Source organism: Delphinus delphis, chromosome 11 (genome assembly GCF_949987515.2).
Source record: "Delphinus delphis chromosome 11, mDelDel1.2, whole genome shotgun sequence".
Lineage (NCBI taxonomy): Eukaryota > Metazoa > Chordata > Mammalia > Artiodactyla > Delphinidae > Delphinus > Delphinus delphis.
In genome coordinates this window covers 60,557,065-60,845,422 of record NC_082693.1, presented here as the reverse complement: position 1 = coordinate 60,845,422, position 288,358 = coordinate 60,557,065, and the positions used below count along the sequence as shown (strand labels likewise).

At 37.1% G+C, this 288,358-nt stretch overlaps 2 protein-coding genes, 1 long non-coding RNA gene and 1 pseudogene across 5 annotated transcripts; 2 read left to right on the top strand and 2 right to left on the bottom strand.

The window, feature by feature from the left end:
• Positions 1 to 10,325: 10,325 nt before the first annotated feature.
• On the bottom strand, positions 10,326 to 11,023 carry LOC132434324 (14-3-3 protein theta pseudogene; annotated as a pseudogene).
• A 38,222-nt stretch (positions 11,024 to 49,245) lies between these two features.
• Positions 49,246 to 52,648, bottom strand: LOC132433249 (uncharacterized). Its single transcript, XR_009521100.1, has 3 exons — positions 52,443 to 52,648; positions 51,914 to 52,045; positions 49,246 to 49,357 (listed from the first exon to the last, which is right to left on the bottom strand). It is a non-coding gene; the product is annotated as an uncharacterized lncRNA (long non-coding RNA).
• Positions 52,649 to 52,766: 118 nt separating this feature from the next.
• Positions 52,767 to 246,510, top strand: OSBPL8 (oxysterol binding protein like 8). 3 transcript variants are annotated; one of them, XM_060025286.2, is made up of 23 exons: positions 52,767 to 53,155; positions 112,575 to 112,675; positions 152,404 to 152,541; positions 184,688 to 184,758; positions 190,408 to 190,485; positions 192,300 to 192,401; positions 193,803 to 194,006; positions 196,107 to 196,191; positions 197,798 to 197,969; positions 201,303 to 201,540; positions 202,153 to 202,337; positions 205,604 to 205,685; positions 205,981 to 206,079; positions 207,537 to 207,633; positions 216,938 to 217,036; positions 219,852 to 219,949; positions 221,733 to 221,822; positions 223,096 to 223,232; positions 224,882 to 225,067; positions 225,746 to 225,833; positions 238,042 to 238,147; positions 240,108 to 240,210; positions 242,015 to 246,510. In XM_060025286.2, the coding sequence occupies exons 3-23, from the start codon at positions 152,451 to 152,453 to the stop codon at positions 242,145 to 242,147; spliced, it is 2,544 nt and encodes an 847-aa protein (XP_059881269.1). In that variant the 5' UTR covers positions 52,767 to 53,155; positions 112,575 to 112,675; positions 152,404 to 152,450; the 3' UTR covers positions 242,148 to 246,510. The 3 variants fall into 3 exon arrangements, with proteins under 3 accessions (XP_059881269.1, XP_059881270.1, XP_059881271.1); XM_060025287.1 differs by lacking the exons at positions 52,767 to 53,155; positions 112,575 to 112,675 and adding an exon at positions 140,052 to 142,471; XM_060025288.1 differs by lacking the exons at positions 52,767 to 53,155; positions 112,575 to 112,675; positions 152,404 to 152,541 and adding an exon at positions 176,778 to 176,960.
• A 2,041-nt stretch (positions 246,511 to 248,551) lies between these two features.
• BBS10 (Bardet-Biedl syndrome 10) lies at positions 248,552 to 252,980 on the top strand. The gene is made up of 2 exons (XM_060023859.1): positions 248,552 to 248,736; positions 249,162 to 252,980. Exons 1-2 carry the CDS (start codon positions 248,552 to 248,554, stop codon positions 251,140 to 251,142), a joined length of 2,166 nt encoding a protein of 721 aa, XP_059879842.1. The 3' UTR covers positions 251,143 to 252,980.
• The last annotated feature ends 35,378 nt before the right edge of the window (positions 252,981 to 288,358 follow it).

Here is a 288,358-nt window from a genome sequence, read left to right as displayed (position 1 = left end):
GATCATTCTATCAACATATAAATTTCTCTCCTAAAAAAAAAAAAAACCTCGATATCTTCTTCTAGCTACTACCCCATTCCTCCGCTCCTTCTTATTGCAAAACACATAGGAATAAACTGCGTTGTTGTTTTTAATATTTGTAGTCTCCAAATTCCTTTCTTCTCATCCTCTCTTGAACAGACCCCAATAGGGTTTTTTCACCTTTACACCATTTAAACTGCTTATGTCAAGGCCTCCATGTAGTTAAATCCAAAGGTCAATCCTTATTTTCACTTGACCTCCCTTCATTTGACAGAGTGATCTCTTTCTCCTTGAAGCATTTTATTCCCTTTGCTTCCAGGATATCTCATTCTCTTAGATTGCCTCTTATCTAGACTGGCTGCTTCTCAGCCTCAGTCTCCTTTGCTGATTCCTTATCATTACCCTGACATCTAAACATTGAAGTAGCACCTGATTCTTGGAACTCTTATCTTCATACTCTCTCTCCTTAAGTGGTCTCATCCAGTCTCATGGTGTTAAATACCATCTATATACTAATAACTCTGCAGCCAGGGACTCTCACTTGAATCCCACGCTCATAGGTTAACTGCCTATCAACATCTCCACTTTGAATCATGAAAGTATCTCAAATTTAATATGTCTACAATGGAACTCCTGTTCTCCTACAAACCTATTGCTCCCACAGTTTTCTGCATTTCAGTTAATGGTAATTCCAGCCTTCCAATCATTCTAGTCAAAAATCTCAGTTATCCTTGATACTTTCTCTCACGACTCCCCCCCACCCCAGTTCACTGCCATCAAAATATTTCCAGCATCTGACCTCTTTAAACCAGGTCCACTGTTATCATTTTGTTCTAAACCACTAATACTTCTAATCTGGATTATTGCACTAATCTCTTACCTAATCTCCAGCTCTCTCCCTTTGATCAACACTTTTAAATGTCAACTAGATCATGTCACTACCCTGCTCAAGCTCTCCAGTGGCTTCGTAACTCGGAGTAAAATCAGAGTCAATAGCCTACAAGATGTTTTACAATCTTTGACCTCATCTACTCTCCCCTGGCTCACTGTGCCAGGTACAAACCCACATATACCCCTCTCTGCGCAGATATCCACAGAGCTCATTCCCTCATCTGCTTTGGCGCAAATGAGGCCTTCTCTGATAATCCTACATAAAACTGCAGCACCCTTTCTCCCCAGCAATCTCTATTCCGCTTCCCTGATATTTTCCTTCACAGCACATATAACCACCTGAAATATGACATAGTTTATTAATGTAGCTGTTTATTGTTTCTCTCCCTCACCCCAACTGGAATGCAAGGTCCAATAGAGCAAGAATTTTTGTCTATATTATTCACTGGAATATATACCTGGAATCTAAAATAGGCATATACATATTAGGCACTCAGTAAATAGTTGTTGAATAAATGAATGAATCCCAAGAACCTCTAATTCTTAGAGTGGACCCTTAAGTTTCCTTCATGGAACTGTTCCTTTTCAGTCTATTTGTGCTGACTTTACCTCCTCAGTTTCAGACGTAGTATATTCCTGGTATATACCTATTCCCAGCCCCTGTACAGGTCACATAATTGGTTTAGGGATGGGCCCATAACACAAGCCTGTCTAATGATTCTCAAATTGACTTCTTGGAAACTATTGGGGAAGAGATGCTCTCTTTCTAATGAGGTTGCTAGCCTTGTAGGACATAAGCTCAGAGCTATTAGAGGTCGTCTTGCCACTATGAGAGGTGACCCTGTCTTGAGAATGAAATCAGCACACAGGAAAGCAATTAATACCAAAAGAGAAATACTGGTTCCTGATGACTTCATTTGAAAACCTGCATCCAGCTGTGCCTGAGTCAATTTCAGTTGGATTCCTGTCACTTACAACTAAAAGAATACAAATAAATTCAAACTCTACTCTCAGTGTCCAACTCTAATATGACACTACTTTTCTTTGATATTCTTGTAGCTTTTACATACTTCACTAACCAGTTTTTCCTTATTAGTAATAAGTAATTAACTTATTAGAGTATAAGTTCCCCTAATTGCTTCCTCAGTCTTCTGAGGAATAAAATTATCATGGAGGTAAGTAAAGAATTTTTCAAATTCTCTGATTTTGGTAAAATGGAACCTTGGAATAGTTTCAGTTCGTCCTCTGTAACTAGCCTCTGTACCAGTTTTATAGCTAGAATTTAAAAAGAACCATCTAGAACATCTGTCTGGTTAGGTGGCATGCAGCATACACCTGTAAAAATATCACTTGCCGTTTCCCGTTTTTATACCAAACAAAATTATTTTCATTATTTCTATCCTTGGGTTTCTTGATCTCCTTATAGGTGAACTTTATATTTATGAAGTCAGGAGACATTTATTAAAACCAAACTCCATGCCTGGTACTTTTCTAGGTGCTAGAGTGTAATGGTAAATTTTATTTTGATATCTAGCATTATCTTGTCACATGGTAGGTGTTCAGTAGACCTCTGTTAAGTTAGTAAATAAGTGGATACATTGATAAGTAGAACTACTTGAATATTCATTGGATCTATTACCTTCCTGTTGATATATGTTAGTCCACTCTAACAAGTCTTGGCACTGATGATAATAATGACTTCAATTTACAAAGTAGTAACTGAAAATATATGTAATATCTTCTTTATATTATCACTATTCCAGTCAGTAATCTTTAGGTGGATAGGAACAAAGACTGATTCAAGTTAAATTAAAGGGGCTTATTGTAAATAACAATGAAAAGGTTGTCCTATCAATTCAAAAATACCCATATGTAATTGCTATAATAGGAAGTACCAGAGAGGAGTTCTGGATTTGAGACATTTGTGGGGACCTCAACAGGAGGAATTTATGAATTTGACTCTTTTGCATTATTGTTCATTATCATGACTCAGTGGTATTCCACATGCCTCTCCTTTTTCTTGTACTCTGGTCAATTGGCCACTCTTGGTTTAAGCAGCCCATAGCCAGAGTCACAAAAGCATGGCATTAAATGGCAATTGGCACTCAGTTGTAGGAAAGACTATTGACAGTGGTGAAGACTGGGGTTAATTTAAGCCTCATTTAAAGGGGAGTAACAATTATTGCCATTTGGGCATATGGATCTATTCTTACCACAATATCTGACTTTTCACAAGAAGTTGGAAATCCTGAGTAAAATTTCTTAATTTTTGAAAGATGGCAAGGAAGGAAGGAAGGAAGGAAGGAAGGAAGGAAGGAAGGAAGGGAGAGAGGGAGGGAGGGAGGGAGGGAGGGAGGGAGAGAAAGAGAGAGAGAGAGAAAGAAAGAGAAAGGAAGAAAGAATACCGCATGGGCAAACCCTGTGCAGGCTTGTGCAAAAAAAAGAGTTAACAGCAGGACTAACTGCTTTTCCTTAGAAATGCCTCCTACCTACACGGTTGGCCCTTGGCTAGCATCTGGGAACTTGAATTTGGTTCCCAGCATTCTCAGAACTGAAAAGAAGGACTCACTGGGCTAAACTGTTTGTACAAACAATATGGCTTATGCCGAGCACCTGCTTTCATTCTGGGAGTCTGGAATTTTGGTATGTGCCTGGCAGAGGCTGCCTACATGACCTGTCCTCCAAAAACCCTTGGGCACCGAGTCTCCAAGGAGCTTCTTGGTTGGCAGCATTTCACGTGTGTTGTCATCACTTATTGCTGGGGCAGTTGAGCATGTCCTGTATGACTCCATGGGAGAGGACCCTTCAAATCTTGTGTCTGGTTTACCTGGACTTTGCCCCATGTGATTTTTTTTTTTCTTTTTTAGGCTGCATTCTGTCTTCGCTTGCACGCGGGTTTTGTCTAGTTACTGAGAGCAGGGGCTACTCTTTGTTGCAGTGCGCGGGCTTCTCATTGTGGTGGCTTCTCTTGTTGCAGAGCACAGGCGCTAGGCACACGGGCTTCAGTAGTTGTGACACACAGGCTTCAGTAGTTGGGGCTTGCGGGCTCTAGAGCGCAGGCTCAGTAATTGTGGTGCACAGGCTTAGTTGCTCCGTGGCATGTGGGACCTTCCCAGACCAGGACTCGAACCCGTGTCCCCTGCATTGGCAGGGGGAGTCTTAACCACTGTGCCACCAGGGAAGCCCATCCCATATGATTTTTCCTTTGCTGATTTGGCTGTGTATCGTTTACCATAAAAAGTCATAGCCATGAGTATGACTATATGCTTAGTCCTATAATTCCTCCTAGTGAATCCTCCTGGGGGTGGTCTTGAGGACCCCCAATACAAGGCCAAACAAAACATCTTTAAGCCAAATCCAGCCTACAGGGTATTACTTTTCAACCTCTAATCTAAGGATGGTCATGGGCAGTACAGCTATCACCCCAAAACAGAGCATTTTTGCATGCTTTATGTCATTTAATCCTTACAACACTATGAAATAAACATTTTTTTCCGTTGCGGAGCACAGGCTCCGGACGCGCAGGCTCCGGACGCGCAGGCTCAGCGGCCATGGCTCACGGGCCCAGCCACTCCACAGCATGTGGGATCTTCCCGGACCGGGGCACGAACCCATGTCCCCTGCATCGGCAGGCGGACTCTCAACTACTGTGCCACCAGGGAAGCCTGGAATAAACATTTTTATAACCCCAATTTATACATGAGGAAACTGAGACTCAGTTTTTTTTTTTATACAGCAGGTCCTTATTAGTCATCAATTTTAAACACATCAGTGTATACATGTCAATCCCAATCGCCCAATTCAGCACACCACCATCCCCAGCCCCCCATGGTTTTCCACCCTTGGTGTCAATTCGTTACTTCTCTACATCTGTGGCTCAACTTCTGCCCTGCAAACAGGTTCATCCGTACCATTTTTCTAGGTTCCACATACATGTGTTAATATACAATATTTGTTTTTCTCTTTCTGTCTTACTTCACTCTGTATGACAGTTTCTAGATCCATCCACACCTCAACAAATGACCCAATTTCATTCCTTTTTATGGCTGAGTAATATTCCATTGTATATATGTACCACATATTCTTTATCCATTCATCTGTCGATGGGCATTTAGGTTGCTTCCATGACCTGGCTATTGTAAATAGTGCTAAAATAAACATTGGGGTGCATGTTTCTTTTTGAATTATGGCTTTCTCTGGGTATATGCCCAGTAGTGGCATTGCTGGATCATATGGTAATTCTATTTTTAGTTTTTTAAGGAAACTCCATACTGTTCTCCATAGTGGCTGTATCAATTTACATTCCCACCAACAGTGCAAGAGGGTTCCCTTTTCTCCACACCCTCTCCAGCATTTGTTGTTTGTAGATTTTCTGATGATGCCCATTCTAACTGGTGTGAGGTGATACCTCATTATAGTTTTGATTTGCATTTCTCTAATAATTAGTGATGTTGAGCAGCTTTTCATGTGCTTCTTGGTCATCTGTATGTCTTCTTCAGAGAAATGTCTATTTAGGTCTTCTGGCCATTTTTGGATTGGGTTGTTTGTTTCTTTAATATTGAGCTGCATGAGCTGTTTATATATTTTGGAGATTAATCCTTTGTCCGTTGATTCGTTTGCAAATATTTTCTCCCATTCTGAGGGTTGGCTTTTCGTCTTGTTTACGGTTTCCTTTGCTATGCAAAAGCTTTGAAGTTTCATTAGGTCCCATTTGTTTATTTTTGTTTTTATTTCCAGTACTCTAGGAGGTGGGTCAGAAAAGATCTTGCTGTGATTTATGTCAAAGACTGTTCTTCCTATGTTTTCCTCTAAGAGTTTTATAGTGTCCACTCTTACATTTAGGTCTCTAATCCATTTTCAGTTTATTTTTGTGTATGGTGTTAGGGAGTGTTCTAATCTTATTCTTTTACATGTAGCTGTCCAGTTTTCCCAGCACCACTTATTGAAGAAACTGTCTTTTTCCCATTGTATATCCTTGCCTTCTTTGTCATAGATTAGTTGACCATAGGTGCGTGGGTCTATCTCTGGGCTTTCTGTCCTGTTACATTGATCTATATTTCTGTTTTTGTGCCAGTACCATACTGCCTTGATTACTGCAGCTTTGTAGTATAGTCTGAAGTCAGGGAGTCTGATTCCTCCAGCTCTGTTTTTTTCCCTCAAGACTCCTTTGGCTATTCCAGGTCTTTTGTGTCTCCATATAAATTTTAAGATTTTTTTGTTCTAGTTCTGTAAAAAATGCCATTGGTAATTTGATAGGGATTGCATTGAATCTGTAGATTGCTTTGGGTAGTATAATCATTTTCACAATATTGATTCTTCCAATCCAAGAACATGGTATATCTCTCCATCTGTTGGTATCATCTTTAATTTCTTTCATCAGTGTCTTATAGCTTTCTGCATACAGGTCTTTTGTCTCCCTAGGTAGGTTTATTCCTAGGTATTTTATTCTTTTAGTTGCAATGTTGAATGGGAGTGTTTCCTTAATTTCTCTTTCAGATTTTGCATCATTAGTGTATAGGAATGCAAGAGATTTCTGTGCATTAATTTTGTATCCTGCTACTTTACCAAATTCATTCATTAGCTCTACTAGTTTTCTGGTGGCATTTTTAGGATTCTCTATGTATAGTATCATGTCATCTGCAAACAGTGACAGATTTACTTCTTCTTTTCCAATTTGGATTCCTTTTATTTCTTTTTCTTCTCTGATTGACATGGCTAGGAATTCCAAGACTATGTTGAATAATAGTGGTGAGAGTAGACATCCTTGTCTTGTTCCTGATCTTAGAAGAAATGCTTTCTGCTTTTCACCATTGAGAATGATGTTTGCCGTGGCTTTGTCGTATATGGCCTTTATTATGTTGAGGTGGGTTCCCTGTATGCCCACTTTCTGGAGAGTTTTTATTATAAATCGGTGTTGAATTTTGTCAAAAGCTTTTTCTGCATCTATTGAGATGATCATATGGTTTTTCTTCTTCAATTTGTTAATGTGGTGTGTCACACTGATTGATTTGTGTATCTTGAAGAATCCTTGCATCCCTGGGATAAATCACACTTGATCATGGTGTATGATCCTTTTAATGTGTTGTTGGATTCTGTTTGCTAGTATTTTGTTGAGGATTTTTGCATCTATATTCATCAGTGATATTGGTCTGTAATTTTCTTTTTTTGTGTTATCTTTGTCTGGTTTTGGTATCAGGGTGATGGTGGCCTCATAGAATGAGTGTGGGAGTGTTCCTTCCTCTGCAATTTTTTGGAAGAGTCTCAGAAGTATGGGTGTTAGCGCTTCTCTAAATGTTTCATAGAATTCACCTGTGAAGTCATCTGGTCCTGGACTTTTGTTCGTTGGAAGATTTTTAATTACAGTTTTAATTTCATTACTTGTGGTTGGTCTGTTCATATTTTCTATTTCTTCCTGGTTCAGTCTTGGAAGGTTATACCTTTCTAAGAATTTGTCCATTTCTTCCAGGTTGTCCATTTTATTGGCATAAAGTTGCTTGTAGTGGTCTCTTACGATCCTTTGTATTTCTGTGGTGTCTGTTGTAACCTCTCCGTTTTCATTTCTAATTTTATTGATTTGAGTCATCTCTCTCTTTTTCTTGATGAGTCTGGCTAATGGTTTATCAATTTTGTTTGTCTCCTCAAAGAACCAGCTTTTAGTTTTATTGATCTTGGCTTTTGTTTTCTTTGTTTCTATTTCATTTATTTCTGCTGTGATCTTTATGATTTCTTTCCTTCTGCTAACTTTGGTTTTTGTTTGTTCTTCTTTCTCTAGTTCCTTTAGGTGTAAAGTTAGATTGTTTATTTGAGATATTTCTTGTTTCTTGAGGTAGGCTTGTATAGCTATAAACTTCCCTCTTAGAATTGCTTTTGCTGCATCCTATAGGTTTTGGATTGTCGTGTTTTCATTGTCATTTGTCTCTAGGTATTTTTTGATTTCCTCTTTGATTTCTTCAGTGATCTCTTGGTTATTTAGTAATGTATTGTTTAGCCTCCATGTGTTTGTGTTTTTTTCCCTGTAATTCATTTCTAATCTCATAGCATTGTGGTCAGAAAAGATGCTTGATATGATTTCAATTTTCTTAAATTTACTGAGGCTTGATTTGTGACCCAACATGTGATCTATCCTGGACAATATTCCGTTCGCACTTGAGAAGAAAGTGTAATCTGCTGTTTTTGGATGGAATGTCCTATAAATATCAATTAAATCTATCTGTCTATTGTGTCATTTAAAGCTTCTGTTTCCTTATTAATTTTCTGTTTGGATGATCTGTCCATCGGTGTAAGTGAGGTGTTAAAGTCCCCCACTCTTATTGTGTTACTGCCGATTTCCTCTTTTATAGCTGTTAGTAGTTGTCTTATGTATTGAGGTGCTACTATGTTGGGTGCATATATATTTATAGTTGTTATATCTTCTTCTTGGATTGATCCCTTGATCATTGTGTATGTCCTTCCTTGTCTCCTGTAACCTTCTTTATTTTAAAGTCTATTCTATCTGATATGAGTATAGCTACTCCAGCTTTCTTTTGATTTCCATTTGCATGGAATATCTTTTTCCATCCCTTCATTTTCAGTCTGTACGTGTCCCTAGGTCTGAAGTGGGTCTCTTGTAGACAGCACATATATGGGTCTTGTTTTTGTATCCATTCAGGAAACCTGTGTCTTTTGGTTAGAGCATTTAAGTCATACACGTTTAAGGTAATTATCAATATGTATGTTCCTATGACCATTTTCTTAATTGTTTTGAGTTTGTTTGTGTAGGTCCTTTTCTTCTCTTGTGTTTCCCACTTAGAGCAGTTCCTTTAGCATTTGTTGTAGAGCTGGTTTGGTGGTGCTGAATTCTCTTAGCTTTTGCTTGTCTGTAAAGCTTTTGATTTCTCCATCGAATCTGAATGAGATCCTTGCTGGGTAGAGTAATCTTGGTTATAGGTTCTTCATTTTCATCACTTTAAGTATATCATTTTTATCATTATATACTTAAGTGTATCACTCCCTTCTGGCTTGTAGAGTTTCTGCTGAGAAATCAGCTGTTAACCTTATGGGAGTTCCCTTGTATGTTATTTGTCATTTTTCCCTTGCTGCTTTCAATAATTTTTCTTTGTCTTTAATTTTTGCCAATTTGATTACTATGTGTCTCGGCGTGTTTCTCCTTGGGTTTATCTGGTATGGGACTCACTGCGCTTCCTGGATTTGGGTGGCTATTTCCTTTCCCATGTTAGGGAAGTTTTCGATTCTAATCTCTTCAAATATTTTCTCTGGTCCTTTCTCTCTCTCTTCTCCTTCTGGGACCCCTATTATGTGAATGTTGTTGTGTTTAATGTTTTCCCAGAGGTCTCTTAGGCTGTCTTCATTTCTTTTCCTTCTTTTTTCTTTATTCTGTTCCGCAGCTGTGAATTCTACCATTCTGTCTTCCAGGTCACTTATCCGTTCTTCTGCCTCAGTTATTCTGCTATTGATTCCTTCTAGTGTAGTTTTCATTTCAGTTATTGTATTGTTCATCTCTGTTTGTTTGTTCTTTAATTCTTGTAGGTCTTTGTTAAACATTTCTTGCATCTTCTCGATCTTTGCCTCCATTCTTTTCCCGAGGTCCTGGATCATCTTCACTATCATTATTCTGAATTCTTTTTCTGGAAGGTTGCCTATCTCCACTTCTTTTAGTTGTTTTTCTTTGGTTTTATCTTGTTCCTTCATCTGGTACTTATCCCTCTGCCTTTTCATCTTGTCTATCTTTCTGTGAATGTGGTTTCTGTTCCACAGGCTGCAGGACTGTAGTTCTTCTTGCTTCTGCTCTCTGCCTTCTCAGGCATCACTTTTATATCCATTTTACAGGGAGGAAACCAAGGCACAAAAAGGTTCAGTACAACTTTTAGTTGTACTTCAAGCAATGAACAGTTTAGAGAGATAAGACATATTCAGATATAAACAACCAGTCACACTCTTTCCCCATACATTCTCCCAAAGACTGCCTTTATTCTGAATATTTATTTCTGCCTTTTATTTCAGTTGGCATCCAAGCTACTCTATTGCCACCTGTTGACCAGCAGAGGGAACCCTCTGACTCAGTACCTTCCCTATAATCTTATTCTCCTTCTAGGAGTCCTATGTCAGTGGAATTCTGTCCTACATTCCATTTTTTCCAATTTTAAAAAAAAATTTATTTGCCTGCACTGGGTCTTAGTTGTGGCTTGTGGGATCTAGTTCCCTGACCAGGGATCAAACCCAGGCCCCCTGCATTGAGAGTGCAGAGTCTCAGCCACTGGACCACCAGGAAAGTCCCTTCCTAGTTTTAAAATGTCCATTTTATTCTATATAACACTTAAAGCTGTCATTTACATCTGAGGAAGAGACGGTTATGAGATTGATCTATGTAAGTAAAACACTTACTCTAAGAAATGTTGTCCATACATTGTAAAATTTCAAACCTTTGATTCTATACACTGAATGGGTTTCTTTGCTACAGAGAATCCACGTGGAATGAGGAATGGAGATGGGTAAAAAGTTTTCTTGAAGGAAAAAATGATGACACTCTGTATACATTTAGCTTTCTGCGTCTTCTGACGTCACTCTCTTCTCCTGCATTGTCTGATGTCCATAGTGTTAGGTTGTCTCTAAGCTACTGCATGATAAGGATATTTCTGTATGAGTCTTCATTCAGTGCATCAAGTTCTATGATGGCTTCATCAAAAGTCGTTTTAGCCAGTGTGTAGGCAAGCTCTGGGTTATTTAGTATCTCAGAGTAAAGTATAGAAAAGCTCAGAGCCAGTCCAAGGTGGATTGGGCGTGTAGATTGCATCTCTTTCATGTTTATATCTAATACCTTTTGGTAAGCTCCTTGGGAATTGTCTATAGTTTGTTTTTGATCATCAACTTAAGCAAGAGAGGTACTGGAAGTCGTCTCCATTTTCAGATAAAAGACTACTTTCTGGATTAGCTGCACTGGCTATTATGTACTTATCCAACAATCTCAGGTCAGTGGTGCAGATGGATCTCAGTTCAGACTCTACTTTTTCCCGATAGTTCTTAATCAGCTTCAATTTCTTGTCAGAGGTGTTGGTTTTCTGCTCAAAGCTCAAGATGACTCTCCAGGTGGACCTGGGGCCTCAAGGATGTTCATGTAGACCTCCCAGAGTAGGTTACATTCTCATTGGTTAGCTCTAGTGGGTCTTCATCTTTCTTTTCAGTCAGAGCTGTGGTTTCGTCAGAGTAACCAAAGTTTCAGCTGGGTGTCCAGAGGTCTCACACGCATCCATCCACTGCACACAAAGAGAGTAACAGCTGTGCTATTGCTCATACCAGTTGCCAAAGTGGTAACCCTGATGGGGCTGGAACTCTGGTTTCACTCTTTGCCTTTACCAGTAAGAATTATTTTGTTGAGCCCTGTCAAAACCTGCAAAACTCTCCGTCCAGTCATTAGACAAGAATAAACTACAAGATAGGTTAACTTTGAGACTTCCGTGATCCTAATTCCCTAAGGACACCAAGTGAGACAGAAAGGATGGCACAGCTGTCAGTTGCTCTGAGCTTGGGTCTTCAATGTTTTCCCTCTACTACCCTCCAAGTAGTTTCTAAGAAGAAAAAATAATAATAAATTTCTCCTTTATTCAAGCTTTCCTCCTCCTGTCTCATTATTTTTGGCAATGGCAGAGCTGAAGTACCCTGGTCCCACAATTTCATCGGTGTCCCCCTCCCCAATTCTTTGATGTTGACCTTTGACATTCCCTCAGTCTGACTGATATACAGTGCTTTGCAAAATCAGCTTTACGGTTTCTCTTCTAACCAGTCTGCAGCCTCTAATTTACCCTAAATAGAATTTCTGGACATGCCATTACCTCCTGGAGACTTTTAGCAGGGAATGACTCAAAGCAGGAAGTCTGCTATCTTTTCTGAACCCCACTCATCCTTTGAAGCCCTCATTCCCCTAAACTGGGTAGGATTAGAGGTGCCTCAGTCTCATCTCCATAGTTTGCATTTGTCCAGGAGCAACAGAACCTGGCTTCTCGGCTAGCTTACTTCTAGTGATGCTCTTTGTGGATAAAGTTCTTTACAGTTTGTATATGAGGTTAGGGTCTTTCTTAGTCTCAGTGTAGATAGAGTCTCCCTCTCTAACTAGCTTCTTTCAGTTCCTTTTAGAGGGTATAGGAATGGGAAGAACATTTTTTAAAGTATGCTTTTATTGCAACCTCCTTTACTCTTTAATTTTACAAAATGAAGAAATTGAGGGCTGGAGAGGTAAAATGACCTGGTTAGATTCACATAGCCAGACAGTAGAGAGAAGAAGACTGAACCCAGGGCTCCTGAGCCACAGACTAATGCCTATTTTTCCTGTTTTGTTGAAAAACAATATTCCAACAGTTTTTAAAACACTGCCTTTTCATTTAAAAATATTTGCTATTTCAACTACATTATGAATTCAGTTAGTGGCCTCCCCTCAGAAGTGAATTATTATTTAAATCAAGTTTTCTATGGGAAAATGCATTTCTAAATCTAAATATTTAATTTCCTTATTGTCTTAGTCAATTTGGGCAGTTAAAATACCATAGACTAGGTGGCTTAAACAACAGACATTTATTTTTCACAGTTCTAGAGGCTGGGACGTTCAAGATCAAGGTGCTGGCAGATTTGGTATCTAGAAAGGTCCCTCTTCTTGATTTTCAGATGGTTGCCTTCTTGTTGTATCCTCATATGGGGAGGCTAGTAACTCTCTGACCTCTTCGTATAAGGGCACTAATCCCATCATGAGAACCCCACCTCATTACCTCATCTAAACCTAATTACCTCCCAAAGGCCCCATCTCCAATGCCATCACATTGGGGATTAGGGCTTCAACATATGGATTTTGGAGGGAACACAAACATTCAGTCAACAGCACTTATAAATCTTTGAGACAGCATGTAATACCTTGTAAAGATTTGAAGACACTAGATGAATATTGTAAAATTCTTAGGTGGAAACGAAGCAATTCCAGGCCTTCTCTGAAGGGATATCCATGTACAACAGGTGAGGGAATGTCACGGTAGCCAGTAAGGCTGGAAGAAGAATATCTCCCTCCACCATCAGCCCACGGTTTTAGTTCAGTGTTCAGATTCATAATTTGAGTAATTCAAATTACTTGTATCTTTAATATGCTCTTTTAATTATGCTCTCCTTATTTCTGCATTGTTGTAGCACCTACCTTCTGTCAGGAGTGGTATTAAACTTACAAATAAATTATTGTCAGGCCATTTAAGAGCATTAAGTTATATGAATGCTAATTAATAACGACAAAAACAAAAGTTCACAAGCTGGGTAACATTTACCCAATTATTTTCTGTGGAGATAGAAAAAAATCCCATCTTCAGACACTTTGGGGGGACTTCCCTGGTGGTCCAGTGGTTGAGAATCTGCCTTCCAATGCAGGGGATGCAGGTTCAATCCCTTGTCAGGGAGCTAAGGTCCCACATGCCGCGGGGCAACTAAGCCTGTGCGCCACAACAAAAGATCCCGCATGCCACAACTAAGACCCAATGTAACCAAATAAGTAAATAAATAAATATTTTTTAAAAACCACTTTGGTTTTTTCCATGGAGCTAATAATTTTCAGAGCTACCATTTACTGAGCACTTACTTGTGGCAGCCGCTGCCCTGAAACTACTTGTAGAAGGAGAGATGACCATCCAGCTCCTAGGTGCTTCAGTCCACCTTGCTCCCTGCCCCGATCTGCTGCTACAGCTTCAGTCACTGTCTGATGTCACTAGCATGAGAGTCCTTCAGGCTGACTCACAGAAACCTTAAGAAATAATAAAATGATTGTTGTTTTACCCCACTAAGTTGGTGTGGTTTTTCACAGAGCAATTGTAACTGAAACAGGTATGTAAGTATTACTGGAAGAAATAAGCAGGAACTGGGAAGACCCGGGAGGGAAAGAACTGACAATGACAGAAGTTTGCACATTGGAAGTTTTTAAAGTGCTAATTACATATAGAGAATTGACGTGTGTGTGTGTGTGTGTGTGCGCGCACACACACACACATGTTCTTGAGTGTGTTTGCCGGGTTGGGAGGTGGGTATCAATCTGCATGCCTTACTTTTGGAACTTTGGAAAAATAGGTTACCTAAAAATTCTATTTTCATGAGGACCTAAATGTGTACAAGAAGAAAGTATAGAGATTTGGAATTGATATGCCTATGGTACCCTACCCACTCCATGAGGAGCCTTGGACTGGTGTTTGGAACAAGGGTACTGGAACCTCTCTCCTATCCTCAGTTCTATGCTTCATCCCCATCCCATGTCCATTCTTCAGTAAATATGCTACACTGACTGATTCCAGGCTCAAGAAAGAGACAGCCTGGTTTTGAATTCTGGCTTTCTCATCTACTAGCAACGTGGCCTTGAGAATCCAACAAATGGAAAATTGTTTTTATAAAGGAAAAAATCAAGGGAATTGTCCAGAGCCTGCATGCCCAGGCAAATGAGGGACTGGTTATGAGAAGCTTCAATGAGTGAGAGACTAAAAGAATATAAATATATAGGAGGTTACAAGCTGCCGTAAAATAACTTCATTCTGAACGCAAAAGTTAACTTAGAAAAACAATGAAGGAAAGAAATCTCACTTCCTAAGAAATCAGGAAAAGTAAAGAGAGTTCTCTATATGGATTGGAAGACAATGAAGAAATTAGAGCTTGTGAATCAGATTACCTTTGTGTATATAATGTGTAAACCAAGATTTCCCCACATATATTACAATATCTTGTGCTTTAATTGCCTGGCAGAAATGTGATAGGTAGGTGACTCAGTATGGACCAAGAGTAATGAAGAAGAGAGAAAGCAAAGCCCATTTTTTTGCACAAACATGGCAAAAAAAACAAACATTTGAGGAAATCCTAGGCATCTTTAGTTTAAGGGATACCCTGGCCTAATTTCATCAAAGATACAAGGTTCCAATTCACCAGCAACTTGTTAGTCCCCTTTCTCACTTTGTGTTGCTCAGACCTGGGCTATGTATCAAACAACCCTGGAACCAAGCAGACCTCTAAAATCTGGGAGACACCACTCAAGCACACCAGATAAGATAAATATTATTTGGACATGCAACAAAAAGTGGGTTTGTTTTCCTCACAAAATGATTCTACAGAGCGTTTTCTGCTTCCCTAAGAGATCTCAAATACCAAATTATTTTTTCTTCAAGTAGCACTCATGCTCAGTCCCTAGGATCCTGATAAGCAGTAAGTTTACATTACAGAAATGAAAACCCTCATCTTTTAATATTGTTTGGGAAATAATAGGAAATAAAGACCCATGGGATTCAAATATTTTCCCCAGTATTAAAATAAACTGGATGTTAGTGATAAGAATGGGTTTAAAATAGGAAGTAGTTGCAACCTTGACTAGTCCCAGTTAATGAGACAAAAGCTCTCAGCTATTTGTTTGAGTGAGAAAAGTCAGAGGTGTGCTATTCATTTGTGCACAAAGGGAGAAAAAAGGACATTCTAAAACTCTTCTCCTGGCTTAACAAAGAAACGTCATAAATACTTAGTTACCTTTTAAAAAGTAGAGATGTCAGTTTTAAAATAATTACTAGGGGGCTTCCCTGGTGGTGCAGTGGTTGAGAGTCTGCCTGCCGATGCGGGGGACGCGGGTTCGTGCCCCGGTCTGGGGGGATCCCACATGCCGCGGAGCGTCTGGGCCCGTGAGCCATGGCCGCTGGGCCTGCGCATCCGGAGCCTGTGCTCCGCAATGGGAGAGGCCACAGCAGTGAGAAGCCCTCGTACCGCAAAAATAAATAAATAATTACTAGGGAGCAAATTATTAGGATAACCAATTAGAACTGCAGGCTGGTGAAGGTCATAGGGAACTTTTCAAAGGACACAGCAGCAATTTCTCCTCAAGTTTATATATTTTTACAGGTGTCTCCAGACTGAACAGGAAAGTAAGACTGGTACTTTTGTGAACATCCTAGATTCAACCCTTTATCAGAAATACCTTGGGAATTCCCTGGTGGTCCAGTGGTTAGAACTCCATGCTTTCACTGCTGAGGACGCAGGTTCAATCCTTAGTCAGGGAACTAAGATTCCGCAAGCCACATGTAGTGGCCAAACAAACAAACATACAAACAGAAACCCTAACCCTAACCTTCATGTTATTGAACAGTGTCTGCTTCTCTGTAAGAGAAGAAAGAACCTCTTTTCCTCTTTGTTTTTCTGAAAAATCGGGGGCAGTTAGAGAGAAAATGGCAAGGCCTAAAACTTACTTTTAAAAAGCATGTTTGTTAGAATCTTTGGTGGCAACTGATAGAGAGCCAACTAAGCTACACAAAGGGGGAAGAAAGGAACTTGCTGTGAGGAATTAAATTGTCTCACAGAACCCAAGGGCAGAGATGTAGCAGGACCCTGATAGTCAACTGGAACCAGGGCTCAAGCACCACTGGGAAATCAGGAGAGGCTCTCCATCCTAAGTCTCTGCTTCCCCTTCAGATCTCCATCTTTCTTTGCTCCTGCATACTGGCTATCTCTGTTCTCCAGACCATGGGGCAGAAAATATCACCATCAACAACTCCCTCCCTAGAATTTAAGACAGTTGAAATCTTCGGTCCCAGTTCCAAATCTCCAGGGAATAAGTCTCATTGGCTTACTTTGGTCCCCAGGATGAGAGAGGGGAAGAGTGTTCAAGTTTAGGAAGAATATATCTTTATATGGATTGAGAATGTAAGCCCCAAATTTCCAGAATATGGAGAAAGAGGGCAGTTCCCAGGACTCTGGAGGATGCCTCTCCAACTCATAGGCAAGTTCTTGAAAAATGATTCTATCCCAGGTGATTGCATTTATATATTTCATAGGTAAAGTCACCCTATTATATTGTAAATATAATGTACTCTGTATCAATACATTTCAGGCTCATTATCAGCACCTGTTTGTGACAGTTGGTGTTTTCAGGACAGCACTGACAGCACTGAAATGTTTCCATTTCAACTAATTTATTTGGAAGAAACAAGTTCATATGCTAAATGTAATTCTGAGTCGAACAAATTTCCACTAAAAAGTTAAATGTGTTTTCAAGCTTATAAGCACTGAGAAGCTATGGCCTTATTTTGTTTTATGAGAAGAGCCAAGGAGAGAACCAGGGGAGAAGCAGCACTTTTCAATTTACCCAAGGATGAGTATGGATATTTGATTTTTACCCGAATGATCTATTTTCTTCTACCTATTTTATCATAGTACTCTCTTTTGTTAAGTTCGCAAATATGAAATAAAAGTCATTTAGGAAACATTCAGTAAAAAGTTGCTGTTGCCTATGCTTTCCATCTCTGGGGGAGTTTGGAATTTCTACCAGAAGATAGAGAATTGGAAAAATTTTGATTACTCAAGAAAATGCCCATTTATTCTTTCAATCAACAAATACCTATTAAGTTCTTGCTATTGTCTGGTTCTTGGTATACAGTAATCAACAAAATAGACAAATTCTTTCCCCTTCTACAGACTATATTCTAGTGAGAAAGATTGTCAATAAAAAGTGCATAAATTTATGTCAGGTGGTCATAAGCAACATAAAGGAAAATAAAAGCAGTATAAAGGGAGAGAGTGATAGAAGTGCTAGTTTAAATAGAGTGAATGGTCAAGGAAGCCTCTTTGAAAAGGTGACACTTGACAAAAATCTAAAAAAAAAAAAAAAAAAATGAAGGGAGTAAGCCATGCTAATATTTGGGAGATAATGGGTTTTGAAGCTCTGAGTTTTGGTTGATTCCCAGTCTCCAACAAGCTTCTTAAAGCGATCGAGTGGATCTTCCTACCGGACGATCCTAGTTTAAGCAGTGAGTGCACTGATTCCTGTGCCCTCCACCAGCCCTGACACTGCAGGCTCTGGTTCTTCACCATAACGAGTCTCTTGCTCATCTTTGGCCACAAAACACCAACAACAATGCTAAGCGCCTCAGCTCTTTACAAGACTTGCCGGAGAATGTCTCAACTCTTTCAGCCAAACTTGGGTGGTCATCCTAAGAGTAGCTGCGGTGGGGGGATGTGTATGTGCATGCAGGGACTTTTCTTCTCATCCCTACATCTCCATCAGCTGCCCAGATAAGCCGTACAAATAAACATACAATCTAAGTTATAGTATACTTTTAGATAAGCAACTTCGAAATAAGTCCCCAAAGTGAATTCCCTTCCCCCCAACCCCCCATATATTCAAACACACACAAGTACACAAAAGACAATACTGCTCCCCATGTCCCCAGATGGAAGTTCTGGCACCAACACTGACTGCCGTCATATGGTTACAGCTCATTTAGCTCTCACCAGCTAGCCTTCCTTACTGTGTTTACAGTCCCGGTGTTGTTGCAAGCTGGGTTCCCCAGGAACTGACTTGAAGACTGAGTGAGTGTGCATGATGTTCGTTAAGGAGTACCTTGGGATTAGCACCTGTGTAATGGAAGAGAAGGGTAGGGAAGGAAGCTGGAGTGGACAGAGGGAGAAGTCGAACTGTGATGCAGTCCTGATGACAGCCTTGGCTGATGCCACAGGGAGCTCTGGAGCTGGAATGACTCTCCAGAGTTGTCCCAGGTTGGGCCAAGATGGCTAGACCTTTATGTTCCCACATCAGTCAGTTATTTTGAGGAAGCCCAGGCCACAAAGAAAGGCCATGCATACATGTTCCAGTCAAAAGCCCCTGCTGAGGTCCCGGCCAACAGCCCACATCCTTCTACACGCATGTGGATGAGGAAGCCTCAAGATGACTCCAGCCCCAGCCAGTCTGACTGCAACCCCAGGAGACTAGGCTTAGCCGGACCCAGTCAGCCCCCAACACTATGAGAGATAATAATAAAATATAAACAATTATTCCATGCTACTGAGTTGAGGCACGTTTGTTACATAGCTGTAGATAGCCAAAACATTGAAGAATCCTCCCAAGGGGCTGAAGCAGATTTATCTCAACATTTTCTAATCAGAAGCACTTAATATTATTGTCTTCAGATCTAACCATCATATCAAATTTCCTATCACAGTTTCTCTCAAGAGATTTTATATCCTTCAAAATAGGATCTTAAGATCTGCCTTTCATCTCCTTGAGGTAGACAAGCAGATAATTTTCCTGTAGTAGGTGGCATGTAGATTATGACCCTGAGGACAATGAAGTAACAACTTATTTTCTGTTGGGAGCATCTGCACTACACCACAGAACCAAGTAGCTGTATCCCAAGTAGTGGGATTTTGTAGTTTATTGCTTTGCCTTTTATCTGCTCACATTTACTAGTTCATTCTGAGACTTTACTACAATAAGTAAAAAGTAAATTACTTTAAAGGAAAATAAGTCAATAGTTAAAGAAAAAATTATTATTTAAGCCATTGAAGGATTTAAAAAGGAGAATAACGGGCTTCCCTGGTGGTGCGGTGGTTGGGAGTCTGCCTGCCGATGCAGGGGACACGGGTTCGTGCCCCGGACCGGGAAGATCCCATGTGCCGTGGAGCGGCTGGGCCCGTGAGCCATGGCCGCTGAGCCTGCGCCTCCGAAGCCTGTGCTCCGCAACGGGAGAGGCCACAACAGGGAGAGGCCCTCATACCGCAAAAAAAAAAAAAAAAAAAAGAGGAGACTAACATGTTCTGATTTACATATTAAAAACAATGCTGTTTCTGTTATGTAGAGGAAAGAAGAAAGAAGATGAGTTAGGAGGCTATAGATAGATAAGATAGATAAGAATCAGTAGAATTTGATGCCAGATTAGATATGGAAGATAACAAAAGTGAAATTATCAAGGATGATTTCCAGGTTTCTGGAAAGAGCAGCTGGAAAAAAAGGCTGAAAGAGAAGTGGAATTGGAGGCGAGGGAAAGATCAAAAGTTCCGTTTTAGCCAAGTTCAGAGGTTTCCGTGAATGAAAATATCAGGAAAGATCAGTTGGATAATACCCTCTGGAACCCCAAACAGAGGGGAAAAATAAGAGTATAATCCAAGTTGCAAATGTGCTCCTGCATGTATTGCTGTTTATCCAAATGTGCTCGTTATTTCCTTTAGCATCTTCAAAAATTATTGTTCAGCCTTGCAGAAATGCAGATGTGCCTTATTTGTAAAGTTGCTGTGAAATGTCTGCCATCTGGTGGACAGTCATGGAGAGTGCTATAAATTTACTTCAACCAAAGGAATAGAAATGCTTTTACTGCCAAGTAGCACAAATCTTTTTAATGTCACTGTCTTACTAATAAACATTCACATCTTTATCTATATTTCTCATTAGGGAAAATTTGTTGCTATGTTTAAACCTAAATCACATCAAAGTGTGCAGCATTGAAAAGGTTTATAAAAGGAATCTTTAGTTTTATATAGTATTAGAACCAACATTAAGTACAATTCCCCAAATTGGATATTCTAGGAACTACATCAGAAAAGATGGAGTCTTTGGCCTCTTTGACAGAAAATAAATTAATATTTATTTTTTCCCTCAGGAACAGCCAGTGGGTGCTGGAGCTGGCTTACCCAGGCTCTTGAGCTGATTGTGCACATCTCTCCACAACTGTACGTTCTGCAATTTCAGGTTGGTAGCTTGAAGTTGGCCATGGTGCGAGTACTCATACTAAAAAAGTCAACAAAGACTTCAAATCAGAATTTCGTCTTTGTTTCTGTTTTCAGAAAGCCAGTTTATTGGCACACTATGCATATATCACTTTTCTCTCTTGATTCCACCAATTTTTAACAAAAGCATTCCATGGAACATTTGTTTAAATTTTTTTATTTTATTTAAATACACATTTCCAAATTTGGGAGACCATGGAATGTTTTAGGAAATATTATTTGAGTTTTATACTTTTCTTTTAATTGGAGGAGCCCAGAGTGAATTTTTAGGTTATTTATGATTAAAATTATTACATAAAAATATTATACCTCACATCACTGCAGTCCTAGTAGGACCATTACCAGTTCTGGCGTTTGGATTTCTTGAAATAATGATTGTCAGCTAATAGGTGCAATGAATGACCATATAGTTCCAAAATTGGGACCAGAAATCTAAAAGTTCTAAGTACATATCAATGGAGGAATATGTGCTTTGAGACTGTCCTGGTCTATTTTTAGAGAGATGGACTTGAGAGGGATATGTTTTTATTGTATTTGTCTGATGACTCAGAAATAGTCCCTCCGATGTTGTCTGAGGGCAGTATGATCAGTTTACTGTTGCCTCTAGTTACATTGCCTTAAAGAGGCTTAAACCATAATGCAAGGGAATTCTTTTTTAAAATCCAGATCTCATGTTAACACATAAGGACAAGTCCTAGACATAGAACTATTGGATCAGGGTCTTTATGTTCAGTCCTTCACCATGCCATATTCTAAAATAGGATTTTCAGATCTTATGGGTTCTATAAACTTCCTTGTAGACAGCTATCTCTGTATCTCCTACACCCAGCATAAAACTTCAAAAAATATTTGTTCATTTTTTACAAAGTTATAAAGGTAAAAATAAATGCAATTATTTATTTAATGCCTGTTTTCCCCAGGGGACTGCGAGTTCCATGGGGTCAGGGATCATATCTGTCTTGTAAATACTGTATCCTCAGTGTCTGGCATATGGTAGGGAATTCATAAATATTTATTGAATGAAAAATAGAATATAGATGTTAGTGATGATATTAGGTACTGGATCTAATACAGGTGTATTTAAATTTGTGTTGCAGGTATTCTGGCTTACCCAAAATGCCATTCTGTTTTTTATAGGTGATTATATAAAGGAGATTAGGGGGCTTTACTCAACCATCTCATGATACTCAGGTTAATTATTCTGATTGTTAAGGGTCTGAATTTAATGCAGTAAGGAAATTTTCCTGGTTTCTAGGATTCTTGTCAAACACTAGTCAAGGGAAGAACAATTCGCTTGTACTGTTTTGGGGGTCACTCTTCCCGAGTTACTTAGTCATTATGCTTTCCTCCCCTTGAGACAGGAAGGGGGCAAGGGCACAACCTTTGAAAGAAAGACATAGCCTGAGGACAAGACATAAACTGATTAGAGCCAAATAGGTCCCAGACTTCCACTAGACCTTGAGCCTCAGTATACGCTCAATGTAACACATCAACAAGCTAAATGACACAGTTACAGGCACCATGACAGTTCCAAGGCCAACCACAAAAGGTCGAAAGTGGGTGGTGGCCCAATTCCTGGAAATCCTCACTCCTTCCCCCAAATAGCTAGAATACTCCTCCCACTCATTAGCCTATGAAATTACCCACCCCTATAAAAACTGACAACCCCATATCATGGTGCCTTTCTCACCTTCCGAGATGGCCCACATTCTGTCTGTGGAGTGTGTTTCTCCCTGAATGAGTCTTCTTTCTCTTTCCTGTGGCTCATTCTTGAATTCTTTCTTGCACGAAGCCAAGAATCCACACTTGGTGGCCATCTCGGGACTCACCTGAGACCTGGGACATGGCCATCCTCTCGTGCCCCACTCTCTTTCCTGCAACACCCTTTCCTTTTCGCAAAATGAAGGAACCTGAAGTAAAGACACAAAACCATGTCTTAGGCAAGATTATGTTGGTTTTACTTGTAAATAGTTTCTCCCTTCTTAAGAACCAAATGCTTCTTAAATAGGTTATAGTCAAAATTTATAATCTTCCTGGTCAACATCCCCTACCATCTGAACTTTGAAAATCTAGTTAAATTTGTCTCCTTCCAGTTTCTCTTCATGCTGTTGGCAGACCCATCTCTTTTGTGCAATATGGTCGTGTCATGCTTTTGCTTTCTTCATGTCTTCAAAGCTCTTTTTCACTTATGTTAATACAACGATGTCAGGTCTAGAAACTCCACCTCATGTCTGAGACTTTCCATGAGACTTTCTTTGAAACTCTCTCAAATTAAGCACCGGTATGTATACCTTTGTAATACAAAATGTCACCCACTCAAACCTGGGATAAAGGAATTAACAGTCAGTAGGGTCCTCAGCTCAGTTCAATGGCAAAAAGTGTCATGGGGGGATTCCCTGGTGGTCCAGTGGTTAGGACTCTGTGCTTCCATTGCAGCGGGCACGAATTTGATCCCTGGTCAGGGAACTAAGATCCCACAAGCCGTGTGGCATGTCCAAAAACAAACAAACAAAACCAACCCCCCAAAAAAAGTGTCATGGGTCTTTATTTATGTGGGATCCATGCTCAGTTTGGACTCCAAGCAGGAAAATCTTTCTTATCACAACTCAATGGGCAGAGAAACACATGATCAATTCCTACAGGGAGAGTGCAAACCCAGAACATTGAGGCTAGAGACACCAAACTGCAGAATCGTCTAGTCATTTTCAGCTTCAGCATGTAAAGATTCTTACGTACCGGTACAATGAGAATGATAACAGTTTATTCCTTGGGATTTTCTTTTCAATATATAGAGTAAACAAAATGAGATGTGTGGAAATATTTTGTAAAATGCAAAAGGGAAAGGGACTTACATTCATGGAACACTCATCAAGTGCCAGGCCATGCATGTAACAAATGTAGCACAGGCGTGTATTTCTTGGTTCTCTGCTCATTACACTCTGGGGGAGCATTCAACCACAACGTTAATTTCCAAGACTAGGCATCCTCTATCTTCCCTTATGTAGAGAAAGACCTCCATACTTGAATGCTCAGACTTGCTGTTAAGGTCATTCTCTGCTATTTGTCTAAATTTAAACTGGTTTCACATAATTCAAAAAAAATACATGCACCCCTATGTTCAGTGCAGCACTATTTACAATAGCCAGGACATGGAAGCAACCTAAATGTCCATCAATATAGGAATGGATAAAGATGTGGTATATATATACAATGGAATATTACTCAGCCACTAAAAAGAATGAAATAATGCCATTTGCAGCAACATGGATGGACCTAGAGATTGTCATACTGAGTGAAATAAGTCAGACAGAGAATGGCAAATATCATATGATATCGCTTATATGTGGAATCTAAAAAAATGGTACAAATGAAACAATCCCCCCCAATAACAAATGTTTTGTTATTTACAAAACAGAAATAGAGTCACAGATGTAAAAAACAAACTTATGGTTATCAGGGGGAAAGAGAGGGGCGATAAACTGAGATTGGGATTGACATATACACACTACTGTATACAAAACAGATAACTAATAAGGACCTACTGTGTAACACAGGGAACTCTACTCAATACCCTGTAATACCTATATGGGAAAAGAATCTAAAAAAGAGTGGATATATGTTTATGTATAACTGATTCACTTTGCTGTACAGCAGAAACTAACACAACATAGTAAATCAACTATACTCCAATAAAAATAAAAAACAAATAAAGTGGTTTCAGAGGAACTTATCTAGCTCTTCATTATTTTTTAATGACAGTATTTACTATAGCTACATTTAAAACTATTATATCTGCTCTTCTTAAGTTGTGGTATTACAGTTAAATTAATTTTGTTACTTAATAGTGCTCTCAGTCTTAAGTAAGGGACAGGAATTATCATTCCAATGGGGAAAGTAGTTGCCCATTATAGTAGTTGAAAGAGAGTGCCTCAGTGGAGAAAAGAGTCTGTTTGATAAATGGTGTTGGTAAAATTGGATATTCACATGTAAAATAATGAAAATAGACTCCTATCTTACACCACGTACAAAAATTAACTGAAAATGAATTGAAGACTTAAACATGGGACCTGAACCATGCAACTCCTAGAAGAAAACATAGGAAAAAAGTTCCTTGACATGGGTGTTGGCAATGATTTTTTGGATATGTCACCAAAAGCAAAAATAAACAAGTTGGATGACATAAAACTAAAAAGCTTCTTCATAGTAAAAGAAACAATCAACAAAGTAAAAAGGCAACCATGGAATGGGAAAAAAATATTTGCAAACCAGATCTCTGATAAGGGGTTATTATCCAAAATATATGAAGAACTCATACAACCCAACAGCCAAAAATCTCCCCCAAAACAAAAAAACCATAATGAAAAAACTAAATAATCCAATTAAAAGATGGGCAAAAGCCCTGAATAGACATTTTTCCAAAAAAAGATATACAAAAGGCCAATAGGTACATGAAAAGATGTTCAACATCACTAGTCATTAGGGAAATGCAAATTAAAACCACAATATGATATCACCTTATGCCTGTTAAAGTAGCCATCATCCAAAAGATAAGAGGTAAAAATGCTGGTGAGGATGTGGAGAAAAGGGAACCCTTGTGCATTGTTGGTGAGATAGTAAACAAGTACAGACACAAGGAAAACAGTTTGGAGGATCCTCAAAAAATTAAAAATAGAACTACAATACAATCCAGTTATTCCATTTCTTGGAATATATCCAAAGGAAACAAAAGCACTAACTCAAGAAGATATCTGCATCGCCATGTTCATAGCTGCATTATTTACAATAGCTGAGACATGGATAAAACCTAAGTGTCTGTCCATAAGTGCACGGATAAAGAAGTTACAGTATATACATACAAAAGAATATTATTCAGCCATTAAAAACTGAGGGAACCCTGCCATCTACAACAGCATGGATGGACCTTGAGGGCATTATGCTAAGTGAAATAAGTCAGACAGAAAAAGACAAATACTATATGATCTCACTTAAATGAAGAATCTTGAAAAACAAAACACTAAACTCATAGAAAAAGAGATCAGATTTGCGGTTATGGGTCGGGGGGCGGTTCAGGGGAGGAGGAATTGGAGGAAGGTTGTCAAAAGGTACAAACTTCTACAACCTAAATGTCCATCGATAGATGAAAGGTTAAAGAAGATGTGGTATATATACATACAATGGAATATTAGCCACAAAAAGGATGAAATAATGTCATTTTCAGCAACATGGATGCATTTAGAGATTATCATACTAAGTGAAGTAAGTCAGACAAAGACAAATATCATATGATATCACTTATATGTGGAATCTAAAAAAATGATACAAATGAACTTATTTACAAAACAGAAACAGACATAGAATATCAAACTTACAGTTACCAAAGGGGAAAGGGGGAAGAGAGGGATAAATCAGGAATTTAGGAGTAACATACACACACTACTATATACAAAGTAGATAAAAAACAAGGACCTACTGTATAGCACAGGGAACTATACTCAATATTTTGTAATAACCTATATGGGAGAATAACCTGAAAAATAAAAGTTTTGTATATATATAAAAACTGAATATATATATATATATATATATAACTGAATAACTTTGCTGTACACATGAAACTAACACAACATTGTAAATCAACTATACTTCAATTAAAAAACTAAATAAAAATTTTTAAAAAGGTACAAACTTCCAGTTACAAGATAAATAAGTACTAGGGCTGTAATGTACAGCATGATAACTACAGTTAACACTGCTGTATGATATATAGAAAAGTTGTTGAGAGTAAATCTTAAAAGTTCTCATCACAAGGAAAATTTTGTTTCTTTTTTTTTCTTTCTTTTTTATCTATATGATATGATGGACGCTAACTAAACATTACCACAATATATGTAAGTCAAACCATTTTGCTGTATACCTTAAACTTATTCAGTGATGTATGTCAATTATATCTCAATAAAACTGGAAGGAAAATAAAAAGGGAGAGCCCCCTGAGCAGTAGCCTTTCCTAAGATAGATCTCCTAAGACGGCATTAATGAACCTCTGGATACAATCATAAAGACCAATAGTTCATGCTAAAAGGCACTATTCACTTTTCATTCTGTGAAAAGGAAAAGGGAGGAAAGGCACATAAATACTTTAGTTATATAGAGTAGATGAGACAAGGACTTTGAAACCGCACAGAACCTGGTTTCAAATGTCATTCCATCACTTCCTATTTGAACTTGGAAAAGTTACTTAACATCTTTGTACCTTGATTTCTCTTACGAAAATCCAGATAATAATATCTAAGTGCTGTTGCCAGGATTAACTGACATACAATTTAGCATAATAAATAACACATACAAATCGTTTAATAAATATATATCACTTTAAAAGAGCTATCTTTGTGATATATGGACCACAGAAAAGCTACAGATTCCTGCTAGATTTGTCTAGAGAGAAACTACAGCGAATTAAAATACTGACTGCATTTTTCATTTTCCCCTTTACGTTTATATTGCAAAGAGACAGTATAAAGCCAGTCCAGCTATAACCACAATCTTCTATTTGTTAGGCTCCAGTTCTTGTAAGTGCTATAAAATTAGTTAGTTCCCCCTTGAGTATAGCCATTTATATGCCTAACAGGTAAAGAACTGAGCTCAACGTCTTGCCTCACACAAACCGTTCCTTTTTTTGACTTCCTGATTTCTTTGAATAGCATCACCATTCTCCCAGTAACTCATGCTTGAAACTCTAGTCATTTTTGACAACCACTTCTCCCTCACCACCACCTATTGAACTTACTTCCTCATTGTTCTCAAAATCTATCTCCACTCATCTCCATTTCTAGGGCCACCACCCTAGTTCAGGTCTCCAACCTGTTTTTCTGGCCTCAAGTGTCTTTTTGCCACCAAATTCTTTTCATCTATAGTTGCCAAACAAATCTTAGGCAAATAATGCTTTACTGAGACTGTTTCACCCCATTACCTCTGCCTCTGCTGAAACATCTCTGGTAGTTCCCCATTGCTTACCAAATGAACTTCAGGCAGTCAGTACCTCCATGAGATGACCCTATACTAAATTTTTGGCCTTGTCTTTAATTACTCTACTATCTGCATCCTCTTTGCCTTTCCCCAAGCAAGGAGGAAGACTTTTTTACCTCCATAAAGCTATTGCTATTTATCATACTTTGAAAAACCTACACTTTCATTTCATCTGTTCAAATTATGTCACCCTTTAAGGCCAAAAGCAAATGTCATCTCTCTAACAAATGAAATAGTAGATTTGCAGAATATTCATTTTAAAATTAATGAACTTATTTAATTCATTGATTAAATGAATTAATCAATGAATGTATAAATGAAATAAAAAATGAATGAATAAAATTCTACCCTGAAGGGCTAGGTTGATTCCTGGAATGAGATCAAGAATTAAAATGGAATCATTAGAAGATTAGTGTAGGGTTTGATTAGGCAGATAAAAATAGAGGCAAGAAATCTTTACTTTGGCAAGAAGAATGGAGGGTTAGAAATGGGGAATTCAGCTGGAACCAAGAACCGAATATGATGGGTCATTGCTTATTAGCAAGCAGAAAAAGCTGATGAGAGAGAAGTTAGGCCAGGATTGGTTATAACAGCACAGACTCTACTCAGAAGGGCAAATTGTGAAAAATGGATTGCCACCACTTAGAGTTTAGATTTGTTCTTGATCGGTGGTTCTCAAAATGTGATCTGCAGACTCCATGGAGTCCCCGGGAAGCTATCTGCAAGGTCAAAAATATTTTCACAGTAATACTAAGACATAACTTGCTTCCCTCACTGTGTTGATATTTGTACTATTGCTAGTTCCTTAACAGAAATCAAAGCAGTGATACCAAACCGTACTAGTAGTCATTGTATTCTTCATTGCTATATACACCTGGCCCTCTGTATTCCCGCAGATTCAACCAACCATGAACTGAAATTATTTTTTTAATTTTTTCTTTTGAAAAGTTCCAAAAAAGCAAAACTTGAATTTGCTGCTCCAGTAAATATTTACATAGCATTTATGAACTATTTACATTGCATTTACATTGTATTAGGTGTTATAAGTAATCTAGACATGATTTAAATTATACAAGAGAATATTCCATAGATTGTATGCAAATACTGTGCCATTTAGTATGAGACATGAGCACCGTAGTATTTTGGCAACTGCAGGGGATCCTGAAACCAATCCCCCGTGGATACCAAGGGATGACTGTACTCACAGGAAAAAAAAAGAGAATTTAAGATGATGCTTGATAAAATAGTAATAATTATTAATTTTATCAAATCTGAACCCTTGATCACGTCTTTTAAAAGTTATGTGAGGCAAAATGCATAAAGCATTTCTGCTGTATATCAAAGAACAATGGTTGTCTCGAGGAAAACGATTTATGTGATTGAGTTGTGAGCTGAACAAGCCACTCTTTATATGGAACACCATTTTTGCTTGAAAGACTGACAGACAGACAGCCTATAGTCATTCAGACTTGGGTATCTGGCAGACATTGTCTCAAAATTTAATGAAGTCTGTATTTCAATGAAAACAACTTACAGCATTTTTTGTTAAGAATAAAATTTGAGATTTCAAAAATTAGAATTTTGGAAAACTTATATCCACCCTGTGAGTTTGACAATTTCCTAATTCTTAAGGACTTTTCCGATGAGTAGTTATATTAATGAATGTTGAGTTTTTGATATTTCAAAATGACACGTGTCAGGATTTGGAAGATATGCATAACTCAGTGAACCACTATTTTCCAAATGACCAATGAATGACATTACAAAACAATGTGGGACTAAAAGATCCATTCAAAGTTCAAGACACACCATAATACACCAATGGATTTTAATGTTACAGTATACAAATGTTCATTCCTATAGTTTCAGGTTCCACATTGCTACTAACCTTTAAGAAACTATCACTTTTAAGGTTTTGGTGGTGTGAAAGCAAAGAATTATACTCACAATTAACTTTTAAAAGAACTATTAAATACTTTTCCAATTACATATGTGTGCGAGGCTGGATTTTCTTCATTTATTTCAATTAAAAAAACATATCAGAACATATGGAATACAGAAGTAGACATAAGAATTGAACTGTCTTCTATTAAGCCGGACATTAAAGAGATCTGCAAAAATGTAAAACCAATACCACTCTTATCACTAAATTATTTTGGAAAATACAGTTAATTTTCATGAAATATATGTTATTTATCTTAAAATATAATGGGCTTATTGTCTTTTTTAAAGGAATCACTAAACCTTAAAAATTACTAGTTTTAATATCTAATATGGTAAATATCAACAGATATAAACAAAAGCTCTTTGGAATTCTCCATAATTTTTAAAGGTGTAAATGGGTTTTGAGACCAAATGCTTAAGAACTGCTGTCCTCAGCAGCCCCACCCCAGGACCTTTTTAGGTCTATTGGAAAACAGAAGTTAGGGAATGGTAGCTCCTCTACGTAAATGGCTATAATTCCTTGGTCCAGAAATTGTTCAAATCTATCTTGAGTTGAAGTAGCAGAAAATCTGAGAGTCTGATGAAGTTAAGATTACCCACATCCCCTGGTTTACTGATGTCTGATCCAAACTTTAGCTTTATTTGGTTAGAATTCTGATGCCCCCATCCCAAGGTAGCCTCTAGAAGACAGTCTAGAGCATGGGCTTAATGGCACTAGAATCCCCAGTCTAGTTGCAATCAGAAAAAGTTAACAGAGGAAGGCACCCTGACCTTTTGATCTCTTTGTGGTTTTAACAAAAGGTTGTAGTGCTACTTCTCTAGAGCAGGCTTTCTGGACAGTGTTCAGAAGCCATCTCCTAACAATATTTTTTACCATCTGGGGAAGATGAAGATTTTCAAAATCATCAAGTCCTGATCCCTTTTAAAAAAATTAATTAATTTTTATTTTTGGCTGAGTTGGGTCTTTGTTGCTACGTGCGGGCTGCGGGTGGACTTTCTCTAGTTGCGGAGAGCGGGGGCTACTCTTCATTGTGGTACGCGGGCTTCTCATTACGGTGGCTTCTCTTGTTACAGAGCACAGGCTCTAGGCGCACGGGCTCAGTAGTTGTGGCGCATGGGCTTAGTTGCTCCGTGGCATGTGGGATCTTCCCAGACCAGGGCTCAAATCCGTGTCCCCTGCATTGGCAGGCAGGTTCTTAACCACTGTGCCACCAGGGAAGCCCATCCTGCTCCCTTTTTATTTAACAGTATTGCCCCTAAATTCTCTCTCTCTCTCTTTGACATTTTGCATTTTGCTATATGTATCAAGAATAAAAGTGTCACCTTCAACATTTTGCTTAGAAATCACTGTAACTATATAACAAAGTTCCATCACTTACAAGTTTTGCTTTCAACGTAACTGCAGCAATTTCACTAAGCTTTTTTGTCACTACATAACAAGTATTCTCCTTCCTCTAGTTTCCAATAACATGCTCTTCACTTCTTTCTGAGAACTTCATAGCAGTGTCCTCAGTGTCCATATTTCTACTGATAGTCATGGTGATTCTAGTCATGGTGCTGAAATTTCTCTATTATGCTCTTCAACATTCTTCCAGCCTCCACCCATCACTCAGTTCCAAAACCACAGACATATTTTCAGGTACCTGTTAAAACAGCACTCCACTTCTAGGTATCAAAATATGTATGTTTTCTATTTCTGCGTAACGAATCCCATAAACTTATCAGCTTAAAACAACACATATTTATTATCTCTGTTTCTGTGGGTCAGGAGTTCAGGCACAGCTTAGTTGGAGTTTCCACTGTTGGGTCTCCCATTGAACGTGTTGACTGTGTTGTGTTCCCATCTGGAGGCTCAAATGAAGAAGAATCTTCTTCCAAACTCTCAGGTTGTTGGCAGAATTCATTTCCTTGCAGCTGTAGGACTGAAAGCTTCAGACATTTTTGCTGGCTGTCAGCCAGAGGCTGTCCTCCACTTCTAGAGGCCATGTGAGTTCCTTGCCACATGGTTCATAACATAGCAGCTTGCTTCTTCAAAGACAGCAGCAAAGTGACAAAGGGCAATTCTGCTAATAAGATGAATTCTTACATAATGTAACATAATGATGGGAGTGATGTATCCCATAACATCTGCCATACAATGTAATTATGGGAGTAACACCCTATAACTTTTGCCATATTCTATTGGTTGGAAGCAATTCACAGGCTCCACCTACATTCAGGGATAGGAGCTTAAAGAAGGGCATTAAAAGGCAGGGATCATTGGTAGTTGTTACCTCAGGGTCTATCTGCCACAATGAACAATGAGGGGTGGAAACTAGTAGATAAATGCTTCCCTTTTCTTCACTCAGGCAGACAATTCTAGATGAATTCTAGACAACTATTCAAAGATCTAGAAAAATGAACCCTAGTTGCCTACAGAAATGTCTAGACTGATCATCTAGTCTTGAATTGGCTTTCCTCCCTTCCATGTTTTAGTTTCCCAGTTTTTCACTCATTTGCTGGGATCTCTTTCCAAAATCAACTACCTGCACGTAAGTCATTGTCATAGACTAATTTCTGGGAGGAAGCTAGGTTAAGGTAGAAGGAGTAAATAAACCTGTATAGATGGTACATTACAAAATAGGAGGGATATTAAGCAGGAGATCCTCCTTCCCACAGAAGAATTATGAACCGCCTCCCACAACCCCATATAATTTCTCTGGACTATCTTTAGTAAAGCAATGCTAAAACTTCAAGAAAGAAAGCACAAGAGAGTTTTCTAAGATACAGTATCTAAACTCTCTTCTCCACAAAGCCAGAACTTACCCTGGATGCTAGACTGGGCTAGGCTAGCAAGTGGAGCTTAATTAGTTTCTGTTGTAGAGAGAGAGTTCTATCAAGTATGAACCTGGCAAAGCTAAACGGCACAAAAAGAATGACAGAAGTATTTAAATATAGAGAAGAAAACTATTAAAGAACATTTATCACCAAAAAAGGACTAGTTTTCTTTAGTGCCTGTCTTCTGAAGTGGTGCCTGTCTTCTGAAGTGGTGACTACCATTCACTCTACTTTGGCCAAGTCATTCGTCAAACCAGTGACTGTCGGGTCACATGTTTGGGGAGGGTATGGATAGAATTACAAAAAGGGGACCCATGACACTCGGGGTAACAGTTATGAGGAAGAAAAACCAATGAGGTACTTACAAAAAGGACTTGAGTCAGAATCATATGGACACCATGCCTAGCACAGTGAATTACTGTAATCTTCACATAAAACTTTGAAAACAGTTGCCTTAAGATTTTACTGTCTGCATGATCAGAGTTCTCATTTCCTTTTCTTAAAATATGGGTAGGACTCTTTGAAATGTCTAAAGATAGGTGACTACCGTTGGCTGAGTATACTGTGTGAACAGGTCCAGCACTGAGCTAATTGCTTTGCATGCAATTTCACAACGTCTTTTTGAGCATAGAAGCTATTATTATTCTTTCCCCTAAGTATGGGGAAACTGTTAACCTCAGGATATTGAGTAATTTGCCCAAGGTCATAATAGCTAGTGAATGACAAAGCCAAGACCCAAAACTCATGTTCGCTTACTCTAAAGTTAAGGGCTTTAACCACTGCATCACACTGCTGTCTCAGGTTTCAAGATAGGAAATCTCAATTTTTAAAAAATATTTTAAAAGAATTTAAGTTCTTCCATATCTCATTTTAGTCACTTAAACTAATGAGCTTAAAATTTCTGTTTTTCTCTGAAAAATGCAAACTAATATATGGTGACAGAAAACACACATCAGCACTTGAGGATAGGAGAAGGCTGGGAGGGGCAGGAGGAAGGAGGAAGGAAATACAAAGTGACACGAAAAAACTTTTGGGAGTGATAAATATGTTTGTTATCTTGATTATAATGATAGTTCCATGTCTGTATACATGTGTCAAAACTTATCAAATTATACTTTAAATATGTACAGTTTACTGCATGTCAATTATACTTCAAATTGCAGATGAGGAAGTCAGTACCAAGAAGTTAAAGTGTCTTGTCCAAGATTAGCCAGAGAGATGGTAGTAGAGACAATAAAAATACAGCTTCTAAGATTCTTGAACAAGTGCTTTTTGCATCTCAATTTGAGGTTATTCGCATCTGGTTTCAAAAAGGATTTGAAGAGACATAAAATATGACATGAAAGAAAGAAGAGGATCATGCTTAAGAAAACCTATGAGCTAACTTACTTATCTCAATTGAGACTGGAAATCCACTGTGAATTCATTTGATGAAAAAGTCCAATGTATCTCTTTAGGAGTTTGTCATCATATGCAATTTATTGAGAAATACATATTTTTAGGAAGTCTAAAGTTTGTGTGACCAGCAGGAGGCAACTAAATACTTAAGAAACAGCGTCTTGTACAGGAGAACAAATTAAAATTGGAGACTGTTAGCATTCTCAGCTGTGTAGGAGAACTAAATTCCTTTTAAAATGATAATTAACACCCAGCCACATATTCTCGTAACACTGAATTTGTGAAGATAGAACACTCCCCTAAGTAGACAGACTATAAAACCACATACTAAGGCCTATATGTAGCAGATTGTTTTGGCTGTTTTTTTCCATTTACAAGGTTCTTTGCAAAAATCTATGTATTTTATAATAGAGTTTTTAAAAACTTCTTGTATTATAGAAAATATGGGGAATTCCCTGGCGGTCCAGTGGTTAGGACTTGGCACTTTCACTGCTGGGGCCCAGGTTCAATTCCTGGTTGGGGAACTAAGATCCCGAAAGCTGCATGGTGTGGCCAAAAAAAGAAAAGAGAATATAATAAACATTGACTTATTTCTGTAAGTTATTCTAGAATTCTGCTATTTTACTTGACATTTTTTTGCAGTATTATCTCACTGTAATTTTGTTTTTAATTTTTATTGGAGTATAGTTGCTTTACAATGTTTTGTTAGTTTCTACTGTACAGCAAAGTGAATCAACGATATGTGTACATAGATCCCCTCTTTTTTGGATTTCCTTCCCATTTAGGTCACCACAGAGCACTGAGTAGAGTTCCCTGTGCTACATAGTAGGTTCTCATTAGTTATCTATTTTATACATAGTATCAATAGTGTATATATGTCAATCCCAATCTCCCAATTCATCCGACCCCCCCCTTCCCCCTTGGTATACATATGTTTGTTCTCTATGTTTGTGTCTCTATTTCTGCTTTGTAAATAAGATCATCTATACCATTTTTTTTCAGATTCCACATATATGTGTTAATATACAATATTTGTTTTCTCTTTCTGACTTAACTCCACTCTATATGAATCTCTATGTCGAATCACATCTCTGCAAATGAGCCGATTTCATTCCTTTTTATGGCAAGTAATATTCCATTGTATATATGTACCACATCTTCTTTATCCATTCCTCTGTTGATGGACATATAGATTGCTTCCATGTCCTGGCTATTGTAAATAGTGCTTCAATGAACATTGTGGTATATGTCTCTTTTTGAATTATGGTTTTCTCAGGGCATATGCCCAGTAGTGGGATTGCTGGGTCATATGGTAGTTTTATTTTTAGTTTTTTAAGGAACCTCCATACTGTTCTCCATAGTGGCTGTAACAACTTACATGCCCACCAACAATGCAAGAGGGTTCCCTTTTCTCCACACCCTCTCCAGCATTTACTGTTTGTAGGTTTTGTGATGGTGGCCATTCTGACTGGTGTGAGGTGATAGCTCATTGTAGTTTTGATTTGCATTCCTCTAATAATTAGTGATGGTGAGCATTTTTTCATGTGTTTGCATTGGCCATCTGTATGTCTTCTTTGGAGAAATGTCTATTTAGGTCTTCAGCCCATTTTTTTGATTGGGTTGTTTGTTTTTTTGTTCTGTTCTTTTTTTTTTCATATGGGTTGTTTGTTTTTTTGATGTTGAGCTGCATGAGTTGCTTGTATATTTTAGAGATTAATCCTTTGTCATTTGCTTCATTTGCAAATATTGTCTCCCATTCTGAGGGTTGTCTTTTAATCTTGTTTGTGGTTTCCTTTGCTGTGCAAAAGCTTTTAAGTTTAATTAGGTCCCATTTGTTTTTGTTTTTGTTTGTTTTTATTCTCATTAATCTAGGAGGTGGGTCAAAAAAGATCTTGCTGTGATTTATGTCAAAGAGTGTTCTGCCCATGTTTTCCTCTAAGAGTTTTATAGTGCCTGGCCTTACACTTAGGTCTTTAATCCATTTTGAGTTTATTTTTGTGTATGGTATTAGGGAGTGTTCTAATTTCATTCTTTTACATGGAGCTGTCCATTTTTCCCAGCACCACTTATTGAAGAGGCTGTCTTTGCTCCATTGTATATTCTGGCCTCCTTTGTCATAGATTAGGTGACCATAGGTACATGGGTTTGTCTCTGGGCTTTCTATCCTGTTCCATTGATCTATATTTCTGTTTTTGTGCCAGTACCATACTGTCTTGACTACTGTAGCCCTGAAGTATAGCACAGATGCAAAAATCCTCAACAAAATACTAGCAAACCGAGTCTAACACCCCATTAAAAGGATTATACACCATGGTAAAGTGGGATTTATCCCAGTGATGCAAGGATTCTTCAATATATGTAAACCAATCAGTGTGATACACCATACTAACAAATTGAAGAATGAAAACCATATGATCATCTCAATAGATGCAGAAAAAGTTTCCAACAAAATTCAATACCCATTTAGAATAAAAACTCTCCAGAAAGTGGGCATACAGGAAACCTACTTCAACATAGTAAATGCCATATATGACAAACCCACAGCAAACATTATTCTCAATAGTAAAAAACTGAAAGCATTTCCTCTAAAATCAGGAACAAGACAAGGGTGCCCACTATCACCACTATTATTCAACATAGTTTTGGAAGTCCTAGCCATGGCAATCAGAGAAGAAAAAGAAATAAAAGGAATCCAAATTGGAAAAGAAGAAGTAAAGCTGTCACTGTTTGCAGATGACATGACACTATACATAGAAAATCCTAAAGATGCCACCAGAAAGCTACTAGAGAAGAATTTAGTAAAGTCACAGGATACAAAATTAATACACAGAAGTCTCTTGCATTCCTATACACTAACAACGAAAGATCAGAAAAAAAATTAAGGAAACAATCCTATTTACCATTGCAACAAAAAGAATAAAATACCTAGGAATAAACCTACCTAAGGAGGCAAAAGACCTGTATGCAGAAAACTTTAAGATACTGATGAAAGACACCAAAGATGACACAAACAGATGGTGAGATATACCATGTTCCTGGATTGGAAGAATCAATATTGTGAAAATGACTATATTACCCATAGCAATCTACAGATTCAATGCAATCCCTATCAAATTACCAATGGCATTTTTCACAGAACTAGAACAAAAAATTTTACAATTTGTATGGAAACACAAAAGACCTCAAATAGCCAAAGCAATCTTGAGGAAAAAAAAAAAACAAAAAACGAAATGGAGCTGGAGGAATCAGGGTCCCTGCCTTCAGACTATACTATAGGGCTACAGTAATCAGGACAACACCTGACATTCTAAAATCAAAATATATAAAGTTTGCACAGGATCTTGATTTATATATATATATATATATATATAGAGAGAGAGAGAGAGAGAGAGAGAGAGAGAGGGAGAGAGAGAGAGGGGGAGAGAGAGAAAGAGACAGAGACAGAGAGAGACAGAAAGAGAGAGATATTTTAAGAAATTGGTTCATGCAATTGTGAAGACTCAGAGAAGAGTTGCAGTTCAAGTCCAAAAACAGTCTGCTGTCAGAAGTCCTTCTCACTTGGAGAAGGTCAGTCTTTGTTCTATTAAGGCCCTCAACTGATTGGATAAGGCCCACCCACATTATGGAGGGCAATCTGCTTTCCTCAAAGTCCACCAATTTAAATGTTAATCTCATCCAAAAACACCTTCACAGAAACATCCAGAATTAAGTTTGACTAAATATCTGGGCACGGTGGCCCAGCCAAGCTGACATATAATATTAAGCATCACAGTCGTCCTATTTGTTTATATCTATAGGAATAGATCTATACAGTCAAATAACCCAAACCTTCTCCAGATGGAACAGCAATGCCTGACACAAAGAGAGCATTCAGTAAATGTATGCTGATTTGAAACTGAATTTCAGTGAATCAAATTAAATATCCCTAGCGATGGCTAGGTTCTGCCAGGCTTCCAGTGTGATGTTGGGAGATCATATAGGATAGATGTTAGGCACAAGCTCTGGAGTCAGATTATCCAGGTTCACATAATGGTGCCTCTGCTTACTTTCTGTGTAATTTTGGATGAATTAGTTAACTTTGCTGAGTCTCCATTTCCTCATCTATACAAAGGGAATAGGAATAATAGCTATTAATGGTATACATTGCTAGTGTTAATCAACATTCAGTTCTCTTTCCCTTCTGGGTACTCAGTGGATTGACTGTTTCTCAGCAACCCTGCAACTGGATGGGGCCATGTAACTCAATCTGGCCAATGAAATATTGTGGAATTCAAATGTATCAATTTCAGAATGAGGGCATGAAAGGCCCATATGAAATTCCCCAGTCTTTCTTCCCTGACTGGGGTAACCACAGAAGAAGACTCATGTTAAGATGGTGACACCACAAGGTTGAAAGAGCCTGGGTTATTGTATCACCATGTGGAGGACAGTTGTCTGCAGCCAGAGCCAACTTTTTGTAACAAGAACTAAATCTGCATTCAGTTAAACCACTGACTTTTTTGTTTCAACTGCATTGTAACCTAGACTATTCTATTCTGTCTCACAGACGTGTTTTGATGATTCAATCAGATATTGTATGGGAATTGCTTGATTGATAAGTAATTAGCACTCAAATGTTATCATTATTATATTGAATGAAGAATCATATTGGCTTTGAATATAAAACACTGCTCTTTTGTTGATCATTGTAACAATTCAAAACTCGAACAAATCCGAGTACCTGGGAACTTTTATTTAAAGTATTCCAACTCTTTAAACTTTTACTTAGAACAATGCCTAATACACAATAGGCATTCATGAATAAAGAACAAGTTCCTATTTCAGTGAACCTCTAATAAATGCTATCATTCTTTTCTGGGATCTTTTATTCCCTTATTGTCAGGCTGCTAAAATTTCATTTTACATTTCTTTTATGAGACCATAGTTCTTATTAAACAACCATTTTTGGATAGAGTTGTCCTATCAATAATGGGAATTAGGCAGTGATAGCTGCTTACATGTCTTAACTCTCTTCTGAATTCAGAACCAATTCACAGGGATCCAGACAGAGAAAACAAAACAAAGCAAAACAAAACACCTTCTTACTGATAAAGCTGCTTGGACAATATGACTTCAACATACAGCCACAACAAGGATTTTCAATACTCCTTCCCAAGTCCAAATGGGAGATGACATACCAAAAGAAAATTTAGGTTTGCAGGACAGATAAACTAAGGCAGAGTCACTGTTTTACACTCAGTGAGGTCAACAGTAGGAAGAAGGAGAATTAGGCCTCACGCCTGCTCTAGAAGGTAAGCCTGGGCCCTGATTCATGTGAGTTTAGTTTATTACACAGAATGAGGAACAGATCAGAACATAATCTGTTGTGGGTAGGTAGATTTGAAAAATATGGCCAGAAAGGGAGTGGATCTTATTTTCATCTCCCCAAATCACCAATTAAATAAAACACTCTTTTTACTTATAGAAGGTGGCAGAAATAAAAATGGAAGTTACTCTTCACTAAAGTTCTAAAAGAAGCATGTTACTATTTTAAGAGCCAGGTAAGGGAGCACCTAAACATATAAAACAAATATTAACAAATCTAAAGGGAGAAATAGAAAGCAATACAATAATAGTAGTGGACTTTAACAGCCTACTTTCATCAATGAATAGATGATCCAGACAGAAAATCAATAAAGAGACACTGGCCTTACATGACATGTTATATTAGATTGAGCTAATAGACATATATAGAACATTCCACCCAAAGGCAACAGAATGCCATTCACCTAAAGCACACCTGGAACATTCTCCAGGACAGATTACATGCCAGACCACAAATAATAAATTTAAGAAGACTGAAATCATATCAAACATCTTTTCTAATCACAATGGTATGAAACTAGAAATCAATTACAGGTAGAAAACTGGAAATTTCACAAATATATGGGGATTAAACAACATGCTACTGAACAACCAATGGGTCAAAGAAGAAATCAAAAGAGAAATTAAAATATATCTTGAGAAAAATGGAAGTAGAAATAGAACATACTGAAACTTATGGAATGTAGGAAAAGCAGTTCTAAGAGGGAAGTTCATAGCAACAAATGTCTACATTAAGAAACAAGAAAGATCTCATATATATATAATTTTTGGTTGCACTGCATGTGGAATCTTAGTTCCCTGACCAGGGATCGAACCTGCACCCCTTGCATTGGAAGCACGCAGTCTTAACCACTAGATTGCCAGGGAAGTCCTGAAAGATCTCAAATAAATAACCTAACTTTACACCTCAAGGAACTGGAAAAAGAAAAACAAACTAAGCCCAAGATTAGTAGAAGGAAGGAAATAACAAAGATCAGAGTCGAAATAAATGATATAGAGACTAAAAAGACAATAGAAAAGATCAATGAAACTAAGAGGTGTTTTTTTTAATGGAGATATAATTTACATATAACATTATATTAGTTTCAGGTGTACAACATAATGATTCGACATTTGGATATATTGCAAAATAACCACAATAACATCCATCACCACACACAGTTTCAATTTTTTTCTTGTGATGAGAACTTTTAAGATCTACTCTCTTAGCAACTTCCAAATATATAATAAAGTATGGTTAACTACAGTCACCATGCTGTACATTACATTCCCAGGACTTATTTATTTTATAACTAGAAGTTTGTACCTTTTGACCACCACCACACATTTTGCCCATCCCCACCCCCTGCATCTGGCAACTACCAATCTGCTCTATTTATGAGTTTGAGGGTTTTTTGTTTGTTGTTTTTAATTTAATTTTATTTTTTAAATTTTTATTTATTTTTGGCTTCATTGGGTCTTCGTTGCTGTGTGTGGGCTTTCTCTAGTTGCAGCAAGAGGGGGCTTCTCTTGTTGCAGGGAATGGGCTCTAGGTGTGTGGGCTTCAGTAGTTGTGGCACACGGGCTTAGTTGCTCCACGGCATGTGGGATCTTCCCAGACCAGGGCTCAAATCCGTGTCCCCTGCATTGGCAGGTGGATTCTTAACCACTACGCCACCAGGGAAGTCCCTGTTTTTGTTTCTTAGATTCTACATGTGAGATCATATGGTATTTATCTTTCTCCACCTGACTTATTTCACTTAGCATAATGTCCTCAAGATCTATCCATGTTGCTGCAAATGTCAGAATTTCCTTCTTTTTTATGGCTGAATAATACATATATATTACATTTTCTTGATCTATTCATCTATCAGTGGGCACTTAGGTTGCTTCCATGTCTTAGCTATTGTAAATAATGCTGCAATAAACAAGTAAGTGCAGATATCACTTGAGTTTGTTTTTCATTTCTTTCAGATAAATACCCAGAAGTGAAACTGCTGGATAACATGGTAGCTCTATTTTTAATTTTTTGAGGACCCTCCATACTGTTTTCCATAGTAGCTGCATCAATTTACATTCCCACTAAAGGTGCACAAAGGTTCCCTTTTCTCCACATCCATGCCAACACTTGTTATTTCTTGTTTTTTTGATAATAGTCATTCTAACAGGTGTGAGGTGATATCTTATTATGGTTTTGACTTGTAGTTCCCTGACGATTACTGATGTTGAGCATCTTTTCATGTACATGTTGGCTATCAGTATGTCTTCTTTTTAAAAATGTCTATTCAGCTCCTCTCTCCAATCTTCTCCATTTCTGAAGCCAGAACCTGAACGTTATTATTGATCTTCCCTTCTTCTTCAACCCCTACATCAAGCTAACATCAAAATTAAGCCTTTCTCCAATGAAAAAGAAGAGAGCTTAGTAAGGAATTTGGGAGCAATTAAAGAAAGATAAACAGAGCAGAGAAAGACAAAGTTGCAAAGGAGACTCAGGAAGAGTCAGAAAGACAGGATGAAAACTAAGAGAATATGATAACATAAAAACTAAAGAAGAGAATTTCTGTCCAAAGACAAACAAGAGACAAAGAAGTTGTGAATTAGCCATGACTGCTAAGGTGAAAAGGCTGTGTGGATCTGCTGCTAATGTAGCCCCCCCGAGCCATAGGTAAGATGCATGGGCCAAGGAAATCAGCAGGCAAAGAGAGGCTTTGAAGAAGTTACCAGCTAGTCTGGTGCCCTGGCAACCTCCCAAGCTGGAATGTACAGACTCGTGTTAATATGTGGGCTAAGTAGGAAATAGCGATTTTTTTAAAAAAATAAGCTTTTGTTATTATAAAAGCATTACATGCAACATAGAAAGTTGGAACTATAAATAAGCAAAATAGGAAAATAAAAACAACCATATTCCCTGTATAGAGTTTACCACTGTTAACAGTTTATTGTATACATTTATTTACCCCTATATATGCATACATATATATAAATATGCATTTTTTAAACAAAGTGGTATCATACTTGATGTGCAGTTTTGTAAATTAGTTATCTTTTTAAAATTAACAATCTCTACCTTTACCTTTCCAAGTCAATACATTTTCATCTTATCTAAAACTCAAATTCAGATTTCCTCATTAGTCTCCAAAATATCTTTACTTTGAGAATAATAATTAAAAGTAAAGAATTATTATTTATTTTTCATTTCCTGTAGGAACTGTATTTCAGGGTAACCAAAGTGTTCCAAGTAATAAAGGAAAGCTCTAGTTTACTAAAGAATGTTAGAATATAGTAGGAATGATGAAATTAGAATTAATTTTGCAATTCTTATTGAAATTATTGGCTCATGTAAGGGTTTTTAATGGGTGTTAAAGGATGAGCTTCATGTTTGAAGGGGAAGTGGACATCTCTATACTATCAAAGTAATGTCATACAAATTACTTCCTAGTCACAAGTTTATAAAGTAGAGATAAGACTGCCATATCATTAATTCAGTTATCAGTCTAAGCATCAATAATTGTCATCAAATAGCATGAAAGATGCTGTAGAAAAATATACTACATCACCTACAAGTATTTTAGCCCAAAATGTTTATCTTGAATTGATCAAGTCTTCACATTTAATATCTTTTAAAGAAAGAGTTCAAAAAGCCATTTTTACAACTATCAAAAATCATGTTCTCGTTTGCTAAGTGACTGGGAAGGCAGAAAAATAAGGAAATGTATGCATTGTGCTTAGAGATAAATTTTGTTTTACTATGATTCACTGTACTTAAGAAATAAGCTTGGCAAGAGGTGACTGCCTTAGAGAGTTGACTCCATGTATGGTAAGTAGAGGTCTGGTTGGAAGTCTTACTTGAATGGAAAACGCAGCTCTGAAATTGAGTCAACCTCCTGGTTGCTAACAAAGTGGCTTTCATTCTTACATTATATGTGAGATCCTGATATTTGAATTGGGGATCGTCCAGATTCTTAAATAAAACTGCTCGCATGGCCTGAGGTTATGCTCGTCTATGTATTTTTTGTAATTCTCAGAATTAGGACAGTTGATGGAAAAGGTTTGGTATCAACAGAAAGTTGGTAGTGTGTGTAGTCTGTGTATTATTTTCTTCCAACTGAGTAGAGTGAAAATACAGTTAGAAATATTATGTAGAATGCAGTATTTCCAAAAGGTAGTAATCATAACAGTTTATATTTCTTGAATTCTATAATTCCTATAACAATATGGTAAAATAGATTTTTCTTTTAAACTCCACATTAGAGATGAGGAAAAGAGCCTTGGTGAGGTCACACAGCTAATAAATGATATGGTTGGGATTAAAACCGAGATCTGTCTGACTTTATATAGAGTTGGAGCTCAATCCCTCTACACTACACTACTTCAGTGAGTCAAATTTGTATTAGTAAACTTTGTAATATTGATTGAAGTGATTTTTGAGATTTTTCTGGACCTAATAGTAATACTAACTCATAACAGTTTCTAAATTAAAACTACTCACCTAATGGGAACATTTATGCATGAAATGAAAGTATCAATACTTAGTTCTTATCAAATATTAGCACTAAAGAAATAAAACATTAACAGAATACTTTTGATTTTTTTTCAGATGTCAGTGCTATTCAAGGCAAAGCCTAAACTTTTACTTGACATTTTTTGCTACTTTTTATGAATTTGACAGTTGTGCATTTGGAATCCGTTCAAATTCTATTTGTAGTTAAATCATGTGAATGCCAAGATCAGTACATCTGCTTCTTAGCATCTCTAGAGTAATCTGTATTTGCAAAATGCCTTATATAAATTTAAACATGTTAACATGCTCAATCAGATTTATTTATCACAGGTTATATGATGTTAGGCTTTTCACAGTAGTTTAAAAAAGGTTTGGAGCAAATAATAGGTAGCATGGGTTGCTTTTGATTTGAATACTTTTACTCAAAATAATCATAGACATGATAAGGAGGAAATGATTATTATATTTGGTTAAGTGTAGAAAATAAGTAATAATTGTAGAGTACATTTCCATTAGCCTGACCTACAGGTAGAGAAAAGAAAGTAACATGTTTTGAAGGTCTTTTTTTTTTTTTTTTATTAAGCAGGGGCACAGTTATAGTTGAGAGTATGTGTCCCTAAGAAATGAGACATTTTAAAAAACATAATCACATATCATTATTATAATCAATAATTCCTTAATATCATGTAACACGCAGTCAGTATTAAAATTTCCCTGATATCCCACTAATTTTTTTTATAAAAGTTGTTTGTTTGAATCAGAATCTAAAAAAGGTCCATACATTGCATTTGGTTGATATGTCTGATGAATCTATTTTAATCCATAACAGTGCCCGTCTTTTATTTCTTGCCTTTATTTGTGAATAAAGGTCATTATCTTCTAGAATTTTCCCTGTTCTTAGTTTAGATTCTTGTATTTATATAGTGTACGACTTTTGTAATAAGGAAGGTGGGGAGAGTTAGAATGCAAATGATGTCAGGTCCAAGACTATTGGCTGACAGCAATAGGAAGTTAGGGGGAAGTAATCAACAATGAGGGACCACCGAGGTGAAGTCTTTGGCCATCTCTGGAAAGGAGTTAACATTCAAAGACAAAGTCTTAAATGGAGCTGTGCCAACTCCAGTCCATTTCCAGGAGGGGGTTACAGAGATTAGTGGTTAAAGGAAAGGACTGGGGGAGTGGGAGCCTGGTCGTAGCTGTACATGTAAGAATAGTAGGCAAAAGTAAAGCTCGCACAGGAATTGACTGAAAACAACTAGGGAAGAATATCAGCAAGACCCAGAACAGAGGGATAAACCCGACCTGAACGCACTAGGTGGATGTTATTGGAACACAGAGTAGGTGCCTTTTTTCTCCCCATTGTCACCTCTGGGTACCAATGTTCTAGGGGGGTGGAAGAGACACCCAATACCTAGGATATCTGGTAGCAGGCATCTAGATAAGTAGGACCTGTCCTTGTTGGGAGGGGTAGGTAGATGGCTGCTACCTGATAATGTTGGAGTATGACACCTTCACTGCCAGCAGAGACCAGCAGAAAGGACAGTTTTGAAACACTGTTAGTTTATAGGGTGGGGCCTCTTGCCCGCTTCGCATCCATTTCAGTAAAGAGGTGGAGTAAACTATAGATTCTTAACAATTTTTTTTTCTTTGTAAATAGGATGGGCCTCAGTCCCAGTAAAACTGATAACTTATTAAATTGAAGAATTAGGTACAATTTGGTTCAAACAAATTGAATTACTTGTGACCTCTCAGAAAGTTTATAGATATATAAATACAGGCTGAACAAAGTTAACTGGAATAATCTATACTAGTAATATATAATCTTTTATACGTTAAAAGATACAAAGAAATAAGTCATTTGAACATTCTGCAGTGAAATAATAGTTTTATCAAGAAAGTATTATAGAAGTAAGTATATTTTGAATATTATCATGAGGTTGAGGGAAAGAAAGATAGTAAAGCTTTGGTTAAATAAAGTTATCATTTCTTTGCATTACAGTTACCACAATTTTAGAAATTTAAGGGATTATGTGTTCTATGTTTCCCATGTTTACATAATTGTGATAACAGCCTTTTATACACTCTCCTAAAATTGAAATGAAAAACACATTTACAACCTGGAAAGCATAGTCTAGGTAGCCATCAGAAAGAAATGGCTTCTTTTAAAAATTTATGTGGAGTTTAGGGTGCCCTCTGAGCTTAATTAAAACTCAGGAGTCAATCCTTACACCTGAGCATAAATTTATAACTATTTCCAGAGATGATGTTAAAAGTCAGCATGCACCTAACTTTGAATAGGCAATGTGGGTGGAAAGAGTAGGCAGAGCTTTTCACTAAGACTTAATTGTCCTTAACCTGTGAATACATAATTACATAATTCATTATGATGAACTTTCATGTGGGAAAGTTCTATGGTGGGAATCATTAATTCTTCATAGTTATGTGAAAAAAGTATATAATTCTGTTTTTTATTGTTCTAAATCATGATCTCCTAAATATACGTTAATGCCTTAGTCTGATTATTAATGAAATATCTTCATTGGTACATTATGCAAATTTGAACTAAGAATGTCATTATGAAGAAAAACACTTAAAATGCTACACCAGTACAGTTATTTAAAAAGAGAATACTAACAAAATATTAACACAGTTTTGCCTATATGGATGAGAACAGAGAAAAAAACGGAAATGTTTAGTGTTTTTGCTTTTAAGGGCATATATTAGATGGAGATAATAATACAAATGGGTGACATACTTGGTCTGATGAGGTCTATTTAATAGTCGGTGTAAAGTGAGAATCTGGTTAGACTTATTCTGCTGTTAGGCATCTGAAAGATTATTTTTTTTCTTTTAAAAATATAGAAATAGGACTTCCCCGGTGGTGCAGTGGTTAAGAATCCGCCTGCCAATGCAGGGGACATGGGTTCGAGCCCTGGTCCGGGAAGATCCCACATGCCGCGGAACAACTAAGCCCGTGTACCACAACTACTGAGCCTTGCTTTAAAGCCCACGAGCCACAACTACTGAAGCCCATGTGCCTAGAGCCCATGCTCTGCAACAAGAGAAGCCACTGCAATGAGAAGCCCGCGCACCACAACGAAGACCCAATGCAGCCAAAAATAAATAAATAAATAAATTTATTTAAAAAAAAAAAAAATATATATATATAGGGCTTCCCTGGTGGCGCAGTGGTTGATAGTCCGCCTGCCGATGCAGGGGACACGGGTTCGTGCCCCAGTCCAGGAAGATCCCACATGCCGTGGAGCGGCTGGGCCTGTGAGCCATGGCCGCTAAGCCTGTGTGTCCAGAGCCTGTGGCCCGCAACAGGAGAGGCCACAACAGTGAGAGGCCCGCGTAACGCAAAAAACAAACAAAAAAACAAACAAAAAACATATATATATATATATATATATATATATATATATAATTTTAACAATTCTTATTGTTTTGCATAGTCAATAGTTTTTAGATTTATGTAAATATTTGCCACTTTCAATGCTTTTCCTTTAGTCTCAACCCTCAAACCTCCCATTTAGGATCATTTTATTTTTGTCTGAAGAAAGAAAATTTCTTTAGACTTTGTTAGTGAGAATCTATTAGCAGGGAACTCTGCTCTTGCCTGAAAATGTCTTTATTTTTGCCTCTTTCTTGAAATATCTTTTCACTGGGTATTGAATTCTAGGCTGACAGTCATTTTCTTTCAGCCCATTGAATATATTATTTCATTGTCTTTTGGTTTCTATTGTTACTGATGAAAAGTCACTTATCACTTTTGAGGATAATCTGTAGTTTTTTCCTCTACTACTTTTAAGGTTTTCTCTTTTGTTTTTATTTTCCTAGACTTTCACTATAATGTATCTAAGTGTGGATTTATTATTCTTTAACTTGCTTGGGATTTGAGAGACTTCCTAAGTCTGTGGATTGGAGTCTTTCATAAGTTCTGTAAAGTTCTCATCCACTATTTTGTCAAATATTGCCTCTGGCCCATTTTCTCTTTCCTATTCTTCTGGAGCTATAATTAGAATTATTTTAGATCTTCTCACAATGTCTTCCATGTCACTTAGAGTCTCTTTTATATTTTTCATCTATTTTTCTTTTTCTGTTGCATTTGGGATAATTTTTTCATCTTTATCTCCCAGTTCACTAGATAGTATTTCTGCTGTGTCAAACAGACTATTAAACTTGCCCACTGAATTTTAAATTTTAATAATTTATTTTTTTAAATTCATTAAGTTCAATTTTTTCTAGTATCTTTAGTCATTCTTGTTTTCTGTATATATTTTCAAGCTTGTTTTTTATTCCTTTATTCTTATTTTATATTTTTTATAGTCTGTGGCTGGTAATTTCAGTATCTGTAGCCCTTTTTAATCTGTTTCTGCTGTCTTATATTTCTACTGTTTCTCACTAATGGTGTTTTTCTTCTGTGCTTGTTATTCTTTAAAATGTGAGCTGCTAATTTTCCTCAGAATTTTATTTATAACCATTCTTTAAGGCTTAAGATGAAGGTGCATTCCTTCAGAGAGGATTGGCATTTGCTTCTGCCAGCTGCCTGAGAGCACAATTCAAAATTATTCTTAATTAACTTATCAGCTTAAGGTGGTTTGGGATCACCCAGATAGTATGAATTCAAGTTACGTTTTTGTGTGAGAGCTGGATTGAGTCCAAATTCTGAGATATGATTTTGCTTTTCCCTTGATCATAGGTGCTAACATTTAAGATAGTAAATTTTCTTTGTAGACTTGGGGATGGGTGTGTATGCTAGCAAGGGGCAAGTTTATTTCTAACATCTTTATTCTGAATGAATAATCCTTGGAACCAAAGCTTTCTCCCCCCACGCCCCACTCTGTGTAGGTCAGGTCATGGGTTTTGTCTCTTATAAGACCACGAAAACGTCATGTTAACTGGGTTTGGCAAATGCCCATGGGGTAAAGGCTGGCTTTAGGATCTGCTCAACTCTCTAGGTTTCTGTCTTCATTTAATTTTCTTGACCTAATAATTTCTTACTTTATTGCCAGTTAATCAATATATTTAATAAGGTTAAAAAATATTTTTCCAGGTATTTATTTGTTTTCAGTGTGATCACTGACTGAGGTACCTATTCCATGATATTGCCAGAAACAAAGCCTATATTCTTCTTTAAAGTTTATTATCCAAATTTTCCTGGAGGGATATTTGGTTAAGATAAATAATAGTAAACAAAAATGCTTAAAATCAATATGCAAATATTTTGCAAGCAAATCTGTAGATTTTATAAAGAGTTTCTTTTTAATATAAATTTTAGTTGAATGTTTATCAAATATGTGGTTGACTGTTTTGTAGATGTGTATTATTTTGTTTTATTAAATAGAAGTTTGAATACTGTTCTATAGTGCATTTAGCCTTTGAACCACTAATCTGCTGGCTCATATTCACTTTAGGTGATCTGCCAGGTTATACTATATAACAATTTCAAAAATCTCTGTGACTTAAAACAATAAATATTTATGTTTTACTCTTGTTTCGTGTTAGTAGCTGCAGGTCAGTTGCTGCAGTACTGCTCCAGGGTAAAGGTCAGTTTCAGGTCTGCTCCACATATTTTCTTATTCTGAGACCCTATTTGGAACATGCTTTTCTCATGGTAGGCAGCACAAGACTAACAGATTGCCCTGAATGTTGCACTAAAACTTAAAGATGTTAGCATGTGTCACGTCTGCTCACAAACAATTGGCTAGAGCAAGTCGTTATGACCAAGAATAATAAAACAATCTACCATAGTCTTTAAAATTATTTTAAATACCTTATTTATGTTTGAGGTTGCTCTCAATCCAGTCTTCTTAGAACAAATGAGGATTTTAACCTAAAATCCTCATCAGCAATCTTTGGCAATGTAAGTGTCTAAACGGAAGGCTAAAGGAAAAAAAACAAAAAACCCTTAAGCCAAATTTCTTACATTCTAGGTCAGAGTTTTCTGTGGGAAAGATTATCATGCCTGTCAGTGCTTAAACTGATTTGGAAAAAAGAACTTTTCAATCTTAGAAATGTATAATTAATTAAACACCAGGTAAAGAGATGAATTTTCAGTGGAGTTTAAATTGGATAGTTATAATAAAAAGTTTTAGTTTAATATGCTATTCTTAAAATCATTTAAGAGTAGCAAACTTGCAGGGCCTCTCTTCACATAACAAATGGAAGTTATTGAATATTTTTCAGTTACAGTGCAAGATCACATATTACAATTTCTGCTTATGTTGTGATTACATTGAAAATGCTAGACTGAATGATTATTTCCTGGAATCATAGAATACCAGATTTGAAAGGATCTGAAAAGCATATATTTTTCAACTGTAGTGTATTGATATGCCATTTTGCTGCAATCAATTGTGAGGTATGTTAAAATCATTAGTTATTCATGACAAGTAACTATTACTAGCGACAGTTAAAATACAGAATATTATTAAAGATATACTTGAAACCCAGCAGAGCCCTGTGGGGCCTTCCCAGGGACAGATCCCCGAGTCCCCTCCTCCACTCTTGTTTATAGAAAAGCTTTTGCCTCCTAGGCCTTCCCCAAGTTCCAAAGAGCAAATTTAATCTGAGAAGTGAGAAAATGCAGAAACAAAGGAAAACAGTCAAGCACAACAAAATAATAATTGTTTAGCCATAAAACAAAGTCAAGGCCTTTAGTTCCTCCTCAAGGGCTATAGATAATATCCTGAGCCATATCCTTGAGTTGTTTTGCAGAAACTAAAGCGTGTACCAGGCGGAAGAAGTTAACTGCTGACCACCAGCACACAGACCCCAGACTGGTTGGAAGCAAAAGGATGATGTGTTGACTCCCAAAATAACCACCCTGTTACCTCACCACCAACCAGTCAGAAGGATGTCCACAAGCTGATCAGGCACCCTGAGACCCTCTCCCTCACCTTGCCTTTAAAAACCCTTCCCTGAAAGCCATTGTGAAAGATATACTTGGGTCTTTTCAGCATGAGCTCCTCCTTCTCTTTGCTTGGTCCCATATTGGGCATCTTGCAGTAAACTCTGTACTTTCCTTCACCACAACTTGGTGTTAATGAGTGGCTTTACTATGTGCCAGCGAGGGCACCCAAGTCTGATTCTGCAATATACTTACACTTGTCTTCCTATAATATCTTCACTTTCACTTACTTGCATTCTGATTTTGTGTGTGTGGGTGTGGGTGTGTGTGTCTGAAAGGAGTTATAGCTAGTTTGAAAAGAATTTGCATAATCCTGTGTACACCATGGCTACTTGTTTCAAATGTGAACATTATCCCCTGGAAATAAAGATTGAGCATCATTCCTTAAAGAGCATGTAGTCAACTTCCTACTTTTATTAGAACTTGAAATACAGAGAGTAATTTATCTAGCCACATATCTAGTTAGTTACATCTATAACCTAGGCCTCCTTGATTCCAGTACAGTGCTTTCCATTTCAATAAATGACCATTTGTTTTCGTCAGACAGTATAAGAAAGTGGGGTTGAGGCATTAGAGGATTAGGCAAGGCAATTCATCTACTTCTAATCTTTAGTCTTAGTTCCCAAAGTAAAGGAAAAGCACCAGACAAACGGAGCCCAGATGGTATATTTTGCATGTTATCTATGCTCTAGGAACATTCTTTTTGAAATCTATTTGATCGCAACTCACAATAAGAAATACAGTTTAAATCACAACACAGGACATATGCACCCTCCCCCATAACTGAAACAGAAGTTTCACAAAGAATTCTTCCCCTTATTATATGTGCACTCTGATCTTCCATTTTTGATTCCAGTCTAGCCTATTTCACTAAAAAAAAAAATTGACTTTTGAGCCAGTTTGAAAACCCCTGTCCTAGAAAATAGAAGGCAGGCTTCAATCTGCTGACAAAATCCAAAATTACTAGCTTTGCTGAAATTGTGTCATTCACAGAATACTAAACCTCCTTCATATGTATTTGAACTACAAGTACAATCTCTCAGACTTCAGAACAGAGCCTATAGAATCTTTTCCTCACTGGAACACCAGTTCATTACAATATCTCATAGATTCTAAGACTCATTGTTTTTCATATTTTAACATCTCTGAGTTCAAGATGTGTCTTTAAAAAATCGGTGGCATGGCATAGTTTAATTGGCAGTATTTCTTTTGTTTCTTGGGTAACATGAAATAATGGTAAGACTTAAAGTCCATGATTTCTTAGAGTTTCTATGAAATAGCTTAGTTCATAGGATTATATAGGCCGAACTCTATTGCTTAATTCATCTCAAAGTATCCAGTTGATCAGAATACTTCCTGCCGTCTTAAGAAAATGTAATGAGGAGATGACAATCACTTAAGAAAAAAACTTAGTTCTGGGTTAGAAGGAAAAATGAGTTACAAACTGAGTTTGGTTATTATATAAAGCTTTTTCATGTGCCTTCATTGTTAGCAGAATTTGATTATGATCTTTCTGCTTTTCTACCTACCTTATTTTTGTATTGTTACTGTCTTTTAGTCACTCCCATTTTACTCTTCCTCTCAATAACAGGGTTGGGGGGAGCGTTCCTTGGACTACCGTTAAAAAGGAAGGCAAAAAGTTATGTCCAAAGTTAAGGTACCTGAAAAAAAAAATCAAGAATTAGGCTTTATTTTTTAAAATGGAACGAACTGTCAAATTCCTGTGTAGCTGTTTAAACTGCCACCAACCTAACACATAGTAAAACTTAATGACTGTGAAACTGGCACAAAGGATCCTGAACAGGACCAGGAACCAAATTAAAATTTCTAGGCTATTTGCATCCCAGCGTGAAGGAAATGCACCATCCTCTCCTCAAAAATAAAAAGCTCTCATGAAGAAACCAGTACACTAAATGTCACAATTAACGTGCTACTAGAAATAGGAACAAGTAGTTACTGCTTTCCAAGCCAGACACCACGATGCCTTCTGCTTTTCTTTGTTTGACTAAAACTCTAGTCAAGCCCCAGGCTGGGGAGGCGGGGGCCCCTGCGCCCTACCCAGGAGCTCTCCGGTGCAGCCTCCTTAGATGAGGCAGGGCCCTGCACGACCGGTCCCGAAGACCTCGCCTCAACAGGCGCGGGGCGGGCGGCGGTAGGTTCGCCTCCCGAGACCGCCCCAGGGGGTGCAGAGGCGGTTCGGCGGCGTTCAGACTCTGCCTGAACCAGGTGTTGACAGTTGCTCCAGCCCGGCTGTCTCCGGCCAGGCAGAGGAGGGTTCTCCAAGGCCGCCTCCGCGCGTCGTCACGTGACGGGAAGGGGGTGCGACCGGAGCCCGCTAGTAGAGGGCGGGACCGGGGGCGGGGCCTCGAATGTGAAGGATCTCGGAGGCTCTGGATGCCCAAAGAGGTGGCGGCTCGGCCGATGACAGCATTAGGCCGCGACGCGTTCCCGGCCGGGCGGTGGTGGTAGCGGCAGCCCGAGCGGCTGCAGCGTTTGCTTTCGCCGGGGCGGTAGCCGCCGCCGGTAGCCCGCAGACGGAGGGGAAGTGGGGGCCCGCCCTGGCTGGTAGACCGCAGGGCCGGAGTTCCCGCCCTCCTAGCGGGCCGAACGGGCAGTGCCTCCGTGGCGGCCAGGCAGCGCTCTTGGTCTGAGCTCGCGCCCCAGCTGCCGCCGGCGACAGCGGCCGAGAGAAGTTGGGGTTCGATTGGACGCGTGCCGGGCCCCAGAGGAACCGGCCGCCTGCGCCCCGCCTCTCCGGGGGCTCCACACCGGTGAGTGTCGAGCCGGTCCCCGAGTTGGGGGGCGGCGGGTTCGCACCCCTACGGGCGACTGCACCCCTTGACTCCCACGTTCTGAGCTGGGGCGGGCGGGCACTCCGGGCCCCCGCGCCGGGGAGTTTTTCTTTGGCTCCTTTGTCCCCTTTTGGAGTGGGAAATTCCAAAGGCTGGCGGGGATGGAGTGTTTTGGGGCCCACGGTAAGTGCGTCTGCAAACCTTCCAAAGCCGCGGCAGGGGCAGGGGCTGGTACGAGATTTTTGTTGGCCCTGAGTGTGTGCCTCCTCCCGAAGTTTGACTGGGCGGACGGCAGGGTCTCGCCGGAAGCCCCGGCGCCCTGGAGAGCTGGCGCTTTGTCACTTGGTGCCGTAAAGGCGAGGCTCCCGTTTTCCTGTGACAGCCCCAGAGGAGGCTGTGCCGCGCATCGCAGACCTCACCCGCCCTTGCAGAGCCGAGGGCCATGGTGGTTGGTGTTCCTCTAAACCTCAGTTCCTGTGGCCTTCTTGTAGCGTAGGAGGAAGGCGAAGCCTTTGCTGTACTTTTAAATGTAATGTTTTTGAGTGCCTTCTCAAGAATGGAATCAGGTTCCAAGGAGCTTGACAAAGAGCGTGCGTTTGGTTCATTGAGGCATCCGCTCAAGACCGGCCGAGGCGAAGCAACAGTATATGCAGATTTTCCATTCACAAAAGTCATTTAACACCCTTCTTTATGAGAGACATGTGCGGTTGGGGAACATACTTAATTTCATTTTATCTAAATGCTGCCTGAAATAATAGGTAACTTGGGCTCCTACTTAAACAGATGGGGAAATTTACCCAACTGATGATATATGCATGTTTACTTTAAATAATTTAATGAAGTTTTTGCCTTTCTGATGCTGGAAGACGTAAATGACTTCTAAGTAGTATTAGAATGCACTGTGTATGGTAGGGTTATTCGTTTTTAATTAACTTCCCCTGAAAGTTAACCTCAAATTAGTGCCACTTTAGGTCTTTTCAAATAGTCATTTAAAAGGTGTTTTTTGGTTTTTTTTAGTCCCTCCCTTAGGATTCCAAGGATTGTGGAGGAACATGGGTGGAATGCTTGTTAGGTTTCCTCCTTCCGTCCCATCAAGTGTCATCTAAACTTGATCATGCTGAGAGACTAGGATCAATTTCTGTGCTTGCTAGATAGAACCTGTTTTGCAGTGAAATTATTAAGATCATGCTAGTTTTATGAAACAGGTTGGGGAAGGAAGAGTAAAGGCATGCAATTTGTCCTCTATTAAAAGTACAGAGAATTTCAAATATTTGTTACCCCTTTATTGATAGTAATTATGTATAGAATGACTACCATATGCCTGTTTAAAGTAATGGGAAAGGGAATAGATGAAACATAAGAACTACCTTTTAGGTCTTTAATTATGGAGCTTAAGTTGTTGTGGTCAAATTCCATCTGAACCATTTGAGCTACAATACATTGTACACAGGTGCTTAGAAGTGCCTGTTTAATTAAAAATGGTCATGGTTTATTTCTCTTTCATTGAATCATAATATTTGTTGTAGCTGTGATCTATGAAAAGGTGCTGCTACAATTATTTCAGTTAGAATATTATTACATTTTAGAGGCAATCAAATATGTTTCTTACAAAACATTTATGGCACCTATAAATTTGGCAATACCTAGTTTTTAGGTTTCTTTTGAATTGAAAAGCCTTAAAATATACTTTGGAGTAAGTACATGTACTGTTTATAATGAAATTATGTTTTAGTTTTGATTTAAGAAAAAAGTGGTAAAATTAACAAAATTTGCATTATAAAAAGGTCTTTCTTTTTAAAGGACTAATTGCATAATTTAACTAGTGAGAGCTCTTAGTACATTTAAACTTGGTTTACAAATAATCCTTCAAGAGCATGTTACTTGAATTGAAGCATGAATGACAAAATAAAGAATTGATACTTAGATGTAGTTTTCTAATATTATTTTGGAAAATCCTTATCCTAATAATACTTGAAGTTTTATATTTTAATATCTATGTTATCGAAAGCTGAACACATTTATAGCGATGATTTTGGAGCATTGGGGGATTTAAAAGTAGAAGACATAGGTGCTATCTTATTCTTATGAATATGACCTACAAATAATACATAAATACAACTTGAATTAAAAAGTCTGTACATACTTCATTAATGAAGGTGCCTGCGTGCAAGGAGATTGAAGTATAGTTTCCTTGTGGTTAGGACACAGGGAGAGATATCTGGACTAATGTGTGAAGATTTCATGTCAATATTTTCTTTCAGGAAATCCCTGAAAGATTTTAGATCTTCCTTCCACCTTGGTCCCCACCCTCTCATATATCCTCTCAAAGGCATGAAGTTGAAGGTCTCATCCAGAACACATGATAGAAGGGATTTTTCCTCCCTGAAAAATGTTATCAAGTTTGCAAGGAGAGCTTTCTTCAGAGACCTTGTAGGAAAGGAGTTCTTGTTCTGAAACATCAAATTCTTCTACCCTATGTTATTCTTACTTTTATTAAAATTGGAAACAATGTAAGCTCTCCATGATAGCAAGGACCATTGACTTTCCAAATGCTTAATAGTCATCGAATAAAAAAATGTAGTTCCAGATGTACAACTGGAGAACAAAGAGGAGTATGTGATAATGTAGTTCAAATTAGATACAAGCAGTGAGGTGACAAAGAAATGATGTTGGCTTGGCAGGAGGGAAGCAGGTCATTTAATCTGGGGAACTTTCTTGGAGGAGGTGATTCTTCATTTAAGTCTTCTGAAAGCTGTATATCTGATGATAAGCAGGTGTTCTAAGAGGGGTAGACAGCATGAACCAAAGCATTTAAATTGGACTGGGTAGTCATGTCAGATTAAACACAGTGAGTCTTTTTTGGTAACATTCTGAAGAATTTTTCTTCTTCCCTCATAACTGTTACCTCTCCCAGATAAAAAGATTGGCACACTTTATAAGAGCTAAAATTTAGAGTAGTTGAGTTTTGGAAGAGACAATGGTACAGTGAAAGCAAGAGCATTGATCTGGGGGTTAGAAAATTTGAATTGGATTTCTGGTTGCATTTTATACAAGCAGGTGTCCTTAGGCAAATCACTGGGCCTTAGTTTTCTCATTTGTAAAAGGAGGAGGATAATCCTTATCCCACAAGGTTGTTGGGGGAATGAGATTACATAATGTATATGAAAGTGCATATTTCAATATTAACACATAGGAGAAATCAAACATCAAATTATTTAAAAACTTTTTTTGTCTTTAGATCTTTAAAAATATTTTGGTGAATTTATCACGAACTCTAAATCTACTTGACCTTTGCATTGATCTATGGTGTTAACCTTTAAATTTATCAGTATCAAAATTCTAGATGCTTAGTTTTCTTTCAGTCAGGCATAATGCTTTCTGATATAAATGAGGCTTAATTGTGTTACTTCTTCATGTTATAAACCGCGAGGAATGGTAGATACCTCGAATATGTAAAGCTTTAAGGGATATGTGTTACTGAAAAATCTGAGCCTTTAGGCTTTGTTCTCTACAGAATTTGCTTTTGAAGAAATTGCCCTTGCCTATCATGCAATCTGTGTATTCATTGTTGTGGAAAAAACAGAGCATTTTCCTACTATTAAGGAAAAAGTTACCAAAAATATCCTTTATATGTTTTTAGTGGTCTGAGTGACTGTAAACCATGAGGAATCTCTATCCGCTGTGCTTTACGTTAGAATTCAATATTTTGTGAGCAGGCTAATAGACTTTTGCATCAACCTATCTAAGCTTTTTGCTCCAGTAGCTGTTTGTCCTTTTATGAATCTCAAAATTTCATTATACTTTGTGAACTCTTTGCAGTGTTTAAATCCATGGAGCAGGCTATCCTTTGTGTAACATTTGGGAGGGAATTGTACTATAAAAAGACTAAAAAAGAGTCTTGAATCTTCAAACGATAAGCTAGTTACCCACCACCTTCCATATTCACAAAGGCCTGAAAAAAAAAGAGGAAATGTTTTTTGAGCTTCAAGACTCTTTTCAGATAAAAAGGAGAAACTGTTTGATTCAGGGTTGTTAAAAACATGATAGATTCAGAGGGAGATTGATAGTTCCTGAAGGTGTCCTAGTAGGAGTGGTTGGTCATAATAATAATAATAGCTTATACGTGTTGACTGCTAACTATGTATCAGGTACTTGACATATATACTTGACAGTGACCCCCCCCCAGATCAGACTATTTTCTTGTCCTTTTTTAAACCTCAAGCACTGAGAGATTAAGTAGTAGGCCGCAGAGCCAGGATTTGAGCTAAACCTGAGTCACAGGGAGGCTAAGCAGCAGGTGGTGGAGCTTATCAAAAGGATTTGAATTTGAGGTTTAACCTGACCTTTGACATCAGAACCTGTCCTTTTGACTGTCACATTATAATGCCTTGTATAGTTTATTTGCAGTTGCCCCTTGTGACAGGTCTTGACCTTTATGATCTTTCTCAGTCTATCTTGACTTTATGATTTGATGAAAATACAGTTTGTAATAAGATGGCCTCAGTTTTTTTCATTTCATGTGTTTTGACTGACATCCTATGTTTTACTTGGAGTAAAGCAAATAATTCTTTATTGTTCATTCAGTTGCCATTTTCTCACTAGGAAATTCCAGACTAAACTGGAACTATAAGGACATATAGTACAGTAGATACAGTATTTTAAGGTGACTTGTTACAATTTTTAAAATTCATGCTTTTTTTTTAAAGAGTAAAACTGATGCGCAGAATTGGTATGGATGATTTTTATGAGTGATATTTGAGGGACACTAATCTGTGTAATTAAAAGCTATCCTTTTGAAATGTCCACCATTAAAGTAACTTGTTTTTTGGCTGCCCGATGCCACTATTAGCAGTAGTAGTTTATCAGATTACATAGCTTCTTACAAAGAAGGCTCAGGCCCCTGTGAAAATTACAGTCTGTTTAAGTACTTTTTTTTTTCCAAAATTAAAAAAAATTTTAGTTAATTTAATTTGGCTGCGTCGGGTCTTAGTTGCGGCGCACGGGCTTCTCTCTAGTTGTGGCACGCAGTTTCCAGAGTGCACCGGCTCAGTAGTTGCGGCGCAGGGGCTTAGTTGCCCCGAAATGTGGGATTTTAGCTCCCCAACCAGGGATCAAACCTGCGTCCCCTGCATTGGAAGGCAGATTCTTAACCACTGGACCACCAGGGAAGTCCTGTGTAAGTACTTTTTAATGGGGTCAGAGTATGGTAGATTTGGGGAGACAGCAGTTCAGTCTAAGTAACACTATTATTGGGTAAGAATAATGAGGTGGGATTCCTTGGACATGAAGGCACAGGTACATTGTTCAAGTAGAGAGTAGGGTGAGGGACTTCTGAAGACAAGTTTTGCTTACTGTATAATTTTGCCTGTTGTTTTGACTATAATAACATTTAAGATCAGCGATCCAGAGGTAAAGAAAAACAGTGCTGTGTATCAGAGTGGGGAGTTTGTAATAGTTCCCTAGGCTCTTTCGCAAGATGTGGATGCTTTATAAATATTCACTGATGATCAGGGAAGGACTCTCTTAACTACCTATTATTTTAGAAATCTAGGGAGGCAGACTAGCACAGGCTCTGGAGCCAGGCTGCTTACGTTCAGAACCTGCACAGCCACTTAACTAGCTTATTGCACTATACTGGCCCTATGCTGACATGAGATGGCTTCAGGAGAAGAATATGGTGTGTTTAGGCAAAGCAAGGCCCAGAGATGCACCCTGTGATTTTCCTGTTCTTATGTGGTATGAAAGAGATCTGGAAGTTCTCACATAATCCTAGTGAAGGAACTAGAAGTTAACAGAGTGAGAGCTAGCAAGCCTGTCATGAGGGTACTGTTGTGAGGGGAAGACCATGTTATAGACATTGTGGAGAGGGCGGCTGTGGCAGATTCAGCTCAATGCCCACCAGAATTTGTTCTCTCTCTTGCCTTAGTTCAGTTAACACTGGGAGGTGGCTGCCCAGACAGGAACACGTTTCTCAGTCATTCTCTCCTCTATCCCCATCCTCCTTCCCTGCATCTAGGTGGGACCAGAAGACGACTTTTCACCAGGGGAGTGTGAATGGAAGTGATGCACTGTCCCTTCTGAACTGAGGTGGGAGAAAAGCAGCTGTGTTTCTCCACCTTCTCTTCTCCAATCCAAGGGCCAGATGCAGAGGCTGGGCCTCTTCAGGTGTGATAATAAGATTGGGAAGATCTCTAGTCCCTCAGATTACCATGTGAAAGAAAGCTGTGCACCAAACAGGAGCACTCACGACGGAGTGTATAATTTTAAGGAGACATTTTAGTTGTGTGAAGTCACTGATGTTTATTTGTTAAGCAGCTAGTATGGCCTTAACCCAAGCATGGGCTGCTTAGAAGAGGTAGTTGAGGCCCTAAGAATATCCATAGCAACAGGAGCTGAGGGGCCAGGTTAGGAGGTCACTGGATGCTGCTGCAGCATCCTCATCAGTATATGCCATTACGACTCTTATCAAACCTCAGAGGCCCGTGAGGACCCAGAGGGCACATGGGTCCACGTTCAGACCACCCGTAACATTCCCTGTGCCCATGAAAGCTTCCCTCTACATCCAGATACCATGATAAGAATAAGGAACAGAAACTATAAACGTTTTTCTGTAAAAGTCTGAAGAGTTCCGGTAAAGCAGGGTTTCTCCAACTTGGCTTTATTGACATTTTGGCCTGGATAACTCTTTGTTGTGGTGAGGGCTGTCCCATGTATTGTAGACTGTAGAGCAGCATCCCTGTCCTCTACCTGTTAGATGCCAGTAGCACCTCCACTAAAGTACAACCAAATATGTCTCTAGACATTGCCAAATGTCCCTTGGGGGGCAAATCACCCCCAGCAGAGAACTGCTGCCTTAAAAACAGAGTTAACCTGAAAGAAATTATTTTAAACTGAAAGAAACTTACCTTTAATTAATGGACGTTTTCTCCCCTTAGGAGATGGGTGGAGTTCATGGGGGAGGTTGGTTTACGAATGTGTAGCAAAGGAAGCTATGCTGCTTTTATAAAACATACTAGTTTCTATTGAATGTCGATCTACACTTCTGCTAATTTATCAGTTTAGACATTGTCTGCATTTTCTGCTTTTTCTTTCTTCTTTCCTTTTCTTTCTAGACTGGTAGCTATACTTCTTCTTGCCTAGATAAACACATTTCCCCCATCCCCCCGCCCCAACCCCAGCTGTCACATCCATATGTCCATCACTAAATGACAAAACCCAAGATATGGTTTCGATACTATGACTATGTAAATATCATTTAATCCTAGGCCAGGTAGTATGCTCAGATTATGATTTCTTTGCTACAGATCCTATTAAGCAGCCCTTGGGCCACTTGAAGAAAAATACCTTGATACCATCAAGGTCCAGTGTATTTTATTTTATTTTATCAGTTGCTCAAAATCTAGCCATTGAATTAAAAACAATGGACATGACTTCCTATTTTCTTGGTGTTTCTAATTGCCCCCTTTTCTGGTATTGTTTGCCTTTATCATAGTCTCTACCAACTCTTTATCATACTACCTGTTGTATTGTGTCCCCTATTTATCTGGCGTAATTGTAATTCTGCTTCAATTTGGACTAGTTGCCTTTTAGGTCTCTTTCTGGAACTTCTTTTCACTGTCCTCTTGAATTGGGTCCATTCTATTATAGATCTTCCTTTTTTACTAAATTTATTTGATCTTTTTTTTGGAGTACAACTTCCAAAAAAAGTGTGTTTGAGAGGCAAGTTTTCTGAATTATTCTATGGATAAAAATATTTTCATTCTGTTCTCATATTTGACTGATAGTTTGGGCACAGTATTGTAGGCTGCAAATAATTTTCCTTTGGGACTCTGAAAGCATTGCTTAGTTGTCTTTCAGTGCCAGGGATGCTGATTCGAAATCAGGTGTCATCTAATTCACTACCCTTTTAAAGTGATTTGTTCTTTATTCTGTCTGAAAACTTTTAGGATCATCTCTGTTTTATCTTTCTGCTGCAAACTCATAATGAGCTGTACATGTTGTTTTGTTTTGTTTATATTTGTTTTAGGCACTCAGTTGCCTTTATTATTTGAATCAGATTCTTCAGCTCTAAGAAATTCTCTCCTGTCTTTGATATTTTCTTCCCTTCATTTTCTTGTTTGCTTGTTTGTTCTTCAGTAGGCAGATGTTTTCTGTCTTGGACTGGTCCTCATCTCATTTTTACTTTCATATTTTGTGATTCTCTTTGCTCTGTGTTCAGGGGATTTTTTTTCCCTAGTTTTTTGGCTGATTTGTTGAGGGGAGGGTAATCCCTGAATTTTCTTGTTCTCTTTTTCTGCCATTCTTTTCTTGTTTTATGTTGTAGTACTCTCTTTAGTCTCAGAAAGTGCAAAGTAGATTTTTAAAAGGTATTTTGTGTTTCCTCAATTATTTCCTTTTCCCGTCTGGCCAGCTTTTATGTTTGTAATCTTTTTTTTTCCCGTACTTAGTTTTCCTTATATGCCTGGATTGGTTGTCTCTTCATGTTTCAGAAAGAAGGACCAGCTTCCTGGTCTGGGTGTTCCCCTCTCACCCTGTTCCTTGGACTGTTTTCCCTATTAGGTGTTTTTTTTTTTTTTTTTTTTTTGAGTAGGAATTCTGGGCACAGCACTTTAGGGCAGAACAGTATAGGGTGGGGCCTATATATTGACAAGCATTTTAGGGTAAGAGGGAGGGGAGCCAGCTTCCAGGCTGTGGGCCCTCTAAATGCCAGATAAAAAGGGTTTATTACTCTGTGCCAGCATCCCCTAGACAGTTATTCACTTTCTTTAGAGAAAAGCTGACTGTGCTTTTGCCAGGGAGTAAATGTCAGTTGTTTAGGTGCTGCTTGGAGATGGGGGATGGAAAATGTAGTCCCTTATAAAGTCAGTCAGGTAATATATAATTCTCCTATTTTTAGCCCCACTATTATTCCCACCCTTTGCTGAACCCTTTGCAATCATGCTTCTCTGGGGGTTCTGTCAGATGTATTGGTTCCCAACCTTTTGCATCACTCTTAAAGGGTATGATGAGGCTGTGGCTCTCTCTGCTTGTGATATCAATCAATTTCACATCTACTTTCATCTTTCAGAAATTTATGGACTTCTCTCTCTACTCTGTCCCCACTTTTTGTGTGTGTCTTATTTTTAATTTAATTTTTTATTTTATTATAATTTTAATTTTTTATTTTATTATAATTAAAAATTTTAATTTTTAATTTATTATATAAAGGTTACTTTCCATTTACAGTTATTACAAAATATTGGCTGTATTCCCCGTGTTGTACAGTACATCCTTGAGCCTATCTTACACCCAGTAGTTTGTACCTCCCATTCCCCCACCCCTATGTTACCCCATCCCCACTTTTAATTTCTTTGCTCTTATGGTTTTATTTTTTTTCTGTATGAATTTTTTTTGTTTCAATGGGAGATCTGAAGTAACTGGAGGGAAAATTTGTATTCAGTCCATCATCTTTTATTGGAGATCTTTCCTATTTTTTTTTGTTAATGCAATGATCATAAAAATTGTGATCATGATACTGTGTTGAAATACAGTGATATTACTTCACTATTGATTTGTATAGGTATTTTGTATCTTTATGCCAGTCGGTCCTAAAATTTGTATGCTTTTGAATTCTTATTTGCTTCTTAGTTTTTCTGTTTCCTCTTCTGTTGTCATCTGCCCCAACTTGTACATGTCATTATGATTCTCTTGCCATTTCTAGTTTGTTCCTTGGAAACTGAATGAGACCATTTAGGATTGTGCGTAAAATAGTGACTTTTCTCCAGAGAATGGCATGTCAACTGTAAGCCCATGACTCTTGTCGCATTTTGATTATTCATTACTTATTTTCTGTTTCTCAACTGTGTCCAGGCAGGTGAGGTGTTATTCTTTTTCATTTACTTCTCTGCCTTAATTGTGATATCTGCTTTGGTTCCTTAGTTATTGATCTTTTTCCCTATAACTTTTCTGTCTCTTCTACCTAGTTATCTTTGGTACTTTAAATGTTGAGCTTAGATCGCCTAGCTGGTTCATGAAGGCTGTAATTTTCATCTCCTCCTCTCATTTTATACTCAAAAAAATTTCCCAGCACTGTTCTAAATTTTTTATACCTTATTCTCTTTTTTATTTCCCAGTCTCCTTTCCTGAATCTTTAGGAAAATTGATTGATTATAATTTATCCTGGGCAAATAAATTTAAATTTGTCTGTTTACTTCCCTCTCTTCCATGATATTGCTGCATTTCTCTGTTAATCTTGTTCAGGCCTTCTCTCATTAGACTTTGTAGCTCTTTCTTCTACAGCTATGGTTTTGACTGCTGGGAAGTGTGTCTTTTATGATTGGAGTTATAATTCTCTTGCAATCAGAAATTTATGTAATCCAGATTTTTTAAATGCTGACTACTTAGAAGTTGAGATCCTGTCAGAAGGGCTGTGATTTGGAAGGCTTAAACCCCTAGATTTGGCCTGATTATGTAAGATACTGTGGAACCTACATAGTACATGCTTATTTGAAATTTAAAGTAGCTTAGAAAAGAAACTGGCTCTTGTGTAGTTTCTTTATTTGCCCACTGTAGGGGAAGTCAAAGGTGTAAATATTCCCTAACATTGATGTCTATTTACTGATTATTTTGTGAACTTTCTCCTATTCTGTGGAACTCTTAGTTTTACAATCCACAGGTTTGATTAGATCATGGTTATATGTCTTTTGCTTTACCTTTTTCATGTATTCTAAGCATTTTTCCTTTTAGATACCTGTCATAATTACTATCCTTTTTGTCTGCCTCATTACGGTATCCTTTATTGCTTCTCTTAGGTTTATAGTTTTGGTACTTTTTCTCACTTTTCCTGAAATTTTAGAATAGAACCTTCAGCATCATATGGATAGTACTGTGACTGTTTTTCAAAGGTTTGATTACTTGGGAAATTATGGTTTTTATGTCTTTATTTTCCCAGGAATTTATGATTAGAGTGTAGGAATTTAAAAAAACAATACTCTGTCATTACTGAGGAAAAATTCCTCTGTGAAAACAGTGACTCATTTTAAGAGGTTGATTGCTTAACATATTTAGTGTTTTAACTAGCAAGGTCTTATTTGGTTATTTTGGGGCTTCTTCTTAATTTACAGTAGTAGTAATTAGCCTCTTCAAACTTACCAGTTGAAATTAACCAGTGATACATTTTGTGGCTATGAGACGAATAATGATTTTAATTAAATTCAGCAAATATATGCTTTTTTTTGGATTCTCCAAGAATTTTTTCATTGTCACCATATTGATCAGTTTTCTTTTAGGAACAGTCTTTGAATATGAGTTATTTCCATAGTTTCTCGTTTTTGGTAGTCATTTTTAATTGAAGTATTAAAAATTGTGTTGGTTCTCATAGATCCTTTTTGAATTGGCATGTGGAAGTGTAATTATGTGTCTTGGTTACTTACATGATAAATTAAAGATGATCAGTACTTTGGTTGTGGTAACTTATACCTTGGATTCAAAACCCAGAAGCATCTAGGCCAGAGTTAGGCACTCAGACACTCATTTTTCTTTCATGCCCAAGATAAAAAGCCATCCTTAGCTGTATCAAAATATGAAGAAATTGCTTTTGGGATTGAATAAGAAAATCGGTAATAAAATTCCTTGAGATTATCTTGAATTAACTTTAGATCTTGCATTTCAAGCTTTGATCCTTAATAAAGAGCCATCACCTTAAGTATGGGTATGAATTTACTTGTAGGAAACTGGGGTAAGTCTCTTGGTTGATTATAACCAGTTACCACAATTAATGAGAAACACATTCACTTTTTTCTAGTATCTTGATTTAAAACTAGGTTCATATTTTCCTTAGAAAAGAACCTTTTAAGAAAATAGTGAAAATTTACTCAGAATGAGGTAGTTTTAGCTGTAATTTAAAATATCTAAGTTGAAAAACAAAGACTTAAAATCCAAGGGAGACATTTAATATATAGGACTAAATTATTAATACTTGATTGACAGGGAAATATTTCCAAATACTGTCCTTAAGAGACCTTGATTTTACTGTCTCAGAAACACTCTTTGAGACCCTATGTCACAGGCTTGTGCAACCTAGCATTACAAACACCAACTGATTTAGTAAACAGACGCACTGGGAAAATAAGAAGCCTGCCAGAAGTATTGTCTTTCCTGCTAAATAACTTTGTGACCTTGGCAAACCACTTAGTCTCTGTGGGTCTTAATAAAGTGGAGAGTTGGAACAGATAGCCTGTTAGGTTCTTTTGAGGATTCCTTGATGATGCTAGGGGGTAGAATTACAATCAGATGATATATTATGTAATATAGTCCTTATAATAGCTCTGAAATAGATGGTATTTTTCCCATTTTACAGATAGAATTATTGATGTTGTACAGACTCCATGTTCAAGTAACACGCTCAGTCATGTAGGTACTAAAGGGCCAAGCAAGAAGTTGAACCTTGGCCTATGTCATTCTGTAGCCATGTTCTTTTTGGTATACAGTACTACCTTTTCAAGACATGTCGTTAGAGTAGACCACCAGATTTTAGTGTTAGAATTTGTTCCGTTTCTTAATCTGTACTTCATAGTAAATGTGCTTTTGCATTATATCATTTGTTATTCAGGAAAACCAGAAGTCAGGGATCAGGCCTGTCTTTGAGTTGTGCCCAAAGTAGAAATGTGTGACCAGCTTTTAAATAAGCATATTAAAACTTATATGTCTAAGAGATGATTGATGTGTTCAAAGTTATCTTGAATTTATTTCAGTAATGTCACTGTTTTTCAGAAACACTTTTGAAACTATTTTGGCATTTCTTTAGTGCCTTCAGCCTCATTCTTTTACCTATATTCTGTGGTGGCAAATAACATCTCTTGAGAATGGATTTGATATTTGGGAAAAGTGGGAAGTGATTCTGAACAGGGTCTCATACTTAAAATTAGGGATCAAAATGAGAAATGTCATTTTTCGTTAAAAATAATCAGTGACCAAAAGGATGAAACCTATTATTCTTGTGTCATTTATATGGTAGCTAAGAAAGTGATTAGAGGAGTTCGAGAATTGTTTTGTATGATGGCAAGTTGAAATGGTCTCTAAAAATGACTACTCTGAATGGAGATAACCTTTATTGGGATATAAATTCTGCTATATTAGTTAAAGTTACATCTTAAGATAGTTACACTTGTTCTCTGTTTGCGACTTAGGCCAGTGCTATGCTGAATTAGCATGCGCTTCAGAGAAAGAGTTGGTGAATGAATTATACGTGGCAGATATTTTTTCCATTTAAAGGAGATCAGAGTCTATATAACAAAAAAAACAGATAATCTATATAACATTTGTTTGCATAATAATTTCTCAGTTACATTCATATTTATTACATAATTTGTGGTTATCTGTATTTAGGTTTAATTCCAGGCAGCTACCCCATCCCATTTCCTAGCATGAACTAAAACCACTTGTGTTGCTAAGCGTGAGTGTACTCTCTGATGCAGGTTTACATGTAAAATAACTTTTTTTGCAAAAATTATACTAGGCTGCATTATAAACATATTTATATTACTGAATGGTTTTGTATATCAGTGCTGTACTCTACTGGTACAGATACTAAGCAATAATATACCTATATATCTTGTTGAAGAAGAACTTGTGATAGGAAGATTTCATTTTATCTTTTGAAGGCATTATTTTTCTTAATTTAAACTCCTAGATGGTAGAGTTTAATGAAGCTTCCTCATTTGTGAGTATTAAAGGATATTAAAAAATGCCTCTAGTACCTTTTTAATAATACTTTTTCCTTTTGAGGTTTCAAAATAATTTAATGTTACAAGACCTTTAATTCAACAGATATTTGAGGGTAAGTCACTATGCAGGGGCAGAAAATTTATTGGGAACTAGATAGACATGCGACTTCTTTGAGTTTGTGTGTGGGAAGGGTGGGGAACAGACAGTAAACTACTGATTGAACAATTCACTGTGTAATCACCATTGTGGACAGTGCTAAGAGGAGGAAATAGAGGGTGATAGAAGATTTTGCTGACCTAGTGGGTGGGGAGGGGAGCCAAGGAAGGTGACTTAAGCTGAGGGAAAAAAGAAGAATATTTCTGGCAGAACATCTCGTTTAAATATCCTGGCACAGCAAGGAACTTGGCTTTTGCTAGGAATTGATTGAAATAGTCCCCTGTGACTGGAGTGTTTAAAAAAAAAAAAAGAGTGATAACGTGGTACAGTAGGCAAGGGCCAGGTCATGCGAGCCTTGATAGACCTTGTTAAGGATTTTGATTTTTGTCTTAAGGCGCCTTGGAAACCATTAGAATATTTTAAACAGAGGATCATGAAATGATCAAGTTTAGAATGATCACTCTAGGTGCTGTGTAAGAATGGTTTGGAGGGAACCAGAGTAGTTCCTGGGAGACTCATTAGGTCGTGTTGAAATTAAGGTACCTATGGCTTATCCAAGGGAGATTCCTGCAGGCCTGTGGGTCTCAAAGTGTGTCACCTGGAAACTTATTAGAAATGCAGATTCTTGGGTTCTACTGAGACCTATTAAATCAGAAGCTTTGGGGGTGGAGCTTAGAAACCTCTTTTTGAACAAGCCTTCCAGGTGATTCTGATGCTTCCTAAAGTTTTTGAACCTCTACTGCAGGTCATTAGATATGTGGTTTTGGTGTAGGAGAAAGTTCTAGGTTGGTGATATGAATACGGAATAACTGCATGAAGATGGTAGTTGAAAATGAGAGGAAGAGAAGAGGCTCTAATAGAATGAAACCTTGAGAGACCTTACTGTCCAAGTCCTGTACAGAGTGAGGCAAGCTAGTGAAAGAATCAGAAAAGGATTGGTTAGAGGAAATAGAAAATCAGGAGCATTTTTGCATAATGGCATTGGTGAAGGAAGCATTAAACTTGGCAATGAAGGGTCTTTGTGTAAATAACTGTAGTGGGAATGCAGAGGTAGGCATCAGATTTCAACCGGTTGAGAAGGAGGTGAAGAGAGGAGTGAAGAAAATACAACTTACTCACTTAAGACATCCCTTACTCTTTGGACAGATATTTAAAATTCCAAAATATGGGAGAATTAAGCTAAATAACCTTGATGGGCAGCTAACCAGCATAAGATTCCATTGAGAACTGTATGATAAACTCTCATTGTTTGGACCTATTGATTTTGAAACTCATAATCTACATAGAGGACTGAGCTCAAGTTTATCATTGTCTTTACCACTTTGCAAGGAATGCTGTAGTATAATAATAAACTTATGGGAGGAATGTTTAGCCTACCAAGAATGCTGGTTTTTTTTTTTTTTTAACATGATTGAAACCACTTTAGCAGTATGCATTTATATGAAAGTAATTTTTAAATTATATATACTCTTATTCATTACAAAAGTATTAATTCATTTTCTATTACTATTACGTATTTAAAGGAAAACTTTTTTTTTTTTTTTTTTTTTTTTTTTTTTTTTTTGTGGTACGCGAGCCTCTCACTGTTGTGGCCTCTCCCGTTGCGGAGCACAGACGCCGGACGCACGGGCTCAGCGGCCATGGCTCACGGGCCCAGCCGCTCCGCGGCATGTGGGATCTTCCCGGACCGGGGCACAAACCCGTGTCCCCTGCATCGGCAGGCAGACTCTCAACAACTGCGCCACTAGGGAGCCCAGGAAAACTTTTTTTAATTAAAAATTTTTTAAAACTTGAAGTATAGTTGATTTACAATGTTGTGTTAGTTTCAGGTGTATAAAGGAAAATTCTTTAAATGCGTTTTATAATTCAAATTCCAACTTTTAATTTCTTTAATTACCCCAACTTGTTAGAATTATTTTAACGTGTTAATGTTATGCTGTTCTTAAGGAAGACCACATTTAATGTGAAGTCAAATTAAGATAATTTCAAGGTCAACCCCAATTACAAAATAATATCTTTCAAGTTGTGTGTGTGTGTGTGCGCATGCGCGCACACACACATTGTGCATACACACAAGAGAGGGGAAGGGGAGGGGGAGACAAATCATTTTGAGATGCATTTTCTCAGTGAAAAATTTTTGTTTAAATTTTTTAAAAAGCAAAAACATGATTATTCCATCAACATATGCGGTCTGTAAAATTCAACAGTACAGAAACTCATAAACTTAGTTTCTGTTGCCACTAGACCCCGCTTTATGTCCCACATAGTCTACATATTACCAATTTGGTATTATTCTTCCAGATGTTCTTCCCTTTCTCCCTCCCTCCGCCCACCCTCTCTCCCTTTCTCTCTCTCTTTCTCTGTATATATATATGTACGTGTATGTATAATTTTTTGAAAAATAGAACTGGGATTATAATGTAATGCTGTTTTGCAGCTTTTTCGCCAGTCAATACATATTACTTCTAAAAGGCTGAATCCTAGTAATTCCTCCCATTGAATTTATATTTTGTTCTTTGAACATTGAACTGAGACTTAAAGAAACTTGGGTTCTGGTCTCTTTTTGCTCCATGATCTTGGGCAAGTCACTTAATCCCTCTGTGTTTAGTTTCTTCATCTGTAAAATTTAGAGATAGTGAGTTACTGATTTGAAGATTTCTAATAGCTCTAAAGTTTATTTAGGAATGCTAGGATTTCAAAGAGCAGACATTTCCTGGAATTTTATATAGAAAGTGATTATCTTAACACACCTGTGAATACTTAAAGGGTTAAGTTCTTGCCAAATTAAAAACACAATAGTGGGGGGAAAAAGCATGTTAGAAACTAGATTCAAAAAGATGATTTCCTGGGCTTCCCTGGTGGCGCAGTGGTTGCCGATTCAGGGGACACGGGTTCGTGCCCCGGTCTGGGAAGATCCCACATGCCGCGGAGCGGCTGGGTGCGTGAGCCATGGCTGCTGGGTCTGCGCGTCCGGAGCCTGTGCTCTGCAGCAGGACAGGCCACAGCAGTGAGAGGCCAGCGTACCGCAAAAAAAAAAAAAAAAGATGATTTCCTGTCATTAACTCGTGTCCTTAGTAGGCATACCTGCTGCTTTTAGGATAAGCACTGACCCCTAAAAAAAAAAAAAAGAAGAAGCGCTTTCTTAGAGAGCTGATTAAATTTTTGACTGCAAATTCACACCACTTTTTTTGCAGGGTGTGGGATATGGGTGGATCTGTTGGGTCTTTGGTTTTACCCTTCGATTGTTCATGGGAGATAAGACAACTGGGACTGCTCAGCATTCTTTAAGGAATTGTGTCATCTCACATAAGTGGCTTAGAAAAGCCAGGTCATTAGGGATAGGAGCCATTGGTATGAGGCCAGGAGCTGTGCTTTCTGTTCTTTAGCTTTCTACTTTGCAATTATTCGCTAAGTAAAATTTTCACAAAAAACTTGAGAAGGCAAAGCAGTCTTAGTTTGAAGAATCTCTGAGTGAAGGTGTTTGGCTTTTGAATTAGCATTGCTCTGTTCTTATTATTAGTATTATGTTTTTTAAACGGTGGTTTTTATTTTCCTGCTTTCAGTGTCTCAGGTTAATGATTTTATTTCCATTTCGTTTTTTTTTTTTTTTTTGCGGTACGCGGGCCTCTCACTGCTGTGGCCTCTCCCGCTGCGGAGCACAGGCTCCGGTCGCGCAGGCCCAGTGGCCATGGCTCACGGGCCCAGCCGCTCCACGGCATGTGGGATCCTCCTGGACCGAGGCACGAACCCGTGTCTCTTGCATCAGCAGGCGGACTCTCAACTACTGAGCCATCGGGGAAGCCCTCATTATTTTTTTTAATTGTTTTCATCTTTCTTTATCCATAGTGTTCTTTGTCCATTAAACTTTTAGGGCCTCTTTTCTTATTCCTAATCATTAGCTTGTATTTTTCTAATATTTTCTTGTCACCTTTATAGATTTTGAATTTCTCTGCCCTTTTCATTTGATTTTTGTGCTTAAACTCTTTTTAAAAATTTAGCTATATTTTTCCAAATGGGATTTTATTAAGGTAGAGACACAAAGAAGTATAAAGAAGAAGACTTGAGAAAACGAATGACTCCAACAGTGGCTTGCCCAGGAAGAGCTTTAGTTTATTTTTATTGATACATGTATTCTTTTTTCTATATACCTGGCTGCTGGGTGGTATGGTTCTAATGTGGATAGCCCCAAATATACTTCACACTCTAAGCAAGAGATTCAGGATAACTTTTTTCCCCTCCACTTATCCAATAGTAGCTCTTAGGGCTTCTCACAAGAGACTTTCTTATTCCTTTAAATTTTGAACCACTTCCTCGTAGCTTTAATCTGAGTAATGCAGATGCACCATGGGCAAATTTCCCACCTCTAAATAAAATAAGTTTATTTACTGTGATAAAGCCTTTGAACTATACTTAAAAGGACTGCTCTCATGTTTCCTGTCATCTCTTTAATTATGTTGAAGGTGTTTGATATTAAAAGTTTCACATGAAATTGAACTATTTGTAGTGAGGTGGATGGACCTAGAGTCTGTCGTACGAAGTGAAGTAAGTCAGAAAGAGAAAAACAAATACCATATGCTAACACATATATATGGAATCTAAAAAAAAAAAAAGGGTTCTGAAGAACCTAGGGGCAGGACAGGAATAAAGGCGCAGATGTAGAGAATGGACTTGAGGACATGGGGAGGGGAAGAGTAAGCTGGGACGAAGTGAGAGAGTAGCATTGACATATATACACTACCAAATGTAAACTAGATAGCTAGTGGGAAGCAGCCGCATAGCTCGGTGCTTTGTGACCACCTAGAGGGGTGGGATAGGGAGGGTGGGAGGGAGATGCAAGAGGGAGGGGATATGGGGATATATGTATACGTATAGCTGATTCACTTTGTTATACAGCAGAAACTAACACAACATTGTAAAGCAATTATACTCTAATAAAGATGTTAAAAAAAAATTAAAAGTTTCACAATCCTCATTTTAAAAACAATAAACAATCTTTAACAGTGTCAGCCTCCCAGAATCTGCTTTTCAATAATAAACACAAACAAAAAAAACTAAAAATAGAACGACCATATGGCCGAGCAATCCCACTACTGGGCATATACCCAAAAAATAAATAAATAAACACAAACAAACAAAAAACAGTGGTGGATTTTAACTAATATTTTATTGCTAATCTTATTATTAAAAACTTTGTTTTCTAATTTATATTTCTTAAAATAGGAACTTCCTTTTTTAGTGTACATATAGGAAATGCTTTGAAAAGTATTTTATAGTATAAAATACTATTATCATGAAAAGTAACTTTTAAGGAAAAAAACATTTGTGATTCTGAATGATATAACGTACCAATAATTTTTTTATGTCTTCATAGATACTTCAGCTATTACTTTGATGTATAACATATGGGCTCAGGAAAGCAAAGGTAGATAAGGTCATTCTTTATTCTCTATATGTTCTACTCTGGGCCAAGGCCTCTAACTGGGTATTGCTCTGATGTAAGTGGAGCAGATAAAACCTTGTTTGTTAGCTGACTGTCACTATATAACATCCTTTCTCAGTAAGAGACTTCAGTTGATTCAATCCTGTAGCTTTGTTGTCCTCACCATAGCTACATTGCTGCACTTTGTTTAAAGGTCAGCATTGTTGCCCTTTAATATTACATTTCTCATTGTGCATCTCATTCTCATTCAGCATTTCTGAACGTTTCTCTCATTCTGGCAACTAAATTAGCTCAAATTATTACTATTTTGGCTGTGTATTTCCAGATACAAAGCACTGAAAAAACACTTTAACATATATAAAATATAGAAAGGAGTTATTCTGCCATATATGTAAAATCTTAATAAATATTTTAGTTTAAATGCCATAAGAATGCAAACCCTGCATTCTTTTGTTAAACACTTTAAAATGTATACGTGTAAAAATACTTCAAAATTATAAATACCCAAGAATCTTAATCTTGGTCACATTAGGCCTCTTAAAATATAATTATAGCATTCTGATACCTTTTAAGTTGTATGCCGTGAGATAATTCTTGTAGTTGGTAGTTCTTTGGGGAGATTTGTTTGTATTGTTTTCCAAAATAACAGTCACTTACAGAGTTCAGATTCTGGAAAACCTGAAGGCTTTCAAAATTTCAGGAGCACAATGACAGCTACACAGCAAGTCCATATGTTGCTTAGCTATAATTACATTTTAATAATTACTTTTGGAGGAAGAACTATGGCTAACCTCCAAGAGAATGAAGCTGATGATTGTAAGTATTCAGATTTTCTCAACTGAAAGAACTTTGTCTTTTTTATCCTATTTTAAATAGTTGAATATATTTATTTTGTATCATAGCATCAAGTGGATGAAGTTTCTATTCTGGGTCCTACTGTAAAATTTAAATGGATATTTGCATCAGATGGGAAGATTACCCTGGTTTTTTTGTTACTCCCGTATATGGACTTGCTGCCACAAGCATGCTAATTTTGCCATCTCCTACACGCAACTTGCTCCTTTCCGCCTCCATTCTTTTGCACATTACCATTCCCTCCACCTGCATCCTTTCATCCACTTCCTTTTCTGCTTTGAAAACTGGCATCTAAAATTATTTCGTGTAGAGACTCTTTACTCCATGTAACTATCACTTATTTTCTTGGTTTCACCATAACACTTAACATGGATAGATACAGATTCAACTATTCTGAGCTGTGTTTCTGTGATGTACCAGGTATAGTGTTATCTATCTCATTTAATTTTCATAGCTATCCTGTGAGTTATTCCCATTTTTCAGGTGAAATTAAATAAATTCCCTGTTATATTCCTAGTTTTAGCTATGCCATAATTTGAACTTTTTTTGTGATTTTTAAAAATATAGCTTTTTACAATGTCATTCTGCCTTTCTTTCTTTCTTTCCTTTCCTGCTATCTACAATTTAACTCACCAACAGCACTTAAATTTTTTTTAAATACAGGTATAATTTACATAGAATAAAATACACCTATTTAAAGAATATAGTCTGCATTTTGACAAATGTATACACCCATGTAACAACCACATTTTCATCAGTCCGCCAAATCCCTTCTGCCCTCTCCCACCAATGTCTCTTCTTCCCCACTCTCCCCCAGGCAATAACTCATCTGGGTTCTGTCCACTATAGATTTTTTGTTTGTTCTAGAATTTCACATAAATGGAGTCATAGAATATATGCTCTTGTCTGACTTCTTTTGCTCAGCATGTCTTTAAAATTGTTTCTTTTTATTGCTAGATTGTGTTCAGTTGTATAGAATGGAACATACCACAATTTTGTTTAACCATTCACCTGTTGATAGACAATTTGACCTGTTTCTAGACTTTGGCTATTAAAAATAAGGCTGCTATGAAAAATCCATGTATAGGTCTTTGAGCGGAGATATTTCCATTTTTCCTCTGTAACTGTCTAGGAGTGGCTGTACCATTTTGCATTCCCACCAACAATATATGAGCGTTCCAGTTGCTCTCCATCCTCATCAACACTTATATTGTCAGTTTAAAATTTTTTAGCCATTCTAGTTATTGTGTCGTAGTGTCTTATAGTATTTCATTTGTATTTCACTGGTGACCAGTGGTATTGAACACCTTTTCATAGGTTTATTGGCCATTGTATCTTTTTTTGGTAAATTAAAATTTTTTGTGTATTTAAAAATTGGTGTTTTCTTCTTCTTACTGACTTTTAAGACTTTTTTATATAGTCAGGATCTTAGTTCTTTGTCAGTTACATGTATTGTGCATATTTTTTCCCAGTCTGTGCCTTGCCTTTTCATTTTCTTAACTGTTTTTGGAGAGGGGAAGCTTTTAATTTTTATGAAGTTCAGCATATCAATTTTTTCTTTCATGGTTTGTGCTTTAGGTCTCCTAAGAAATTTTTGCCTACCCCAAAGTTGTGAAGATTTTCTCTTGTGTTTTATTCTAGAGGTTTTATAGTGTTGGTTTCTATATTTAAGTCTATGTTTCATTTTGAGTTAATTTTTGTGTTTAATGTAAGAGCCAAGGTTTTTTCCTTTTACTTAATATCTAGTTTTTATTGAAAATATTTTTTATTTTTCCTTTGGATTTTCTCAGCACCTTTGTTGAAAAGTAATTGAACATGTACATGTGATCCATTTCTGGACTTCTTATTCTGTTTCATTGATATATATGTGGTATTCCAATATCATACTCTTTTACTTTATTTTTATAATTTTTAGAGGTAGTATAAATCCCCCAACCCAACATCATTTTGAAAATGAAAAAAAAATCTTTGCTTAATTTTTTTTTTTTCTTTGGCTGCATTGAGTCTTTGTTGCTGCGCGTGGTCTTTCTCTAGTTGTGGCGAGCTGGGGCTACTCTTCATTGGGGGGGCGCGGGCTTCTTATTGCAGTGGCTTCTCTTGCTGTGGAGCACGGGCTCCAGGTGCACAGGCTTCAGTAGTTGTGGCTCACGGGATCTAGAGCGTAGGCTCAGTAGTTGTGGTGCGTGGGCTTAGTTGCTCCTCGGCATGTGGGATCTTCCCAGACCAGGGCTCAAGCCCATGTTCCCCGCACTGGTAGGCGGATTCTTTTTTTTTCTTTTTAATCTTCACTTTTATTATTTATTTATTTTTAACACCTTTATTGGAATATAATTGCTTTACAATGCTGTGTTAGTTTCTGCTTTATATCAAAGTGAATCAGCTATACATATACATATATCCCCATATCTCCTCCCTCTCGTGTCTCCCTCCCATCCTCCCTATCCCACCCCTCTAGGTGGTCACAAGCACCGAGCTGATCTCCCTGTGCTATGTGGCTGCTTCCCACTAGCTATCTATTTTACATTTGGTAGTGTATATATATCCATGCCACTTTCTCACTTCATCCCAGCTTACCCTTCCCCCTCCTTGTGTCCCCACGTCCATCCTCTACGTCTGTGTCTTTATTCCTGTCCTGCCCCTAGGTTCTTCAGAACCTTTTTTTTCTTTTTTTCAGATTCCATATATATGTGTTAGCATATGGTATTTGTTATTCTCTTTCTGACTTCACTCTGTATGACAGACTCTAGGTCCTTCCACCTCACTACAAATAACTCAATTTCATTTCTTTTTATGGCTGAGTAATATTCCATTGTATATATGTGCCACATCTTCTTTATCCACTCATCTGTCGATGGACAGTTAGGTTGCTTCCATGTCCTGGCTATTGTAAATAGAACGGCAGGCGGATTCTTAACCACTGTGCCACCAGGGAAGTCCATCCTTGCATAATTTACTCCCTTGCCCTCACTGCTTGTGTTTGTGTATGTGTTGTTGATTTTTGTTTTTCATTTGTTTTTGTTAGTTTCTGCTTTCAAAGATATTGCCATCAGCAGGGGCTATGTGCTTGGTATTTTCCAGGGCAGATATTGTTTGTATTACGGAAGATGTTAACTACTTTCAGCTGGCTGGAAGTAATGAGCAGTTGGGGTTCTTCCTCTGTCTCACTATCATTGACAGTAAGCAATTCTACATTCCATTGGTACATCTATATGATTTTTTTTTTTTTTGCGGTACATGGGCCTTTCACCGTTGTGGCCTCTCCCGTTGCGGAGCGCAGGCTCCGGACGCGCAGGCTCAGTGGCCATGGCTCACGGGCCCAGCCGCTTCGCAGCATGTGGGATCTTCCCGGACCGGGGCACGAACCCGTGTCCCCTGCATTGGCAGGCGGACTCCCAACCACTGCGCCACCAGGGAAGCGCCATCTATATGATTTTTGAGAAGGTCAGCAAATTGGGACTGCAGTAGCAGAAGTGTGTATCAGAAGCCAAGTGTTTAACTAGCAAATCTGACACTTGACAGGAAATGAAATTGTAACACTTTTTAATTACTTTAAGATCATATATTTCTTTTCCTTCTTCTCCTGTCTCTTTTAAACAGAAATGTCCCAGCATTGCCTAAAGCAATCTTTTGCATGAATATTTGAAGAACTCTGATGACAGTTGCCAGAACTATTGTGTGTGCTTAATGGAAACATGTTGAATTGAAGAAAATTGTTAGATACAGATTGCATTTAATTTAGTTTCTGACTACATGTAAAAAGTGCTGGGTTAGTGAACATTGTTTTTGGTTTCAGAACAGTGCGCACATGCTTTCATTTTTCTTAAACCACCTTGCCTCACTTAAGAGTAAAAATAATAGGAGAAAAGGTAAATGTAACACATATTCAATTATGTACTGATTTTTATTTGTCAAATCAATAATACACGTTAGGGCTTCCCTGGTGGCGCAGTGGTTGAGAGTCTGCCTGCCGATGCAGGGGACACGGGTTCGTGCCCGGGTTTGGGAAGATCCCACATGCCGCGGAGCAGCTGGGCCCGTGAGCCATGGCCCCTGAGCCTGTGCATCCGGAGCCTGTGCTCCGCAACGGGAGAGGCCACAACGGTGAGAGGCCTGCGTACCGCAAAAAAAAAAAAAAAAAAAAAAAAGTAATAATAATACATGTTACATGTGTATATTTGGTTCTTCCAATTATATTGTGTACTTCACCAGACAGAGGTTTTGTCTTCTGTTTATTTTGTATCCATTTTCTTTACTTCTCACATACTGGAAATGTTGATGGATCTCACTTATGATTATTTTATTTTATTTTATTTTATTTGGTCATGCCACACAACTTATGGAATCTTAGTTCCCCAACCAGTGATAGAACCCGGCCCTCTACAGTGAAAGCGCTGAATCCTAACCACTGGACCACCAGGGAATTCCTTGGATTATGCATTTTAATTAACTTCTAGTGAATAATAAGTCCCAGGCCACAGTAGAAGTATGTGTGTATTTTTTCTTCCTACTGGAATCACATTTCTCCTCTGAAAGATGTTTCTTAGCTTTGCACTTGACACAACTTAGAATTTTAGAAACCAGGTAGGTGATGAGTTAGAGGTATGTTAATAGCTTTCCCTTTTTAAGTTGTTGTTATAGGTCGATTGCGGTCCAGGGCCTTAGACGGGTTTGTCATCACTTTGTGTGTTTGTTTCATAAAGACTGCAGTAGATTACAAGATCAGTCAGACAAATGGCAATGTCAGTCAGCTGCTTGAATAGATATTTTTAGATATGTTTCTCCTCTTAGTACTAATCATGCAGTTGACCACAAATCTTTCATTTGATAGTGGGTGAGAAAATTTGAAGCGGGAGCTCCAGATGAAGCACCTTGGGTAGTAAGATGTGAACTAAAATTGAGGTAGAGATCACATTTCTGATTAAACACAATCTTTCCTCCTTATGATTCTGATAAAAACCTGATCTCGCATGATGTTTGTTTTGTTTTGTTTTGTTTTGTTTTGTGGTATGCGGGCCTCTCACTGTTGTGGCCTCTCCTGCCGTGGAGCACAGGCTCCGGACACGCAGGCCCAGCGGCCATGACTCACGGGCCCAGCCGCTCTGCGGCATGTGGGATCTTCCTGGACCGGGGCACGAACCCGTGTCCCCTGCATCGGCAGGCGGACTCTTAACCAGTGCGCCACCAGGGAAGCCCTTGCATGATGTTTTTATGATAGATCTTATTTAATGAAGTTAAAGCACCTAGCCAGAAACACATAGGTGAATATTATGCTATTGTATTGCATATATGGTGTTTTATGTTCTAGGTGTGACATTGATTTCACTTCTGTAAATACATTTTAAAATACTTTGAAGTTAACTTTCATTTTGTTTTATTATTCACAGGTCGCTTATTTTGGTTACAAGTGGCTGAAGTAGTATCTATGTCCATTTAGGGTTTTTTGGCTAACTTAAATAAATCACTAGAATGATAAGCTCGTACTCTTGAAGTAAAAGCTGAAAAACTGAGTTTTAGAAAGAACAGACACTTGAGCAGCTCCAGAGATCCAGAGAGCAGTAAGCAATGGATAATCTTTATGGAGCCTCCATTAAGATAGTTCTTCTTTGCTTTTCCATTCATGTGATCACTCTGCTCATGATTCAGAGATTTCAGAGATTGAGACAGATAGGGACTGATTGGTCTGGCTTGGGTTTATTGCCAGCTTTTTGTTAGGAGGGTGCGGGGCACCAATTGCATACTTTGGAAGAGGGATGTTTTCCTCAAAGGAAGATCAAGGTGTATTATCACAGGAAGGGGAAGTAGATATGGAAAGGTTAAAAAAAAGAACAATATTATTACAGTTTCTAGGTTGATATAATATTTCTTTAATCTTGTCATACAGTATTAACTGTTTCTTGGCTGAACTTGGGTTTGGGACCTTTCAGCATTTATAGGTTTGCTGTGATCATAAAACAGCACTTATTAAGACTGGTCTGCTTTGTACTTCAGTTGCTTTCCCCCTGTCTTTAGTTCATACCCTTATTTAAATAAGTGATTTAAATTATCGAGTCAATTACTTTAAAAATATTTCTTTCCTTTATTCATTTAATGAATTCTTTTTTTTTCAGTGTTAGCTATGTACCAGGTACTATCATGATGCCAAGGTTTCAAAAATAAATAAGAGCTAACATGCTCCCCTCTACCCCCAAGCTTTATCAAGATATAATTGACATATAATATTGTATAAGTTTAAGGTGTACAATGTGATGATTTGATACATGTATATATTATGAAATATTTACCACAGAAAGGTTAGTTAATACACATCCCTTACCTCACATAATTACCATTTTTTCGCTGTTGTTATGGTAAGAACATTAAAGCTCTACTATCATAGCAACTTTCAAGTACACAATAAAGTGTCATTAACTATAGTCACCATGCTGTAAATTACATCCTCAGAACTTAACTTGTCTTATATCTGAAGTTTGTACATTCTCATCAACATCTTCCCATTTCTCCCTCCCTTCAGCCCCTGGCTACCACCATTCTACTCTCTGCTTCTATGAGTTCATTGTTTTTAGGTTCCACATATAAGTGAGATCACACAGGATTCGTCTTTTCTTGTCTGACTTATTTTACTTAGCCCTCAAGGTCCATCCATGTTGTTGCAAATGGCAGGATTTCCTTCTTTTTTTTATGGGCAAAATAATACTCCATTGTACATATATACCACATTTTCTTTAACCATTCATCTGTTGATGGACTTTTAGATTGTTTACATGTCTTACCTATTATGAATAATGCCACAGATGAACATGGGAGAGCAGATATCTCTTCAAGATAATGATTTCATCTTCTTCAGATGTATATCCAGAAGTGGAATTGCTGGATAATATGGTCTCTCTGTTTTAATTTTGGGGGAACCTACACCAGAGTTCCCTTTTCTCCATATCCTCGCCAGCATTTGTTATTTTTTGCCTTTTTGATAATAGCCATTTTAACTGGTGTGAGACAATATCTCATTGTGGTTTTGATTTGCATTTCCCTGACGATTAGTGATGTTGAGCACCTTTTCATGTACCTGTTGGCCATCTGTATGTCTTACTTAGAAAAATTGTTATGCAAGTCCTCTGCCTATTTTAAAATCAGATTGTTTTTCTGCTGTTGAGTTGTTTGAGTTTCTTTTGTATTTTGGATATTAACCCCTGATCAGACAGATGGTTTGCAAGTATTTTTCCCCATTCCGTAGGTTGCCTTTCCACATTGTTGTTTCTTTTGCAGTGCAGAAGCTTTTTAGTTTTATGTAGTCCAACTTGTTTATTTTTGCTTCTGTTGCTTGTTCTTTTGTTGTCATATCAAAAATATCATTGGCAAGACTGATGTCAAGAAGCTTTTTCCTTTTGTTTTCTTCTAGGAGTTTTACAGTTTCAGGTCTTAGGTTAAGTTTAATCCATTTTGAGTTGTTTTTTGTGCATGGTGTAAGATAGGAGTCCAGTTTCACTCTTTTGCATTTTTGGCTCCCTTGTCAAATATTATTAGTTGACCATACATGTGTAGGTGTATTTCTGGGCTCTTGATTCTGTTCCATAGATCTATGCCTGTTTTTTTTAATCCCAGTACCATATTGTTTTGATTACTATAGCTTTGAAGTATAGTTTGGAATGAAGTGTGATGCCTCTAGCTTTGTTCTTCTTTCTGAAGATTGCTCTGGCTATTTGGGCTCTTTAGTCATTCCATGTGAATTTTAGTATTGCTTTTTCTATTTCTGTGAAAAATGCCATTGGAATTTTCATTAGGATTGCATTGAATCTATAGATGGCGTTGTATACTAGGGACATTTTAACAATATTAGCTCTTCATGAACATGGGATATCTTTCCATTTATTTGTGTCTTCAATTTCTTTCCTCAGTGTCTTACAGTTTTGTTTATAGATCTTTCATCTCTTTGGTTAAATATATTCCTAAGTGTTTTTATTCTTTTTGATGCTGTTGTAAATAAGATTGTTTTCTGTATTTCTTTTTTAGATCATTCATTGTTAATGTATAGAAATGCAGCTGATTTTTGTATAGCAATTTTGTATCCTACAACTTTACTGAATTAATTTATTATGTCTAATGGTTTTTTTGGTGGTCTTTTGGATTTTCCATGTACAAAATCATGTCATCAGCAAACAGAAACACTTCTGCTTTTTATTTTCCAATTTGGATGCCTTTCATTTCTTACCTGATTGATCTATGACTTCTAGTACTGTGTTGAATAGGAGTGGTGAGAGTGGGCACCCTTGTCTTTTACTGATCTTAGAGGGAAAGTTATCAATCTTTCATTGTTGAGTATGATGTTAGCTGCGAGTTTGTCATATATGACCTTTATGTTGAGATATGTTCCTTCCGTACCCAATTTGTTGAGGGTTTTTTTTTTAATGATGAGAGGATGTTGAATTTTGTTAAATGCTTTTTCTGCATTTTTTGAGATGATCATATGATTTTTAACTCTCATTCTTTTAATGGGGTGTGTGACATTTATTGATTTGCATATGTTGAACTATCCTTGCACCCCAGGGATAAATCCCACTTGATCATGGTATGTGATCTTTTAATGTGCTTTTAAATTTTGTTTGCTGCTATTTTGCTAAAAAGTTTTGCATCTTTAATCATCAATGATATTGGCTTATAGTTTTCTTTTTTTTGTGGAATCCTTATCTGCCTTTGGTATCAGGGTAATGCTAACCTCATAAATTGTGTTCCCTCCTTTCTAATTTTTGAGAAGAGTTTGAGAACAATTGGTATTAATTCCTTTTTTTTTAAAAAAAAAGATGTATTTATTATTTATTTATTCTATTAATTTTTGGCTACATCAGGTCTTAGTTGCAGCATGCGGGATCTTGGTTGAGGCATGCGGTACCTTTTGTTGTGGCACGTGGGCTCTTCGTTGTGGTGCGCTGGCTTCTCTCTAGTTGTGGCATGCGGGTTTTTTCTTCTCTAGTTGTGGTGCACAGGCTCCAGGATGTGTGGGCTCTGTAGTTGTGGTGCATAGGCTTTAGTTGAGGCACTCGAGCTCAGTAGTTGTGGCGTGCAGGCTTAGTTGCCCTCAGGCATTTGGGATCTTAGTTCCCTAACCAGGAATCGAATCTGCGTCCCCTGCATTGTAAGGTGGAGTCTTTACCACTGGACCACCAGGGAAGTCCCAGTGTTAATTCTTTAAACGTTTTGTAGAATTAACCTGTGAAGGCATCTGGTGTTAGGCTTTTCTTTGTTGGGAGGTTTTTGATTATTGATTCACTCTCCTTTCTTGTTATTGTTCTGTTCAGATTTTCTGTTTCTTCATGATACAGACTTGCTAGGTTGTATGTTTCTAAGAATTTATTAATTTCTTCTGGATTGTTCAATTTGTTGTCATCTAATTGTTCATTGTAGTCCCTTTCTGAGCCTTTGTATTTCTGTGGTATCAGTTGTATTGTCTCCTTTTTTATTTATAATTTTATTTGTCTTCTTTTTTCTTGGTAAGTCCAGCTAAAGGTTTGTCAATTTTGTTTATTTTTTTCAAAAAACCAACTCTTAGTTTCACTGTTTCTTTTGTACTGTTTTTCTGTTCTCTATTTGATCTATTTCTTCTCTGATCTTTAGTATCTTCTTTCTGCTAACTTTGGGCTTAGTTTTTGTTTTTTCTAGTTTCCTTGATGTGTAAAGTTAGGTTGTTTGAGATCTTTCTTGTTTCTTATCTATATAAACTTTTCTCTTAGCACTGCTTTTGCTGCATCCTATAGTTTGGTATGTTGCATTTACATTTTCATTTATTTTAAGATACTTTTTAAATTTCCCTTTTGATTTCTTCTTTAACCCATTGATTCTTCAAGAATCTGTTGTTTAATTTCCACATATTTGTGATTTTTCCAGTTTTCCTCCTATTATTGATTTCTAGTTTCATCCATTGTGGTTGGAAAATATACTTGATATGATTTCAGTCTTTTAAAATTTGCTAACATGACCTAATATATGATTGATTCTGTAGAATGTTCCATATGTGCTTGAGAAAAATGTGTATTCTGATGCTGTTGGATGGAGTGTTCTGTATTTGTCTGTTAGGTTCATTTAGTCTAAAGTTTAGTTCCAGTCCAATATTTCCTTATTGATTTTCTGTCTGGATGATTTATCCATTGTTGGGGGATTGAAGTCCTCTAATATTGTTGTACTGCTGTCTATTTCTTGCTTCAGATCATTTGTTTTTGCTTAATGTATTTAGTTGCTCTAATGTTGGGGGCATATATACTTACAAATGTTATATTCTCTTGATGAATTGACCCCTTTATCATTATATAATGACCTTCTTTGTCTCTTGTTATAGTTTTTAACTTAAAGTCTGTTTAGTCTGATGTAAGTATAGTTACCCCTGATCTCTTGGTTTTTATTTGTGTGGAATATCTTTTTCCATCCCTTCACTATTATTGTCTGTGTCTCTAAAGCTAAAGTGAGTCTCTTGTAGGCAATGTGTAGTTGGGTCTTTTTTTAAAATCCATTCAACCACTCTATGCCTTTTGATTGGAGCATTTAATCCATTTACATTTACAGTAATTATTGATAGGTAAGGACTTACTCTTGCCATCTTATTGTTTTCAGGCTGTTATGTAGTTGCTTTGTTCCTTTGTTTCTCTCTTGTTGTCTTCCTTTGTGAATTGATGCTTTTCCATAGTGGTATACTTTGATTCCCTTCTCTTTATTTTGTGTGTATTTTCTATAGGTTTTTGTGTTGTGGTTACTTTGAGGCTTGCTTGAAACATTGTATAGATATAACAGTCAATTTTAAGCTGATAACAACTTAACTTTGATTTCATACAGGAACTCTGCTTTTTTATTCCCTTCTGCCATGTGTTATGTTTTTGATGTCATACTTTATATCTTTTAATATTGTTTAATCATTTAAAATTGTTGTAGCTGTATCTATTTTAAACACTTTTGTCCTTTAACCTTTATACTAAAGTGGTTAACACAGCACCATATTACAGTATTAGAATATTCTGAATCTAACTGTATACTTGCCTTTACCAGTGTGTTAATTTCATGTTACTAGTTAGTGTCCTTTAGTTTCAACTACAAGAACTTCTTTCAGCATTTCTTTTTTTTTTTTTTTTGTGGTCTGCAGGCCTCTCACTGTTGTGACCTCTCCTGTTGCGGAGCACAGGCTCTGGACGCGCAGGCCCAGCGGCCATGGCTCACGGGCCCAGCCACTCCACGGCACGTGGGATCTTCCCAGACCAGGGCACAAACCCGTGTCCCCTGCATTGGCAGGCGGACTCTCAACCACTGCGCCACCAGGGAAGCCCCACAGCATTTCTTTTAAGACAGATGTAGTGATGATAAACACCCTCAGCTTTTGTTTGTTTGGGAAAGCCTTTATCTTGGCTTCATTTCTGAAGGACAGCTTTGCTGGGTAAAGTTTTCTTGGTTGGCAGTTTCTTCTTTCAGTACTTTGAGTATATCATTACATTTTCTCTCGGCCTGCAAGGTCTCTGCTGAGAAATCTGCTGATAGACTTATGGAGGTTCCCTTGAATGCAAGAACATTTTCTCTTGCTGTTTTTAAATTTTTTTCTTTGTTTTTTATTTTAGATCATTTTATTATAATGTGTCTTGGATTTTGGATTGAAATTTTGGGGTAACCTATTAGCTTTATGAACTTGGCATTCAAATCTCTCCCAAGTTTGGGAAGTTCTCAGCCATTATTTCTTTAAATAAGCCTTCTACCCCTTTCCCCCTCTCTTTTCCTTCTGGAACTCCAATGATACATAGTTTCTTTTGATGGCATCTCATAAGACCCATAGGCTTTCTTCATTAGTAGGTTTTTTTTTTTTTCTTTTCTCCTCTAACTGACTAATATAAAAAGATCTGCCTATGAGCTCATTGATTCTTTCTTCTGCTTCTTCTTGCTCTGGGCTGCTGTTGAAACTTTGTTGAATTCTTCAGTTTAGTCATTGTATTCTTCATCTCCAAAATTCTTTTGTTTCTTTTTAATGTCTTGGCTGGTGAATTCTCATCTTGTTTTGTTTTTTTTCCCCTAGGTTACAATATTTTATTTTATTTGTTTATTTTTCTTATTGAGGTATAGTTGATTTATAATATTATATTTGTTTCAGGTGTACAACATAGTGATTCAATATTTTTATAGATTATATTCCATTTAAAGTTATTACAAAGTGGTGGCTGTATTTCCCCTTGCTGTACAATATATCCATTTTGCTTATGTATTTTATACATAGTAGTTTATGTCTCTTAATCCTCCCCTCGCCACCATTCTCACTGGTGACCACTAGTTTGTTCTGTATATCTGTGTCTCTTTCTGTTTTGTAATATGCATTCATTTGTGTTTGTCTTTCTCTGACTTATTTCACTAAGCATAATACCCTCCAGGTCCATCCATGTTGTTGCAAATGGCACAATTTCTTCTTTATGGCTGAGAAAACATTCCATTGTGTATATATATACCACATCTTCCTTATCCATTCATCTGTTGATGGATACTTAGGTTGCTTCCATATCTTAGCTATTATAAATAATGCTGCTATGAACATTGGAGTGCAAGTACCTTTTTGAATTAGTGTTTTCATTTTCTTCAGATATATACCCAACAGTAGGATTGCTGGATCATAATGGTAGTTCTGTTTTCTGTTTTTTGAGGACTTCCATACTGTTTTCCATAGTTGCTGCACCAATTTACAGTCCCATCAACAGTGTACTAGGAATCCCTTTTCTCCACATCCTTGCCAGCATTTATTATTTGTAGACTTTTTGATCGTAGCCATTTTGACAAGTGTGAGGTGATATCTCGTGGTTTTGATTTGCATTTCTCTGATGATTAGAAATGCTGAACATATTTTCATGTGTCTGTTGGCCATTCATATATCTTCTTTGGAAAAATGTCTATTTAGATCTTCTGCCTATTTTTTTAATTGGGTGGTTTGGGGTTTTTTTCTTTGTTTTTTGTTTGTTTGTTTTTTGGTATTGAGTGTTCTCATCTTATATTGTTTCCCTGACATTGTTAGATTTTTATTTGTGCTCTCCTGTAACTCTCCAAGCATCTTTAGGACAATTATTTTGAATTCTTTGTTAGGCAATTCCTGCATCTCCATTTCTTTGGGGCTAGTTACTGGAGGTTTATTGTATTCCTTTGGTGGATACATGTTTCACTTTTTCTTTATGGTCCCTGTAGCCATGCGTATGTATCTGTGCATTTGAAGAAGCAGTTACCCTTCATGACTTCATGGACTGACTTCAGTAAGGGAAGATTTTTCACCTGCAATTGGGGGTATGCTGGAGCATGCTGTGAACCCCAAGTCTAGTGGTCTGTGGCACCAGGGGTGGGGTCATGTGGCAGCACTGGGGCCTGAGGGGACATGGTGGCTGATTGGCTCAGGCTCTTGGGATCCACAGCCTCAAGAACTGTGTGGTCCTTGGTTAGCACTGGGGTCCTTAGCAGTGCCTTCAGGCCCAGTGTCTAGGGTCTAGGGCAAGTAGTGGCAGTGGCTATAACTGATGGTATGCACATGCTCAGTTGCAGGGATCACCTAACTACAAGTACCTTAGTCATGGCAGGTGAGGTCGCTGACACATATGTAGGTGGGGCCCAGGGTAGGCAGTAAGGGTTGGGATCATCTGTGGGTACACCAACACCTGGGGAGACCTTGGCTGTCAGTAGACACTACCATGGCTGCAGGGTCTTGCCACAGGTGCATGACAGTGGAGACCAGCGATGGGGGTTGGGCTAGGAAGCGCAGGTGCACAGCTGGAGGGGCTAGCTGCAGGTGAGCACAGTGATGCAGGTCAGTGACAGAAAATAAAGTGTGATCTAGACCCATAAGCAGCTGCGGTGGCCCTGGCTGTTGGTGTGACTTTCCGTGGCTGCACGATCTTCCCCAGGTATGCTCATGACAGTGGAAGCTGATGACAGGCGTCAGTGGCATGCAAGTGCACAGCTGGAGGGCTAGCCTGGAGCGTGCACGTGGCGGTGGAGGTCAGCCATGGGAGTCTAGGCAGCATCTTGCAGTCGTGCAGCCACAGGGGCTTGGGGTGGTATTTGGTGTGGATCTTGGGCTCCTGTGGGGCAGGTGAGGGGAGGGAACGAGGAGGGACTCGGGCAACTGGTGTTGGTGAACACAAATAACTATGGGACAAAAGCTGGTGAAATCTGCCAGTGATCTGTGGCGGCTGTGCTGGCCGTTGGTTTTTTCAGTTGAGAAAGCTTCAAAATTCGGGTCCTTTGAAGAGCAGGTGGGACTGTGGTTATACCCACTTTGTGGCTGATCTTGGTAACCCCTGCTATTCTTCCTTGTTCCTAGCCATCTCTATATCTCAGCTTTACTGGTCTCTGGGTGGAGTGAAATCAAAGCAGGTCCTTTGTGCGCTGCCCGAAAAGGCTGGGGAAGCTGGTTGCTTACTCTGATCTCCCTTTCCTGGCATGGGAACTCTTTCTAGCTGGGGAGTTTCCCCTTGGTGCTAAACAGTGCCAGCCTAGGAGATGGATGATAAAAACAAAACGAAGCTGTTTTCTTTCCCTTTTTGTGTGGTTGTTCCATTATGTTGTTGAAGTTTCTTACGTGGACTTCACATCTTTCCTAGAGCTGTTTTTGTTCATGAATAACTGTCTAATTGTTGATCTTTGTGGGAGGACAGAGGCTGGGGGTCCTATGTTACCATTTTGATCCCTGTATCTTTTTTGGGTGGTAGTTGACTTCAGTGCATTCATTCAGTAATTAAGACTGGACTTGATGAGGTGCGATTTGTATATAAAAAGATTCTTCAAATTGTTTAAAATCAGAAAAAATTCTGCTAATCGCTCCTCTCAGTAGACATTTGCCAGAGTGCTCTTTTTGATTGTGGCTTGTGAATCACTAGTGATTTGACCTATCAATAATAACACATATAATACAAGGTGAAATGTTACAGGGTGTTGTATTGGATAAGATAGGGATGAAAAAACTGTTGGGAGACAATCCCTCATGGTGTCTTGAAGTTCTGTGTATCTTTCAAGTAAAGCACTGGCTGCCTTTTGTTCTGGACTATCTTTTCAAGGATGTTTGTATAGTCAATAGCCTAGGAAGACAGAGATGGTGTCTTCCTCTGGAGCAAAGGGCACACATGCTAACTGCCCATTATGCAGCCCATATGAAATATGGGCTTCCTAAGCTCAGAGTTCTTCTTCTGTGCTGTAACCCAGTACTTCTGAGGGCATCGATCTGGGCCCATCCACATTGCTCCCTTGGGATTTGGTGTGCATTAGATAACTAGACAACTAGAAAACATAGGAAAACTAATTGTAAACATTTAGGAGGCGTCTCTAAACTGATGAATTTGCAAGTACGTTTAAGTTTTGTTTCATTTTAAAGAACCGACCATAGCGATCTCAGATAATGTATTATAGCTGTGGTTTAAGCAAGGAAGATGATGCTCAATTCTAATCTGCAGATCCATACTCAGTGAAAATGCCTTTCCATTAAAGGACTGGAGAGAGAGAGACAGAGAGAGAGAGAAAATGTATTTCAGTTGTAATAAAATATGTAAGATAGATAAATATTGCTTTGATTACCTACTTGACCTGATTTTTTAATTTTTTCTTGAGGAGCTATTTGTACTGATCATGTAGGGTAAAAGATTTCAGGTGAATTTGAAAAAACTTAGAAAACTGTAATGTACTTCATTGATTTGTTGTGATTATTGTAAGTTACCTCACATTCTTTTGTCCCCTTAATATATTACTCTGAAGGAAGGTCTAGTATGGCCCTTAAAGTTGAGATGGTACCTTACAATTTATATTCTTTTACATTGCAGTGATTATGTCAGCAGTAGTTACACAAGTGGTAAAACTGCTTGCTGTTAAATTGTAGAATATTAGAGTTGCAAGAAGTCTTAGTAATGGCCATTTTAGTTTCATAATCTTACTTATGAGGAAATTGAGCTCCAGAGATATAAAATAGTTTGTCTAAAGGTCAACAGCTAGTTCTCAAGAGAGGTGTGGACTTGAAATGAGGTTTACTAATATTCTGTATATCTCATCATGCTACATCAGGATAGGGAAAGTGCATGCCTTGATAATGAACATAAGGATGAAACAGTTTGTGGCAATGTCTACCAGTATTTGGTATGGTGGTATGAGATGTGCCAGTACACTGCTGAACAGTTTAAATTTTTAGAGATATATTGTGTGTTTTTAAAAAAATATTGATAGTAATTTGGAGCCTGTTTAACTTAGTTATGCCTGTTGCATTTGTATAGGTAGCACTTATATTGTGCCCAACACAGTTCTGAGGACTTTCTATGTCAACTCACTTAGTTATTTTATAATCCTATGACTTAGTTACTATTATTATCATCACCCCTAATTTGCAGATGAAGAAACTGTTGCAGAATAATTCGCCTGTGGTAAAACAACTATTCAGTAGAGCTGAATTTTGAATCCAGAAAGTCTGACTCCAGAGTCTGTACTTGAAACCTGGAGTTCCCAAGTTTTAATGTGAAATGTGTTAAAATGCAGAATCCCAGGCTGCACTCTTGGAGATTCTGATTTAATATGTACAGAGGGGCCTGGGTATTTGCATATTTAACAAGTGCTCAATATGCTTAAGATGGGGGTGCTCCTCAGACCATACTTAGAGAAACACCACTCTAAATCAAACATTAGCCTGTCTCTTGCTGCTGTTGTTGAGACTCTGCGTGTCCCCTGATGTTTCCTACTATCCCAATATACTATTAAATGCAAAGAAGAAAATAATGTGAAAATAATGACATTTTGAGGATTATCTGTGTATCCATCCATCCATAATTTATCTATCTGTATCTCTTACAACATTGGTTCTGTCTACATATATAAATCAGTTTGAATGAAACTAGTTTTAAATCAAGTTTTAAAAATTCTGTATGATACCTTTTTGGACTAAATTTTTAGCCATTTGTTTCTATGCCCCATAGTCCCTTTCAGAAATAAATTTGTGATGACTCCAGGAGGAGAAAATCCTCTGTACTTTTCTACCGGATGCTTCTGTGATCAAAAGGTGCCATTCTTTTATAGTTCCAGTGTTGCAGTCAGAACTAATGTTTGTTGTGTGTTAGTCATTTTATTATGGCCTTTTAATGCGTGGAACTGTGTTTTGAGAATGTGATCTGACCTATGGCATCTTTCCATTAATTCAAGACTGTCTTGTGTTTCTTCTGAGTTTTACTCTACTTCTGTTAACTCTCTGTCATAAGTTTTACACAATTGTGATAAAAGACGTGGTGTCAGAGTAGAGTGAATATTGAAGTCAGTGCAAAAATGATCAGTTGAAAGACACTATTTGGAATCTCATTTTTCTACCTGACATAAGTAAGGTATTATCTGTTTTTCAGTCTTACCTTTATCTAAATGTGGGTACTTAGAAGGCACATGTTTTTATTTTTTTATATTCTTTAAAAAATTTTTATATTGGAATATAGTTGGCTTACAATGTTGTGTTAGTTTCAGGTGTACAGCAAAGTGATTTAGTTATACGTGTACATGTATCTATTCTTTTCAAATTCTTTTCCCATATAGGGTATTACAGAATATTGAGTAGAGTTCCCTGTGCTATATAGTAGATCCTTATTGATTATCTATCATATATATAGTAGTGTGTCTATGTTAATCCCAACCTCCTAATTTATCCCTCCCAGAAGGCACATGTTTTTAGGTTAAAACTTAAAATTCACATCCACTTAACAAAGCTGACTGGTCTCAGCTTAAAACATCATTTCCCATGAGAAGATTCACATGACCTCAGGTGGTCATGGACCGTGTATGTTTTGTGCACCTTGCTTCTCCAGAAGGTAGCACGTGCCTGACGCCTATCAGGCAACTCATTAATTTGTATAAATTGAATGTCATCATGGAGCTTTGGATCTAAATGGGGGAGGCAGGTGGGTAAACAAATATTTAGAAATACAGTGTGATCAGTTCCGTGCTAGAAGCACTTTGAGTGCACAGAGGAGGAAACAACTCTGCACTAGAGGAGAAATGGAGTCTATTTGCTGTTGTCTGTTCCTTTTTAGAACTAGTGTGAGAATGTATTTTTCAAGTTCATTCATTCATTTTCAAACATTTGGCATGTCTGTTTATGCCAGGAAGTCCATAACAAAGCTTTCTAAAACAAATGTCCTATATTTGGGGTCTTGCAGCCTTTTGTTTAAAGTTGTTGTCTCTGAGATGTTTTGTAGGAGGGTGTGTGGGAGGTAGAGAGGGGAAACTGTCATTCTTGTTTCTGGTGGTTATTAGACTCATAAGCTCCTTGTATGTCATTTTGATTTTTTTAGGTTCTTGAAGCCAAGTATTTGAGATTTACCATTGTCATCTATCTCAGCAAATATAATCTGTTTGTATGGTACATAGAACTATAATAGATATTAATTACCATTCTTCAAACAAAGTACCAGATGATAGAAAAATACAAATGAATGAATACATTAATAAATAGATAATATTTCTTTTTTGGAAAGTTTTTTTTTTATTCTGGTTTCAATAGGACTATTTTGATTTTCTGATTCTTCTTGCAGAAGTTTCAGTAAGTTGAATTTTTCTGGGAATTTGTCCATTATAAATTTTCAAATTTACTGGTATAGAGGTATTTATAATTTCCTTTTAGGATGTTTTTAATGTTTGGAGGATTTGTTGTTTTGTCTTCTTTATCAATCATACTATTGATTATTTCTACTCTTTTTCCTTGTTTAGTCTCACCTAGCGTTCATTAATTTTATTCTTTTCAAAGAACTAATTTTTAACTTTGTTGATTTCCTTTTTTGTATTTTAGTTTTCTATGTCATTTATTTCTGCTTTTTTGTTTCCTTCCTTTACTTTCTTAGGTTTAATTTGCTCCTCTTTCACATTTTTTGAAATGATGATTAGTTCTTTAGTTTTCAAACTGCCTTTTACAGCTGTAAATTTTCTCTGCATACCTCAAGTTTTGATAAAGTGTTTTTATTATCATTTAGTTAAAAACTTAATTTTCCTTGTTGCTTCCTAATTGCCACTGTGATTACTTTTTTAATCCATAGCTTATTTAGAGGTATATTTAATTAATTTCAAAATACATGGAGATTTTCTAGTTAAGTTTTTTTTTTTTTTTTTTTTTTGCGGTACGCGGGCGTCTCACTGTTGTGACCTCTCCCGTTACGGAGCACAGGCTCCGGACGCACAGGCTCAGCGGCCATGGCTCACGGGCCCAGCCGCTCCGCGGCATGTGGGATCTTCGCAGACCAGGGCACAAACCCGTGTCCCCTACATCGGCAGGCAGACTCTCAACCACTGCGCCACCAGGGAAGCCCTCTAGTTAAGTTTTTGTTAGTGATTTCTAGCTTAATTGCATTGTGGTCAGAGATCAGTCTGCATGTTTTCAACATTTTGCAAGTTATTTGAGACTTGCATTTTGGCCCAGCATGTAGTCAAATTTGGAAATATGTATATTTGAAAAGAATATATTGCGGTTGTTGGGTGCAGTGGAATTTATAGGTCAGTTAATCAAGTTTTTAAATCTACTGTTCAAAGCTTCTATATCCATTTAATTTATTTCATTTTTGTCAGGACTTAACTTTTCCCTTCTTTGGCTATTGGTAGCCCCTTCAAGTTGGCTCCTGAGTCTTCATTATGTGACTCCAATAGTCTTTGATAGCTTTCTTGCTCTCTGGAATACAAGATACTCTAGGCTCATCTCGTACATTTGTTGTCTTAGATCTGGAATATGCCATTTCTTCAAGAAGCCCTGGTGTCTTTTAATGAGAAATGTTGTTTAGAGACCACAGACTGTGTGTCGGGGTCTGGTTGCTACTGGGTTGGTTACTGTTTCTATGGGCTATTTTGGTATTATTTCTTTTTTTTTTTAATTGAAGTATAGATGATTTACAATGTTGTGATAGTTTCAAGTGTACAGCAAAGTGATTCAGTTATATATGTATATATACATATATATATTCTTTTTCAGATTCTTTTCTATTATAGGTTATTACAAGATACTGAATATAGTTCCCTGTGCTATAGAATAGGCCCTTGTTGTTTACCTGTTTTATATATGGTAGTGTGTATATGTTAATCCCAAACTCCTAATTTATCTCCCCCTCACTCTGCTATCCCCTTTGGTAACCACAAGTTTGTTTTCTGTGTCTGTGAGTCTATTTCTGTTTTGTAAATAAGTTCATTTGTATTTTGCTATTTCTTTTAAAACACATGGAGCTCCATAGTTTACTTTGGTATGACTTTTTTCTTCTCTTGAGGTTTTAAAAGCGGAAGTATGAATGTATAGTAGAGGGGTCTTAATGCAGCTTTCTGAAGGTTGGGATGATTGATATCTTTAGAGAAGCTTATATGACTTTAAGTGAGTTATGTTCTGTCATTCATAAATAATTTTTTCTCTGTATCCAACTCCGCAAAATGTCCAGTGTTTTATAGACATGATAGAATCTTGATGTATCTAAAGTTTATTTTCAAACTAGGAAATTAATTTTCTAATCTATCCCTTTTGCACACCCATTTTTAAGAAAAATAAACTGTGTAGTAATTAGATATTACTTCAGTTCTTTTTTTTGAGTTTTTGAATTTTATTTTATTTATTTTTTTATACAGCAGGTTCTTATTAGTTATCCATTTTATACATATTAGTGTATATATGTCAATCCAAATCTCCCAATTCATCACACCACCACCCCCCACTGCCACTTACCCGCCGTGGTTTCCATACGTTTGTTCTCTACATCTGTGTCTCAGTTTCTGCCCTGCAAACCAGTTCATCTGTACCATTTTTCTAGGTTCCACATATATGCATTAATATAAGATATTTGTTTTTCTCTTTCTGACTTCACTCTGTATGACAGCCTCTAGATTCATCCACGTCTCTACAAACAACCCAATTTCATTCCTTTCTATGGCTGAATAATATTCCATTGTATATATGTACCACATCTTCTTTATCCATTCATCTGTCGATGGGCATTTAGGTTGCTTCCATGTCCTGCCTATTGTAAATAGTGCTGCAGTGAACATTGAGGTGCATGTGTCTTTTTGAATTATGGTTTTCTCTGGGTATATGCCCAGTAGTGGGATTGCTGGGTCATATGATAATTCCATTTATAGTTTTTTAAGGAACCTCCATACTGTTCTCCATAGTGGCTGTATCAATTTGCATTCCCACCAACAGTGCAAGAGGGTTCCCTTTTCTCCACACCCTCTCCAGCATTTGTTGTTTGTAGATTTTCAGATGATGCCCATTCTAACTGGTGTGAGGTGATACCTCATTGTAGTTTTGATTTGCATTTCTCTAACAATTAGTGTTGTTGAGCAGCTTTTCATGTGCTTTGTGGCCATCTGTATGTCTTCTTTGGATAAATGTCTCTTTAGGTCTTCTGCCCATTTTTGGATTGGGTTGTTTGTTTTTTTAATATTGAGCTGTATGAGCTGTTTATGTATTTTGGAGATTAATCCTTTGTCTGTTGATTCGTTTGCAAATATTTTCTCCCATTCTGAGAAAATATTTCATCTTGTTTGTAGTTTCCGTTGCTTTGCAAAAGCTTTTAAGTTTCATTAAGTCCCATTTGTTTATTTTTGTTTTTATTTCCAGTACTCTAGGAGGTGGATGAAAAAAGATCTTGCTGTGATTTATGTCAAAGACTGTTCTTCCTATGTTTTCCTCTAAGAGTTTTATAGTGTCCGTTCTTACATTTAGGTCTCTAATCCATTTTGAGTTTATTTTTGTGCATGGTGTTAGGGAGTGCTCTAATTTCATTCTTTTACATGTAGCTGTCTAGTTTTCCCAGCACCACTTATTGAAGCAACTGTTTTTTCTCCATTGTATATCCTTGCCTCCTTTGTCATAGATTAGTTGACCATAGGTGCGTGGGTTTATCTCTGGGCTTTCTATCCTGTTACATTGATCTATATTTCAGTTTTTGTGCCAGTACCATATTGTCTTGATTACTGTAGCTTTGTAGTATAGTCTGAAGTCAGGGAGTCTGATTCCTCCAGCTCTGTTTTTTTCCTTCAAGACCACTTTGGCTATTCCAGGTCTTTTGTGTCTCCATACAAATTTTAAGATATTTTTGTTCTAGTTCTGTAAAAATTGCCATTGGTAATTTGATAGGGATTGCATTGAATCTGTAGATTGCTTTGGGTAGTGTAGTCATTTTCACAATATTGATTCTTCCAATCCAAGAACATGGTATATCTCTCCATCTGTTTGTATCATCTTTAATTTCTTTCATCAGTGTCTTATACTTTTCTGCATACAGGTCTTTTGTCTCCTTAGGTAGGTTTATTCCTAGGTATTTTATTCTTTCTGTTGCAGTGGTAAATGGGAGTGTTTCCTTAATTTCTCTTTCAGATTTTTCATCATTAGTGTATAGGAATGCAAGAGATTTCTGTGCATTAATTTTGTATCCTGCAACTTTACCAAATTCATTGATTAGCTCTACTAGTTTTCTGGTGGCATCTTTAGGATTCTCTATGTATAGTATCATGTCATCTGCAAACAGTGACAGTTTTACTTCTTCTTTTCCAATTTGGATTCCTTTTATTTCTTTTTGTTCTCTGATTGCCATGGCTACCTTAGAGGGGATGGTTTCAGTTTTTCACCATAGAGAATGATGTTTGCTGTGGGTTTGTCGTATATGGCCTTTCTTATGTTGAGGTAGGTTCCCTGTGTGCCCACTTACTGGAGAGTTTTTATCAGAAATGGGTGTTGAATTTTGTCAATAGCTTTTTCTGCATCTATTGAGATGATCATATGGTTTTTCTTCAGTTTGTTACTGTGGTGTGTCACATTGATTTGCATATATTGAAGAATCCTTGCATTCCTGGGATAAATCCCTCTTGATCGTGGTGCATGATCCTTTTAGTGTGTTGTTGGATTCTGTTTGCTAGTATTTTGTTGAGGATTTTTGCATCTACTTTCATCAGTGACATTGGTCTGTACTTTTCTTTTTTTTGTAGTATCTTTGTCTGGTTTTGGTATCAGGGTGATGGTGGTCTCATAGAATGAGTTTGGGAGTGTTTCTTCCTCTGCAATTTTTTGGAAGAGTTTGAGAAAGATGGGTGTTAGCTCTTCTCTAAATGTTTCATAGAATTCACCTGTGAAGCCATCTGGTCCTGGACTTTTGTGTGTTGGAAGATTTTATAATCACAGTTTCAATTTCATTACTTGTGATTGGTCTGTTCATATTTTCTATTTCTTCCTGGTTCAGTCTTGGAAGGTTATACCTTTCTAAGAATTTGTCCATTTCTTCCAGGTTGTCCATTTTATTGGCATAGAGTTGCTTGTAGTAGTCTCTTAGGATGCTTTGTATTTCTGCTATGTCTGTTGTAACTTTTCCTTTTTCTTTCTAATTTTATTGATTTGAGTCCTCTCCCTCTTTTTCTTGATGAGCCTGGCTAATGGTTTATCAATTTTGTTTATCTTCTCAAAGAACCAGCTTTTAGTTTTATTGATGTTTGCTATTGTTTTCTTTGTTTCTGCTCTGATTTTTATGATTGTTTTCCTTCTACTAACTTGGGTTTTGTTTGTTCTTCTTTCTCTAGTTCCTTTAGATGTAAGGTTAGATTTTTTATTTGAGATGTTTGTTGTTTCTTGAGGTAGGATTGTATTGCTGTAAACTTCCCTCTTAGAACTGCTTTTGCTGTATCCCATAGGTTGTGGATCATTGTGTTTTCATTGTCATTTGTCTCTAGGTATTTTTGGATTTCTTCTTTGATTTCTTCAGTTATCTCTTGGTTAGTTAGTAAGGTATTGTTTAGCCTCCATGTGTTTGTGATTTTTACATTTTTGTCCCTGTAATTGATTTCTAATCTCATAGCATGGTCAGAAAACATGCTTGATATGATTTCAATTTTCTTAAATTTACTGAGGCTTGATTTGTGACCCAAGATGTGATCTATCCTGGAGAATGTTCTGTGCACACCTGAGAGGAAAGTGTAATCTGCTGTGTTTGGATGGAATGTCCTATAAATATCAATTAAATCTATCTGTTCTATTGTGTCATTTAAGCTTGTGTTTCCTGTTTTGGAAATTAATTTTCTGTTTGGATGATCTGTACATTTGTGTAAGTGAAGTGTTAAAGTCCCCCACTATTATTGTGTTACTGTCAATTTCCTCTTTTATAGCTGTTAGCAGTTGCCTTATGTATTGAGGTGCTCCTGTGTTGGGTGCATAAGCATTTATAATTGTTATATCTTCTTCTTGGATTGATCCCTTGATCATTATGTAGTGTCCTTCCTTGTCTCTTCTAACAGTCTTTGTTTTAAAGTCTAGTTTATCTGATATGAGTATTGCTACTCCTTTTGATTTCCATTTGCATGGAATATCTTTTTCCATCCCCCTCACTTGCAGTCTGCATGTGTCCCTAGTTCTGAAGTGGGTCTCTTGTAGACAGAATATATATGGGTCTCCATTCAGGGAGCCTGTGTCTTTTGGTTGGAGCATTTAATCCATTCACGTTTAAGGTAATTATCGATATGTATGTTCCTATGAGCATTTTCTTAATTGTTTTGGGTTTGTTTTTGTAGGTCCTTTTTTTCTCTTGTGTTTCCCACTTAGAGAAGTTCCTTTAGCATTTGTTGTAGAGCTGGTTTGGTGGTGCTGAATTCTCTTAGCTTTTGCTTGTCTGTAAAGCTTTTGATTTCTCCATCGAATCTGAATGAGATCCTTGCCGGGTAGAGTAATCTTGGTTGTAGGTTCTTCCCTTTCATCACTTTAAGTATATGATGTATACCATCATATAGTTAAGTACATCACTCCCTTCTGGCTTGTAGAGTTTCTGCTGAGAAATCAGCTGTTAACCTTATGGGAGTTCCCTTGTATGTTATTTGTCGTTTTTCCCTTGCTGCTTTCAATAATTTTTCTTTGTCTTTAATTTTTGCCAATTTGATTACTATGTGTCTCGGCGTGTTTCTCCTTGGGTTTATCCTGTATGGGACTCGCTGTGCTTCCTGGACTTGGGTCGCTCTTTCCTTTCCCATGTTAGGGAAGTTTTCGACTATAATCTCTTCAGATATTTTCTCTGGTTCTTTCTCTCTCTCTTCTCCTTGTGGGACCCATATAATGCGAATGTTGTTGCATTTAATGTTGTCCCAGAGGTCTCTTAGGCTGTCTTCATTTCTTTTCCTTCTTTTTTCTTTATTCTGTTCCACAGCAGTGAATTCCACCATTCTGTCTTCCAGGTCACTTATCCGTTCTTCTGCCTCAGTTATTCTGCTATTGATTCCTTCTAGTGTATTTTACATTTCAGTTATTGTATTGTTCATCGCTGTTTGTTTGTTCTTTAATTCTTCTAGGTCTTTGTTAAACATTTCTTGCATCTTCTCGACCTTTGCCTCCATTCTTTTTCTGAGGTCCTGGATCATCTTCACTATCATTATTCTGAATTCTTTTTCTGGAAGGTTGCCTATCTACACTTCATTTAGTTGTTTTCCTGGGGTTTTATCTTGTTCCTTCATCTGGTACATAGCCCTCAGCCTTTTCATCTTGTCTGTCTTTCTGTGAATGTGGTTTTTGTTCCACAGGCTGCAGGATTGTAGTTCTTGCTTCTGCTGTCTGCCCTCTGGTGGATGAGGCTATCTAAGAGGCTTGTGCAAGTTTCCTGATGGGAGGGACTGGTGGTGGGTAGAGGTGGCTGTTGCTTTGGTGGGCAGAGCTCAGTAAAACTTTAATCTGCTTTTCTGCTGATTGGTGGGGCTGGGTTCCCTCCCTATTGGTTGTTTGGCCTGAGGCGACCCAGCACTGGAGCCTACAGGCTGTTTGGTGGGGCTAATGGCAGACTCTGGGAGGGCTCATGCCAACGAGTACTTCCCAAAACTTCTGCTGCCATTGTCCTTGTCCTCACGGTGAGACACAGCCTCCCCTCACCTCTGCAGGAGACCCTCCAACACTAGGTCTGGTTCAGTCTCCTATGGGGTCACTGCTCCTTCCCCTGGGTCCCGATGCTCACACTACTTTTTGTGTACCCTCCAAGTGTGGAATCTCTGTTTCCCCCAGTCCTGTCAAAGTTCTGCAATCAAATGCTGCTAGCCTTCGAAGTCTGATTCTCTAGGAATTCCTCCTCCCGTTGCCGGGTCCCCAGGTTGTAAATCCTGATGTGTGGCTCAGAACCTTCACTCTAGTGGGTGGACTTCTGTGGTATAAGTGTTCTCCAGTTTGTGAGTCACCCACCCAGCAGTTATGGGATTTGATTTTATTGTGATTACACCCCTCCTACCGTCTCATTGTGGCTTCTCCTTTGTCTTTGGATGTGGGGTATCTTTTTTGGTGAGTTCCAGTGTCTTCCTGTTGTTGATTGTTCAGCAGTTGTGATTCTGGTGCTCTCGCAGGAGGGAGTGAGAGCACGTCCTTCTACTTCGCCATCTTGAACCAATCTCCTCTAATGCCCCTCTTTTTTACTTTATTCTTTTGTAGAATTATATATCAATTGGAAGATAATGTAAACTAGTTTTGTTTGTGACTAAGTCTAAAGGCAAACAAATGAACCTAAAAAAATAAACCTAAGTTCAAAATAGGCTGTATAAGAAAGCACGTTAGATTGTAAATATTGGGCATCCCTGGTGGTGCAGTGGTTGAGAGTCCGCCTGCTGATGCTAGGGACACGGGTTCGTGCCCCGGTCTGGGAAGATCCCACATGCCACGGAGCAGCTGGGCCCGTGAGCCATGGCCGCTGAGCCTGCGTGTCCGGAGCCTCTGCAAAGATTGTAAATATTTATGAAAGGTTCTTCATTAATTAATACTAGGTTATTAATTAATTCATTCATTATTTAATTAATACTAGGTTCATTTATATATTTTATTTCTGGTAGTTAATTTGTTTGCTTTTAATGTAAAGGGGTTTGCAAGGGTTTTTTCTGGGAGGGCGGGGGTACTCTCACTCTACCACATCCAGAAATCTGATTTTAATATCCTCATGTGCTCCTGAAGGTAACAGCATACACATTCCTTTGTCATAGGCTCATTACGTAGTAGTATACTAGTTTATTTTGCTCTCTTTCAGCTAGGACAGGATATGTATTCTTTATATGTCCAGAATCTAGAACGGTGTCTCCTATGGGACAAGACGTAAATAAATATTTGATGAATGTGTTTTGAGCCCTACAAAGGAAATATAACTGATGATGAAGCAACAGTAGATATTAAGGATTTATAAACCATAAATTTTATGAATTACGTTTATTAGTGGTTGGTCTAGAGATAATGGGAAATGGAATTTGTTTTGTACCTTGCCAGAAATTTAGTAATAGTGATTTCCTGGTTTTCATTGAACTTAGACTAACACTGGTTTTCCTCTGGGCAAAGTGCTTACAGTTTAATTTTGGCTGGACTCTACATAAACAGTGTGTATTTTGTAAAGCAACAGATCGAGAAAATCTTTAGTACATTTTTCTTTGTGCTTTTTATACGTAACCCTTGTCACTTGTATGGATGATTAAAGTTGAAAAGGGCTCCCAGACCTGATTCCATTGTGTGTGTGTGTGTGTGTGGGTGTAGGCTTCCCCACTACAACAAGCAATTTTTTGACACCAGCAGGATGTCTGAGAATTCTCCTGATTTCTGATACTGTATACCTGGAGATAGAATCAGATTCCACAGGTAGAGGGCTCAGTCCCACAGCACCATTCTCCACTTCAGATGCCAGTTGTAAGTCCGAGTTGTTACCTGGACTTCTGACTGTCTGACTATAAATCAGAGGTTCCCATGACTCCATTCTTGGGTTTGATTAATTTGCCAGAATGGCTCATAGAATTCAGAAAAATCTGTTTACTTACTAGATTATTGATGTTTTATAAATAGATATTAAAGGATACAAATCAACAGACAGATAAAAATATACATAGCACAAGGTCCTGAACGAAGGAGTTTCTGTCCTTGCGGAGCTTGGAGCCCAGCATGGTAGCATGGGGAAGTCTGGTTCCCAGAAGTAGAAGCTCTCAGGGGGGATAAATGGGGACCAAAAAGCTGCCCTTTTTGGGTTTTTATGGAAGCTTCATTACATAGTCATGATTGACTAAATCATTGGCCAATGGATATTGATTCAATCTCAAGCCCTTCTCTCCTCCCTGGAAATCAAGGGGTGGGACTGAGAGTTCCAACCCTCTAATCGCAGGGTTGGGTCTCCTGGCAGCCAGCCCCCACCCTTGGGTGGGATCCAAAAGTCACCTCCCCTGAAGAGTTTTAAGTAACTGAGGACAAGAGATTGAATATTACCCCATTATTCTTATTGTCCAGAAGATTCCAAGGGTTTTGGGAGCTGTGAGCCAGGAACCGTGGATGAAGACCAAATATATCTGAAATATATATATTAGGTCATTTGAATGACCAATTACATACATTTCTTACAAATCACAGTATTACATCTATATACACATATATCTATCTAAAACAGTGCATCTGGTTGAACTGTTCAATGAATTTTACAAATCAGAGATAGAAAAAGTATTTGGACACCCTTCTAGTTCAGAATTTAAGTAATTGATTGGGCTTTAATATGTTGTCAGACAGTCAGATAAATGCAAACTAGATTATAATCACTGTGAAATAGACATACATATAGGCATAGTATATTTGTGAAATAATGTAATTTTAATGAGGGTTTTTTAAGAGGGGCAGTGCTTTGAGAATACCTACATACCTACATACTCCAGAGAAATCGGATAGGAGGAGTCATCCAGATATTTTCCTTCCTTTCATCTTTATATCCTTAGGTAATTTAATGCCTTTCCCTCTTCCAAGACTTGGTCTGACTCATTCAGTCTGTTTCTTCTCTCTGTCTCCCTGACATGTCTTCCTCATCTGTCTCCCTGGGGTTGTACAGCCACAGTAGGATAATTTGCCCTGCACACTCCTATCCCGCTTCCCCCTTGCCCATTCCAGCTTTTTGCTTGCCTCCCAGTCTTATTACCATCATTATCATCGCTGTTATATTTTAGAATGGAGGAAATCTTAACTTAATTCATAGGTGCCAAAATATTAATATACTTTATGAAAAAAATGTACTACACTGTTTTACAATAATTTTGATGGAAGCCATTTGGATAGACAGCCTGCTTTAATAAAGCAGTCCGTGTGTGTGTGTGTGTGTGTGTGTGTGTGTGTGTGTGTGTGTGTGTGCGCACGTGCATGTATATATATATATACTTTTTTTTAACTGCTTATGAATAAGATGTTGGTGCTAGCTTGCTTTTGGGGACCTGTCACATTTGTGTAATTAATTTCTCATTATGTTAGACTTTCCTTTAGTATTTAACCTAGCGTAAATACTGTAGATTAGTTCAGACTAGCTAGATCAAATTACTCTTATTTGCAATCTAATTTTTTAATCAAGTTGACAATGAATGAGATTAAGATTGGTGAATTTAATCCTAATTTCCAGTGATAAGAAGGTAGTGCTATTCTTTAGAAGTATGGTATATTCATTGATAGGCATTCTACCTTTAGAGCATATTTTTTTTTATAACTTAAGCATTTAAGAAAACAAAACAAAAAACTTCTGGGGCATCCTGTGAGATAGTAAGCCACAGCCTAATTGTATACAACTTGTAACTGAGACAGCCATTATTCAATATAGCGTCATGAGGTTGTTATGGTTAAATGACATATGTTAAAGCCATCAGCCTTACTTAGTAGATGCTCCTTCGTTCTTTCTGTGACTGAAATAACAACTCAAGCCCAAAATAGAGAAGATTTTTATAAAAATTCTTTCTCTAGGAACTTAGTTAAAGTGTAAATAGACAGTGAGGCACCAGTTCCCTAAACAATGTCTAGAGTACTGTTAACAAAGGAGCACAAGAGGGAACAGAGTCTTCTTTAAACTTTGAATTTAGCTAGTAATTATGTTCAAATTGGGATGCAGGCCTAGCTTTAGCTTGGCAATTTGGAGAAAGGAGTTGTCAGGATTGTGATGCACTGTACTCTTTTACAAAAAACTTAGACATTCTTTTTGGTTATACAAGCAACATACACTGTTTAAAAGGAGTTAAAATAGGAGACTGCCTTTCTTCTCTTCAAGCCTACTCCCTAGGGCCTACCACCATTAGGTCTGTGTTTAATTACTGTTTTACCTTTAAAAAATATACTTTTTTATTCCCAGATTTATTATCATTTAAACGTCTCTAGCTTTAAACTCTGAAAGATGGGGAAATTAGTATGCTTATACCTTAAGCTTCCAGTCAATCACCCTCTCCCTCTAGGATTTTTTGTTACACGTTTTTAGTTCTAGTGTTTGATTTCAAAGAAATACTAAAAACTTGTTTCTTGATATGTTAGTAGTGTCTCTTATCTTAACTCCCTTTTTTCAACAGTGAGGAATTTAGGGCACTTATCTTTCTTTTCCTGCTCCCTTTTTAATTTTTAATTTATTATTATTATTTTTTGAAGTCTAGTTGATTTATAATATCATGTTCAGGTGTACAGCATAGTGATTCAATATTTTTACAGACTGTACTCCATTATAGGTTATTACAAGATAATGGCTGTAATTCTCTATGCTATACAGTATATCCTGTTGCGTATCTACGTAGTAGTTTGTATCTGTTCATCCCATACCCCTAATTTGTCCCTTCTCCCTTCTCTTTCCCCTTTGGTAACCACAAGTTTGTTTTCTATATCTGTGAGTTTGCTTCTGTTTTGGATAAACATTTACTCGTATTCTTTTTCAGATTCCACATGTAAATGATATCACACAGTATATGTCTTTCTCTTTCTGACATTTCAATAAGCATGATATTCTCTAGGTCCATCCATGTTGCTGCAAAGGGCAAAATTTCATCCTTTTTTATGGCTGAGTAATATTCCGTTGCATGTAAAAACACACACACATATATATACACACACCACCACCATTGTATACATATGTATGTATATATATATATATACACACACACACACACCACACACATATTCTTAATCTAGTCATCTGTTTTTGGGCACTTGGGTTGCTCCCAAGTGCAATATCTTGGCTATTGTAAATAGTGCGGCTATGAACATTGGGGTGCATGTGTCTTTTTGAATTAGCATTTTTATTTTTTTCCAGATATTTTCCCAGGAGTGGAATTGCTAGATTATATGGTTGTTCTATTTTTTTAAATAAATTTTTATTTATTTATTTATTTAGGCTGTGTTGGGTCTTCGTTGCTGTGCGCGGCTTCTCTAGTTGCAGCGAGTGTGGGCTACTCTTCGTTGCGGTGCACAGGCTTCTCATTGCGGTGGCTTCTCTTGCTGCAGAGCACAGGCTCTAGCCGTGCGGGCTTCAGTAGTTGTGGCACATGGGCTCAGTAGTTGTGGCTCGCAGGCTGTAGAGCGCAGGCTTCAGTAGTTGTGGTACACAGGCTTAGTTGCTCCGTGGCGTGTGGGATCTTCCTGGACCAGGGCTTGAACCCATGTCTCCTGCATTGGCAGGTGGATTCTTAACCACTGCACCACGAGGGAAGCCCTGGTGTTCTATTTTTCCTTTTTTGAGGACTGCTCCCTTTTTTCAGTCATGTTATGATTTGATTTTTACTGTGTGTATATGTGTGAGTCTTCTTTGCTTTTTTCTTCCATGTTCCAGTGTGATTTATTCCAGAAATGCAAGAAAGGCTTAATATTCAATAAATCAAGAAATATAATCACAAAAAGATAGCAAAGGAAAAAATACATGCATTCATTTCAATCGAGTCGTAAATGTACTTAACAAAAACTAGTGCCCAGTCATTAAAAATATAAATTAAACTTTTCATGAAAATTATAATAGACGGGAAGTTTCTTAATTTGATGAAGATAACTACAGAAAAACTACAGTTATCATATTCAGTGCTGAATTTTTTTTTAGGGTGTTTGGACTTTTTTTACTACTTGAAATTTCCTTTTTGTCATTGTATATTTTATTTAAATTTTTTTCATTGAAATGTAGTTGATTTACAATATTATATTAGTTTCAGGGGTACAACATAGTGATTCAAAACTTTTATAGTTTATGCTCCATTTAAAGTCATTATAATATATTGGCTATATTCCCTGTGCTGTGCAGTATATCCTTGTAGCTTATTTTATGCATAGTAGTTTGTACCTCTTAATTCCCTATCCCTATCTTACCCCTCCCATTTCCATCTCTCTACTGGTAACCACTAGTTTGTTCTCTATATCTGTGAGTCTGTTTCTGTTTTGTTGTGTTCATTTTTTGTTTTATTTTTTAGATTCCACAATAAGTGATAACATAGAGTATTTGTCTTTCTCTGTCTACTTATTTCACTGAGCGTAATACCCTCCAGGTCCATCCGTGTTGCTGCAAAGGGCAAAATTTCATTCTTTTTTTTGTGGCTGAGTAGTACTCCATTGTATGTATATATACCATATCCGTTCATCTGTTGATGGGTACTTAGGTTGCTTCCATATCTTGGCTATTGTAAATAATGCTGCCGTGAACATAGGGTGCATGTATCTTTTCAAATTAGTGTTTTTGTTTTCTTTGGGTGTATACCCAGGAGTGGAATTACTGGATCATATGGTAGTTCTGTTTTTAGTTTTTTGAGGAACCTGCATACTGTTTTACTTAGTGGCTGCACCAATTTACATTCCCACCAGTAGTTGGAATTCTTTTACATGTAGTGTAAAAGAATTCCCTTTTCTCCACATTCTCATCAGCATTTGTTACTTGTGGTCTTTTTGATAATAGCCATTCTGACAGATTGTGAGGTGATATCTTGTGGTTTTGATTTGCATTTCTCTGATGATTTGCAATGTTGAGCATATTTTCATGTGCCAGTTGGCCATCTGTATGTCTTCTTTGGAAAAATGTCTATTTGGGTCTTCTGCTCAGTTTTTAATTGGGTGGTATTATTTTACTTTTTGTGACATTGAGTTGTACAAGCTTATTAACCCCTTACTGATTAACCCCATTTGCAAATATTTTCTCCCATTCAGTAGGTTGTCTTTTCATTTTGTCAGTGGTTTCCTCTGCTGTGCAAAACTCTTTTAAGTTTAATTAGGTCCCATTTGTTTATTTTTGCTTTTGTTTCCTTTGCCTTAGAAGACAGGTCCAAAAAATGTTGCTGCAATTTATGTCAAAGAGTGTTCTGCCTGTGTTTTCTTCTAGGAGTTTTATGTTTTCTGGTCTAACATTTGGGTCTTTAATATATTTTGATTTTAATTATTTTTGTGTATGGTGTGAGGAAATGTTCTGATTTTATTCTTTTATGTGTAGCTGTCATGTTCCCAGCACCACTTACTGAAGAGATTATCTTTTCCCCATTGTATATTCTCGCATCCTTTGTTGATTAATTGACCATAGTTGAGTGGGTTTATTTATGGGCTCCCTGTTCTGTTCCATTGATCTATGTGTCTGTTTTTGTGCCAGTACCATCCTGTTTTGACTACTGTAGCTTTGCAGTATAGTCTGAAGTCAGGGAGCATGATACCTTCAGCTTTGTTCTTCTTTCTCAAGATTGCTTTTTATATAGAGTAATTTTGTCTTTACATAAGGTAATTATGTTGAGTTGACCTGAAAATTGAAAAGCAAAAATTGGGATTTATTCATTTATTCTATAAATATTGATTCTTTGATATTGAATACCCCAGGGCTCTGAACTCAGTCCTCTTTTCTGTCTACACTGATTCCCAAGGAGATCTCATCTAGTCTTATGGTTTTAGATTGCATCTATATGCTGACTCTCAGTTTATATTTCTAGCCTGACTGCTCCTCCTCAACCTCACATCCGTAGGTCCAACTGTCTACTTGGTATCTCTATTCAGATGTCTAACTGCATCTCAAAGTGAATATATCCAAAAGGAGCTCCTGATATTCATCTCTTTCCTCTTCAAGTCTTTCCATAATGTACTCCAAATCTGTTAGTGGTAGTTTCATTCTTCCAGTTGCTCAGGGCACAGACCTCCTAAGTCCTACCTCCACTTCTCTTTAAATTCACACCCTACATCTGGTTCATCAACAAATCCTTTTGACTCTATATTCAAAGTATTTAAAAAATTTGATACTATTCACCACACCTCTTGCTACTGTTCTGGCAGAAGCCACCATGGTCTCTTGCTTGGATTATAGCAATGGTCTTCCAATTTGTAATCTATTCTCAGCCAGCAGCCAGAGTGGTCCTGCATAAGTTAGATTCTGTTATTTCTTTGCTCTCCTTTCTGAAGATAGCTTCCCATCTCATTCAGAGTGTAAGTCAAAGTCCTTCTGTCCTATTAGGCTCTCTATGATTTGGAACATAGTTATCTTCCTGTTCTCATTGCTAACTGCTCTCTTCCTTATTCCACTGGCCATATTAGTCTCCTTGCTGTTCTTTAAACATGCCACATACTCCTGCCTTAGGGTCTTTGTGCTTGCTGTTTCCTATTCTGCCTGGGAGGGTCTTCTAGATACTTGAGCAGCTCACCCCCTCATGTTACTGAGATCTTGACTCAGTCATTCCTATCTAAAATTCTCCCTACTACTGTGACATATATAATTGCTCACTTCCTAATTTTTTCTTCTCAGCCCTGATTACTGTCTAATGTACTATATATATATATATATATATATATATATATTTTTTTTTTTTTTTTTTTTTTTTTTTTTGCGGTATGCGGGCCTCTCACTGTTGTGGCCTCTCCCGTTGCGGAGCACAGGCTCCAGACGCGCAGGCTCAGTGGCCATGGCTCACGGGCCCAGCCTCTCCACGGCATGTGGGATCCTCCCGGACCGGGGCACGAACCCGTGTCCCCTGCATCGGCAGGTGGACTCTCAACCACTGCGCCACCAGGGAAGCCTGTACGATATATTTTAAATATTTAGTTTTTAAAAAATTTGTCAGGCCAGGTTCATTGAGGACAACAAATCACTATAGGTACTTAGAGCAAAAGAGAAATTGGTAAGGGGAATTAGATTCTTAAAAGTTTTTGGAAAAGCTGGAGGTATGGAGCCTGAAAGGCTGTTCTAAGCTTTCAGATGAGTCACTGCTGCTGCTGATTGTGGCTGCCTGGTAGTACCAACATAGCAAACTGGCAGGGGAGCATTTGGTGATTACTGTAAAACCTCATGTCTGTTAAAGTCCAGGTGTCTACTGCATTCAGAAGAAAAATGGCCTTGTTTCTGTCTCTCTTCTGCCTTCCAAATATTGTGCAAATGCATTGCATTTGCTGAATGTAAATCACATAAATTCCAGGGGCAAAGATATTTGCAAAGTGGAGTTCTCATACTTTTAGCTTTTGTGATACAGAGGATACAAAGGAGAGCACAGAAGGCGGTGAGAATGAACGATGAGATACATATATCTATATTTATATGGACAAGATATGAATGCACACATACATATTGTATTCGTCAGGGTTCTCCAGAGAAACAGAACCAATAGAATTTACATGTATACAGAAAGAGAGAGGGGGAGAAAGAGTGGCTTTATTTTAAGGAGTTGGCTTCCGTGATTGTGGGGGCTGGCAAGTCTGAAATTGCAGGGCAGGCTGCAAAGTCCTTGGGTGATGTTCACTCTCCTTGATATCCTATAACTTAAATATTTAACAGTACTTAAATACTATAATGTAAAGTCAGTGTATCTTATGTTATATGACAAGGAGATGAGAGGGAAGAAAACAGTTATTTGATGCCTACACACAGAAACATATTCATAACGAAATTAGGAAAAAATACTCATAACTAATTATAATTCTCATTTCGGTAACTGGTCATGTAGTGGTAGCTGGTATTTATAAATGCCTTCTTCCACTACCCATTTTGTATTCCCTTTGCCCTCAGCAAGCACCTCAGATAGCCATAGTTCTTTCTTTACCTGGTGGAGTGACCCAAACTTTTGTTTCTGAAGGGTTTGAGTCAGTAGTAGTCCTGCCTTGGTTGGGCTATTATAGTTTTCCATTGAATATAATCATAAGGCATGGTAGTCCTAAGCAATGCTCTTAGGGATCTCCGATAACCAGACATTTTCTTTCTTACCACCATTGTGGAATAGTAGTCCAATTTCCCCTTGGTAATTAGAGTCAATTACCTAAGCCAGCACAGTAAGTTCGTTCTTTGCCTACTGATTCTAAGGCATGGGGAGCTTAAAGTGGGCGGGTGGCAGGCTTAACTTCCAGTTCAGTGGAATCACTGTTGTGTCTCCTGATGGAAGCATTCCTCCCTTTGGAACTAAGACCTCTAGAAGAGCCAACAAAGCATAAGGTCGTGGGGACAGGAAACAAAAATTTTTGCTAGTAGTGGTGTTGGGAAAGCTGGATAGTTGCATGTAAATCAATGAGGTTAGAACACATTCTCACACCATACACAAAAATAAACTCAAAATAGCTTAAAGACTTCTGTGACACCATAAAACTCCGAGAAGAGAACTTAGGCAAAACATTCTCTGACATAAATTGTATCAATGTTTTCTTAGGTCACTCTCCCAAGACAATAGAAATAAAAGCAAAAATAAACAACCGGGACCTAATCAAACTTGTAAGCTTTTGCACAGCAAAGGAAATCATAACCAAAATGAAAAGACAATATGTGGATGGGAGAAAATATTTGTGAACAATGTGACCAACAAGGGCTTACTTTGCAAAATATACAAACAGCTCATGACAACTCAATAACAAAAAACCAACCAAATCAAAAAATGGACAGAAGACCTAAATAGACATTTCTCCAAAGAAGGCATACAGATGGCCAATAGGCACGTGAGAAAATGCTCAACATCGCTAAGTATGAGAAATGCAAATCAAAAATACAATGAGGTACCACTTCACACTGGTCAGAATGGCCGTTATTTAAAAGTCTACAAATAACAAATGCTGGAGAGTGTGTGGAGAAAAGGGAACCCTCCTGCACAGTTGATGGGAATGTACATTGGTGCAGCCACTATAGAAAACAGTATGGAGGTTCCTTAAAAAACTAAAAATAGAGTTGCTATATGATCCAGCAATCCCATTCCTGGGCACATACCCAGAGGAAACTCTAATTACAATTTACAACAGCCAAGACATGGAAGCAATCTAAATGTCCATTGACAGATGAATGGGTAAAGAAGATGTGTTATATATACACAATGGAACACTACTTAGCCATAAAAAAAATGAAATAATGCCATTTGCAGCAACATGGATGGACCTAGAAATTATCATATTAAGTGAAGTAAGTCAGAAAAAGAAAGACAAATACCTTATGATACCACCTATATGTGGAATCTAAAATATGACACAAATGAACTTATTTATGAAACAGAAACAGACTCACAGATATGGAAAACAAACTTACAGTTACCAAAGGGAAAAGGGGGTGGGAGAGGGATAAATTAGGAGTTTGGAGTTAGAAGATACAAACTACTATATATAACATAGATAAGCAACAAGGTCCTACTGTATAGCACAGGGAACTATATTCAATATCCTGTAATAAACCATAAGGGAAAAGAATATGTATAACTGAATCACTTTGCTGTACACCAGAAACTAACACAACATTGTAAATCAACTATACTTCAATAAAAATAAATAAACAAAAAGTTTTGCTTGTGGGTCAATAAATAGTCAGTGGTGCCACTTCCATTTCCTTCCTCTGAGTCCTAACCTGTGAATCTTGGCTATGCAAGAAACAGCACCATATATCGGACATTCGGAGCATATACAGCCTTTTGGAGATCCTTGCCCAAGGTATTGCCATCTGGCTGGTCCTCTCACTGAGTCCTCAAAAGGCCATTCCACTGTTCTATCAAGCCAGCTGTTTCAGGATGATATGGTAAGACTAGTGAATTCACTAGCCCATTGCCACAGTTTTTTGTTTGTTTTTTTTTGCTGTGAAATGAGTTCCTTGATCAGCAGCAGTGCTTTGTAGAACAATAGGAGGGGTAGAGAAGGCATTTTGTAAGTCCACGGATAGTAGTTTTGGCAGAAGCATTTTGTGCAGCGAAGGCAAATCTGTATACAGACTAAGTATCTATTTCAGTAAGAATAAAGTACTACCTCTTCCATGATAGAAGCAGTCCAGTGTAATCAACCTGTCACCAGGTAGCTGGCTGATCACCTCAGGTAATAGTGTCATACTGGGGACTCAGTGTTGGTCTCTGCTGCTGGTAGATTTGGCACTCAGCAGTGGTAGTAGCCAGGTTGGTCTTGGTGAGTGGAGGTCCATGTTGCTAAACCCATGCATAACCTGCATCCCTACCATGGTGGCTACTTTGTTCATGAGCCCATTGGGCAGTGACAGGATTGGCTGGGGAAAGAGGCTGACTCGTATCTGCAGGATGGGTCATCCTGTATTGATATTTCAGTGCAGCCTTTTACACTTGCAAAGACAAGAAAATGATTTGGAACTCCAGGAAATGACTAGAAGTGTACCTATTTCTTGGTTTTAATTTTGTTAGCTGTTTTAAGGAAGAATTATTAGAGTGATTATTAGAGACTTCTGAATATATATAATTACTATAGGAGTTCATCTTGGAGGCTTTGTTAGTTAAAAAGCTCAAAAGAAAAGTGATGAAGACCTACTTCTAAGACTTTTCAAAATAAAAAGAAGTATAAAAGTAATACATGTTCATTGTAAAAATGAAAAATTCAGAAACAAGAGTATTTTATATATTATGTTCTATCATTTTGTTTTTTCCACCTAATGTGTTGTGGTCTTCTTTCTAGTTTAGTATATACAGATACTAAGTCATTTTAAAAAATTGCAGCATGCTCTTCAATTGTATGTATGTAGTGTAATTTAAGCAAGCTCCTAATCATTGACATTAAGGCTGGTTCCAGTTTTCCTCACCTATTACTTCGTTGGATATGTTTATTTATGTCTTTGTGCGTTTGTATAATATATTTGTGGAATAATTCCTAGCCTTGCAATTGCTGGATTAAAGCATGTATATTTTAAATTGTCCTCTCCCCAATTGTTCTGATTTATATTCTTATCACAGAAGTGCATGAGAACATCTATTTTCCTATGTTCTCACCAACATTGGATGGTAGCACACTTTTTAGTTTTTGCCAATGTAATAATGAAAAAAAAATCTAATTTTATTTCCTGAGTTATAAGTAGGTTCAATCATCTTTTCACATTTTGAACAGTCTCATATCTTTAACCTTGCTCTTGCTAGTCCTCTTCACTTGGAATATTTTCTTTCATTTTTGCTGAACTTTTACCATTCTTCAAGGTGCATGGCAAAATCTGTTTGTTTTTTTTTTCCATTATTGGATTTCCCAATAACCTCAGCCTAAAATGATTTCTCTCTCCTTATATACTTAATGCTTTATTTCCCACTTATCACAGTTTTATACCAGAACTAATACATATGATTTTCTTCTTCTAGGATTTACAGGATGACTAAATATTAATGGAAAGAGAAGTGTAAACCTATCTTCTTTCACTATGGAGGCTGGTTTGGCAGATGGAGAACCTGACCGAACTTTGGTGAGTGGTTCAAATACAGCATAATAAGGTACTATCATCTACAGCTGGAAAGTGTTTGATGTAAGCCATCATTTTATTTTAAAAATGTATTTAAAACAAACTTTAAAAAAAGTATTTTAAAATACTACTTTAATTCCTCTGTTGATATGAAAATTACAGATAGTTTAAAGCTTGTTAAGGCATAACCCAGTTTTCTGCTATTCCTGCCTTATCTCCTACCTCTTTTCCCTTGCTTTCTCAGCCATATAGTGTAAGACATACTGATGTAATAGTTTGTGTTTGTTTTCCTCAAGAAACTTTTTGCCTTACTGAAATCAAGAGGTTGTTAACAGTTAAGGAAATTAAATGCCTGTAAATCTCACATCATGTGCAGCTGTAGATAGAATGAAACAGTTAAAATAATTCAGAATTAAGAGCAGTTGCCACATATATTCTTTATATAAAAAGATAAAGATTTAATAAATATTGCTGCCTTGTGTTGTGATTGAATTGTATTCTGAAATTAAAACAAATGGGTAGGGGTACTGGTAGTGTACCTTATCCAATAAGTTTAAAAAAAATATAAAAATTCACCAGTAGGATGTGGATTAAATGATGATTTGTCACTGTACGAAAACATTTTGCTCTAGGATCATTTCATTTTCAATTCTCCTTTTTTAAAGATTCCATTAAATATTGATTTATAGATTGTTAGGGATGTTTGTATTACCTAAAGTAAAGGTGCCAGTGGGTAAAATGTAGCCAGGTGATAGCTCTATGATTTGTTAGATGGTAGATTATGTGACAAATTTACATTATTGGAATAATGCAGAGGCCAACTTTTCTGTCTTTCATACTACTATGAAGTTGAGAGTCACTACTAAATTGAGGTGTTTGTGCATTTTAATTTAGTGAATGTCCTTTGTTCAGGCTCAAATGTAGGATCAGTCTAATGATTGATAGCAAAATGCAGTTTTGTTTACTTGTGTTAACTTGGTCCCAACCTTTTTTGAATTTCTGGTTCAAACTTGTTTCTTTAATGGTCAAAGAAAAGTTAAACTTTAAAATGATAACTTGTTAATAGAGAATAAAATGGACATGGACGTAGATTGGTTTATGAAGAAGGTTATTGTAACGGCGATTTTAAATGGAAAACAGATGGTAGGTTATTTTGTTTTCACTATATCTTCAGAAAAAAAAGTTCAGATTAAGCCTTGTCTTGGAACATGATATTTACTTTACCATAAATATTTTCTTATTTAATGCTAATGGACTTTCTTAAGTTTTTTTTAGCTAAAATATTTAAAATCTTTTGGTGGTAGTAAAAATACCAGTAATAACAACTGCTGTTTTCTAAGTGTATACTTTTTCAGACTGTCCTCACAACAGCCATTAAAGGTAGATGTTTGTTTATCCTCACTTTTAAAGATAGGGAAATAGGCTCAGGGAGGTTAATTGTCTTCTCTAAAAGCTCACAGTGTAAGTGATAGAACTGAGGTCTGTCTGTCTGTCTCTGAATACTTTCCTTTGCTACTAAGATGTTGACTATGTATCTGTCTTTCTGAATAGAATTGCTTAAAATTTATTGTTACCTTTTAGAGTAAATATCTAAGTAGATAGTATTAAATTCTGTATCAGAATATCTATATTGATAAAGTTTTAATCATTTTTTATTCTAAATTCTGTTGATATTGAGAGGTTAGAGCAAGTTATTTAAAAAGCAGTGAGACCATAGCACAGGGAGATCAGCTCGGTGCTTTGTGACCACCTAGAGGGGTGAGATAGGGAGGGTGGGAGGGAGACATAAGAGGGAGGGGATATGGGGATATATGTATATGTATAACTGATTCACTTTGTTATAAAGCAGAAACTAACACACCATTGTAAAGCAATTATACACCAATAAAGATGTTGAAAAAAAAACAAAGCAGCGAGAGCAGTTTTCTTCTTGTTGTTCATTAAGCTTCTTCCATGAAATATTGTAGCTCATTTTAGAGACAATAATACCAAAAATTGAACTACTGAAATATTCTGTATTTGAAACTAATCTTAAGGTCTACCTTTGAGTTATCTATTTATAAAATATCACCTTTGAACTGCATGGCCTAAGCTAGTTACTGTTTAGATCTAGGAGAGGTGGATAAGAACATGGGCTCCGTAGACATTTGGCTGTGTGTTAAAATCTGAGCTCCGTCACTTAGTCGTATGACCTGCATAATTAATTAAATTCTGAGGGTTTCCAGTTTTCCTCATCTATTAAATAAAGATAATAGTAATATCTACCTCCCATAGTTGTTGAGTTTTATTTGAGATAATATGTCTATAAAATGCCTATTACCATCTGTGCACATTATAAATATCCAATAAATAAAAGCCACTATTGTTATTGTTAATATAATTATTAATATTCAGCCTTCTCTCCAAAAAGAAAGTTAAGAGGCAGGAGAAGCAATAAAACACATTAAAAAAAAGCCCGACACTGTTGGGTAATTTTGGCTTTACACTTTCTCTGAATGTCATTTTTGCTACCTAAGATATTGAGGCAGATATTCTACTTCAATAAAAAATATATAAGCAAGAATACTCATCCTTCCTACTTGAGAGGGACAATATGATCTAGTGAAACCAGAAAGTTCTTTGAAAATATAAAGCAGTATGTCAGTATGAGGTAGCAGTGTTGTAAAAAATCTGGTTGCATGCACTAGTTTTTAGAATATTATTAGTAAGCTTTTTTTGAATGCAGTCTTTGTGCAGAGTACTATGCCCAGTGAAGGGGATGCTAAGAGATATACAATGTGGTCTGTCTGAATTATGTTTATTTTTGAGAAGACTAGATAGAGGGATGGATAGATAAGGCAATAATAGCATTTACTAAGTGTTAAATGAGGAACATAAGCAAGGCATAGTTATACAAGTTGTGACAATTGGGCGGTTGTTATACACTGGGGTAGTTAGAGAAGCTTTCTTAAGAGAACACAAACTCTGAATAGCATAGGTAATAGGGATCATAAGATTGAGAATGAGCAAGGAGAGCATTCTAAGAAGGGAGGATGGCAAGAGGCAAGGCTAAACAGGAAATTAATTGTTCAGGGTTTATTCAGGGGAAAATGAGTAGAAAAATTGATGAAGGTAGATCGGAAGGGAATGTTGTTTACAAGAATAATGATCAACATGGCAGACAGAGACCAAACTTAGGGAAGGCTTTGAGTGCCAGACCAGGGATTTTGAAGTTGATTCTGTAGACAGTGGTATGTCATTGAATATTTTTATAAAAGTGGACAAGATGAATCTGGAAGCAGGATATAAGGTGATTTAGAGGAGTGAGAGAGAAAGATATTAATTAAGAAACTAGTATCGTAGTCTTGGTGTGAGGTAGTGGAAGCTTGGACTCAAGTGACTTTAGTGTCCATTTATTCAGTTTTCTTCTTTTATATGAGATTATGCTTTCTATTTTTAAAAAAATCCATTTGCTCATTTATTATTCCAGTTGTGTTTAGTTCTATTTTTGTGGTAGTATTGTTTGTCTTAGGTAATAAATACTGAAAAATATGAATTGCATTTTTATACTGTACTTATATACTTGAGAACACAAGTGTACATTTAATATATGTCTTAAAAAACTATGTAAAAGTCCAGAACTCATATCACTTTGGAAATTAACCACTAAGAAATCCTTTAAGTGTAGGGGTCAAATTTTTATTGATAGATTGAGGTAAACTAAATAAGTGAAATATACCTTTAGATTAAAAAAAAATTTGAATATGTTCCTTACCTTAAGGAAAGTCATATCTTTTGAATATCTTATAAATTATTTCTGTTACCAGAGGAAACTACTTTATGAGGTCTATTAGAGGTCAAAATCTTCTGTTGTATTAAAAATTGATTATATAACTGACATTTTAGAAGAGAATAAAAATTTTAAAAATATGTGTAAATCTTTATAGTATTATAAGGGACTCTTAACTGAGGAACTCTTGTTTAAGATTATAATTTTAATTGGGTACTTCGAATCAGATGCTTTCTGAAATGGAAGGAACTGCAAAGGTGATTTAGTTCAGTAATTCTCAGAATGTAGTAAATGAGTATCTTCTTGATGGGCCTAGAGATGACCCGACTTCCTGAAACTTTGATTTCTACTTACTTACTAGGTGAATTTTTCATGATTACTGTGATTTAGTGCTCGTCAAGTAAAATTGGTATGTTATTAGAGTTTACTGAGAGCTTTAAATCATATTCTAAGGAGTATACTACTATATATACTCTAAGGAGTATATATAGTATGCTACTATATATACCATTTGACAACATCATACAGCTTGTGTATATAGGCATGTAAATGAATGGAATTGCCTAATTTTTGGTAACATCAAGTATTATTTTTTCAGCGGGTCACAGATTTTAAATGTTGCTATTTTTATTCTCTTGTTTAAATATAGTTGACCCTTGAATGATTAGTGGGAGTGGGGTAGGATAGTCTCTGACCCTCGATGCGGAGCCGTGGTTCCTTGGTATCCTCAATTCAACCAGCCACTGGTCTGTATGTAGCACTGTAGTATTTACTATTGAAAAAATCCGCCTATAAGTGGACCTGTGCAGTTCAGACCCTCATTGTTCAAGGGTTAACTGTACTATTAGTTTAGCTTCATCATTATCATTATTAACTTAGTATATTATATGTTTTTAGTGATAGCATATTTATAAGGACAGTATTTTTGGTGTACAGTTTCTCAATAACTGACCTTTAAGACATTTATGCATTCAAGTTCAATGATAAATTATCTATATGCCAATTACTAATCCTCTTAAAGTATTCTTGCGCAATGGCACTTGGTTGTTCTTATTAGATACCCCTTCCCCACCCTAAAGTGGGAATGGATGGAGAAGGGCTGTGAAGTTTCTTATCTCATCTATTACAGATGGGTCAACAAATTTGGTACATATGCTTATCTAACATTTGAATATCCTTTGAGACCTGCCTGCTAAGCGTTTGGCTAATGCTGTATACTTCAGGATTGCCTAGTAGAGACCTTTTCATCTTTAACAAAGATTTTGCTACCAGCAGAGCCTTTTGCAAACCTCTGAGTCCTGTGGCTACTTTTTCCCTTAGTCTTTGTGGGAAACTTAGAGATCATTTAGTCTAACAATCTGCCTAATGTAAGGATTCTACCTACAGTATCCCCTGACAGCAGGTCATCCAGCCTCAGCATGAACACATGCAGTTTATAGGTAACTCAGTTTCTCAAAAGGCAGCTCAAGTCATTATACTTGAACTAAGATAGACTTTTCTATTAAATTTTACCATTGGTCATTATGCTAGTTTCCTTGTTGCTACAAGTTACCACAAATTTAGTGGCTTAAAACAACAGAAATTTATTATCTTAGAGTTCTGGATATCAGAAGTCTAAAAGCAAGGTGTTGTGTTCATTCTGGAGGCTCTTATGGGAGAATTCATTCCTTTTTATCAGTGTCTAGAGGTTGTAATCTTTCATTGGCTCATGGTTACTTCCTCCTATTACTTCAACCTCTGGCTTTTGTTGTCACATCTACTGCTCACTCATCTTCTTGTTTCCTTCTTTTTTTTTCTTTTTCTTTTTGCGGTACGCAGACCTCTCACTGTTGTGGCCTCTCCCGTTGCGGAGCACAGGCTCCAGACGCGCAGGCTCAGCGGCCATGGCTCATGGGCCCAACCGTTCCGTGGCATGTGGGATCTTCCCGGACCGGGGCATGAACCTGTGTCCCCTGCATCGGCAGGCGGACTCTCAACCACTGCGCCACCAGGGAAGCCCCTTGTTTCCTTCTTATAAGGACCCTTGTGATTACTTTGGGCCCACTCAGATAATCCGGAATAACTGCCCTGTCTCAAGATTTTTAACTTAATCACATCTGCAGAGTCCCTTGTATCAAGTAAGGTAATATTCACAGGTTCCAGGGATTGGGATGTGGACATCTTTGGGAGGCCATTATTCTGCCTACCACAGTCATTGTACTAACCTCTGGTGCATCCCAGTCTAGAGAAGTGGGTCCTATTGCCATATAATCCAAAATTGGGTAGTCTTCTGGGGCAACTCACCTGGGGAGTTGCCAGTTAGATTAAGGCCCTAAATTATGTAAATTCTTAGGTTGCAGAGATCTTCTTATGTAAAATAATAAAATAACTAGAAATTTTAGTTACCAATTTATTACCTACATACTTATTGTCTTTTATATTAAAATAACTTCATCTTCCTAATAGCTGCTTTCTAACTGTAGCAGTTTACATTAATTACACATTCAAGAATATTAATAGATATCTTTATTGAAGTCTTTATTATATAAAATTTCAAATATATTTTTATAAATAAGATGAACTAGTATAATGAATTCTCATGTACCCATCACCCATCTTCAGCATTATCAACTCTGGTCAATCTTGTTTCATGTATACTCCTGCCTTCCCACCCCATACTTTTTTGAGAAAATCCCATATACATCATTTTCTTCATAAGTATTTCAGTATATAGCTCTAAAATATAAAGACTTTTCATTAAAACTTTAACCACAAATTTCATTATTACTCTAAAAATGAGGAATTCGTTAATATAGTCAACTAGTCATTGCTTAAACGCCCCTAATTGTCTTGTAAATTTCTTTTTATTGTCTTTGTGTTGGACTTGGTTCCTAAGCCACTTAAGTCTTTTTTAATCTTTTAAGTCTCTCCTGTATCTGTTTTTGATTTTTCCTTTTCAATTTTTAATTTTCCTTTTTCAGTTTATTGAGGAAATAAGGTATTTTGTTTGTCCAAAATAAGTTTGTCCTATAGCGTTTCCCACAATCTGGATTTGCCCCCATGATGATTGTTTAATGTATTCTTCAGTTACTTATATTTCTTGCAAATTGGTCAGTAGACAGTTCTAATCTGAGACTTGCTCAGATTCAGGTTCAATTTTTCATGACAAGAATACTTCATTGATGGTGTTCTGTATTACCATCAGGAGGCACATAATGTCTGATTGCCTCTCCTTGTGATAATAGCGGCCATTGATGATCATTTCTTAGATCTGTTAATTCAGTAGGAGTATAAATTAACAGCAGTACTTAAATATTTGTAATGTTTGAACTTCCCAAGTGGGAAAATATCGCTCAGTATTTCCTATTGTTTGAGCACTTAGATTCTTATTGTATCTTTTTTTTTTTTTGTACCTGTTAAAAGTTGTTCTTAATTCTATTAGAGGCTTGAATAATATAATGTAAATATTTTGAAGGTATATAATGGGACTCTTCAATAAGTTTGGGGAGCTAAATTAGAGAAAGGGTTAGCTTTGAAATAGTAAAAGAAATAGCCAGTGGTCTACACAGTATATCAGTAGAATTCCAAGCCAGAAATCTTTTGTATTCCATTATGCTTGGAGATTTTTGGAGTGTGTTTCCAGGACTATGGAACTCAAAATCTTTTCAGAGAATCTGTGAGGTCAAAATTATTTTCATAGTAATATCGTGGTATTTGATGTTATTTGCTTTGTTTCTCATTCTCTAGTGAACGTACAGTGCACTTTTCCCAAGACTGTATGAGGTGTGATTATGCCATTGCTCTGCTGGCTAATGGAGTGTATGCTTGTATATTCTTGTGTTTTCAAATTTTCTTAGTTTAATTTTTTCCTAAGCAGTGTTTTTTTTTTTTTTAATTTAAATAAACTTCATTTTTTGGAAGAGTTTTACAGAAATATTGTGATCAATTTTTAGGTTTACAGAAAAATTCTGAACATAGTACAGAGTTCTGTGTAGCTTGTACTCACTTTCCCCTATTATTAACATATTAGTATGGTACATTTGATACAATTAATGAATCCATATTGATACATTATTAACTGAAGTCCATACTTTGTGTCAGATTTCCTTAGTTTTTACCTAATGTGCTTTTTCTATTCCAGAATCCCATCAGGGTAGCACTTTACATTTAGTCATCACATCTCCTTAAGGCCCCCTTGGCAGTTATAATTTCTTTCTTTCTTTTTTTTTTAAATGATAAAATTCAACATTTATTCACAACAGAAATTCTCGGAAAAATAGGAATAGAGGTGAACTTCCTCACATGATAAAATAATCTACAAAAAACCTACTATTAATGTTACTTTATTTTTTTAAATTAATTTTTATTGGAGTATAGTTGCTTTAGTGTGTTGTGTTAGTTTCTACTGTACAGCAAAATGAATCAGCTATACATATACATACATCCCCTCTTTTTTGGATTTTCTTCCAATTTAGGTCACCACAGTGCATTAAGTAGAGTTCCCTGTGCTATACAATATGTTCTCATTAGTTGTCTATTTTATACATAGTATCAATAGTGTATATGTGTCAATCCCAATCTCCCAATTCCTCCCACCACCCCCTTCCCCCTTGGTATCCATATATTTGTTCTCTACATCTGTGTCTCTATTTTTGCTTTGCAAATAAGATCATCTATACCATTTTTCTAGATTCCACTAATATACGATATATTTTTTTCTCTTTCTGACTTACTTCACTCTGTATGACACTCTTTAGGTCCATCTGCATCTCTACAAATGACCCAATTTCGTTCCTTTTTATGGCTGAGTAATATTCCATTGTATATATGTACCACATATTCTTTATCCATTTCTCTGTTGATGGACATTTAAGTTGCTTCCATGTCCTGGCTATTGTAAATAGTGCTGCTATGAACATTGGGGTGCATGTGTCTTTTTGAATTATGGTTATCTCTGGGTATATGCCCAGTAGTGGGATTGCTGGGTCATGTGGTAGTTCTATTTTTAGTTTTTTCAAGAACCTCCATACTGTTCTCCATAGTGGCTGTATCAATTTACATTCCCACCAACAGTGCATGAGGGTTCCCTTTTCTCCACACCCTCTCCAGCATTTGTTGTTTGTAGATTTTCTGATGATGCCCATTCTAACTGGTGTGAGGTGATACCTCATTGTAGTTTTGATTTGAATTTCTCTAATAATTAGTGAGCATCTTTTTATGTGTTTGTTGGCCATCTGTATGTCTTCTTTGGAGAAATGTCTATTTAGGTCTTCTGCCCATTTTTTGATATTGAGCTGCATGAGCTGCTTTTATATTTTGGAGATTAATCCTTTGTCAGTTGCTTTGTTGCGAATATCATCTCCCACTCTGAGGGTTGTCTTTGCGTCATGGTTTCCTTTGCTGTGCAGAAGCTTCTGTGGTTCATTAGGTCCCATTTGTTTATGTTTGTTTTCAGTACTCTAGTAGGTGGGTCAAAAAAGAGCTTGCTGCGATTTATGTGGAAGAGTGTTCTGCCTATGTTTTTCCTCTAAGAGTTTTAGGGCAGTTATAATTTCTTAAGACTTTCCTTGGTTTTGATGACCTTGACAGTTTTGAGGAGTTCTGGTCGGATATTTTGCAGTGTCCCTCAAATGGAATTTGTCTGTTGTTTTTCTCATAATTAGACTGGGTTTTGGGGAGGAGACCACAAAGGTAAAATGCCATCATCACATCATTATGGAAAAGTATACACTATCAACATGACTTATCACTTTTGATGTTGACTGTGATCACCTGGCAAAGATAGTGAATTTCTCACTTTTAATTTAGAATTCAGCAAATATCAATAAATATAATCCACATAAACAACAACTCTTTGGAGTCTTTGGTAATTTCTAGGAGCGGAAAGGGGTCTGGAGACCCAAAAGTTTGAGAATTGCTCATTTAAACATTCAGTAACTAACACTTTAAAGGCAAATAATTGGCAGCTATGTGATGTGAAAAGAGGGACCCAGTAGTTGATTGGGTGTGTTGGAGATGCAGGGGGAGTTGAGGGTGGAAAGAAGAATTATGATAGAGCCTTTAGGAATGAGGGAGTGATGATCGAGATAAAATTTGCCTATTTCATAATTGTACCTAGCATTCAGACATGATCTATATCAAGGAGTTGTTTTGTTTGTTTTTGTTTCTTTTTTCATTTTTATATTTAAAAAATATTGGTTGAATGCTTATGTATTTTGTTTTATTAGATTTATTATTTTATCTGATTCATATCATCTGCAAATAATAGTCATTTTTTTTCTTTTCAATCCTTATACAGCTGAGCCTGTGGTTTTGTGTAGGTATGTTAGGGGTGAGAGGTGGAGGAGTCTTTAAAGCCTTTTATATTTTTCTAGAAATTTATCCATTTTGTGGAGGTTTCAAAATTATTTAAGATTTAATATTTTTTATTTAAAAAATTCTCTGGGTCTCCTATTTTGTGAATATAATAGCACTTTTGCTTCTTTAATCTCTCTTAACTTCTATATTTTCCATCTTTTCCTTTCTTTGTGCCTTTTTGTTGAATTCCTTTACCAGTCTTCTTACTCACTAATTTATTATTGTATCATATTTGTTTTGCTGTTCAAATATGCTGTATACTTTATTTCACCCTAATATTTTTATACCCAGTATTACTAGCTGTTTTTTTGTGATTGCTTGGTCATGCTTCATATTTTTACAATATCCTCCAGTATCATTTGGAACATATTTATTGTGGTTATTTTAAGTTTTTGATGGCTTTTGTTTACTAATTTTCTTTCCTTCTACTGAGATTGTTCAGTTTTCCTTCTCAGCACTTGGGCTTCTTAGGATATTAATTTTTTTTGTTTGTGAGCTTGTACTTTCTTGGAAATAATATTCTCCTAGTAATATCTGATACTGTCCTAGATAGAAAGGTAAGAACCCAGGGACTTTTTGGTCTGTCTAGGGAATACATGTCTTAGGGTGAAGAATCTCTTGTTAAAATCATTGTTTCATTATTCCTCATTTGCTCCTTCCACTCATATATTCTGTTTCTTAGGGAATTTTTCTGTATTTCTGCTTTGGGCATAATTCTTTTCGACAAGCTGCCTCCCTAGTTGTAATCAGTTAGCTCATTTGGGGGAAAGAACAGTGGGAGGTAGTAGTCAGGGTCTTTGCCTGCACTTGTTGTGTGCATACTGCAACTGATTTAAAAACAATTTAGAAACAAAAGTGATTAAAACTTTGTTTAATGCCTCTGGTTGGTATTAAATCGTGTTCTGCCATGGTAGTAAGGACAGAGTGGAGAGTGATCTGTTCAGTATTAGAGAGAGAAAAAGGCCCAGAAAGATGGCTCCCAGGTCTTCCTCCTACTCTGGCCCCCTGGCCTTTCCTCCATCTGTGGTACTGTACTCTCTGTCTGCTTGAAGCTTGCTTCCCATCCATCCGTCTCTAGTGATGGGTTCAGGGAGGGTGTTAGTTACTTCACTGGTAAGTAACTCAGTTCCCGTTTGTAAAAAGAGTTGGTTACGTTCTTTTTGGCTTTGTGTTCCCTGTGTGAAGGTTGGCTGAGGTGATGGCTGAGGGGGGACCAAAAACATCAAAAGAACAGCAGCCCTGTTGGACAGTTCATCTATATTAAGAAAGATCTTTGTCAGCTGTGACATGCCCACAGTTTAAAAATCAGAAGTCTGTTAAGGTGGCTCACTCCCAAGTAAATAGATTATGTCATTTACCCAATAGAAAGTTATTTGTTTTGCTAAATTAGACTTAAGGTGGAAACTTGGCTTTAAAGATTTATTATTTCTTTCGATATCCATAACATTGCAGTCATTCAGATTTTAAAAGTATGGTTTGAAGGTTTTTCATAAGCATTATCATTTGCTGTTTCGCCTAAGTTTTAAGACATGCAGATGCTTCTTATAAGCAGGATATAGTAAAAGCCAAGACATCCATAGCTCTACCTTTAACTCTTAATTAAAATTATGTGCATTAAGAATCTTAAATTTCTTCCTGCTTTTTAAAAAAATAAAATGAGAGTCCCACAAAACCTCAGAAAGATATGTGAAGGATTAGAATTTCAGCATGTTGGAGATACATAAAGATAAAATTTGATTAAAAGTTCAAGAAAATGTCTACCTGTCCAACTGTCTAGTGAGAATAGAGCAATGAAGGGATATTTATCCAGACCTCACCTCAGTAGGTTTTCATTAACTTGTGACTACTTCAGAAGTCACGTTAAGTTTAATATGGTGAAAACAACAGCAATGGAGCAAGAAAGAGCTTGAGAGAGGGAATGAATTTACATATATGTATATGAATTTATATTTGTATCTGTGTATGTACGTGTATACCCACACACACACGTGAAATTTAATTTTAGCCGAACATATATTGAGTCTAAAAAACTAGCCTACCATCATTGAACATATCTATACACATAGTACCTCGCCAGGTTTATGACTACACCATGTTTGGAGCATATTTTAGGTCTCAGAGACAATATTGCTCGCTGCTTTAGGGGCATTAGTAGAAAATAAAGCTAGAGGAAATGAATAACAACTAACATTTTTAAAATTTCTATAACGTGCCAGAGCCGTTCTAAGTACTTTTTAGATAAACTCATGTAATCTTCACATAACCCTATGAGATAATATAATTTACTATCTCAGTAGTAAATAGATGAGGACACAGAGAGTTAAGAAAGTCGCTCAGGGTCACACAACTAGTAAGTGGCAGAACTGGGATACATTTTGTCTCCAGAGGCTAAGCTTTAATCTTTTTCCTGTATTGCCTCTCACCTATGATGTTAGAATCAGATTATACAGAGCCTTGAATACTATTTTTTACAGTTTGGGATTTTTGTTTTTAATGTAATGTCAAACCATTGAATTTTTTTTTCTTTTTTTTTGAGTAGGGAAACAACCTGTTCAGAGTGTGGTTTAGGAAAATTATCTTGACAGAATTATGGATATTGGAGGGAGGGGCAACCAACTGAACATTAGAGTTATCTGGGGTGTGCTGAAAAATCCCAGTGCTCAGGCTGTTCAATTGAATTAGAATCTTAGAGGGTGAGACACAGACATCAGTACTTTTTAAAGTCTCCTAGGTGATTTCAATGCCCAACTTAGGTTGAGAACCATAGAAATAGAGATGGTTAGCCCATGGAACAAGTTAGCATAGAGTTTTGTAAACTAGGTAAAAGACAGTTAAAACCTGTCGGGTCATAGAAGCAAAACAGACAATATGTCCCTTCTGGATTTTCCTTTTCCCCCTAGATTTCTAAAATCTGCACTTTCCCTATTTGGGTTACTGTATTTGTGTAGAGAAAAAACATTATTTTTTGCAGTCTTACTATGTGCCCTCACCGGGGATTGATGTCTCACACACTTTCTCATTTAATTCCCTCCATAGTACTGTGAAGTAGATATTACTCTGTTTTTAGAGATGAAGAAACTGAGGCTCTAAAGGGGTTAGTAATTTTTCTAAGTCACATAAGCTAGTCAGTGGGCCATGTTAGGATTCAAATACAGATCCTCTGTTATTCATGTCACTGAATGTAAGGCTAATGTTTTTATGTTGTAAACTGATCTGTATTACACCTAGCCTTTTAAGCATCCCTTTAAAGTTTTTACATACATTACCTAAAATAATGTATACTTTGAAAAATGTGCAATCCATGATGTATTTTATTTAACCCAAAGTTTTGTTCTCCTGTAACTAATTTTGATTTTTCTATCCAGGGTGAATGTTTTGGCATTTTGGCACCACATAGTTGCTGACACATGGAGAGGAGTTGCTGACTGCATTTTTATATGTGGTAGATATTATGAGTCACCGAGGGTGACATTTCCATGTTATCATTAGCAGTCTTGCCTGTGGCTTGATCAACATAATTTACTAATGAATGATTTGTTAGAATAGAACTTCAGAAGGAAAGAAGGTATTTGTTATACAGTTCTTATGTCTTAATTCAATTCCTGGTCATGATTCATTATAGAATGTAGGCTCATGTATCTGTGTAAAGAATTGGTCAAAATGAAATTGCAGGTAATGTAAGCTCTTATTTCAAACTGAAACTCGAAATTATGTAAACAGGTCATAAGATTAAGCATCATACACTGAAATATTTGTGTACGTGAGCTGCCTCATATAACCAACTATCATACCTAGCCTGGCATGGTAGTGATGTGATAACATGGTTTCTGTTGAGCTGTTATTTCATAACCTTTTCAGGTAACTATGGATGGTTAGGTCAGATATAGAGGAACATGTTAATGAGGTCAAATGCCAAGGTCATCGGTTTAATTCTTTTAGTGGACAGTTAACTTTTTTCTTATTTTATAAATACAGACTTCACCAGCAGTCTCACATTAGTTACAACTGACATCACATTGATTGATTTTGAACTTCCTTTGTATGTGAAGATCTTGATGAAAGAGGTTGGTTTAAACCTGGCAAGGGACCACTAGTACCAGAATAAATATAATTTATGCTCCATTACCAAAAACCAGTAGTGAATTTGTAACAGTGTCACTTATGAAGGACAGAATTATTTAAGAAAAAGCATGGGAGAATTTCTAGCAATGGACTTCGGGCATATAATGGCCAAAGACTAATAGTGGAAGAAAATACAAATATGCTTTAAATTACAGCTAAGGATGTTCTTAGGATTGAGATAATTTTCTATGTTGAGTTGTTAGTATAACAGAATTTTAGTACTGTAACAGATGTCATGAGCAAATAAGAAAACTAAATTCAAAATATTTATTCAAGTTGACTTAGGAAATACTGATCGACTTAGGTTTAGAATAGGTTTAGAACTCAGATTTCATGGTTCTAGCCCATATTAGTTCTTTGCATATATATTTTAAGCATGCAGAATGTTAAATTTTGGAAAATACAAAGATGAGCAAGACTTGTTTTGTCATAGGAGAATTGAAACTAATTCCTTTAATAAACAGAGGAACTCAACGAACTACATATGTATAATAAATTCTTTGCTAGGTATTAGGGTTATAATACTGACTGAGCCTTTTTTTCATTCATGCATTTATTCATTCATTCATTCAGTGTTTGTTGAGTGTCTACCATGTGCCAGGCTCTGTTTAATCTTAAAGGATTCGACAGTGAACAGAATAGACAAAGTTCCTACTCTAGTGGAATTAACATTCCATTGGAAAAGGACAAAAAATATACATAAATATATACTGTGCTGTGTCATGATTGTTGTGATGAAAAATAAAGCAGGGTAAGGAGGATAAAGAGTACCAGAATTGGAGATAGGTGTTGCTATTTTCTAGGAATATCATGGAGGTCTTCTGATGAAGTGACTTTTTTTTTTGCGGTACGCGGGCCTCTCACTGTTGTGGCCTCTCCCGTTGCGGAGCACAGGCTCCAGACATGCAGGCTCAGTGGCCATGGCTCATGGGCCCAGCCACTCCGTGGCATGTGGGATCTTCCCGGACCGGGGCACGAACCCGCGTCCCCTGCATCGTCAGGTGGACTCTCAACCACTGCGCCACCAGGGAAGCCCCTGACGAAGTGACTTTTAAACAGAGTCCTAAAGGTAGCTTTCTAGGCAGAGGTAAGAGCCAAGTGTGAAGCTCACAGATCTTTTATGCAGACTGGTGGTTGGGCTGTAAGTGTTGAGGTTTAGGGGAAAGGTGAGTGAAGGGTCTTTCTACCTCCTCACTCAGGAAGATGGAAGTACAGGTCCCTAGGAACACATGGAGCTCTATGGCTGCCCGCTGCACTTCTGCGTGATAGAAGGATGCAGTGACAAAACGGATGGAGTGAGTATCCCTTTGTTATGCCTGGCATAGGAAGTCAGGAATACCCTTACCAAGGATGTGCTGTTTTTTCTGGGATAATAAGAATGAGTGTACCAGGAGAGTGATTGGGATGGCCCTAAGGGGCTGGAGTTCAGGAGAGGTTAAGGTGGGAAACTAATTTGGGGAGTTGTCAGTGCATAGAATGCGTAAAAATCAAGTCATTGGAATCATTCATGGAAAACACGTTGCATGGGGACAAAAGAGATTCTAGGCTGCAACCTTGGGAAATAACTATCTTAAGGGAGAAGAAGGGGAAGGGGGCCAGGCAGAAAGAGGAAAGGAGAGAAAGGAGAGAAAATACAAATATGCTTTAAATTATAGCTAAGGATGTTCTTAGGATTGAGATAATTTTCTTGGAAATTAAGGAAGGGGGGAGAGTTTTGAGAAAAGGAGTGGTCAACAATGACAAATGCTAGAGAGTGGTCAGTGGGTTGAGCTGGGGAGAGGTAAGGTTGTGCTAGACTTGAATTGTCCAGTAGTTCTATTTGACAACACTATAACTAGACCATTGTAATATTAGGAAAAAAGTTAAATAACATTAATTTTTACCTATTTATGGTAGCAGTAGAGGAAATACTATGAGATAACTATGCATTGTTAAAGAACTGGTATTAGAAAGTTAGTGTTGGGGAAAGATACACTTCATCTTGAACTTTGGTAGCAGAATTGGCAATTTGAGTTGAACCTTCAAGGCAGGGAACTTTTGAGCTATTGAACAGGGAAGCAAAAACAATGTTTTTGCAGAATATTGCAGATTGCTCTGAGCAATCAGTTTTACTAGACAGATAATTTAGATAAGTGAAATTTTGGAGTTGCAAGGCTATCTCATAGGAGATCAAAACATTTCTGTGGAATGAATAATTGGGTCAAATTGTAGATGATTTAAATATCAGGGTTGGGGATTTTTTTCCTAAAGAATGGGTGCTATCAAATATTTTTAAGTGGAGGAGCCACATGGCCCAAGTGATAGGTTAGGGAATTAACTTGGTAAATTAATCATTCCCTTCTTGGTCCTTTCTTAGTCTTTGTCACTTATTGTACCACTCAGTAATTCTGCCTTATGTCTGTATAATGCTTTAACAAAAATTTATAAAGTACACTCATGTAAACTATTATTAAGCCTCACAACAACTTTGGAAAGTTGTAAGGTTTAATAATTGTGTATTCACAGAGGAGAAAATAAACTTCAGAACAGCTAAATGACTTGCTAATGATAGGTCTGGCTTGAATAATGAGTAATATTGTGTAGATTGGGTGGAGATAACTTACCTTAAAGTCACATGAATTACTGTACTACAGTATATACAGTCTTCAATATATGGTGATATTCTTAGCAATAGGGACCATGTCTTTATTGTTTGAACTTCAATATTTAGTGTAGTAGGTAAATGAGTAAGTAAATGAGTAAGGTAAGACTGAGTGCAGGGACATCTATTAGAAGGAAGATGCAAAAGCTGATAAATCTGGTGATGTGGGTCTGGCCTGGTTAGTATTAATGGGAATTGAAAGAAAGGACTAGATGTGAGTAGATATTGTCTATTTAAAATTAATTACAATGTAATGACTTAATCAGATGTTGGGGGGAAAATAGAGTCTCAGTGACTCAAGGGTTTAGGTCTGAGTGATTCAAAGAAAGATGGTACCACTGAAAGAATTGAGCAAGTTGACATGGAAGCTGGTTTCTGAGGGAAGCTACTGAGTATGATTTTTGGCATAAAGATGCTTCTAAACAAGCTTAAAGCTTTTTCTTTGTTAACAGAATTTTTTTTCTTTTTTAACTTTTTAATTTAATTTAATTTTTTTTTTATACAGCAGATTCTTATTAGTCATCAATTTTATACACATCAGTGTATACATATCAATCGCTCAATTCATCACACCACCATCCCCACCCACCACAGCTTTCCCCCCTTGGTTTGTTTGTTCTATACATCTGTGTCTCAACTTCTGCCCTGCAGACCAGTTCATCTGTACCATTTTTCTAGGTTGATGTAACATGCGTTAATATAAGATATTTGTTTTTCTCTTTCTGACTTACTTCACTCTGTGACAGTCTCTAGATCCATCCACGTCTCAACAAATGACCCAATTTCGTTCCTTTTTATGGCTGAGTAATATTCCATTGTATAAATGTACCACATCTTCTTTATCCATTCGTCTGTTGATGGGCATTTAGGTTGCTTCCATGTCCTGGCTATTGTAAATAGTGCTGCAATGAACATTGGGGTGCATATGTCTTTTTGAATTATGGTTTTCTCTGGGTATATGCCCAGTAGTGGGATTACAGGATCATATGGTAATTCTATTTTTAGTTTTTTAAGGAACCTCCATACTGTTCTCCATAGTGGCTGTATCAATTTACATTCCCACCAACAGTGCAACAGGGTTCCCTTTTCTCCACACCCTCTCCAGCATTTGTTGTTTGTAGATTCTCTGATGATGCCCATTCTAACTGGTGTGAGGTGATACCTCATTGTAGTTTTGATTTGCATTTCTCTAACAATTAGTGATGTTGAGCAGCTTTTCATGTGCTTCTTGGCCATCTGTGTGTCTTCTTTGGAGAAATGTCTATTTAGGTCTTCTGGCCATTTTTGGATTGGGTTGTTTGTTTTTTTGATATTGAGCTGCATGAGCTTTTTGTATATTTTGGAGATTAATCCTTTGTCTGTTGATTCGTTTGCAAATACTTTCTCCCATTCTGAGGGGTGCCTTTTCGTCTTGTTTATGGTTTCCTTTGCTGTGCAAAAGCTTTGAAGTTTCATTAGGTCCCATTTGTTTATTTTTATTTCCATTACTCTAGGAGGTGGATCAAAAAAGATCTTGCTGTGATTTATGTCAAAGAATATTCTTCCTATGTTTTCCTCTAAGAGTTTTATAGTGTCCACTCTTATATTTAGGTCTCTAATCCATTTTGAGTTTATTTTTGTGTATGGTGTTAGGGAGTGTTCTAATTTCATTCTTTCACATGTAGCTGTCCAGTTTTCCCAGTACCACTTCTTGAAGAGACTGTCCTTTCTCCATTGTATATCCTTGCCTCCTTTATCATAGATTAGTTGACCATAGGTGTGTGGGTTTATCTCTGGGCTTTCTATCTTGTTCCATTGATCTATGTTTCTGTTTTTGTGCCAGTACCATATTGTCTTGATTACTGTAGCTTTGTAGTATAGCCTGAAGTCAGGGAGTCTGATTCCTCCAGCTCTGTTTTTTTCCCTCAAGACTGCTTCGGCTAATTGGGGTCTTTTGTGTCTCCATACAAATTTTAAGACTTTTTGTTCTAGTTCCGTAAAAAATGCCGTTGGTAATTTGATAAGGATTGCATTGAACCTGTAGATTGCTTTGGGTAATATAGTCATTTTCACAATATTGATTCTTCCAATCCAAGAACATGGTATATCTCTCCATCTGTTGGTATCATCTTTAATTTCTTTCATCAGTGTCTTATAGTTTTCTGCATACAGGTCTTTTGTCTCCCTAGGTAGGTTTATTCCTAGGTATTTTATTCTTTTTGTGGCAAAGGTAAATGGGAGTGTTTCCTTAATTTCTCTTTCAGATTTTTCATCATTAATGTATAGGAATGCAAGAGACTTCTGTGCACTAATTTTGTATCCTGCAGCTTTACCAGATTCATTGATTAGCTCTAGTAGTTTTCTGGTGGCATCTTTAGGATTCTCTATGTATAGTATCATGTCATCTGCAGTGACAGTTTTACTTCTTCTTTTCCAATTTGGATTCCTTTTATTTCTTTTTCTTCTCTAATTGCCATAGCTAGGACTTCCAAAGCTATGTTGAATAATAATAGTGGTGAGAGTGGACATCCTTGTCTTGTTCCTGAGCTTTCTCCTTTTTCATTTCTCATTTTATTGATTTGAGTCCTCTCCCTCTTCTTCTTGATGAGTCTGGCTAATGGGATATCAATTTTGTTTATCTTCTCAAAGAACCAGCTTTTAGGTTTATTGATCTTTGCTATTGTTTTCTTTGTTTCTATTTCATTTATTTCTGCTCTGATCTTTATGATTTCTTTCCTTCTGCTAACTTTGGGTTTTGTTTGTTCTTCTTTCTCTAGTTCCTTTAGGTATAATGTTAGATTGTTTATTTGAGATTTTTCTTGTTTCTTGAGGTAGGCTTGTATAGCTATAAACTTCCCTCTTAGAACTGCTTTTGCTGCATCCCATAGGTTTTGGATCATCGTGTTTTCATTGTCATTTGTCTCTAGGTATTTTTTGATTTCCTCTTCGATTTCTTCAGTGATCTCTTGGTTATTTAGCAACGTATTGTTTAGCCTCCATGTGTTTGTGTTTTTTGTGGTTTTTTCCCTGTAATTGGTTTCTAATCTCATAGCATTGTGGTCAGAAAAGATGCTTGATATGATTTCAATTTTCTTAAATTTACTGAGGCTTGATTAGTGACCCAAGATGTGATCTATCCTGGAGAATGTTCCATGCGCACTTGAGAAGAAAGTGTAATCTGCTGTTTTCGGATGGAATGTCCTATAAATGTCAATTAAATCTATCTGGTCTATTGTGTCATTTAAAGCATGTGTTTCCTTATTTGTTTTCATTTTGGATGATTTGTCCATTGTGTAAGTGAGGTGTTAAAGTCCCACACTCTTATTGTGTTACTGTTGATTTCCTCTTTTATAGCTGTTAGCAGTTGCCTTATGTATTGAGGTGCTCCTATGTTGGCTGCATATATATTTGTAATTGTTATATCTTCTTCTTGGCTTGATTCCTTTATCAGTATGTAGTGTCCTTCCTTGTCTCTTGTAACATTCTTTATTTTAAATTCTATTTTATCTGATATGAGTATTGCTACTCCAGCTTTCTTTTGATTTCCATTTGCCTGGAATATCTTTTTCCATACCCTCATTTTCAGTCTTTATGTGTCCCTAGATCTGAAGTGGGTCTCTTGTAGACAGAATATATATGGGTTTGTTTTTGTATCCATTCAGCAAGCCTGTGTCTTTTGGTTGGAGCATTTAATCCATTCACGTTTAAGGTAATTATCAATATGTGTGTTCCTGTGACCATTTTCTTAATTGTTTTGGGTTTGTTTGTGTAGGTCCTTTTCTTCTCTTGTGTTTCCCACTTAGAGAAGTTCCTTTAGCATTTGTTGTAGAGCTGGTTTGGTAGTGCTGAATTCTCTTAGCTTTTGCTTGTCTGTAAAGCTTTTGATTTCTCCATCGAATCTGAATGAGATCCTTGCTGGGTAGAGTAATCTTGGTTATAGGTTCTTCCCTTTCATCACTTTAAGTATATTATGTATGTCATGATATACATAAGTACATCACTCCCTTCTGGCTTGTAGAGTTTCTGCTGGGAAATCAGCTGTTAACTCTGTGGGAGTTCCCTTGTATGTTGTTTGTCATTTTTCCTTTTCTGCTTTCAATAATTTTTCTTTGTCTTTAATTTTTGCCAATTTGATTACTGTGTGTCTCGGCATGTTTCTCCTTGGGTTTATCCTGTATGGGACTCGCTGCGCTTCCTGGACTTGGGTGGCTCTTTCCTTTCCCATGTTAGGGAAGTTTTCGACTCTAATCTCTTCAGATATTTTCTCTGGTTCTTTCTCTCTCTCTTCTCCTTGTGGGACTCATATAATGCGAATGTTGTTGCGTTTAATGTTGTCCCAGAGGTCTCTTAGGCTGTCTTCATTTCTTTTCATTCTTTTTTCTTTATTCTGTTCCACAGCAGTGAATTCCACCATTCTGTCTTCCAGGTCACTTATCCGTTCTTCTGCCTCAGTTATTCTGCTATTGATTCCTTCTAGTGTATTTTACATTTCAGTTATTGTATTGTTCATCGCTGTTTGTTTGTTCTTTAATTCTTCTAGGTCTTTGTTAAACATTTCTTGCATCTTCTTGATCTTTGCCTCCATTCTTTTTCCGAGGTCCTGGATCATCTTCACTATCATTATTCTGAATTCTTTTTCTGGAAGGTTGCCCATCTCCACTTCATTTAGTTGTTTTCCTGGGGTTTTATCTTGTTCCTTCATCTGGTACATAGCCCTCTGCCTTTTCATCTTGTCTTTCTGTGAATGTGGTTTTTGTTCCACAGGCTGCAGGATTGTAGTTCCTCTTGCTTCTGCTGTCTGCCCTCTGGTGGATGAGGCTATCTAAGAGGCTTGTGCAAGTTCCCTGATGGGAGGGACTGGTGGTGGGTAGAGCTGACTGTTGCTCTGGTGGGCAGAGCTCAGTAAAACTTTAATCTGCTTGACTGGTGATGGATGGGGCTGGGTTCCCTCACTGTTGGTTGTTTGGCCTGAGGCAACCCAAGACTGGAGCCTACCTGGGCTCTTTGGTGGGGCTAATGGCAGACTCTGGGAGTGCTCACGCCAAGGAGTACTTCCCAGAACTTCTGCTGCCAGTTTCCTTGTCCGCACAGTGGGCCAAAGCCCCCACCCCCACCTCTGCAGGACACCCTGCAACACTAACAGATAGGTCTGGTTCAGTCTCCCCTGGCGTCACTGCTCCTTCCCCTGGGTCCTCATGCGCACACTACTTTGTGTGTGCCCTCTAGAGTGGAGTCTCTGTTTCCCCCAGTCCTGTCGAAGTCCTGCAGTCAAATCCCACTAGACTTCAAAGTCTGATCCTGTAGGAATTCCTCCTCCCGCTGTGGACTTCTGTGGTATAAGTGTTCTCCAGTCTGTGAGTCACCCACCCAGCAGTTATGGGATTTGATTTTACTGTGATTGCACCCCTCCTACCGTCTCACTGTGGCTTCTCCTTTGTCTTTGGATGTGGGATATCTTTTTTGATGAGTTTAGCGTCTTCCTGTCGATGATTGTCCAGCAGCTAGTTGAGATTCTGGTGTTCTCACAAGAGGGAGTGAGAGCATGTCCTTCTACTCCCCCATCTTGGTTCAGGGCCTGTTAACAGAATTTTAGAACCGGAAGTTAATTTGCAATAATGTCTGAACATACAGGTAGGAATATGTTGAGCTGAAGTTTTGGAGATAGGCTAGGTCTGAAGAAGAAACTTGGAAGTTGTCTGAATAAAGGTAGCAAATGAACCTTCATTAAGAATGGAATCTGCAGGAAGAGAGCAGGTAGAGAGAAAACAACAAATAGTTGAGGATTGGTTGTTGGTTAAGGTCACTCACTTATTGAATTGGAGGACCAAGTGGAGGTAGACAATTAGGAGAAAGGAAGCCAGAGCAGTGGCGTATTTTATAAACTAAAGGAGGAGAGAGGACTTGCGTGGAAAGTAGGAGAGGGCTTGCATGGTGGAAGGGCTGGTATAATTAAATATATGCAAGGAGGATAAGAACTGTGAAAAAGCCCCAGAACATGTCCGAGAAGACTTCATGGGTTGGCAGATTGATTGTAATTTCCTGAAGCCTCGGGATTTTTTTTTTAAGGATTTAGTTTCCAGTGTACAGATACTGGTAAGCATACTATTGCTTTTTTTTTTTTTTTGCTACTTTTTAAAAGATTAATGCACCACTTAATTCATTTGATAAACTGTGCATGCTCTCCAGATTCAGATTCAGGTATACGAAATTAAATCACTCCTGAGAAAATTTGTCTTTTTTTTTAGATCTTGCCATTTGCAGAAGTTGCTGAAGTTAAAGAGACAGAGTAATATATGGTATTATTTTCAAAATGTTAACATTTTTGTATTTTTTTTAGGATTTCAAGTTAGATTCTTAAAATATATTTTCCACTATGTTTAATAATAGATGATTATGACATTATAAAACATAGCTAACATAGATCGAAAAGATCACTTTGAAAATTGCGTTTTCATTTTTCCAATATGTAAATAGATTTAATCTTTTTTGACTATAAAAATAATGCATACCAATGTGGCATTTTTAAACAATAAAGAAAAATATAATAAATAAAATTCTACCTTCTAGAGGTAACCACTGTTTTTATTTTTGTGGCATATATGTGTTCATATGTGTATATCTTACACATGAAATTTCATAAAAATGGAGTCATATCATACAAACTTCTTTATAACCTACTTTAAAAAAATTTTATTTTACTGAAGTATAGTTGATTTACAATGTTGTGTTAATTTCTGCTGTATAGCAAAGTGATTCAGTATAACACTTTTAAAAGCCAATATATAATGAATGTTTTTCAGTCCCTGAAAAAAAAACCAAACTATAATGACTACATAGTATTTTATTATGTGAATGTATTATTATTTATTTAATTCCTTGTTTTAAGTAGATTAGTGTAAATGATGTGATAAATATCCTTGAACACATCTTTTAGTATACATTCCTAGTGGTGGAATTGCTGTATCAAAAATGTAACTGCCTGGCAGATCAGATCATATTCTCTAACAGCGATAAACTCTAGTCCCAGAAAAATATTCCCTTAAAATCTCTCCTGTAAAACTCAGGGATAAAATGTGCACAGTGTGTTTTGCAAACGATTGCAGGAATATGAAAAAATTTATTTAAGTGTAGAGTGATGACTCCTGTTTAAAGAACAAACAGATCTCAGCTGCGTTGTATATCCCTCATTGAAGTTTCTTACTCTAAAAGCCAAAGATAACACTAAGTAGAACATTCTTTTTTTTTTTAATTTTCTGTTTTTTAAAAAATTTATTCTCCTTTTTTTTTTTTTTTTTAAATTTTTGGCTGCACTGGGTCTGTGCTGGCTTCCTCTAGTTGCAGCGTGTGGGGGCTACTCTTCGTGTTGGTGTGCGGGCTTCTCACTGCGGTGGCTTCTCTTGTTGTGGAGCATGGGCTCTAGGTGCGTGAGCTTCAGTAGTTGTGGCATACGGGCTTAGTTGCTCCATAGCATGTGGAATCTTCCTGGACCAGGGCTCGAACCCCTGTTCCCTGCATTGGCAGGTGGATTCTTAACCACTGCACCACCAGGGAAGTCCAAGCACTCTTCAGATGTTTTATATAATAATTCTTCAGTATTGTGGCTTCCGAGAGCCCACTGAAGTAGGATTGCTTCTCTGAGTACAACTTGATCAACTGTATTGGGGGAAGAGGTGCCGTCTGCTTGGAATTTTATTTTTAAGCTCTACTCATATCAGTGCTTGATAAGCTATTTGTACTTTCTCTTAAGCTCAACAAGTAAGTCAAATCAATAAAACAGGGAGGTGCCGTGCTAAAGGCAATGAAATCAAGCTATAGACCTCATGGTATTGTTTCTGTATTATATATATACGGTGGCCATCTGTCCTGGATTGCTCAGGACTGAGGGGGTTTCTCAGGTTGAAGGGTGTGATTATGAACTTCTACCTCTTCCTTTACATTGCTTAAAGATCACAAGTTTTATGCTAATTATAGATGGCATGGCAAATATTTAGAAGTACATTAAAGTAAAATCACATTTTTTATATTATGCTTTTTTCCTGATATTTGTAGACTAAAATCAGTAAAGATTTAGATAATGGCTATATTTCATGCTTTTATTTAAAGTACTGGTAGTATGCTATTGAATACTAAGTAGAAAAATTCTAGGCATGTTACTATTATTATTTTTCAGCTCATGCTTTCTGCCAAAGTAGAGAATTTATTTATGTGATAAAAAATTTGAGATGACTATGGACATTGTTCAAGGGATAATTGTAAACATGATAAGTTGCTCAGAGAGAGAAAATGTTTCTGTCATATCTTTTTTTTTTTTTTTTTTTGGTGGTACGCAGGCCTCTCGCTGTTGTGGCCTCTCTCGCCGCGGAGCACAGGCTCCGGACGCGCAGGCTCAGTGGCCATGGCTCACAGGCCCAGCCGCTCCACGGCATGTGGGATTCTCCCAGACCAGGGCACGAACCCGTGTCCCCTGCATCGGCAGGCAGACTCTGAACAACTGCACCACCAGGGAAGCCCTGTCATATCTTAAATGCTCTTTTTCTGAACAAACTGAGGAGAAAGTTCCTGGATTCCTTGAAATTCTAGCAGTATTTCGTTCTCTAACAAAAGCCAAGAAGAGTGGCTAGCTTTTTATTTTTTTTAATATCTTAAAAGGTACTTGTATAGAGCATTTCTACATCAATACTTCCACATCGTCTTTATTCATGGGTTATACAATATCGAACTGCACAAATTAGGCCCAATCCTAAAAGCAGTAAGAATAAGAAGTGTAGTGTACAGTTCAGCAGTGTGTAGAAGACTTCAGTGATGTCAGTTACTTGGTAAAATTAATATGTAATCTTCAATTACTTATATATTGTTTCCCAGTTAGCATCACTTGCAAATAATTCTGGGAGGATGATTTCACTTGCATCTCAACTTAATGCCTTTTTATCCACATCCTTCTGGGAAAGGTTTCTGAAGTGAAGCTTATTTTTCATTGTGTTTCTGCTTCTATTTGTAGTGTTTCAGCTTTAATTCTTAGTTCTGTTGTTCCATTATAATGTATGCTTTCTGGAGGCTGTTCTTTTATCCTGTGGCATTTTTCAATCTCCTGTGATGAAGCCATTCAGATCATATACCCTAACTATCACACATACCATCATTTATACTATTTTCTTACCAACCTAAACCTTTCCCTGTACAGGTCTGTGTGTCTAACTGCCTACTTGACATTTTGACTTAGATGTCTGACAGGCATTTCAAACTTAACCTATTCCAAACTGAGCTACAGTTGGCCCTCCATATCCGAGGGTTCTGCATCCAAAGATTTAGCCAACTGCAGATGGAAAATATTTTGGGGAAAAAAATTCCAGAAGATTCCAAAATGCAAAACTTGGATTTACCACATGCTATAAGCTATTTACATAGCATTTTCATTGTATTTACAACTATTTACATAGCATTTACTTTGAATTAGATATTATAAGTAATCTAGAGATGACATAAAGTATATAGGAGCATATACATGGGTTATATACAGATACTACAGCATTTTATGTAAGGGACTTGAGCATCCGCAGATTTTGGTATTGTGGTGGGGTGGGGTGGAGGTGGGAGGTGTCTTGGAAGCAGCTCTCTCTGGATACCAAGGGATGATTGTACCTATATTTCTCCCTGTAAACTAGCTTGTCTCACTGTCTTTTCCATCTCAGATTATGGCAGTTCATCCTTCCAGGTGCTCAGACTCCAACACTTGACATCATTTTGATTCCTTTTTTTCTTTTACCTCATGCTTGGCCTGTTTGGAAATCCTGTTGACCTTACCTTCAAAATATATTTAGAACTTAACTACTTCTCATCACTGTCACTGCTCCCATCTTCATCCAAGTCTCCTTCATCTCTCCCCTAGATTATTGCAGTAACCTCTGAACTGATAATACCCTTGTCCCTCTGGTCTATTCTCAACATAGCAGCCAGAGCAGTCCTGTTAAAACATAATCATGTATGTTACTCCTTTTCTCAGAACCATCCCTATTTAATCCAGAATAAAACAGAAGCCTTGACTAGGTCCTATGAAGTCCTACAGCTGTTTACTTCTTTGACTTCATCTGCTACTCTCCTGCTTGCCTTGTTTCCAGCCCTCTGGCCTTTTCACTATTCTCCAAACACTCCAGTCTTGCTATCCAAGTACTCTGCTCTGTACTTGATCCTCCCTCTCCCTGGAGTACTCTTCCCCTTTAAGTCCTTATGGTTAAGTTTCCTCATTTTGTTCAGTCAGCTTGGTAGTGAAGCCTTCTTAGGCCACCCTATCTAAAACTTTAACTCCATCTTCCCTAACATTTTATGTCTTCATTTTCTGCTTATTTTTCCTTAGTATTTATACTATATAATATACATCAAAATTTTACTTGTTTATTATGTTATTGTTTATCTTCCCTACTAGAACATAACTACCACAAGGACAGGATTTTTGTCTGTTGTGTTCACTGCTATATTTCTCAGTGCTTAAAATGATACCTGTCTATATAGTAGGTACTCAGTGAATATTTGGATGGATGGATGGATGATAGATTAATGATAAGAATAGACAGTGTTTACTTTGATTATTCTCCAGTGCCTCAGCCTGAGAAAAATATTGGATTAATACAATACATTCAGATTTATATGACACCAGTATGCCTGAGGATATAATGTTGAAAGCATAATTTGAAATAAATGTTCAGAAGCTGTTGTATATGCTAGGGATTATTTTCTGGGAGTAAATATATAAGGAGTACAGCTGCACAGAAGATGACATAGTGCTTTTAATCAACAAAATCTGAGAATTATAAAGAACTGTACAGTGAAAGTGAACTTGATCTTTTTTCCTAAGTAGAAGACCAGCTCAAAAGCTTCAAATGTGACTGGCCCTTGTGAAATTAAATACTCTTAACTATGTAAATATGGTTAGAATCATTCTTTCCTTTAGGAAGTTATAGGTAAATCTAGGGAAACTGGTAATTATTCATATCAGTACAGGAAGATTTTTCCAAAAGATGTCTATGAAGGATTTGTAAAGTTTGCCATAGTTGTCTCTGTCAGGTTCTGAACTTCCTTCAGTTTTCCAATATTGTATTAGTTATTTATTGATATATAACAAATCATCCCAAAATTAAATGGTAGAAAACAAGCATTTATTATCTTACAATTTCAGTGAGTCAGGAATTTAAGAGCAGCTTTGCTAGGTGTCTCTAGCTCAGAATCTTTCATATGGTTGCAATCAAGCTACTGGAGAGTGGGAGCTGCTGCTGAGGGGGTCAGGGGAGGCGGGAGAGCCATTTCCAGGGTCACTTAGGGTTTGTGGACAGACCTCAGTTCCTTTGCCTCATGGGCCTTTCTACAGGGTTGCCTCATGATGCAGCAGCTGGCTTTCCCCAGGATCATCTATCTAGGAGAGAGCAAGAGACCACAAACAAGGTTGAAGTCATAGTCTTGTTACAGTCTAATTTTGGAAATGACATCCTTTCACCTCTGCCATTTTCTGTTCATTAGAAGTGATTCAGCAAGTCCAGTATATGCTCAAAGAGAGGCGATTATACACCAAAAAGTGGGGATCACTGGGGCCATTTTAGAGGTTGCTGCCACAAATACTTTAATCTCTTCCCACATGCTTGCTAGCTGTAATGGATTTGAGCACAATTATTTCGTTGTCACTAAAGCTGTATTTCTTTTTAGTTTATCTGTGAACTCAGTTTATAGAAGAATGAATTTAAATGGATACCTATAGAAAAAATGAATAGAGCAAATGCCTTTAAAGGCATTAGAACATAATTTTAATCATTGTGAAATAACCATCACTTTAGGGAAGTAACAGGGCCAAGATTTTTTTTTTTCCCCTAGGAGACAGCAGAAGCCCTAAAGCAAACAACTGCTACTTTTTTTTCTTTTTTTGGTCAAAACCAATTAAGATTCCCCATTCCCTTTAAATAAGACCAAACAGTAATGTCATTAGTGGTGGGAACTTTTTGTTTGTTTGTTTATCCACTTCTGATACGTTTCCATGTTTGGTATTTGAAATGAAGGAGAGAGCTAAGGACTCTGTTCCTGCCAAGAGAGACCAAAACACTTGTCTATACGTGACATTTAGTGTAATGCTGTTTATTAAAATAGTTACTAGACAAAGATCAGCAGTCTTTTTCCTGTTTCTTTTAGTTGATTGCAAGTTAATCATTTAAGAATTGGATCTTCTGACTTCCTAGAGACTAGTAGCTCTAGATTATATGCTTGATATTAGTGGGTCCTAAGAAAGTTTTGTCTAACTTAGTAAAATTTATTGTTCTTCTAATCAATACTCTTTGTTTTTTTGCCATTTGAGAAAAAAATTTGTTCCACTTTGTTGATGTCTCTGTAAAAGCTCTTTACACATGCTTGGCATAATATAAGCACTCAGTAAACTCCTTTCTTTATGTAGAAGAAGCATCCTGAATTTCTATGTAGTGTTAAGTGCTTTCATGGCATGCAGAACTAATATTTAATAGTGCATGGGTGTTATATATTTTTAAGCCACTTGAATTTAAATGAATAACTTTCTGGCTGTCCTTTACATTTCTAAATAATTTTTTATCACTCCTAACCCATATCTTGAATTATAGTTGAAAGTAATTTTTCACTTGAGTAATTTTCAAAACAAAATACTTGGGTGATTTCATTTTTCTCTTTCCCCCTTCATTTTCCAAAATTAAAACAAACATAACACCTAAGCCAAGGTCTTTTTATGTGTGGAAAAGAAAATTCCTTGCGAATTATGATTATTAGAATTGATATGCATGTGCTTTCTACTTATAAACTAATGCTATTTTCCTTGTCCTTTTGTTTCACTGCTGCTTCAATCCTGATACATTTTGCTTCTTCCTGATTTGGATTGTATTTGTTTGCTGCTCAATTACCCTGCATTAAAAGCTTCTTGGTGATAGCAAAGATGTCCTTGGGCCATCAAGTAAGTAGCTAAAGTTTGAATGGCATGTTTGGAGACATGATAATATTTTGATGTGTACTTAGAAAAGGCATGTGGTATTTCCATTTTGGTTATTAAGTCTTCTGCTTTTCTTTCCAGGCTTTGAAATATAAAGTAAAGAATATGAATGATCATTCAGTACCCATCTGTTGTCAGTGTCCATCTGAGATTGATAGTGTTTGTATATTTACGTCCTGATTATCTGAATATGGATTATTTATTTAGCCAGTTATCTACTTCATAATTTATAAATTGATAATTCCTAAATTATGAATTAATACTTCTTTATAGTATCCTTTCTACAATCATCACAAAGCATAGATCAGAGTACTCTGAGGCTGGATATAGTACAACAAATTCACTGCCATATGAAAGTGAGAAATAGTGTCTTATTTTGTCAGAATTTTTACATAATAGATAATTTGGTTATGAAAAGTTTTTATGTATACTTTGGTGATTTCATAAGTGACCTGCTTTATCTAGGGATTTAGAAGATACACCCTTTAAATTTATGTCCAAAAAAATTTTTCTTGACCAGACGCTGTGCTAGCTTCAGGGGATACACGATGAATAAAACATGTGCCATGCCCTTAAGATCATTATATACTAGTAGGGGAGTTAGACCCATGAATACATAATTTCAAAGCTTTGTGACATATTAAAAGTCATAGAATTACTGAGGTGAATGAAACTTCAGACATCATTTAATAAAGCATTAATTTTGTAGATGAAGAGCCTGAAGCTAAGAACTTATATATCTAAGGAGTTAGAATTGGTTGCTAGTTCAATATGTCATCTTCTGGTTTTCAGAAATCAGAATGAAACTATCATTTTACTGAATTCAAGTCTAACCAAATAATTAAGATGTTACTGCATCATAAATCAGACAAAGATTTTAACTTTATTCAAGACCAATGTGGAAATTATATCAATTTAGGATGTTTTAGTATTTATTCCTAAGTAATTGACTGTAGTAAGTCAGTTCACCACTTTGGGGCTCATTTTTGTTATTGGCTAAAGAAGGGGACTGAGCAAGATAATGGCAAAGTTTCTTCTAGTTGTAAAATACTTTGGTCTAGATTAGTTGCTGTTTTCTCTAATAATGGTTATAGTATATTTGTGATTTTGTTTTCTAAAAAGAGAGGTAATATAAAGTGATATGCTAAAATTCCTTTTTTATTCTAATTGCAACAATTCATAGTATTTTAAATACATTGTTTATTATACATCTCGCATTATTAGAATAGTGAAATTTAAAAGTAGAAAAAGTATACAAATCCCAAAACATTTTTATGCTTTCTTGTTCAGGCTTACTTGTGATACCTGGTAGATATTTTCAATGCATTTTTTCAGTTACTTTAATTACCTCATATATTTAGATGTTGGCTCAGGTGAACTGATTGGCACTGCTGAACTTTACAAATAGAATTGCATTTTTAGAAATTTATTGTGGTTATATATTTTAAGCATATGTAAATTAAAATATACAACATATAGTAGAGAAGAGTTTATATTGTACTCTGCCAACTGTTTAAAGACCGAGGCTGTATAATTATTTACTGCAGACCATATATCTGTTTGAGTGAAACGTAATTTCACATAGTACTTCATTAGGATCTGTACAATTGAATTAAAAAACTATGAAGATCATATTCAAATTACTTATGTATTTGAGAAAAGGTATATCCTCTGTAAGGGGATATTTAGGATTTTCATAGAGATTTGTATGACTTTAAACAATTACTTTACTTCTTAGTTTTCACTTAGATTAAAAGCAAACACCAGACTTTGAGGCTTGTAATATTCTTCAGATTTTGTATTGATGAGTTGAATTCAGAAAGGATGGTAGTTATAGAACCATATTCTCTTAGAAGTTACAGTATGTTAATTATATTACTATTATTCCAGTGTGATTAGTTCTTACCATATTTAAAAGTAATATGACTAGCAAAGTAGGTGGCTTTGCTTTACTTTGACTACAAAGTAGAACCAGGAGAGGGCACTATAATGCTAATATCTTTAGAAGGTTAGGCAGTTGATTGAATTACCAGAAACTGTTTTGGAATCCTGCAGTGATTCATTGGTCAAATATCGATCCAAGCATTTAGTAAGTATTTATTGTCAGTTTTATGCCAAAGGATACAAATGAAAATAAAGTCACTGCCCTTCTTGAGTTTATATGTGAATAGTCTACTATTGTGCAAGTGATATAGGACATCAAAATGATTTTTATATTATGCAGGTTTTCTGTATTATAGTTAATGTTTGTGAATGGGGTGAAGAAAACAAATTTAAAAATGCTTTCTGTTTTTTTTTAAGGAAATATACTCTGTGTATTGCTATTTCTATAAGCCCTCTCATTTCAAGGTTATCAAAATCATAAACAGTAATACCTCAATCAATAAGGAGTTAGAAAGGGGTGAATAGAACTAAGTTTACACTTTTCCTTTTTTATATAGTGAAGTTATTCAAGACTTAGATATGTATGTCTTTCTTATGGAATACTAAAGCATACTTTAATTCTTTTAGCTGTTCTTATAATGTATTTAAATTAGCCTTAAATGTACTAATACTATAAAATAATATATGAAGCATATGTAAATTATAAAGCATAATCATACAGTGAGTACATATTGAACCTACCATTCAACTAAAGAATTTGAATCCTCCAAATGCCTCATGTCTATCTATGTGCTTCTTCTCTTTCCTCTCCCTGTGCCTACCCCCCCCCCCCAGGGGTGATGACTAATTTGTATTTTTTTGTTTATTATTCTTTGCTTTTTCAAAACTAGATTTTTGGGGTTATTTTTAGGTTACATATGTATCACTAAGGTTTGCTAGGTTTTTAATTTTATAGGAATGGTATCATGCTATATGTCATCTTCTCTGACTTGTTTTCTGTAGTTAACATTGGATTTCCAAGATTCAGCCATGTTACTGGGTATAGATAAAGACCATCTGTTTTTAGTGCTATATACTATTCCATTATATGCCTATACCACAATATATTAATCCATATTGTTTTCAGTTGATGAATATTTAAGTTGTTTTGATTTTTGCTGTTATGAACAGCGTTGCTATGAACGAATCTTATTTTTGTCTCTTGGTACACACACAGAAGAGTATTTCTAGGTATAAAGCTAGGAGTGGAATTTTTGGACCCATGGGATATGTGAAATTCAATTTTATAAGCTCTAAATGGTTTTTCAAAGTGCTTATATCAGTTTATATTCTGCCAGCAATGCTTAAGATGGCTCACTGATCCCATCCTTAACCAGTATTTGGCATTATCAGACTTACTAATTTTTTTCAGTTTTACTGAGTGTAAAATATTTATTTCATTGTGATCTTGATTTGTTTTTTCCTGACTGCTAAAGAGGATGAAAATCTTTTTGTACATTTATTGGCCATTTGCATTTCTTCTTCCATGAACTAACTGTTCCTGTTTTCCCACATTTTTCTCTTTTTTTAATTAAAGATTTTTTTAATTGAGGTATAATTGACATACAACATTGTAGTAGTTTCAAGTGTGCAACATAATGATTCCATATTTGTATATATTTTGAAGTGATAACCACAATAAATCCACTTAACATCCATCACCATACATTGTTACAGAATTTTTTTTCTTGTGAAAAAAAATTTCTTCTTCTTTAAGATTTATTTACTCTTGTGATAACTTATAATGGAGAAGAATCTGAAAAAGAATATAGATAGGTAGATATCTATATACATATAAATATATAATTGAATCACTTTGCTATACACCTGAAACATAGTAAATCAACTGTACTTCAATTTTAAAAAAGATTTACTCTCTTAGCAAATTTCAAATATGCAATACAGTATTATTAACTCTAGTTGCCATGCTGTACATTACATCCACATGACTTATTTATTTTATAACTGGAAGTTTGTACCTTTTGACCCATTTTGCACAAGCACAACGCCATCCCCCTCTCTGGCAAACCGCCGATTTGTTTTCTATATCTGTGAGTTCACTTTTTGTTGTTGTTCTTGGTTATTTGTTTAGCTGCCACATATAAAGGAGATCATATGGTATTTGTCTTTCTCTGACTTATCTCACTTAGCATAATGCTCTGAAGGTCCATCCATGTTGTCACAAATGAAAAGATTTCATTCTTCCATTGATGGACACTTCGGTTGTTTCTGTATCTTGGCTATTGTAAATAATGCTCCAGTGAACATGGAATGCGTGTATCTTTTCAAATTAGGGTTTTCATTTTCTTTGGATAAATACCCAGAAGTGGAATTGCTGGATCATGTGGTAGTTCTATATAGGTTTACTTTTTGAGGAACCTACATACTGTTTTCCATAATGGCTGCACCATTTACATTCCCACCAACAGTGCACAAGGGTTCCCTTTTCTCCACATCCTCATCAATACTTGTTATTTCTTGTCTTTTTGATAATAGCAATTCTAACAGGTGTGAGGTGATACCTCATTGTGGTTTTGATTTGCATTTCCCTGATGATCAGTGATGTTGAGCATCTTTTCATGTACCTTTTGGCTATTGAGCTATATGAGTTCTTTATATATTTTGGATATTAACCCCTTATCAGATATATGATTTGCAAGCATTTTATTCCATTCATTATATTGATGGTTTCCTTTGCTGTGCAGAAGCTTTTTAATTTGATGTAGTTTCACTTGTTTATTTTTGCTTTTATTGCCTTTCCTTTTGCTGTCAAATCTAAAAAATCATTGCCAAGACTGATGTCAGGAAGCTCACTTCTAGGGACTTCCCTGTTGGTGCAGTGGCTAAGAATCCACCTGCCAATGAAGGGGACATGGGTTCAAGCCCTGGTCCGGGAGGATCCCACATGCTGTGGACAACTAAGCCCGTGCGCCACAACTAATGTGCCTACGCTCTCAAGCCCGCGAGCCACAACTACTGAGCCTGCGTGCTGCAACTACTGAAGGCCGTGCACCTAGAGCCTGTGCTCTGCAACAAGAGAAGCCACTGCAATGAGAAACCCGCACACTGCAATGTGAAGCCCATGCACCGCAGTGAAGAGCAGCCCCCGCTCGCCGCAACTAGAGAAAGCCTGCGCGCAGCAATGAAGGCCCAACACAGCCAAAAATAAATAAATAAATTAAAAAAAAAAAAAGAAGGTCACTTCCAGTTTTCTTCTGGGAGTTTTATAGTTTCAGGTCTTAAATTTGAGTCTTTAATCCATTTTGAGTTAATTATTTTGTCAGAAAATAAGTGGTCCAGTTTCATCCTTTTGCATGTGTCTGTCTAGTTTCCCCAACACCATTTATTAAAGAGACTGGCCTTTTCCCCATTGTATATTCTTGGCTCCTTTGTCATAAATTAATTGGCCATATATGTGTAGGTTTATTTCTGGGCTCTCTATTCTGTGCCATTGATCTATGTGTCCCTTTTTATGCCAATACGACAGTGTTTTGATTACTGTAGCTATGTAATATAATTTGAGATCAGGGAGTGTGATGCCTCCAGCTTTGTTCTTTCTCAAGATGACTTTGGCTGCTCGGGGTCTTGTGTGGTTCCACACGAATTCCATTGGAATTTTGAGAGGGATTGCATTGTCTGTAGATTGCTTTGGGTAGTATGGACATTTTAATACTATCCCTCCAATCCATAGCATGGTATATCTCTCCATTTGTGTGTGTCTTCTTCAATTTCTTTCCTCAGTGTTTTACAGTCTTCAGTGTTACTGGTCTTTCAACTCCTTGGTTAAGTTTATTCTCAGGCATTCTTTTTGATGCATCCTCCCATTTTTCTTTTGCATTTTTGGTCTTTTTCTAATTGATTTATACGAGTTTTTTTTTTAACATATTCTGGATACCAACTCTTTGTTAATTATATGTGTTGCAAATATCTTCTCTTGTTTTTTTTGATTTCTTTATATCTTTTGATTAGATTAATTCTTAATTTTTTTTTTCTTTTTTGGTTAGTGCTTTGTTGTGTCTTTTTTTTAATTTTTGAATTTTATTTATTTTTTTATACAGCAGGTTCTTATTAGTCATCAATTTTATACACATCAATGTATACATGTCAATTCCAATAGCCTAATTCATCACACCCCCACCCCCACCCCCCTGCCGCTTTCCCCCCTTGGTGTGCATATGTTTGTTCTCTACATCTATGTCTCAATTTCTGCCCTGCAAACCGGTTCATCTGTACTATTTTTCTCGGTTCCACATATATGCGTTAATATAAGATACTTGTTTTTCTCTTTCTGACTTACTTCACTCTGTATGACAGTCTCTAGATCCATCCACATCTCAACAAATGACCCAATTTTGTTCCTTTTTTATGGCTGAGTAATATTCCATTGTATATATGTACCACATCTTCTTTATCCATTCATCTGTCAATGGGCATTTAGGTTGCTTCCATGACCAGGCTATTGTAAATAGTGCTGCAATGAACATTGGGGTGCATGTGTCTTTTTGAATTATGCTTTTCTCTGCGTATATGCCCAGTAGTGGGATTGCAGGATCATGTGGTAATTCTATTTTTAGTTTTTTAAGGAACCTCCATACTGTTCTCCATAGTGGCTGTATCAGTTTACATTCCCACCAACAGTGCAAGAGGGTTCCCTTTTCTCCACACCCTCTCCAGTATTTGTTGTTTGTAGATTTTCTGATGAAGCCCATTCTAACTGGTGTGAGGTGATAACCTCATTGTAGTTTTGATTTGCATTTCTCTAATAATCAGTGATGTTGAACAGCTTTTCATGTGCTTTTTGACCATCTGTATGTCTTCTTCGGAGAAGTGTCTATTTAGGTCTTCTGGCCATTTTTGGATTGGGTTGTTTGTTTTTTTAATATTGAGCTGCATGAGCTGTTTATATATTTTGGAGATTAATCCTTTGTCCATTGATTCATTTGCAAATATTTTCTCCCATTCTGAGGGTTGTCTTTTTGTCTTGTTTATGGTTTCCTTTGCTGTGCAAAAGCTTTGAAGTTTCATTAGGTCCCATTTGTTTATTTTTGTTTTTATTTCCATTACTATAGGAGGTGGATCAAAAAATATCTTGCTGTGATTTATGTCAAAGAGTGATCTTCCTATGTTTTCCTCTAAGAGTTTTACATTGTCTGGTCTTACATTTAGTTCTCTAATGCATTTTGAGCTTATTTTTGGGTATAGTGTTAGAGAGTGTTCTAATTTCATTCTTTTACATGTAGCTGTCCAGTTTTCCCAGCACCACTTCTTGAAGAGACTGTCTTTTCTCCATTGTATATCCTTGCCTCCTTTGTCATAGATTGGTTGACCATAGGTACGTGGGTTTTAAAGGTTTCCTCTTTAAAGGAATCATTTCCTACCCCAAATTTATAAAGATACTCTCTTAAATTTTCTTTAAAAAGCTTTCAAGTTTTGCTTTTTGCATTTATGTTTTTAATTTCATAAAAAATATTCTTTGTGTGTTGTATGAGAGTGGAACCTATTTTTCCAACATGGATGACCAATTTTCCTAGTATCAATATTATTAATTGCATAGTCTTTCCTACCTCTGGCATATATATACGCTCCACATATGCATGGGTTTGTCTCTGAGAGCTCTCTGTTAAGGTCTTTAGATCAATTTGTCTCTCTCTATATCAATACCATACATTTTAAATTTCAGTAATAATTTTTAGGTATTAAATGGATATTGGATTTAGTAACTGAATAAGCCACCATATACTTTATGATAATGAAGTTTCATAAAAATATAAAATTTGTTGATTTGATTCCTTCAACAAAATTCTTTTGAACACCTTCAGTACGCCAGAATCACACTGGGACTTGAGGATTTATGGAAAAATAAGGCAGACAAAACTCCCTTCTCATGGAAGTTATGGTCTCATGTAGAAGGCAGATAATAGACAAATAAATGATATAATTTCAGATGCTGATAAGAGCTACAGTGAAAATCAGGTAGGGTAAAGTGATAGAATATAATTGTGGTAGAATGGGCACTAACCAAAACAAAAAAAAACAAAACCAGAATTGATAAATTGTATTATATTAAAATTAGGAACTGACTTATCAAAAAGCACAATGAGGGGCTTTTCTAAAGAGATGACATTTGAACACAGACAACAAATGACGAGAGTGGTCAATAATATGAAGATGTGGGGTAGAAGTATTCCAGGTAGAAGGGAAAAAAGACATAAGGGCTGTGACTGGGGCAAGATGGCATGTTTGAGGAATACCAAGAAGGCCATTATGGCTGGAGCCAAGTGAATAAAGAGGAAAATAGTAGAGAATGAGGTTGGAAAAATAAGCAGGGGCCAGACTGTTGAATCTTTAGGCCATGGAATTTATTGCAAATATAATGGAAAGCCATTGTGGATATTTCTCCTTAATACAAATCTGATCTATGGTTTACAAAGATTACTCAGGCTTTTGTATAGAAAATGAACTCTACACAAGGCAGGGAGCAAGATGCTAAGTCCGGAGACCAAGTAGAAATCTGCTGCTGTGATATTGGTGGTAATGCTGGCTTGGAACAGGGTGGTAGTTGTGGAAGAGAGGAGAAGTAGGAGGATTCCAGATAAATTTTGAAGATAGAGTATAAAGATCTCACAGATGAATTGGATATGAAATGTGAAAGAAAGAAGAAATATCAAAGAATAGATATAAGGTTTTTGGCCTGAGAAAGTGGGGGAAGGAAATAGTGATTCCATTAACAGATGGGAGAGAGGCAGGTTTGGAGGATAAGGAAAGGCAAGAATGGTTCTGGATAAATTTGAGATGTCTGTAAAATAATAGAGGTGATTATAAGGCAGGTAGTTGGATATGTGAGTTTTTGAGTTTAGGAGGAGATAAAAATTTAGTAGTCATCAGTATAAGGATTTTTTTTTATGGACTTGATGGGAAAATAAATTTATATCTTTACTTGGATGATAAGTGAAAGTATTTTTGAGTTTTTACTTTAAAATTTGAGGAGCTAAAATATAATTTTGATAACTTTAGCACAATTTGAAAACATGTTAAAACAATTAGATTTAAAAGATATGGTGATTAAAAATGTGAATATTAAGTTCTCATTAAGTTTAAAATTACATCTAGACTGAAGACAGAATCATCCTCTCTCAAGATAAAACTAAAGTTTTCATAGACTGAAAAGCAGTTATATAAAATGAAAGCTTGGAGATCCTGGGGTACTGTGGATTAGCTCACGATTTGCCCTACTCCTTCAATGAGTATTTTTCTCTTTTCTACCCTCTCTGGAACTGGACATTGCTCTCCTCTATTAGTAGCTTTGTCAAATGGGTGAATAGCAGCCTTAAACACTAGATTGATTGTTGGGACAGCAAGCTTTTGAGACCAGACTTTGAACCAAATGGTTCTGAGTTAGAATCTTACCTCTGTTATTTAGTCTTAGGCAAGACAATCTCTGAACCTAAAGTTTCCCCATCTCTAAAACAAGAATCACACCTACTTTCCATGAAAATTAGAAATTAGAGTAGAAATTCTAGTGAATATAAAATACCATTTTATACTGCTATTAATTTGTATTTTTTTCCATTACTAATGAGGTTGACTATCTTTTCATATGTTTACTGACCATTTGTATTTCTTCTGTGAAATGACATTGTCTTTTGCTTACTGCTCTATTGGCAAATATATAGAGTTAATAACAATGAAAGGTTGACAGTAAACCTTGGAGTACTTTCATTATCAGAATATGTACTTTCATTTTTATGAGGTCTATAATTTGTATAATTTGACTCATACCTATAAATTCCTCTTGAATTGATAACAAACTAAAAATAAAACAATTATGTTAATTTTTTATTAAAGTATTGAGTTGGTAAAATGAATATAACCACTGAGGCCATTTCAGTCGTAGTTCTATTCCATGTTATTAACTATGCCGTTATGTAAATCTATGAATTAAGTACTAATTCTTTTTTCCTTCTTTCCTTGAGCTGTGGTAGCAAACAGTGACGATACTCAACACCTGACACCAGGAAAGATGAGTCAGCGCCAAGGGAAAGAAGCTTTTCCAACGCCAACCAAAGATTTGTATCAGCCATGTTTTAGTCCAGCAAGTCCTCATAGCCAGGGTAAGGAGTTGTACTTTAATGTTTTTTGTTGTTTCTGATGGTGTGGGGTGTGTGTGTGTGTGTGTGTGTGTGTGTGTGTGCATGTGCGTGTGCATGTGTGTGTGTGTGTGTGTGTGTGTGTGTGTGTGTGTGTTTAGGGAGAAAATGACATTTGGGGGTCTATCATGACTTTTCTTTTGGGCTGTTTGGTTTTATAAAGGTTGATGTTTGTTTTGCTTGTTCATAATACTCTTGAAATGAGTGCATTTTCCTTTGGAGTCCTTTAATTCCCCTTATATTCTACAACATATTTGGTTACTTGTATCATTCTTCTCATTCAGTGATTCTCAAACTTTTTGGTCCAGGACTCCTTTGTACTGTCAAAGATTACTGAAGCCCCCAAAGAACTTTCGTTTATTTGGGTTAGGTAACCTCCTGATACTTAACTGTATTGTAAATTAAAACTAAAACCTTAAAAAAAAAAAAAAAAAAAAAACTAAAACCTTAAAAAATGTTCAGTGTTTTTTTAATTGAAGTATAGTTGATGTACGTACAATATTATGCACATTACAGGTGTACAATATAGTGATTCACAATTTTTAAAGGTTATACTCCATTTATATTTATTATAAAATATTGGCTACATTCCCTGTGTCATATAATAAATCCTGTAGCTTATTTTATATGTAATAGTTTGTTTAAAATGTTTACTCTTAATTCATTTAAAATTAAATAATAAACCTATCACAGATTAATATGATTAAAATATTTTTATGAAAAATAACTGTCTCCCTCTCCCCCACCAAAAAGAAAGTTGAGTGAGAATGAGAAGAGTAGTATTCTTTTCCCTCAGGGTCCCTCAACCTTGGACCTGTTGTCATTTGGGGCTGGATAATTCTTTGTTGAGGGGAGGTATCCTGTGCATTGTAGGATATTTAGCAGCATCCTTGGCCACTATGCACTAGATGCCAATAGCATTTTTCCTGATTGTGACAACTAGAAACAGCTCTAGATCTTGACAAATGTCCCTTGCAGGACAAAATTGTCTCTGGCTGAGAACTACTGTTTTACAGTTTTTGCAAATCTCTTTAATTTTTATGTCTAGCTTTATCAAGGACATTTGTAAGTGAAACCGGCCTTCTTTTACTGCAAGTGCATAGCAGTGAAGAAATCAGTTACTACTACTGCAGTCTGGTGCCTCTGCTTTGATATGTGCTGAAGTGCCAATGGTCTTACCCAGCATTGCTTTTGCACTATCAGTGAAAATGTCAACACAGTGAAAAGTATTATGAAACTAGTTTTGACATTGCAGACCCTTTAAAAGAGTCTTGGGGACTTCCAGGAATTATGGAATTCCTAATTCATAATTGATACCTTTTGTATATTCGCTTCTGCTTCTTAGCTAAAGTTTATTTGATCAAATGCTTTGAACTCTCCGGTGGCACTACTAGTAACTGTGGTGGAAAGACTTCTGCTTTTAAAACTAAGAACTTAAATTTGGTGTTTGAAAGCTAATATGTACTTAGGTTATCAAATATTTTTAAAAATTTAGAGTCTTAACAATTATGTTATACTGTCTGTATAGTTAGTCAGGTTTTAGTGTTGTTACTTTATGAATTATTCATTGAAGTAGGCTTTAGTTACTTCTTTTTAAACGAATATTAACTGGTTAATAGTAAGTTACATGATCACTTTCAAACTTATTCCAGTAGAAAATGTTTTTCTAGTCAAGTGTTAGATGGAGACATTTTTATATAGCATTGCAGGAATTGGAAAAACTTTAACAAGATAAAAACAATTACTACTATGCTAAAATTTATTGCTTGGTTGTTGAATACATTTTGGAAAGTTAACATTTTTGTTACTAAATGCTTTTTTGAAAATGGATATATGGTACACAATGGTATACATAAGCTTCATTAAGATAAAATTCTGAAAGGATGCAGCTTACGTGATTTTTTCGTTCTGTGCACCAGAATTTTGACTGTAATAAATATGGTTCATCTGATTCATATATCTGTGTACTAGAATATTTAGAGGAATTCTTTAACTTGGAATTTAATGAAACAACAAAAAGGTTAGTTACTAATCATTAAAAGTACTTTCATGTGTCACGAACATTTTCCGGCAAACAGGGAATTTGAGAGAATAGTACAATGAACACTAATAAATCCATCAAGTAGATGTAAGAAGTTATTAACCTTTTGTTGGATTTATTTTATTTATTTGGGAGTGGGGCTGGAATATTTGGAGTAAATCATAGACCTCATGATGTTGTACCCCCAAATACTTAATCCATCTCTAAAAATTAAGAACATTTTCTTATATAACCATAAAACCTTTATTAGATCTAACAAAGTTAATGATAATTATTTAATATAAGCTAACACCTAGCTCAAATTTAAATTTCCCAAATTGTCCCCAAGTTTTTTGCAATAAGCTTCTTGAAACCAGGATCCAAGAAAAGTTCATGCATTGCATTTGGTTGTTACATAATTAAATCTCCTTTAATCCCAAAGAGCCTCCTTGTTTACTCTTATTTTATTTTCTCTTGTGCCTTTGACTTTTTTAAGAAACTAGGTCAGTGTCCCTACAGAGTGCTGGACCTTTTCGATTTGATTGCCTCCTTGCAGTATTGTTTTATTTGTTTCCCCCTGTCTTTCGTATTTTCTGTGAACTGGAAGTTAAATGCAAAGGCTTGACTACATTCAGGTTGAACATTTTTGGCAAGATTATTTTCTAGGGGATGTGTACCACTTCATGCTGCCTCGCATGAGAATTCACTCAACATATGATTGTCCCACTATTAGTGATGTGAGATTGATCAGTAGGTTCAGGTGGTGGCAGCCTAATCCTCTTCAATTGAAAGTTGCATCTTTTCTCCCCTTATAACCTGAAAGTAAAAGACAGTTGGCACCTAGTAAATATTCTGTTCCCCATCAACTTTTCACCTAAAGGTGTAAGCACTCTTTGATGATCAAGATCAATTAGGGTGGAAAACAACATTAGGGTGGAAAAGTGGTGATTTTCTAATTCTGTCATTCTTTTTACACTTGAAGTTTTTCTGTAAGAAAGAGATCTTAATTATCTTAAGGTACCTAATAAACACTGAAATAAGTTCCTATAGGAAAGTCAGGATACATGGTTATTGCCTCCTAAGTACCAGTTTTTTAGATTAAAAAGAAGACATAAAGTCTACTTCCGGTGGTGACGTATTTTTTGGGCTTACAAATATTTTAATGTAAAGAACTCATGCATTGAAGATAGTAATAGTATCTATCCAGCACATAAGATTTTTATAAGGATTTAAATGCGTTAATACATATAAGAAGTTTAGAACATAGCCTGGTAAATGATAACCACTCACGATAGCTGATTAATAATAATATTAATAACCACAACAACAATATTATTACTATTATTATTGTTTTAAATAAATGATTCTATTTGAGTTGAAGGCTGATATTTCGACTTTTGCTGTACTTCAGCATCTTATAGAGGCTCAGTTGGAAATTCTTTTAGTATGGATGGCCATGCACAACCTCTAACTTTTGCATTTACAGCGTCCGTAGTGTTAGTTATATCTTGATTTACACCTAAATGTTCCTGGGTAAGTTATGGGTAAATTAATAGTTGTAGAGTGAATTACATACTGAACGTACTTCTCTGTTAAAGTCAGCCTATTGGGTTTTTGAAATGTATAATATCTCCCTCTGGTTTACCTACTGAAATTCCACATCATAGTTTTCAGGTGTCAGAGGTGTGTTTGAAATAAGATAAACCCATTAACTCTTGGTTATGGTGAAGATAAATTATCGGGGATTAACAAATATCTAGAAAACCTCTTTGATAGGTCTGCCATAACTCAAGTACTCTAGATCAGTATTTCAGCTTCTGAATGGAAAGAATTAGAATTCCAAAACCTTATTGATAGTAATAATGACCAACATTTAAAGTTCCCTGTGTCTCTTAAGTGCTTTTTACATGTATTATTAGCTCCTGGAATTCTTATAAGAACCTTATGGTATATAAATCATTCTCCCTGTTTCACAAATGAAGAAACTGAGCAGTTGGTAAGGGTAATTTCCTTAATGTAGTTTACACAGTTAATATGTGATAGAGCTAAAATTTGAACCTAGTTATGACTCCAGAGGTTTATATTTTTAAAGTTTTGATCAATTTAGTCACTTTTTTTTTTTTTTTTTGCGGTACGCGGGCCTCTCACTGTTGTGGCCTCTCCCGTTGCGGAGCACAGGCTCCGGACGCGCATGCCCAGAGGCCATGGCTCACAGGCCCAGCCGCTCCGCTGCATGTGGGATCCTCCCGGACCAGGGCACGAACCCGTGTCCCCTGCATCGGCAGGCGGACTCTCAACCACTGCGCCACCAGGGAAGCCCTAGTCATTAGATTTTTGAGGCTCAAATTTTACAAACCTTAACTCTGGCTCCTGTGTCTTTTGATATAACTCCATAATGTGTACAATGCTTTATGTGGAGTTTTTTTTCTTTCTTTCTTTGAGTCGTATCTAGGAGTACAGTTGTGAAGTCATATGATGAGTGTATGTTTTACTTTATAAGAAATGGCCAAAACTGTATTCCAAAGTAGTTATACCATTTTACATTTGTCAGCAGTGAATGAACATTTCAGTTGCTCTGTAACCTTGATTTCTTTTAGTTTAGCCATTCTAGTGGGTGTAGAGTGATATCACATTGTGGTTTTAATTTGCATTTCCCTGATGACTAATAATGTTGAGCATCTTTTCATATGCTCATTGGCCACTTGTATATCTGAAGTGTCAGTTCAGATGTTTTTGCTCATTTAAAAATTTGGCTTGTCTTATTGAGTTTTAAGAATTTTAAAATATATTTCAGTATCATCCTTTGCTAGCTGTATACGTTGTATTTTCTTCCAGTCTTGGCATGCCTTTTCATTGTCTAAATGATTTCTTTCAAAGAACAGATGTTTTTAATTTTGATGAAATCCAATTTATCAATTTTTCCCTATGACTCGAGCTCTTTTTCTCCCCGTTAAAGAAATCTTTGTCTACCCTAAAGTTGCAAAGAACAGTTTTTGTGATTTCTTCAGTGTCACAGCTCTGGTGTTTATCTTCATTTTCCTTCTTAACTATCATCATCTTAGGTCAGGTCCTTATTATTCCATACGTACATTACTCAGTACCATAGTATCCTAACTCCTCTTAGGAACTTGCCTTCCAATATACCAGGCTCATCTTTCTTAACAAGACAACCAAACAGAAAATCATTGTTACATGTTAAGATGAGACTGTGATGGGACTGGGGTTCTTATAGATGTATATGGTCAGAGAACATATGGATCCTATGAAGTAGGTCTCTTAGGGAAATGATATGAATAAAGAGAAATAGAAAATTATAAATGAGAATACAGATTTTTATTATTCAAGCTTATAACTGAAAACTTCATTAGTTTCTGCATTTATGACACTCCCATTCTCAGAAAGCCAGTGGTTGACTGTTGCCTAGAGCAGTGGCTCCTAAGTCTGGCTGTATCAGAGAATCACCTGGGAGCTTTCTTTGCTTAGATGTAGCTTCTTCTCCAACCTTTCAAAATCTCTAGGGTGAGTCTGTGTATTTGTGAAGCTCTCCAAGTGTATCTGATATAGCAACATTTGGATCAGCAAGCAGAAACCAACAATAAAGAGCGTAAATTACAGATTTCATAATCTTGTAGTTAGAGCTGTTAGTATTTCTGACTTTATTCTTCCCTTCCAATTTCATTTTATATTTTCCCCCATCATGAACCTAGCTAGATGACTTTCTTCCCTGTTCCCTGTAAGAACTGTGCTTTATTTATTCTCATTCTCCATTGTGGAACATTCTCTCCCTTCCCTCTGCTTATCTAATTCTTCTCAAATCGCGGGGTGCAAAAAAATGACCTCAAAATAAGGATCAGATCAAGAGTTCTTCTGTAAGATTTTTTTGGTTGAGACCTCAGAAAGATTTAAGACATTGCCTCTTAGAGCCTTTCAGCTAGAGAAAAGCACTGAAAAGAGTCTTAAAGGCATACCTTATAAGAATGTCTCAGCTAGTCCAAAGAGCTTCAAAGCTCTTAAGTCTGCTGTCCTACAGTACCATGACAGACAGCCTAAGAAGGGAGTGGCCTATCTCAGAGATTAGTGGGTGTGATGTCTGTTTAATTGAGTTATTTCCAATAAAATTCATAGGAAATCCACAAAGTTTTTACAAGGATGGTACTAATCAAAGCACCACCAGCTTAGACAGAAAAGGATAGACAAAGTTCAACTAAAAAGAACCTTTGTATGTGTGGGGAATCCCAGTCTTCTATGGGCAGGAAGCAAGCTGAGAAAGCTACACTGTTGCAAACGTGGACCATTTCTTACTAAATAGGAAGAGTGACCTGAGGATGGAGCTCCGAGCTTGGAGCCCAGAGGGTAGAGTCAACAGTGACAGAGGACTGTTTTCAGGGAGCAGAACTGTTGTTCTAGTCAAGTTGCTGATGACGTGTCCCTAGCAGATTTCACAATTGCTATGGCACTGATATGTGCCTTCTGTGTAACTCCCTATTCCCTACAGCTTTTGAACTCAAGTGTCTTATTGCAATTCTATCCCCGGCTTACTGCAGTGGGGCAGATAAGTTATCTTTTGAGGCAATGGGATTTTTATTTAAGAGGAGCTGTATCAAAGGAACCATATGGGGACTTCCCTGGTGATCCAGTGGTTAAGACTCCACCCTTCCACTGCAGTGGGCATGGGTTCAATCTCTGGTCAGGGAACTAAGATCCTGCATGCTGCGTGGCCAGAAATTAAAAAAAAAAAATTTAATTAAAAAAAAAGGAACTATATATGCGGAACTAAACCCAAGGAATACATGTGCATTTGAACCTAATTTAGATAACAAGATCCTGGCCTTACAGCCAGTGCTGTAATAGGATGACATTTTGATTAGGGGAAGGGCATTGAGTATATTTGGCATGTGGAAGGAATGTAAATTAGGTGGACAGTGGTATATTTCATTTTCAAAGATGACTGCAACAACATCTTTCATCTCACATGCCCTTTTTCTATGTGTCCTTACAACTTGCCCATCAAGAAATGGAGTCTATTCCTCTTCCACCCCTACCTCTGTTTAGTTCTAGGCTGGCCATGTCTGTTGGCCAGTCTATTGGCTATGACCAATAGAATGTAGTAGAAGTGACATTCTAGGACTTTTGAGACCAGGCATTAAAAAGATCTGGTAACTTCTATTTTTGTATATTGGAGGAAGTCAGCTTCCATGTAAAAGTCTCACCATCCACATACTACCAGCTGTATGAAAGCCCAAATTGGCCAACCCCTAGCTGTTCTAGTCACCTAGCTAAAGGACCAGACATGTGAGTGAGGAAAGCATATTGGGATTTCCAGCAGATGCTATGTGGATTAGAGACAAGCAGTCCCCATCTGCCCCCCTCCCCCAGTTTGCCAAAATTGTGGAACTATGAGCAAAGAATTTTAGTGTTTTAAACCACTACGTTTTGAGTGGTTTATTGTACAATAGATAACTGTAAGAGTAGGCAACACAAAATGATTAGAATTGCATTTATAAATTTGGAAGAATACAGTATATGAGAGAGGACTCATTACTAGACTGTACCGTCCAGGCGAGGTGAATACAGCCTGGATGAGAGTGACAGTTGCGTGAGTTTTAAAAAAAAGTGGAGAAATATATAGAGGAAAATTTCTCAGAGATTAGTGATTGACTGGATTGGGGGGCGACAGAGGAAAAAGAGAGGGAGGACTCAGCAATGACTCCTTGGTATTTTGCTTGGGAAATTAGTTCAGCAGTTTACCAAGATAGGGAACTATGGAGGAAGACCATGTTTGGGGGAAAGATGCTGAGAACTCCAATTTTGGACATGGTGAGTTTGAAGGACTTTATCCATGTGGAGCTGTTGAGGAGGAAATTGGCTTTATGGGTTTAGAATTTAACAGATACTTACGCACTAGAAATGTAGATTTGGAAGTCATCAGCTTAAATAGAGTAATTGAAGACAGTTACAACAATTGTGTAGATCAGTTTAGTGATTCTCAGACAGTACAGTTTTTTTTTTTAATGAAATAGAATAGGATCAAAAGATCAGAGCTTACTTAATCTGATCTGTGAAATTGTTATCTGATACTCACATGTGTACACACACACACTTGATGTAAAATATATTTCTCGTTGCGAGCTGTGAAAAGTTTGGAAAGAATTGTAGTTTGAGAAAAGAAAGGAGTTGGAATACAGTCCTAAGAAGTGTCAGCATTTGAGGATCTGTTGGAGAAGGAATTGGCAGAGAAGATTTGTAAAGGAATGTTATATCCCAGGAGAATGAAACAGGGTTTTATGAAGGAAGGGGAGTGACCTACAGTTTTATATATAACTCAAAAGTAAAGCCAATTAAGACAACTGAAAAATTATCCATTGACAAGATATCTTTGATAACTTTTGTGAAATCAGTTTTGGAAACAGTGATGAAGCTAGATGGCAATAGGATGAGGAATAAGAAAGATAAGAAATTGGGGACAGTTAAGATAGCAAACTCTTAGGAATTGTGCCTTTGAAGGGGAGGAATATGTAGGGTAGATAGAAAAAGAACATGGGACAAAAAGGAGATTTGTTTTAAGTTGAGATATTTGAGCATGTTCAGACATTGACAGGAGAAAGTCAGTAGAGAGAAATACTATAGTAGAAAGGAGAATTAATAGGGCAGGTTCTCAGAGAAGGCATCAGAGATGGGATCCATTGTGAAGATTAAGGGATCCACTGGACTAGGAATACAGCTAGAAAGTGGAGCAACCATGATAGTGGGATTGCCAAGTAGCGTTTAGGTTGGTATCAGTCGGACCTAGTATGGGATTTTCTTCTGTAACGTTAGGCCTTGCTTGGTGTACGCAACCAAAGAATGGTGGCAGAGTGAGTGTGGGATGCTGGCAAGGGAGTGGAGTTTGGTGGATGAGCTTGGTGGACTGCTTTGGTGGCAGGGTAGGATCTGTAGGAGGAAATGCCAGGATCAGTAGACGGCTTGGAAGCATTGTGTTAAGTGGCTGTAGGGGCAAGGGCTCTCTTATAGACAAATACTGAACTGATAAAATAATTGCAGGTTAGTGTAAAAGGAAGAGAGTTGTTGAGCGTAAATAAATTTTGTCATATATATATATATATATATATATATATATATATATATATATATATAAAATAAGTATATATTCCACCATGCCTCGCATAGTACCTGCAACATAGTAGGTACTTTTATGTTTAATAAGTGAATATGTGAATAAATATCGTTATTGAGTACCTGTTATGTGCTGGTTCCTGCCACTGTGAAGCTTATGGGCTCATTTTTTAATGAATAAATGCAATTTTGGAGGTGATCTTCATGTGCTGGAAGCCCCTTCTCTAACACGAACCTCACGTGTCATATTGTTCCTGTGTTTGCTAACGAGAGAGAGTGGATGACCAGGCAGACAGACAGATTGATTGATTGATTCATTCACTCATTCATTCATTCAATATGACATTCGTTTTGCTGATATTTGCTGGACTCATACTAATAGCTACCATTTATTGAGCACTTACTGAGTTTGGCCATTATACTAAAAGGTTTATATTTCGAATTATATTTCACTTTTGGAACAACCCCACAAGATATAGGCACAGTTACTATGTCTGCTTTACATGCGAGGCAGTTGAGGATTAGGGATGTTAAGAAATTTGTTCAAATTCACAAAACTAGTATGTGTCAGAGGCAGGTTTCAAATTCGGGACTGTCAAAGCCCCTAGTCTTTAACTATTCAACTATACTGGAGTGAATTACAGATCAGCTATTTTCTTTTTCTGTTTTATACATGGTATGGTGATAGAAATTTATGTTCTGCGAGTGCTTTAGAATGGCAAAGATTCTCACTGTTCCTGTTTTCTGGCTGAGTCTCCTTTATACATATTGATTCATACCAATTTAATGTGGGTCACTTTCCCTTAAAAACAACTTAAGTTTATTTTTTTGCACTGTGGTTTCCTTCCATCATTTTAGGATTTTTTTTCTTTTTTTTTTGGAGGAACTAAGGAGACTCTGGCTCTCCTCACTAAAGCCCACCACACACATCAATATAATCTTTCATTTGTTATCTGTTTAGATTATGATGATGAATTATTTGGATTATTCCAAAAATTGTGTATTTGCCAGATTTTTTTCCCTGTTTGAAGACTAAGTACCAGTTCAAAGTAGTTTTAACTTAAGTATGATTACAATCTCTTAAGTAGAATTTGTTTTAGGCTGACTTGTTTGAATGTAATGTATTTCAGTTTTTTATCAAGAAAGAAAGACTTGTAGATTAATTAGGCTTGTTGTCTCCCTTTTCCCTGTACTTTTGAATAAGGACAATGCTAAGGCAGCCTAGAGACTAAATTATAGCTCATCTCACAGACAGATGCTCTATTCCCTCTAGATCACGTTTGAGATTATTATCAAAGCTTGATGAGTTACTAAATTTTATCTTGTAGCTACCCTTTCTTTCTCTGGTCATAAAAAGCTATTTTCACAGTTTTATTTTTTAAAAACCATCTTTCAATTGTAGTGCTTTGTGAGAGAATGTAAAATGTTGCTGTGCCAAAACTTATATGAATCCATTTCAAACTAACTTTTGTGTTTAAAATTTAAAAACTTTGAAAACTAAAGGTTTTACCTGCTCAATCAGTTTTATCAAAGTTAATTTAGGCCGTGTTTGGCTTATCTAGGCTTGAATTAAAATGTCTACACTTAGTATTGTGTTTCTCTTATCCTTTAGTAAATTCTCTTAAACCTGTGAAGTCCCTTCACCTTGAATGCTCTGGCAGCATTAAACATGGAGTGATGGGTCTATATCAAATACTTCTAATTTAACAGAAAACTTTAAAGGGGGATTTTCTTTAACAGGGAGTGTACTATTGTGAAGATATCATACCAGATTTCCCAGGGTGACAATTTTAGACATTGTTAATAAAATCTCAGGTGACTAATTCTGAGTACCTTCAGTAGAGTGGCTCACAGACCAAAGGAGACCTAGAAGTCAGTTTCCTCCCTGAAACGAAGCAATTCCTCCTTCCTTGGCAAGACATTTCTAGGGTCAATTCTGAACATATATGAGATCATACACACATTAACAAGTATGTTCTTGAATACATGTGTTATATTTCATGAAAATTGTTTTACCTAAAAGAAAACTTGAATTTATTCCCCACCCCCACTCTCTTTTTTCCCCTAGATGTTGTGCTATGGTAGATTGTTTTCTTTAGAAATAGTATAAATTAGAGATTATGTTGATTTTCTTCTAAGTTTCTGAGCCCTCAATAAGTTAGATTTCTGAAGTTATTTCGTAAGACACGGTTGTTTTCTGTTTTGAAATTCCTTGTGTTTGGGGAGTTGCTTCATAGAGCTATGAAAGTACCTATTAAGTAATGAAAGAGAATATAATATTTGGCAAGTTAAGGAAATAAGAATAAAATATTTTTCTAAATCTCTCTTGTGAAATGTTGCAATATCTGTATTCTTCGGCTGTTCCTACATGGGAAACTGAAATACTTTGAAATCATTTATTGAAAAGTGAGAATGAATAATTCAGCTTTGTTTTAAGCATCTTTACAAAGATGAGAGAGTCTGTCTTACGCTTGCCAGTCCTTACTAATTGCTTCTTTAACAAAGCAGTAAGATGAACATTAAGAACGCTAAAGGATGCTTTTCTCCCTGTAAACATATACATTCATATACTCCTTCCCCCCCCAATTTATTTATTTATTAAGATAACAGTGAAGGATTGTCACAAAATACCTGCACTAGTTTCTCAGCTCTTTTCTGGTGGGATTTCCACCCCCCAATTGTTTTCATAGTCAGAGAGGTTGACATCTCCCTCTTAGCCAGAATGGTAAAAGAGTTTCATTTGTAGAGTTAGCTGCTACAATTTTCCTTTTCCTTATTTGAGGCATGTGGAGGCAAGCTTTCTGTATTTTTAATGAGTATATAGCAAGATAATATCAGTTTAATTTACCAAGTAATATTTGCATAATTTCTGAGAGAAGATAAACAGTAGTTTCATAGAAACTTTTCTGTTTCCATTTCTTTGTGGTAACTTTGAACATATATTAAATTTTATTTAAGGATGAAACACTGGAAGTTTAGCAAACTCATCTTTTTCCAGGTGGAGGAAGGATGTTTGTAACAGAAGGACAAATACCACCTGGGGAGTACAGGATTTTCCAAGGGTCTCCTCTATCAAGCCAGCCTTTATTTAGCCTGCTTGGTACCTACTTCTGTACTAGAGAGCAAGAACAAACAAAAAATGATATTCCTAGCTTCTGCCTTCAAGAGTTTAATTTGTGATTGCGAAGTTTAGGGACAAGAAGTAGGGAAACATAAGAAACATGTAGCTGAACTTTCACTTCCAGTAACATGGCAAACTAAATGTTCAGAGAAAACCTTCTTAGTAAGAACATCAGAATGCTGGACATGGTGTTTTAAAAATTTATTTTTAGAGTGTGACTGACCTGTCGGTAAAGTAAGGGAGTTAGTAAGAGTTATTGAGAGAAGAGAGCCAATTTAAAAAATAACCACTTAAAATAACAGAAAATAAGGTACATAGCAATAAATCTAACAAGAGATGTGAAATACCTTTAAGTAGAAAAGTATAATACTAAGAGTATGTATTCTCAATAAATGGAGAGACATACCATGTTTCTGATAGGAAAATTCAGTGTTATTAGCATGTCACTTCTCAGATTGATTTTGTGTGTTCGATGTGTTTTGAATTCATATCTCAACAGGATTTTTTTCATGTACTTGATAAGGTGGTCTGTAACTCTTTGGGAGAGCAAAGGGCAAAGAAGAGTCAAGACATTCCTGAAGAAGCAGAGCCAGACAAGGATCAGGGCTTACTTAGTACTTAACAATGCTCTAGCAAATAAGATAGGTGGTATTCATGCTGATAGAGACAATGAGATGAATGAAACACAACAGAGACTTTGAAATAGACTCAAGCATATATAGAAACTCAGTTTATGACATATTACTCAATAAACTGTTTGGGGGAAATTAGTTATCTGTATGAGAAAAAATGAAAATAGATCTCTTCTACTAAATACAAAATCAACCCCAGATTAAATGTGAAAGATAAAGCTATTAAACTTTACAAAACATAGAAAAATATTTTTATATCCTTAAGGTAAAGAAGGATTTAACAAGACGCACGCACACACACACACACACACACACACACACACACACACACACCCCTCTCAAACTGAAGATTGACCCATTCTACCTTGTTGAGGTTAAGAATATCTGTTTATCTAAAGATACCACAAAAATAGTGAAGAAACAAATTGCTATGCATATAACTGACAATGAATTAATAGCTAGGAAAAATAAAATACTCCTATGTATCAACCCAAAAGACCAAAACCCACTAGAAAAATATACAAAAGACATGAATAGCTATTTACAGAAGAGACAACACAAAAGGCCAGTAAGTGTGAAAGGATGTTTAACATTAGGAAATTGGCAAAAGTGAATTAATACTACAGTGGATTTCCATTTTATACCCACGAGATTTAAAGTCCAACAAGTGCAAGTGTCAGTGGGGACGTGAAACAACAGGAACTCTCATTTACTAGTAGTGAATGCTTATGTTGGTGATTTTGGAAAATAGTTTGGCATATTACATAGTAAAGTGGAAGATGAGCATATTCCTTAGTGTATCCTAGACCTAGTGAAACTCTCACAAATGTGTACCAGCAAATTGTCTGTAATAGAAAAAAAAAAAGAAATGGGGAAAACCCAAATGTCTATCATCAGTGGAATGAATAAATATCATAGTTATATTCATACAGTAGAATACTATGCAACAATGAAATGAGTGATTTAAAGCTACAGGCATCAGTGTGGAAGCGTATACAAAACAAAGTTCATGCAGTATGATGACATTTATGTACAGTTTAAAAATAAGTAAAATGAATGAATGCATGGGACCTCCCTGGCAGTTAAGTGGTCCCACTGTAGGGGGCATAGGTTCTGGTTGGGGAACTAAGGTTCTGCATGCCGCATGGTGTGGCAAAAAAAAAAAAAAAAAAAAGAGAGAGAGAGAGAAAGAAAGAAAAAGAAAAAAAATGAATCAAGGGACTTCCCTAGCAGTCCAGTGGTTAAGACTGCACACTTCAGTGCAGGGAGCATGCGTTCGATCCCTGGTTGGGGAAGTAATATCCTGCAAGCCGCGCCACACAGCCAAAAAAGAGAATCAATGCATTGTGTAGTGATAGGTACATGATAGAACAATAGAAGGAGTAAAATAGAATTTGGGATAATGGTTAACTCTGATTAGAAGGGAGGTGTGTACAATCAAGCATACATGGGAGCCATCAAAGACACTTGAAATGCTCTCTTTCTTAAGTTAGTGGTCATTACCTATGTTTTCATTTTTATTAATAATGTTTAAAATGTACACATGTTATATTCACTCTTGTGTATACGTCCTTAGAATAAATGCATCTCTCTTTTTTTAATGGTATAGTCTGTGGGCTAGTGCTGGTGGTTCTTTCCTAGTTCTGTAAGTAGATGAGAAAAATAAATACACTATTACGATTTTTCACTAAGTGGAATTCCTTCAGTGTAAAGGACTGTCTTTATTATGAGATTATAGTCTTCCTGCTGTATGATATTTAATATCCCTTTGTGAATTGATGAAGACTGTGAATTATAGGTTTAAAAAAATACTATGTCTTATCAAGATGAGAACCCTGATAGCAGTGCTACCGTTTTGGGGGGAAATTTTACTGGTCCCCAAATTCAAACTCTGTGAACCATCATAGGTTTATGTCATTTGCCTATGTGAGGAGTTTGTGGGTATAGGGTAAAAAGATAAGGAAATCCTTGTATTTTGGGTAGAGTAATGGACCATGAAGTTAGTTAGATATGTGGTTACAACTGTGGAATCAAAATAGCTTCTTCAGGACCTTGTTAGGCTCATCATTAGGAAATTTCTGGAGTGTGCCAGCCTATTTAATTTATATCCAACTCCAAAGCTTGCATAGAGTTGGATTCAGTCTCTGATGGGTAAGTAAAAAGATGTGAGCATTAGCACCAATATTTGAACATCAGCTAAGAGAGGGAATGGAGAGATCAGTATCCATTCTTGCCGTCCTAAAACAAGCAATATTGTCTTAGAACTTGGTTCCCATGCTTGGAGAGAAGAGCTGGAAGACTAGTTACTTGTGGAATACTAACATATTTAAATGGGTACAGTGGGGAGTGGGATTTTCTTTATCTGTTACGTTTTGAGAACTCAGTTGTATGGAAGGAAAGAGTGTAGTAGCTTTTTTCTAACATGATACTTGCACAGCTTTCTAGTGGAAGAATTTTTGAAACAGATTTTTTAAAAGTTTTTAATTAAGTCCCTGATTTACAAACTGTCCCTACGTGTGAAATATGATCTAGTTGAGTGGTCTCTGTCCTATAGGCTCCCCTTTCTTCTTCACTATCATTAAGATTTTTCTCATTTTACCCCTTCCCACTGCAGACCCTATTGTAGCCTGGGATCATGTTTTTTATCCCCCATCTTTGAGTCTCGCCTTACCACAAAATGGTTTGATGCTGGCATCTGTGTTGGCAGGCTTAGGGAAAGCAGAAAGAGGAGACAGGGGGGAAAGTAAACACTACTCTCACGGCTGGATTCTAATCTTGACTCTATTGCTTGTTTACTGTGTGACTTTGAGCCTATGTGCCTCAGAGCTTGATTACCTGCAAAACCAGGATACTACTCCTTTTGTATGTCATATTGTTGTTCTTTGAATCTATTGAGAACATATGTGAAAACACTTTTGAAAGCTTATCACTATATAATTATTAGGTAGTATTATGATGGGTACATTCATAGGTACTCTTAGTACATTTTCAGTTACATTCTTGTGAACAGTCTTAGAAAGAAACCTAAGCACTTCATTTAACATTTACTTTGTGGAAATAGACTCTCCGAGTTTCAATCAACTTTTAATGAACATGTACTCACATATGTTGAAAGCTCAGTAAGAGCAGAAATTAGGGACTGTTATGTTCATAACTCTCTTGTGCTTAACATAATTCCTAACACAAAGTAGGTGCTTATTAAATTTTTATTGAATGAATGAATATCTAATATACAAATATAATTACAAAGAACTTTTCATCCAAAGGAAAGTACTGTCTTACACTTATTGCTGTGAATATCGATATATAGACAAGAATGCTATCCAGTCTAAAATTATACTAAGCCATCCTTTTAATTTTGTATGTGCATTTACATGTGCTGTTAAGTTGAGAACGTATTTAACGCTGAGAAGCTACAGTTATTTTCTGAGGTAATGTGGGATAATAAGATTGCTTTGTATAATTTTCAAGCCATATAATCATCAATGAAATTTTACTAATTACAGCTAAGAAATTAATTGTCATATTGGAGGATGGAAATTGACTGAGAACTTTATTGTTGTGTTTTATATTTTAAAGCAAAGGTCATTATCAACCATCTTAATTTATATGTTCTTTGAAAGGTTATTAATAGACTTTTTTGCTAACCCTGTGCTGCTTAAATAATAGTAAATAGCTATATTATTTTTTAAATTTCATGCTCTATAAGGAAACTTACTGCTGAATTTGTATAGTACCACCTTCAGATATTTAGTTCATTTTTTAGGGCAGTGGTTCTCTTCATGTTTGGACATAATACTTTCTTAAATTCTTATTGGTTGATTTTTGTTTTCAGTATTTTGATCTTTTTCCAACTCTTCTTGCTGCTTTAAGGATTTTAAAATCTCTTAAAGCCTAAGTTTATTATCTTGGGATTCAAGATAAAGTATATAGCTCTTAACAATACTTTCATCATAATTTAAATCAATATATTTTATCATGAGTGTGCATATGGAACTTTATAGAGTTTAGATGGATTTTCCAACTACCAAATTAGATGATTCCAGAATATCAGCTATGTTTGCTTCATCTGTTTTTAAAATAAAGATGGTCTGGAATTTGTCCAGGGAACTCATTGGAGTTCTGTTATTACAGTGAGATGCCTTCTCCAGTCCTAATCTTTTGGCTCTATAGAAAGTAGTTGAAGCTGGGCATTTTCTTTGGGCATATAGCAGGAACATCTAAAGATCTTCTTATTATGGCCTTTTGTGGTTTTTTTCCTCTGCTCAAATGTCTGCCATTTTAATATGGAAAGAGTCCCTAGACCAAAGATAATATATGTAGTTGGTCTCTAGTGGCAAGGAGATATTAGTTCTTTTTAGTGTTAGGGAATTTCAAAAGGAATAATATCATTTATGTCAGTGTTTTCCTATTTTGACAGTGATCCATGTAAGAAATACATTTTATGTCACTACCCAAAACATAATGTGTGTGTGTGTAGTTATATAAAAAGTCTTAAATGATTGATGAAACAACTCGCCTTTTAATATCAGAGTATGATGCACTCTAATATTTCCTATCTTGGCTTATTCTGTTTCATTTTTTTAAATGCTATTTGTGAGTCACTAAATTGATTTTCAACTTACCAATGAGTGGTAACTTGAATTTTGAGAAGCATGTTCAAAATAAGTAAGTTTATCCATAGGTCAAAATCTATTTCTAATATAAGTGTTTCACATGACTTTCAAAACTATTATGATGATCTTACAACATTCTTGTTTTGTAATTTTTCTTGTTTTCATACATAGATAATGTAGTGTAAAATGAGAGAGATGATAAATTCAAATGTTAACCCAGATATGTTTGAAGAATGTTCAGCTTTGCTATAAGTTTTACAGTAGTTGAATCTAGCCAGCGAGGCACAGTAAATGTGATTATGCTGCAGGTCTTTAAAAAAAATTTTTTTTATTTAATTTTTTTTTTTTTTTTTTTTTTTGGGCTGCGTTTGGGTCCTTCGTTGCTGCATGGCTTTCTCTCTAGTTGTGGCGAGCGGGGGCTACTCTTTGCTGCGGTGCACGGGCTTCTCATTGTGGTGGCTTCTCTTGTTGAGCACAGGCTCTGGGTACGCGGGCTTCAGTAGTTGCAGCATGCAGCCTCAGTAGTTTTGGCGTGTGGGCTTCAATAGTTGCAGTGCGTGGGCTCAGTAATTGTTGCTCACGGGCTTAATTGCTCTGTGGCATGTGGGATCTTCCCAGACTAGGGATCGAACCCATGTCCCCTGCATTGGCAGGCGGATTCTTAACCACTGTGCCACCAGGGAAGTCCTAAAGATTTTTTATTGAAGTATAGTTGATTTGCAATGCTGTGTTAGTTTTGGTATAGTGCAGCAAAGTGATTCAGCTATACATATATATATAGGTTTGTATCTGCTAATCCCAAACTCCTAATTTATCCCTTCCCCACCCCCTTTCCCATTTGGTAACCATAAGTTTGTTTTCTATGTCTGTGAGTCTATTTCTGTTTTTGTAAATAAGTTCATTTGTGTCATATTCTTATAAGTGATATCATATGATTTTTGTCTTTCTTTATCTGACTTACTTAGTATGATAATCTCTAGGTCCATCCATGTTGCTGCAAATGGCATTATTTCATTCTTTTTTATGGCTAAGTAGTGTTCCATTGTGTATATACACCACATCTTCTTTATCCATTCATCTGTCGATGGACATTTAGCTTGCTTCCATGTCTTGGCTATTGTAAATTGTGCTGCTATGAACATAGGAGTGTGTGTATCTTTTCAAATTAGCGTTTTCTCTGGATATATGCCTACAAGTGGGATTGCTGGATCATATGGCAATTCTCTTTTTAGTTTTTTAAGGAACCTCCATACTGTTTTCCATAGTGTCTGCACCAATTTACATTCTCAGCAACAGTGTAGGAGGGTTCTCTTTTCTCCACACCCTCTCCAGCATTTGTTATTTGTAGACTTTTTAATGATGGCCATTCTGGCCAGTGTGAGGTGATACCTCATTGTAGTTTTGATTTGCATTTCTTTAGTAATTAGCAATGTTGAGCATCTTTTCATGTGCCTATTGGCCATTTGTATGTCTTCTTTGCTCTTCTACCTATTTTATTATTGGGTTTTTGTTGTTGTTGTTATTGAGTTCTATGAGCTGTTTGTATGTTTTGGAAATTAGGCCCTTGTCAGTCATAACGATTCCCAGGAAAAGATAAGCTGAATAGAGTCTCTGGGTTATAGTTTGGCTTTGATTTCTTTGAGAGTTTAACAGGAATCTCTTCTTTGGAAAGCACTGGGCAAGTGAGCCCTGGGATACATAGGGTTCATCATAGCTTGCAGTTCAGGTACTAGATACCTTACAGTAATATGGTCATGAAAGGTATTTTCTGCCTTTTAGTTCACCATGTCCTACCAAGAATAGGTAGAAAATAGAACATTTAAATTTAAAACTTTTGCTTTGTGAAAGAAAGTGACAAGAGAATGAGCTCACAAGCCAAAGACTGGGAGAAAATATTTACAAAAGGCACACCTAGAAAGGACTTATCCAATGATATACAAAGAGTTCTAACAATAAGAAAACAACTCGATTAAAAAATGGGCCAAAGACCTTAACAGACACCTCACCAGAGAAGATATACAGATAGCAAGTAAGCATATGAAAAGATGTTCCATGTCATATGTCATCAGGGAAGTACAAATTAAAACAACAAGATATAACCACTGCACGCCTATTAGGATGGCCAAAATCTGGAACATTGACATCGTGAAATGCTGGCAAGGATGTGGAACAGCAGGAACGCTCGTTCATTGTTGGTGGAACTGCACAACGGTACAATCATTTCAGAGGACAGTTTGGAGGTTTCTTACAAAACTAAATCATATTCTTACCATATGGTCAAGCAGTCACACTGCTTGATATTTATCCAAAGGGGTTGAGAATTTATGTCCTCACAAAACCTACACAAAGATGTTTATAACAACTTTATTTTATAATTGCCAAAACTTGGAAGCAACCAAGTTTTGTCCTTCTGTAGGTGAAAGGATAAATAAACTGTGATGCATCCAGACAGTGGAATATTGTTTAGAGCTAAAAAGAAATGAGATATTGGGACTTCCCTGGTGGTCCAGTGGTTAAGAATCCACCTTCCAATGCAGGGAACGTGGGTTTGATCCCTGGTGGGGGTACTAAGATCCCATATGCTGCGGGGCAACTGGGCTCTCGCAATGCAACTACTGAGCCTGCGCACCACAACTGGAGAGCCCATGTGCCACGACTGCTGAGCCCGCGCGCTCTGGAGCCCGCATGCCACAACTAGAGAGAAGCCTGCACGCACCGCAGCGAAGAGCCCACATGCTACAACGAAAGATCCTGCGTGCGCAACTAAGACCTGACACAGCCAAAAATTAATAAATAAATTAACAAAAAAAATAAAGAAATGAGATATCAAGCCATAGAGGAACCTGAAATGCATATTGCTAAGTGAAGGAAGCCGACCTGAAAAGGCTTCAGACTGTATGATACCAGTTACCTGACATTATGGTGGAGGCAGAATTATGGACACAGTAAAGATTAGTGGTTTCCAGGAGTTAGAGAGGAGGGAGGAATGAATAGTTGAAGCACAGAAGATTTTTAGGGCAGTGAAAATCACTGTTAGGAACCTGTTAGGAACAGGGCTGCAGAGCAGGAGGTGAGCGGCAGGCGAGCGAGCGAAGCCACATCTGCCGCTCCCCCTTGCTCGCGTTACCGCCTGAGCCATCCCCCCGCCCCCCGCCCCGGTCTGTGGAAAAATTGTCTTCTGCAAAACCGGTCCCTGGTGCCAGAAAGGTTGGGTATTCTGTCCTAAAGTACGCTGTGGACTTCGGGTGATGATGATGTGTTAATACAGATTCATCAGTTGTAACAAATGTTCTACTCTGGTGTGGGAAATTTATAATGGCAGAGGCCATGCATGTGTGGAGGCAGGGGGTATATGGGAAATATCTGTACCTTCCTCTTAATGTTGCTGTGAATCTAAAACTGCTCTAAAAATAAAGTCTTTAAGAAAAAACAGTTCAACATATTTGGAGTATCCTCAGTTTATCCAGACATCAGGGGCTGGGAGAAAGAGAAAAAGCTTCATCAGCATACTGTCAAGACAAGCCAAGGTCAGAAAAGAATTTGGGCAAAGCTCAACCACAGAATTTGTCTTTTGGGTCAAAAAGAGGTAGTAGGAGATGTTTGGTGATGACAATTTTTTAAGTTCAGTATCCTGTTTCCTGTATTCCATGCATTCTTAATTTGCCATCACTTTTTGGTAGAGTATATATATATATATATATATATATATATATATATTTTTTTTTTTTTTTTTTTTTTTTTTTGCAGTATGCGGGCCTCTCACTGTTGTGGCCTCTCCCGTTGGTGGAGCACAGGCTCCGGACGCGCAGGCTCAGCGGCCATGGCTCACAGGCCCAGCCTCTCCGTGGCATGTGGGATCTTCCCAGACCGGAGCACAAATTTATTTACTTTATTTTTGGCTGCGTTGGGTCTTTATTGCTGCGCGGGCTTTCTCTAGTTGCGGCAAGCAGGGACTACTCTTCATTGCAGTGCGCGGGCTTCTCATTGCGGTGGCTTCTCTTGCTGTGGAGCACGGGCTCTAGGAGCATGGGCTTCAGCAGTTGTGGCTCTTGGGCCCTAGAGCACAGGCTCAGTAGTTGTGGCGCATGGGCTTAGTTGTTCTGCAGCATGTGGGATCTTCCTGGACCAGGGCTCGAACCCGTGTATCCTGCATTGGCAGGCGGATTCTTAACCACTACGCCACCAGGGAAGCCCTAGAGCATATATTTTTGTATAGCCTTTCTCAAGGAAGTTCCTTAGAGGGAAGTAAGGAAGGCCTGTGGAAAATAATATAGGTGAATATTTTCTCAATTCTCCCAAGTATATGGTACATGATTAGAGCCATTATAGATGCATGGGAGAAAAAAGTTAATTCATTCTGAAGAGTGGATGTTTTAGTGCATTAGGCCTATTTCTATTGTAGAACCCCAGGTGAGAATGGCTACTCTAGTAAATTCTTTAAAAACATTCATGGAAAGTAAATTTTTAAGGCCTTGCATATCTAAAAATATATTTTATCCTAATATGTAATTGATAATTTGACTGGGTATGGAATACTAAATTAGAAGTCATTTCCTTCTAATTTTGAAGGCCTTGCCTGTATTTTTGTCTTGATTTCAGTATTGTTGATGTCAGTAACTTGTCTGATTCCTGATCTTGGTGCTGTAAATTATATGCACAAGGATTCTTCGCCATGAGTAGGATTAGTTCTCAGTTTTTACCACTGCTGGTTTGTGGTTAAGCTTTCCTGAATCTGCAGGACAGTGACTACAAGTTCCTTTCATTCTCTCCACTGTCAAACTTATGTTGTTGATGTATCTTCTCCTGGATACATGCTTGTGGGATACATACCCATACCTGCTTATATTTTTTAAAAAATACTCGTTTCCTGTCATTTTTGTCAAGTTTTAGGAGGGAATACATTAGGTCAGTATCTTTTTTAACCTGGAACCGTTCTTGATTTTACATGTATATTATCCAATTTGATCCTTATAACAATCCTGTAATATAGGGAATATTATTAGCATTTTATAGATGAGGAAACAGAGACCCAGAGAAATTAAGTCAATTGCTCAAATGCATCCAGCTAGGATAGAGCTAGGATTTGGACCCAGGCAGTTTTAATTTAAAATCCTGTTTAACCATTATACTATAAATGCCTTTTTGATGTTATATTCTTCATGTCTTGAGAGCCAAGTACCATTGCATGAATTAATTATAATTATTTTTCTTCTGCCTGTATTAAATGGTAATCTATGTTTCATGGCATGGAGAAAAGAGAAAAAAAACAACCCAAAAAACAAACACACAGTGTTATAGTTGTAGGTATCAACCATAAACTGTTTTTACTACTAATTGATTTTGAAATACCTTTGTCAAAGAAATAATATGTTATGTATATATTGTTTGTTTATTTTTAAGTGTCCTTTCTTGTGAAGAGAAACAGTCTGAGACTATATGGGATGCTGTTGTATATGAGTGGAGAACCAGCCTTGAAGTGTATGCATAGTAAGGAAGGAAGCAGATCTTATACTAAGGTCTATAAAATGAACCACTAAATCAGTTGTAATTGAGTTGTTGTCTAGCTAAGGAGGTGTATTTCCAGGTTGAAAGAACTGTGATCAGAAAAAGCAGTCTAGAGGAAATAGAGAAAGTAATTGACTTAGAGTTTTTAATTTTAGTTAAGGTGTAGAGTGAGGCAAATGGATTTTAATATAAGTAGGAAAGAATTCTCTGGAGTTTTAAAGATTAGGAATAAAGAGACGACATAGTGTATCATTTTGGCTATGGGTCTTTCCTGTTAGATTTAATGATGTGGGATCATACCAGTCACTTAGTTTTAACCTAGAAAAGAAAGATATTTCCATCTGTTACTGTGATAATAAAGTTACATTTTTTTAATAAGAGAGTTTTAAGTGGAAAATACTTGTTGGTAGATTATATATTTTGAAAAGTTTAAATGTAATGAAGAGGAACTACAGCAGCTGTTTCAAAGAAACATATATTGGGGCATGCAGCATTATTAATGGTGTCCTTTTAATCTTTTCTGTTGATTGGTTTGCATTAACACTGTCTTAATGATGCATATATCCCTACTAGAGGTAAAACTTAAATGTTTGTTCTCTGCTTTAGCCGCTGGAATCCATCAGAACCGAGCGTGAAAGAATATCTTTCCTTATGAATTCTTAATCATGGCTGAAGCAAGCAGTAGATTAGATATAAATCTAGAAGCTTCAGGAAGGATAAACAGTGTTATGTGTATATCCATTTTTAAAGTAAGCAAAAACTGGAAAGGAAAGAATTGGAAGAGGTGGGAAGTGTGGCCGATACTATAAAAATGTAATGGATATGAGAAGAGGATTGCGTTTTTTGGGAAAAGAGAAACTGATCTTATTACTTCAGCCTGAATCTCTAAATATTGATCTTGCTTTGTTTTCCTAAAGCAGCAACTCAACCCAGGGCATTACTGGTTTGATAAAAAGGTGAAACGGTGGAATAGCCTTTCTTGTTTATCAGTTCATTTTTTAAAAAAACCCCAGCAGCATGACTTAGTGCCTTTTCTGCCAGTCTCTTTCTCTATCTGTTTATTGCTGATTTGACAGTCTCTGGTCCTTCTCCTTTGCTGTTAAATGTGTGTGTCCTTTGTTTGTGCTGGTGGGTTTTGCTATATTTGGATGTGAGAGAAAAGCCTGTCATTGCCATATTCGTCTAAGTAGGCTTCTGGGTGAGCATATACATTAAATAGACTTTCTAAGCCATGAAGGAAGAGAGCTCACAGCAACGTAGATTTTCTTCCTGTACTGTGGTTTCGCCTGTTTTATTTCCTCCACGAATTGATGGCCGAAAGCTGGTCCGGAATGCTTCATTTGGAGGATACAATGAACTTTCTCCTTCGTTGCCAGGTTTGTTTGTTTAATCTTGCATTCTTTTCTTAATTTCTTATAGATTTTTTATTAAAATAAACTAGATGTTTTAACATCTTAAAACTGCTTTTGTTTAAACAAAACAATTCTATAGTGAAAGGTTAGATTTTAGTAACTGCTGCTATATGGCTTGGCTTTTCCATATTTGCTTTTACAGTCTCTTTAAGCTTGAACTTGAAAACTAATGATTCAGTGAAGTATGAATCTTGAGTGCTGATAGCATAAATTTTTGCTTTAATTATTGAAATAAATATTATAACCCTTTGATAAAAATAAAGCCCTTTCTAGACTTCAGATAAAATTCTATAGATAAACCAATTGCAAATGAAACCCACATATTTAATATTGATACTTGTTAGACTATTTCAAGCAAAATAGTAACTATGTGAAAATTGATGTTTAGTTTAAACTTTAATAGCTTAAGTTCTGACTAACGTGAAGTTTTCTACCTAAATATAATTTTGGAAATGCCTTACTTTGTGTTGTTAGATGTGTTTGGGTATCATAAGTTTTTGCTTAAAAAATGTTATTTTTCTGATAGTATTTATTAAATGAAATTAGGCATTGACAGCTATGATTCGGACATTAAACACTTGGTCAATGAGATGTAGATGTAAGCTGATCTTTTATTGCTTGAAAAAGATTTATTGTAGCAAATATTTGGTTATAGATTTTAAAATATAAATAGTCTGTTTTGTTTTCAAAATATTAAGCTGCTACATAATCATATCTACTCTTTTAAGGTTGTATTTTTCTTTTAAAATAAAAATATTCTTTTAATACTCATGGTAAAGAAGTATTGACTGAAACTGGTGCTTCTTTTAATTGTTTTTTTGTTGTTGTTTTGCGGTACGCGGGCCTCTCACTGCTGTGGCCTGTCCCGTTGCGGAGCACAGGCTCTGGACGCGCAGGCCCAGCGGCCATGGCTCATGAGCCCAGCCGCTCCGCAGCACGTGGGATCTTCCCGGACCTGGGCATGAACCCGCGTCTCCTGCATTGGCAGGCGGACTCGCAACCACTGCGCCCTAATTGTTTATATATTTTTCTGACACACATTTTGTGAAATTCGAATTATATTTTCATTTTTCACACTAACCTTTATTCTTAGCTTTTGTGAATATTCATGCCGCTAGGCAGTATATGCATTCTTTTGAGATGATGAAACAACTTGTAGAAAGTGTTACTTGGGCAATTAAGTAAATTATTGTAAATTCACTGATTTCATTTTCTTTTCTAACAGGGTTTCCGAAAAGAATTGGAAACCATAGTCCTGAACTGTTGCCTAAGTAGCATAAGCTTTAAACAACATTCATAGTCCGTAATTTAGTCTTCTTAGTGTAGCATGATTACTATCATGCTTCTTTCTTAATGTTCTCAAAATGGTGTAAATTTTACTATTTGTCTATGTTCACAAGTGGCTCTGAAAATGCAACACACAGAAATGTTTTTAATGTTGTTAAATACTGTACTTATTTGCTTTTACAGTGTGACTTAGTTCCATTTCTGTATTTGTCTTTGTCTTCTTGATTTTCTTTTTTTAAGCCAGCAAGCTTGCTAGCACATGTTTGCTGACCTTCATGCCATGAGTCTGCTTAATATAAAGAATAATCAGGTTACATTACTAAACAATAGAAAACTTCCCTGTTTAGAAATTTGGTTTTTACTTCACTAGGTAATTGAAGACAGAATTGTCAGTTTCTATTCTCAAAGAAAATATTGAAGGTCATTCTAGATAGATTTGTTTGAATGGAAAAGTAAATGGTTGGCTTTGTTTTCTAATTCTTGAAATAGAGAAAATCATATTCATAGGGATGCTTCCATATTCCTCTTAATACAACCAGCAGTTTCATTACAACCAGCCATGATAAAAAGCTTTTTAAAATATGTTTTATTTTATCAGCTAAGAAGTAGAATTAGGTACTTCAAAGAAGTGGCTTTTTATGTATTTCTTTTAAGTTAGAAGTAAAAAATATAATTTTTTCTGGGACATTTTATTGATTTATCTGACATCATTAGAGAAAGAGAGGTTCTACATTAGTGATATTTAAAGATAACTTTGTTTTACCACTTTGACCACAACCCTTTTATCATTTTAGTTTTCCTTAGGAAAATCTACCCCCCCTTTTTGTTTGTTACTTCTACCTTAAGGAATAATATTGGTATGGCCTTTTTCTTTATGATGAGTTATAAAATAGAAACGGTACCCTTTGTCCATGTACCTAGAAATTAGAATAAATAAACTTTGAACAAAGATGTTTATAGACACTCTGTGTAAGCTTTAGTACATAGATAGATCTGTTTAATATGTTTTGACTTCTCGGAGATTTTTTTCTTATACAATTTCTTGATTCTTGGCTGTATTCAGTATAGTTTATGTAGCAATTCTATATTTTGTAAATACTTATTCAATCTGCATTTGTAGATATGTGTATATAATCTCATTTTAACAAGATTAAAGCAGCATAAAACTTGCTGTATTATATCTAAACATTAATGAACCAAATTTTACTGAAGTATATAAAAAGCTTATACCTTATCAATGCTGATAACACTTGTATTCTGTTAACAAATTAGAATTAGGGGCAGAGTGCTAATTTATTCAGGAATCATAGTCCATTGAATTAGTAAGAGAAAGTAAACTCTGTTTACTACTACATTATTGGAAAATATCTTCATGACCACAGATTTAGGGGAGACTTTCTTAAGACCAAAAAGCACTAACCGTTAAAAGAATGAAATTGCTAAATTTGACAACCTTAAAATCAAGAGCTATTCATCGAGGAGACCGTGCATAGAATTAAAAGACAAGCCGTAGAATGGGGAGATATTTGTAATAAATATAACTGGCAAAGAACCAATAATTGGAAAACATTAAGAATTCCTATATAAATTAAGAAAAAGGTAGACAATGAGGTTTTTTTAATGTAGATAGACAATGAGTTGTTTTTTTTTTAATGTGCAAAAGATCTGGGCTCTTCACAAAGAGAAAATTAAAATGGTAATTAACATGAGATAGTGCTCAATATCATTAGTAATCAGGGAGACACAAACTAAAATCTCATTGATTTACCATTGATACACACACCCAACAGATTGGCAAAGATATTAAAAATCTGTCAGTATTGATGTGTTACCATGGATATGGAGAAAGGAGAACTCACACACAGTGCTAGTGGAAAAATAAGCAAATTGGTAAACAATATGGTATTCTTAAAAGTTGAAGACCCACATATACTCTGACCTAGGAGTTCTGCTTCTAGGTTTAAACCCTAGAGATATTCATGGATATATATATGTCTACTAGGATACATTTCCAAGAATATTCGTATCACCAGTGTTTGTAAGAGGGACAAACTAGAAACAGCCCAAACAATGGATGGATAAATAGTGATACAGTCATGCAGTAGGATTCTAATCAGCAATGACAATGAATGAAATACCTGCTGTGACATGCTGGTAAATAATAATTGCAAAAGTCAAGGTAGTTACCTTTGAGGGAAAGAATAGATAGATTGTGATCAAGCATGGCATGGGGCAGGTGGGGAGTAGTTCTTATGGGATGTTGACAATTCTGTATTTCTTGATTTGGGTGGCGGTTATGCAAATAATCACTGTATACATTAAATTATGCCTTTACATTTTATGCATTTTTCTGAAGGTGTGCTATATTTCACCTATTTTTAAAAGCCACTACAAGTAAAAGTAGAGTCCATTTTTATTAATTTTTGGATCAGTTTATCAAACTTTGTATTTGAAAGGATGAATAAGAATTAAACCCTTCTTTTAAGGAACTCACAGTCAAGTATGTGACATGAACATGAAAACAAATAATTGAAGTACATTGTGGTAAATATGGTAGTACAAATGTACCAAGTGCTGTGTCTCAGAGGACACAGCTAACTCTATGCCTACACAATCTAAGCAAGGCTCCCAGAAGACGTTGGCCTTGGATCTTGAGACACACCCTGGCATTCTAGAAACAGCATGAATTTGAAAGTTAGACCTAAGTTTGAATTAGCTCTGATACTTTCACTTATTGACATTTGTCAAGTTACTTAATTCCTGTGAGCCTCAATTTTTTCAGTTATATAGAATATTCCTAATATTTAGCGGGGGGCATTGTTTTAAAGATTAGAAGTAGTAAATCAAGAGCTATTCATCAAGGAGACTGTGCATAGAATTAAAAGACAAGCCGTAGTCACAAGTGTCGGGCTTCCCTGGTGGCACAGTGGTTGAGAGTCCGCCTGCCGATGCAGGGGACACAGGTTCGGCCCCGGTCCGGGAGGATCCCACATGCCACGGAGCGGCTGCGCCCTTGAGCCATGGCCACTGAGCCTGCGGCGTCCTGAGCCGGTGCTCCGCAGCAGGAGAGGCCACAACAGTGAGAGGCCTGTGTACCGCAAAAACAAAAACAACAACAACAAAAAATCACAAGTGTTCCTACAAGTGGATATTGGTTGCTTTATTGTTGTTTTCATAAATATTATTATGTTAATTATCCCCATAATTATCATCATTGTTGATGAATGAATCAGAATTAGCCCAGAGCAGGATATGTTAAAGGGATATAGATTAAGTAAGAAAGGATGTCATAGCAGGAGAGGTCTAATAAACTAGAAGAATAGGGAAGGATATCTGAATTTAAAAAATTTTTTTATTGAGGCATAACTTACACATAGTTAAGTGTACAACTTTTTGAATTTTTAGTTATGTATCGATATGTGTAACCATTTCCCAGTTCCCCAGAAGACCCTCTCATGCCCACCCCAGTCAGTTCCTCCTACAACAAAGATAAACCACTGTTCCAGCCTCTCGCACCATAGATTAGGTTTGCTAGTTCCTGATCTTTATATAAATGGAATCATATGGTATATGATATGTGCTTTTTTTTTTTGATGGGGAGAGGTGGCTTTTTCTACTCATTATTCTGTTTGTTGTTTTGTGTATTGGTAATTGGTTCTTTTTCATTGCTGTGTATCATTTCATTGTGTGAATATAATGTATTCATTTATTCTACTATTAATAGTCATTTGAGTTGGCTCCAGATTTTGCTATTATGAATAAAACTGCTGTGAACATTTTTGTACCTGTCTTTTAACGAACATGGACACACTCATCTCTGTTGGGTATAGCTAGGATCAGAAGTGCTCTGTCTTAGAATATGCGTACTTTCAGCTTTAGGAGATACTGTCAAATAGTTTTCCAAAGTGACTATGCTATTTGTAGTCCCACCAGCAGTGAATAGAGTTCCGGTTGCTCTATATTCTAACATAACCTGGATTTGGATGGTCTTAGTCCTTTTGATCTTAGCCATTTGCGTGGGGATGTAGGTTTCTATCTCATGGTAGTGGTGAGGAGGCTAGTAGGAAGAGAATTTAATACCTAATATCGCTAATAAGCAAACTTGGTAAAAAGTCATGATCTGAAACTGTTCTGCATTATTGACAATGGTCAATAATGTATTGTAGGCTTCAGGATTTTATCTATAATATCACATTTTTAGGAAATAAAGGAGTAATTTTTAAGTAATTTAAAATCCCTATACATGGAAAACAAAAGTCTAAGAATTATTTTGGCTGAGCCCTTTTTGGCTTCTAACAAATGTAATACTTTCGCTGACATTTTAAGATGATTATTTTTCATGTTTTTAGGAAGCCACCTTTATCCAGTCTAAAGAAAGAGTCCTTCATGTGTTGCTTTTTGCTTTGCCTACCTTGGAATTACCCTTGAAAACTTAGTGTACAGTATGGCAATATTTTCTGTTTAAGGCTTTTGAACACTTTTATGTGGTCATTGCACTTTAAGCTACTCATTTGCTTATTTGCACTTAGCTGAAACTCAAAGTATTGGACCAGACTTAGCCTTTTGCTTTATCCGCTGTGATTTTAAATAACTTGGAAGTCATCAGGGCCAGCTTTTAAAATAATGATTTGATTTGCTAGTTTGAGGTATAGAAAATCTTTTAAAATGGGATTCATTTATTGGTCTGACATAATATACAACCTATGTTTATGAGTGCCCTTTTTTTTGTTTTTCTTGTTTAGTTTCATCTTGCTTTCGTATGTGTCCTTTTCCAACATTTGAAACTTTCTGCAAGACATATTTGCATGTTCAAAAAAAGTCTGTTCAGATTTGTAACTTCCACTTTGTTTTAATTTACTGTTCTGTTTTTAAAATAATATGTGAATGTATACACAGTGAAGTGGGCATTTTTCTTAGTCTAATAAATGGATTGACCTAGATTGAGCTGAAACCAAAACCAAACTAGAGAAATTTAAGTAAAATTCAGTTCTTAGGAGAATAAAGAAAAACATCATCTTTTTTCCATTCATAATATATACTTTTAGAAAGTCTTTGTTCTCTTGTACATCTATTTACAAGATCATTGAAATAATTTGTGTTAATTCATTAGAATTAAGAATTACTTATTACAAAATGTTTATTACTCTAAATAAATATTTTAGAATTTTTAAACTGAATTATGTAAGTTTGGTTTGCTTTACGCTAAAGTTTCAAATCCTGGTAAGTTTTCCTTTAAAATTCCATGTTAGATTTATGAAACAGGTTTCTTTTTTTCCCTCCTTGGTTTTAGGATTGCCTGATCTTCCTGCTTACCAGAGATGGAAAAAAAAAAAGAAAAAGATTCCTTCTTCATATTACAAAAAAAAAAAAATCAGCAAAATCTCTGAATTAAGAAAATGGAATGGATTTGTTTTAGCTAATATAAATCAAATACAGAATAAATGGTCTCATTGATATGCTAGAAATGATTTTTAAATGCTTCAGGCACTGATACTGATAACTTTATAAATGCTGCTTTATGAATGATTATATTTTTATATAGGCTTTTATTGGACTCAGAACAAATAGTTGTAGGGAAGAGTTAATATTACTTGTCCTCAAAAGTAGAAAGAACTTCATTAAAATGAGTACTGCCCCTCTTATGCCTGCCACACAAATCTCAGCATTAACGTTTCTCTAATTGTACCCTTACAACATTAACTTGTTAATTGCTTTTGATAGTGCTCTATTAATGTGTTACATGGTAGGAAAGATGTGTGCATATATCCCAGTGCACTCATGTTTTAGATTTATCCTTTTAGAATTTATATAACAATAGTCAGTGACAATGATAATATTAAGGGTCAATGTTAATTGAATACATACTGTCTGCAACTACTATGCTAATTGCTTTCTATGCATGCTCATTTAATTCTCACAATAAACACATTATTAGATTTTTTTTAAAGTCTGTCCTTCAATTCAGATTTATTTCCCTAGTATTCTTTTATCACCCATTCTGGAGTTGTTTTCCAGTTTGGCAAGAGGTGTGAAAAGTATGTTGGGTTGGTACTTTGTTAGAAAACAGCTAACTGAAATAAAAATTCCATGAGTCCTGAATTCATGCCAAGTGAATGAGCAGAGAAAAGAGATATTTAGCTTACGTTGATGGGTTCAGGGAAAGACACCAGTGCCTCTGTAAGTCTTGATTTATTCTAAAGAATTACTATTAGTGACATGATCCCTTAGTAGTCTTTAAACTATAATAGTTTAAAACTGTATGTTGAGTCTAGGCTTCTTGCACTGATGTATATCAAATATTGTATAGTGTATATTTGAAATTGAATAACTTATGTGCATTTGCTTTTTAATGCCTATATGTGTTCAAATGTGGTGATACTGAAATAATGACTATGTTTTTAAAGGGTTTGAAAGAGGAAAGGAAGACATTTCTCAAAACAGAGATGAATCTTCCCTTTCTATGTCAAAGAGCAAGGTAAGCATATTGTTGTCCTCAAATATGTGATCACAACATTTTTCTAATATTTAAGACGAGTGAACTAACACTGAAATCCTATCAGATTTTTGTGGGATGTTTTTATGTTGGTATATCTAAACCAGGTAGTATATATGAAAAAAGGAAAGTTCCCCTGGGGCTGATTTAGGTTCTGTTGGTTACTTGGAAATATAGCCTATTGGTAACCAGGGTTCTCTCCTGAGTGATATTGTTCTGGTATGTCTGCTATAGCAGTATATCTCAGACTGAAGTCTGAGGGTTCCATGTAGAGAATAGAGATAGTCAGGGTTCATTGGGTTTTTTCGTTTTGTTTTGTTTTTTAATTTCTAAGTGTTTTGGGCTCATTCAAATGACAATCAAAACACGTACAGTTTACCAGTTAAAGGCCAAACATCTCTTGCTATAATAGTGTGCAATTGACAGGCACTTTCTTAGAATAAGACATAGTTCCCTAAATTAGTAATTTTCAAATGAGATACTTGTACATATTCTTAAGTCTGTTGAGAATTTTTTCTTTAAGAGTACTATTCAAATTTGAAAAGTATTGTATGTTGCATTGACTTTCCTATGGGTTTGTAATTCACTAGATTTTCTATAATTCGTCAATGGATTTGACTTTTGACGGTTATTATTTCTGGTCAGGTTTAGTAGCAGGAGAAGCTTTTATGTTTGTGGAATCAAACTTCAATGACTGTAAGAAAATCTATATCTTTTTTTTTTAAAAATTATTTATTTATTTATTTATTTATGGCTGCATTGGGTCTTTGTTGCTGCACGCAGGCTTTCTCTAGTTGCGGTGAGCGGGGGCTGCTCTTCGTTGCGGTGCGTGGGCTTCTCCTTGCGGTGGCTTCTCTTGTTGCAGAGCACAGGATCTAGGCACGTGGGCTTCAGTAGTTGTGGCTCATGGGCTCAGTAGTTGTGGCTCGCAGGCTCTAGAGTGCAGGCTCAGTAGTTGTGGCACACGGGCTTAGTTGCTCTGCGACATGTGGGATCTTCCCAGACCAGGGCTCGAACCCGTGTCCCCTGTACTGGCAGGCAGATTCTTAACCACTGTGCCACCAGGGAAGTCCGAAAATCTATTTCTTAAGCTAGTAAATTCTCTGCTATTCTCAGCAGTAGGCTTGGCTTGTAAAACCCTACATATTTTGTTCCTGTTCTTGTGAGTGATTGAGAGAATTCCATGATATATTTTTTATCATATTCCGTGATATGCTTTACACAGATTTTATTCACACTTAACTTTTCAAGTATTCATTACATAAAGGTCCATCCTGTACTTATATGTATATAAGTACATAAGGTGAAAATTTAGTAGGACTTTGTATGTATATAACATATGCATGAGAAATACCTTTATTGTTTTATATGAGCTGCATAATGAGGAGATGATTTATCTTGGTTCTGCCATGGTTAGAAATACAACGAAATTTATGGAATTTTCAAAACCTATTTTCAAGCAGTTAGTACCAGAATTGGTGAGTGTATAGAATAGTGGTATTCCTACTCAGAACCCTAAACTCCAGATCTACCTACCACAGCCATCTACGTGTAGTCTCTGAATGGGAGGGTGAGGGAGGGGCTGGAGGGGTAGGGAGGGCAGGGAGCCTGAAAAGCAAGTTTACATACCTTAATGAAACACTGTGCATCAATAAATAAAAGGAAACACAGGCTGCACCTTGAGTACAATAGCACCTAGTTGTGTATGAACCTTAAATTAAAATTAATTAAAATTAAATAAAATTAGAAATTTGGTTCCTCATTTACACTAGCCACATCTCAATGGCTCACTAGCCACATATAGCTAGTGGCTACCATATTGGACTACTCAGATATAGAATATTTCTGTTATTCAGAAAGTTCTACTGCACAGCAAGCATTCACTGCTTTAGGGTCAAAAAAGTGAGTTTGAATCTTGACTGTCATATAATACCTGTGACTTCTTAGATGCTAATTATAATGACATTAATAGCTATTTTGTACTAAGAGCTTGCTAAGTGTCCTTTTAACTCTCTTAAGGATACTAGAAGACAGGTATTATTGGCCCCATTTTATTAGTGAACAAACCGAAGCTTAGAGAAGTTAAATAACTCTCAAGGGTCAAAATGGTAGAGCTAGAATTCAAAGTGGCTTCAATTTTCTTATCTGTACAAAAGAGGTAAGATCTAACTCTCAGATTGTGATGCTGTAAGTGCCTCATGAAGTACTTGATTAATAATAGGTGTTTGAGAATTCGTTTTTCTTACTTTGAATAAAGAACTACAGTGAATGAATAGGCTTCTTGACGTGGTAACTATTTGGTGTAAGTAAAATTGTACTCATTCTGTTATTTTCCAAGAGCTGAATCTTATTGATTCTATCTTACCTTAGATTTAATCTTGGTTTATTCTGTTAGCTTAAGAGATACATAGCCACTAGTTTGTCCTTATATATTTTAACATATATTCCACTCTTTTGTTTTTCAGAACAATCCTAAAATTTATACATTTATCATCAAACCTTATTCTCATGGAATTCTGAAGATTTTGTTCTTACCTAAGTAACTTTGGGAAGCAAAATCTTGTTATTCCTTCTATGATCGATCTGCATAACTGAGACCGTTAAATAATTTTAACCTTATACTTGTATGAATTTGATGCAGAAAGTATCAGTACTGTCATTTTGATCACTGAATTTACGGTATCCTTCTTCCCCCCAACCCCCGCCATTTTAAAAATAAAGGCAGTTCCTGTTTCTCAGGCATCCTGTAAATGAGTGAATTGGAGAAATCAGTTAATCAGATCATCCCATCTTCCTTTTAGCATTTTTAAATAAATTTTTAACTGTCCATCTCAATGAAAGGAATTGCCAGCATGAATAATATTTCTAGTGGGATAAAAGGAATGCTATTACAAGGATAAGGGGTTTCTGAGCTGAGATCTTGACTTGATTCTCCAGCCATCAGTCTGCTTAGCTGTAGGTTTGCTAAATCATCTACCTCTTGCTGTAAAAAATATATTTCCTTGGACATTTAAAAAAAAAAAACCTTTCCAAATCAAAATATCTGATAGAGTCATAGTAACTTATCATTATTGTTATTATTCCTTATATCTGCAGTATTTTGTAGTTTTCAAAGCAAGTCGAAAGTGTTCTCATATGTTAATGTTCCATTTATCTAAAGGTCATATTTTTGTCAACACTTGCAATCTAGAGGATAGTCACAAACCTGAAACACAGTATACCAAGTACTGTGTTAAACACATCATGCACACTACCTCATTTACCCCTCAAAGCAACCCTATGACTTGGTAGGAATATCCTTATTTTATAAATGAGCAACTAAGACTGGAAGAGATTGAATAACTTCCCATAGTTGCACAGCCCATAAGGTATCATCATTAAAATAGTGGTCAGTAAGTTTATAAAAGGAGGAAACTTAGTTTAGTAAAATATTTCCAACAAAAAAACAGTTTATGATTCTTGGTATTTAAAAGGTAACTTGTTGATTCAGAAAACTTTGGTAGTATTTCATTGAAAAGACTATAGAACTTGGTCACTAGATCCTTTTTTTCTTTTTTCAGAACTAGCTACACAGTATGGCAAGGATTCCTTGAAGTATGTGTGCTGTAATCTACCAAGCTCATGTGACAGCCATCTGGCCTGCTGGTCCCTTATATACTAGAATCGTTTAGGAATCTCCAAGCCAGATCTTGTCATGTCTAGGGAAATAGATTTCCTGTTGTTCGTAAAGATAAGTCTTAAATTTGAGTCTAAGATTCTATATGAACAGTTTTAAAAGGTGAGAAATAAATGTGATGAGATGGCTAAGAGCATGAGACTGAGAATTAGGCACACCAGAGTACAAATCCCAGATCGTCTACTTATGACTCTGTGACTTTAGGAAGTTATTTAATCTGTTAGTCTTAGTTTCTTTATTAGCAAAAGGAGGAACTACAACTATCTCATAAGGTTGCTTTGAGGATTAAATGAAGCAGAACATATAAAGTACTTATATAGTACTTGGTAAAGAGTTAAACAGTCATTCATTTTCATTAACTTTTAAGCTAATATTATTAGTATTCTTCACTTAATAGTATCTAAAAAGTACATTATAATACACATTTTCCTATTAAGCTGTGGGAAATAGAAACCATTATATTCCTCTGACAGTAGCCATGTCATCTTTGAGTTTCCAGTGGCAAGGAGAGGACAGAGACCTGTTTGGCTTGAGAACTTTTGTGGAATGGTTTTAGTATCACAATATATCCTATCATCATGGGAGTAAGCAATATGATGTTTCAAGGCCAGTTCTCAAAGGAGTAACTTCAACAAAAATTTAATTAGGTTAATCCCCACCTTCTACATTGAGTGTAGTTTGCAGTTCCTTTCCAGTTCAGCCAGTTATTACCATCAACATAATAATTCGTATTTTGTACTAAGTAGTGGAGGCATTTTTAGGAGAGATGAGCTGCAAATGCTAGTTTCATTTTCATTTTATTAATTCCAAAGGTATTTATTGAGCCCTTCCTTTTCCGCAGGTGATAGCTGGCTATAATTGATGAATAAACATGGTCCCTGTCCTCATGGATCTTAAAATTTAGTGAGGGAGTTTGTACCCAAAGTTTTTCATCCTTGATCACATCTAGTGATATTATGTAGATCTGGCCATTAAACACTTGAAAGCTACCATTTGGATCAAGCCCCATATACTTTCCTGGCACTGGGAGTAATGCTACAAACTTTAAGTACCTTCTCCCATGTCTAACAATAGGTAAAAATGAAAATCACAGAACAGTGAAGGAATATGTTTAATTTAATTGTTCCAGGATTTATAGAAGCAGCTTTTCGTTCTATATTCTTCTACTCTGGTGGAAGAAAGTAGTCTCCTTGAAAGAGTGCTGGATTAGGAGACCCGGGTTCTGATCCCTGCTGTTGATTGATTGTTTAGAAAATCAACGTCCCTGAGCCTCCCTTTCATGATTTGTAAAATGGAGATAAAACCACTTGTTATGCCTATTTTTCAAGGTTCTTATGAGGATCAAATTGAAATATCAAGTATAAACAAAGTCTGGAAACAAGTTTAAGACATTAGTAATAATTTAGGGGCACTGGATAGTTAGGAAGAAGTAGGTGCTAGGAATATTGATTTTTAAACACTGTACAACTTAGGGTGTTTCATTACTTGTTTCTGAAGATGTTTGTATTTATCCCCTTTGGAGAAGGAGTAGCAACAGGGCAATGTGTACAGCAACTTGCTAGAAGATTTTTGTTTTTTAGAATATTTCAACTTAAAAAATTACACTGCTTTGGATACATTTGTCCTAAGAATAAGTAAATAATTGTATTTTTCAGAAATACCCTGAAAAATATAAGGCAGAGATTTATAAATGATCTTATTTAACCTCACATTGTAAATTAATTTATTGATAAGTTTTTATTTTTGTGGCTTTAATGTGGATTAGTTTTCAAACCCAAATACTGTAAAGGGAAAATCAGTATTTGAAAATTGACATTTGCCTAAATCACAGCAATGAATGGGAAGAATGTCACAAACATAGTTTTAACATTAGTTTTTATGTGCCATATGTGTGTGTAGAATAAGTGGCGATTTTAATTATTATTTCTCTTTTCTTCATTTCCATGTGATTTCAGTCTGAATCTAAACTTTATAATGGCTCGGAGAAGGATAGTTCAGCTTCAAGCAAGCTTACAAAAAAAGAATCTCTCAAGGTTAGTTTCCACAGTTATGAAATAAGATAAAGAAATAAGTATTTGTAATCCTAAAGGAAGAAAAAAAATATTAATGTTTGTATGGCATGCTGGAGTCAACTGAAAAGACTCTTTGATGACTGTCCCAGTGCTACTCTGGCCCTCACCTGGGGTGCGGGTGCTGAGGACTGGATATCTCTGCACAGCTGTACTTGAGTCAAGCACGCCACTGCGTTATAGAACATAACGGGAAGCTCTGCTGCCCGTTGAAATTTGAGTTTACTAACTGCTAGATCATGGGCTGAATTTGGCCCACAGGTAATATATATTTTGTTTGACCTACACAGTGTTTTAAAAATTTGAGCCAACAATTACAAGTCCAGATTTCCAGCTTCTCCTAAGAAATAGGTTATACTGGGCCTGCCTTCCAGAATGGCCACAGATCCTGGAGTTTAAGGAACACATGCTTTCCAATTGATTCTTGATTCCCATATAGTCTGTTTTGCCCCTCTTTTTTTCCATATCTGATCCTATACGTATCTGCATTTACAGTCCTATATGAAATCTGTTAATTCAGATATGCATATTAACAAAGACCAAAGTGAAAACTTTTTGACTGTATAATTATTAAAATTTCTTGTGTGTATGTAGTCTCTTCACCATTAAATGCAACTAGGAAAATTTTGTGTTTTAGTTTATAAAAAGTCACTGATAGGTTATCTTCTCCCCTTTGTGAACAACAACAAAGCAATAAATAATAAGATTGCTTTACTGCTACTTTCCCAAATTATCTCAGGAGTGACTTATGAAGGGTAAAACTTTGATAATTTGAATGAATTAGTTTCAATGTTGTAGTTTCTTAGTTATTTATATGTTATATATTAGTGTCAGAAAAGAGAGAAAAATTGCCAGTCCTAAATAACTACAGCATTGTTTGTGATATGAAAAACTGACAACAGAGTAGATTTCCATCAGTAAGAGAATATGTTAAGAAAAATTATAGAAGTAGTATAGCATGGTGCTTAAAAGCATGTGTTTTAGAGCCAGGCTGCCTCTATTTGAATTCTGCCTCCATGAATTACTAACTATGTGATCCTGGGCAATTTACTCTCTGTGCCTCAGTTTTCTCATCTGTAAAATAAGGATAATGATAGTCCTACTTCCCAAGGTTATTGTGAGTATTAAATGAGGTAATACATGTAAAGTGCTTACAACAGTGACTGGTACGCAGAATGTGTCTCGTAAATGTTACCTCTTATTATTTTATTCATACTAGGAATCCTATGTAGCAGTTAAAAGAATGAGGTAGACATGGAATGGAAAGAGAATTGAAATGCTCCAAAAAATATTGAATAGGAGAACCTTTTTTATGTGTTTAAAAAAACAAAAACAAACACAAAAGTATATTTCTGTAGGTTGTGTACATAGAAGAGGCCTGAAAGGATAGTGTTTTCCTGAAGGTTAACAGTGATCAATTCTGAGAATCGGAATAGGAGAGGGTATAATAAAAACGGCTTTTAGCTTTGTGTTGTTTGAAATTTTTACCATGAGTTTGTATTCATGTACTGTGTAATTTTAAAAACGTAAAATTCTTTAAAAATGTACAGAGAATTGGACTAGTGATCAGAAAAACTAGGTTCTTACCTTGCTTTTCTAAAAATTTCTACCAGCTCTTAAAAAAAAAAGGGTCTGTCCTAAGATGCTAGAATTCTAAAAGAGGTTTAGAATTTTATTTTAGAGTGTAAATTTTTTTACATACTATGGAGCTAAAAAATTGGAGAGAAATTGCCTATTTCTAATGAATTTTTAATTTTTCTATTATTTCTGTAAAATAGGTACAAAAGAAAAATTACCGAGAAGAAAAGAAAAGAGCCACAAAGGAGTTACTCAGTACAATCACAGATCCCTCTGTTATTGTTATGGCTGATTGGTTGAAGGTCAGTTTGTATTGACTCTTGAATTCAAATGCTGGATATTTACCAACTGGAATAGGAAAGCCCAGAGTGCACCTAAAAGCCTGCAAGACAAAAACATCTCCTAGGTTGATTGTTTTTCACTGATGAAGAAACTGTTGATTGTATCCCGGAGGATCTATGTTCCAGTCTTAATGGAGAGAAGAAACCTTAATGTTGTCTCTCTTGACATCAAATAACATCAAATATGGATAGCAGTTCTTTTAAAAAGGCGTTTTGATTTGTGTGACATGATATAGTCTAATCCAGGGGTCCCCAACCCCCAGACCACGGACCAATACCGGTCCGCGGCCTGTTTGGAACCGGGCCGCACAGCAGGAGGTGAGCGGCGGACGAGCGAGCGAAACTTCATCTGCCGCTCCCCATTGCTTGTGTTACCATCTGAACCATCCCCCCTCTTTGTGGAAAAATTGTCTTCCACGAAACCGGTCCCTGGTGACAGAAAGTTTGGGGACCGCTGGTCTCATTGATGTCCTGTAAAGAAATATTTTGTTTGCTGTTCAAATTATCATTTAGTATTATTGTAGACTTGGTATATTTGCATTTTGGAGAAGATATGAGTCAAATTTAGTGTAAAAGTTACCATTTGAAAAGCATTAATTTGCAGAACAACATACATATTGCTATTTCTATTCCTTATTCTTTTAGCCTCTGGTTATTTCCACTTACTTTTATTTCCTGTCATCTTAGTCACTCTATCCTCTTTATCATTCTTATCTGTAGGATATTTGGTAGGAATATTTTAGCCTAATACTAACTTTGAGAATGGTCTTGTAAGACCCTGACTCCCAGGAAGTTTTAGTACCTGGCTTTCACCTAAAAATCACCCCAGCAGTGAAAGCTTTTCACCTTCCCCAAGGATAGGTACAACCTCCAAACTAAAATCCTTATGGGATCTGTCATGGAAGTTTTCTTACTAAAACAGAAGTCTAGTGATAGTTTCCTTGATAGTTCAAGTAATATGGGGGTCTTCTTCGATATTATTCTGAAAACACCTTCTGACTTATATTGGCTCTACTTACTAAGTCTTTAAGCTCCATATCCTATACTAGGAAAGTATATTTTAATGGCCCCTGACCTGGCCAGGAAGGCTAGGAAAACCATTCTACTTGGTACATTGTTTTGAAATTGTTGATGCAGTCTCCCACTAGAATTTAAGTTCCTCAGAAGCAGGAGTCATGCTGTTTTCACATTTATTTCCAGTGCTTGCTATTTAGTAGCTTAACAAACATACACCTAGTGAATTTAAAGTGTACACTTTATGGAAATTTTAGATTAAAATACCCTATTTGCCTCTATTTGGTTAGTGTCTTGTGGAGCAGAGAAACAAAGGTTTATTTCTTAAATAAACTTATATTTTTGTAGATTCGTGGTACTCTAAAGAGCTGGACCAAATTGTGGTGTGTGTTGAAACCTGGTGTGCTACTGATCTATAAAACCCAAAAAAATGGTCAATGGGTAGGAACAGTTCTTCTGAATGCCTGTGAGATCATTGAGCGTCCATCAAAAAAGGATGGCTTTTGTTTTAAACTTTTCCATCCTTTGGAGCAGTCCATTTGGGCAGTGAAGGTAAGTAAGCACTTGTTATATAGGTGAGAGGTAAAGATGACAATCTATAAGTAGAACTGAGATAAATCAATGAATGATTAATAATTGCTGTCCTCTGCCAGAACTTATAAATTTGTTTTTGTCTTCAATCACATTATTCCTCTTTCTGTTTCTACCCACGATGAAATGTGCACCAAAATGCTTAGTTTACCTTTAAGATCTAAGTTAAAAATTTCTCCAGAAAATGCTTCCCAAATTTATATTGTACCTTATTATCTCTTGTCTGTAGGGATTGTTTGTACTGTTCTTTTACTTTGCAATTACCAGCTTTGCTTTGTAATATTGTATCCTGTTTACTGTGAGTGTTCTTCTCTTTATCAAATTGTCAGACTCCCTAGAACAGAAGCTGCCATTTATTTTGGTGGTCTTTCCTGTAGTGATGTAGATATGTGATAGGAAGCCTATAAGCAGAAGCAGTCCTACATATTTTTGAGAGGCAGCTTTCTTTGAAGATGGAGCTCTAATGCTTTTATAACTAAAAAGCATTACCGTGGTCACTCCTTGTTTTAAAAACAAACAATCAAGAAAATAGAAATGCTCTATTTGATAGACTATTATACTAAGGAATTCTACAAACAGTAGACAGGCAGTACATGCTAACTGAATAAATGAGTCTAGCTTAAGTTTTTACAAAGCGATCATTGTTTTAGTTTCTAAAGTCAATTACACTTGAATAAAGGTTTTGGGACTCCTCCTTTAGGTAAACAACCTAATTGAGATTAGAACTAAATGTAGCTTCAGCTTTTTAATTTGTTGGGTATTGCTTAATTAGGCAATATACAGACACCTAGGAAAAGACCTGGGCTTTTAACCTTTATTTCAGTAGTGTGGAATCATAGCAGGAATAAATTTAGGATTACAGAGTTAGTTTTATTCTGAGATTATATACTTCCCACGGGGGAAAGAATTTAACCCATGAAACCTCTGGTATTTCTGTATCATGTCATTCTAAAGTGAAAAAAAATTACTTTCAAAATCTTTTATATGTATATTATTTATTCTTTACTACTATTTTTAGGCATTGTAAGAATTATAATGAATTTTAAAATCATTAAAAGATACTTATAATGTCAAGTTATTTCATTCCAGATATTGGTGGGAGGGAAATTTGTACAATTATATGAACATCAGAATATTCTTCACAAGCAAAACCTACTTAGGACATTGTTTAAGCAGCTTAAAAGTCAATGTCTATGCTTAGGAAAGAGTAATGTTTATAACTTTTTACTTTGAGTCAGAGACTCTTTTCAGCATGTTATATGGAATCTTTTTTTAATTCTCGTGCCTGTAAGGTACGAGATAAGGAGGATACAAATTTCCTGTAAGGAGGATACAAATATCCCCCATTACCCAGATAAAGAGATTGAGGCCTAAAGAGGTTACTTAAGTAATTTTTCTAGTATGGAATCAAGATTGAAACCCAGGCAGTCTGACTCAAGGTCCTACTCTATACTGGTTCTAGGAACTAGACCATAAATTATAAAGCCATTTGAAAATACCCAAGGGATATTATAGGATTTGTTAAAATCGTATTGATTTGTTTCTACTTTTTTCACTTTAAATGTCCATCTTTACCTCCTAATGTTTATGCTTCTTAAAATCCATTTTATTCTTTGACAACTTAAAAAATTATTTTTCCCTGGACCTAGTAAAAATTCATTTCTCTTTTTCTTATAAGTTTCCAGCTGTTTCTTTAGGCTTCCAGAAATTTAGTATTTCTCATCTAATAGTTTCTGTAGTATGGAAATTCTCTGTTAAATTAAAATTTGGTCTCATATGGGAAATTTTAGGTTTCTCTTTAATATGTGAACAATATGCAGAGGTAATGCTTAATGTTAACTATAAGTTCAGTTTTCTGGTAAGGAGGTAAATTTTGTGGAAGAGGAAAGCTTTCCTCAGTACTTAACATTTGCTTTCTTAAGAAGCATGAAATTAAAGCTTGTTTGTTTTTAAAAATTATAATCCATGCCTCACTTAGATTATTACAGATAATTATGAATAATATAAAGTTGAGATCTCATAATACTGTACACCATTTATTTTGTTTATTCTGCTTTTAAGGGTCCAAAAGGTGAAGCAGTTGGATCCATAACTCAGCCCTTACCTAGCAGTTATTTGATCATCCGAGCTACTTCAGAGTCAGATGGTAAATACAAAAGATGGATTGGATTTTGGTCCTTATTTTTAAGAGTCACTTAAAAATATACTATATACTTTTATAGATCTATACTTTTATAGATCACTGCATTTTCCTTTGGGAAATCTGCATTTAGTATGGAATTTGCAGCAGACGTATTATAATCATAAATTGCCTAGAACACTAAATATATCATCAACTTGGTTGACAAATGGGGAAATCTAATAGGAAGGAAGCATTATATAATTGAGTGATAAACTAGCAGCCTGGAGTTTTCTTCTTCATCCTTTATTGACATATTAACACCTTTTTGACTTGATTAGCATTCTCTGTGGTAACTCATTAAGTTTTGTCATTTTAGAAGTACATTTAATACTATTTATATTTTATCATTAAATATTAACATGACACTGTATACACTATTTTGCTTTTTTGCATAAGACGTTCAAACACAAACTTCTATTCTGTACTTTATTACTTAATATTTAATTCCTGAAACAAATATAGGGAGGGTATAATTTGTATGAAAGCAAGGTAACTTTAAAACTTTAATAATTGATAATGGATTTTTTCTTCACTTTTATGTTTTATAGTGTAGACTAGCTTAGCCTAGGGAATCATGTAACCTTCTAAACTTTACTTTCACTAGATGATGGTTTTTTAAATTAAAATATCATAGGCATGAGCTTTCATTATGAAAACGATTTATGTGGCTGATATTGCCACCATATCTTGAAACAAATGTATATGACTTTTAAGAGTAATTAACATTTTTTTTCTACTAGTACTTTTCTAAATTTTAATTTAAAAAAAATAAAGTTATTGGGGGGAGGGATAAATTGGGAGTTTGGGGATTGACATATACACACTATTATATTTACAATAGATACCAACAAGGACCTACTGCTGAGCGCTGTTGAGCACTGGGAACTCTGCTCAATATTCTGTAATAACCTAAATGGGAAAAAAAATTTCAGAAAGAATAGATATATGTATATGTATAACTGGATCACTTTGCTGTGCACCTGAAACACAACATTGTAAATCAACTATAGTCGAATATAAACAAAAATTAAAATACATAGAGTCAACCACACACACACAAAATTAAGTTATTAATGTTTCTACTAACTAATATGGCAGTTAATAACAGTATTAGACAGGCATTTTTCTGACTTAAAATTTTGGTGCTAAACCTGGGATAGATGTCCTGTCAACAACAAAATATTATTTTAGATAGTTTGTTTATAGTAGAAACATAATCCCTTAGGTATATTTCATGTACCTTTTTGGTACCTTCAGTTATTCTACATGTTAATGTTTGAAGCTTTTAAAAATAAAGTACATTTATTTTAGATTAGATGTATTTTCTAATGTATGTTAATGCTATTTATTTACCAGTGGTTTCTAGATATTTAGAATGTAAAAAGCACTTATTAAACTGAAAAATTGCATTAAGACATCCTGGCAGGATTTTATATTCTAATTAATTTTTACAGTGCATGTTTCTGAGAGAAATAATAGTATGTTTAAAAGTTAACAGTGTTAAATTAAGATGGATGCTAGTTTTTCTAGTTTCTTGAATTATACTATTTATGAATCTGTCTTTTTCTAGGAAGGTGCTGGATGGATGCTTTGGAGTTGGCTTTGAAATGTTCTAGTCTTCTTAAACGTACAATGATCAGAGAGGGAAAGGAACATGACCTGAGCATCTCATCAGAGAGCACACATGTGACTTTGTATGGCTTATTACGTGCTAACAGTCTCCACAGTGGTGATAACTTCCAGTAAGTAGATATTGCCACTAATTTGGTGATTATTTTCGAGACTGTGTTATTCACTAGGTTAGTTGGCAGGCCTAGAATTTTTGTATTGTATCTAGGATTGAAACTTAGCTGTCTTTAAACCCCTATGGCCTGGTTTAAAATTTGTTGAGTTGCTCTGGTGAGGTGTAGAGAGTTATTTCCTTGATTCCAGCTAATATGAATTACTTGTTCTTTCCTAAATACAACCATGCTAACTACCTTGTCTTTGTGCCTGGTGTTCCGTCAATTAAGAATGACGTCTAGTCCTCCTTGCTCTTTTCTTCCGTCATACTCCTGTGTTCTTCAAGGCCAATCTCAATCTCAAATATTATATCATATGTGAAGCCTTTCTTTGCCTCATAAAAATGAGATGTAATCCGTCCTTCTACTGTTGTTCTATTAGCACTTTTTTGTTTTTTCTATAATGGACTTGACTTATTCTACCTGGTATTTGTGGAATTCTCCTATTATATTGTGTTTCAAATTGGGACTGTATCCTATTTGTGTTTTTTTTTTCCCCTGAAGCATTCATTGTAGTTAATACTAAAAAAAATTTTCTTCAAGGAAACGAAGGTTGAGGTTCAGATCTCTTCTGTTGCTTTGCAGGAAAAATAGACTTCCGCTTTTCCTGCCTGGCCCCAGCCCTCAGCTTTTCCTCCCTGGCCTCAGCCCTCAGCTTCTCTGCAGCCATTTATTTCTGTCAGCATTGATGTTACCCTCCTCAAAGTTAGACTGCTTCTCTCCTCGCTTCCCTGTAAGCGGAGCTGAACTTTTTTTTTTTTTTCCTATCCTTTTGTTTGACTCTTTTTCTTTACTCTCTTTTAAAACTGCCAAAAATAAATAAATAAATAAAACCACCATTACCTTATCTTTTACATCCTTTCTTTGCAGATCTATAATCTGGAGCTTTGTTTTATCCTAGTGTAGGAGTCTGATAGGATGAGGGGGAGGGAGGTGCACCTGATATAGGAATGGGTTTTTGTTGGGGCCTTTTCCCCTGGTATTATAGAATACCAGGTAATCCTTAAATGCTCTTATTTGGGGATCTTAAAATTCATCTGCTTCACGTATTTATTCATTAAAAAATTTTGAGTCTCTTTTCTGTGTAAGATACCATACACTTTTCTTTGTAATTCACCACATTGTGAATAGGAAAATGAATCAGATATGATCCTAAATTTGAATCCAGTATAACAGTTTACTAGCTATGTAATCCTAGAGAGATGTTTTGTTTTGTTTTGCTTGAAAGCGATAAAATGCCAGGCAACTATAAATAATAGGAAGAAAAGAATGACATAAACAACCAAAGGAGAGATGTCTTAGGGTAATATAGGATCAGGAGAATTTAGAGGGTGAAAACATAATATCCAGCTAGGGAATCAGGGAGCGGATCAATATAACAGATTTTACCATTAAGTAGAATCAACATATGAACACGTTCATTCGGATATATGACAGAAAATGAGCTAGGAACTGATGTCGCAGAGATGAGGAAGGATGGGAGCCTACCTTCGAGACTTAGAGTCTCCTTGGATGTAAGAGACAGGAAACGGGTAAAGTTAAAAAAAGATTACCAAGTTTTAAGCCTGAGTAACTGGGAAGATGATAAAAAATTTTTAAAAGGACCATATTTGGGAGATAATATATTAAATATTGGATATGTTGAGGATGCAGTGGTCCCAGTATATATAGATGTGGTCAACCAAGCGTTTAAAAACATGAATCTGAAGCTTATTCTTGCATGCATGGGAAATCATCAAACAGAAATCATCAAATAGAAATGATGAAGTCTTGAAACTGGACAGGTTGCCAAAGGGGAGAGAGGATAAAACAAAATAAAAGAGAAAATAAAAAACAGATTGTGAGGGATTAAGGAGAGACTAGATGGTAAGAAAGCAAAGACAGCAATATATGATTGTAAAGGAGAAAATATATATGATTGTAAAGGAGAAAAAAGAAAATAAGTATTCTAAAAAATGAATTTCTGTTAGAAGTTGTCTGATTAAAATCCAAACATAAGAAGATTTTGGAAAAATAGAGACTAAAAGAGAATCAAATAGGACTACTCTGTTAAACTTATCTCAGCATTGTTAAAATGTCAATTACTATATATAACGGCACCATGTATTCTTTTGTAAAGTACTTTACAAATTTTTTATACCAAACGAAACCCACAGATACTTTCTTAAATGAGAAATTTCTAAAAAAATGTTTGATTCTGGAAGTGATTTTTTTTTAAAAATTGTTTCCTTTTTGTGCAGAATAGTAACCCTAGTCTTGTAAGTAAGAATAAGGTTGGGTATGGCAGCTTAACAATTTTAGGCCATAGGTTCATTTCCTTAAGCTGAAATTTCCATTTCCAGTTCTCCATAGAGTTTTTTTTTCAGGGTTAAGCCTATCCAGTTGTTTTTCTTTCTTTCTTTTGGCTCCGTTGGGTCTTCGTTGTTGTGCGTGGGCCTTCTCTGGTTGCGGTGAGCGGGGCCTACTCTTCATTGTGGTGCGCAGGCTTCTCATTTTGGTGGCCTCTCATTGCGGAGCACAGGCTCTAGGTGCGCAGTCTTCAGTAGTTGCGGAGCGCAGGCTCTAGGGTGAAGGCTCAGTAGTTGTGGCACAGGGGCTCAGTAGTTGTGGCTCACGGGCTCTAGAATGCAGGCTCAGTAGTTGTGGTGCATAGGCTTCATTGCCCTGCGGCATGTGGGATCTTCCCGAACCAGGGATCAAACCCATGTCTCCTGCATTGACAGGCAGATTCCTAACCACTGTGCCACCAAGGAAGTCCTCAGTCCAGTATTAAATCGATATAATTACCTTATATATTACTCCTTTTATTTTTGGACTTATTATGAGTGACTTTGGAGACCTTTACAGGTAGAAAGTCATAATTCATTTGCGTTCACTTGAGAATCTAGTGGTCTTGTCTTGAAGTTTTTCTTTAGACCAGAAGTGATAGGTTGATTCAAGTGATGATGTTTGTAAAACTAAGGAAAAAATCTAGCAAGAAATAGTATAAAATTTTGCTTTTGGAAAATTTTAGACCTAAAGGATAGAGAAGCAAAGAGCTCAGAGTGTCATCTTTTAGCATTTTCCAGGTTTTAATTTAATTTCTCTGTGCCTCCATTTTTTAATCTGTGAAGTGAGAGTAATGATTTTACTTTTAGGGCTATTTTATGATTAAATGAGTTAAACTATATAAAACACTTAGAATGGTACCCTTCACATAGTAAATTCTCAGTAAGTGTTACATATCCTTCTTATTTATAAATTAAATATTCTTAACCTCCTTTATCCTTCCTCCTAATAATTCTTTCTCTTAAGGTTAAATGATAGTGAAATTGAACGGCAGCATTTTAAGGACCAAGATATGTATTCTGATAAATCTGATAAAGAAAATGATCAAGAGCATGATGAGTCTGACAATGAGGTGATGGGGAAAAGTGAAGAAAGTGACACAGATACATCAGAAAGGCAAGATGACTCATACATTGAACCTGAGCCTGTTGAGCCTTTAAAGGAGACTACCTACACTGAACAGAGCCATGAAGAACTCGGAGAGGTAACAGTCTGTGATTTTCAGAGATTTTGGTTTTCTAATGCTTGGAAATTTACAGATGAAATTGAAGATATTTGTATGACCTATTTCTTCTTTTCCTGAAAGAGAATAGTATTTATATAATACCTATTTTATTTTAAAAGTTGCATACATATGAATATATCAAGATTTATAAACAATTAAACACATATACTGGCACAAATACCAATATATTCTATTAAATTTAGAGTTTACATCTTCAGGTTTGCTTTTGAAATAAAATACTCCTTGATGTTATTGCCAGGTACAAAGTAAATTGTAGGGAAACATGAATTTATAACTTTCTTGTTATTGCTAATGCATAGAAGTAAACATAGTATAAAATAATAGAGTATAATGTTTTTTTGTAATGGATTCTTTGTATATATCATTCACTTTATTTAGTGTCTCTTGCGACTGCCCTTTTACTAAATTTTATAGGTGTTGACTTATTACCTAATGGGTTATTTTCACATTTTAAGATTGCTTGGAATAGTCTTAGAGAAGATTCATATTTTCAGTATGAGCTGTCTTATCTACATATTTATGTGTCTGAAATAAATATAGTATTTCAGTATTTTTTGTTAATTGCTAAAGGCAGGTGAGGCTTCTCAAACAGAAACTGTGTCAGAAGAAAACAAAAGCCTTATCTGGACACTACTGAAACAAGTCCGTCCTGGCATGGACCTATCCAGGGTGGTTCTGCCTACATTTATTTTGGAACCCCGTTCTTTCCTGGATAAACTTTCAGATTACTACTATCATGCAGATTTCCTATCTGAGTAAGTAAATTCTCATTTCTTAAAATAAAAGATACTTCATGGTTTTCGAGTATTTTCAGAGTGCTGATTTCAGTGGTAATGCTGTACCAAAATCAGGCTCAAATGAGATGCCACTCTCTCTTCTCCACCACTTCTGTGGTTGACCTTAATAAGAAGCAGGTTTAATACTTTGCTGTAATGTTTCCATTTATGAGGTCAAATGGAGAAATCACAAGCTTGAGGAAGACAGGAATTCTGCCCCTGCCTTGACAGCACTGCCATCACAGGCTCCCTGACCTGTGCATTGACCTAACACAGGGAGAGCTGGTTGGCATTCTTGGTTCTCCCCCACCTAAGTCCTCTTTCAGGTCCCATCCTGGGGCTTCTGCTTTTGTTTGTGCTTATTCTCTCTGCATGCAGTGAGGCGTGTGCAGCTTATCACAACGGGAACATCCTACTAACTGCTGGCACATGGCATAAATCCCCACTCTCACCTTTGCTTTTCTTCCTGCCAGCTGATCCTGGGAGTAATTCTGAAGAAGGCAGGCATGAGGGAGGTGGAGGAGGAGCTGCCTACCTCTTTCCCAGCAGTTTCTTGGACAATCATACTTTTCCAAGTTTCACTTGCTGCCCCCATTCCAGCAGCAGTTTCAAGGCACTGTGTTTTCTAAGATACTAGGTTCTGGCCCTGTGACCTGATTTTTAGATTCTGCATTAATACCTGTATTCAGTTTATTCATTGCATTATTAGTCTATTAGTTGCATTAATGAACATTGCAAAAAAAAGAAAAAAGAAGCTGATTCAAAGGATAATTCGTAAACTGTGGGAGATTTTTGCAAATTAAGTCATAAATGAAGTGTTAAGCTCCCTAAAATAAAAAGGGCTCTTTTTATTTTAGTGAATGAAAAGAAATTCTTAGTGAATGAAAAAAAACAAGCTGATTCAAAGGATAATTCGTAAACTGGGGGAGATTTTTGCAAATTAAGTCATAAATGAACTGTTAAGCTCCCTAAAATAAAAAGGGCTCTTTTTATTTTAGTGAATGAAAAGAAATCCTATGAAAAGAAATTCTTAGTGAATGAAAATGATCAATAACCTAATAGAAAAAGAAGTGGAGGAAATGACCAAGCAGTTTAAAAATGAAGTAATAAAAATAGTCCTTAAGGGCTTCCCTGGTGGCACAGTGGTTGAGAGTACGCCTGCCGATGCAGGGGACACAGGTTTGTGCCCCGGTCTGGGAAGATCCCACATGCCGTGGAGCAGCTGGGCCTGTGAGCCATGGCTGCTGAGCCTGCGCGTCCGGAGCCTGTGCTCCGCAACGGGACAGGCCACAGCAGTGAGAGGCCCGCGTACAGCAAAAAAAAAAAAAAAAAAAAAAATCCTTAAACATGTAAACTTCACTTAAAATAAGAAAAGTGCAAATTCAAACCATAATAAGATCTATTTTCCATCCATCACTTTGACCAAAAATCTAGATGCTTTTATACCCCAGTTCTGCTTCCTTTTATCTATCTAGAAATGTATTTCCCTCAGAATATGAGGCAGGTTCCTATGAATCACAGTAAGATCTTGAGAGATGACCATTTTCCCAAATTAAAAGGTTGCACTTCTGGCAACACACACTGTTGCCAAGGTTGTGTGGCACTCATAGACTGCTGTTGGGTCATACAAACTAGCACAGTGCATTAGAAAGGCATCTGGCAGTATCTACCAAAATTATAAATGTATTCAATCCTTTGATCCAGTAATTCTGCTTCTGGGAATATCTCCTACAGATACAACTCCACATGTACAAAATGACATAGATACAAAATTGTTGCAGCATGGTTTGGAACAGCAAAAGGTTAGATAACTCAAGTGTCCCGCCACAGTTGACTGGTTAAGTAATGTATGGTACATCCACACTAAGGAAGAACTCTATAAACTGATTTGGAGGGATCTTCAGGAGTGTGTGTGTGTGTATGTAAAAAAGCAAGATACAGAAGAATGCATTTAGTTTGTTCCCCTTTTTTTTTAAGAAAAAGACTACATATTTGGGACTTCCCTGGTGGCACAGTGGTTAAGAATCCTCCTGCCAGTGCAGAGGATACGGGTTCGATCCCTGGTCCAGGAAGATCCCACATGCCGCAGAGCGACTAAGCCTGTGAGCCACAACTACTGAGCCTGCGCTCGAGAGCCCACGAGCCACAACTCCTGAGCCCCCATGCTGCAGCTACTGAAGTCCGTGTGCTTAAAGCCCATGCTCCGCAACAAGAGAAGCCATCACACTGAGAAGCCCACGCACCACAATGAAGACCCAACACAGCCAAAGAAAAAAAAGACTACATATTTATATTTGCTTCTTTATACTTGAAGAAAACTATATGAAAAGAAGCAACTAGGGACTTCCCTGGCAGTCCAGTGGTTAATACTCTGTGCTTCCACTGCAGGGTGCGCGGGTTAGATCCCTGGTTGATCCCTGGTCGGGGCACTAAGATCCCATATGCCACGTGGTGCGGCCAAAAAAAAAAAAAGAAGCAGCTAAAAAAAAAGGTTGCCTATGGGAGGTTAAGTAGGAAGAGTATGGAGAGATGGGGCAATAGCAAGACTGTGTACTTCTTTATATTGCTTTGAGTTTTGAACTGTGCATTCTACATACATGTAAAGCTGTAAATGAATTGTGTAGTAAAGAGAATTTAAACCAAGAAAAGAAGAGAGCAATCAGAGGGATGTTAACTCCCGAAAAGTTCAATATTTTCAACTTGGCACAGTTGTCGGCGAGCCTAGGCCTAGCCTCTTCCATCTCACACTTCATCTTCAAAAATCACCACATTGGACCTTCAGACATGCTTGAAGGGAGTAATATAAATAAATTGCCATATATACATATATATATACAAACTCAGAATTCACCTGAAAAACACAATCAGTGTTTTGCAATGTTCATAGAATTAGCAGAAGGGCAAGGGGACAGGTGAGTCATGGCTTTTGAAAATGCCTGTTTTAAAATGAAAATTATTCTTTGATTATCTGTTATATTTGTACAGTTAGCTCACTCTGGAAAATCAGTTGGTAGCACATAGGGGAGGTTGAAGACTAAAGATGGGGTTAAAAATGGGCAGAATAGTAACCAGATTATGAAAAGTGATTCTTGCAAACTGATTTATATGGTTGTTTTTGCCATCTATTTTGAAAATGAATTATGCTTTCCAGTCATATCTCATATTCAATTGTTGACTTGATTAATATGAGGGAGAATTTGTGATATGTTCTGTAAAATTTTTGCATATATCATTTTATTTTTTAGGGCTGCTCTTGAAGAAAATCCTTATTTCCGTTTGAAGAAAGTAGTAAAATGGTATTTGTCAGGATTCTATAAAAAGCCAAAGGTAATGTTTGTTTTACTTTCTATAGCCTTATATGTGTTCTTTATTCTTTATGTTATCTTTAGATTATTTATTAATAATTGCATTGCAGGGCCTCTTTCAGTTAGCAGAATTGCAAAATACTTGGTTATTTAGACCTGTATTATGATTGAAGTCATTTAATTTTATTTCATGTTACTACTGGGAAATTTTATAAGGATAGTTCCCAGATGATACAGTTAAGCCTATCTTGACTGGTTTAAGTTAGTACTTTGAATCTTCCATATTTATAATTTGAAACTTGTATGTTTTTTACTAGGGACTGAAGAAACCTTATAATCCTATACTTGGTGAGACTTTCCGTTGTTTGTGGATTCATCCCAGAACAAACAGCAAAACTTTTTATATTGCTGAACAGGTATTAGAAATCCATGTTATAGAAATAAAACTGATTTGGAAGTTATTCAGATTTTTTTATAGAAAATGTTAACTCAGTAAACTCACTGTTGATTATAACCTTTCTTACTAGCGAACATTTGGTAAGATTTTAACCTCTTGGTACTGACTACTAAATACCATACTCTTAAGCTACATACTCTCTTACAGTCATGGAATCCTACGATAAAAAATAAATCTTTATTTTTATTGCTCTGCCCCCCCTCCTTTTCTTGGACCAAATACTTCAATGGTTCCCCAGTTCCTAAATCAAATTTACACCCATTTCTCTGACATTCAGGGTCCTCCATATCTTTCTAAATTTATCTCAAATTACATGCCTTTTTAAGCCCTCCACAGATTCACAATTAGGTAATCTGATATTGCACTTTTTGCCTCATTATTTTTAAATTTAATTCTCCCACCCTATTATATCTTCCCAGCTATTCTTCATCTAAACAAATCCTGACCTGCTTACCTTTCATATACAGAATGTAAGGAGGATGAGAGGACTATGTGTTATTTGAAAAACCTTCCTCTTCCCAAGAGATTTTGATATACTCCTCAGATTGAAACCACTTATCTGTATTAATTTTTTTTAATTAATGATTATACTGTCTTGTATTTTAGTTCACTATAATTCTTCACTAAGTTGAGAAGCTTGAGAAGCGTTTGATTTTAGTTTTGTCTCATTTCAAAAAACATGATGTATACATTTTGCAATATTAATTATTAAAATATTTGTTAAAGCTTTTGTTAGTTTCCTACGGTCTATTCAGTAATCTACATGAAGAATAGCCACTGTATTAGTTATTCATTGCTGTATAACAAATTCAAAACTTAACGGCTTAAGACAAAAAACATTTATTATCTCATGCAGTGATGTTCAGGAATCTGAGAACTGTTTAGCTGGGTGGTCTGGCTCGGGATCTCTCCTGAGGTTGAGGTCAAGATATCAGCCAGCTTTGCAATCATCTGAAGGCTTACCTGGGCTGGAGGATTCTGCTTCCAAGCTCATCACATGGCTTTTGACAAGAGTACTCAGTTCCTTGTCACATGGGCCTCTCCATAGAGTTGTTCATAACATGGAAGCTGGCCTTTCAGAGCTAATGATCTTCGAGAGAGAGACACACACACACCAAGGTACATGCTGCATTATAACCTAATTTCAGAAGTGATATACTATTACTTCCACACAAACTAACTTTGGTACAGTGTAAGAGAAGCTCACCTTAACGGTGTGAATACCAGGAGGTGGGTTTCCTTCAGATACATCTTGGAGATTGGTTACTATAATCATCAATATTTAATTTTACTACTTAACCAAATGTTTCTTTTAATTCATTATTAGAGTATGCTTTTAAGACTTGAACTTTTGATAATATCACAATAATATGCTTATATTATTATATTTTAATGTATTTTTCCTGTATTCAATAGGTGTCCCATCATCCACCAATATCTGCCTTTTATGTTAGTAACCGAAAAGATGGATTTTGCCTTAGTGGTAGTATCCTGGCTAAGTCCAAGTTCTATGGTGAGTTTACCCGTGTCTCAATCTATATGCTTTTCTGGAAGGTAGTATTTCCTGGTGAGCTTTTATACAGACAATGTCTTGGGCTGTTTTCAGCCAGGAATTTATAGGTCATTTTACCATTTTTACTTGGGTAATGACCTTTCTTTTTCTGTTGTTTTTCTTTGCTCATTCATAAATAGAGATATGACTCATGTTATGTAAGTGTTCATCACGTACGTGTAAATTTACCACAAGTACCACTTATCAAAAGACAGAATAATGATTGCCCACTACAGCTAACCATTTTAGGCCATAATGTTTTGTTTTGTTTTAGTCTTTGAAAAGAGGAGAAAGCATCCAAATACAGTTAGAATACTTAGTCCAGGGTCAGTCAGTAATGATATTTAACCTTGGATCAAGTAACATACTAACAAAAACTTTTTTAAGTACAAGGGAAAATAAATATGTATAGTAGGAAACCTTAATCTAAAATCTGTGACAATTCAAACAAACAAATCATCCCTTGATGCTTGCTTTGTTTGGGTTTTGGGTTTGATTTTTTTGCCTAGTTTTATCTTTTGCTTGTTTCAGAGGGTGATCATTTTCTTCTGAAGGTTACGTATATTTGGGTTATTCCCTCCCCACTGAACCCTCCATCCCTCCATGCCCCTACCCTGACTATAGTTTAAATGGCTTTAGTGAATATGTGTTCTACCCTTGTAGAATTTTTATTGAATACCAGGTACATAGCTCACTTTCTGCAATTACTTCAGCAGCTGGCCTTCTTTTTTCTATGTTATAGTACATACAGTTGTGTATATCAGAACTATCTGTTCCTTTATAATTTGAAAGAATTTACTAAATTCAAACTTTGTAGGGACAATTTTTTGGTAACTTCCTCATTTCTTCTTTGGTTATTGACTTGCCCATATAGAAACTTCTTGCTAGGAGAGTTTGATAGTTTATATTGTTTTAGGAATTAGTTCATTTTCTTGAATCTAAATTAAGTTAAATTTAATGACATCTGGGTAGAGTATATTCCTCTTAACAAGTAGTCTCTTGACATTTTTTTTTTTTTTTTTTTTTTTTTTTTTTTGCGGTACGCGGGCCTCTCACCGCTGTGGCCTCTCCCGCTGCGGAGCACAGGCTCCGGACGCGCAGGCTCAGCGGCCACGGCCCACGGGCCCAGCCACTCCGCGGCACGTGGGATCCTTCCGGACCGGGGCACGAACCCGCGTCCCCTGCATCGGCAGGCGGACTCTCAACCACTGCGCCACCAGGGAAGCCCTCTCTTGACATTTTGATGTACTAAATTATCAGTTTTTCCTTTGCTGGTTTTTGCTTTTGGTGTCACAATTAGAAAACCCTTTCTCTCTTCAGCTTATATAATAAGTCGCTCACATGTTCTCATATTTTTATGCTTTCACTGCTCTTTAGTTTGCCTGAAATTTATTTCTTTGTATATAGTGTGTATGAAGTGAAGCAAGAGCACAACTTTCTCTTCCCAAAAGCCAATAAATTTTCTCAGTATTTGGTTTATTTATCACTGGTTTTTAATGCCATTATTTTCTATTTCAAGGGCTATCTTCTTGGATCTATGGATCTGTTTTTTCTTGTACCACTAGTCTTTGCCCTAAGAACCATTCATTTTTAAATGGCTTTCTGATATTCTGCAGAGCAGATAAAATATAGGTACTTAGTCACTTTGCTATGGGTTGAATAATTTATCATCATTTGGGAGAACTGCTCTTGTTTTTCAAACGGTATGCATAAACCATCAATTTCATAATCAGAGTATCAGTTAAAATTTTGGAGTCCTGAATCCCAATCTTGACTTACCAAATCAAAATCACTGGGCTCAAGTATATTCTTTTTTAATATAAATTTATTTATATTATTTTATTTTTGGTTGCGTTGGGTCTTTGTTGCTGTGCGCGGGGCTTTTCTCTAGTTTGGCGAGCGGGGGCTACTCTTTGTTGTGACGCGTGGGCTTCTCACTGTGGTGGCCTCTCTTGTTGCATAGCACGGACTCTGGGCACACGGGCTTCAGTAGTTGCAGCACACGGGCTCAGTAGTTATGGCTCGTGGGCTCCAGAGCGCAGGCTCAGTAGTTGTGGTGCATGGGCTTAGTTGCTCTGCGGTATGTGGGATCTTCCCAGACCAGGGCTCGAACCCCTGTCCCCTGTATTGGCAGGCAGATTCTTAACCACTGTGCCACCAGGGAAGCCCAAGAATATACATTTTTACAATCTCCTCAGGTAATTCTAATGTGCAGTAAAATCTGAAATGGCTTATGATATAATGTTAAGTGAAAAGCAGAGTACATATATGCTCTGAGTCAACTCTGCTTTAAAACATGTATACATTCATATATAGGAAAAAAAGATGCAAGGAATTATATCAAGATTTCATGATTAACCTGAATGATGGAATTATGGGTAATTATCGTTGGATTTTTCAACTTTCCCACAAAGAGCAAGTATTTCCTTTAAAATAAGAGAACATTCAGTTATTTTAAGATATAGTATGGTTATGAATACTATATAATAAGAGAGAAATGATTTTAAGAGAGAAATGTGTTACGAATGTATGTGAACAACAGTGTCTGAATAAGGTCCTACTAGACCAGTCCTTCTCCTCTGGACATCTGGCCCTAATACAGAAAGCAGCTATTAATACGTGAAAACATTCAAGAGAGCAATTGCAGGCCAATTTAGTGGAAAGTCCACAGTCATACAACAGAAATTATACAGAATGAATCCTCGTTTCCGTGACTTTCAGCCTCAGGTCAGGTACAGTTAGCAGGGTAAACTGGTGGAAACATTGCAGCCTTTCTGACCTGGGGAACCAAACACTAAATTTGGAGAAACTGTGGCCACTGGACAGAGAACAGGAACCTGAAAAGTAAAAGAGCCAGAGAGGGGATCCTGAATTCTCTCTGCCTACCTCTCTGGCTAAATCCAGAACAAAACTGCCACCCAAAAAAAAAACCAAAGTTCGTAATTTGAGTCCAATCGAATAATTGCATGCTAAGACAAAAGAACAACTTTCATTGGAGAAAAATAATAGAATTCAGAGTCTCTACAACTCAACATTTATAATGTCCAGAATCGAATACAAAATTACCTAACTTAAAGACCCAGGAAAATGGAACATATTCTCAAAGGAAAAGAAAATCAACTGAGACAAACCCCAGGATATACTGTTGGAAGTAGCACACAAGGATTTTTAAGTGGCTAAAATAAGTGCCCTTAAATAAGTAAAAGAAAATATGGTCACAGTGAATGAAAAAATTGTACAGCTTAGAAGAAAAGTAGAAATAGATATATTTCAAAAATTAAATAGAAATTCTAGAACTGAAAAATTCAGTATTTTAAATTAAAAATTCATAGAGTGAACTTTACAGCAGAGTGGAGATGATAGAGAAGAAAATAAGTGAGCTTGTAAATAGATAAATAGAAATCCAATGTGGAAAGCACAGAGAAAAATTATATTAAAAAATGAACAGAGCCTCAGATATCTGTTATATAATATCATGTGGTCTAACATACGTGTTACTGGAGTCCCAGAAGGGGAGAGAAAATGGAACAGGAAAATAATGAATTGATGATGCTCAACATCACTAATCATTAAAGAAATGCATATCAAAACTACAATGAGGTATCACCTCACACCAGTCAGAATGGCCTTCATCAAAAAATCTACAAACAATAAATGCTAGAGAGGGTGTGAAGAAAGGGAACCCTCTTGCACTGTTGGTGGGAATGTAAATTGATACAACCACTATGGAGAACAGTATGGTGGTTCCTTAAAAAACTAAAAATAGAACTACCGTACAACCCAGCAATCCCACTATTGGGCATATACCCTGAGAAAACCGTAATTCAAAAAGAGTCATGTACCACAATGTTCATTGCAGCTCTATTCACAATAGCCAGTACATGGAAGCAACCTAAGTGTCCATCGACAGATGAGTGGGTATAGAAGATGTGGCACATATATACAATGGAATATTACTCAACCATAAAAAGAAACGAAACTGAGTTATTTGTAATGAGGTGGATGGACCTAGAGTATGTCATACAGAGTGAAGTAAGTCAGAAAGAGAAAAACAAATACCACATGCTAACACATATATATAGAATCTAAAAAAAAAAAAAAAATTGGTTCTGAAGAAACTAGGGGCAGAACAGGAATAAAGACACAGATGTAGAGAATGGACTTGAGGACACAGGGAGGGGGAAGGGTAAGCTGGGACGAAGTGAGAGAGTGGCATGGACATATATACACTACCAAACGTAAAATAGATAGCTAGTGGGAAGCAGCCGCATAGCACAGGGAGATCAGCTCGATACTTTTTGACCACCTAGAGGGGTGGGATAGGGAGGGTGGGAAGGAGATGCAACAGGGAGGAGATATGGGGATATATGTATATGTATAGCTGATTCACTTTGTTATAAAGCAGGCACTAACACACCATTGTAAAGCAATTATACTCCAATAACGATGTTAAAAAAAATGAGTTGATGCAAAAGTTTTCCAAATATAACGAAAGGTATAAATTTACACATTCAAGATGCTCAAAGCATACCAAGCAGAATAAACATTAAGATGGCTAAACCAATGCATGCGGGATCTTGGTTCCCCAACCAGGGATCGAGCTCATGCCCCCTGTAGTGGAAGTGCAGTCTTAACCACTGGACCACCAGAGAAGTTCCCAACTCCCACTTCTTTAACTTCGAGTTCTAGAAAACTGGTGGAGTGGGAATCCATCAATGTCCTAGAGAAGGCAATACAGGGAATTTCCTGACAGTCTAGTGGTTAGGGAAAAAAAACAAAAAAGATGGCTAAGCCAAGACACAATGTACTCAAACTATTTAAAGCCAAAGATCAAAGACAAATCTTGAAAACAAAAAGAGAAAAGCAGTATAATACATTCAGGGAAATAATGATTCTGTAATGGCCAACTTCTTATTAGAATCTGTGAAGAACTCAGGGAAATGGAACATCTCTATAGTGTTGAAAGAAAATATTCTTCAAGAATAAAGTCATTTTCAGATAAAATAAAACTAAAAGAATTTGTTGCCAGAAGAGTCATACTACAAGAAAAGCTAAATAAAGTTCTTCAAGCTAAAGGTAAATGATACTAGATAAAAACCCAGATCCTCAGAATGGACAGAAGAGTGTAAGAAATAAGTATCTAGTAAATCCAAAAGACATTTTTTCTTACTTTTTCTTCTCAATTTGTTTATAATATATATTACTGTTCAAAACAAAGAATGTTAACATTGCCTTGTGAATTTTATAGCATATGCAGATATAACTATAGCATAAAGGCTTAAAGGAAAGTGGACATACAGATTGCAAAGTTTCTACATTTTATAAAAGTGGTTAATTTAATTGTAAGTGGCGTGTGAAATTTTAAAGATAAATATTTGTAATCCCTAAAGCACTGGTCCTCAACTTTGGGGCCCAGGAGACATTTGGCAATGGCCAGAGATATTTTGGTTTTCCAGTTGGTATATCCAGTAGTTTGAGGCCAGGGATGCTGCTAAATATCCTACAATGCACAGGACAACCCACCACAACAAAGAATTATCCAGCCCAAAATAGCAGTAGCGCCACTGTTGAGAAACGCTATTTTAGAGCATGTGCGTGTGCACATGAGCATACACACATCCACACAATAATGACAAGCATAAGTAAAAAGCCAATAAGATTATTGAAATGAAATTCTAAAAAAAAATTCAAATTATTTTTTAAAGTAGCAGGAAAGCTTGATCAAGGAATAAAAATCAGAGAGGAACAATAGAAAATACACAGTAACATGGCAGATAAAAAACCCATCGTAATTATATCAGTGTTAATGGTCAAAATAATCCAATTTAAAGACAGATTGTCAGATTGACTAAAACAGCAAGGATAGATCCACTTTAAGTGTAAAGACACAAATAGGTTGAAAGTATATGGATAGAAAAAATTAAAAGCTAAACTATGTGAACATTAAGTTCAAGTATGATTGAGTGGCTATATTAATAAACTTTTAAGACAAAAAGTTTTAAAGAGATAAAAAAGGAGTAGTTCATAATGATAAAAGTTTTAGTACGTCAGGAAAGCATAATAATCACAAATGTATATCAAATCATAGAACCTCAAAATACATGAAACAAAAGCAGAATTAGGGGGAGAAATAGGCAATTCCAAAATCATATTTAGATTAACACTGTCTCCTCAGCAGATGATAAGACAACTAGATGAAATATAAGCAAAGACATATAGACCTGAAAAACACTATCAACACCTTACCTTAATTGATATTTCTAGAACATTACAGGCAACAGTTACAGAATACACATTGTGTTCAAGTACACATATGGTTTTTCACTGGTATAGATCACATGTTTGACCATAAAACAACTCTCCATAAACTTCAAAAGATGGAAATCATACAGAATATGTTCTGCAACCTTTATGAAATAGAATTAGAAATAAATAACAAGATATCGAGGTAAACTCCAAATATTTAGAAATTAAATAACATACTTCTAAATAATTCATGGGCCAAAGAAGAAATCACAAGAGAAATTAGAAAATATTTAAGACTAGATGATATGAAAATACAGCATATCAAAATTTGTAGGATACAGCAAAAGGGGTGCTTAGAGAGAGATTTATAACTTTAAATTAGAAAAAAAGAAAGAACCAAATCAGTGATCTAACTTTTTACCCTATGAAGTTAGAAAAAGCTAATCAAATTTCAGGTAGGTAGAAGAAAGGAAATAATAATGAGCAGACATCAGTGTAGAAAGTGGACAGACAATTGAGAAAATCAGGGAACCCAAGAGTTGCTTTTAGACTGATCAAAATAAAGAATACAAATCAGGAATAAAATGAGCAGAATCACTACGGATCCTACAGACACTGAAAAGATGATAAGGAAATATTATGGATAATTTTATGACAATAAATTTGACAGCTTGGATGAAACAGGCAAATCCCTTAAAAAACACAAATTACCAAAACCGACCCAAGAAGAAATGTAAAATTATAATAGCCTTAAATCAGTGGAAGAAATTGAATTAGTAATTTTAAATCTTCCTTCAAAGATATAGTCCAGGGCTTCCCTGGTGGCACAGTGGTTAAGAATCCACCTGCAAATGCAGGGGACACGGGTTCGGGCCCTGGTCTGGGAAGATCCCACATGCCGTGGAGCAACTAAGCCCGTGCACCACAACTACTGAGCCTGTGCTCTAGAGCCCGCGAGCCACAACTACTGAAGCCCGCGCGCCTAGAGCCCGTGCTCTGCAACAAGAGAAGCCACCGCAGTGAGAAGCCAGCGCACTGCAACAAAGGGTAGCCCCCGCTCACTGCAACTAGAGAAAGCCCACACACAACAAAGAAGACCTAATGCAGCCAAAAATAATTAATTTAAAAAAGAATTATAAAAAAGTTATGGTCCAGGCCCAGATATTTTGAGTTCTTGTAAATATTTAAGGAAGAAATAATGCCAATTCTGTACAGCTTCTTACAGAAGATAGAAGAGGAGGAAACACTTTTCAGCTATTTTATGAGGCCAGACATTATCCCCAAACCAGACATTATCAGAAAACTGTAGATCAACATCTTTCTTGAATATACCTGCAAAAATCCTTAACAAATTAGTAACAAATCAATATATATATAAACGGTAATACACACACATAATTGGATATCTAAAAATGATATATGTCATGATCAATATATTTAAAAGATAATATATCATGATCAAGTGGGGTTTATCTCACAAATACAAGGTTGGCATATCACCTGAAAAACAATCAGTGTAATTCATATTAATAGAATAAAGGAAAATCATATTTTAATAGATTCAGAAAAAGCATTTGACAAAATTCAATATCCATTCATGATAAAAGCTCTCAACAAACTAGGACTAGATTAAAGGTATCTATGAAAAATAAATAGCCAACTTAATACTCTTATGTTGAAAATAGAACAATTTTTACTTAAGGTCAGGTACAAGGCAAGCATATTCACTCTCACCACTTCTGTATGAAATTCTGTTAGAAGTCCTAGCCAGTGCAGTAGACAAGTTAAAGAACAAGCATACAGATTAGAAAGGAAGAAGTTAAACCACATACATACCTGATCTATATAGAAAATCCTCTAAAATATACCACCATACTACTAGAACTAATGAGTGAATTTCGTAAGGTTGTAGGATACATGATCAAAATACAAAAATCAATTGTATTTCTATATACTAGAAATGTACACTTGCAGAATGGAATTTAAAAAACAACTCTGATTACAATAGTATCTTAAAAATAAAATATTTAAGAGTAAATTTAATGAAAGATATATAAGACCTGTACACTGAAAACTACAAAGCATTGCTGAGGAAAATTAAAGAAGATAAGTAAATGGAGAGATATACTATGTTCATACCTTAGATTTTTCAGTATTGTTAAAGTGGCATGAAATGATGATACAATAACATGGATGAGTCTGAAAAATATTTTGCTAAGTGAAAGAAATCAGACACAATAAACTACATATTCTATGATGCCATCTATACAAAATTCTAAAATAGGCCAAACTATAGTGATAGAAACCAGACCAGTGGTTTCCTTGGGCTGGAGGAAAAGATTAACTGCCAAGGAGCAGGGATTGTGCTGGTGGAGGTTACGTGACTGGATACAATTGCTAAGACTATCAAAATGCACCATTAAAATGGGTCACTTACTGTATGTAAATTATACTTCAATAAAGCTCTCAATGGGGGAAATATATATATTTATATATATATATATATATATATATATATATGAAAAGCTAGAAGAAAATACCATGAAATTTTATCATCAATTGCATTTTGGTGGGTTATGCATATTTTAAATTTTTTCTAAATTAGCCATAGTATTATTATATCAATTATACGTACTTAAAGCTTGGGACTTAACGAAGTAATGTGTCTTACAGATAAGAAATAATGTTTTTATTCAAAAAAGGGCATATTAAGCTATACAGTGAAATAGTGTTTTACGGCATGTTCTACATGTTTAAGATTTTTTTTAAGAGCCTCATGTAAAATAACACAACAAACATATAACGAGTACCTTTTAAAAGTACTCGTTTTGTAAGAATAGGAACATGGATCGAATATGTTTTGGGTATAAGACAACAAATATATGTTTGGACACATTGAGACTGAGACATTTTTAAGACATTCCACTGTAGGTATCTGGTAGGTATCCTAAATATGTTTTGTTTGTTTTGAATTGGCTGAATTATTTTTGTGAAACTTAAAAAACAATATTTATTTCAGGAAACTCATTATCTGCACTATTAGAAGGAGAAGCACGGTTAACTTTCTTGAATAGAGGTGAAGATTATGCAATGACAATGCCATATGCTCATTGTAAAGGTAAATATTTTCTATACTTGAGTTAGGTTTTTTTTAAACCTTCTTTTTAAGTAAGTGTATTTGACTGTAATTTATGTTTTGAGGTTGATGGAGTCAGCCTTTTGTTTGAAAGTGTCCTTGGTTTACAGATACTTGAGATCACTGTTATCATCTGCTGAATATTTCTATGATGAATTAATTCACCACAGTAGATTTTTTGTGACACATACTTTATTTGGAAGAGGCTGATTTATAATAATGGAATTTCATTTGCCTTGTCTACGAGTTGTAAAATTTGATGAAACTGACCGCTATTTCCGAATCCTCAAAAGTGATTTTTATCTTCTTGCACCACCACCCCTTTTTAAAATTTTAATGCACTGCTTTTCATTGTAACAAGTTCTTTAAAATTTTTTCTCATCCTTGTTTGGCAGTTTGTTAAAAATTAATGTATTATGCTTTTTCCCCATTATTTAGTATACAGATAAAAGTATTAAATAATAACTATCATTTAAAACAGGCCAGGCACCCAACTATTCTGTGCACTTTACATTTATAAACTCATTTAATCATTCCAGCAGCCCTATGAAGTAGGTAATATTATCCCTGTTTTATGAACGAGGAGGATAAGGCAGAAAGAGGTTAATTTGCCTGAGATCACACAGCTCTGCAATCTGCACTGCTATGCTATATGGCATCATCTTAAACACTCAGCTTGGTCATTATCTTTACCCTTCTTTCCAACCCATTTCTTAAAAATAACTTTTTAGGGTAATTATCCTCTATTTTAGGAACTGATTCATGAAAACATAGAAATTATTTAATATGACCTCATTTCACAGATGAAAAAACCAGGAGGGTTAAGAATCTTATCTGAAGCCAGACCAGCTAGTTAGTAAGAATGCTGAGACTAAACTCTAGGCTTGTTGACTCCCATCCACTGTGCAGGACTGCCAACTTGTGACCTCAGGCTAGGTAATTCTTTGAGTTTCATGTATGGTTCTTGAAATCGACATGAAGTGAAATATCTGAAATCATGAAATGAATTGATGAGAAATATACTCTTAAATTTTAAATAATTTAGAATAAATAAAATGATATTTCATGTAGAGAGATACCTAATGTCATACCTAAATAGCAACAGGGAAAATTTTTTTTTTCATAGCAGTGTTTTTATTGCATGGAAAAAAGGAGAGATCATAACCCCTTGTGAATGAGGAAATGATTATTTTCTACCTTCGTGTATTTTCTAAGATGTGTTCTCCAAATCACTAGTCTCAAATTGTTGTATAAAATAAGAATTCCATAGCCAAATAAATATGAGAAGCATTGCATAGTCTGTTCCTCTCTTGAAAATTAACATTGTGCATTTGCATATTAAAGGCTGCCTTAAGAGTTGAGTCCAACTTGGAGGGCATTATGCTAAGTGAAATAAGTCAGAAAAAGACAAGTACTGTATGATATCACTTATATTCAATACATGGAATCTAAAAAATACAATGAACTAGTGAATATAACAAAAAAAGAAGCAGATTCACAGATACAGAGAACACACTAGTGGTTGCCATTGGGGAGGGGGGTGCATTATAGGTGTGGAGGACTAGGAGGTACAAACTATTGGTAAGATAGGCTCAAGGCTCAATGATGTACTGTACAACACGGGGAATATAGCCAAGATTTTGTAATAACTGTAAATGGAGAGTAACCTTTAAAAATTATATTAAAAAATTTGAAAAAGTTTTAAATCCTATCTAAAATGTTGAGTTTAAAAATCAAATCGGAGAAAGATGTGTATAGTATGATTGTGTGCAAAATGAGCTTATGTGGTTTCTATGTATGCATAGTAAAAATATACAAACTATGGGAATGATGAACATTGGGGAAAAAAAAAAGTTTAGTCCAAGAACAGATACACACACACACACACACACACACACACACACACACAGCCTGTTTAACTCGTCAAACTCAGAATTTCTCCAACTGTTTTTAGTCAAGAACCAAAATACAGAGATTTTTAAATTTATCTTACTTATACAGTTGATTCTTGTTATTTGTAGTACTTATGTCCTATAAAGTCACCACAGACACTGAATTAATGAATACTAAACTGTTGCTCCTAGAGGAAACACATGGTTAGGTTCCTGTGAGCCTCTTGTCACAGCATTTTCATCAACCAATCAAAGCATAACTTTGTTTCTTTTTAAAGACACCATATTACATATATACTTTTGATTCATTAGCATTGAACTAACAGCCAACAGCACTATAACTCATGCCTGAACCAAGCTTTAACATACATATTTTCTCCATAAAGTACATCACAACCTTCTGTGCTTAGGAAAACCAGATAGCACTTATTTGGGGGCCATTGTAAATAGTAAAATCACCAACAAAAAACACAAAAATGTGGCACTAAATATACTGCAGAAAAGACACTTGTTTACTACATGAGTAATGAAGCCAGAAGTCAAGAGTCTCACCTTGTTTGACTTCAGCTTCAGTGTGCACATTGGACAACAAATATTTCACCACTCTGCACACGTCCATGAATGACTGCAAAAATGCTGTGGGTATTGATTTTGGGATTACTAATATATTTTAGTGAGAATATAAATTTGTAAATATAGACTCTGGAAATAATGTGGATCAACTGTTATCTATTCAAATCCTACAGAACCAACTTTATGTGCATATTATAGATTGTAATTGAATAGGACAGAATCCTCTTGAATTATTTCTCTTAGAAGATTAGATTATAAAGTTCTACTTGTTATTAGCCAGTCTCTCTCTCTTTCTCTTTAACCTTTTGTCAAAATTGTTTTTTTTTCTTTAGGAATTCTTTATGGCACAATGACACTGGAGCTTGGTGGAACAGTCAATATTACATGTCAAAAAACTGGATACAGTGCAATACTTGAATTCAAACTAAAGGTTAGTAGAAAATGATAGGAGGTATCATCTAATTAAAGAAGAGCTATATGATGTATATTGAACAAAGCAAGATTTAGTTTCTAATTAAAAACTAAATATAAGAGCATAGAATTCATGAAAGGGCAGCCTTGGAAGATCCAAATCAACAGAAAGCCATGATTTGTTGTTTTTAATTTTAATTAATAGAACTGTTGGCACTATAATAAGAGATTTAAGAAGAGGATGAATGGAAATTTCTTAGTAAATTGAAACATTGCTTTATAGAATACCAAAAAGTATGTACCCTCCCAAGAAAAGCATGTATCAGCTTGAGCTATGCTGTGTACACTAACAGTTTTATTATTTACTATTTCCACCTAACACTTTACTCTTAAAACTCACGAGCTTAGAAACAGCTATGTTCTGTTCCTTAGGAGTCCTGTGGGCCAGGAATTTGGACAGGGCATATTGGGGATGGCTTATCTCTGCTACATAATGGCTGAGGCAACAGTTAGGAAGACTTTCAGGCTATGAGAGACTCAACAGTTGGGGCCTGGTAACATCTGAAGGCTCATCACTTACATGTCTGATGACATGTAAGTCATCACATGTTGGGATGACTGAAAGACTAGGACTGCAGATCTGAGCACCTGTAAACATGACTTTTTCATGTGGTTTGTCTTCCTCACATCATGGGAACTTTAAGGTAGTCAGACTTCTTACTTGGCAGCTCAGGGTTCCAAGGACAAGTGTCCTGTGAGGAAGGCAGAAGCTGCATTGCTGTCCATGACCTAGACTCAGAAATCAAATTACATCATTTCCACCATTCTCTACTAGTTGAAGAATTACAAACCCACCTAAATTCAAAGGGGAGGGATGCAGACCCCACTTCTCAGTGAGAGGGTGACAGGATCTTATTGAGGAAGAACATGTGGACTGAAGGAGGAAGAGTAGCTATAATTGAGGCCATCTTTGGAAAATTCTGTCTGCCTCAGCGTAAAAGGGAAATTTAAGACCTTTTCACAGTGTCATTGTTGGTGTGGGATAGTACATTACGTTTAGATAAAAATATTTCTATGAATTATTTAATACTTATGACTAAATTGCTCCTATGTTGATATCCAGGTAATCAGCAACTTTGCTCTAATAAAAAGGATCTCTTTAAGTATTATTTGATTCAATGCCCTTTGTTTTTTTTTTTCTTCTTAGCAGATTTTTTGCTTGTATGGTGATAATGATATTTGAAAATCATGAGTGAAGAGGTCTTAAGTAATTTATGACACCTTTAAAGATTAGATTGGAGCATCAAAATTTTGTCAGTGAGGAGAAACATCAGTAAGGCGATAAAGTAACTCAAAATATATTTCTTCTAATTTAATTTTCAGAAGTTTTTTTTTGATTGGATATTGTTTTATTGTTTTGTTTTTAAAGGAGGAGTTGCTATTCAATAGATGAGTTAAGTCCCTTATGTTTACTGAGTTGTTACTGCTTAAAATAGTGCAACTTGATAGAGTGCAGTCTTGAATCAAGAGAGAGCACAGGACACCAGTTATTTCAGTGTGACCTTTTGTAATATGTTTGTTTGGGCTTCACATAGTCTGTTTTTATCTATTTTTTCCACAGCAACAAATTTAAATTTCTTTTTATTGAACATTTCTGACTAAAATTTGAGTCAGCATTTCACCATTTGTGCCTTTAACAGCACTGTAACTATACAGTTACTTTTTGGGGTTTTTTTGGTCTACATTGTATGTAAATATAAGTTAAAAGTAAAATGTTTCTTCAACATTTTTTCTTTTAAAAGCCATTTCTAGGTAGTAGTGACTGTGTTAATCAAATATCAGGGAAACTAAAATTGGGAAAAGAAGTCCTAGCTACTTTGGAAGGACATTGGGTAAGTATTTTTATACTGTAGCTTTACAAAAAGAATTCTATTCTGTGGGAAAAAAATTAAAAATCAAATTTTATAAGTTCACTTATCCCATTTCTAAAAGCATCACTATTCAACATCAGTTTCAATTTAACAAATATTTTGGTATTGCTTTGTATCAACAGTATTTAGTTTAATGTAATATTTGGTCTTTCCAAAACTTTAAATCAGTAAAAGTAGCTAACACTTACATATCACATACTATGTACTGCATTGTTTTAAAATGTTGCTCATATTAACTCATTTAATATTTAGTATAATACCCTATGAGATGAGTATTATTATTGTCCCCATTTTACAGAGGAGGACACTGAGGCACAGAGAGTTTAAATAATTTGTTCGAAGTAGTGAAGTAAGATCTCCCCCCAAGCACTCTGGCTCCAATGCCGTGCTTTTACACACAACTGTATACTGCCTCTCACCAGGAAAGGCATTTCCAATTAGGGTTATATTTTCTTTTGAGGACCATGGAAAAGATACAGTGTTTTTTGAGAGCAATGGCTTTTATTTACTTCTCTGCTGACCTAAATTCATATTTACATAATTTTGTTAAGAGGAGCTTATTATATTAATAAAAAGGATCATATCATGCTACTGCCAAATGCACTCTCACTGTAAACACCGGTATATGCTTTTTTCTGCATTATACTCAGAAAATGATGAGAAATATGATGAGAAAATGAAGATGGACCTAGAGACTCAACTAAGAGGCTACAATGCTCTGTTATTTTTAAAATTTACTTCTATCTGAATATCATTTGGAAAAAAAGATAAAACTGTTTTTTAACAAATGAAATTTATAAGATTGTGCTAAGATTTTTAATGCTAAGAAAGGCTCTTAAGTTTTTCTACATATATTGAATACGTAGATGGTCTACAGCATCTCATTGTAGCTATAGCAAACACTATGCTCTACTTTGACAATTTAGAGACAGTTGTTGAGGCTTTTTGCATGTAATTGTCTAAAATTTGTTTATTAAGTGAAACTTCTGAAATCTCACAAACTTCCTCTGCATTCAACCAAGTTTTTAAATGAAAAGTATTAGGTATTTAATCTTAATGTTTTTATAAGAATGACAAGAGATTTGGGGCTTTTAGAAAAGTGCTAGTTATATTTGTTTTAAAAATGTCACTGTGGGATTGTCAGGAAGAAATTATTATTATATTACTAAACTACAGAATTCCCTTTTAAATAAAGATAATTCTCTACGTTAATTTTTAATTTCTTTAAATATAGGATAGTGAAGTTTTTATTACTGACAAAAAGACTGATAATTCAGAGGTTTTCTGGAATCCAACACCAGACATTAAGCAGTGGAGATTAATAAGGCACACTGTAAAATTTGAAGAGCAAGGAGATTTTGAATCAGAGAAGTAAGTATACCACTTTTCAGCTCACTTCATGAAAATCAAAGAATATTTTTTGTAATCCCTCAACAGTATGGTCACTTTTCTGTTTTTAATTCAGCAAAATAGTTCAACATTTGTGGGATTTGACAAGATTTTGTTTTGGTGTATGTGAATGTCAAATAATTATAACACAAATCATGCTGCTCTTATGCAGCTCTAAACTAAACTTCCTATTTTTTCCTTTCTCTTCTTATCTGCTCCAGGGCTTATTTAAAAAAAAAGAGAGAGAGAGAGAAGAAGAAGAACAAAAACTTTTTTGTTTGCATAAAATGATGGGACTAATGATTCTTGGTTTTTATCTGGCAGCTGTTTTCTAACCTGGGTTAGGCATGTAGAACTTTAGGCGAAGTGGTACAAAATCTACTTCTGTTTTATTTTCTAAAATACAAAAATCACGCCACTGGATGTGCAGGCTTCTAGAGGACTTATATTATTTGGGGACTAATTAAGGCCATAATTTATGTTCTTAAATCATGAAATTCTTCCTGGATCTCCTATACTTTTACACCAAAAATATTGTATGCATACTGCCCAATCGTATTCTTCTATTTCTTTCCTTGTGGTAGGAGAAGGGGGTAGCTGTGTAAAAGACACTCTACTAGGTACTTTATACACATTATGCAGTTTAGTTCTCACTACATGTTTGCACAGGCATATCATTCTCTTCTCCTGAGGATTCAAGTCTACGTGCACTTTCCTTCTATGCTCAAAATTGAGGTTTTCAAAGATGGAAGGTTACGTATGCACCAGTTCTGAAAATTCTGTTTCAGCTATAACCACGTGATGCTCTCCATCCAGAGTGAAACTTTGCGAAGGCATACGACAATTTTTGAGATGTGGGTATAATTTAATGTATTTTAAAGATGAGGAAAATGAGTCTTAGACAAGATAAGTAACTTTAAGTTCACCAGCCAAGAAGTGGCAGATCTAGGATAAAACCCAAGTCTATCTGATTCCCTAGCCTTTATTCTTTGAGCCCGACATGCTATCTTCCCAGATGGGTAGAATACAGATATATTTTTAAGTATCTAGTAAAACACTAAACTTTAGTAGGGGAAAAGATTTTTGCCTCAGTATTTTTTTCTGCTAAATCAATGGTTCTCAACACTGGCTGCACATTAAAACCACCTGGGAAACATTAAAAAAAAAAAAAAGCAATACTTGGGCCCACTCCCGGAGATTCTGATTCTTTTTAATTCCCTGACAAATCCTCCACCCAAGGTTGAGAAACATGGCAGTATACTTCTGGATCTTTGAGGCCAGTGGATCCTAAACAGTATGTACAAGAATCATCTAGGGAGCTTGTTTAAAATGTAGATTCTTGAGCCTTCATTACATTTCTACCATGTGGATCAGCACCATTCACTTCCATATGTTTAAGAACCCATGTAATAAATTTCTCTGGCCAAGAAAAAAAATTGGTCTCCACTGTCTCACTCTATTCAAGGCATCACTTTTTATATCTTGACTTGTTTCTAAGCATCCGAGCATAAGCTTTCTCAAAGCCAAAAACCCACATGGGCATCATTTTCTCTCAAGGGGAGTCAAGCCTATTCCATGCAGATTTGATTTTTCTGTTGTTCTTTTCAATATTATTTTTGCACATGTATTAGACTCTGGCAGCGGGTAACTCGAGCCATAAATGCCAAAGACCAAACAGAAGCTACTCAAGAAAAGTGTGTTTTAGAAGAAGCTCAAAGACAAGCTGCCAGAGATCGGAAAACAAAAAATCAAGAGTGGACTTGCAAGTTATTTGACCTTGACTCACTCACAGGAGAATGGCATTACAGGTTTGCAGAGTAAGTAATTAAAAATTACATTACAAACAGTATCTCATAGTTTTTTGCCTTCATTTCTAGTTTTGTTTTTTTTTTTAATAACATCCTACAGCTTGGCTTGGGTTGTTATTCTTTTTAAATTTATTTATTTATTTATTTTTGCTGTGTTAGGTCTTCGTTTCTGTGCGAGGGCTTTCTCTAGTTGTGGCAAGCAGGGGCCACTCTTCATCGCGGTGCGCGGGCCTCTCACTATCGCGACCTCTCGTTGCGGAGCACAGGCCCCAGACGCGCAGGCTCAGTAGTTGTGGCTTACGGGCCCAGTTGCTCCGCGACACGTGGGATCTTCCCAGACCAGGGCTCAAACCTGTGTCCCCTGCATTGGCAGGCGGATTCTCAACCACTGCGCCACCAGGGAAGCCTGCTAGGTTTTTTTTTATTGTTAGTATGAATAGTTTTTAAATTAAACAGTATGTGTGAGATTTTACCCTTGATGTTCCATTCATTATAAATTTGACTCCATGATAGTAGTTAGCCTATAAAATAAGCTGAGGATCAGAAGATTAGATATGACATATCTTAATCTTACAGCTAAGTTTATAATTACCAATGAAAATCTAATCGTAGAGTAGAAAGTTTTTTAAAAAGTTTCTGAGCGTTTTGCCTAGTCATTAAACAAGTGGTCTTTTCTCATTTATGTAGTACTCGACCATGGGATCCACTTAACGATATGATACAGTACGAAAAAGATGGTGTTATCCAGACCAAAGTGAAACATCGCACTCCAATGGTATGTAATAAAAAAGTAACTAGATCCTGCTCTGCATATAAATTTTTAAAATTCGTAGTATCTTTGGTTACCAACCTTTAAAATTTGGCTCCACAATTTAAAATTTCAGGTCAGAAAAATGATACAGTAGGCAGCTCCAAGCTATTTTGCCCCCAAAGAAACATAAAAAATCAAGCAGAAACTGTCATAACCAAATTTGCCTGAACTCTGGAAAACAGTCAGAGGTTTGCAGCAACTAAGTGAGAGCTGAATCAAGAATCAGGTGACTTCAGAGCAGCGAGAAGGCTTCATGGCATTTTTTACTTGCTCTTGTCCTAATGCCTCCCTGGTGCAGTGGCAGTCTTGAAGGGTCCCCACGTTCCCAGTGTGAGCCCTGGTTCCACAGGAAGTACAGTAGACCTTGTTAACAAATTGTTGTGTATGTCTTTTTTTTTTTTTTTAACATCTTTGTTGGAGTATAATTGCTTTACAATGGTGTGTTAGTTTCTGCTATATAACAGTGAATCAGCTATACATATACATACATCCCCATATCTCCTCCCTCTTGTGTCTCCCTCCCACCCTCCCTTTCCCACCCCTCCAGGAGGGCACAAAACACCGAGCTGATCTCCCTGTGCTATGCAGCTGCTTCCCATTAGCTATCTATTTTACATTTGATAGTATATATAAGTCCATGCCACTCTCTCACTTCATCCCAGCTTACCCTTCCCCCTACCCGTGTCCTCAAGTCTGTTCTGTATATCTCCGTTTTTATTCCTGTCCTGCCCCTAGGTTCTTCAGAAACTTTTTTTTTTATATTCCATATAGGTGTGTTAGCATACGGTATTTGTTTTTCTCTTTCTGACTTACTTCACTCTGTGTGACAGTCTTTAGGTCCATCCACCCTGCTACAAATAACTCAATTTCGTTTCTTTTTATGGCTGAGTAATATTCCATTGTATATATGTACCACATCTTCTTTATCCATTCATCTGTTGGTGGATATTTAGGTTGCTTCCATGTCCTGCCTATTGTAAATAGAGCTTCAGTGAACATTGTGGTACATGACTCTTTTTGAAGTATGGTTTTCTCAGGGTATATGCCCAGTAGTGGGATTGCTGGGTTGTATGGTAGTTCTATTTTTAGTTTTTTAAGGAACCTCCATATTGTTCTCCATAGTGGCTGTATCAATTTACATTCCCACCAACAGGGCAAGAGGGTTCCCTTTTCTCCACACCCTCTCCAGCATTTATTGTTTGTAGATTTTTTGATGATGACCATTCTGACCAGTGTGAGGTGATACCTCATTGTAGTTTTGATTTGCATTTCTCTAATGATTAGTGATGTTGAGCATCTTTTCATGTGTTTGTTGGCAATCTGTATATCTTCTTTGGAGAAATGTCTGTTTAGGTCTTCTGCCCATTTATGGATTGGGTTGTTTGTTTTTTTTGATATTGAGCTGCATGAGCTGCTTGTATATTTTGGAGATTAATCCTTTGTCAGTTGCTTTGTTTGTAAATATTTTCTCCCATTTTAAGGGTTGTCTGTTTGTCTTGTTTATGGTTTCCTTTGCTGTACAAAAGCTTTTAAGTTTCATTAGGTCCCATTTGTTTTTATTTCCATTTCTCTAGGAGGTGGGTCAAAAAGGATCTTGCTGTGATTTATGTCATGGAGTGTTCTGCTTATGTTTTCCACTAGAGTTTTATAGTGTCTTACCTTACGTTTAGGTCTTTAATCCATTTTGAGTTTATTTTTGTGTATGGTGTTAGGGAGTGTTCTAATTTCATTCTTTTACATGTAGCTGTCCAGTTTCCCAGCACCACTTATTGAAGAGGCTGTCTTTTCTCCATTATGTACTCTTGCCTCGTTTATCAAAGATAAGGTGACCATATGCGCTTGGGTTTATCTCTGGGCTTTCTATCCTGTTCCATTGATCTGTATTTCTGGTTTTGTGCCAGTACCATATTGTCTTGATTACTGTAGCTTTGTAGTATGGTCTGAAGTCAGGGAGCCTGATTCCTCCAGCTGCGTTTTTCTTTCTCAAGATTGCTTTGACTATTCAGGGTCTTTTGTGTTTCCATACAAATTGTGAATTTTTTTGTTCTAGTTCTGTGAAAAATGCCATTGGTAGTTTGATAGGGGTTGCTTTGAATCTGTAGATTGCTTTGGGTAGTATCGTCATTTTCACAATGTTGATTCTTCCAATCCAAGAACAAGGTATATCTCTCCATCTCTTTGTATCATCTTTAATTTCTTTCATCAGTGTCTTATAGTTTCCGCATACAAGTCTTTTGTCTCCTTAGGTAGGTTTATTCCTAGGTATTTTATTCTTTTTGTTGCAATGGTAAATGGGAGTGTTTCCTTAATTTCTTTCAGATTTTTCATCATTAGTGTATAGGAATCCAAGAGATTTCTCGGCATTAATTTTATATCCCGCTACTTTACCAAATTCATTGATTAGCTCTAGTAGTTTTCTGGTAGCAGCTTTAGGATTCTCTGTGTATAGTATCATGTCATCTGCAAACACTGACAGTTTTACTTCTTCTTTTCCTGTTTGGATTCCTTTTATTTCTTTTTCTTCTCTGATTGCTGTGGCTAAAACTTGCAAAACTATGTTGAATAATAGTGGTGAGAGTGGACTTCCTTGTCTTGTTCCTGATCTTAGATGAAATGGTTTCAGTTTTTCACCATTGAGGACAATGTTGGCTGTGGGTTTGTCATATATGGCCTTTATTATGTTGAGGTAAGTTCCCTCTATTCCTACTTTCTGGAGGGTTTTTATCATAAATGGGTGTTGAATTTTGTTGAAAGCTTTTTCTGCATCTATTGAGATGATCATATGGTTTTTCTCCTTCAATTTGTTAATGTGGTGTATCACATTGATTGATTTGCATATATTGAAGAATCCTTGCATTCCTGGGATAAACCCCACTTGATCATGTTGTATGACCCTTATAATGTGCTGTTGGATTCTTTTTACTAGTATTTTGTTGAGGATTTTTGCATCTATGTTCATCAGTGATATTGGCCTGTAGTTTTCTTCTTTTCTGGCATCGTTGTCTGGTTTTGGTATCAGGGTGATGGTGGCCTCATAGAATGAGTTTGCAAGTGTTCCTCCCTCTGTTATATTTTGGAAGAATTTGAGAAGGATACGTGTTAGCTCTTCTCTAAATGTTTGATAGAATTGGCCTGTGAAGCCATCTGGTCCTGGGCTTTTGTTTGTTGGAAGATTTTTAATCACATTTTCAATTTCAGTGCTTATGATTGGTCTGTTTATATTTTCTGCTTCTTCCTGGTTCAATCTTGGATGGTTGTGCATGCTTAAGAATTTGTCCATTTCTTCCAGGTTGTCCATTTTATTGGCATAGAGTTGCTTCTAGTAATCTCTCAGGATCCTTTGTATTTCTGCAATGTCAGTTGTTACTTCTCCTTTTTCTTTCCTAATTCTATTGATTTGAGTCTTCTCCCTTTTTTTCTTGATGTCTCTGGCTAATGGTTTATCCATTTTGTTTATCTTCTCAAAGAACCAGCTTTTAGTTTTATTGATCTTTGCTATCATTTCCTTCATTTCTTTTTCATTTATTTGTGATCCGATCTGTATGATTTCTTTCCTTTGGCTAACTTTGGGGTTTTTTTGTTCTTCTTTCTCTAATGGCTTTATGTGTAAGGTTAGGTTGTTTATTTGAGATGTTTCTTGTTTTTTGAGGTAGGGTTGTGTTGCTATAAACTTCCCTCTAGAACTGCTTTTCTGCATCCTATAGGTTTTGGGTCATCGTGTTTTTATTGTCATTTGTTTCTAGGTATTTTTTGATTTCTTCAGTGATCTCTTGATTATTTAGTAGTGTATTGTTTAGCCTGAATATCCTTGTATTTTCTACGGATGTTTTCCTGTAATTGATATCTAGTGTCATAGTGTTGTGGTAGGAAAAGACACTTGATACGATTTCAATTTTCTTAAGTTTACCAAGGCTTGATTTGTGACCCAAGATATGATCTATGCTGGAGAATGTTCCATGAGCACTTGAGAGGAAAGTGTAATCTGCTGTTTTTGGATGGAATGTCCTATAAATATCAATTAAGTCCATCTTGTTTAATGTATCATTTAAAGCTTATGTGTCCTTATTGATTTTCATTTTGGATGATCTGTCCATTGGTGAAAGTGGGGTGTTAAAGTCCCCTACTATGATTACGTTACTGTCGATTTCCCCTTTTATGGCTGTTAGCATTTGCCTAATGTATTGAGGTGCTCCTATGTTGGGTGCACAAATATTTACAGTTGTTATATCTTCTTCTTGGATTGATCTGTTGATTATTATGTAGTGTCCTTCTTTGTCTGTTATAATAGTCTTTATTTTAAAGTATTATGTTTTGCCTGATATGAGAATGGCTACTCCAGCTTTCTTTTGCTTTCCATTTGCATGGAATATCTTTTTCCGTCCCCTCATTTTCAGTCTGTGTGTGTCCCTAGGTCTGAAGTGGGTCTCTTGTAGACAGCATATATATGAGTCTTGTTTTTTTATCCATTCGTCCCATCTATGTCTTTTGGGGGGAGCATTTAATGCACTTACATTTAATGTAGTTATCGATATATGTATGTTCCTATTACCATTTTCTTTATTGTTTTGGGTTTGTTACTGTAAGTCTTTTCCTTCTCTTGTGTTTCCTGCCTAGAGAAGTTCCTTTAGCATTCGTTATAGAGCTGGTTTGGTGGTGCTGAGTTTTCTTAGCTTTTGCTTGTCTGTAAAGCTTTTAATTTCTCCGTCAAATCTGAATGAGTTACTTGCTGGGTAAAGTAATCTTGGTTGTTAAGTTTTTCCCTTTCATCACTTTAAACATGTCCTGCCACTCCCTTCTGGCTTGTAGAGTTTCTGCTGAGATATCAGCTGTTAATCTTATGGGGATACCCTTGTTTGTTATTTGTTGCTTTTCCCTTGCTGCTTTCAATAGTTTTTCTTTGTATTTAATTTTTGATAGTTTGATTATTAGGTGTCTTGGCCTGTTTCTCCTTGCATTTATCCTGTATGGGACTCTCTGTGCTTTCTGGACTTGAATGATTGTTTCCTTACCCATATTAGGGAAGTTTTCAACTACAATTTCTTCAAATATTTTCTCAGTCCCTTTTTTTTCTCTTCTTCTGGGACCCCTATAGTTCGAATGTTGGTGCGTTTAATGTTGTCCCAGAGGTCTCTGAGATTGTCCTCAATTCTTTTCATTCTTTATTCTGCTCTGTGGTAGTTATTTCCACTATTTTATGTTCCTGGTCACTTATGCATTCTTCTGCCTCAGTTATTCTGCTATTGATTCCTTCTAGAGAGTTTTTAATTTCATTTATTGTGTTATTCATCATTGTTTATTTGCTCTTTAGTTCGTCTAGGTCCTTGTTAAACATTCTTTTATTTTCTCCATTCTATTTCCAAGATTTTGGATGATCTTTACTATCATTACTGTGAATTCTTTTTCAGGTAGACTGCCCATTTCCTCTTCAGTTGTTTGGTTTGGTGGGTTTTTACCTTGCTTCTTCATGTACTGTGTGTTCCTCTGTCTTTTCAGTTTTCTTAATTTACTGTGTTTGGGGTCTCCATTTTGCAGGTTGCAGATTCATAGTCCCGTTGTTTTTGGGGTCTGCTCCCAGTATGTAAGGTTGGTTCAGTGGGTTGTGTAGGCTTCCTGGTGGAGGGAACTGGTGCCTGTGTTCTGGTGGATGAGGCTGGATCTTGTCTTTCTGGTGGGCAGGACCACATCCGGTGGTGTGGTTTAGGGTGTCTGTGAACTTACAGTTTTAGGCAGCCTCTCTACTAATGCATGTGTTTGTGTTCCCATCTTGCTAGTTGTTTGGTATAGCCTGTCCAGCACTGTACCTTGCTGGTTGTTGAGTGGAGCTGGGTCTTAGCGTTGATATGGATATCTCTGGGAGAGTTTTCACCACTTGATATTATGTGGGGCAGGGAGGTCTCTGGGGGACCAATGTCCTGCACTCAGCTCTCCCACCTCAGAGGCTCAGCCCTGACACCTGGCCAGAGCACCAAGACCCGATCAGCCCCACGGCTCAGAAGAAAAGGGAGATAAATAAATAAATTAATTAATTAATTAAAATAAGGTTATTAAAATAGAAAAAAATTATTAAATATTTAAAAGTAATTTAAAAAAGAGAAAGAAAGAGCAACCAAACCAAAAAACAAATCCTCCAATGATAACAAGTGCTGAAAACTAAAAAACAAACAAACGAATAGAAAATAATGGACGGTCAGAACCCTAGGACAAATGGCACAGGAAAGCTATACAGACAATATCACACAAAGAAGCATACATATACACACTCACAAAAAGAGAAAAAGGAAAAAACATATATATATAAGAAAATAAAACACAGAAGAGAGCAACCAAATCAGTAAACAAATCTACCAACGATTATAAGCTCTAAACACTAAACTAAGATAAACATAAAACCAGAAACAAATTAGATGCAGAAAGCTAACCCCAAATCTACAGTTGCTCCCAAAGTCTACCACCTCAATTTTGGGATGATTCGTTGTCTATTTAGGTATTCCACAGATGCTGGGTACATCAAGTTGATTGTGGAGATTTAATCCATTGCTCCTGAGGCTGCTGGGAGAAATTTCCATTTCTCTTCTTTGTTTGCACAGCTCCTGGGGTTCAGCATTGGATTTGGCCCCGCCTCTGCATGTAGGTCGCTTGAGGGTATCTTTTGGGAAGTCTGAGGTCTTCTGCCAGCGTTCCATAGGTTTTCTGTAGGAGTTGCTCCACATGTAGATGTAGTTTTGATGTATTTGTGGGGAGGAAGGTGATCTCCACGTCTTACTCCTTCACCATCTTGAAGTCGCCTCCAGCTTCGGTCTACTTGAAAGCAGTGGCTTATAACATCTCAGTGATGGCAGCAAGAGAAGAATCCTCTGAACTCTCCTCTCTGTAAAGAAGGACACCGTGCCAAGTGTCAGTGCAGCATATGGGGAAATCTATGGGCGGCATCATAGTGTCCTTTGTGACTCAGGGGTCTGTCTTTCAAGCCAAACAGCCATTGTGCACAGCACCATGCTCTTCTGAAAATTCCTGCATCCAGGCTTCAAATGCAGAGCTCCATCAGAAGGCTTCTGAGTGCCCCCAAAGTCCTGCCTGGCTTCAGCCCCAATGACCTCTCCAGAAGTGGGAAGTGCCAGGATCCGAGCTCTCCATAAGGGGGGGGTGCACTGGGGTTGACCCCTCCAGAAAGTTGCGTGCAGGGCTGTGTATGTCTTTTGTAACCTGTCTGGGGGCTACCTGAAGGATTTATGCAGGGCATGCATCTTTTTTTTTTTTCTAACTCAGAGCTGAGCCAGAAAGGCTGCAGGCATTGCTTGAAAATAGTACAAGCCAAACTAACAACCTGCAGATACCTGGGGCAAAAGATTACCAATAAAACACACAATAGGCCATGTAAGGCCCAGGAGAAAAAGCTAGGGAGAGATTCTTTGGGAAACTAGGGCATTGAAAAGCCCCATGTATACAGGAGAATCTAGAAAGCCATGAAAATGCCCAAGGCAAGATGCTTATGCTCAGAGAAGACCTGCAAAAACCCTTACCTTTCACCTTAAGCTAATTTCTAGGCTTGAAATGTTGAAGGAGTGCCCGTACACAGAGCCTGTCTGCTAAGACTAGGAGAGTTTGGGTTTTGCGGGTTTTTTTGTTTTTGTGTCTTGTTTGTTTAGCTACTGGTGTTCAAGGAAATCTATGTCAAAATACTAGCTAAACACAAGCTGAGGAACACAGGCTTCAGTGACCATGCACAACAAGGAGAAAAGTCTTTGCAAATACAGTTTGGGAAATTCACTGAACAGATGGAGTACAATAGCCTTCAATAATACAGAAAGCAGCACACCCTGGAGAAAGTGGAAAATATGATTTCCAGAGTTACCACCTTATAATATTTAGATGTGTAGTTTTCAACAAAGAATTAAAAAGCATACATAGAAACAGGGAAATACGAACCCATTAAAAGGAACAATGTAAGTTGACAGAAACCATTCCCGATAAAGTCCAGATACCAGACTTACCAAAGACTTTAAAACAATTATCTTAAGTATGTTCAAAGAGTTAAAGGAAACAGGGACAAAGAACTAAAGGAAATCAAGAAAAAGTTATATAGACAAAATCAGAATATCAATAAAGAGAAATTATACAATGAAACCAAACAAATTCTGGAGCTCAAAAATACAATAACTGAAATGAAATATTCACTAAGATATTCAACAGCAGATTTGGAGAAGGTGGAATGCAAGAATCAGCTAACTCAGAGATTGGACAATTGAAATTATCTAGTCTGAGGAACAGAAAGAAAGGAATGAAGAAAGTGAGCAGAGCCTAAGGGACCTATAGGGCACCATCAAGTGGATCATCATATACATTAAGGGAGTCCCAGAAAGAGAAGAAGAAGAGAAAGAGGCAAAAGAATATTTAAAGAAAAAAGTCCACCAAATCCCCAAATTTAATGAGAGATATGAGTCTATAAATCCAAGAAGTTCAACAAACTCTTAAATAGGATAAACTCAAAGAGACCCCCACACCAAGACATTATAAGCAAACTGTCAAAAGTCAAAGACAAAAAGAATCTTGAAAGCAGCAAGAGAGAAGCAACTTGTCACGTATAAGCGATCCTTGATAGGAATAGTAGCCAATTTCTCACTAGAAACCATGGAGGCCAAAAGGCATGAGATGACATATTTAAAGTGCTGGAAGAAAAAACTTGTCAAACAAGAATTCTATATATGGCAAAACAGTCCTTCAAAAATGGGGGAGAGGGCTTCCCTAGTGGCGCAGTGGTTGAGAGTCCGCCTGCCGATGCAGGGGACACGGGTTCGTGCCCCGGTCTGGGAAGATTCCCACGTGCCGTGGAGCGGCTGGGCCCGTGAGCCATGGCCGCTGAGCCTGCGCGTCTGGAGCCTGTGCTCCGCAACGGGAGAGGCCACAACAGTGAGAGGCCCGCGTACCGCAAAAAAAAAAAAAAAAAAAAAATGGGGGAGAAATTAAGACATTTCCAGATGAGTGAGGTCATTACCACTAGACCTTCCATATAAGAAATGCTAAAATAGTCCTTCAGGTTGAAATGAAACTCAAAGCTGTATGAAGAAATAAAGATTTTCAGTAGAGGTAAATGGATGGGCAAATATAAAAGCCAGTGTTATTGTAGTTTTAGTTTACAACTACACTTCTTATTTTTTACAGAATTTGAAAGATTAAATGAATGAAAATAATTACAAATCTATGTTACAGAGCATACGGTGCATAAAGATGTAATTTGTGACAACAAAAACATATAGGGAGGGGCAATGGAGTTGTTAAGCAACCAAGTTTTTGTGTGCTATTGAAATTAAGTTGGTATCAATTTAAGCTAGATTGTAATAAATTTAGGCATAAATGTCATTCTCATGATAACCACAAAGAAAATATCTAAAACACATATACAAGAGGAAATGAGAAAGGAATCAAAACAATTCATTCCAAAAAATATCAATTAAACACAAAAGTAGTAATGAAAAAAATGAAGGTCATAAAAAGGTATAGGACATACAGAAAACAGCAAAATGGCAGAATTTCTTCCTTATCAGTAATTACCTTAAGTGTAAATTGATTAAACTCTCTATTCAAAAGGCAGATTGGCAGAATGGATTAAGACAAACATGATCCAATTATATGCTGTCTACAAGAGATTCACTTCAGATCCAAAGACACAAATAGAGTAAAACGGAAGGATAGAAAAAGTTATTCCATGCAAATAGTAACCAAAAGAGAGCTGGGATGGCTATACTAATATTGGACAAAATAGACTTCAAGTCAGAAACTATTACAAGAGACAAAAAAAGACATTATGTATTGATAAAAGAGCCAGTTTATCTCTATATATGTACCAATCTATGAAGCCCCAAAATGTATGATGCAAACATTGACCGAATGAAGGAAAAAATAGACCATTCTACAACAATAGATGAACGCTACAGTATCACTCTCAATAATGAATAGAACATCTAGATAGAAGATCAATAAGGAAACAAAAGTCTTGACTCACACAATAAACCAACTAATCCTAACATATATATATAGAATATTCTACCCAACAACAACAAATATACATTCTTCTCAAGTAAACATGGAACATTCTCCAGGATAGAACATATGTTAAGCCACATAACATATCTAAATAAATTTTTTAAAAATTAAAATCATGCAAAGTATCTTTTCCAGCCACACTGGAATGAAGCTAGAAATCAATAACAGAAAGAAACTTGGGAAATTTACAAATATGTGGAAATTAAACAAGACACTCTAAACAACACCAATGAATCAAAGAAGAAATCATAAGGGAAATTAGAAAACACTTAGATGAATGAAGAAAAACAAAAACAAAAACCACAACATACCAAAACTTATAAGATGCAGCAAAGGCAGTGCTCAAAGGGAAATATATAGCTGTGAATACCTATATTAAAAAAGAAGAAAGATGTCCAGTCAATAACCTAACTTAACAATGGGGATCTAGAAAAGGAAGGGAAAAACTAAACCCAAAGACAGCAGAAGGAAATTTGGAATGGAAATAAAATAGAGAATAGAAAAACAATAGAATCAATGAAACTAAAAGTTAGTTCTTTGAAAAGGTCAGCAAAGTTGACAAACATTTAGCTAGACTAAGAAAGAAAAAAAGCAAGAAGACGAAAATAACTAAAAGCAGAAATGAAATTGAGGCCATTACTACTGACCTTACAGAAATAAAAAGGATTATAAGAGAATATTGTGAATATTTGTATGCCAACAAATTAGGTAACCAAATGAAATGGACAAATTTCTACAAACACATATGTTACATAACCTGACTCAAAAAGAAATAGAAAATTTCAACAGACCTGTAACAAATTAAGAGATTGGACCAGTAATCAAAAACCTCCAAACAAAACAGATACATGGATAAAGAAGATATGGTGTATATACACAATGGAATATTACTCAGCCATAAAAAGAATGAAATAATGCCATTTGCAGCAACATGGATGGACCTAGAGATAATCATATTAAGTGAAGTAAGTCAGACAGAGAAAGACAAATATCATATGATATCACTTATATGTGGAATCTGAAAACATGATACCCTTGACAGAGTTGTCAAGTCCACTCAATGGGAAAAGAAAAGCTTCTTTAACAAATGGTGCTGGATTTCCACATGTAAAAGAATGAAGTTGGATCCCCTACCTCAAACCATATACAAAAATTAACTCCAAGTAGACCCACAACCTGAAATAAGAGCTAAAACCATAAAACTCTTAAAAGAAAACAGGGATAAATCTTCATGACCCTTTATTTAGCACCGTATTCTTAGATATGACACTAAAGGCATGTGGAACAACAAGAAGAAATAGATAAATTGAACTTCATCAAAATTAAACACTTTTGTCTATCAAAGGACATGATCAAAGTGAAAGACAACATGAGAGAATATTTGCAATCATTTATCTGGTAAGGGTTTAATATCCAGAATATATATGGAACTCCTTACTTAACAACCAAAGACAAACATTCCAAGTAAAAAATGAACAAAGGGCTTGAATAGACATTTCTTCAAAGAAGATACACACATGTCCAAACAAACACATGAAAAGATGCTCAACATCGTTAGTCATAAATAATAATATCATTTCCATTTATTATAAGATGCTTTCTACATTATCCAGATATTATTAAAAGTAAGCAATCTAAATAATTTTATTGGAAACCCAACATCATTCACTGAGAATGTTTCTTATGTTGGGAACAAGATAAGTATGATCTTAAAAGAGCACTATTTTTAACATTCAACTAGATGTACTAACTGGTGCAGTTAGAAAAGCGAGGTATCCATATTCTTATTTGTGTGTGCATAAAAATGTCTCTTGAAGGATATACAAACTAATAGTGTTGACTATCTTTTTAGTGGGGGAGAGACTGGGTGGATATGAGTCAGGAGTGGGAAGGAAACTCTTCATTGTATATTTTCTTATACTCTTTGATGTTTGTGCCAAATTAATGTTTCTTATTAAAATTAAACAATTTGTATAAGTGTATCATATTTGTTAAGTCTTAATTAGACTATTTCATCTTTGTTTTTATTTCCAAGTACTGTGCCCATGAACAGTTTTGACGGTTGTACAACATTGTCTTTAATTAGAAAATTCAGTGCAAATTCACATAATAGCATGATTTTTTTTTTCAGGTTAGTGTCCCAAAAATGAAACATAAGCCAACCAGGCAACAGAAGAAAGTGGCAAAAGGCTATTCCTCCCCAGAACCTGATATCCAGGACTCATCTGGAAGTGAAGGTAAAAATATTTATTGTAGACTATTGACTATAAGAGTCTAAATTTTTTAAAGTATATTACTATACTATGTTTGATATAAGAAAATGGTTTTTCATATTAACTCAAGGAGATTTGTAAGTTTTTGTGGGGGCAGGGATGATGTACAAGAAAAGCTATTTTAGATTATAAATTTCAAAACCAGGCCACAGGGTAAAGGCATGGGAAATGAAAAAAGGGGAAACATGCAAATCAAGAACCACACTGCAGTGCTAGCTCTTATGCCTTGTTAGCTTCTGAAAAATTGTTGCTGGTTTCCTAGATTCAACACAGGCACCATTTCTTGAGTTTTGGTCTCAGTTCCATGCTTCAGAAAAGTTTTTTATTTTCATAATAAATTACTGTGGTGTTTAGAAGTCACAGAAGTAAAAATATAACTATATCAAATTATGAACTAAATTTACTAGTGTGCCATTCTTGTTTAAGTCAGATAATGTATAAACTGTCTTGAACTACACTGAGATATAATCAAGGATTAAGGTAATGTCTGAGACATTATGAGAAAATAAAGTTTTCTTAAAACCGTAGTCTCTACTAAGTTCACACTAAGCTGGGGAACTCAGTTTTACAGAGATAATACTAGAGGTGAATAAATGGTAAATGCTAAGAAACTAGTAGATGACAAATAGTAAAGAGTTTAAAGGAAAGGGGGCTGAATTCAGCTTGAGGGAAGGTCCTTAGAGGAAAGGAACCCTGATGAATTATGAGGATTTTTAATGGTTTATAGCAATCTAGGCTTGAGGGATGCTGGTGAGTGGACACGATACTGGAATAAAAGAGGAATAAAATGAATAAAGTTCTAAAAGTAGGAGTCACATGGTACTGTTGTGCTCAAAAGGAGTATTAGTTATACTATTGTTCCCATTTCACAGAAGAGGAAAGTGAGACATGGGTTAACCTGCCCAAGGTCGTATGCCCCATGAGGCAGTATATATATATATATATATGCAGATATTTTGGCTTCTTAATTCATTCTCTTATCCACTCCACTATATTACCTATAATGTATCAGCTGACATTTACTGAGTATTTAATGTGGGCCAAACTGGTGGTTAAACATACCTTCCTACAACCATGTGAAGTCTGAGTATTATTATTATCCCAAGTTTACAAATGAGAAAGCTGAGATCTGGAGAGAGGTTAAGCTCTGAACAAAAATGGAAAGGAAGGAATGGATATGAGAAGGGATTTTTAAAAATACCATACACTTTGCTAGTTGACAATAAAAATTTGTAGAAGAGATATTTAAACCAATTGAAAAGGTTTAAAGTTTGGGTTACTAAAGGAATAAAGATAACATTAACAATTAATTAAAAAATTGAAAAGGGAGCTTAAAAAGCTGACTTCTTCAGATGTAGGCAAATAGGCAAGAGGCAGAAGAGAGTAATACCTCCTCCAAGTTAATATATGTTTTTTGGTTTTTGGTTTTTTTTGTGGTACGCGGGCCTCTCACTGTTGTGGCCTCTCCCGTTGCGGAGCACAGGCTCCGGACACGCAGGCTCAGCGGCCATGGCTCACGGGCCCAGCCGCTCCGCGGCATGTGGGATCCTTCCCAGACCGGGGCAGGAACCCGTGTCCCTTGCATCGGCAGGCGGACTCTCAACCACTGCGCCACCAGGGAAGCCCAATATATGTATTTTTAAAGAAATATTTTTGTCTATTTTAATTGGTTAAAAAATAAAGCTGATTCAATCCGAAATTTAACTAATTCGTGGTTACTTTAAATATATCTATAGTGTTCTAGTTTTGAAATATGATTGAAACTTCAAAAATGCCAAGTATTAGGAGTAGTATGTTAGTCTCTAAGCCATAAAAATAATGCCTAGGAAAATTATTACATGAGAATCATTAATCTGAAATTTAGATTGTTTATAATTAAATATGTTCACTGTTTTCACCAAGTTTATTCTAAATGTCTTTTTAGCTCAATCAGTAAAACCAAGTGCAAGAAGAAAAAAAGGGATAGAACTGGGAGACATTCAAACTTCCATTGAATCTATAAAACAAACACAGGAAGAAATTAAAAGGTAATACATACGACAGTGACTATTCATTTGAGTCTAGAGGAGTTAAGAATCCTGTTATGTAGGAAATCATATGCAAACTTTACATTTTTATAACATTGCTAAGCTAAAATAGAACCTTGGCGTCTGTCACCTGATTACTGAAACTTAGGAAATTCCTTCAGCACTAAAATATTTGGGAGAGATGGGGAGGTTGTTTTGTCTCATCTGTGAAACTGGAATTGGAGTCTCTTCATCTTACTGCTGTAGCATACTAGGAATGTAGTTGGGTTGAATGTGGAAGTGGGGTGGTTCCTGAGAAAGCCAGTCTCCTTTGTACATGGCTGATTTTAATTAGAATGTACCAGTTGTTAAAATATTGAAACACTTCCATAACAGTGGGCAAATAGCCACTACCCTGAGACCTTCAAGTGTTCCCTGTGCACTCCCAGACCCATCCCCTCACTCACCTCTGCAAGATCCAGCAACTAACGGTCATAACACGTAGGGAAGTTCCTTGGGAGGGAAGGGGTCCTGATCCTGCTCCACTGGTAAGGCTAGCATGAGTTCAGATCGGTTGTCTCCCATTGCTATATCAGATGTTAAGTTTTTTTAATATTAGCCAACCTTCTTTTGTGTATTCAGCACTCAGCGCTAGATGTCCTGGAGGATTTTTTTTTTTAAGATATTTTTTTCTGTTCTTGGTGATCTATGGCTTACATTTAATTGCTGTTTTCATCTACAGCCTCATTTCCTACCATTCCTCTACACTTACTCATGCTCTAGTCCTATGAAACTCCTCACATCTCCAGAATATACCGTGCTATCTCGTCTTTGGGTCTTTACCCACACTGAATCCGCTTTTTAGATTGCCCTTCCTCCCACCTTGCCCCTCAAGAAAATCCCTGTTTATCCCTCAGAATATAACTCAGATGTCACCCTTTTTGTAACATTTCTAATCACTCTGCCCGTAGTTATTAATCCTTCCACTTGGCTCGTATGGCTCCCTATACACAGTCTTTTTGAGAGCTTACTGCGCTATAGAGTTGCTAATTGTGTGTGTCTGTTCCCTCACTCCACCCTGCCCCAGTTGGACCGTGAGCTTCTTTAGAGCAGGGAGCGTGTCTTCTGCATCTTGGTATCATCAGCCCTTATATAAAGTGCTTGAGTTTCCTAACTTAATTATATTTATAAATTAAAGAGCCTACTTGTTCATATTCGCCTCCTTTCTTTCTCTATACTCATAAAACACTTCAATAGAAGAAGTCAAAAAGAAAAACGTCTTCACTAATCAGCTCTTTTTAGCCAAAAGCGTTTAGAGTGGCATGAGGATAATGTAAGCTCATTTTATGACTAAATTAACATTTTTTTGTTAGCATATGAAATGCCTACAGAGCATTCTTCAAGTTAGGAATGTCACAATATTTGTTGTATTACTTTTTTCCTGGTGAATTAAGGATTTTTCTCCAACTCTGCCTTTGTCTCCTAAAGAAAGATAAAAGAACCTTAGTGGGCCAACTAAGAAGCAAAATTTTTGTTTTAAAACCACTGTGATAACAAAGAAAGTGATATATTTTAAAGTCATCAAACTTTAAAAATTATGTTTAACACACATCATTAAGTAATATATTTGGTACAGTGCAGAGTATAGATTAGGCAAGACCTAATAGTGGTTCCACAAAGCATAATCAGCTCCCTGTTCAGGTGGTAGTAATTGATGGAACTTTATACAATTGAATTTTATACAATGATCATATATCAAATTGTGATTTCTTTGCTAACATTTTTGGTAAATAATTATTAAATTTATTGTTGCTTATTTTTATAGAAATATTATGGCTCTTCGAAATCATTTAATTTCAAGCACACCTGCCACGGATTATTTTCTGCAACAAAAAGACTACTTCATCATTTTTCTCCTGATTTTGCTTCAAGTCATAATAAACTTCATGTTTAAGTAGAAGTTCTTTACCATTGAATCAATGAACTGGAATGATCATATTTGGCCTGGGACCAATGTTGAAGATGCTTTGGTCTTTATTGAAACATCACAATATTTCTAAAACAGAAAACCTTAGAAATATATGTAGAACTGTTGACTTTTCCTACCTTCTATCCTTAACCCTGAAATAAGATCTATTCTATTTGGTTATTAAAGTGAACTATGTGTTAAGTGCCAGAACATTTCTAGCTTTTGTGAGACTGTGTCTACATGTGAGTATAATAAATCCACATGTATACACAATTGTGTCTTATGTATACCTTACAGTAGTCTTTGTAGTCTATGATATGTTCGTGTTATGAAATATATAGCATTAATGTCATTCATAACAAAAATGCTATCAATCTTATAAATATATGTGTAGCAATCTATTTTCTTCATAAAACCGGCACAAAACTTCTATCAGTAAGGAATTACAGAATGGGAAATGATGGGATAATAGACATAAATAGTTCAATGCACTGTACTGTGAAAAAAAATCATTTCTAAAGCATTCAGTTCAATTGTCTTCTTAGAAACAGCAAAAAAAAAAATTGTGGTCAAAATTGATTTGAGAGACAAGGTGGCAAACTGCTTTATCAAAAGTTTACACAAGATTTTTTTTAAGCCCTAGAATTTAATATTTATAGATACAGGTATAAATATATGTATGTGTATATCAACAAAAAAAACCCTGGTACTCGGATCTACTGATTATATATTTCCTGTCATACCTGTATAACACCCCATTAAGCACTTGCTGAAAAAAGTGTGGTCAAACTTGATTGCTGTCCTTCTTTCTTTTTTTTTTTTAACTCAGTTGGTCCAATAACATAGGCCAAATTTTAGAGATGGAATTATAGGGTGAATGAAATGCTGATAGTCATGATTTTTCATTATGAAAAAGTTATTTTAGCTTTCATTTAGATTCTAGTGTGTTCAGTGAAACAGTTGAATAGAAAATATATATATAACCAATATTTTACTTCAAAAGCCAAAAAGAGAAGGACAATGAGAAAAGACACTTCGTGTGGTGGTATTTATGTGTATGTTAAAATTGGTTTCTTTAAAATGTGCAATAAGTTGAGCATCTAAGAAGAGCATCAAGTTCTCAAGTTTAATTCTCTGTTATCCTTCTCTGTTCTCAGTAACTGCAGTCTGTGGCAAAACCACAATTCCTCAAGATTCCTTTTGTTCAGGCTCAGGCAAACATTTTTCCTAAATATTTTTTTCAGTTTAATGTTTTTCCTTTATGTATCTTAGAATTCTGAAAGTAGATTTTGAAATGAAAATGAAGGTCAGAGAGAATAATTGCTCTGGCTACACTTGCCTTCGACTAAGAAGAGACTGAGACACTAGTAAAAATACAATCAAATGTTTATGCCATGATAAGTATAAAATCAAGGAATGATTGCTAAATTATGAAAATTGAAAATGATTAAAAGGGCCTGCTTTTTACCACCTAACCAATATAGCTATCTTAAATATCCTTAGATTTTATGAAGAGCTATTTCCCATGTATTTTTGGCAAAAAAGTGTATTCCATATGTATGTGTGAAAACATTTTTTAAATAGATTATGCGTAAATAACATATACCTACACCCAGTATAAGTATAGGTATAATGTGACTACACTAGAATAGGTGGGGTTTTGTTTGTATTTCATACTTGTTGATATAATTTTTATACTCACTTTCTGTTACCAATGTTATGCTCTACTGCCTATTCATTGATATATATTTTGTAAATACTGTACGACTTGATCCTTTTTTATGGTTTAAATTAGTATTAATTTATATAAGTTGATTGGCTGATCACAAAATAATTTCATTATTAAACCCTGAAAACTTATATTTTGTGTTGGCAACTCCCCTTTGGGACTTTAGTCATGTTACTTTCATTTGGTCTAAACAGTGTTTTATTTGTATGGTTATCTTCTAAGACTGGAGAGGTAGTTATTTACTTTTGTATATTTTCTTGTTAGGGCAAATGTGTTATGGGCTCTTATTACTCAAGGAGTCAAAAACTATTTCATGAGAAAGAGCAGGGTTACTCATGACTGTTTCTTATACACTAAAAGCATATATCTAATCTAATAGTCTTCTTATGTTTTTATTTGTGTGAGTTCCTTTCTGTGAACTGAACACAAAACTCAGGAATAGGTGGCTTAGTTTTAGATCAGTGCTTATACTAGGCTTAGTATGTGAATACTTTAAAACACACAATTAACTTTATATTTAGCCATATATGTAGTTGACTTCTCCACCTGAGATTAATCTTTCTTCACAATGGATTCATAAAAATTGTGATTTACAGTTCCCAGTTGTCTGAGAGCCTCATGGTGGTTTTTAGGATTTAAGACCTATGACCGTTTTTTTTTCATTTGATCAAAAATTTTATTTTTTCACTTGAAAATTTAAATGAGTAATAATTATTGATGTGTGCATTTCTGTTTTAGTTGTTAAATATACTATGCCTTCAGTTATCTACCATTTAGTGAGACGTAGCTGGCCCGGGAAAAGATAATAAATACAGCATGTGAAATAAGTTTCAGCAATAGATATTTTACTTATATTTCATGTCAGTACTTTTTTGTATTACTTATACAGTGTAATCTTTGTTACCATTCCATTGAAACAATTGGCCTTGTAAAATAAAACCCTCATTTAGTATTTACGCTTTTGTGCCTTTAAGAAAATACTTTTTGTCATTTTTGTGTTACAGAACTATAATATGATTCAAAGTGTTTATAGTCTTAATTATCACAAAAGGGTCATTTCTCTGTCACTTAATTTCCTTTTATATAGCTATAGCATATTTAAACAGTAATGCTGTACTTTTATAAGGGTTTTTGTCTATTTACCTATCTCAAATATATCCTTCACTTTCAGACATCATTGAAGTAGACCTGTCAGATTATTCTGCGTATTGTAAACAGTGCCTTTTTGATAGAATTCACACTGTTTTAGGGTGTCAACTCGTGCCATATACACACAAAATTATGTGGAGAAGGCAGTTTTAACTTTCTGAAGAATATCTTAGTCAAATATTTAAGGAAAAAATGTATAAAATTCCATTTTTTCCAGTGTTTAGCATTTCTAGTGAGCAATGAATATATTTGGGGGTTTTTTTGTTTGTTAGACATACAGTGATAATGAGCCATACATGATGCTGCAGATTATTTTGAATTATGTTAAATGTATAGAAATAAAATATTAAAATTAGCGTTTATACCAAATTTTCCAAATTGAACCATAGTGGGGTCAGGGGGGAACCCCACACAAATCACTAAGTTTACATTTCAACCTCTATCTTATTTGACTACATGGAAAAAGAGATTCTTGGGCTTCCCTGGTGGCGCAGTGGTTAAGAATGCCTGCCAATGCAGGGGACACGGGTTCAAGCCCTGGTCCGGGAAGATCCCACATGCCACGGAGCAACTAAGCCTGCGCGCCTAGAGCCCATGCTCTGCAACACAAGAAGCCACCGCAATGAGAAGCCCGTGCACCGCAACGAAGAGTAGCCCCCTGCTCGCTGCAACTAGAGAAAGCCTGTGCACAGCAACAAAGACCCAACGCAGCCAAAAATAAATTATGAAAAAAAAAGAAAAAGATTCTTTAAAATGTATATAACCTGCCACTATTATGTAATTTGCTTTCATTCTGTTTACCTGTAGTATGAATTTAGTATATTTAATTTGCTTTTTGTTACTCTTAACATACTGTTTGTTTTGTTACAGTTTTTAATTGAAGGATGGACTGTTAAAATTGTATAGGACCAGTGTCTCCTTAATATGATTAACATATTTAGAAGAACCACAAGAAAACCATGACAAAATGAATGTGAATATACTTTCTAAAATATTTAGAAAATTTTATCTTTCTGCACTTATTATGTAAAATTATTTTAGTATTACAACATTGAAATTTATTTAAAGAAAAAATGCCATGAAACATTTGAACTGATGAGCCACAGAACTTCAGTTGAAAATTTTCACTTCTTAGCATGCTAACTATTCATTTAAGTTAAATATCCTGTTTAATGGCCGTTTATAAATTCAAATACTACCACTGGTCAGTTTTGTAAAATAGAATAAAAGGATGTTATCTGCAGTGTAAATACAGCACACTGTCAAATTCTTTTCCTTAAGGTGCATAGTAAATGTACAGATAGTCATAGGCAACTGTTTTGTAATGTATTACATTTCTAATCTGTTATTCCTAACCTATTATAAAAGTTTGCAGAGACAAAAGAATTGAATTTTTCTAATCTGTAAAATGATGCTAACTTCGACAAGTAGGCATTCTAAATAAAATTTTTAAAAAGAGTAAACTGATCAAACGACTGAATATAACATATGGTGACCAGATTATTTAGTCTTAATTTTTTAATTAAAAATAATTTTGTGTGGGGGGGTAGTTGTGAAGGATGGTGAAGGGCTTGGAAGGGATTTAACAGCTAGAATCCTTAATGTATGCTTTACGTGATGCTTCATATTCATTCTTCTTGAATACTCATAATAACCTTCAGATGAGTGGAAGTTACATTTTACAGATGAAGATTCTGAGGCTCAGAGAAGTTAAATGATTCTAAAAGCTACATAGTAAGAGTGACAGCGAGCCCAAGTTTGAACCCATGTCTGACTTCTATGTCCATTATCTTTCCACTGTACACTTAAATAGCACTCTGACTTTACTTCTAAATCCACTGCTCAAATCGAGTAACCCCTTTGTGATGGGTAAGAACGAAAGAACCTTGGGAATTCCCTGGTGTCCAGTGGTTAGGACTTGGTGCTTTCACTGCTGAGGCCCAGGTTCAGTCCCTGGTTGGGGAACTAAGATCCCACAAGCCGCGTGGTGCTGCCTAAAAAAAGAAAAAGAAACTTGCCATTACACAAGCATATACACAAAACCCACATGAAAAAGTTTTTCCCCCCGCAAATCACCTATTAGTCCATACTGAGTCAAAATCACACATGTTCCAAGAAATCATTCCTCTTCAGTTTTCCTCTTTTTCTCCATCATCCTCCCCTCCTGTATTTGCACCCCTCAGGATCCAGTTCCTTCTGGTTAATAGTGAGCTGGTTCTGCCTTACTGGGGGGAAGGGGAGGGCTGACAGGCTTCTTCTGTCCTATGCATAGGAATAAGGGGTAGGGAAAACAGGCCCTCACTGTTCAACCTCAATGAAACATCTACAAGGTAAATAATTTTCTTACTAATGTTGACCACACTCTAATAGGTGTCCTGTATTGTGTTATGACAATCAGCTCTTTTGCACCTTACAAAATATCCCTTTCTTGTGGAGATAGTGGGCCCCTACAGTGGTGACACGTCACAGTAATTTGTTGAGTATGTTGTACTTGTTGAGTGCTTAGTACCTACGAGGCACCATGCAAAAACAAACAAAAAAACCGCCTTGTAAACATTCTCACCCTCCTTAAAACCTTGATTTTTTTTTTTTTTACTTATCTATTATCACCATTTTTTTTTAAGATGAGAAAAGCGGAGACAAAAGAATGTCACAGATAAGTACATGGCACCGCAAACCCAGGTCTAAATATTAAGCCTATGCTCTTAACCATTTCATCCTTAAGAGAGAGGGTATGTGTGTGTCAGTATACGAAACAGTATGTTGTTTCTGCTTAACAGTATGGTTTTTTCTGCCGTCGGATTGTGTCCAGTAATCTTCGGTCACTGTGTTTTTAAAGCATCCTATTGATTACCAATGTGGCTAAGTGTTCACATCTATCACCTCTGCTAAAGAAAAATTAAACTGTGGTGGGTTTCATAGTGATACCTAAGCCCAGGAAATGTGGCAAAGCCCCCAGCAGAAAGCACGAAGCCTGCAGCTCGTGACTGTAGCCAGGGCCTCCTCATCTGTCCTACAACCCGAAAGAGAACCGCTGATGCAGTGTGGACAGGATATGCACGAGTCCAAGGCAGAGGTTTTTGTTACAAAACAGCGAACTTTTGAGGGAGGTCAGGAACGAACCGAGCTCTAGCCGCGGTGCCCAGTCCCTCCGCTCTCGTGCCGAGTTCCTGGGAGACGGAGGGATCTGGTGGCAGCTGAAGCCTCCAAGAAAGACGAATGAATTCACCTAGGAGGGGGAGAAGGGCTTGCGGTTTCCTGTCCGGGGACAGCTCCCGAGAAGCCCCGACCTCTTTCCCATCTTCGCGGGCTTTTGAACCGCTAGCTCCTACTGGCAGAACGGCGGGGCTCTCCCACTGAGCGGGCGGGAAGGTAGACCCTCGCCCAACCAAGAAACCGAGCAGCACCGGCTTCCGGCCTCCTCCCCGCCTCTTCCGCTTCCGCTTGCGCCCCGCTCCTGGTCGTGCTGGGCTTCCTACAGGCGGCGACCCGAAGCTGTTGGAAGCTGAAGGGCTATGGCCGCTGCGGGATCTGTGAGGGCCGCGTTGCAGGTGGCGGAAGTGCTAGAAACCGTCGTGAGCTGCTGCTTGGGGCCCGAAGGGCGGCAAGTTCTGTGTACCAAGCCCACTGGCGAGGTGCTGCTCAGCCGGGATGGCGGCCGCCTCCTGAAGGCGCTACACTTAGAGCATCCCATAGCCAGGTACTTGCGTGTCACGCCCCAGACCGTTAGAGCATCCTATAACCAGGTACTCAGGTGCCGCACTCCAACCTTCAGTCCATCTCCCTGAACTTCTTGTCCCTGAGCTTATGCTCCTGGAAGAACTGACCTTGGACGAGACCAGTGTACGCTCAGAGTTAGAGCGCTGCCCGCTGCCCGAGGGAACATTCCCAGACATCGAATCATTAACAACTGCCGAGAGCTTGTCTCACTCCTTTCCTTCCGGCTCGACCCAACCCCTAGAATCTTGAAGTAGAACAAAGTAACTTAAAAAAGGAAAAAACTAAAACTAAGGATATCACAGAGACAGTATTCTCGTTTTATGCCTGTAGCTGTAAAAACATGGTTTCAACTTGATTTAGGCAGCCCTCTGAGAATCTGAGTTGCTTTATTTCTTTCTTGTACAGGATGATGGTGGCATGTGTTTCCAGTCATCTAAGAAAAACAGGAGATGGTGCTAAAACATTTATTATCTTTCTTTGCCATTTACTCAGAGAACTTCATGCAATCACAGACAAGGAAAAGAATTCTTTCTTTTCTGAAAATATTCAAACCCATGGAAGGCACTGGAAAAAGTGTTGTCAGTGGAAGTTTATTTCCCAAGCTCTTCTAACATTTCAGACACAAATATTAGACTACGTTATGGACCATTACTTAAGTAGACACTTTTTGTCCATCTTTTCTTCATCCACCAAAGAGAGACCATTGTGTAGGAGCTCTTTAGAGATGCTCTTAGGAGCATACTTTTGTGGAAGAGTGGGAAGAAATAATCACAACTTTGTATCACAGTTGATGTGTGACTACTTTTTCAAGTGTACAGCTTGTGAAAGTGGGTTTGAAGAAGTACTTGAGTTAGTGGATGACTGTTTTGTCGAGTTGAAAGTTGGTGTCACTGGCCTTCCTGTTTCCGATTCCAGGATCATAGCTGGGCTTGTGCTTCCCAGAGACTTTTCCGTGTACTGTCCAGCAGACGGTGACATAAGAATAGTGATAGTAATAGAAACCATTCAGCCTCTTTTTTCAACTTTTGGATCAGAGTTTATTCTAAATTCAGAAGCACAGTTTCAGACATCTCAATTTTGGATTACAGAAAGGACAAAAGCGATAATGAAATATTTACAGAAGCAGAATGTAAAATTGCTCCTATCTACTGTGAAACAACCAGACTTAGTAATTTATTGTGCAGGACTGAATGGCATATCCGTGGTGGAGTGTTTATCATCTGAAGAACTTTCTCTTATCCAGAGAGTCACTGGTCTCGCTCCCTTTGTAGTACCACAGGCTTCTTCTCAGTATGAACTCTCTAACACTGCTATGGTGAAATTTTGTAAGCCCTTTATTCTTAGATCCAAAAGGTATGTTCATCTTGGCTTGATTAGCACATGTTCGTTTACACCACACTGTATAGTTCTTTGTGGTCCAGTGCAGGGTCTTGTTGAACAACATGAGGTTGCTTTACATGGGGCATTTAAAATGCTTCGGCAATTATTTAAAGACCTTGATCTAAATTATGTGACACAAGCCAGTGACCAAAATTGTACTTCAAGTCCTCTTATTTATAAGAATAGTAGAGAAATTAATGACTTACCAGAAATTGTTAATGGCTCAATACAAAGGCCATATCAGGACACAGTTGTAAAGAACAAAGATGAACTGGCAAAAACTCAAACATATTTAAAAGCATATTCAAATTTGGTAGTTCCAAGTGTAGAATTAGAAACAAATATATTGTGTTCAACACCAACAGTGACACTAACAGATACATACCAGACAGATGCAACACTGAGATGTTTCTCTCCAGACAAAGCCAGGATAATGGATGACCATGAACCATTTATTGAGAGTAATTCTGCTAACTCAGCAACAGAAAATACTAGAAGAGAAATCTCTTATGAAAATTTACAAGTCACAAAAAATGCTAGAAAGGGGAGCATATTACCAGTGAGATATAAGTCACTAGAGATGTGTACTTCCCAGAGTTACTGTTTCTCATCTGTACCAGCTGGTTGTGTTTTGCCAGTGGGTGGTAATTTTGAGATCTTGTTGCATTACTATCTTCTCAGCTATGCCAAAAAGTGCCAGCAATCAGAAGAAACCATGGTTAGTATGATAATTGCTAATGCACTTTTAGGCGTTCCCAAAATCTTGTATAAGTCTAAGAAAGGAAATTACAGCTTTCCACAAATATATATAAGAGCTCTCCATGCACTGCAAACCAATCAACCCATGATAAGCAACCAGACAGGTTTGGAATCAGTTGCTGGTAAATACCAGTTACTAACTTCAGTTCTTCAGTGTTTGAGAAACATTTTAACCATTGACTTGGTAATCAATATTAAGAGACAACCTCAGGAAATTTATGATCAAGATTCGGAAGAGGAACTATAAAATTGGAAGCTTTTTATTAACCAAAGTTTTAATCCAACTCAAGCCATAGCCATAAAGCAAGGCAGGCATGTGACCACTGATTTTCAAGTTAATTCAGTCTAGTTAGGAAAACAGCATAACTTAAAAAGTCTTTAGAAGTACACAAGGCCAGCACACATTCAGACACAAATATTAGAGACTACATTATGGCACAGTTCTGAGGAGGAATCATTCTGGATGGGTGAAGCCAAGATCTGAGTAAGTGTATCTTTTTTCCCCCTCAGTATCCCTGTGTCTCTGCTGTGTGTTAGTCTGTGCATTTGGGGGAAGGTATTTCCTTATAGCTCCTTTTTACTTTTCTGTATCTTTTTTCACTCTTCATCCCTTCTCCCTTGCCTTTCTGTATCTAGTTAATAGAGTAATTTAATCTCAGATATGGATGTGGTCTTCAAATGCCATCCTACTTTAATTGTTTATAATATAAAACATTATTTGCTTTATTTAAAATGATTTATTTTCCTACTCATAATTTCTATAGCAGTGAGTAAAAGGCTCATTTTCTTTTTCTCAGAGTGTGAGTAAAATTAGTTTTTACTTTTTTGTGGCCCCTTGTTTAGAGCCTGGATAGATTTTTTCCCCATTCATACACCAATGAGTATGTCACCATAAATGTGGCTTTGTGCATTGTAAACTTATTTTCATTTCTTTAGTTGAAAGTTAATTCCAGAAAGGATATGAAATTCATGCTATCATTTTCTCCTGTCCTCTAAGAGCTTGCAAAACTAATTCATGTATTTGCTGAGTTTTCTTATATTTGGTGCATAGCCAGAGTTCAGTAGTAATGCAAGAGGGAGGGGATATGGGGATATACATATGCGTATAGCTGATTCACTTTGTTATACAGCAGAAACTAACACAACACTGTAAAGCAGTTATATTCCAGTAAAGATGTTAAAAAATAATAATAATAATTTGAGAATTACAGTTGGCTCTCCAGTCCTTGGGTTCTCCATCTGTGGATTCAACCAACTGTGGATTGAATATATTCAGGAAAAAAAATTCCAGAAAGTTCCAAAAAGCAAAACGTTAATTTGCCAGGTGCACTGGCAACTATTTATATAGCATTTACATTGTATTAGGTATTATAAGTAATCTAGAGATGATTTAAAGTACACAAGACAATGTGCACAGGTTACATGCAAACACTGTGCCATTTTATATAAGGGACTTGAGCACCCACAGATTTTGGTATCCTCGGGAGGGGGGGAATGTTCTGGAACCAACCCCCCTTGGATCCCGAGAGACGACTGTATTTATTTCTAATATGAATTTTTTAATGTTTATATTTTATCTTAAAGGTTTATAAATGCAAATAATACTGTGCACCTAGCTGTGAATAAGGACAGTGTCTTCTACTTTTAGTAGTTCTCTGTAACACCCCAGGCAGTGCTGTGTTCATACCAAGTATTCGGGAGTGCTTGTTGAATAAAACTGTTATCTTTAATCTGATCTAATTATGTGTTTCCAGTTTACTAATTCAGCAGATTCTTATTGAGTGCCTACTATGTGCCAGATGCTGAATATACCATGGTAAACAAATAGGTATGGTTCCTACCTTCATGCACCTTTCCTCAAAGGTTAATGGGTAGTAGATGGTGACAACACTTGGATCAAGATTAAATTTAGGAAAACTGATTAAAATTTCATTACAGTTAAACTTGAAAAAGCGGTGACTAATAATGTATTTAAGAACTGTAATATTCCATCATGCAGATCTCATGATCTTTTATATTAAATATAATTTCATTTTTGTAAGGTTTATGCCATATGTGATAACATTATTTCACTTCTGTGACTATGGAGAGAATGTATTAGCTCTGTTTCTTTGTGTGTATGTGTATATATGTGTATATATATATATACGTGTATATATATATATATACGTATATATATATATATGTATTTTTTTTTCGGTATGCGGGCCTCTCACTGCTGGGGCCTCTCCCGTTGCGGAGCACAGGCTCCGGACGCGCAGGCCCAGCGGCCATGGCTCACGGGCCCAGCCGCTCCACGGCACGTGGGAGGCCCCTGCATCGGCAGGCGGACTCTCAACCACTGCGCCACCAGGGAAGCCCTAGCTCTGTTTCTTATACAGATTTCATAGATATATAAACGTACTGTAGGGCTTGGTGGCGCAGTGGTTGAGAGTCCGCCTGCCGATGCAGGGGACACGGGTTCGTGCCCCGGTCCGGGAAGATCCCACATGCCGCGGAGCGGCTGAGCCCGTGAGCCATGGCCACTGAGCCTGCGCGTCCGGAGCCTGTGCTCCGCAACGGGAGAGGCCACAACAGTAAGAGGCCCGCGTACCGCAAAAAAAAAAAAAAGAATAAACGTACTGTAAAATTGTTGTATAATTTTTTCCATTCACTTTTTTAAATTGCCTGTCAGGTCACTTGATAGCTTTGCTTTATTTTGTTGTTGTTGTTTTAAATACTTCATCATTGAAGGCATTCAGAGACTTTTCCATGTTTGCCTGTGCCTTGCATATGGTAGACATTTTATAACTGTAAATAATCACTAGCCCAGGAGCCACTTTGTAATCTGGGAGTGGGTCTTTTTGTGTTTGGCACCTCATCTAATATCTGGCACACGGTAGTAGCCAGTAAATGTCTGTTGAGAAACTCTGGTCCTCATGGATGAGCTCCTAATTATTTCTATCAAACTTTCATGGAAAAGGATCTGTTTGCGGGGGAAAGAAGCAAAAAATGTAGAACAGATCTGCACAAAGCAATCGTTTTTCTTTTAATTAAAAAATCCTCAAAAATGGTGATAAAGCTTTCATGGGTCATCCTTGTCATTTACAGAATAACACTAGGGAGTTTATATTACTGGGTTAGATAAAAGAGCACTTCACAAATGTAATTACGTTATACTTAAACCCACTTACACAAAGGATTTGAGGTGACCTGCAACAAAAAATAGATGAAATTAAAGTAAAATCTAAATAAAAATTAAAGAATCAAGAGCAAAGAAAATGTAAAAATGATTAAAAGTCAAGACCATGTTCCTGTTTTTATTCTGCATAATGAATAACCTCAAAATTTACTTGATTGGAATCACTATATTATTACCTTCATGGTTCTGGGAATTGCCTGGATTTCGCTGAACAACCTTCCCTGTATCCTGTTGGGTGAGGCAGTCGTGCAGGTCAGCTGAAGTTCAAGGAGAGGGAACACAGGCCCCACCACTCAATGGAAAGTGTCAGTGACACATTATAAGAAGAGCATGTGGGATGAGATATATATTGAGGCAGCTATCTTTGGAAAACAGTCTGCAGCACCATGGGAGAGAAAAGAGGACAACTTCTCAGCTGAGGTTTTTATTATTGTTTTCTGAAGTTACATGTCAGTCCACCTCCCACAAACACGTTTTCCCCAATAACTTTTATGAACTCATTTTTTTCTCACTGGGTCAGCACAAGCCATTTTTATTCCCAAAACAATAGGCATTGAATAGTTGAATATCTCTGAACTGCTTTAGCCAGGGAGCTGTTTAACCATGTTACACTGGAAATGTTAGGGTATGCATGTTTTAGACTAAAAGGGACGGGGAAGAGGAATGCAATTTGAGCCTGAACTCTTTTTTTTAAATTAATTTACTTATTTATTTATTTATTTTTGGCTACATTGAGTCTTTGTTGCTGTGCGCGGGCTTTCTCTAGTTGCGGTGAGTAGGGGCTACTCTTCATTGTGGAGCATGGACTTCTCATTGCGGTGGCTTCTCTTGTTGCGGAGCACGGGCTCTAGGCGCCCGGGCTTCAGTAGTTGTGACATGCAGGCTCAGTAGTTGTGGCTCGCGGGCTCTAGAGTGCAGGCTCAGTAGTTGTGGCGCACGGGCTTAGTTGCTCTGCCCGTAGGATGCATGTGGGATCTTCCCGGACCAGGGCTTAAACCCGTGTCTCCTGCATTGGCAGGCGATTCTTAACCACTGTGCCATCAGGGAAGTCCCGAGCCTGAACTTTTGTCAGAAATTACTCATCTCCTCCCAAAAGGAATAGAATATGTTTTTCTTATCATCACAGAACAGCAGAGAAAACAAAAACTACAGTTGGAAGGGGATATATATATATATCCCCTTCCAACTGTAGTTGGAAAAAGTATATATATATATACTTTGCAGTTCTGTTAACAGCAAGAGATGGTAACAACCTAAACTCTAGATGGATCCACAAACTAAATGGGATAGGGGCAGTGACTGGTGGGGGAGGGGGTAACATGCATAGGGAAGAGGTGAAAAGGTGATTTCTCAGTGTATACCTTATGGCATTTTGATTTTTGAACCACTTGAATACTACTTATTCAAATGAGATAAAATTAAAAAAAATAGATTTAGAGCAAACACATAGAATGCACCCCAAGTAATAATAAGGATCCTGGCCTAAGGAAACACAAGATCAGAATGGAAGAAAAATGATGTGAGATACACAATGATGGATCAGTACTTCTACAGTGGAAGAAAGGATACAGTCAAAAGAGGGAATATTCTCTTAACTATAATTGGCTAGGGGTTTTCTCAACAATTCTGGAAACGTTCTCCCTTAGCAGGCTACTATGAGCCAGGGAAGTCCCAGCAACCAGTGTGGCGTTCATTTCCTCATGGAATTTTCAGTCCTGGGCCTGGCTTCCTCTTATGCAGACTCACCATCAGATTTTGTCAGCACGTTGAGAATGGCTCTGTCTCAGGGTCTGAGTCAAACCAAACTTGTGAGCATGATCAATTTATTTACAATAAGAACTGTTCCAGGAACTAGAATATTCCAAGTCCGTCTGACCAGTCTTTCCTTTATGTATGGACCTGTTTTATTACTTCCTGTGGGAAGTAATAATCAGGTGGTTGCTCAGTAAGCATGGAATCAGAACAAGAGAAATCAAATTAACTCCTCCCAGCCAGTTATGCTCCAGTTCCCCAGTGCTCGGTCCTGGCCTTCTACACCTACACTTGCTTCCCATGGGATTCTGTCCAGGTCTGTAACGGTGCCACTACATGCTGATGATTCCAAATTTTGTATTTCCAGCCAACCTCTTCTCTCTAATCCCAACTCATTTATCCAACTGCCAACCCAGTCTCCATGTGGATGCTTACCCTTAACATGTCCAAAACAGGATCTCTATTTCCCATCCCCTAAACCTGGCCTTTCCCCTGCTGTCCCATCTTAGTTAATGGTATCACCAGTCTCCCACTCATTCAAAACAAAAACCTGAGAGACATCTTGCCTCCAGTCTTTCCTTCACATCACACAGCCAATCAGCAAATCCTGCTGGCCCCACAAATAAAGTGGATTTCAAATCCACCCATTGCTCACAGTTGCCTTTCTAGCCCAAGTCACTTCATCTCTTAACTGCAGCAGCCTCCTAATGGTCTTCTTCGCCTCTGTCTCACCTTGTACTTTATCCTAGAGTGATTTCCCCCCAACTTCTTATTTCAAATGTTTTGACTCCACAAAAAAGTTGGGGGAAAAAAAGCACAACAAACACCCACAAATCCTTCATCTAGATTCACCAATTACCATTTTACCCTTTGTGCATGCGTGCATGTGTGTGCACGCGCGTGCGCGCGCGCGCGTGCACACACACACTTCACTGAACCATTTGAAAGCAAGTTGTATCGCTAAATACCTCAGTAAGTATTTACCATGAACAAGGACTTCCCCTACATGATTGAATGATTCTTTTAAAAATGCAAATCCTGTCATGTCATTCCTCTGCTCAGTCTTCCAAAGGTTTTTCCTTCACACAGAATGAAATCCAAATTTATCATAGTCTACAGGGCCGTACATGATCTGTTCCCCTGCTTATCCCTAAAATCTCATCTGATACTCTCCCTCTAGCTTTCTCCCCACCAGTTACACTATGAGTCAGGACAAGTTATGCCATACTGAGGTAACAAATAACTCCAGATCTCAAGAGCCTTGACACAGTACAAATTGATTTGTTGCTCACATTCATGCCTATTAAAGGTCAGGCTTCTGATCCCACACTGTTTTCTTCCTCACTCCCAATTCAAGGCAGGTGGAGCAGTCACTGTCTTGAGCGTTACCAATCATCACGCCAGAGAGAGAGAAAAAAGATCTAGAGGGTCTTGCATTGGCTGTGTTCAGAACTGGCTTGTGTCATTTCTGCTCATGACTCACTGTCCAGAATTCATCACATTGTCCTACCCATCCACAGAAGAACCAGGTAGTGCAGTTCTACCTTGTGCCTGGAATGAGAGAGAACCAGGACATTTGGCAAACAGCACGAATGAGTACCCAAACTGGCCGCCTTTCTGTCCCTTGAACGCACAAGTTCGTTCCAGCGTCTGAGTTTTCCATTTGCTGTGCTGTCTGCATAAAAGTCTTCCCCTCTGGTCTTCATATGGCTCACTTCCTCACTTTATTCAGGTACTTCTGCTTTAATGTCACCTCCTTAGAGATAACCTTTCTTCACCTTTCAGTCTAAAATAATGCCATATTCCTTCCCCATGACCTCTCTTGTTCTCTATCTTCCTACCTTGTTAAGCTCTTTTTGAAGCACATATCTGGTGTTATTAGTATGTGTGTTTATTTTTTGTATTGACTGCTTTCCCCACAAGAATGTAAACTTCACGAGGACTTTGACTTTTTCACTTCCATATTTCCAGCATGTGGGATAGTACCTGGGCAAGCAGGCACTCAATGAATGAATGAATGAATAGGAATGGACCAATGGAAAGACTGACTAAGGCTCCCTTCTCCTGAGCGGTGATCACATAGATCCAACCAACATTTGCCTCAGTGACTCCATTTTTGTTAAGCTCCGATGAACCCAGTTTTTTCTTAAAATACTAAATCGCTGCAGAGTCCTACCAGCCTGGAAGCCATTCTGTTTCCTTCAGGTGACTTAGCATGTCCCTGTTCTAAACAATCATTTGTTCATTTTAAAGAGTAGCTCTCACTAGGAAGTTTCATTCCCAAGTCTGTGCCGAAAGCCTCCCTGTAGCCTTATGTAGACATGCTGTATTATGGTTGAATCGCATTTATTCTTAGGTTAACAATATGGTAAATATGCATAGTTCTTGCAGTCTCTGTCATTTACAATAACTCCTTTGGATGTTTGTATTGATATTTAGCCCCAAGTAAAATCACCAATGCCAGATCTTATTATAAATAAGATCTGGGTGAAACCCTCCCTGATTATAGCAACCAAGGTTCTTGTGCCCAGATTAAACACACCTAGTTAGTAACTGGCTGTGCTTCTTGAACTACTCAGGGAGGTTTCCATTGTCTGTCCCCCACTATAGGGAAATCCCTGCTGCGGCAACAGAAATGTCCATTTTCTTTAAAAAAGGGACCCCATGGTATATTTAGCCTTAATACATATTTCAAAAGTACATTTGTGCAAAACTTCCTGGGCTTCACTTGTGTTTCTGTCACAATTTACACATCATTTTGTACTTAATAAACTCCCATACTGATCTCTTCTAATTTGTACTGTATGTCTTAAAATTTACATTAACTCGCAATATAATTAGTCTTAATAATTAGTTAGGGTTTCGTATACAATCCCTCAGATGGTAATGCCTACAAATCATTATCAAATGATAACTTGGGCATAACTTGATAAGGAAGTTATCTAATGTGCTCTTTGAGAAGACTTTGTTGGTTATTTAGGGGGAAAAAAAAGTCCATTTATATATTTCTCTTACTTGCAATATTTTACTCTAACCCTTTTGAGAAGTGAAAAAGGAGATCTCATATATGTATTAGAAGAAACGAAATTAACTAGTGAAGACAAAATTGGGACAGTTTGAAGATTGTATTTCTGTTCTAAACTTTGAGGCACAGTGTAGTAGAAAGAACATAGTATTTGAAGTCAGGCAGACCAGTATTGCCATCCTGGCTCTACCAGTTACTATTTGTGTAACTTTGGACAAGTTGCTAAATACCTCTTCTACCTCAATGTCCTCATCTATGAAGTAGTAATAACAGAACCTACCTCATATAACTGTGGTGAAGATCAGTAAAGATATCTGATGGGAAGCGCCTCGCACAATGCCTGCCACATTATTAAGTAGGAGCTTAATAAATATTAGCTTTATTTCTTCCTTTGGTTGCCATAAATTTTTAAAAAATATCTATTTATTTGGCTGCACTGGGTCTTAGTTACGGCACGCAGGATCTTCGTTGACACATGCAGGATCTTTAGTTGCGGTATGCAGGATCTTTTAATTGCAGCATGCGGAAATCTTTTCTTTGCAGCATGCAGCCTCTTAGTTGCAGCAAGTGGGATCTAGTTCCCTGACCAGGGATCGAACCCAGGCCCCCTGCATTGGGAGCGCACAGCCTTAACCACTGGACCACCAGGGACGTCCCACCCATAAATTTTAAACTTTTCCCTCCTTCCTCCAGTTCTTCAGTTATACTTGATAACCTGTTCCCTACATGGAAAAACAGCAGAAACCTTTGGGACTCATGCCAGCATGGACCACGGATATCACAGATATAGTAGAAATTCACTGTGGCAGATTGTATTTTCTCCCATATTTCCCTTGCCATATTCTCTAAATATGACCTTGACACTCCTCTGATGGAATGGTAGAATCTATGTCTCCTCTCCTTAAACCTGGATGAGGCCTTGTGACTGCCCTGCCCAGAAGACTATAATGAGTGACACTGTGTATGACCTCTTAGATTATAAAAGGCAACCTCCTGGTTCTCTTGAAACTCTTGCTCTTAGAACCCAACCACCAATGCTGTAAGGAAGCTCAAGCAGCCTGAGAAGAGCCAAGGCCCTAATCCACAGCTTTGGTGGAGTTTCCAGCCAACAGCCAAGCATCAACGTTCCTCATTTGAGTGAGCCTTTTTTTCCCTAAATATTTATTTATTTATTTATTTTGGCTGCTCTGGGTCTTAGTTGCAGCACATGGGATCTTCGTTTCAGCACACAGGATCTTTAGTTGTGACATGCAGACTTCTTAGTTGTGGCAAGCAAACTCTTAGTTGTGGCATGCATACTCCTTAGTTGCGGCATGCAGACTCTTAGTTGCGGTGTGCATGCAGAATCTAGTTTCCTGCAGGGATCAAACTGAGGCCCCCTGCATTGGAAGCATGGAGTCTTAACCACTGGACCACCAGGGAAGTCCCCTGAGTGAGCCTTTGAAGTGGATCCTTCAGTACCCAGGGTTTGTTTACAGGTTTTCTTCATGTGAATCGTGCCTATTGCCAGCTGAATTAGATAACATACCACAGGAAGAAAACTTTCCTGTTATATTTTAAGAATTTGATCTTAACTTACGAGTAAGTATATTATCAACTGGAAAGCACTGATAGAGCTACACATGCTGTCAACACTTTGACATTCTTCTGAATTGGTTTGGTAAATAGCTACTGTCTTCAGCCTCCCAAGTCTACTACCCTCTCCCCCGAATCCCATCCTACCACCCTGGTCTCCTCATCCCTATCCTAGGCGCCCTTGGATTCAGGTTAATATCTGCTTCAGCAGGGGAGTTTGGTGGGATCTTGCCCCAGTTCTATGGTGTCCACTTTAATTGGTGAAGTGTTAACCATGCCACAGAGGTTGAAGTATTTTGAATATCACTCCTTAATGCAATAATGTATATTAATGTGATCACACCGTACATACTATTTTTTATTGGAGTACAGTTGATTTACAATGTTATGTTAATTTCTGCTGTACAGCTAAGTGATTCAGTTATACATATATATACATTCCTTTTTTATATTCTTTTCCATTATGGTTTATCACAGGATATTGAATATAGTTCCCTGTGCTATACAGTACGACCTTGTTGTTTATCCATTCTATATATAATAGTCTGCTAACCCTGAACTCCCACTCTGTCCCTCCCCCACCTGCCTCCCCCTTGGCAACCACGGGTCTGGTCTTTATGTCTGTGAGTCTGTTTCTATTTTGTAGATAGGTTCATTTGTGTCATATTTTAGATTCCACATATAAGTGATATCATATGGTGTTTGTCTTTCTCTTTCTGACTGACTTCACTCAGTATGATAATCTCTAGTTGCATTCCATGTTTCTGCAAGTAGAATTATTTCATTCTTTTTTATGGCCGAGTGGTATTCCATTGTATACATGTACCACATCTTCTTTATGCATTCATCTGTCGATGCACATTTGGGTTGTTTCCATGTCTTGGCTATTGTGAATTGTGCTGCTATGAACACAGGGGTGTATACCTTTTTGAATTATAGTTTTGTCCAGATATATGCTGAGGTGTGGGATAGCTGGATCATATGGCAGCTCTATTTTTAGTTTTCTGAGGCCCCTCCATACTGTTTTCCACAGTGGCTGTACCAACTTACATTCCCACCAACAGTGCAGATCTTATTTATAAGATCTCCACACCCTCTCTAGCATTTCTTATTTTTAATGATGGCCATTCTGACCAATGTGAGGCAGTAGTTTTGATTTTCATTTCTCTAGTAATTAGCCATGTTGAGCATCTTTTCACGTGCTTGTTGACCATCTGCATACGTACTATATTTAGTGGTTAGTTTTCCTTTCCGGTTTTACTTATCTCCCTACTCTCTTCCCCACTTCTTTCACATTGTCCCCCAGATGCTTCCCCCCAAACCAGGTAATCCTATGGATCACCTACCAGGTATCCTTCCATATTTTTCATTATGCTGCTTATAAAATCAAATAAAAATGTATTCCTATTCGTATCTGTACATTTGGATTGTTTTTGACCTTGGTTGAGATTTCTCTTGGCTTCTTGTCTCACTCACTACCCCTCCAGGGAGGCAAAGGGACTTACCTGATTGGTGAGTTTGGGTGGAGGAACTGCGTGTGCCTGGCTCAGCACTCCCTTTCTTTCTCTTGGTTAAGAGAAAGGAAGCAGGGTCAACATCTCCCCACAGGCCCGGAACAGGAATCAGCACTGTTAGGAACCATGCCTGGGTCCATCTGTCTGATTCAAAGGTGGGGCATTCACCTGCCTGCTCCATTTAGCACTGTAGGCCCTTGGGTCCAGTATAGGCATCATAGGGAGTTACTGTGGTGTTTCTGTCTCCTTCAGCCTGACTCCCATGTATGCCTCCCAATGGGAGGGGAGTTATTTATTGGGTCTCCTAAAACTTGTTCCCTACCACAGACATTGCCAGGTTTTATTGCCAGTGTCAGGTAAAGTAGCAACGAAGACCAGTTGAAACTGCCTGGTATCCTTATCGTTACCACCAGTGTGCCAGTGCTTGCATGCTCACATGGCTGAACTCTCTCCCCAGGATCCACTCATCCCATGAACAAAGAAGCAGGCCCACAAAGAGAAATGGAAAGGCCAATGGCCCCACATCACAAACAGCTAAACTGTCCTTGGAAAGAAGGTATGTGAACTGAACAGGAGACTGAGATTTTAGTAATCAGCTCTAAAAGCAGTCACTGGAATGGGTTAATTTATCCAGAGAGACCCAAGTGCTGTTACTTGACATTATTAGATTTTTTCTACTTCCGGGGTAAACTGAGACTCTAAAAAAGCAAAGTTATTTGGAGAACCAAAGTGTTCCATGTTCTTTGCCACTGTATAGAGATTCTTCCATTAAACCTACTCCACAGACGTGAAGTTGGAATCATAGACAAGAGATGGAGAGACAGCTCTCCAGTTAGAGCTTGCCAAGGCCCAGCAATATTCCTGCTTTTGGGTGCCAGGAGACTCCCCTACTTAAATTAGCTCAAGGAGTCTAATATTCCTGAGGAGGGACCTAATGATAATGCTTAGTGGAGTGACTAGATGAAAGGACTGTTTTATTAATTTGATTAGGAAAATGGAAGGAACAGAAGGAGAAAGGGAATTGAGTCATTCCAGGGTGATGGGATGAAGATATTAGGTCTTATCAGCATAGACTGGAAGACTTCTGGGCACCAGGTATGTAAATAGCTTACAATAGCTAATTAAGGTTGTGTTTTTAAGATTGGTGCATTTTGTGTCCTGTTGAAGAAATCTTTGCCTACTCCAAGATTTTGGCCTTTGGAATAGTAACTAAGAAATCTCAGAGAAATAATGCGTTTCAGTAATTCCTTCATAAATATTAAATATAAATATTTGAATATACACATATATTAAAGATGTATAATACATAATATTGAACACAAAAATATACTGAATATATTTTAAGATTGAGCAATCTAGTATAATCCATTCACACTCGGAAAACTCTTTTATAATACTATAATAATGAGCTAAAGAAAAAAGTTTTTTATCTCTAAAAAGTTACTTTATAACAAACTTGCTTCAATCTACTCTTCCAACAAAATGTCTTCACAGAAATTCTTTAAATAGTACAGTACACTTCTTCATTAGTATTGCCTTTTTGCCCAGCATTCTCTCAGAAATTCTTCCAGTCAGCAGCTTCTTTGGAAATCCAGAAAGCAACCTCCCAAAACTGTAACATGAACCAATCTGCAAAGATTTTATAATAGCACAGTCAAATGATTTTGCATTTGCCACACTAAGCATCTTTAGGAGGCAGCATGGTGTGGTACAGAGATCAGGGGCTTTAGAGCCCCACCACCTGTGTTTGGATCCTGGATCTGCCACTTACTAGTTACATCACCTTGAACAAATTACTTAAACTTGCTGTACTTTACTTCCCTCTTTGGTTCTTTCATTTATCTATTGTTGTGTGACAACAATATTATCCTCAAACTTAGTAACTTGAAACAGCAAACATTTATTCTCTCATATAGTTTCTGTGGGTCAGGAATCTGGGAGTGGGTTAGCTGGGTGGCTGTGGCTCAGGGTCTTTCATAAGGCTGTAGTGAAGATGTTGGCCAGGGCTGCAGTCACCTGAAGACTCACTGACTGGGGCTGAAGGGTCCACTTCACTCACTGACGTGGCTGTTGGCAGGAGGCCTCAGTTCCTCACTGTGTGGGCCTCTCCATAGGGCTGCTGATGTGTCTGAATGACATGGCAGCTGGCTTCCCCCAGAGGGAGTGACTCCAGAGAGAGCACGGAGAAAGTGCAATGCCTTTTATGACACTGTCACTTCTGCTGTATTCTATTCATTAGAAGTGAGTCACTGAGTCAGCTTATGTTTAGTGGGAGGGGAATTAGGCTCCACCCTTGGGAAGGAGGAAAGTCAAAGAATTTTTGATTTAAGGTCATCACATCAGTAAAACAGAAATAATAATATTGATCTTATTGTACCTTTGAAAGAATCAAAAGTGAGCATCTAGAACAGTGCTGGCTTCAAAGTGTGTACTCATTTACTTAGTCTTTATTGAGTATTTACTAATGTGCTGTATGCTCAGCCTATGGTCATGAACAAAACCCAGTCCCTGCCCTCATGGACTCACAGTTTAATGGGAAGATGGACATTAATCAAATAATACGTAAACAAATGTAAAATCACTGCTTCACATGTGCACAATGCAATGCAGAGGGATTGAAACTAGATAGGAAAGACTTCTCTGAAGAAATGATGTTGAAGCTGAGATCTCAAGGCTGAGTAGGAGTTGACTAGGTGCAGAAGAAAGAGAAGAGTGTTCTAGATAAAAGGAACGATGGGGTAAGCTTAGTGGGTGGAAGCATGGAGAGGACAAGGCACTGGATGAGGTGGTGTGGCTGGGGCAGGGGAAGGGCTGTGTGCCAAGACGGGGGAGGTGACAGGTAGCCAGCCCCTACTCTGCTTATCTGTGTCTGACAAAAGAGGGGGAAATAAGCATTTTATATATTTTTATGAGATCAGTGAGTGCCAGGGAGTAGAGCTAGGTGTAGGAGTTGAGTACAAAGGGGCATGAAGGAACTTTTGGGGATGATGAGCTGCTCTGTATCTTGATTGTGGTGCTGGTTGGAACTTATACAGCTGTAGACTAAGGAGGGTAAATTTTACTATATGTAAGTTATACCTCAGTATCCCTGAGTTTTTAAAAATGTACTTTTTATGCAAGCACTGTTATGAAGGGGTACCATAACATTGTGAATTTTCCTATAATATGGGTTTTGGATTCCTTCCAAGCAGTATTAATTTCTGCAGTATCAACAGAAGACTGCCACAATGAAGTTTAACCTACCTAGTGGTGCTGTAGCTAAAACCCCGCAGTCAGTGAGAGTGAGGGGTGTGTGTGTTTTGCTGGAGGGGGACTGAACACATATCAAAGTAAACTAAATGTAGTACACTTTTCGGCATTAAAAGTAACATGTTTTCACAGCTGTGTAAAGCATGAAGGGAAGAAAAATTTTAGAGGTAATAAATCAAGTTACTTTAATGTAAATGCTGACGTTTTTGTTTGCTCTGTTTTTATTTTGAAAAAACGTTGCCAGATGCATACAGTTCTAAGATCAGCAATGATGCTTAACAATGGAATTTAAGAGACTGTTATTTTGTCACAAAGCTAATAACAGATATGAAGCAAAGCAAGTTTTCCTGGCTCAGAAGCTGATCTAGTGCCTATGATATTATCCTTATCCAAGACACTGAGGCCATTAAGCTTTTGTGAATTTTAAGATTCAAGAGTCTTGACACACACAATGACACTGTGTTCATTGCAGCACTGGACTTCACTTTCAACAGCTGAGCTCTTGAGATTTCCAGTGTAAAATACTGTTAATGAAAATGAAATGGGTAGAATTCCATTGTATAAATATACCCCAATTGATTTATTCATTGCAAAGCAATGGGAAGGAACAGCCTACCACATGCACACAACACTGTGGATGAATCACAGACAAAAGAAGCCAGCTACCAAAGTGCATCCAGTATGATTCCATTTATATAAAGTACAAAACCAGTCAAGGCTGTTACAAGTCAGTACAGCAGTCCCCTTGCAGAGGAGTTGGGGGAACAACTGAAAGAGAGCATGCTGTAGATTTCTTGGGAAGGATGATGTTCTTTTTTTTCTTTCTTTCTTTTTTTGAAGTATAGTTGATTACAATGTTGTGTTAATTTCTGCTATACAGTGAAGTGATTCAGTTATACATACACACACACACACACACACACACACACACACACATTCTTTTTTTAATATTCTTTTCCGTTATGGTTTATCATAGGATACTGAATATAGTTCTCTGTGCTCAGCAGTGTAACCTTGTTTATCCATTCCATATATAACAGCTCACATCTGCTGACCCCAACTGCCCACTCCATCCCTCCCCTAACCTCCCCACCCTTGGCAACCACCAGTCTGTTCTCTGTGTCTGTGAGTCTGTTTCTATTTCGTAGATAGGTTCATTTGTGTCATATTTTAGATTCCACATATAAGTGATATCGTATGGCATTTGTCTTTCTCTTTCTGTCTGACTTCACTCAGTATGATAATCTCTAGTTGCATCCATGTTTCTGCAAGTAGAATTATTTCATTCTTTTTTATGGCTGAGTAGTATTCCATTGTATATATGTACCACATCTTTTGTATCCATTCATCTCTTGATGGACATTTAGGTTGTGTTCCATGTTTTGGCTATTGTAAATAGTGCTGCTATGAACATAGCGGTGCATGTATCTTTCTGAATTATAGTTTTGTCCAGATATATGCTGAGGTGTGGGATTGCTGGATCATATGGCAACTCTATTTGTAATTTTCTGAGGAACCTCCATACTGTTTTCCACCGTGGCTGCACCAACTTACATTCCCACCAACAGTGTAGGAGGGTTCGCTTTTCTCCACACCCTCTCCAGCATTTATTTGTAGACCTTTAAATGATAGCCATTCTGACTGGTGTGAAGTGGCACCTCATTGTAGTTTTCATTTGCATTTCTCTAATAATTAGTGATGTTGAGCATTTTTTCATGTGCCTGTTGGCCATCTGTATGCCTTCTTTGGAGAAATGTCTGTTTTAGGTCTTCTGCCCATTTCTTGATTGGGTTGTTTATTTTTTTGTTGTTGAGTTGTATGAGCTGTTTGTATATTTGGGAAATTAAGCCCTTGTCAGTCGCATTGTTTGCAAATATTTTCTTCCATTCTGTAGGTTGTCTTTTTGTTTTGTTTGTGATTTCCTTTGCTGTGCAAAACTTGTAAGTTTGATTAGGTCCCATCTGTTTATTTTCATTTTTATTTCTATTGCCTTGGGAGACTGACCTAAGAAAACTTTGGTACAATTTATATCAGAGAATGTTTTGCCTCTTCTCTTCTAGGAGATTTATGGTGTCCTGCCTTATGTTTAAGTCTTTAAGCCATTTAGAGTTTATTTTTGTGCATGCCGAGAGGGTATGTTCTAACTTCATTTATTCACATGCAGCTGTCCAACTTTCCCAACACCACTTGCTGAAGAGACTGTCTTTTTGGGATGGATAATGTTCTATTTCTTGATCTGGGAGCTGGTTACACAGGGTGTTCAGTGTGACAGTCCCTGAGCTGTACATTTATGATATGTGCATTTTTATACATTATGTTTTACTTCAATAAGAAAGGGGTTTTTTTTTTCGTTTGTTTGTTTTTTGTTTTTGTGGTACGTGCGCCTCTCACTGTTGTGGCCTCTCCCGTTGCGGAGCACAGGCTCCGGACACGCAGGCTCAGCGGCCATGGCTCACGGGCCTAGCCGCTCCGCGGCACATGGTACCTTCCCAGACTGTGGCATGAACCTGTGTCCCCTGCATCGGCAGATGGACTCTCAACCACTGCACCACCAGGGAAGCCCAATAAGAAAGGTTTTTAAATTAAAAAAATATATGGAACAACTGTAGGAGATGTGTGCCCTAACACAGAAAATTAGAACATTAGACCACACTCACCATGATCATAGATTGTTGTAATAGAAGGCTGCTACACATGTGACCATGGAATCATCCTCCTGTCTGAGAAAACCCCCCTCGTTGAGCAGGTGGCTTCAGGAGGCGATGCTTAGGTAGGGGTTAAGAAGCAAAGGAACACCAGATCAAGCCTAGGAATCAGTGAGGTGATGCTCATAGCCCAGTCACCCTCACGTTCTCATTACAAGGTCTGGGATTTTACATAATAAATCCAGTTAAAACTTTTAAAATGACCCAGACATTAATGTGTGAAAATATTTGGGCACAGCATTTCTGTAGGACTTGGAAGTTGGAAAATCTGTTTTCTGGTATTTCTCATGATTTCACTATTTATAAGCAAATTTATCAAACAACTTTATTCAACTCCCTTTTCCAGAAGTTGTGAGGGATAGAATGATATATGAGACACAGTCCTTGACTTCAATAAGCTATTGATTTAATATGGAGATAGCCCAACCATGAAAAGATTAGCCAAAAATACACAGGTGTATACTGTAAGGATTGAATTGGGGGGAGCATTAATCAGAGGCAGCTATTGGCATGTGAGGTAAATTTACTGTGTTCAGTGAAGGACAGAGAAAGCTTATCAAAGGAGACAGAACTTGAGTTGGAATTTGAAGGAAGGAATTTAAAGGAATAAAGTAGACCTGGAAATGTGGGGAGAAATTTCAGGAGAGAGATTAACAGTGTAAACAAAGATTCCAAGGAATCAGTACACAAAGGGAATTTAATTGGGATTGTCTTGTGACTCAGTCTCTGAGAAGACATTCAAAGAAAAAATCCAGTGTTAAAAGTCATTCAAATTTTTACTGGAATCTCTCAAAGACTGTCCACAGAGATTCATCCAATTGGTAATCCTTAGCATTACTTCTTAAAATATCCCTTTCTACATTCCTTGAGGTCTAAAACCCCTCACATATTGCAGCTGTAACTAGACTAGGGGTTGGCAAACTTTTTCTATAAAAGGCCAGATGGTCTTTGTCATAACTACTCAACTCTGCAGTTGTCACACAAAAGCAGCCGTAGACAATGCGTAAATGATGGATGTGGCTGTGTTCTAATAAAATTTTATTACAATAACAGGTGGCAGGCTGGATTTGGCCCACAGGTCATACCTTGCTTACCCCTGAACAAGACATCCAATACCCCACAAAGATGATTCCTCCTCACCTGTGTCCTTTTCTTTTTTCTCACTCCCTCTATCCTTTTGCTTCTTCTCTCTACAATTAAATTTTATTCCTTCTGACACCAATTCCTGTTCCTGTGATGAGAATCCCAGAACAATGGGTCGAGAAAACAAGAATCTCAGACATCCTGGGGAACTATGGATGGTTTCTAACCAGTGAGAGTGAGTCAATCCAAGTGATATTTTAAGAAAATTAATCTAGCAGCACTGTGTAGGATGGATTGTCGTGGGTATAACAGAAAGCAGAGACCAATTAGGAGGTTATTGCAAAGAATGTGTGCAGTAGATGTGGAGTCTAAACTAGAACATCAGCTAGGAATGGGAAAAAAATGGATGGGTGTGGGACAAAGTACGATTCAAAGATTAACTGGAATTGGGACTTCCCTGGCCGTCCAGTGGTTAAGACTCTGTGCTTCCACTGCAGGGGGCACGGGTTTGATCCCTGGTCGGGGAACTAAGATCCCACATGCTACACAGCATGGCCAAAAAAAAAAAACTAACTGAAATTGACAATGGAGTAGATGCAGAAGAATGCAGAGGAAGGAGTCAAAGATAAGTAAACAATTACTAAGATACAGAGGCTGAGTAAGTAGGAAGATATTTGCATCACTTTTGTCTACTTTTTAAATTTTCCTTCTCCTTGTCCCATAAATGTCAGTGTTCTTCAGGTTTCTTTCCTTTCCTTCTGTTCTCATCCCTTCACCTCCTACCTCATAAAATTTTCCTGGGTGGCATGATTCAAATTTATAGCTTTGACCAAGACTTCTCAGCTGATGATTTCCAAATCTGTTATCTGTAGCGCAAGTGTCTTTGGTGAGATGCAGACCCCCAATTGATGTTTCCAGGAAGACTCACAGACCCTCAACTCGGGCTCCAGTTGAGGTTGGTTTTACCCTACTTTCAAGCCAGTAAATTAGCCTATTACTGTTTCATGGATGCAGGCAAAAGAAGTAAGGCTCTTGGTTCAGCTACAGAAGTTCTTATTCCTCACGGCACAGCAAGCAGCATAAGCATCAGTATGTTGACGTCAGTTGCCTTTGGCACCCCAAGTCCCACAGGGTGAAACGGAGGGCCAGATGGAGGCTTGCACACACAGCGGATTGCGCTACAGGAAGGGGACACTGAGCTTGAGGAACCTGCTGTTTTATTGCAAGCGGTGAGCAAGCCTGCTCCTTGTCCTGGAAAGAGTCCCTCAAGGTTACTCAGGGCAAAAACAAGCCTGAAAAATGACTCTGGTAAAGAGCAGTCAGGGCCTTGCATTCTTAGTATACTCTGCAAAACGTGTAGGAGTGGAAGAGACCCCACTGAAGATTGTTCTAGCAGTCTGAATGTCCAAAACTGAATTCACCAACTTCCTTAAGACCTGCTTTTCTGTTTCCAGTCTAGGTGAAGGATACCATCTTCTACCACAGTCACCCAAAGCAAAACCTGACAGCTATCTCAGGCTTTACCCTATTACTTGCTCCCCTCATCCCAGTTAACCACTGAATTAGTTTCCTGTAGCTGCTGTAACAAATTACCATAAACTGGGTGGCTTAGAACAACAGAAATGTGTCCTCTCACAGCTTTGGAGATCAGAAAGAAGTCTGAAATCCAGGTATTGGCAGGGCTGTGCTCCCTCTGAAAACTCTAGGGGAGAATCTGTCCTTTGCCTCTTCCAGCTGCTGGTGGCTCCAGGAGTTCCCTGGTTTGTGGCCATATTACTCCAGTCTCTGCCTCCAGGCTCACATTGCTGCCTCCTCCTCTTCTATCTGCCAGATATCCGTCTGCCTCACTCAGCGAGGGCACTTGTCAGTGGATGTGGAACCCACCCGGATAACCCAGGATAAATGCCTCCTTGCAAACTCCTTAACTTAATTACAGTGTTTGCCATGATAAGATAATACTCACAGGTTCCGGGGATTAGAATGTAGACATATCTTTCTGGCTCAGTCCCTACAGTTACCATGTTCTCTAAACGTTCTAGCTTAGTCATTTTTACATAATAATACAAGTTGGATTTAGGAGTTATTTGCATAGAAGTAATGGCTAAGCCATGAACATGCAGCTAGTGAATAGTTATTCCAGGTTCAAAGCCAGGCTGTATGACTCCGAAGTTCATGCTTTTAATCAGTAACAGGCGCTGTCACCTTCTTGCCCTTTTTAAATGTTAATTTTGTCAAGTTGCAGAAGTCAACAGCCACGAAAGGAAGCATGGGCTCAAGTCCTACCAATATCCCCTCTGTCCTTGGGTTGGCAAGTGTTCTATGGACATAAGAAGCCCTTCGCACCACCACTGGCCCCCAAAGATTCCCCTACTGAAAAATCAATGTGGCGCATGGATGCCCTGCAACTGAGTAACCAAGAAGCCGAGTTCCGTTTCTTGCCAGTTCCCTTTGATTTGCACTTCAGTGCTCAGAGTTTCAGTCTGAGAAGTAAAAATGACCCTGACAATCATCTACCTACCTGATGAGTTCTCTGATGGGGGTTGGTGCAATTTGGTGAGAATCAGCCCTGATGAGGGGCATTCATAATCAGCTTCTCATTTTGCAGAGACATTCTGCCCTACAGGCCTAATGAGAACACGGGAGCATAAACCCTTAAGACTTCGAAGCACTTTATATTTCATAAGCACTTCGCTAAAATTAATTATCCAGTTAATCTCCAAGGATGATAACCAAATGATTTCTTTTAAAAATTATCATTACTTATTAACAGATTAGAAAGCTGGAAGCTGATGGAGATATTTTGCATAAGTTTCCACAGGGGAAATTGGAGTCACTGAGGGACCAAATTCCAGTCCCTTCAAGGTCTTTCAATAAAGCAACAGAATCCAAGTGTACGGAGGTGGGACACTGGAATCTGCCCCGTCCCACTGTATGGAAATCACGAAGTCGCTAAATCCCTGGAGGCTTCTATTTCTCTGTCAACCACAACACTAGAATTCTGCCCTTGCTTCTCTTGCTGAACTGAGAAAATGTTGAAGTCTTCATGGAAATTAAAACATTTTATTCTGGGAATGTTGATTGGCTTGCATATTAAGCGAATTTAAAATAAATTTTAATTAAACAAGAATGCTTTTAAGTCAGGGATCCCTTAACTATGATTTATTATGTAACTGGCTTTGCTGGTGTTATGTTGTGGTTGAGGACAAAGGATCTAGAGCCAGATGGCAGGATTTGAGTCTCACTCACTACCTCGGTGACTCTGGGCAAGTTACATGCCTCAGCTTCCTTTTCCATAATATGGCATCACGATGTTGTCGTTTTGAGGACTGAATGTGTCAATACAGGTAAAAGCTCTTAGCCAGGTTCCAGTTACATGGTAGATGCCCAGTTAATGATTATATCTGCACAGCTCATTAAGGACTTGAGAATTTTATCACAACAAAAAGAGGACATGAGTGTGTCCCCTGTGTTTCTCTGTCTCCACAGCCTTTGACCAGATGGGTACTGACCAACTGTCCAACAGACTTACAACCCCTTACATCCCTCTTCCCCTTCTCCCACTTCTCTATGTCTGTCTTTCCCCATCTCTCTGTTACTTTATCTCCCTCTCTTCTCTCTGCCTCCCCTTTTCTTTTCATCCCCCTCTTCCTGCATCTTCACCATCCAGGGCAATGAAAGATCCCACAATTGTCTGGGTCTGCTTGTGGGAACTATTTTTTTCTCAGGAAGTATCAGAGAAAAACAGCCTGGCCTGTGAAGGTCTCTGAATCCACTCTCCTCACTGAACAGACTGTGTTTGTACCTCTGCCCCAATTTTTATATCTGCCTCTCTCTGACTCTCTTCTTGTCTTGGTCCGCATGTTTTTGTTTCTCTCTGTATCTGTCGTCTCTTGCCGTGTGTGTGTGTGTGTGTGTGTGTGTGTGTGTGTGTGTGTGTGTGTGTGTGTGTGTGTGTGTGTGTGTGTGTGTGTGTGTGTGTGTGTGTGTGTGTGTGTGTGTGTGTGTGTGTGTGTGTGTGTGTGTGTGTGTGTGTGTGTCTCCCCGTCAGTTGTGTGGGTCCCCTCAGCTGTGAGAGGTGAGCTCCCTGGGCCCTCTGAAGACCTGCTGGTGGGGAAGAAGAGGGGAAAAGATCTTGTGCCTCCTCCTGCACTGGGACCTGATTGAGAGAACTGTTTTCTCCAATGAGAGTAACTATCAATAGGACCTGGCAGGCGGTTCTGGAGCTCCAGGGAGTCAGGTCGCTCTGGATAGCCCCTGAAGTAGCAGGACTTTGAACAGTGTATCTCCGAACAGATGTCTAAGTAGAGCAGAGATGATGATTCTAATCAAGACAACTTACATGAAAGTTAACTGGGCACATATTTAATGATGCACATAATTATGATTGTGCTGCATGATAATTCGCATAAATGGTAAGGGGCTCATGTAAATGACTGTAATTAGCATTACTTTTTCCCAGCTAAGCCAAATTTTATTTCCCCTTTCTACATTGCTAATTCACCAGCATCTGTAATCAGTGTCAATGTTGATAATTTCTTGATGTCACATACTGTTTACTCATCACATCCCATGAACATACTTAGATCCAGACACACAGATGCACGTGGAAGCACACACACACACACACGCACACACAGAGACAAAGAGCGAGCCTGGACCCAACTGTCTAAAATGAGGATTCCCTTATCCCTAGTTCACTTACCCTCCTTTGCAGGGCAGAGGTTCTCTCTGTTCCACCCATGAATCCCCACCCCACTCCCCTCCTTCTGGGATCGTTGCGATCTCTTTGGAGAGGCTTGACCACTGGCTGAGGTGACCTGTGATTTCTCTTCTAATCCTAAAATTCTATTTTAAAAATAGTAATGGGGTGGGGGGCGTTTAAAACATATGAGTAGGTTTTGGTACCTTCATAATATCACCATCATCTCCATCACAAAAATTTATAATTATTGAACATATTCCAGATACAATGATGTGCTCTTCATATGCACACTCCGTTTAAATTTTGAAGTAGATGTTCTTCATTTCCTAAATGAGAAAACTGGGGCTTATTGAGGTTAAGTATTTGCCCAAGGTCATGGAGCAAGTCAGTGGGAAGTCAGGGTTCAAATTCTGGGGATTTTGACTTTAAAGCTCATGGTGTGTAACCAACTTGTTCTTCTAGCAAAATATAAATGATAAGGACAGATATTTCCTTCCCCTAAATCTTTATTTTTTTCATCAGTAACTATGCTCATAGGGCAGATCTGTCTCATTTTTATAGGAAAAAAGGAGCTCTGAAGAACTGAAAAGTTCCCTCTGTGGCCCTCAATGTCCTTATCAACTGTAGCTTGTACCCCTGCTTACACATGACCTCAGCCCCTCACTGTTCTCCCACTCCTCTTGGTAAAATCCAAATTGTCCAGACAATGGCTGCTAATTAGACAGAATAATTCTTCCCTTTCCTGAGAACCATCTTTGAACAAATATTCTTGAAAATAGCTGAACTTCAGCTGACCCTGCCTGCTGAAGCCCTGTAAAAAATTCCACCCTCCTTCCCAAGTTAGAACGGCTCCTTCTCCTGCCGGCAGTTTTGAAAAAAGACTTACGCTAATGGCACTCTTGTTTTTTTCCACAAAGGGTATGAATAAGGGATGCTGAGATGCTAGCAGCCGGTCCACAACTTGTGGAGAAGCCAGCCTAAGAGTGAAATTAACATAGGAACAGGTAAAGACATAAGTTCTGAGAGAAGAGAGAAAGAGAGTGGTGGAGGCAGAGAAAGAGAGATATCCAGTGGTGTTCAGTTTTCCATCCTATTTCTCTGAGGCCAGCACAACATCTGTTATTACCATTGTTTTTCTTATATAAGTGAATTAAACATGTAGGGTCAAAAAACAAAACCAAAAAAAAAGAAAAGAAGGATAATCACAGCAGTCCTCAAATTTAGCTGTGCAAACATATGATTTTATAACTATACTGAAATATACTCAAATCTAGAGCCTCTATGTCCAGGAATGAGGGTAAACATTATTTTTCCCTTTTTATTAGCTCATATTCACCTAGTCTCTTCTGGGTAGATGCTCAGTCAAACTCAGGGTTCTCCCCTCACCCCTTGCCAGCCCCACTTTTGGAGATGAACTCAGTTGCTAGAGAATCAGGGTGCTAAAAGATAATTTTCAAAAATTATGACTCTCATACAAATATAAAATATGTGTCAAAGATTTTATTTCACTCATTATTTTAATGAGGAAACCAGTGAGAAGCAAAAACTGGTTCCAAGGAGAATCCAAAGGAAAAGCATGCATATAGGCAATCAGGAGCCCTGAATTGAATTTGCTGATAGATACAAAACTGACATCTTCCATAGAGTGGAAATTGATGCGCCTTCATTGGATAAAGTTCACTGGTATTTCTAAAATTGAATTATTTGCATCACCATCAGCCTTTCACAGTTTAACTTCAATTTCTACAGACTTGCAAAATAGGGTCAATAAAAGACACAGATCCCTGTAGAATCAGGTAATCCTGAAACGGTCCTTCCTCCAGAGACTTTTACCGAGAATTCTGTGTGTATAGTCTGATCTGCCACACAGGATCTACAGACTGGTTTAAATAGAAGTGAGATTTGAATAACTGAACTTGAGAAACTTCCTGCCAAATATGACCTATGAATTGCTGCCGAACTAAAAATATTCTATTTTCATGCAGTCCCCCAGCCCAACTCATGGGCGTTGTGACAACACAATAGCCATCTAAATGTTCAGTTTTTACCATTAATTTTAATTAGGGCAGTTTATCTCACACATTAGGAAACCCTATCACAAGCCTTTGGCATCCCCACTTTGAGATGCATATGCAGATGGAGTGCTATCTCAGAAACTAGGGTTTCTGTAAGAGGAGGAAATAGGTTTAAGATTTCAAAATCAGATAAAACAGACCATCTGAGTATGGGCTTGTAGCCCCAATTAGGAAAGCTTGAAAATCATGATGAAAAAACTTAAAAACCAGCACCCTTGTTCTCTGGCCTCCACTTGCCTCTTGGACACATTGTACTTCATTTGGATATTTCATCCTGGCTTTTTGCATCAGGAGACAAGATGCGCACTTTTGGTTTGGTAAGTGATCAAGAAATAAAAACACTCATGGTCTGCTGGGATTGCTTCTCAGAGCTAATAGTAGATTTATTTACTCCTCATTGGGAAAAAAATATGGTCAAATAAGGCAAATTGAACACCTCACAAGCAAGTGGAATATCAGCCTCCTGGATATCTTCCCCCCTTTTTAATTGTGAGAGGGATGGAGACAAGAGCTGAGAGTCAGTGACTGCAAAGGCAAAGACAAAGGAAGGTTCATTTCAGGCCCAGATAATGGAGCACCAGATAAAATTCTGATCAAGGGTCTGAAGACTGAGAGAAGTCATACAGATCTGCCCCATGTTTTTCTTTCATCTTAGTCTGAAATGGCCCTCTACAGTTTAAATACCAAAGTTGGTATTGTACCCACTAGTACACTCTCTAGTTCATCTACTAGGTTCATTCTCTCATTCATCTCTTCATTCATGTATATACTAAGCATATGCCAGTTGTCATCTTGGTGTCCCTAAGTCCTCTAGTCTATGTATTTAGTTGCTTTCATATTTACTGTTTAAGCAAAAATGGCTTGAGTACCTATCCAACATCCTATGGAGAGTTCAGTGCAGAACTCCCAAGATTCCTGCAAGAAATCCCAAGATTCCTGCAAGAAATGTCTGCAAACCCCAAGGGACTTGACTGCTGTGCTTGCTCCTTGCTCAGATTTCCTAGTCCTGCTAAGCTGTCAGTCCACCTCACATTCCACTTCCTATGGTTCTTGACCTTCCTCCATCCATTGGCACCTTATAAGGGAAAAAGTCACACATTTTTCTTTGATTTCCTCACTGATACAACAAGTTCTTGTGTAGCAAACATTTACAAAAGTTTGAAATCACTTTTGAAATAGTTTTACAATGCTGTACAGTACAGCAAAAAATTTAAAACGAACCATGACTCTTCTTAAAACCCTTTGGACAAAAATAGATGAAGTAAATGTGGCAAAAAGTTGATAAAGTCTAAAACTAGATGGATCCATAGGGTTAATTTTTCCATTTTTGCTATTTTTTATCTGTTATAAAGTTTTCATAACAAGAGTTTAAAAAAATACACTGGTCATGGGGCCATGGAAGATATTTTGCTGTCTGTGTCACTTAGGGTAAAGGCAGAGCTGCCGTATCATTCTCCAAAGTACAGAGGCTAACGCTGTAGACGTTTATTTCACTCTCATATAACAGCTGACTCCTCACAGTCACACAGGGTTCCGAGCTCTTGTTTCATCTTGTTTCCCTGCCTTCCCCTAGGGCCTTGTCCTTGACTGCACAGTCAAAGCTGGGCTGTAGACAAGTCTGTGTTACCATTCACAGATAAGACAGTAGAAATGCAGGGCAGTCACATTCTTTCTAAACAAGTGAACAAAAGCTGCAGATGTCACTTCTACTCTCATTCCATAGTCAGAGGACCACACCTAGCCACAAGGGTGACTAGGAAACACAGCTTCTAGCCAGGCAGTCATATGCGCAACGAAACTCTGTTCCTCCGGAAGAAGGGAAGATGGCTTTTGGCAGACACCTAGCAGACTCCCCAACACCATCTGCCTCCTTCTGCAGGATCCCTGGCCTCCCTCCATGGGATGCAGCTTCTGTGTTCCCTCATCCCTCTCTCATTCCCGCTTTCCAACCTCTGTGTTCTACCTGTTTGTTGTGGTGAATTGTGTCCCCCACCAAAATTCATATGTTGAAGTCCTAACCCTGAGTAGTCAATATATATTTAAAAAATCTGCACATATTTAATGTATATAATTTGATGGGTTTGAACATAGCAAATATGCATGAAAGCATCACCACAATCCAGGTAGTAAACATATCCATCACCTCTCAAAGTTTCCTCCTGTCTCTTTCCTTTTGTATGTGTGTGTAGAACACTTAATCTGAGATCTGCCCTCTCAACAAATTTTTCAGTGTGCATTACAGTATTGTCAACTACAGGCACTGTGTTGTACAGCACATCTCTAGAATTTATTCATCTTGCATGACTGAAACTTTATACCCATTGAGTAACAACTCCCCATTTCCTCCTCCCCCCAACCCCTGGTACCATTCTACTCTCTGTTTCTATGAGCTTGGGATCATAATGAGATATCACTTCACACCTATTAGGACGGATATCATCAGAAACACAGAAGACAACAAGTGTTGATGAGGATGTGGAGAAGTTGAAACCCTTGTATGTTGTTGGTGGGAATGTAAAATGGTGCAGCTGTTATGGAAAACAGTATGGAGCCTCCTCAAAAAAATTAAAAATAGAACTACCATCTGATCCAGCAATCTCACATCTGAGTATATATCCAAAAGAATTGGCATCTGAATCTCAGAGAGATATCTGCACTCCCATGTTTATTGCAACATTATTCACAATATCCGAAATATAGAAACAATCTAAATGTCTATTGATGGATGAATAGATAAAGAGAATGTAGTGTACACATACAATGGAATATTATTCAGCCTTTAAAAAGAAGGAAATTCTGGGAATTCCCTGGTAATCCAATGGTTAGGACTCTGTGCTTTCACTGCCGAGGGCCCGGGTTCAATCCCTGGTCGAGGAACTAAGATCCCACAAGCCGCGAGGTACAGCCAAAAAAAATTTTTAGATAAATAAGTAAATAAATAAAAAGAAGGAAATTCTACCACATGCAACAACCAAATCCAGGTTCATATGGATGAAACTGGAGGACCTCATGCAAGTGAAATAAGCCAGTCACAGAAGGAGATAGGGTCTTTAAAGAGGAAATTAAGTTAAAATGAGGTCATTAAAGTGGGCCCTAACCCAATATGACTAGTGTCCTTATAAGAAGAGGAGATCGGGTTTCCCTGGTGGCGCAGTGGTTGGGAGTCTGCCTGTCGATGCAGGGGACACGGGTTCGTGCCCTGGTCCGGGAAGATCCCACATGCCGCAGAGCAGCTGGGTCCGTGAGCCATGGCCACTGAGCCTGCACGTCCGGAGCCTGTGCTCTGCAACGGGAGAGGCCACAACAGTGAGAGGCCCGTGTACCACAAAAAAAAAAAAAAAAAGAAAAAAGAAATTAGGACACAAACACAAAGGAAAGACCATGTGACGACAGAGAGAGAAAATGGCCATCTACAAGCCAAAGAGAGGCTTCAGAAGAAACCAACCCTGCTAACATCTTGATCTTGAACTCCTAGCCTTCAGAACTGTGAGAAATTTAATTTCTGTTGTTTAAGGCACCGGGTCTCTTTTACTTTGTTATGACAGCCCTAGAAAACTAATACTCTGCTCCTTTTAATGTAAACAGTTTTATTCAACACTTCACTGCTCTGAACCCACGCAAGCCTCCCTTGGTAAATCCTTAACCTCATTAAGGCTCTCTGCTAAACAAAAGGCCATTCTCTCAGGATATCTGCCTGTTAGTAGCACAGAATACCCATAGAAGCTGGGAATTAGCCTTTCCTTGAACAAGATCAAACTCTTTGGCCTATCAGTCTCCTTAAGTTGGAAGGGAGCAATATACAAGTCTTTTCTTCCCTCATACGAAATATGCTACCTCATAAGAAGCTGGAGGCATCTACAGCCAGATTTTCTTTTGTTTACTTGAAGCAGCCGGTCTCCCCTTCCCACTCCATTCACATGCATTCATTCACCTAGTCTTAAGAGCCTCTGGGGTGCAGGCCACTGTGTGCAGACCAGCTCCAGCCCTCATGGGGCTTACTTCCTAGTGGAGAGACAGACATTAAAAGAGTAAACAGACCAATAAAATATAAATTGCTCAGGGATGCATGTTGGATGTGAGAGGGAAAGAGGGATTCACGATGATTTCAAGGTTTGACCTGAGCAACTAAAAGGATGGAGTTGCCATTTATGGAGCGGAATAGGGGTGTGGGTCTCCGTGCATTCTTCTGTGTGGAATTCAGTGCCCCCTACCGGGGGTCCTCATCTCTATTAGGAATTACTACTGACAGGTGCAGGGCAGAAGAGAAGGGAACTAACATTTGTTGAGGCTTTAATATTTACCAGTCACTCTGTCTGGTGCTTTATTATACATTATCGCATTTCTTCTCTACCAAAAAACCTACTAATTTGTATTTTTTATTAAAAAAATTGGGGGTGGGAGGTAAAGCAAATTGAGACCAAGTGGGATGAAGAAATGCTCCCCAGGTCCACCAAGTTGAAAGTAGCAGAGCCTCTCCAAACTTAGGAAGTCTGTTTGGCTCTCAGGTATATATGTATGTTTATCCTATTTTTGAGAGAAGTTCATGGGACAGAAAGCTTGAAAGGTGCTGGGGAAGGCAAAGGGGCCAAGAGGTAAAAAGATCATTGGGGAAAATGGGAGAAAGTCTCAAGTAAACCAAAAAATTCTTTAAAACCAGTTCTTCTCAGGTTCAGTATCTGGACTGAGGCACGTTCTTTGCCCAGCTCTGCATTTCAGTTTTCTGTGCCTTCATTGCACAGCCCACCCCTCCCGCTCCCTCCCACAAATCATTCTGAGACATCCACGAATGGAAGTCCCAGCTATGGAGATAGGCAACTTTGCTACGAAGGCACCATTAACTCTTCATCTCTAAACCCTTCTACACTCCTAACATCTCTACCTAATTGTAAATTCAGTTTTCAGGTTAAACTCCAGTTCAGAACTTGTCAATTGTAAATTACCTCTCTTCTACTGTTTCCCAGTTCTGCCATGGCATTATGATTTTTCCTATCAGCTGGGCTTGACGCTTAGAAATCTTTTGTCTCACACCCATGCAGGTCTAAGATCTACCTCCTCAATATCTTACACAGCCCTTCCTATAATTGAAGGTTACTACCATCTGCTGTGCCACGGGCCGTCATGACCCCTCGCTTGGATTTCAGCAGTAACCTCCTGTTTCCCATCCCATCTCGATCGCTTTCTCCTTCTATCCACCCCATATCTCTCTGCCACATTGATTTTTTTTCTAAAGCTCAGCTCTGAAACTGTCAGTGTTTCCCTGTTGCTGCCAAAATAAATACAAATCCTCAGATCCCCATTCAAGCCCCACCCAATTCCATTTCTCACCCCTGATCTCCCTGTGTAGCATCTTCTATGGATAACTGCAGTAAAGTGCTTCTACACACTATTTCCCTCTGACTTTTCCATCTTCATCCCTTTGCCTCTACTGTCATTTGAATCCTACATATCATCCAAGGCTTATTTCAAATCTTATCTGCTCCATAAAGTGACTTGCTGGTGACCCCTTCCTTGAGGGATCTTTTCTCAGCCTCTTATCATATACCTCTCTTGTGGCATTTATCTAGATACTTACAGGTTGGTTTCTTTTTTTTTCTCATATAGCGGATATGAATTTACAACTCCAAATACTGATGATCAATAAATGGCAATTCAAAGATCATATTATATCTGACTCCAAGTCCCAATACCTCCAGATTAGCAGATGAGCATACCTCAGTCTTCCCTAGGTATGAATGAGAATTTATGAAGCTCACATGGTATCCCACTGAGCTCATCATTTGCTTTCATTACCCAAGTCTTCACTATTCCTTGAATGGAGCCTGCTGGCTGGGACATACCCTCTCTCCATGGTCCACTCTTCCCCTCTAAGCTCTGTCCTCCCACTTATGGTGCTGTTGGAAGGAGCGGCAGTCTCCTGCTACCTATGGATCCAGCTGAATTCTATTTCCTTTCCACTTGAGGGATATTCTTCCCCTCTCTTGACCCTCAAAGACACTCCTTTTGTTCTGCCTCTCCTTAATGGATACTGAATATTTTCACAAGTCATACCACCTTTCCAAAGACAGAAGGACAGATTGCCTTCCTGTATTTCTGCTTTCTGCCCTGAAACACAAACCTCCCTGAAGCAAAGGAGCACTCCTTTTAGCCTGAGGGAGACTCTGCAAAGTCACAGAGAGCAAACACACGTTCTTATCTCAATAAGGAATCCAGCCGCACTTGTCCAAGTTTTCTGGTGACAGCAGTAGTCTTACTCATGTTTCTATCCTTTATAGCCTGTGCACATTGCAAAGGTATCTGGCTTAATAAATAGGCAGAACTCAAGAAAATTCAATCAGGAAATGTCCATTTTTTCTTTGTCTTGTTTTTCCTCTCTTACTACCATCAAACATCCTATTGGTTCTCCTTTCTCTGCCTTTGGACAATACCTCAGGCAGATCCCTTAGCTTTACCTGTCACTTCCAAGTATTAGGACACTATTATTTCAGTAATTAGGAAATCCATATCAATCTAATGTCAAACTTCTGCTCTCTGGGACTTCCCTGGTGGCACAGTGGTTAAGAATCCTCCTGCCAGTGCAGGGGACACAGGTTCGAGCCCTGGTCCGGGAAGATCCCACATGCCACGGAGCAACTAAGCCCGTGCACCACAATTACTGAGCCTGTGCTCTAGAGCCCGTGCTCTGCAACGAGAGGCCACTGCAATGAGAAGTCCACGCACCGCGATGAAGAGTAGCCCCTTCTAAAAGCAACTAGAGAAAGCCCATGCGCAGCAATGAAGACCCAACACAGCCAAAAATAAATAAATAAATTTATTAAAAAAAAACCAAACTTCTGCTCTCTTCATCTAGTTCAAAGCTTCTTCCCTTTCCCCTGCCCATGCCCAGCCTATGCTCAGAACCCTGGATTTAGGGAGGGGACTGTGGTCTGTCCTTGCTTCATGTCCTCCCCAGGATGCTATTGACTCATCCACATTTGGAGCAAAGGGTGGAGGGGAAGAAGGATGATAGGAAAAGGGGCAAAATATTATTTCTCCAGTGCTGTTTGAGTATCTCTCTTGGCTGTTGAATGCCTTTTCTCTCGTGGAAAAAAGCCCAGGTGCTGGCTCAGTTTTCTTGTGAGGAACGTTTGTCAGCTCTTTGAAGGACACTCCCCATGCCCACTTCCATAATTCCACTCTGCTCTGTTCTCTGCTGCGTGTAATGCACTCTTTGGGTAGTTCCCACTCAGCTCTTCTGCTCAGCTGCTTTTCCTAGTATCCACTTGGCCCTCTAGAAAATATCATTCAGTCTTTCCTCACTTGTCCCCCGCCCCCTTGCTCCCACTGAAACCTGGAAGATCAGGCCACTCTCCTTGCCCTGCCATCAGAGGCCAACAGGGGCCACCTCTGTCTTCATCAGGCACACACCCAAACTCCTGTAGTCACATATAGGTTCTCGGCTCTGGTAGGAGAACTGGGGCACCTCATTGAGCATCTAGCTGGGGACTAGGTGAGCTGTCCCTTTCCCTTTGTGGCAGACACCACACTCTTGGCTCTGAGAGGTTCTCTGACTGCTTCCTTCACCTGACTGGAGGTAGAGGAATATTCCAGAGCCCATTCTCCTGACAGATCTATTCACAGAAAGCCTCTTTCCTCCAACAAATCCCTAGCCTTCTCTTAAACAAGCCAGAGGTGGGTGTTAGACTAAGGGCCACAAGATCACATTTGGTCACTCTTAACAAATCCTAAATAGCTGTGTCCAACGTCACTCTTTTTAGAACTTGTAGTACTCCTTAGCTATCGGTCTCAGCTTTGGATTTCAGCTGCAATTCTGAGGCAACAGAAATACCTGTTGAATTAAATAACCTTCAGACGCATTCATTTCTTTGGGTATATAAATGCAAAATAGTAATTAAAGAAAATGACTTGACAAAAAAAGCAAATGGCTTCATCCTTATAAACACATTCTGAGCACCAGTTGGATTAGGCAGGTTGTCTGTCTCCCATCCCCTTAGGATTGAAAAGGGGCCATTTGGGTGTCCTGCAGCCTCTTGAATAGCCTTTCTTTATCAATTATGGTAGACCTTTTCTTGATCATTTTAATTTACTCCATGGAAAATGTTGGTATAAGTAATTACATTTCAACTGCTTGGGGAACTTTTTCTTTTAATTTTTTTAAAAGTTGCAGTTCTTATGCAAAAATTAAGCTGCTTCTTATATTCAAGTACTGGTCCACTGGTTTCTGCCTTTCTGAACCTAGAAAAATGACCATCACATTCACTGATTTCCTACCCCTCCGTGGAAAAAAATAGTAACACAGTGTTCTAGAAAAACCTTTTGCATGAGAGAAAATAGTCTTCAGATTCAGGCAGAGCCTTCCTTACCATCCAAGCAGCTTGTAGGCTTGGGGAGCCCATAAAAGGAGAGGTCACAGGGATGGGTGGACAGTTGGGGTAGGACCCAGAGACAGGCCCTGAAAGGGCCTGGAATTTCACCTTGTGACCTGGAGGAAGTGCTTGTGTTTGCATTTGTAGCTTGTTTTTCTTTTAATCATTAAAAAAGAATCTTAACTTTGTCTGTGTTTCCTGGAACATGACCTATGGACCATCTATATCAGAATCAGCTTGGAGAGCCTGTTTAAATGCAGATGCCTGGATCCCACATAAGACTACAAATCAGGACCACAGCCTTGGGACCCTAGAATTTACATTTTCAGTAAGCCACCTACCTCTCAAGTTTGAGACTCCCTGTAGACTCTACTGTCCTCGTTGGCACAGACACTCTGAAGAGGCGTCAAACTCAGGGCTATTCATCGTCTTGAAGCAGAACCGCCGAAGCCCCCAGTTTCAACTTCCTCTCCTTCCTGACAACCTGTCTTCCCAAAATACAGGTGTGCTTTGTCCCCTACTAGTCCCTGATTCTTTTTCTCTTTTTTTTTCCATTTTCTTTTGTCTTCTCCTTTGCCATTCTTATTCATTGAGATCATAGTTGTGTTCAGTTAACCAGAGTCTTTAAGTTTCCATTTTTTAGGAAAGTTTTGCAGTTTGTCTCTCTCTGAATGAGTTACCCTCTGACCAAGGTTAACCTAAGATGTACTGCACATCTGCAAAATTTAAGAATACTTTTGGCCCCAAACTTGAGATACAGTTTCCAAGTCCTACAACATCTTCTGGGAAGTATGATCCCTTTATTTCAGTGATTCCTTCCCCACTAGTGAGATAGACTTTGCTCTGCCTGCCTTCTTTCATGGGAATAACATGATCATGGAAGAGCAGAACTAATGGGTAAGCTACCCCAAGTGTGTGTGGGGGGGGTGGGGGGGCCCTGTCCATATAAAAAATTGGAGCCTTCCCAAATCAGCTTGTTGGCATCATTCTGATGGACCAATCTCTTGTGATCCCGTGAAAGAAGCATTTGCTCACCAAGCTGCCCTTCTGGCATTGAAGCCTAGTGAGAGCATTCCAGGACCTCCCCACAGACCTGAGTCCAGGCTTACTGCCCAGATGGCATTGTACTTCAACCTTCACCAACTGAAACCCTGCAGGGCAAAGGAACCCAGAACCCCAAGACTGGGTATGGGCCTCACTCTAATGTTATGGCCTGCTGCTTCTATTCTAATGCTAGATACCATAGAAATTATGTCTCTTCCCTTCCCTTCTTTCTTTCTGTTTCTTTCTTTCTGTTTCTGTCTTCATCTCTCACACACAGTCAGTTTCTATTGTTCTCATGCAAGGTGCCTCACGCAGTTGCAAGCTCACTCTTCTCTTTCTCACACACCCTCACATTTGCTTTTTATGCTAGGTTTCATGAAGACAGGAGAGTGGTGGAAAAATGTGACAGGATAAAAAAGGTATGAGCTAATAAATGTAATAAACTTGGGGAAACAGCAAGGCCTGTTCGTTCAGATTCCACTTAGTGTCTTAGAGATAAGGATGTTCCTTTCCTCTGGGTTTAGGGAGGGCACCTCTCATGTAGAGTTTTATGTCCTGCTTCAAGGGAAGGTCAAAAATCTTTCTTGCACATGCCGTATCTCAAATTCCTTCAGCTTAAAAATAGATGATAAAAAAAAAATAGATGATATGTCAAGGTGTTAATACGTTGAACCCTGTCACAAGGGAGGAAGGAGTTTGTCTAGGGTCCTTACTTAGGCTGTGAAAGGTAATTAGAGCTTACTGGATATGGAATTATATAGAATTTATTTGGGGCAATTATATAAGAAACAGGGCACCTAAATGGAGGCAGTTGTTCCATCAGGAAACGTAGATGCTGATGCAGGAATGCTGCCGGCAGCAGTGCATGGGAGTCGCGGCAGTGGGGACATTGCCAAATGTACGGAGTGTGCTGGAGAACAAGATCATTCCAGTTTTCTATAGAAGCCCCCAGATTGGGGTATGCAAATTACAAAGCTATGGAAAGAAGGATTTGAGTTCTCCTTTTCCCGGCTGAAAATTTCTTGTTTCAATGCTGATGACATCGTTCATCAGCTAGGTCATTCCATAGAATAGCCAAAACCATCTGGACACAATCAGGGTATTCCGAAACCTGCACTCTTGGAGCACGGACAGTGTTCATGAGTCTTCTAATTGGCCGACCTGCCTGAGGTGCAAATGCATATGAAATATTAGCAGTGGAAAAGCATAGGTTACAGAGAATGTTTCCTTCTGCAGGGAATCGCTGACGGCACATCAATCTCTGATATCAGAGGCAGGGAAATATGTCCACCATAGAGTCGCAGAGTTTTTGAGTTAGTAGATTGAGGTCATTAGTTTTCACCTCTCAGTCAGTGAAGTATTTTCTAGAGCATGTCAATAATAATAATAACCACTAAATAATGAGGAGGTGATGGTACCGCATCTTTATGGAGCCCTTACTCTTAATTTACAGTCTCTATCATATCAGCAAGCTAGGTGCTATTTGCATCCCTCATTTCACCAAGAAGGAAACTGAAGCTGTTAAGTAAAGCAGTTTATCTCCAAGTCAATATGGTGAGCGAGTGGGAGAGCCGGGGTTGATATTAAAATATTTAACCACAGGTGTGGGCAAGGCATGAGCCAATGAGAACAGACAGTGGTCCCTGGAGGTCCCCTACTGGGCCAGGAATTAACTATTTAAGTAATTGGACCTGGAGGAGTGGAGCTGGGGGAAGGTTTCTGGGACACCCAGGTTTGCTGGGAGTGAGGATGGAGCGCACTTGGGTACTCAGGGAAGGAGTTATTTACCAGCCTTTTCACTTACTCTAAATGTCTTGGGAGATTACCTAGGATGGAGGAACAACGCTGACAAGAAATCTCATTCCATTCTTTGTTTATATCTGCTAGAGTAGTGATTCTTAATTTTTTTCATTTTTCTTTTTGAGTCTGAGGGTCTGAGATCCTTCTAAGAATCTAACAAAAGGAACAGACTATCTTTCTAGAAAACACACGTTGGTACGTGCACACATGCGTGAAACACACATGAAACATAATTTTGAATTCAAAGAGCCCTGGAATTAAGAATCAACCCTCCACATCGGTGCACCCATATATACTGACCCTCGTTTTGCCATTTTGCCACCCTTCCCAGCCCCGGCCTGGGTGGAACAGCCTCAGGTCTATGACATAACAGCTAAGGAAGGCAGGAACAAAGGAGGAATGACAGGAAATCTGTTCTTCCTATCCCAAGTTGAATAACTGAACAGTTTTCCATAGAAATATGTTTCTATCTGTTGATCATTTTCTAGATTATCATTAGGTCCATATTGCTGGTATCTTGTGAGTTAGCAGGTTGTGAGCTTGCATGGGGACAGAACCACTCATCTTCTTTCTCTGGGAAAATGTGTTTAATCTGTTCCAACCAAACAACCTCTGAATGAAGCTTTGGAACTTCTAAGTTGGGTTCTTAGTAAGTTGGGGACAGACTGTGCTCCATTTGTGAAAGAGGAGAAAATATCGTATTAGCCGTGTAATTGGGCTGCAAGCCCAAAGACTTAAAGGATGTACGTTATGGAAAGTACTATTTTTAATTTAAAGAATTGAAGGGCTTCCCTGGTGGCGCAGTGGTTGGGAGTCCGCCTGCTGATGCAGGGGACACGGATTCGTGCCCCAGTCTGGGAAGATCCCACATGCCGCGGAGCAACTGGGCCCATGAGCCATGGCCGCTGAGCCTGCACGTCCGGAGCCTGTGCTCCGCAACGGGAGAGGCCAGAGCAGTGAGAGGCCCGTGTACCGCAAAAAAAAAAAAAAAAAAAAAAAAATTGAAATATGTACCGCATGACATTAGGACTCTGTGTCTTTAAACCCCTTCATGTTCTCTGTGACCTAATGCATCACCGTGGTGTTGGTGAGCGTAGTGACAGCTGTGCTTTTTCCAGCTGGTAAGAATTTTTATGTAGACGTAGATTTTTTCTTAAAAAATCTTTTTGCAAGGCTGAATAGCCAGCTATTTTAATGATCTAAACCACCTAAAATTTCAGTACTTTGGATTCGATTTTGATGCATAGTGTTCTATAGAAAGCACAAGCAAAAATGTATAATTCATGAATGATGTGGTACATTCATGATTTATTTACAGCCCAGAACTCCTGGTAACTCAGAGAACATCAAACACCCTACACCCTGGCCTGCCATTTAAAGCAGCATCTAGGAAAA

What these genes read in the sequence shown, in the direction of transcription:
- BBS10 (XM_060023859.1), top strand. Translation starts at nt 248,552, where the DNA reads ATGGCCGCTGCGGGATCTGTGAGGGCCGCGTTGCAGGTGGCGGAAGTG. An exon ending in TTAGAGCATCCCATAGCCAG is followed by an intron (nt 248,737 to 249,161) that starts GTACTTGCGTGT and finishes TTTCTTGTACAG; the next exon opens with GATGATGGTGGCATGTGTTT.
- OSBPL8 (XM_060025288.1), top strand. Translation starts at nt 176,816, where the DNA reads ATGAAGGAAGAGAGCTCACAGCAACGTAGATTTTCTTCCTGTACTGTG. An exon ending in AGTCCATTTGGGCAGTGAAG is followed by an intron (nt 194,007 to 196,106) that starts GTAAGTAAGCAC and finishes TCTGCTTTTAAG; the next exon opens with GGTCCAAAAGGTGAAGCAGT. An exon ending in GATTCTATAAAAAGCCAAAG is followed by an intron (nt 205,686 to 205,980) that starts GTAATGTTTGTT and finishes GTTTTTTACTAG; the next exon opens with GGACTGAAGAAACCTTATAA.